Source organism: Staurois parvus, unplaced genomic scaffold, assembly GCF_062004578.1.
Source record: "Staurois parvus isolate SC_StPar_1 unplaced genomic scaffold, SC_StPar_1.0 ptg000001l, whole genome shotgun sequence".
Lineage (NCBI taxonomy): Eukaryota > Metazoa > Chordata > Amphibia > Anura > Ranidae > Staurois > Staurois parvus.
In genome coordinates, this window is record NW_028317797.1 from 822,817 (window position 1) to 1,111,174 (window position 288,358).

The 288,358-nt window shown below is 41.9% G+C and overlaps 4 protein-coding genes and 1 non-coding gene across 7 annotated transcripts in view; 2 read left to right on the forward strand and 3 right to left on the reverse strand.

Moving 5' to 3' along the window:
• LOC149474736 (N-alpha-acetyltransferase 20-like) overlaps window positions 1–9,348 on the reverse strand; it is an 11,532-nt gene extending 2,184 nt beyond the window's left edge. Inside the window, exons 1-5 of the mRNA XM_089668410.1 lie at window positions 9,158–9,348; window positions 4,899–4,923; window positions 4,661–4,751; window positions 2,682–2,817; window positions 2,445–2,590 (exon numbers count right to left, since the gene is read on the reverse strand). Coding sequence (XP_089524536.1) covers window positions 2,445–2,590; window positions 2,682–2,817; window positions 4,661–4,751; window positions 4,899–4,923; window positions 9,158–9,210 — 451 coding nt within the window. The 5' untranslated portion in view covers window positions 9,211–9,348. The remainder of the gene's footprint in view (window positions 1–2,444; window positions 2,591–2,681; window positions 2,818–4,660; window positions 4,752–4,898; window positions 4,924–9,157) is intronic.
• Window positions 9,349–52,496: 43,148 nt separating this feature from the next.
• SLC1A4 (solute carrier family 1 member 4) lies at window positions 52,497–122,346 on the forward strand. The gene is made up of 8 exons (XM_089669433.1): window positions 52,497–53,209; window positions 88,122–88,164; window positions 91,379–91,441; window positions 98,708–98,874; window positions 102,368–102,601; window positions 108,741–108,935; window positions 112,203–112,337; window positions 116,064–122,346. The coding sequence occupies exons 1-8, from the start codon at window positions 52,671–52,673 to the stop codon at window positions 116,296–116,298; spliced, it is 1,611 nt and encodes a 536-aa protein (XP_089525559.1). The 5' UTR covers window positions 52,497–52,670; the 3' UTR covers window positions 116,299–122,346.
• An 8,838-nt stretch (window positions 122,347–131,184) lies between these two features.
• Window positions 131,185–131,289, reverse strand: LOC149474738 (U6 spliceosomal RNA). Its single transcript, XR_016306681.1, has one exon. It is a non-coding gene; the product is annotated as a U6 spliceosomal RNA (small nuclear RNA).
• A 3,195-nt stretch (window positions 131,290–134,484) lies between these two features.
• Window positions 134,485–165,928, forward strand: CEP68 (centrosomal protein 68). 3 transcript variants are annotated; one of them, XM_089671612.1, is made up of 6 exons: window positions 134,485–134,601; window positions 151,157–152,457; window positions 153,684–153,806; window positions 157,622–157,718; window positions 160,126–160,295; window positions 164,644–165,928. In XM_089671612.1, exons 2-5 carry the CDS (start codon window positions 151,213–151,215, stop codon window positions 160,293–160,295), a joined length of 1,635 nt encoding a protein of 544 aa, XP_089527738.1. In that variant the 5' UTR covers window positions 134,485–134,601; window positions 151,157–151,212; the 3' UTR covers window positions 164,644–165,928. The 3 variants fall into 3 exon arrangements, with proteins under 3 accessions (XP_089527738.1, XP_089527058.1, XP_089526344.1); XM_089670932.1 differs by having other exon boundaries at window positions 134,494–134,648; XM_089670218.1 differs by having other exon boundaries at window positions 134,517–134,597.
• Window positions 164,025–239,112, reverse strand: RAB1A (RAB1A, member RAS oncogene family). Its single transcript, XM_089672431.1, has 6 exons — window positions 238,788–239,112; window positions 191,951–192,023; window positions 182,010–182,105; window positions 176,819–176,914; window positions 174,781–174,912; window positions 164,025–168,678 (listed from the first exon to the last, which is right to left on the reverse strand). Exons 1-6 carry the CDS (start codon window positions 238,808–238,810, stop codon window positions 168,481–168,483), a joined length of 618 nt encoding a protein of 205 aa, XP_089528557.1. The 5' UTR covers window positions 238,811–239,112; the 3' UTR covers window positions 164,025–168,480.
• Between the last annotated feature and the right edge of the window lie 49,246 nt (window positions 239,113–288,358).

Genomic DNA, 288,358 nt, shown 5'->3' on the forward strand with positions numbered 1-288,358 from the left:
TCACCAGATTGCTTATCGTTATTCAGGTGAGCCATTCAAAGACTTCTTCTTTGAACCCTTTGAAGAAGTCATCAGACGAAACGCGTCAGTGTCGGACTGCACGAAACCTGGACAACCAAGATCCACCTCATATCCTCTACCAGAAGTGATGTTCCACTCACGGTTAGCAAGGTTGGATGGGTGAGATGTTGTTCATGCAGCATACCACACCATTGCAAGATGATCTTTGTTGGGCATACATTCAACTCATAATTGTGAGTAGTTTCATTGGCGATTGAATAAACAGTGTTTTTAGTGGTATCACACTATTGGGTTTTCTTTGTTTCCTTCCTTTTTGGCAGAGTGGTTAAGGTCAGTTGAGATCTACCATTGAGTGTGCTTGTGCTTGCCTGCTGTTACAACTGATATGGAGGAAGCGCTGTAATAAGGAGGAATATGTCATTACAAGCTTGTTTGCTTATCATAATTGAGCTAAGCCATTCAGTCTGGTGAGTGTCAGTGGATTGGGGAAGTTTGGAGCATGAGATGTTGTGGAGCAGAGCCTGCATGCTTTTTAAACTCAATTAAAATTTTTTTACATTTATGTGATGATCTGACAGGGAAGATGGACTTTTAACATGATTGCTTGTGAACTTTTGCATCGTTTTTCTCACTTTTTTCAGACTTTCAATGAAATGGACTTTATTCATTTATTTGTATAATTTCATCACTTAAATGTTATGTTATTGTATGTACTTGCACTGCTAACGGTCCAAATAATTTATGGTGCATATATGTATTTCAAAATTGATCAATCCTGATGTGCTGACGGACCCATCTAATTTCTTGAGGCCCTAAATAACCAGAACAGTACAATTACCACCAAAATTACCTTTTTTTGAAAAGTAGACAGTCTGAAGCATTTAGTAAGAGGCATGGCAAGTTTTTTGAAGTTGTAACTTTGTCACAATTTTTTGAAAAAGGAAATTAAATAAAATTAGGGTTTTTTTCACAGTTTTGTTTTTTTTAACATACTGTCACCAGTGCAGTACAGCGTCATCATATGCTTGGTATGGCGGTGATCAGGGACTCTGACTGATGACAGTATGTAAAAAAAATTTAAAACATTTTTTTACTTTTTGCTTTTTCCAACATCCTGTCATCAGTGACACTGCACTGCTCCGGGGTGGGTGATCAGGGATTTTTGTATACTGTTATTGCTTATATAGTGATAATCATATATAAGAAATAGCTTTAGATATTGTAAATGGGTTTCCCATTCATGAACAGCTTGCTTTTAATTGTGATCTGTGATTGGCTAAGCTAATCACATGGTACAGGTAGCCAGATACCATGTGATTTCTTTAAGTCAATTACCAATCACAACAGTAAGCAAGCTATTCATGAATCGTAAGCTGTTCATGACAGGTTGTTTACATTGTTATCATGTGATTGGTATGACCAATCATAGCGATAACATGATACCCAGTTACCGGTTATCGTTAACAGTGATCCGCTGTGTCCAGTGCACCTAATTTATATTATGTACATGCGGTTATTTCGGTGGATCACTTGAGCACCATATCCCTTAACAAATCATATGTCAAAAAGGAAAAAAGAATGGAAATTTTTTGATGGCGCTACCTCTCAAAGAATGACCAAAGGGCATATAAGTACTATTAAAGTCATTCATTTTATTTACAGTCAAAACGTTTGCATTTGATTTAATATCTCCTGTTGGCAGACTGAACTATCTTGGTTGCATCTAAGTTATCACCTCACTTCTCCTGATGAAGCATAATGCAAAATGCGTAGAACTATGACCACATTCATAATCAGTGCATCAAACTACTGCTTGATCAGTCCTAAATGTTGGTGGTGGTGATACAATGACATGTAAAGGCAAATATAACTACATTGACATTTATAGGCAGTAGGCATGGACTGGTCATTATGCGGTGTACTATAAATCCCATTGTTGTGTTAATGTGAAAATGCAACAATTTTGTGGAAATGCAACAATCCCATCTTTATGATTAGAGATTTTTATGCAAATACAAAAGTTTTGTTTATATCAACAAAATAAATATGTTTATAACAGTACTTATATACTCCTTGGTTATTCTTTGCGAAGTAGAACCTTCACAAAAGTCCCATTCTTTCCACTTTTTAGACATATGTCTAAGAGAGCAGTCATCAGACACATTTGAGTTCTGAAAACAGTGAGCTTCTTTCAACAAGGCTAAAAACGAATCATGCTAATGATATGAAATGGGAAATAGAGCTCCACCTACTGGCTATATGGAAGGCTAAATAATATTGATTTATAGTATTTGTTACCCAACTAAAAAAAGAATAAAACAATGTAATAAACAAGGAAAAATATATGTTAACAAAAAGAACATTACATACATTATCTTTAAACAGACTTTTTCCCAATCATTCTCCATGTCTTTACTACTTACCATAGGCATCTTCATCTGGCTCACCACTGCTGGTTGAATAGTACTTTAACACTGTCCGGTAAACACTATATCCCAGTTGTTTATACGTATTAAATGCAACCTGATTGGAGACTCTTACAAAGAGATCCACAAAAAATCCTCCTTTCCTGAATATAGAGAAAAGAAAGCCAGCAAGTTAGTGGAAGCTCAGTATGCAGTAGAGCTCACACTGCATTATAGTGATAAAGTCATAGTCACCTCTCAGAAATCTCTTCCAGAAGTTCCATTAGTTTGGCTGCTAAGCCTAGGCGTCGAAACTCAGGTGCCACAGATACTGCGGTGACGTGTCCATGCCACTGTTCTCGAGCCATAGAGCCTTCAGCTTTCCCCATTACTACAAAGCAAACATTTATATAATGTACATATGTGTAGGGACCCTTTAACATGACTGTACAGTAAGTACAAAATGCAGTCTGCTATGCTTTGTCAATGAACTCTCGAGATGTGTTTGCTAACTATTATTGGCTTTTGTAGATGGCATTACACTGACATCAGTTTGAAACTCTTCTGAGATCATTTAGAAACCATGGACAGGTGTATGTAACCTACAGTTGATGTTCTTCTGACTTGAATTTGATCTTCAAATACGTTTTTCATTCCTATATGGAAATTCAAAAGCCATCTGACGTGAACAAAAGTATGTTGGCACAGGGCCTAAGGCTCTAACTATTCTCATACAAAAAAGTTTATTACTGTAGGTGTCTTGTTGGATCTTCTGCTTCAGTAACTACCATCATTGTTGAAGGAAGTGAGGGTAAATGCTCCCTATTGGGGACAACCAGCTATAAAAACCCAACATAGTTTTTAACCCTTCCCCACTCTATCTAAAGCTAAAATTAAGGCTCAGTCATATAATACACTCAGATTTATATGGAACTGAGCACAACGGTATTGTATGTTATTGTTACATTCACTTATCCACGCTCTGATTTTACCCTGTATGCATGTAAACGTTTGTGCAAATGTTTACACACATACAGTGTAAATGAACCCTGTGAATTACTAAAGGCTGAAGTCATTCTGTGCATGCTCCATTATCACTAACTACAATTTGTTGATGTGTACATCTCATCCTGAGAGAGTCATTCACACAATGGTGCTGCAGGTGCAGAATGACCTTGGGCTTCTGTCATTCAGAATGGTGTTAACAATGTGTAGGAGCTGGCAGCGCATGCACAGAATGTAATATGCATCTGAAATCCTACAGATACAATTGTATATATGTCCATACAACTTGAAATGCTGTACGGACCAAATTTTACACAGGATCAGGCTGTGAGCAAGATCCTGCATAAGAAATATACGGCCCTGTCCATTGGGACCAAAACTTTAGCTGGCACACTAATTCAAGGCTGCTTGCCAAAAGTTACAGGTGTTTGGCAGAAGCACTGAGATTTTATGCAGTCATCTAAAAGGCCAGTCCACCAAAAATGTGCACTTTAGTTCATGAAGAGAACAAAAAATGAAGAGCTGTACAAAGAATGCAATAGGAATAGAGGGTAAGGTAGAGGAAACAAGTTGTTGAAGCAGCAGGAGTGGCACTTACAAGTAGTTGAGAAAGACCAAGAACTCTCCTGGAAGGATTTTAGAGCTGGGGCATCAAGGAGAATTAAAGCAAACATCTGCAAATTCAATATCCATCTGGAGGACTCACATTAGACATGTGCATCCTCCAGCAACACATACTTACCTTCTATTTCCTTCTCCATCACTCCATGTAGCCACCAGGAGTGGGGAGAATAGGAAACCATGTGAAAGCTCAGATGTTCTTTATTTATAACTTTTAAATGGCTGTGGGATTTTTCCTGCTACTGGGTTTATGACTAAGCATCAGCACCCTCACATGATGCTAATAGGGAGTAGGATAATGCCTCTTCATACCTGGAAGTAAGGTTTTTTTTTCTTCACTCTCAGCAGCTGACAGTAGCATTGGGGATTGAAACAAAGGCAAATATGGGCTGCTGGTGGGGTGCAGGTGTGGTGTTGTGGGAAGCTGCCATACTGGGCAAAATACAGGGTTTGCTTTAGGAAGTGAACATGTCCAACCCACCAGACAATACCTGAAATGTTTTGATTTCAGCATGCTGGGGGACTGCTAGTATCATATCGTGACTCATGAATTCCTATTCTCTACAAAGAGTCACTTTGTCTTCACAATTTTGAATTAAAGTACTTACTGTAGCCCATAAGTTCTCCGCCAGGAGCCTCCGCAATGATGCAATACTCTGGCCAGTGTGACAGATACTCTAAATAGAAAGGAATTCTATACTGGTATTTTTATTAAGGAAAAGCAGTATTTTCTTACAAAACAAAATAGGTTGTAATTAAAATCCCTAAACATTAAGGTTCCTTACACTACATTCTCTGTACTTTGTAATGAATAGAATCATTGTGCAAGAGATTCAGGAAGGATACAGTTTCTGTGAGGGGATCCAAATTTCTGTGGGAAAAAAAAAATATTATACAGATGGCATGTTGAACATGGGCCAAGCAAACACCTAAAAATATATACAAGTACTTTTTATGAAAAGAGAACTCCTGATCATAAATTATAAAGCCATTAGGGTTCACTGAGGAATTCTGGGACCAATTTTATGTAAAAGACAACAGCACATTTCTATGGGTCAAGAAAGAACACATTTCACTTGTAATATTGCAGGGGGTAGTACCCAAGTAGATCATCTCTTACAGTAGACAAGCTGGCCATGCATATTTTCAGGTGTCTCCACACATGAATCATGTATGGCCAGTTTTACTTCCCCCAACAACCCACCTACACCCCACTAACAGCTTCAGATTGCTGGAAGAAGATTACTTCAGAGGTTAAGGGGTTAGGAGGCAGGTATGTGTCAAAGGCTCCTTTTAGGGGTTAGATTAACCACTTGCCTACCGGGCACTTATACGCCCTTCTTGCCCAGGCCAATTTTTAGCTTTCAGCGCTGTCGCACTTTGAATGACAATTGTACGGTCATGTGACACTGTACCCATATGAAAATTGTATCATTTTTTTCACACAAATAGAGCTTTCTTTTGGTGATATTTAATTGCTGCTGGGTGTTTTTATTTTTTGTGCTATAAACATAAATTGAGGGAAAAAAAAAACGTTTTTCTTTGTTTCTATGATAAAATTTTGCAGACAGGTAATTTTTCTCCTTCACTGATGTGTGTTGATGAGGCTGCACTTATAGGCAGCACTGATTGGCACTGATAGACGGCACTGATGAGCTGGCACTGTTGGGCGGCACTGATGGGCGGCTCTGAAGGGCACAGGTGGGCGGCATTGATAGGTAAAAGTGGGTGGCACTACTGGGCACAGGTGGGCGGCACTGCTGGGCACTGATCAACAGGGCATTGATCATCAGTGCCCTGATGATCAGAGCCGATCACTTCTCTGACAATTGCCGGTTATCGTCAATACTTTCCTCACGCTGTGACAGCGTGAGGAAAGTGCAGCTGATAACCGGCAACTGTATTTACCTGGTGATCTTCTGTGTCATTGGACACAGCTGATCACGTGGTAAAAGGTACCCGTGATTGGCAGTTTACTGTATCCCATGATCAGCTGTGTCCGTAGGACACAGCGATCAATCGCAGCACCAGATGCGTGCCGCTGGGGGCACGCAGGGGACATGTTCTGGAATGACGTCCATTGACGTCGTCCCAGAACCAGACAACCGCGCTGTAGCCATCCTTTAATAAAAATGATAAGTCTAATTTCACTGCACACTGGAAGCTTCCCACAGTATGACTATAAATTGCAGTAACATAGAGCCCTCCTCGTTTCCTGACTGGAGGACATCCAGCATAATCCATTATAGGGTGGCAGGATGCATCCATTGCAGTAGCCTTTCCAAGTATGTTCTTTGAGCTGTGCCCTTGGATTGAGTTAGGTAAAAACCTTGCCCTGCCGCCTGATAATTGAGGTACCACAATCGGATATGTGAAGAGAGGAACTCGTCAATCTGCTCTGACCTACAGAGATTAAAACTGGCCATACATAGTTCAAATTTTGTCCAGATCCTGTGAATTTTGAGCTGTGGGCGGCTATGCTGACACCACTCAGCTGGACCAACTTCAATTAAGAAGGAGGAGCCTGGCAGAAAAAAAATCAGCAGACTGCAACTGACAATAACTGACAGTGGGAGATCCATACATCCATCCATTCCTCTCATTTAGCCTGCAGTCACTGATGGTTGTGGGTTCCGGCTGTCAGAATACAATAGCTAGCAGCAGTAGATTTGTTCATCCATACTGTCCACACAGAGATGCAGCAGAAAGTAAGAAGCGATCTTTTCAAAAGTACGGGAAAATTCCCTTTTACCCAAGGTTCACACCGAATCATTTTCCGCGGCATTTTGCAGAAATGCACTACAGTCCATTTAACATGATTTCTTATGGGACACGTTCACATCTCCACGTTTTCACCTGGTGTGTTTTTTGGAAAAGGTCAAGGACTTTTTGAATGCAAAAAGTTGCGTTTTTGGTTCTATAGACTTGAATGGGAATGATGCAGAAAAGCATGTACTACGTTTTTGCTGCATTTTGTGTTTTAAATCTGCCTAGCAACAAGACAAAAAAAAAATTTTTTAAAACACAAAAAGCATCAAAAACACGGCAAAAACGCAAAACACAATGCAAAAATGGATCAAACGCAAACTGCATAGGTATGAACCTAGCCTTAGACAATTTTCACCAGAACAGATGTCTCCATTGGAAGATTTACCTTCATCCCCTGTTTGTATGACACATCTAAAAATATAGAGTAACCATCATTTTCTGTACTAGAGACACAGGTCACCAGGATTACTAGTGAGGGTGAACCTCCCCAGGAGGGACACAGATAGCAATAAAAACCCGACAAGAGTTTTGGCTTTACATACATATAATAAGCCACAGAGACTGAAGAAAATATAAAACAGTGGCTAATTTGTGCTAATTTACACAATATATGGCTGTAGATGGGTGTGATATATGTATACAGGTAATTGATTTGTCCTCCTTTTTAAATGTTATATATTTCTCCTTTTTATTGCACATATAGGGGTTTATTCTTTTGAAAAATTGCTACGTGAAGGCCTCAAGCATTCACAAAGTTATCTTAAATAATCAATATATGCATGTAGAATGTTTGCTTTCTATGATCAGCAATTCCATCTAGTGGCAGCATTTTTATGACATACTGTACCCCATTTGGGAAAATACCACAATATGGCCACTAGATAGAGCTGATGATTATAGGAAGTAAACCTATCACACAAGCTATGCAGAATATTTGTGATAACTGTGTAAATGCTCAAGATTTTTTTTGTATAAATTTAGTTATGATCCTATTATTTATGCAAGTTTAACTTGGCAATATCATGTGTTTTTTGGTGTTACTTTACCACTCAGGTGTATTTTACTATTATCTTTAAAGCCCAATTCCACAATTTTTTTTCACATCTTTTTGTAAATGACCAGAAATATGCGTCATGGAACCATTCCCCACTCTATTCAAGGTGAGCAAAAGAGCTGTAACAAAACTTATAGATAAATAAAAATAAATCATCAGAACTGAGTGGTATTGTGAAGAATATTTATCCTCATACATCATGTCCTGGCCTTAAAATTCCATACAATGCTACCAAATTGTCACTATAAAGCCTACAGAGGCAAATGTTCCTGATAACATAGAACAATATGATGCACATCAATGATAAATATACTATGTCAAATATAACAGCTTTTGTTATATAACAACTATGTCAGGGCCTTGGATAAGGGGGTAGAACCAGTCCTCCTGTATGGGACCCAGGCCAGCAGGGGGGCCCAGGCAGCTGGGTAAAACACATGTTGGCAGGGAAGGAACAGCGGGGGGCAATTACTGGAACCGATCCCCTGTATGGCTCTCTGCAGCAGCTGAAATCCGGCTTCTTCTCCTCTCCTTCCCACTGGCTTTCAGCTAATGCAGAGAGTCATACGGGGGATCGGTTCAAGTAATTGCCCCCCGCCACACCCATCTCCCTCCCTGTGCACCATACATTTCCCCCTTCTGCCCAGGCCTCCCCACCGCTGCAGTGTTTCCAGCTTCCCTCCTCTCCTTCCCACCAACAGCTGCAAGCACACAATACGATCCTTCAGGATGGTGAGTGCCATATGTAGCAGTGTCACATTTACCAGCCCCTTTTCCTGAATGAACACAATGAGTGATCAGTAGCGCTCACTCACTGTATTAATTCCTTGCTGAAGCATAGTAAACTGGGGTTTTTTGGGGGGGAAGGGGGGCCCTGTCAGGTTGGCTGTATGGGGTCTTATTGTTTCTAACAGCAGCCCTGTGTACAGTTATAAATACTTTGACATGCATAGTTGTGAATGGAGAGGAACAAAACACAGAGCACTGGACTAATCTAATACTCTTGTGGCAAAACCGCTACTTGTGATTTGTGTCATTTTCTACGGATCATGCCAATCAGATCACATATATTTGTAGAAAGCTGCAAAAAAAGTTAACCTTGAAAGTGTTGAACAATTCAACAGAATCTGTTCTATTTATATAAAACCACTGATAAGACTTCTCATCTATTTGTAGAAATGTGCATCTGCTGTATATGAGGTTACCTGTATTGTAGGGTTAGTCTATATAGTATAATGGGAATGATATGACATGGTTATTCCAAATATCATCCAATTCTTACATGTTGTTGAAGCGGAAGAGATCATTGCAGGTGAAGGGTCTCAGGGAAGTCATCCTCTGTACAGAAGGCACACACTGGTATATTAATTGAAGTGGCACATGCACAAAGTGAGAATGGAAGTGGCGTCAGGTCCCTGGCAAACTACAAATTCACCATGAGTGTTGTTGGCACTGCAAGTGCGACTCAGCAGCTGATAGGTGGAGCCAAGCTAGAGTTTGTCATTCCCTTTCTATTCTGGTCGCTCCCCCTGCTGCCATTTATCAATGACAGCTGTCAGGTGGACTGTTAGGTAAAGATTAGTGCTAGTGCTTAGCTAAGTGCATACAGACATTTATGTCTGCCTGGGAACTTTTTACTGCGTCACAATTAACGTAGTATTTTTTTCTGGAGATTTTTGGATGGCTATATAAAGTATACACTACAGATAGATAGATAGATATTACATTCATAAAGTATTCAGATCCCCCCCTTCACTTTTTTCAATTTTGTTATGTTGCAGCCTGATACTACATTTATTTAAATTCATTTTTTCTCATTAATCTGTACTCAGTACCCCATAATGACAAAGTGAAAACAGAATTATAGAAATCTTTGCAAATGTATGGAAAAGGAAAAACTGAAATATCATATTGGCATAAATATTCACCCTCTTTGCAACAACACTTGAATTTTAGTCAGGTGCCTCCCATATCTCTTAATCATTGCTGAGATGTTTCTACACCTTGATTGGCGTCCATCTGTGGTAGATTAAGTTGACTGGACAAGATTTGGGAAGGCACACACTTCTCTGCTGGAGGCCTCACAGCTGATAATGCATACTGTATCAGAGTGTAGAGCAGGCCATAGACGGGGAGAAAAACTGCCAATTTTTCTTTTAAAAAAAAAAAATTCGGTCGTTCAAGCGACCGACGTTACCATCAATGGTAAAAAAAAAAATAAAAAAAATCGGCCGATTTTCATCCCGTGTACAGTCGGCAAAAAGTGTTCCTGCAGAGAGCTCTGCCATTTCTTTGACAGTTCTTTGACATTTACAGCAGTTGCAACAATGTATCTATTTGTATCCATTTAGGATACAGATGTTTTTATTCGGAAACAAATAGATACAATGTTGCAACCGCTGTAAATGTCAAGGAACTGTCAAATAAATAGCGGAGCTCTCTGCAGGGACACTTTTTGCCGTACTGGAATTCCTCTTATTTTTCATCCTTCTTCTTCTTCATCATCATCATCCTCTTCATCATCATCATCCTCTTCTTCTTCTTCATCATCATCATCCTCTTCTTCTTCTTCATCATCATCATCATCATCCTCTTCTTCATCATCATCATCCTCTTCTTCATCATCCTCTTCTTCTTCTTCATCATCATCATCATCATCCTCTTCATCATCATTATCATCTTCTTCTTCTTCTTTTTCTTCTTTTTGTCTTCCTCTTGCAGGTCACTGCTCATGCGCAGATTTTTTATCGGTAAAAAATCGGCCGATTTGCCCATCATTGCCGCGAAAATCGGCCAATCGGCAAAATCGGCCGATTTTTTTTCCAACTTTACCGAAAAAAAAAATCTGCCAAAATACCGAAAAACGGCCAAACAAATAGCCCACTAACAATCCGAAAATTGGCCGATTTTTTTTTTTTTTTTTTTTTTGGCCGAAAAATCGGCCGATTTTCGACCCATCTATGGCCTGCATAGCTCTATCCTCTTGAGGGAGATTGAGGATGCAGAACATAGATAACGCCGTGACAATGTGAGGGTGGTGGGCTGAGGGGGCACAGTCAGCTCTCTTTGCGAAGCAACTTTTTAAAGATATTTTACATTTGACAGATACTGTTTGTATGAACAAGGGGTTATGCGAACATTTTAATATTTGAGGAAACAATATGGCATTTTCCACAATTTTTTTTATAAATACAACTGAGGCATGCTTTAAATGCACAATTTGGTAAAGAATATAGGATAGCAAAAATTCCCCCTATAGAAATTTTGAGATCCCAGTGGCTGAAAGGACTAATATCAATATTATATTCATTTTTTATTACAAGCCAAAATTGGTGGAGAACCATTGAGTGTGAGGGACAGGTGGCAAGAAATCATTCCAAATATCACAGATAAGGGAGGAGATATGTTCCTCGCACTTGGCGGTTTCACCATCAATCAATAATAGAATGACGCAATTGTATATTATACATCAGACATATCTCATTTGAATGTATAGAATGGGAAGAAGCATTACATCTGAGTGTTTACGCTGTCATCAAAGTGAAGCAGATTTTGATCATTTGATTTGGACATGTAGAGAGGTAAGGGGATATTGGAGTCAAGTAACAAATTACTGGAAATTCTTTAAAAAATTGGTGCCCTGTAGTACAGAAGTATGTTTGTTGGTGATATTGAATTATAAAAAATGGTTGAGATATGTAAAGATCTTTCAGCAAGAAACATTATTTATGGCGCGAAAACAAATTGCTATGAGATGGATGCAAAATAAAGTCCCCTCTATCAATCAATGGATTGAAGCAGTTAATCACATTATAGCATACGAAAGTTATGCACTGTATGAACATAGGAAAGCTCCACAGAAATGTTATAATATTTGGAGTGAGTGATGTAAAATTGCAGCGACTGAAAATGAAAAGGGATAGGAGGGATGAAAATAGAGAAAAGAAGAAGAAATAATGGGAAGATATGGAGAGTTAAAAAATAAGATAAGAAATGTAAGATAGTGGATGGCAGTAACCAGGATGATTGTCTAGTGAGGTTGATTAAATGTCTGAAATTAATCTGTAATTAATGTTGTATATAGTACTACATGCTCATGGATTGCTGATGGATTAGGTCTCCCTCCTGCACAGCCAGTCATTCAGCATTTTCCATTCAAGCTTGCATTCAGAGACAGAAACCAGTCCTTGAGCATTGGTTTTGTTATATATTGAGGGGATATAACTGGGATACAGTAAGGGGGGATGGTATAGGAACTGATATCTGAGGATAAATTCCTGAACTATTCACAAGCTTCACTTCTCTGGTGCAGTCTCTGTTGGAGTGCTAGCCAGCAGCTCCTAGTTGTACCACCCTAAACTCCTCTTCACCCAGCAATCTCGGTGCCCAACACAATGTTTGCAATTATATCAAACGGACATGCAGCGCTAATAAATTCAATAATACATGCATATAATCATACGGTGCATATAATAAATGGTATTGTGAATACCACTTAATAATGAAATAGATCTTAAAAATGTCAAAGTCCAGGAATAGTAATAATGGTGAATAAATATCTCCAACAAGAGTGTTCTTGCGGTGCATAATACAAAATTTCAAGGCAAGATGGTGACAAAATAAGTGACTTCTGTGACCATATTCCTCCCACAGAAATGAGTGTAGATTGCACTAACCAGAAAGCGCAATGGTAATGCGCATTTGAGTGTTAGCCAACTCCTGGTCATCCGGCTATTGAAACCCTGTGGACGGCCGGCGACCATTTTGGAATTCCCTGTTACCAGCTGCTTACTACTACATGTGAGTAGTACATTCAAGTATTTGTCTATTGTACCCCTGTGGATAATAAAGTACTACACTATCAGATTTTTCTGTTGTTTTGGCTCGTTACTTCTGAGCCCCCCCCTCCTTCAAGGCTTATTGGGATGATCTGGTGGCCACATCATGATTGGTTAAACTCCCCCTGGTGGTGAGACGATTACATGTCCCCTGGTACCTGGAGACCCTGAGGGTGCGATATTTGCCCAGATGACGCAGGCCAGATGACCATTCTCTGTGATCCAGTTTCAATAGCCGGATGACCAGGAGTTGGTTAACACTCAAATGCGCATTACCATTGTGCTTTCTGGTTAGTGCAATCTACACTCATTTCTGTGGGAGGAATATGGTCACAGAAGTCACTTATTTTGTCACCATCTTCCCTTGAAATTTTGTATTATGCACCGCAAGAACACTCTTGTTGGAGATATTTACTCACCATTATTACTATTCCTGGACTTTTAGACATTTTTAAGATCTATTTCATTATTAAGTGGTGTTCACAATACCATTTATTATATGCACCGTATGATTATATGCATGTATTATTGAATTTATTAGCGCTGCATGTCCGTTTGATATATTTATTTTGGAGGCTCCTGGTGTTCGCCTTTCATGCTAGTCGCTTTTTTGGTTTTTTATCCAGCGCTCGTATCTTTTCTGTTTTTACAATGTTTGCAATGTTGTGCTCTACCTATAGGATGATTTCAGTAAAAATTCCCCAATATGTAGTAGTGTATGTGCCAGATCTTCAGCAGCACTTACTTCAATTTCCAAAGCCCAAATTTTCTGTAAGTGTTGGAGGATAGACTATAAGCATGGTGTGCAATAGCCACACAATTATGGCTAACTTTGGGCTCAATGTGAAAAGTCCTTCACTCTCCACAAACAGAGATTACACCCAAGTATAATAGGGTAAATCAGGATGGCAAAATAGTGAAAAAGCCTATAGACACCACATACAGCAATGACAAAGGACTTTAACCCTCAATCTACCATGCCAAAGTTAGATGCCTTATCCATTAGGCCACACAGTCTGCACTGCAACATGTGTGAAAGTTCTGGTCTGTGAATGGAGGGGGTGGGTTCAAATACCACTTCTGATAACCCATTTTGACATCAAGGTTGTGCTGGAATAGCCAATGCATGTGTGATGTCATATTACTGTGTCTTTGAAAAGAAATTAACAGAGTTAGGAGATTAACCGAGAGTGGTGAAAGCTTTGTAAAAAGGGACGTGAACCAGCAAAGTCAGGCACCTCAACCACTAGGTCTTATGTTCTACTGAGCATGCCTTTATAGCATGGATTAACCCCCGGTTCACATATATGCGGCTGTGTGGGCCGTGTTGGCCGTGTTTAGGCATGGGCACGAGAGCCCATTCATTTGAATAGACTCCCGTGCCTGTGACATGCAGGGAAGAAGTCCCTTCACTTCTTTGGAAAACACAGCCCGCATGGGAACCCTGGTTCCCAGTACGGTTGCGCTTTCCAGTGTGGGCAGCGTGCCATTAGAACTAATGAGTAATTAGAACCTGCGGGTCCGCATTTCTCTGTGCGGGTGGTGCGGCTGCATGGATTTTCGTGCGGATCCGCAGCGGCACCACCCGCACAGATGTGAACCTACGGTTACTACTGCTATATGAGATGACATGTCTAATTTAAATCAACTTTTGTACAAGAAGTCGTACAAAAAATTGTTCTGTAAAGGTGAATACTCATGGATCAAAATTCAGATAGTTCAGCACAGACTGGCTGAATTTTGGTCAGTGTACAGCCTTCTAGGTTTGACAGAAGCTGGTTGTTAGATCAGCTATTGTCAAACAGGACTGGAAATGTTATTCAATCAGCAGCTTGCAGCCAATCAAATGCAGCACTGATCAGGATATTCTGACAGTAGAGAGTCCCTGTTGTCAGATTACATTGTCCCAGCAGGTGGGGGGGGGGGGGTAAGATTCCCCCATCCAAATTGCTTGCGTGGATGCAGGAATCTGTTTTTATGTTCATCCCACTGTCTGAATGGCAAAAAAAACTGACAGTGTGTACCCAGAAGTAGGATACTTCTACAATGTCAGGGTTTTAGAAATGTATTTAGTAGGGCCTAGCTTATTTGCATGAATACAGCTCTCTCTGAAACAAGTAATTGTTAAAAGGAGTCACGTTATTAGTATTCATGTCAAAACTTCCAAAAATGTCGGGATGGCTGAGTGGTCTAATGTGCAAGACTGAAGGGTTGTCACCTTTCATGGGTGTTCTAGTCTCTGAATGGTGGCATGGGTTCAAATCACTTTTCACATCCAGATAACACTGGAATGAACAAAGCGCTTGTGATGTCATACACAGTGTCATCTGAAAAAAAAAAAAGAACTAGAGGATTCCACATAGCAATCAAAGCTTTCTGCATAATCATGCTCCTCAAAGTTTCATACGTAGTTGTGCCAAGGATAAACAGAGAAAAAAATTGCCAAAAACTCAGTTGTGTCATCTGAAGTACTGCTTCTTGTTCATTGCGGCAAGCAGTCTACTGAATATTGTACTGCATGTGGGCCTTCATTTTTCAGGTAAGGCCTCCATGATAATGAATTTATCCTGCTCAAAAACTCACCGATTAATTCCTTCTCAAGGCATCAGATTGATCCAAGACCCTGTTTCAAAAATGAGCTGCATGGTCGAAGTGCCAGAAAGAAGCCTTTACTGCATCAATGACACAAAAAGGCCTGGTTAGGCATGTCAAGGTGTTGTCAGGCATATTGTAACTGGGCTTTTTTGTGGCATTGGTGCAGTAAGATTTTTTCTGGCACTTCAACCAAACAGCTAATTTTTGTTCAAGTATCACCGTATTGTACTCCTTAAAAACAACCACACCATCTTTTTCCAGAGCCTGTATTTCTTTTGAAGTTGCCTGTGTGTTTTTTTCTTTGAATCCCAGACAATTCTTCTGTCAGTTATGGCTGCAATCTTTCTTGGTCTATCTGACCTTGGCTTGGTATCAAGAGATCCTTGAACTTTCCACTTCTTAACAGGTGATTTAACAGTACTGATTGGCATATTCAAGGCTTTGGACATCTTCTTATGTCCTTTTCCATCTTTATAAAGTTCCATTACCTTGTTACGTAGGACTTTTGACAGTTCTTTTCTGATCCCCATGGCTCAGTATCTAGCCTAGTCAGTGCTTCCACGTAAGAGCTAACAAACTCATTGGCTATTTATACACGGACACTAATTGCAATTTAAAAAGCCACAGATGTGGGACATTAACCTCTAATTGGCATTTTAACCCGTGTGTGTCACCTTGAGTGTCTGTACCAAGGCCAAACAGTCCAGGGTATGTAAACTTTTGATCATGGCCATTTCGGTGATTTGTGTTATGTTTTAAAAAGGAGCCAAACAACTATGTGATAATAAATGGCTTCATATGGTCACCCTCCTTCAATAAAAGACAGGTTTTTTTGGCACGATCGGTCATATTTTCAATATCAATGCCAAAATTTCACAATTTTTGCCAGGGTATGCAAACTTTTGAGCACAGCTGTATGTAAAATGTTAATTGGAGGTTAGAGTTAGCAATGACTTAGGCATTCTGCACTCTGGATTTTCCCCAGCATGGAAGGAGAGCTGTGCATTCGCAATTCAGCTTACAATGGCTGAATGATCCCTCTTTGCTGGGTTGACTGGTTCCTGTGCATGCTCAGGAGTGATATCATCCCACACCGGCCAATGTAGATGGCCATACAGAAGAAGATGCTGGAAAAAGGATGGGGACCATTGGAGGAAAGGCGAGTATGTATTATAGATGCCTGTAGTTCCGCTTTAATAAACTGTGATGCGAGCTGTGTAGAGGAACTTATCCTATACCTCTGGGTGTGTGGATGAATGGAAGTCCTCTAATGCACGTGCGTTTCTCTGTGACAAATTATTTGGTGAGATCGAGCAGATTGTACATTCACCTGTGGACCCAGAATGCTCACAGAACGGTTTCCCTTTAGAATTCTTAGCATTGAAGTTACATTCGGCAGCATGGGTTGCAGGAAAGGATAGTATGTCTTGTCTTTTTTATAGGTAAGGCTTGCTTATACAGTTGTGTTATAGTGACTAGTATTGATTCAAATCCCAGATGTGCCCTGTTAAGTGTGAGACTGTCGCATACGAATATTTCAAGTGACACCGTGATTTTCACCACAAAAACTTTAGATGGAAAAATAGTGAGCAAAATAGTCAGTGTTAAAGTTGAATTAAACCCAAAAAGTAAAAAAAATGCTGCCTTGTAGGATTTTTATGACAGATGTCAAAGGCAGACATCACAAGACATAGGACAATCAAGAGGTTTTTCTGTTTTTGTTTAAAGGAATATCATTGCTACTGTGCCACTGTTCACCTTTAGGGCGCCACAGGATTTGGGCAACTGATTGCCATTAATACATTACTTCATACATTTGCAACTTTAAAGTGGAACTTTGGATGAAAACAAGTTTTAGTTTGTAGAAGAGACTGTATCGGGTTTATTTAATAAAGCTGGTTCATTCATACGGGCTTAATGGTTAGCACATCTGCCTTGCAGTAAATGGGTCATGGGTTCAATTCCTGACCATGGCACCTCCAGGTACTCCAGTTTCCTCCCACACTCCAAAGACATGCTGGTAGGTGAGTTGATTCCTGTCCAAATTGTCCCTAGTATGTGTATGTATGAATGTGAGTTAGGGACCTTAGATTGTACGCCCCTTGAGGGTTAGGGACTGATGTGAATGTACAATATATATGTAAAGCGCTGTGTAAATTGACAGTGCTATATAAGCACCTGAAATAAATAAATTCAGAATCTGGTGCAGCTGAGCATGGTAGCCAATCAGCTTCTAACCTCAGCTTGTTCAATTAAGCTATAGCAAGGGCCAGTTCACACTACATGTGTTTCAGTTGCTTTTTTTCTGTATCCAAAACACACAGAAAGTAGGTTATATGGTTGTCAATGTCATAGTTCACATCACTGCTTGCAGTTCCTGTGTGTTCCGGATGCAGAAAAAAAGTAGAACAGGCTGCATTTTTCCTGCACAGAACTGTACTGGAATGCAGTAAAATGCATAAAAAATGCACCAAAACACACCAGAGATGCATTGGAAAGCACATGTCCTTATTTAAATTGAAGAAAAGGAGAGGGGGAAAATGGAATAGGAATGCATCAAAAACGCATCGGATAGCGCCAAAATATGTAAAAAACGCGCATGCTGAAACACATCCGGAAAGCATCTGGACTGCGTTTCTATAGTGTGAACCGGCCCTATAACTTTCTATGCCGAAGTGCACGCGATTCTGAGTGAACCAGCTTTAGTAAATAAACCCCTATGTCTCCCCTGCCATGAAAGCTTCTTACATTTCTACTTGCAGGTCTGTAAAGCTTGGACAGTGAGCCGTACAAGCAATTATCATTATACAGGACTTATACAGCAGCAACAGCTTGCACAGCGCTTTACAATATGAAGCAAGACAGTACAGTTACAATACAATTCAATACAAGAGGATTCACAGGGCTTGCTAATGAAAACTTACAATCTAAAATCTACAACCTCTATATACCTATATAGGGAATACAGGATCCACAATTTCCCAGCAAATTCTTTATAACTATACCCCTTTATCATGACATTCAATTTTAAGGTACTTGCTGTTTTGTCATTTTGTTATCGTGAAACAGATTTGAAATGTATCCACTAGAGGGAGCTCTGTGTTCCACTTGATAGAATGAGGAAAGGCTACAAATGTCCTAAGGTTTTAAATTGGTAGTAAACCGCGGGAAAAAAAATCCCCTGTAAAGTAATGTCGTAATGTGCTAGAATGCATCGCATACTAGCACATTATGTAAAATGTAAAACTTACCTTAAAACGAAGTAGCAGCGAGCTTCCGGGTTCACAAGCTCTGGCTGCCTAACAGGCCAGGTCACGATGACTTCACTCCCATGCATGTGCGTGGGAGTCCCAGGCCACGGCACACAGCTCTGAAGGAATATTTCTCTGAAGGAATAGTTTTATTTCTTTGAGGTTCACGAAGAGTGATACGAGGATTGGAATTTCATCATGGGATTTAGAGAGAATTCCTTTTGAATTTTTGATTGGACTTATATTTTGGACATTGTTTGGGACATTTTATATATTTTATATGTTTTATTTTCAATGTTTTATTTTTATTTTCATCTTATTCATTATTTAGAATTTATCTGGATGAGTTGATGATTTATTCATTTATGTTGGGGTTGGAATAGGAATGATATATGTGTTAGATAGGAAAGGTTGTTTTATTTATTTACTTTCAAGGGTGAAAGTATCACTTTTCTAAAAGGGTTTATGAGAGTGAGTATTTACCACAAAGTAAGGTGTGTGGAGGTACGATTTATTGAGCTCTGAAGGAATGGCACAAGTGTGCAGTTCGTTCAGAGCGCATGCGCCAGCCTCAAAAAAGACAGAATATCTCTTAAACAGTGCAAGCTTACCTGTAGGTAAAATTCAAATAAAGGAGTTTACTACCACTTTAAAGGCTAAGTTCACCTTTTACAAAAGAAAAAAATATATATAATGAATGCAAATATATTTGCAGGAAAAATGTCCATTTTTATTTTTTTGCAAATCAGCAGTGTCCATGCACATGTATGAGTTTTCAGTTACTAAGCTGAAAGATTCAATGGACTATGATTGTGGTAATCACCACACTCAAGTTGGCAGATAGGACTTGTAGTTCATTCATTCACTGATCACTGTGGCGGCCCACACAGTTATGCATATTTCAAAGGCTTTGAGAAAGCTGATTGGACGATTTGTGTCAACTGGTCGAAGACGTCATTACGTTGGGTGGTTTGGAGTCTGCACTATCTTACCTTCTCTTTTCTATGACCTCTATACTGGAGAGACAGATCACCATTATAAAGAGTGGCCCTGGATGCAAGATGTCATACATCTTTATTCTAAAAAGCGAGTTTGACCTCCTGTTAGTAGGATCCATCAAACCGTGTGAGAAGATACCCAGGAGCTTTGGTGGTGGGCACATCAGTGCTGTTTTTGTGTGGGGGATAAAGTGTGAATTCCTAATGCACAAGGAGAAACAATTGAGTACTGTCCGTGATACTTTTTTTATTTGCACTAACATACAATTTTGAGGACAAGCTTTCGGGGTATGTCCCCTTCTTCAAGGTCTAAGCAGTACTATTAAAAATCACAAAGTTTAAGCAGAATGTTGAGTGTTGTATCCCCCCTCCCCCCCCCCTCACTTTTGATGTATCTTATCTGTAGCCCTTTTTTTTTTTTTTTTTTTTTTTCTCTCAATCCATTCTAACATTCTGCTTAAACTTTGTGATTTTTAATAGTACTGCTTAGACCTTGAAGAAGGGGACATACCCCGAAAGCTTGTCCTCAAAATTGTATGTTAGTGCAAATAAAAAAAGTATCACGGACAGTACTCAATTGTTTCTGTCGCAAATGCACTAATACGGCTACAATCACCTCAAGCAATAATGCACAAGGAGGAAATTTGTTGCACTTCCTGAAGATTGTTGTCACATGATGATTGAATGGTGTATGGGACTGTGATTATCATTTTGGACAATTTTCTTTGGCATATATATTTCAAGGGCAATATTTGCTATATTATACTGATTCACATTGTTTATTTGCTTTCTGATGTTTTTTCATATTGCACATTGATTGATTTTTTAAGATACATATTGTTTTGTTTAGATTGTATAATTTAGGGAGAGGATTTAATTGGAGAGCACTACTTGCTAGGTATATGCATTTTATTAGTGTGGTGATTGCACTTTTTGTGGTAGCTGCTTTGAAAAATAGTTTTTTGCACTATTAACGCAGGGTTCTTTAATCTTACATTTTTTAGCTTTTAATTGCTGTCTGCATTTCATCTCTTCCTGCTCTGTATGACACCCATCAACTGGAAAGGAATTCAGGGGACATCTCCTTCATGGGGTCCCAGATGGGAATACAATTCTCTAAGACAGAAGCATAACTAGAACCTTCAGGGCCCTGGTGCAAGAAACCAAGAAGGGTCCCCCTGACACTCGACCTGGGCCCTTCCCTCCAGGCCCAGAGCCCTTCCCACTGATCATGGGGCCCTTTAATCTGGTAGAGGGGCCCTTTATTATGATCCTGCAGTGGGCCCCCTTCCTGCCATCTTGGGGCGCCCTCATGGTGGTGGTGGAACGCCAGGGCCCAGTTGCAAGTGTGACCCTGGTAGTTCTGTTACTGGTGTCATAAACTAGATATATCAGGCGCTAAATTGTGACAATATGCAATATGTCCTTATATAGTCAACCAGGCAGTTCATCCAGAAAAGGCCAAAGAAATGACAAATAGTTGCTTTGTGCTGTGTAGCAATCCAGCAGCTCCAAATGAATAACACCAGGAGTGGTGCGATGCAAAACGTAGTCCCAAAATTCACATTGAGTGCTTAGGAAAGCTCACGTAAGTGTGAAATAACTGCACTCTGTTTTATGAGTCATAAAATCATTTTATTGTCACACTATGAATCCAATTAAATAAAAGTTCATATGGTGAACAATCCACATGTTGTGAACATACCATCTGTTTTTGGCCAGTCATTTGGCAATTCATTTTCCTGTGACTCCCTGTGACCGTGCTGAGCAATCGAAAGTCCTCAAGCCTGAACTGTCATAAAAGGACAGGGAGGATTTCAAATCCCCACCGCTTTCTCTCCTCTCCTACCACTGAGACTCAGCATGGGATGCCTGCAGGGAGGTTTCACCACTCCTGTGTGAACTCGAACTATGACAAGTCTGGGTTCACACAGGAACAGTGGAGAAACCACATACAATTTGGACAGGAATCGCATTCCCGTTCAGATTGCATGCTAATCTAAATTTGCCTCCATTAATGCCAATCGAACTGCAAAGTATCGGTTAAGGTATTGGGAGTATTTTCATGAGTATGCATACTCATGAAAATACTCTGTATTGGTGCATCCCTAATTGTAACACGTGGACAATGTATTTTATATGTGGACATTCCTTTATTTACACATATTAAGGCCTATGGCCAGGAATGTTGTGAGAGGACTATGCCCAGGAGTGTAACACAATATGGTGAAGTGTTCCATCAGCAGCAGGTGGGAAATAGTCCTATCCAAGAAGGAGTGGGGTGGGGACTTGCGTAGTTTGGTGCCAACACTCAACCAATCAAGAGCCCCCTTACGTGTTGAACATGGCAGTTTCATAATTTTGTATGAAAGAGGAAGAGCTAATGGTGAAGATCACTTCATCTGCCAAAGGAGGGTACAGGCAGCAATAAAATGTTAACAGATGTTTAAACCTTACCACGTTCTGTTCAAAAATATAAAAATACAAAAAATAAAGGTTGGGCTAGAGATGAATTGTTGAGATATTAGCCACATAGCCAAGTGCATTATTGTGTAGCACCCTCCTGGTTAGGCTGATAGGTCGTATGTCTCTTCTGCAATAAAAATCCTGCCTGTTCTGAAATTTTATGTTTTTTCCTAAAGTTCCACTTTAAGTAATATTTTGAAATGATTTGCCATCTTTTTGAATGACAACAGATCTACAATATTCTACCACTTTTTTTTTGTGTTTATAGCTAAAGCTGTCATTTATAAAACAGACGAGCAATGCAGATGGTAACAAATTATGATTTTGCTAGGGGTGTAAATCAGTGGATGAAGAGATAAAATTAAAGGACATATCATTTCCCTTGGTATAAAGGTGGCTGCAGAACTTTGTTTTGTTTGAAGAGAAAAAATCAAAACATTTTAATAAGAAACAGTAGACACTCTGGTACTTTCCATGAGCTGTCTAGATAATTGTCATCCAGGAGAACTTCTGTAATTAAAGCTGAACTCCGAGCCAGACAGAAATTCCCCTCCCCCCACCACAATATAAGGTTTAATGCTCATTTGTCTAAGGCAGTGTTTCTCAACTCCAGTCCTCATGGACCCCCAACAGGTCATGTTTTCAGGATTTCCCTCAGATGAAACAGCTGTGGTAATTACTAAGGCAGTGAAACTGATCAAATCACCTGTGCAAAATAATGGAAATCCTGAAAACATGACCTGTTGGGGGTCCATGAGGACTGGAATTGAGAAACACTGGTCTAAGGGGATAAGAAAAAGGTGAAATTCTTCCCTATTCTTTACTACTGCAGACAAAGTTGTCCCCCACAGCTGCTCCTCTTTGCTGGCCAAATGGTCTCAGCTTTCTGGCATCATCACATTTAATGAAGAGCCCCTATTGTACATGAGAACACGGAGGGCCCACTCACAATTGGACAGCATCAGACAGTAGAAAGGAGCGCCAGATGTTGAGGGAGTGTGCTATAAGGTAAGTAATTCACCTTGTTTATTATCCCCTAGACAAAATTAGCATTTAACCCTTCAGTACAGATGGGACCCCTCTGCAAGGATTATTTTCACAACCTGGAGTTCAATTTTAAAGTATATAAGTCAAAATCTTTTGTTTTTGGATATACTATATTGTCAAAAGTATTGGGACATCCCTCCAAATCATTGGATTCAGGTGTTCCAATAACTTCCATGGCCACAGGTGTATAAAATCAAGTTGCTAGGTATGCAGACTTCTACAAACATTTGTGAAAGACTGAGTCGCTCTCAGGAGCTCATTGAATTCAAGCGTGGTAGTGTGATAGGTTGCCACCTGTGCAATAAGTCATTTGTGAAATTTCCTTGCCACTAAATATTCCACGGTCAACTGTTGGTGGCATAAAAAACAAAGGGGAAGGAACTGGGAACAATGGCAAATCAGCCACGAAGTAGGCCACGTACAATGACAGAGCAGGGTTAGCGCATTCTGAAGCACACAGTGTGCAACTGTCTGCAGAGTCAATAGATAAAGACCTCCAAACTTTGTGTGGCCTTCAGATTAGCAGAACAACAGTGTGTAGAGAGCTTCATGGAATGGGTTTCCATGGGTGAGCAGCTGCATCCAAGCCTTACCAAGTGCAATGCAAAGCATTGGATGCAGTGGTGTAAAGCACGTCACCACTGGACTCTAGAGCAGTGGAGACGTGTTCTGTGGAGTGATGAATCATGCTTCTCTGTCTGGCGATCTGATGGACATATCTTTTGGTTTGGCAGTTGCCAGGAGAACTGTACTTGCCTGACTGCATTGTGCCAAGTGTAAAGTTTGGTAGAGTGGGGATTATGGTGTGGGGTTGTTTTTAAAGGGTTGGGCTTGGCCCCTTAGTTCCAGTGAAGGGAATGGTGTCAGCACACCAAGACATTTTGGACAATTTCATGCTCCCAACTTTGTGGGAACAGTTTGGGGATGGTCCCTTCCTGTTCCAACATGACTGTGCATCAGTGCATAAAGCAAGGTCCATGGATGAGCGAGTTTGGGAGTGAGGAACTTTACTGGCCTGCACAGAGTCCTGACCTCAACCTGATAGAACACCATTGGGATGAATTAAAGCGGAAACTGCGAGCCAGGCCTTCTCGTCTGACATCAGTGCCTGACCTCACAAATGCGCTTCTGGAAGAATGGTCAAACATTCCCATAGACACACTCCTAAACCTTGTGGACAGCCTTCCCAGAAGAATTGAATATGTTATAGCTACAAAGGGTGGGCCAACTCAATATTGAACCCTACGGACAAAGACTGGGATGCCATTAATGTTCATGTGCATGTAAAGGCAGGCGTCCCAATGCTTTTCACAATATAGTGTATTAAGGAATGGTTATAACCCCTGTCAGTTTTCTTTTATTGTTGTTTTGCTGTATGTCTTTCCATTGTGTGATCTTACTTCCAGACCTGTAGACACAACAGGAAGGCTAGGGACCTCTCTCCAAAGTGAAGAATATTCTTTCTTAGTTGTTACTGGAACAAATGCCCATGTTGGGATCATTATCTTCTATTCCTGTTCTGGAAACAACTCATACTTTTAGATTTTATTTCATGTAAGCCACACTTACTGGTGTTGTCACTCTGCAAGCCTGTGATTGGACCGTTAAATTAGAAGCTGCAGACTGATGAATGCCTCTTCCTGTCACTCTGCTCAATCAGCCAACTGATTGGCTTTTTGTCTTCTGCCTCTCTCAGTCTGAGCTCTGCAGTAGAGGTGATTGTGGAAGGCTAATACTAGGTCAAATTCTGGTATGTACACACTTGAATTAACAAACAAAAAAACATAATTAAATGAAGTATTAAGAAAATCAGAAAAGCAACACCCCCCCAATGTTAGTTAAAAGCTGAACTCTGTATTCATTAAGTCTTTCTTGGCTAGAAAGACAGAGCGATTTAGAACACTCTGCTACAGTGCTCTCTGCGCTCCCAATGGACTTTAACTAAATGGGTTAATACTACCACGCCTCCATCCACCAGGTGGAGCTGACAAGCAAAAGAAGCTCAAGAGACTTGATGGTTGGAAGCACTGAAATGTGGGAGATGATATTTCAGAAAATCACTGGGGTACAATTTCCCATGTGAGTTAGGTCTAAGGGGAGACATAGTTGTATTTTCTCAGGCTGAATACAAAGGATCTTCCTCTTTGCTTTGAGGAGACTGAGGTGTGCAGATTGCTGATCCTGTGTGCAGATCAACCTGCCACAAATCAGCTACCATGTGCTGAAGACAAGAGTCTCTCCAGGCAGATCCAGAAGTGAGCCAATATCTGAACGTTGAGACCCCAGTTGCTTTATCACTAGGACTGGTGAGAGGACACTGCTGCTATTAATCTGTTGCTGCTAGCAGAGACAGCACATAGGGATTAGCCATCTAACTAGCAGCAATATGTATTGCTGCAGACTTTACTGGGACTGTACTCATTTGCACCACCATAAAAACTGGGCCCCAACGCTAGCTAGCTGAAGAACTAAGGATACAACTTTTCATTCAGATAGCTACTATTTGCTATTTTCCATAGTAAAAGGTACGTCTTTAGAGTTTTAAATTTCATCATTGCCATTCATATAGAGTGCACTCTAAAGTGAATATAGCCTACTGTTTACAGAGGAGTATTGCAGTATTGATTATATTTGCTGTTACTGTTTTCTAATGCCATTACTTATTGCTGAGTTTGTGGCTTACCAGGTCAACTCTAATTTAACTGCATAGAACTCCATTCTATGCTCTTATAGCCTAGTCAACTTTGATCTAATCCTTTACTTACTCATTTATGTGCATACTGCTATTTACTGCAACCCATGACAATATATTGGGTTTGCATTTTTGCATTTTGATACTGAACCTTAGTCGTGTGCACGGTATCTAAATTTTGCTACCAGTGGCAGTGCAGTATCTATTTGCTTAGCCTGGTTTGTCAGAGGGACTAAGGTTGTTCTCAGAGTCGAGGCAAAAGAACAGAGAACCCAATCTACCAAGCGTCTCCTGCGGAGTTAGCACTACACTTTTCTTAAACTTCTAAATGTTCCCACAGACACTATAGGGCAGTCTGATGTGCAAGTGTGATCCCACTGGTCATCACCACCTGAACCCTCAAGCAGGGTCCTTCTCAGGACTTGCATTTAGCCCTAGTAGGAGAATTGCAGCAAAGGTTTCACTGTCATTGGCGCTGTATATAAAGTCTTATTGAATTTTGCAAGCTGAAAAAAGAAACGAAGAACAAAAAAAAGGAAGCAGCTAGTAATGTGCTTCATATCTTTTGAAACTGTTAGATAATACACATCACAATATCTGATAAAACCGATAAGTATTTTCCGTTGTATTTCCTAATTATGCTTTTACTTTGAATGAAATATACTGTATATGTTTATTTTTGGTTCTTTCAAGTGAAGAAAACGTTGCTGCATCCACATGCGATATGTGCTTTGTTCATTTATTAATTCATGTTTGTACCATGTGGCAAGGGTATAACTATACTCTTCTGGCAATATGTGATCCATGATCCAGGCATCCAAAATATTTGCCTATCACTAACAATACTAATAGCTAGGGATTCATCGATACTGATACCAGTGTCGGTATTGGTGCCAATACCGAGGTTTTTCATGAGTTAGTGGAAGCAAATTTCACTGCAAAGATTAGAATGCGATTTGAACAGAACTACGATTCCTCTCAGAAGCAGTGGGGAAACTGCATGCGATTTTGTGTGAAATCAGGCTTGTCATAGCCCAAGTTCACACAGGAGCGGTGTGGGAAACCTCCCTGCAGGCATCCCATGTTCAGTCTCAGTGGTAGGAGAGGAGAGAAAGTGGTGGGGATTTGAAATTCCCGCCGATTTCTTTCCTCTCCTTGCACCAATCACATTTTGGGCTAGTGGACTTTTGAATGGTCAGCACCGTCACATGGATGGTGCTGACCAATCAGATGCCACTTGAATCTGTCTTAATAATAAACCTTTATTTGAGAATAGTATTACCTTTTGCAATTGTATTATTTTCTGTCTAAAACTATGCAGCCTGCAATAAAATGGCAGTAACTTTTAGTTTTTGCAAGACAGTATTGTAGTTGAGTGCCCCTTTAGGTGCTTACCCCAGCAATCAGGCACATGGTCCTTTAACTCTATTACTCACAGTCCCCTGAGATTGCATTAGGCCTGGACTCCTGGACATGCCCAGGCTATATAAATTGCAGCTTCTCCCTGTTTCCTATGCTCAATGTGGCCATGCCTGACTAGGCTAGCCAGCTGTAACCAGGTACAGGGCCCCCCTACATTAGAGTCAGTGTGAAACCTAATCCCCAGTCACATTGGCATACATTGTCCAGAGACTCTATAGTACAGTCATTCCAGTTGAGTGGAGTTGTTCTTAGCTGTCTGGTCTGCTAAAGAGACTCCATCAGCCATACCTGTGTGCTTCATTACTGGTTTCCTGCTCTCAGCTTCCTGGGCCACAATCTATGCTGGTTCCATGACAAGAGAGGGAGACATCTGACCACCTTGTCCAAGGAACTGCAAGTATTTAACTATTTTACAGACCTTTGTTTACGAATAAAAAATGTGCTGGTTTTCTCACAAAAGTAAAATTATACCTGTAATGTTTGTGTAGCACCCTTCTTGCATATGGGAGAGGAGTGGACTCATCTCCAGCAGGGAGAAGACCAGAATTTACCTCAGGGAGGATCCATGGCCACAATGGAGAGCATCACAAGGGTGCCAGTCAGGATTAGGGTTAGGTCTCCAGTGGCAATGAGGGCTTCCAGATTCAATTAGTCCAATGGAGTGCCAGGAATCCTCTGAAGGTGGACATTGATCCCCCTCCAGCAGTCATTCTCCAAGGTATTCCACCTTGGAAACATACCCTCCTCAACCAGGCAGGACAGCTGGAACGATCCTGTACTAGGACTCAGGCCTACACAGCACAACTCTGCACATGTCCTCCCCGGCCTGCAGCCTGGGGGAGAGAGAGCTCACCCCTGACCACTGCCCAAGCTTTTATATCCTTTTATATCCCCTATGCTTGCAATATGTGCAGAAGATCTGTTTTTATTTGTTGCCTTTGCAAATGTAACATTCCCTAACAATTCATCCTAAGAGAATATAGCCTTCAAGAGGAACTTCACTGTATCTGAGCACCACTAACCAAAAGGGCTATTTAATTAATTTTTAATATTCAGAGTAAACTACCATCAATCCATGTCTCCATGCTTTATTTTGCTGAGAAAACACTTACAAAAACACTCCTCTAGTATTTCTGGAAGTGGCTGTCTTGAGTAAGGGCAGAGGATTCATGTAGCATTTACTTCCTGGAATCTATCTGCCCTTAGCTCAGGCATGCAGGCAGGAGGGTGTGCTTAGCTGAGAAAACCCCTCCTGAAGACTCCTTGGCTATATGACATCATTTGCCCAGGCATGGAAACCAGAAAGTAACTAAAGAAATGTGAAAAAGGATTCAAAATAGTCAATATTGATTGAGAGAGTGAAGTTCCACTTTAACCTTCCTGGCGGTATTCCTGAGTGTAGCTCGGGGTAAAGTTTCAGTACCAAAAGCGGTAACCCCGAGCTACACTCGGGCTTACCATGCGGCGTTGCTCAGGGATTCTCTGCAGCGCTTACCTTGTCCTTCGCTCCCGCGATGTGTCCCCTGCAGCATCCCCGGCCATCTCCTCCGGCCGAATGCCAGCATCTGGCTTCCGTGTTTCGGTCCCTGTGACGTCGGGACGTACGGGGGGCCGGAACGGGGGCAAATTTAAAAATTTTTAGAAACTGTCATTTTCTTAGAAATTAATTTGACATTGTAAAACATTACTGTATCAAACCATTTCACATACATTTTGTCCCTACTGCTTTGTCCTGTGCCCTGCCTGCATTTTGACTGTTCTTTCTGCCTGGAAACTTAGAAAAGTCCATGGCGTCCAATAAGCGTCCCTTTTGGTGAAAAGCAGTTTTAGACCGACTAGAGAACAGCGATAGTAAATCAGAACTACTTGCAGAATTGAGTGATAATGATTTGTGGGGACATTCGTCATCAGACACTGAAAACGATTTTATGACTTTGCTCTGCGAACTTGGTGCTATATTTCAAATTTCAGTGTTTTTGGTTTGATTATATTGAATTACATTTATTATTATTTTTATGATTATTTATTAAATTATAATTTATTATTTTGTGTTTCAAGTTTTATCCTACCTGGAATGTTTACTAGACTCTTGTTCGGATAGATTTCAGTGAGTTATTCCTAAAAATTACAGGCCTACAATAAAAAAAATACATATTTCCATGCAAAAAATGTACCGCTTTCAGCACAGAAATATGGACATAATCATACCGCTAGGGAGGTTAAGGTTAAACAGAAGAGTTAAATAACATTCAGCCAGGTCAGGACATGATCTAAATAACTCACTAACAACCCTCTCCAGATCCGGATAAAGCTGTTACCAGATGGATGTGCATGATCTCTTTTTATTTTCCAAGCTTTGGGTATTACTATTAATACCTTAATATAGCACATATGAGCATACATTAAAATCGCTGCTGTGTATTTGTAACGCAGACATATACTCACCCATTTTCCGGCGCTATGATCCCCTGGAACTCCCTGCTGACTGCTGACATCCTCAGCTTGGCGGCTTCCAGGTATCAATCCTCGGCCATTTCTTTTGGCCAGCTTGAGATTATGTCACTCCCATGCATGTGTGAGAGTTCAGTAATTCGGTATTGCTGAATTTCTACATTGAGCTGCACATGCACAGCTTAGTGTACAGTGTGGACAGGCAGGTAAGGGAAATTTAATGTAGAAGCGACATGGTATGTCTCTTTTGCATTAAAAATCCTGTCTGTCCATAATTTTTTACTTTTTAATTAAAGTTCCACTTAACTCATAATGCTAACCACTTTGGAAGCTAAATGTAGCATACTAGTCCATGATCATTCACCAGTAAAGCCTTTCTCAACCAGGGTTAGTCTAGAGATTGTTAGGGGTTCCTTGGCCAATAAGCAATTTCCGACTCTCAGATAAGTAACCATTAACACCAATGATATTTTAAGCTTCTTTAAGATAGGCATTCTTCCTACTGACTAACAATGCAAGGAACACTCTGTCAACTGAACACTAGATAAGATACATTCTTCTGACTGACCACCAGAGTGAGGGTCCCCTTCTCCTTCTAACCACCATATAAGGAGATCCTTCCAATGCTGACCACCAACATGGCCACCATTCCAAGGAGGCTGTCCTCCACTGATCACAAATGTCAAGCTTAAGTTTTCACTGTCTGTATTTATTTTCTGGCCATTGTTATTTGTTTTATTTCATTATTACTAAAAAATTTTATTTTTTCATTGACCAGCCCTGTGTGTCAAACATGTAAGTACGTTACATTTCTCATTCTTTTATTTACTCCTATATCACAACTCACTGTTCATGCTAATGTACTGTTAGCTGTTGATATAGTAATTATAGGTATGGGTTTCCTAAAACCTGTAAATTATTTCAAGGGTTCAAGGGTAGAATGGCTTACTATCATTCTGCTAGGGAAAGGGAATGATCTCAGACTTTTATGCTCTGTTCTGATTGGAATTCTAGAAATAGCACAGCGCTGAGTACAAAACACAGAGGGAAACACAAGAGAAAAATGCCTATTTGCTAACATTTATAGGTACCGTCAATCCAGGGAATTTCTGATTGCCTCTTGGGGATCAGGAACGATTTTTTCCCCTGCTGGAGCAAATTGGATCATGCTTTATTGGGGTTTTTTTGCCTTCCTCTGGATCAACCGTGGGTATAGATTGTGTATATAAAATTGTATAGTTTTTTATTTGTTTTTTCCTTTTAATTTGTTGAACTTGCCATTTTCAACCAGACTAAGTATGTAACGGGGTATGCCCCCCCCCCCCCCCCCCCGCTTTGATATGGCTGAGGGACCATTTGCCCATATGTTTTGGTCTTGTTCAAAGTTGCATCCCTTTTTGGCAGAAGTACTGAATACTATTAATGCTGTTGGTAACTTGACTATACCTATGGACCCTTTAGTGCTGCTGTTAGGACTTACCAATCTTATGGAGGCTTCTAAATATACCAAGCTCTTTGTCTTTTTTTTTTAACCTATTATGTTCGCAGGGATATATTGCTGAGATAGAAACTACCAACCTCATCTATGGCCTCTGGCTGGAAGGTGGAGATTATTAGGGCTCTACCTCTATATATGCTTACATACTGTACATAAGCTAAAATTGTATAGCTAAATTTGACAAAATTTGGGCTGGGTGGAGGCACAGGGTCTTACGGTTTAAGATATTGATACCCCACGTTGTACTTTTGGGGGCTTTGTAGTGTTGGATACTGTTGTTCTATAAGTACCACCTTGTTCTATTTCATGGCTCTCCTTTCCCCTTTCCTTTTTCCCTTCCCATTCCCTCCCCCCCAACGTTTTTTTGTTATGCTTCCTCAGGTTGTCCTTTCATCAGTGCATAGACCCTCTCAAACATAACGGATGTATGACCCTTACAGTTAACTACAAATTATGTATGTCTTTCCGTTCACTGGTCATTTCATCAGGTTTATGTGTACCTCTGTTTGCACTGATGAAAAAATTCAATAAACGCAACTGTTAAAAAAAAAAAAGAGGTGCGGCTGCCCTGGGTGCAATGGTTTACTAAAGGGATGGGGGCACCTTCCTTCTGTGACAAGGCTGACAGAAGTAGTGGCAGTGGCATTACTATTCCTGTCAGCCCAGCGAGGAGAGGAGGATAGCCAAGAATTGGTGCATTTTTCGGTCAATGCAAAACCTGATTGACAGATCAGGAGCTGCACAGTGATATGATTTTGACAAGCGAGTGACTGCTGGGCATTGGATCCCCTAAGCTTGCACATCATGAACGGAGTGGGGGTGATGGTTTGGCATCTTTCCCCTAGGTACTAGATGATCCTGTCCTGGCACTGGTGGGTAGTATTTGTATCCAGGAAGCAGTGTAAAAGCAACAGTGATTTATAAATTGCAGTGACCAATAACAGTGAATCACATTTCACAATTCTGTAGTCAATTGCATGATGTTTATAATTATCTGTTCTAGGCTAGTGATAGCACTCACTGCACTTTGACTTCAAAAAGAAAGGAATTGCAAAACAAAAATAAAAAACTTGCTGTGTACTTGATGGGCCCCAGAAATACAAGTTGGGGTTCTTTTCATTGAAACAAGAAAAGATTAACTATGGCATTTCAATAGCATTCTTGGAAAAATGAGCAGAAGGAAAAGACCCAGGCATTATTCAACTGTTGCATAACTATGTAAATGACACATTCCCCTGGCAACCACTGCAAACAGCTTCTTGGACAGAGCCCCTATTCCTACTCTTATGGATGGTTCAGGGTTCTTAGGTCTGGTACTGTTACCAGTGTATACCAGCACAACATCTTTTTGAACATTTGAAGATAAACCTCATGTAGAATAAAAAATTATAGAAATATACAAAACCTAATAGTAAGATAGGGAGCGTGTGTGTTTTCAGCATTTAGTAAATAAAAGAAAATTAAACCTTGAAAAAACATAAATATGTTTAAATAACTGATTCTTAACTATGGGTTCTGCCCTGTCCAGCATGGATCGACACTGCTTCCCGCCTATCCTCCCAATATTTACAATTCTTTGCTACTGCCCACCCTTCAGTTTTAACAAATCTCTGCCTATTGCTGTCATGGGGCAAGAGGCAGGGTGATAGTGTTGAGACTGCGTAGCTGTACAGGGAGCTGCACATGTCTGGTGTTAGAGCTAGCTACAGGACGGAGGTTAGCAATGTAAGGGTGTAGAGCAGAGGTCTCCAAACGTTTCCAAACGTTTTTAACAAAGGGCCAGTTTACTGTCCTTCAGACTTTAGGGGGGCCAGACTGTAGCCAGTAAATGTGAAAAATGCTCCAGCATCAATGGGAATAGGCCATAGCTAGGTGGTCAATGGGAGTGAAAATTAGTACCCGTGGTCAGTAGGAGGAGGAATAGTGCCCCAATATTGGTGTCCCAGGAAGGAATAGTGTCCCAATGTTGTTGGGAGTGGGGGGGATGGTGCCTCATCATTAGTGATAGGGGAAGGCTTCATGCCTCATATCAATGGAAAGAACAGTGCCCCAGGGCTGGATAAATTAAGCAAAGGGCCACATATGGGGGTTGCAACGGGGTGCAAAGGTGATTAGTGTTGGAGGAGGAGCGCAGGGAGGGCAGAGGTGATCAATGGAAGGAGGTGAGAAGTTGAAGGGTGCATGATACCAGAGGTAGTTAGTGACTAGGAGGGAGGCGGTCGCAGGGGATGCAAATTGAACAGTTTTGGAGGAGGAATGAAGAGGGTGCAGAAGTGATCACTGATGGAGGAGGAGTACAGGAGGTTCAGAGATGCTCTGTGTTCAAGGAGTGCAGAAGGTGTATAGGTGATCAGTATTATAAGAAGAATGCAAAGGTGATCAGTGTTGGAGGGGGAATGCAGGGGTGCAGAAGTAATCAGTGTTGGTGCAGAAGTGATGAGTGGTGAAGGAGGGGTACAGAGGTGAGCAGTGGTGGAGGATGAATGCAGGGGTGAGCAGTGTAGGTGGAGGGGTGCAGAGTTTAGCAGAGGGATAAGAAGGGTGAAGACCAGTGGAGAGGGTGAACTGTGGTGATGGAGGGTTGCAAATGTGATCAGTGATGGAAGAGGAGTACAGGGGGTGAAAAGGTGATCAGTGGTGAAGGAGGGGTACAGGGATACAGAGGTGAGCGGTGGTGGAGGATGGGTGCAGGGGTGATCAGTATAGGAGGAGGAGTGCAGTGTTTAGCAGTGGTGGTGGAAGGGTGCAGAGCAGTGGAGAGGGTGAACACTGGTTACGGAGTGATGCAGAGATGATCAGTATTGGAGGAGGAGTTCAGGAGGTGAAGAGGTGATCATAGGTGAAGGTGGGTACAGGGATACAGAGGTGAACAGTAGTGGAGGATGGTTGCAGGGTTGAGCAGTGGAGGAGGAAGAGTATAGCAGCAGTGAAGGATGCTTGAAGAGCAGTGGAGAGGTGAGCAGTGGCAGAGGAGGGTTGCAGAGGTGAGCAGTGGCAGAGGAGGGTTGCAGAGGTGAGCAGTAGAGGAAAATAGACAGACATGATAGTCAGGGACTCTACCACTCTTCCTTTTATCTCTTTTCCACAAATTTTAATGAAGCTCTTCTTTAAAGGAGGCTTAGAGTGTCAGCTCTGTGTCCATATTCCGTTTGCAGCATATTTGAAGCACGTGTAATGGAAGAGTTTCAGTTTTTAAAAATTATTGTGCTGAAGTTTAAATGTGGCTGTTTTTTAAATATATTAGTTAGACTTTTTTTGTAGCACATTATTAAAGCATTTTGTGGGTACACGAACTGTTGCACCTCTGCTGTATAGGCTTTGGTTTTAGATAACTATGCCCCTTTAAGCCCCTCTCTCTGTCAGTACGGCGTTGCTACATTTGCTACCATGTATCTGCATTATTGTTCTCCTTGGAGTGTCCAGGGGTAGCTTTTTAGTTGAGCATTTACATTGGAATGACAGTCAGGAATCTATTCTTTATTTTACATTATGGCCATGGTTTTATGAATTACCATTTTAACTATAAAATATTTTCAGAGTTTTACAAATGAGAGCAAACGAACTGTAATTGAATGGAAACAAATATGTTTACTGTTTATGTGTATGGTGAAAATTTTCCTATTTTGGTCCTTGGATTAAAACCTTTAAAAAGCAGGTCTAAATAAAAATGGCCATGAATGACTAGATATTTGCAATAATTTCAGTATCCTGGAGATGGGACATACAGGGACTGTCTGCACCCACAGAGGCAGACACTGGGATTATAATAGCTGTTCTATAGCAACACATCATTCCAATTGTGCAACCAGTACTCTACCCTTAAAATGGCACTACAACCTCTCTGCAGCCATTGGTTATTGCTGTATCATTATATAATATTATTTGGAAAAAGATTAACAAATAGCAAGGTAAGTAGTAATCTATTTGCACCTAATCGGGTGCAGGACAATCTGAGCACCATTTGAAATATCATCATCCTCACACATAAGCTTTAAAATGTTAACATAATTTCAAAAGTACTTTTCAATCATTTAAAATCTGCAGATTTCATTAAAATTATGCCTGGTGATCCTGCCATGAAGGTCATGTTCAGGCACTTCTTTTTAGAAAGTGACAAAGTTCTCTCCTTGCCTTCCATTTCTGCTCCATGCCATTTGAAAACACACATTATGCAGGCATGGTCCACTGTTATTACTGTAAGCAAACTTGCCCTGAGAAACAGACAAAAAGTAGTTTCCAAGAGGCCATGGAAGATCAAGAAAATATAAACAAAAGGCTAAACAAAAAGCAATACAATTGTTTAGGAAATATTGCAGTGCCTTAATGAACTAAATGCCATTCAGTTAGGGTTTACAACTACTTTAAAGTGAACCTGAACTCAAAAAGTGAAGATATGTTATGTTATGAAACATCAGAAAAGGTTCATTTTGCTTATGCAGTGCCCTAAAAAAAATCTACATTGTGTCTTGAATTCCTCCTGAAAAATTGCAGTGCCCTTCCTTGTGCTTAGGCTGTTTTGTTCTGTAACCCCACGGTGGAATATCTACAATTTGAGGTAATCTAAGCCACTGCTGGCTCTGATTGCTTCTCTCACCAAATGGTGTGAGAGTTGGCAATGTCAATACTTTGCTGTCTACTGTTCTCCTTGCTAGAGAGAAAGCTGTACCTGAGGACCAGAAATGCAACATTCTCCCTGCTTCTTCTTTATTCATTCTGTGACCTGTCATTTCCTAATTTTTTCTGCTTCTTCTTGAATATGACCCCATCAAATCCAGGGTCATCAGGGAGGGCAGCTCTGATATGAAGCAAAGCCTAATGTTCTATAAAGATGACTGCCTCCACTCTTAGACATCATGTAGAACAAGGCATGGAGTCAATTATGGGGTAAAGATCAGTTGTCAGGAGCCTACAGGTAATATACGTGTAGCCAGGTGCTGGACTACAGAAACATGGAGAAGGAGACATTTTCCTTTTTACTATCAGTTTATTTTCACTTTCTGCTGTTATGCTGATTATTGTGTTGCACTATCCTCTCCAGTCAGCACAGAACTATTGCAAGGAAAGCCTATGAACGTCTGTGCAAAATGCTGAGGAGTATAGGAATTGTAGGTTCAAATATCAATCACAGAATGGAACTTATGGGCCTTTCGAATACCGTTCCCATAGGACAATAAGGAGGAAGGGGAGTTGTGGAACAGCTTTTACCAGACTGTACTGGAAAGCTCTACTTTGCAGCACAGGAGCAGAGCTGTACACATCAGTCCTTGTGCACACGAATCATCCATGGGGAAAGTGACCAGAGATTTTGACCTGTGGATAGAGACACCCAGGGCAGCACAGCACAGACCACAGCAATTACATCTGCACTTGGGGAGACCAGAGCATCCTCTCACCTTCTAATCGCCAGAGGTATTCTATGGAGAGACTGAGGGGAGTCTTTTCTACAGCAAGAGTTTACAGCTGCACCACCTGGCCTGGTGAGGTTTTCATTTTGGATAGCCTATGGAAAGAGAAAATTTAAAACTTCCTCAAGGAATCCCCCTCCTTCCCAGCACCATCAGTAAATGCAAGAGGAGGCTCCAAAAAAGACCTGTCAGTGGTCCAGGTACCCAAAGCTGTATGTCTAAGAATAGGTAGAAGTCATCTTTTTTATTGAAACATCAAAATCCTCTCTTGTGGCCTCCATGAGATCCATGCCCACCAGACATCACCTTTGCATGCTTAAAATCAATGTTATCACCTTGAACGGAGGAAGTGGCAACGTAAAGCCACATAACACAATTTAATTTGGTGAAATAAAGGAACTCGCTGTTTCAATAAAAGAGACAACTCCTACCTATTTTTAGATATACAACTTTGGATGCCTATGCTGATTGGACCACTGATGGGCCTTTTTTCACAGACTCCTCTTGTACTCACTGATTCCTTTTTACTGCTTGAGAAACCCTCAAAAAATCCAGGATGGGAACCCCTGAGGCATAGAGAGCAATCATCTTCATTCTGCATGAAGACAGGTTTTCCCTACCCGTACACTTGAAAGGTTGCGTGTTTCCCAGCCATTCGGATGACTGCAGCCTCAGCAGATGTAAAATATTTTTTTTCCTCTCTATATATGGAACCACTCACCATGTTTTTTACCCTTTTGAAGCAATTTACTACAGAATAAGGGCTCTCCTGTCTCCCTCTATTATTTTCCAATGGACAGCCTTAGCTATACCAGAGACCCCTGGCCAGCTCTTCAGGACTGAACCCTTTTGGCCATGATTGATCACAACATCCTAGACCCTTTCCCAGGGCCATGCACCCATGGCTACTGATGCCACCCCTGCACAGTATTTGCATATTGGCTAATGGAATAGTGTACTGTGTACTTTTCAGTTCATCTACTCTGTGTTCATCAAGCCAAGAAATGAAATACCAGTAGAGCAGGGGGATAGATATCCCAATTTCACTCAGCCTGTGCCGCCATCCCAATGTGAAGGTGTGTATGTGACAGAAGGAGGGGGGTTGACACCAGACAGATGCTGATAAATATATTCCCCTTTTTATTTATATAACAAAAGTGAGTACCAAATTGTGTAATAGAGTTATCCAGCTGGTGGTATGCAGAGCTAGAATTACTTTAGTCTTGGACTAAGTAGCAATAATAATGTTCTTTGTTCCTGTTTGGTCTGCAGAACATGTGCCTGGTATTTTAAATATTTAATATAAGGAGATACAGAACTTGTCATTCAGCTGTAATAACATTTACCTCTTCCCATATACCCCTCAATATGAATTTTCCTGAATCAGCAAATTTTCAGTCTGGCAGAAAGCTTGGGAAAAAGTATTTGTGTACTGTAAGGCTCATGCTAAAGAAACAAACAGAGCTGATGGTATGGTGATGGGTTAAACAGTATCAGACACTACACGGGAAGTCTGAAAGACGAATCTTTTACTTATGTATGTTTTGTGAGGCCATCTGAAGTTAGTAAAATCTCTCTACATATTTGAAGAGTACAGTTAATGCACTTTATGGGTAAAGTTAAATGCCACCAATGCAAACCCTATACTCTATATAAAGTGCAGCACCCTCCTAGTTTAGCTAGGGGGAGCTAGATCCTAATGGTTAGACAGGAGCTGAGTAGCAGCTCAGGTGTGATAGTGTCAGGGAATGCGCATATCTATGCGCAGGCGCGCAGAACCCGTTAGCCCTGCTCATGGCCGATTAGAGAATACGCATGCGCGACGACGCATTGGCACCAGGCGGGCTATTTAAGCTGCACTAGTGCCATGCATTAGTGCCATTTGGTCTAATAATTTTGAGTATTCGTGCATCCTGTTACCTGTGATTCTGTTGCTGATCTTATCTGTTATTGACCCTGCTTGATCACTGCCTGTACCAACCCCTGGACTGCCCTTTGACTATTCTTCTGCCTGCCATTTATGCTTATTCTGCTAGTTGCCGACCCGGACCACCTAACCTTGCCTTACTCTACTCCTGCACTTGAACCGGCTTATCCTTGCCAGTATCCTGCTCCTGCACGTCTGCCTGCGTACCACCTGCCAATCTGCTCCTGCACCTCTACCAGAGTGTCATGTACCAGGCCGTTCCTGCACTTCTGCCTGTGTGCCATCCACCAGCTGCTCCTGCATTCCTGACGCACGTCAACATCAATCCGCAGAAGTCCTACCAGGCACTTGTGCACCTCTGTGGTCCGGCGCTCTCTGTTACTCTACCAGGGCCCCTGAGCCAGAGCTGCAAAGGAGGCCTCCCGTTACACTTCAGGTTCTACCACCAGGTACGTTACCGATAGCCAGAGGGGTCAAATTGTGGTCAGGGCTGGGAAGCTCTATAGGCCAGCCCCTCTGGAATTTCCCCCTGCTCTGAGGCTTTTGGAGGAAGGCCTTGCAGGCAGTGGCTGGATCTGAGGAGTGGATGCACTCTTGCGGGGTCCTGGCCTATCCCCAACAAGAGGTTGGCAAGGGGCTGGACACCCTTAAAAGGGTTGGAGCCTGCTCAGTAACAGGAATCGGGTGGAAGAAGGAGAGGAGTGTGAAAAGAAAGATGTGAGACAGAGGAAGGAGGCTACCTGGAGGCCTAGTGGGATGGGGCCTGCCTGCGAGCCTGAAGCTGGAAAGGAGGAATACTTGGAATTCACTGTCCCTCTGAGCGAGGACCACCTGTATGGCAGGAAAGGAGCAGTCCAGCTGATAGGTCTGGTAGCAGAAGCCAACCCACAAGCGTTACAGGAGAGGATCTGAGCGAGTATACCTGCACCTCCTGGGCAGATAGGGGAAGGAGTGCTCTGGTGGGAAACCAGATTAGCCCCTTACTAGTGGTTGTTCACCCATTTAAAGGGACAGGATCCCCTGATCAGGAAAACCACCAGAATGCTAAGTGAAGAGGAGAATTTCATCTAGGGTCTGGGGCGGTACATCAAGGAGATGCTGGCTAGCTCTCCAACAGAGACTGTGTTGCAGAAGAGAAGCTTGTGAATAGTTTCAGGAAGTCTGTCCTCAGTTATCGGTTCCCTTGGGCTTCCTATACTCCCCTTACCCTATCTCAGTTCTACATCCCCTCAATAAAGAACAAAAAAAAGCTCAAGGACTGATTTCTGACTTTGAATGCAAGTTTGTGTGGAGAATGCAGATTGCCTGGATGTGCAGGACTATAGGGGGACGCCGGTCCCATTGGCTACTGATCTGCAGTCCAGACTGAGAGCTGTCTGTGACAGATCAGTCTTTGTGTTGAAAGCACACAGTGAGAGTTCTCTCGGCACATAAATAACAGCTGCACAATGACACATATGAGCGGCATGTGGGCATTATTGCCCATCCTTTTGCTGACGCACATATGTGTCAGGTGGTCATAAAGGGGTTAAAATGGATCAAGCTAATATGTTTGTGTTGGAAAGCCATTGCAGACATGACTCTTGCCATTCAAGATGGTGATGGGCAGGTATCTGAGATCTTGTTTAATTGGAAACAACAGGAACACAGAAACAGAACATTTCATTATAACCATGTGGTTCCACAAGGGAGAACAATGTGTTATGCAAACTTTAGGCCTAGCAGTACTGCCTAATGGCAGATGTACTAATCACAGTATAATATATGACAATGGTTGTTGCACCTGTGTCTGTATAAACAACATGCGAACACTCTGACTGCTCACTAAAGTCTATGGATACTCTATAGACACTGTCAATTCCCCCAATGTGTAACATTCTGGTATTAACTTCAGTAAGTCAAATTACTACCAACTAAAGTCTGCAATAAAAAAGATAACAGAAAGCAGTTGGAGACTATACTGCAGTAATGCTAGATTCTTATGCAGCATTGTTGTCATTTAAAGTTCTATTTGCAACTAAACTTAGAAACATAACAGCTCAAATTTAAACCCCAACTCCACTTGGCACCTCACCCACCAACCTCCTTCACTAAAGCCCTCCCATTATATATACCTTTTTATTCTGCAGTCTTCAGGCTAATCTGGTGACATCACAGTTCCTTCCCCCTCTTCCTTGGGATGGGCAAGTAATGGTGCTTATTCTGAACAGTCCGGTACTGATGCATTTGCACCACACCGCCCAAGAGTACTGTGAGCCCAGACCAGCATAGTGTGTCCATGATGGCCTAGACCAGCAATGGGCAAACTACGGCCCGGCGGACCTTTTTAATCCGGCCCGCGGAGCTAGGCTCCCGCTAGGCTCCCGCTAGGCTCCTCTCACAGTCCGCCCTGAAGACCGGTGTAGCATGAAAATCTGTCTCCAATGAGGATCTGTCCCCCTCGACGTATCTGCGCATGTGCCGGAGATCGCCGATCGGCTGCTAATGCCTGAAACTGGCACATGCGCAGATACGTCGAGGGGGACAGATCCTCATAGGAGACAGATTTTCATGCTACACCGGAACGGCGCGGGAATACGGCGAGAGGAACGCGCGGAGTAAAGGTAAGTGAATTGACACAGGGGGGACTTGGGGACTTAATATGGGGGATGAATTAATATGGGGAATGAATTACTATATGGGGGATGAATTACTATGGGGGATTAATTACTATATGGGGAATGAATTACTATGGGGGATGAATTACTATATGGGGGATGGATTACTGTGGGGGATGAATTACTATGGGGGATGAATTACTATGGGGGATGAATTACTATGTGGGGGATGGATTACTATATGGGGGATGAATTACTATGTGGGGATGAATTACTATGTGGGGGATGAATTACTATGTGGGGGATGAATTACTATGTGGGGGATGAATTACTATGGGGGATGATTTAATATGGGGAATGAATTACTATAGGGAGGATGAATTACTATGGGGGATGAATTACTATATGGGGGATGAATTACTATGGGGGATGAATTACTATGGGGGATGAATTACTATATGGGGGATGAATTACTATGGGGGATGAATTACTATATGGGGGATGAATTACTATAGGGGGGATGAATTACTATGGGGGATGAATTACTGTGGGGGATGAATTACTATGGGGGATGAATTACTATGGGGGATGAATTACTATATGGGGGATGAATTACTATGGGGGATGAATTACTATATGGGGGATGAATTACTATATGGGGGATGAATTACTATGGGGGATGAATTACTATGGGGGATGAATTACTATATGGGGGATGAATTACTATATGGGGGATGGATTACTATATGGGGGATGAATTACTATATGGGGGATGAATTACTATATGGGGGATGGATTACTATATGGGGGATGAATTACTATAGGGGATGAATTACTATATGGGGGATTAATTACTATGCTTACTATGGGGGAATATTACTATACTTACTATGGATGACACATACACATCATTCATCTACTCTTGGTCCGGCCCCCGGGTCCAATATATGAACCCATTGCGGCCCTCAAGTCAAAAAGTTTGCCCACCCCTGGCCTAGGCACTATTCGATTTGGAAACTGATGGCACCTTGTGGCGAAAAAGAGATTCTGCTACGGACAGCTCCATACTGAAGGTAATTATTCCAGGCAAAGTTGTTTTATTTATTTTTATACCTGCTTGGCCTCATGTTTAGTTAACAGATTGAAAAGGTAGAGTAGAGCTTTAAAGAAGAAAAAAAAACTTACTTTGAAAGTACACTTAGCTAATGTGGCCTGCATACCTCTTAGATACATCCATGATAGCACTGGCTCAATAGAAGTGAAAAATAATTCTGATGGACATACAGTAAAGTGTGTTTTTCTTCAAAGATGCAGATCCATAATGAAAATATTGCATGGGTGGACTTTTGTCTGGTTCAAGGCTATTTTCTCTCTGATCACAATAAAGGGATTCCCTCCTAGTGCCTAGAGATTCTAGTCTTCATTAAGCTCTATCACAGGTCCCCTAGTGCATTCCACCATGAATCTTTTAACATTGGTGGCTCAAGCCCTGAAGAAGGGGGAGGTTTTTTCCCTGAAATGCTGTGGCTCTATTTGCTTTTAACCATTAAACATTTTAAAAAACCATTAAGTGAAATGAACGTTTATATCAGGCTGTCCTCAGTACACATACAACATTTTAATTACATCCAGAAGGATTCAAACAATTAGAACCCACATGGGACCACATTTCTTCTTCTTCTTCTTCAGCACACCATGACTGCATCAGGTCAACTCACGAAAGACATTAGCTCCCATTGTGTATCTTATACCCTGTGATATCACACACCACAAAGGGATGGTTACATACATTTTAATCAGTTCTATTTTTCAACAGATGCTTATTTGAAAACAAACTCTTGCTTTATTTTTTAGTCCAGAGTTCTTTTAAAATGTAGAATGCCACCAAAATATTACAATACATATAATATCAGGGCATTGACACTGAATAATATTAAAGGGCTTACATCAGTTTTCATCATGGACTAAAAGCATTACCAGCATATTGTAACAGGGTCCAAGTATTTCATGTACCAATCTGTGGAAATATTGGACTACAGAGAACATGGAGATAGCAAAGGCTCTGGGAATGCAGTTCAGTCTACATCAGCTGGGAAATGTAGAGACAGATGCAATAGTTCACATGGTATCCTCTTAAGGAACAGGGAAGTACTTGGCTGGTTTATTCCAGAGCCAAAGTCAAGTATAGGCAGTCTGTATTTGGAATCACTGCTACAGGCTATTTTGAAAGGCTTGTAAGGGGAAACACAAAACCGGATGGGCAACTAAGCCTTTCTATATAATATAGACAATGATTGTTAATGACTTAAGAGATGATTTAAGTCCAAAAAAACATATTCAGTTTTTTTAGGGTTTTTTTTAATGGAATATCAGCATACAGTTGATATTAAAGCTGTTAAACGTTTAGGTATAATTTGTTTTGCATAGTTACATTCTAGTATAGTTCACACAAATGTAAGTATTCACGTGCCATATCTGGCCAATCACGGTGGTAGCTGGAAACCACTTTAGTAGGCACCGATCTTCACTGTCTTTCTGCTCTCATGCCTAGTGGCTGTCCTGCTGTATGGTGATCACAGGGGCATTCTCTGATTGGACAAGGCAGAGAGGCAATATTGAGATCTCCACCTTGTCCAATCAGAGAATGCCTTGCACTCACTGAGAAAAATACAAGGCATCCAGTAAATGGTGCCTACTACTCTGATCTCCAGCTTCCACAGGGATAAACCAGGTATGGCACACACAGTGCATACTTACATTGGCCCAAGCTGGACCAATGTAACTATGCAAAAAAAAAAAAAAGCCATACCTAACCTTCAGTTAAAAACTAATTGACCCACTACACTATTTCTGTCCTGGGCTGCATAAAGGGTTATGCAGGTATCCCTAACACCAACCAAATGAGAAATTTCTGTGTGTTTTTATCACTAACCAGTCCTTATCATCAGTATCTCATGCATGGAAACTAAATACATAATTTTTATTTTCAACATTGCTTTTTAGTTTTGTGAAGCAATATAGTGGTAATAAAGAATAAGTAAAAACACAGAAAAGTGTATTACATTTTCTTCATAGTCTACATCAAGGAAAAACAAATGGGTTTAGAAAGGTACATGTTTTTTGAATGGCAAGTCTGCTTTAAACTGATGTCTAAATTTGGTAGATCTGGAAGAGATAAAGGTGAGGTACTGCACAAAAAATGGCAACCATCCCAACCTATAACCAGCCTTAGCAATAAGGTGCACATGAAAGGGCAATGCACATCACAAACAAAAGATTTCCCAGCAACACTTACCAGCCAGCCTGCAAAACAACCAATTTGGCTTTGTCTAACAGTTTGCGTTAAAAACAGGGAGTTTTGTTTGCACACATTTGCAGATACATGCGTAAGCCACAGTCCCACATCAAGGGTACTCTGTATACTCTGGGCCTAACCCAAATTTCAAGAGCCTCCATTGTAGGAGCACATATATCAATGATAGGTTAACCTGTCCATTGATATATGTGCTCCTACTATGGATCCACTCTGCTAACAGGAGGTGATGCAGCTGTCCCAGTACTGGGTACCAGGGGAAAAAGAATTAATCATAGTCTCATCTGTAAGTGTCCCTGAATTGCTGGCATAGCTCGCACCTCGCTACATTTTGTATTGAAATTACATGTCAACTTTATTGCTTTTATTTACAATATGTGAAACATTGATTTAATAGATCCAGTCTAACAGGCAAAAAGTGAAGAACTAATATAGTGAAAAACTTGTGTATATATATCCCCTTATATATACTATATATGTACACATCCCCAGCATATTTGATCCAAAACAATATATATAATTCAAAAAAGTTTGCTACATACAATACCCTAGCTGTAAAAATGTGTTATATTACTTGATCTAGAATTGTGGTATTTTCCCCTCCATTTTTCTCTCTTTCCCTTTTATGTAATGGTGTGTATTTATTATATGTTGTTACAGTGCATACCATGCACTGCAACCTAAAATGTACCTATAAAAATAACAATTTTGATATTTTTCTTAGTTTTATGTATTTGTGTATTGGTGTATTTCCCCTGTGAAAGAGCCAGGTGTGTTCTAATGGTTTACTGACCCTGGGCTGTCATTATTACTCATAATGCACATTACTCACCTGCTAAAACCCAATGATAGAGGTGAAACTATGAGGATGGAATCTATTAGTACAATGTCTATCTGAAAGGATACCTATTTCTGAGACTTTAGTTGAGCTTAGGGTACTTGCACACGTTAGTGATGTATCAGATTCCTGGAAGAAAATTCCTACACAAGGCTGGGCTGCACACTGCATTCATATAGGAGTAAAAATTTTACTGATCCTGTTATGAATGTTTGTTTTTTTTCTAGAAAAAAAGTTCCTGCATAATGATCAATAAACACTTGCAGAAAATTTTCCTTTTTTTTTTTTTCCAATACCTGCATCTGCCATACATGTGTATCGCATCACCGAAGGAGCCTCTGAGAGAATATGCCTTCTGCGGCTAATCTGGTATTTGGACTATTGATGCTACCACTTTAACCACTCTGACACTCCACTACTCAATGATTTAGGCAACACCAAATCGAATAGCAGCTGTAGTTCTAATAATGTCAAACAGCTCAAACAGGAATGAGGTAACACAATCAATGAACAAGAGAATGAAATGACCTCTACCACTATACAGAGGCCTTCTATGCTACTGATGTTTATGGACAATAAGATAAAGAATACCCAGGCTCAGGTTTCACTAGACTAGACTCTAGACCAGCTTAAAGTGTAATAAGGCCACAAGAGGTGTAGTGATGTCAGCAAAGAAAGAGAGTACCAAGCCCTCTATAGGTTACACCACCATCAGACCTCTTGGGGTGACCCTGCTATGTTCAGGTCTGCCTGAAGGACTTTACTGCATACACATTAAACAATCCCCCAATGAAAGAATAATTCTTGGATGGTAAAGTCCATGGGGGGAATAAAAGGGAAAAAAAATAATTTGGACTTGCCGGATTGGTTGGGGCCCTTATGATGTTGCACAACTATGCAGCTCAACAGTTCTCACCCCACTAAAGTCAGTATGACCACTGTAGCGGCAAAAGGTGAATGAAGGAGGGTCTATTTCAAGGAAGAACTGCAACCAGTCACAGAGCTTCAATAAGTTCAGGGAGGGAAGAGGAAGTATCAGAAAAATGATAGTGAATTAGAATGTGAAGTGTTGGGGGGGGGGGGAGACAATAGCCTTGAGAATCCACTGAACAGGTTGGATGACTCCCAAAGGGTGGTAGGAGAAAACAGTGATATGCCAGGGTATCAGTGTCTGTGGTACAGCGCAAGGAATGGGTTAACAACTCTCTCACCAAACTCCTGCACTTCAGCTGTAGATTCTGGTGGCGGAGGGGCCCCTTATGAACTGATGCAATAGCTTTGGAGAACTTGCTTGGCACTTCTGGTACAACTGGGAGCAGATTGGCGATCCTGCTTGGTGTCTCTAGCACATGGAGGATAGACTGGCGATTCTGCTCTGTGTCTCTGTAGATAGGCTGCTCTAGCAGACAGGTGCTAGAAAACTCAGCATTCCATCACAAACACCTGTTTCCTTCCTGGTCTGGCACCAAGTGCCCCCAAACCTTCCCGGGCACCAAGTGCCCCCAAACCTTCCCGGGCACTTTGTAAAAGTTCTCACTCTTCCTCCTCCCCAGTTGCTGGAACCCCTTTAGTTCTGGCATTTTTAGACATCCATGTACAAGAGGCCCTAAGGTCTTGCTCACACCAGATGGTTTCAATTGCATTTTTAAATGCATCCTAAACGCATGCACAGTAGAATCAATATTTTCAAAAATCACAACCAGTTCCAGTGTTCAAAACACTGCAAATGTATGTAAATACACTGGAACGCACATAAACACATTTTTAAAGTAAAGGAAAAAAATGCACTGGAACATATTATAAATGCTTTACAAATACACTAAAAAAAGTATTAAAACATGTTAGAATGCATTAAAACTGTGTGTAAACATGCAGGTCAAAATGCATACTGCACACAGCATTTGTGGTATGAACTAGCCCTTAATAGGCAAATGCTGCAACATGTGTGCTGTTATTTTTCCTTGCTCAGACCTGGTGCTGTTTGCCTATACCTTTAGATGTCCTCTCCAAAACCCCAGGTGCCCCGAATACCAGGCTGCTGTCATATAAAAATCCCAAAGCATAATTACTGTGAAAAAAACTGACCAGTCCTCTTCATTATCCAACCTCTTCCTAATGACCAGTATGGCTGCCCATTATAATATTGGATGAATAGAAAGGTGTGGAAGGCAGGAGGGGATTTTGTATTTCTCTGTAGGCACAAATTTGCAGAAGTGGAAACTCTCAGTTTCGCTTATTGAGCTGCATAGGTAAAATGTACATAAATATCCACTAATTTAGGATGTGTGTGTGTTAGAAGGTATATTTAGGGCAGTTTAGTTTATGTAGTGTTTTTTAGGTAACATTTTACTGCGTGCCATTCATTTTGATTACAGGAAGTGTTTTGTGTGTGTGTTTATTTTTGGTAGTATAATTTATATCATTTAGTGTTTTTTTGTGCAATTGATCATCATTTGTGTACTGTTGCCCTAATATAGTTATTATATTTTTGACTATCTAGTTTAGTATTGTGAAAATAGCAAAATAACGAGGGGTAGATCCAGGGTATACAGTACACAAAAGCAAAAAGCAGTGTTTAAATCAAATAAATATCAAATGTACATAAATAACATCCTAAATGTGAATGTAACAACAGATACACCAAGGAGTTCTATTAATCCATATAATAAATACATTAAAAAAGTAAAAAATAAAAGTCCCAAAGTGAACAAAATTCAAAGAAAAGTCCTTTCACAATTCAATATTATGAAGCATGTCCCCACACTTCAACTTCCTGTTGAACAAAGTGCTCATTCACCACCAAGTTAAACTATTAGATGATGTGGACCATTAGGTTATAAATGGTCAAAAGCACTTAGATCAGGGGTCTCCAAACTTTCTAGACAAAGGGCCAGTTTACTGTTTTTCAGACTGTAGGGGGGCCGGACTGTGGCCATTGGGAGTAGTACGGTTGACCATCCCCTCCTCCTCAAAAAAACTCCACTCTCTTGGTCTCAGAGACTCTGCTCTTTCCTGGTTCTCCTCCTGCCTATCGCAGCGCTCCTTCAGTGTTACCTATAACGCTGCCTCCTCGTCTTCACTCCCTCTTTCTGTAGGGGTCCCTCAAGGTTCTGTCCTTGGACCCCTTCTCTTCTCCATCTACACCTCCTCCCTTGGTCACTTGATAAACTCCCACGGCTTTAAGTACCATCTCTATGCTGATGACACAAATCTATCTTTCTACCCCTCACCTCACCCCTTCAGTCTCCTCTTGCATTACTAACCTACTAAGTGACATATCGGCATGGATGTCACTCCACTTCCTCAAACTCAATCTTTCCAAAACTGAGCTCTTAGTATTCCCTCCAGCCCGTGCCCCCTCCCCTGACTTCTCCATCAGGATCAATAACACAATCATCATTCCTTCCCCTCATGCCAGGGTACTAGGTGTAATCCTAGACTCCCATCTATCCTTTCACCCCCAAATCAAATCACTGTCCAAATCTTGTAGACTACACCTCCGCAACATCTCCAAGATACGCCCGTTCCTAACCACGGAAACCACTAAGCAACTTATTCACTCCCTTGTTATATGTCGTCTTGACTCTCGTCTTAATTCCCTCCTCATTGACCTACCTCATCGCAGGCTATCCCCTCTTCAGTCTATCATGAATGCTGCTGCCAGACGTATCCACCTTACTAACCGTTCTGTATCAACCACCCCTCTCTGTCAATCCCTCCACTGGCTTCCCATTGCCCAACGGATAAAATTCAAAACATTAACGTAATGTTATTAACGTATAAAGCCACTTATAACTCTGCCCCAGATTACATCAACGATCTTGTCTCTAAATATCACCCAAACCGTACTCTCCGCTCCTTGCAAGACCTATTGCTCTCTAGCTCCCTTGTCTCCTCCTCCCATGCTTGTCTCCAGGACTTTTCCAGAGCTTCCCCATCCTCTGGAACTCTCTACCCAAATCTATCAAGCTATTACTTACTCTGCTCACTTTTAGGTGCTCTCTGAAAACCTATCTCTTCAGGGAAGTCCTTCCTGCCCTCTGCTAATAAGGGAATCTTCTACTCTTCCAACCAGTCCATCCCCCACAGTTACTACCTTTTGTACCACTAGCCCCTCCCTCCTAGATTGTAAGCTCCAAGGAGCTGGGCCCTCCTTTCCCTCTTCTATTGAACTGTATTGTTGCTGTATTGTCTCCTGTTATATTGTAAAGCACTGAGCAAACTGTTGGCGCTATGTAAATCCTGTATAATAATAATAATAATAATAATAATAATAAAGGTCCCGATGTCAGTTGAGAAAAAACAATGCCTCATCTTAGATGTCAGTGGGAGGAATTGTGCCCCATCATTGGTGTCAGTGGGAGGAATTGTGCCCCATCAGTAGGGTCATTGTTTTATCATTGGGAGGAATTGTGCCCCATCGTTGGTGTCAGTGAGGGGAATTATGCCCCATTGTTGGTATCATTGGACAAAATAGTGCCCCAAGGTCCAGATAAAAGCAAGCACAGGGCTGCAGTTTGGAGACCACTGACTTAGATGTATCCTATAGCTAAAGATTCTCCAGGCATATGGACCATCCACCATCAGGATCTCTCCTACAATATCAGGGTTTAGCCAGAAAAAAATTCTTTTTTTTTACATACCATGCTATGGGTATGCACTGTTTCCCTCTTTTTCTGGCTAAACTTTGATATTTTGGAGGAGAGATCTTGATGGTGGACCTGAACTTGCAAAAAGTAGTACATGCACTACTTTCAAAATCGGTCCAACTCCGACGAATTAGGAATCACACTGATATGACCGTTTCAATTACAGACAATAGGGTGCAACTTGTCATGTGGTTTGGAACGATCAAATCGCATGTCAAGTCACACCAGTATTACCGGGGTCTTAGAGCATAACATGAAACATTGTCACATTCTCCAACCCACTACACTCAAGCTGCACTTACCTGAATCATGGGATGCTTCTCTCTAGAGAATCCTATTGTTGCTTGAATTTAGGCAGCTGTACGCAGCTCTATCAAAACAGCTGCGCCTTCCATGCACAGATCCATTTACAGGGGTTTGTGTATGGGAAGACAAGTCCCCCTACCATTGCAGCAGAAGTGCTCACAGATCATTCCAGCACAAGTGCAGTAATGTCACCACACGTACAATCCATAGTTTACCTCCTTTAGCCCCATAACATAAAGTCCAAAACTCCATACACACCTGAGGCTGGGGGTGAACAATGCAGGAAAGAGTTCTTTGCCCTTGTGACACACTGATCAATGTTGCAATGCTTTAAGGATTCAATACAAAGAATATAAAAAAAATGTTTTTAAATTTTATTATTGTAAGTGCATTTATTACATATTTGCAAAAAGTAGACTGTGCCTTTTAAAAAAACAACCAAAAACACCCTTGTTTCACCTTCCCCACCAATGAATTTAGCCAAATCTTCATTTTTTGGGGAATTGGAAACTTTCAATTTCATTCATCCCTAATCAGCAAGAAGAACAGGGATAATAAAGTGGGACCAAACGCCGCAATGCTTACTTCTGCAACAACAAGACAAAGTCTGCAAGGTCCCTCATCAGCTCTAACATCTTCCCTCCAGCTCCTTCTGGATGGTAGGCTTTCAGCTGTTTGATTGGCTGGCCTGAGAACGACACATATTCATACAGGAGATCAGTCATTTCAGTACTAGGGTGTTGCTCAAAAAAGACAAAGCTGCACTTAAAGTGGTTCTAAAGTCTAAACATTTTATACCTTAATACATGATGATGTCAGGCGAGGGTTGGCCGACATGGCTACCCACTGAAGGAATTTCATCCAGTTCCTCAGGACAACTTTCATACAGTCTATGGCCAGACCTCTGAAATCCCCAACTCCAGTTTACAGGTGCTAGGGGCCATTTCTTCCACAAACAATTGAGCAGAGTTCTGGCACCACACACCACTTCCAAAAGGGTAAAATCAACTTTATTGTTCAGCACAAGCACAGACCCTCCAACCAAGATCCTTCCACTAACATGTTTTAACATCTAGGGCTTAATTATAGAGACTAAGGTTGGCCATACACGAAACAGTTCAACCAGAATCAACCAGCAGGCCAATCGAAAAAAAGACAGAACAGGTTTCCCCTTCAATACAAGCAATGGGGATGGAGGAATACTCACAGCTGTGTTATTGTATTCTCCCAGTGGATACTCCTCCACTGTCAGAATACACTGATCAGTGCTGCAGTGCTGATCGAAGAAAAAATTTCCAACAAGCCGGTTTGAGAGAAAGCCATCATTAGATCAAACTCTCTGGAATGGGAACTGCCATAGACAGATAGATCCATTCCCTAATGAACCAGCTGAATTTCGATCCATCTATGACCAGCTTAAGAAAGTGGTACATGGTTGCAGAACTTTGCTGACTCGTGCCAAGGTTAGCCATGAATATACATTAACCCATGCATGCACGACTTAGTGTACATTCTACAAAAGATTACAAACAGGAAAGTAGATTTGTTTTATTGTAGAAAAGATATAGCATGTTTCTTCTGCACTGAAAAGCCTGTCTGCTTGCAGTTTTTAATATGTTAACTTTAAGTTGGCAGTACACTGGTTAAAATTTGTCCAGTCTAGCAAGCACCAGCAAATTTCGATCTATGTGTGGGCTTCCTTACTTGACAGTCATCGATTGTTTATTCAACTTCTTTCGAAGGGACATGTTGGAAAATTTTCCATCGTTCATTGGCTACAGCCAATCAGCTACAGCTACTAATTAGTGTATTCTGACAGTGGCAGGTGCTGTCGGAGTACAGTGTCCTGGTAGGGGGAATTCCTTCATCGATGAAAGAATCTGTTTAGCGTGCTGAATGAAAACAAAACTAATAGTGTATGGCCAGCTTTAGTTCTGCCTTATGTTCTATTCCAGTCTCCTGTGAAAGATGTATATATGCAAATCAATACTCTCATTTCAGACATTCTGCACATTTGTAAAAGGCTGATGCAACAAAGCAATACGGGATGTATAAAGAGCAGTACTGAGATCCTCTGTATGGTTTTGATTCTACTTTCCAGTAAAGGTGTGAGCAGCCCATCACCTGCTCTCTGCCTGCCTTACTCAGCCATTCTGTCCCTTATCTTGTAGCTGGGCACTGTGTATGTGAGAGGGCAACAAGCCAGACAGTGAAGATAGAAAGTGAGGGGTGATGAGGGAGACTTGGCACAAACAGGGGCCAGGAGGGAGGGCTATACAGACACATTTGCGGGTGGGAGGGAGAGGAGGAAGCTCTGTTGCATCAGCTGCAGTTTTTTAGAGGCTGGGAGAGCCCCAGAGTAGAGCAGTGAGAGTCTGGAACCAGAAAGAGCACAAAGCACTGTTAGCAGCTCCCTCGCTGCCATTGTGTGCTGAAGCCTCTCATACCCATTACACAGCACAGCAAGCTCCCAGCTCTGATCATCATCACTGCCACACCAAAATGTCAACAATGACGGAGAAGCCTTGCGAAACCAACGGCCACATTGACAAGTACCCTGATTATACCATCTACCCAATGGATGAAACTAGTAAAGCTGCAAAGAAAAGTGAAGGAGCAAAATGTGCCCAGTTCCTAAAGAAGAATGCCATTGTTATCCTCACAGTGTCTGGGGTGTTGGTAGGAGTTGGCCTGGGCACAGCAGTGAGGACCATGAACTTGACCAAGGCTCAGATGACCTACTTTGCCTTTCCTGGAGAGATGCTGCTGAGGATGCTGAAGATGATCATCCTACCACTGGTGGTGTGCAGCTTGATCTCTGGCGCTGCCAGTCTGGATACCAGGTCACTGGGCAAGTTGGGTGGCATTGCTGTGGCTTACTTTCTGGTGACCACTCTCATGGCTTCTGGGTTAGCTATAGCCTTGGGCTTCATAATTAAACCAGGAGCTGAAGCAAGTGCTCTGAACTCTAATGCCCTGGGTATTGAAACCACCATCAGCACCAATAAGGAGACCGTGGACTCCTTCCTGGACCTTGCCAGGTAAAATCTTTACTCTACACCAGCCTTTCTCAATTAGGGTCTTGTGAAAACCTAATGTTCCTTCTGACGTGACTAAGGGTTCTTAGAGCAGAGAGCAATGGTGAATTGATCTCCTACCTACACTGACCACCATTGTACGGGGGTATTTCTACACTGACCACCAATTTTAGGGGATACCACAATTTGTACTGTCTGCAGTTCCTTTCTGTTATTCATGTCATTTTAAGACTATTACTTAAAATGTTCTTGTATAGAGCAAGAGGGTGTAAAAAAATTACCCGCCCTGGGTGTCAAATATGCAACGTACTCCATAGTTATTCTTATATTTAAAGCAGTTTATAATTTAGTAATCACGCTGATGTACCATGAACAGGAGGTAAAATTATTTTTTCCAACAGTTCCTCAAGACCAAAAAAATATTTCAAGGGTTCCTCCAGGGTGAAAATTGTGCAGAAAGGCTGCTATCACTGAATACAGAGGAGAGTTGTGTTGTTGAAGGAAATCAAACCTGTTTATGGTTTCCGTTATATATTTTTTATTATCAAATGTCAGGAGTACTTTAACCATAATGCTCCTAAATGAGGAAACACCTTCCAGGGTACATTTTAGTTGGTAATATTGCCAGGAGTTGAAGATTTATAACAGCTGGATGCCGGTTGTTTAATTTGGCCATAGCCAGTGAGATCTTCCTTTGATGAGTATACTTGGGTGTTCGCCAACCCCCTAGGGATGATTTCTTTATTTAATGGTATTCTCTGTTAAGGGTTTCACAGGTTAACAGAGGCATAAATCATGTAAGGGGTCATAGAATTCATACATGGTATGTGCTTCTAGTGCAGGTTGGTGAACATAATAAAGATTTCCCTTGCCCCTATTTTTCCCACTTTTTTAGTATGAATACATCCGCCCAGTGAAAGGATCCCTTTCCTTTTGTTGCTATTGACTGCTTTCAATAATTGTTATAGTATATTAATTGTTTTAAAAATATTAAAGAATATCTGAAGCCAAAACGTTTTTTTTTTTGTTTTGTATAGAGTAGGAAAAGGTTAAAACCACTGTCAGTTTTTTGCCATGTGCCCCATTGGGGAGAATTTCCTTTACTTCTTATCACAAAGACAAAACAGTATGATGAAATCTCACCAAAGGAAAATCTCCTCTTAGGTTCACCATACATGATACAGCCTGACCACACAATCTATGTACACCTGTAGATTTACCAAAACCTTTCAGTAGCTGTTAGTAGATCTAAAAGAGATTGTACAATCAGATTGTAATGTGCGTGGTGAACTTTAGACAGTTGTCACTGGAACAAGTATGATGGGTTTTCCTTCACACTAGGACAAAAAGGAGAGCAAGATCTCCCCAGTGGCACATAGAAAGCAATAAAAGCCTTACGGAGAGTCTAACCCTTCTCTAATGTATTGAAACCTGAAAAAAAAATAATTTTGACTTTACTTACAACAAACTTTGCATTTAATAGGCTTCCCACATTGGGAACATTACATATTATGAGATGTACATGAATGTGTATACACTACTGGCAGGGTAGGTATTTGTTTCTCACCATGCTTTCTTTTATAATGCATTGTACAATTGAACTCACACCCTGTAGAGTAAATATACTGTATGTTTGCCATATACAGCAATGCATTAATGCATGGTTAGCATTCTCATGCATTTAGTGCTTCTATATACACAACTTACATTAGCAGGGTTATAGCTGTTCCGATATGATGCAATCCCACTACAGGCTTACATGCATATAGCGGGAGCACAAGTGCCTATGCATTATTCATAGAGCAGTATGAGGCTTTTGAACAACCATTCACCGCGCTGATCAAACAATTATTTAAATTTGTCAAAGCTGATGTATTTTACTGTGAATACAGCTAAAACCAATCCAGAGACAGAGAACAATGATCAGACAGATGTTACATGATCTCACTGCTGAATTCCAGATGTCCAACAAACAGTTTAGCAGAAAATACATACATTTTATGTATGTATGTATTCTAACAATATTTCTCTAATTAGCTCCGCTTTTGTCTGTTTTAAAATAAAAAGGGGTTGATTTACTAAAGCTGGAGAGTGCATAATCTGGTGCAGCTCTGCTTAGAAACCAATCAGCTTCCAGGTTTTTTTTTTTGTCTAAGATTAATTGAATAAGCTGAAGTTAGAAGCTGATTGGCTACCAAGAAGAGCTGCACCAGATTTAGCACTCACCAGTTTTAGTAAATCAACCGCAATATGTATACATATATAGATTTATCATTTTAAAAAAATATATAAAAATGTCAAATATACCATTGAAAGTGTTTCAATATATTTGTTCATCAAAAAATTACATGTTCATCAAACCAGAAAGTCTGTGAACTGATAACTCCCTGCACTCTCTGCCGCTGGGCTGTTATCAGTAGCGATGTTCCCTGCTATCCCTGTACACTGCAAAACACTTCCCCCTGTAAGGAGACAAGAGGGAGGTGTCATGTAGTCCTAACACACTACCTGTCTTAGGGTGGCAACACTGCTCAGTATGGTTGTCACCCCAGGACAGGAAGTGTGGTAATGACAAGATTACCAAGTTAAAATAAATGAAAAAAGTGTGAAAGAGAAAACTAATGCAGCCACCACATCTAAGGGCAGGTAAGATGCAAGGCTATCAATATTTTGTTCTTGTGTTTAGGTACATTTTAAGCTGTGTTTTCCAATAGGGCTTACACTTCTGCCTAGGGGGTGATAAAACACTTTCAACAAATTTGTTTTCACAGCTGTATTCAGATAAATGGAGCCATGCCACAACCCCTCTGCATAGAGAAGTTAGAGCCTATATTAGCCCCCGCAATATATCGCTGATAAATTGGATATCACTGGGTTTATTTGCATTGGAAATGGAAAGGTTTACTGTAATGCAAAGCCAGTCCATGCAGACACTAGGAGAATGAGGAAAGTCCTGTGTAAGATACAAGTTGCTGGATTTGCCATGGACTAATTGACAAAAAAAACACAACAGGGCGCACTCTCCTTGAGCATTACCATGGTATCAAATGCTTTATTATAAAAAAGTGACAAGTGCATACTCACAAAAGGACCATGAATACAGTCATGTAGCCAAGTGAATCAGTCCTAGGTAGGGGGGTCCTGTAGAAAAGGATACCAGTTGTAATGGCTAACGTGTTTCAGGAGACGCACTCCCTTCCTCAGAGCCAAGGCAACCAGACAAGTTTGTGAGTATACACTTGTCACTTTTTTTTATAATAAAGCATTTGATACCATGGTAATGCAAGAGGAGAGTGTTCCCTGTTGTGTTTTTTCTTGTCAGTGCTAAGATTTCCCCGTCTTCAGAGGGCTGTACCTCAACTAGTGACAGTTACCGTGAGATTCTGCGGAGCACAAAGATTTGAGCGCTGGTGGTCTTTTGCCTTTGACTATAGACTAATTGGCCGAGCGCTGTCACATGGAGTGAATCACATGCTTCTCCATACCCAGAAGTACTGGGTATTTTCTTTGGCTCATAGTGCTTAAAAGGCATAAACTTGGGTTTGGTCCAAACCAGGTTTATTTTGTAACCAGATGTTAGCTGTCATTGCTGGGCCAATGAGCTGTGGGTGGGAAATTCTTCACCTTGAAAAGGGGCAAGGCAATATGTCTATATGGGTCATAGATGTCATGAGCATCCCCGGGGCCATCGTGTACATCAGTTGTGGGGCAGGGAATCTCCTACCCGCAGCTCATTGTTCCAGCAATGACAGCTAACTTTCAGAATTGGATTGAACCCAAGCTCATCACTAGTGATGGACAGAGTGGCAGAGAAGCAAAGAAAAAGTAAATCTTAGTTTTGCATCAGTTTTCATGTGTAGAAACATTTGAGGAAGTACACAAAGCATTATCTACATGGGAACAGTGAACCGTGTATACCTAGCATTGGTCAGAATATCCTTTATTAAAAGATTTGACATGGCTCATCAAATTGTGAAAGGCATAAACCTGTACTGAGAGTTCTAATCATAAGAACTCAACAGTGATTGGATTGATTGCACATAACTTGCAGAGCCTCCATATCCCTTTCTTCATCCCTTCTACAAAGACCCCTGTGTAGCAGTACAAAGCCCCCTATTCTGTTCAGTATGCTGACCTACTGCCTTCGCAAATTCCTGAATCGTTTACCCAGGGCAGGTATACATACCAGGAAAATGCGATCAAAGTCAAAAGTCATTATCAACATGCTAGCACAGTGACATACAGTATTGAAACAAATGGATTAACAAGACACCCAAGGTAATAGCATTAGCAGAGAGAAGACAGCAAAGGCAACTTCTCGAAGGGTTTTTCCAGTTCATAATTTTCTCATGCTGTGAATTTTCATTTAGCATACCTATTTCCTCTTAATTGTTATAGTTAAAGTGGACTTACACTGCATCTGATACCACAAACCAAGAATGCCATATAATTCATTTTTAATATTCAAAGCAAACTCCCCCATCCATCCATGTCTTCATCCTTTATTTTGCTGAGAAAACATTTTGAAAAGCATCTCCTGGCATTTCTGGCTGTGGCCATTTTCAATAATGGCAGATGACTCATGTAGCAGTTACTTCCTCGAATCCATCTGTCCTTCGCTCAGGCATTGGCATCCCCTTCTGCAGACTCCTGGGCTGTATGACATCATTTTCCTAGGCATGGAAACCGGGAAGTAAATGAAGGAATGCAAAAAAAAGGTTAAAACAAGTAAATATGATATATTTTCCTATCTATCTACTAATGCTAGCAGCATAGGGATTAGAAATAGTCTATGTTGATTGAGAGAGTGAAGTTCCACTTTAAAGAGAGCCATGCTTTTCTCACATCAAGAACAAATTCTAAAGCTGGTCATACACTGTGTGAAGTTTGGCCAGTTTCTGAGGAACCAGTCGAAGTTCACTTAATAGGTGGCCCTGGAGCCCCACTCTGACAAATGGCAAACATTCGACTGGCTTTTGTCGAAAAAAAGCCTGCTGCTAAATTTTTAGTTGAACAGTAGCTGCATCCATTTAGATGCAGCCGTTGTATGGGTATTTTGACAGCCAGCCCCACCAGTTTTTAAAATGGAATAGCTGAAGCAGGAGATTTATTCATCCATGTTGTATAGTGTGGATGGAGGAAATTGTTATTTTTTCCCTCAGCTTGCAAAACATAATAAAAAACGATCAGTGTATGGCCAGCCTAAGGGTCCTCTCATATAGGCATTCCAATCAGATTCCACTGAGAGTTTTTTAGCGTATCTGAATCAGTGGCTTCACTGCGGGGGTACACACAGCACCTAGGTGACACCTCCGCAAGAGGGGTGACACCAAGGCCGCCAATAGGGGGTTACCACGGGCCTCCTGTAGGGGGCCTGGACAGAAGGGGGATCGGTGTGATGGGACGAGAGGACAATTACAGAATGATGCACTGTGTCTGTGTCTCTCCCTCCAGAAACTGAAAGCCAGTTTCTCCCCCTCTCCCTCCCGCTGGCTTTCAGCTGCTGGATGAGAGACACAGACACAGTGCTGCAATTGTCCTTCTATCTCATCGCACCGATCCCCTTCCCTGTTCTGTCCACATCTGATTTCCCCCTGTGTGCCTGTGCCCCCCCCCCCTCATCCCCCCACAGCACTGCCGGCTTTCCTCTGCGAGTACACAGGCGGATGGAGATATATAATTTACTGGCCCCTTCCTTCTCTGAATTGGACACAGTGAGTGATTGGTACCAGTCACTTCTGTGTCCACTGATAACCAAGCATAGTAAATTCTTGTTTACTATGCTTCAGTTTACGAATGAATAGGAGTCTCTGTCTCCTGTTCATTCCTCTTAACTGCAGCTGAGGCTACAGAGAAAGGAACTGAAAAATCCATGTCCTCAATTCCTTTCTCTGCCTCAAAAGGTGAGATGTCAGAGGTCTGGTTAGACTCCAGATATTTAATCCAAGCCCCCCGTCCCGTATTTTAATTTTTATAAATTGGAAAAATGATTTTTAAAAAAATGTACAGTGGGTATAGAAAATAATCAACCCCCTTTTTTAATATAATCACATTTTGTTGCTTTGAAGCTTGAAATGAAGACAGACACAGTTTTTGTTTTATCCAGCTGTATTACCATACAAGTGAGATATATAATTATTTTAAATGGGGGTGATTCTTTCCTATACATACTGTAATTTCTGTAAGTCTGGTGGGGCTATGTCAGGTAGGCTGTACGGGGCCCCGTGATTTCTAACAGTAGCCCTGGGTGACACCATTAAGTAGGAAGTGATATCCAACTGTGATAGTGTCACCCCCATCCGTGCACGCATCAGCGCGCAGGCACCGACCGCATCATTTACAGGGGCCGGCTGAGGGGGGGGTGACACCATGGTTTACCGCGCCAGGTGACACCAACCCTAGTGACAGCACTGATCTGAATACAAGTTCAATGTCAGTCTATGGGTTGGCAGACAGATGTGCATCCATTTACATTGACTATCTCGAGTTAATGTTAGTCAGGGTCTCAAAGAAAAAGGATGGTTTGCATCCTTTCCATTTTTTTTGTACCTAAACGTATGATAAAAGAATGTAAACGGATACATTTACAGGAATCACAGTCTATTTACATCTGCCTGCCCACAGACCTAACGTGAGTCCATTAGGCTCCTTTAGGAAAAAAGGGGCAGGGATGCCACAAAAGTGATATCTGTTCTTTTCAGCTCCAATTTCAGCAAGGGATCCTTGTTGATTGGTACAGATACCACCTGTGTGAAAGGGCCCTAACAGACATCACAAAGTAAAAGTTATCTGTGAATTAGGTCTAAAATCGCCCAATCAGTTTACAAATGAATTCCAGGTATGATATTTTACACAGAGTGTAGCTACTTTAGGCCAATGCCCCTGGAAGCTGGAAATCACTGAAGTAGACACTGCTATTCCAGTGATCTCCACTTACTTTCCATGCTGAGCGGCTGGCCTGCTGCATTCTAAACACAGGAGGTCAGTCGTTTGGCAAGGGCACCATTCAGAGCATGCTGTGCATTTTCTGAATGAATGCAAAACATTCTCTGATTTGACAAGATGGAGAGGAGGGGCAGTGACCTCCTGCTTTCTACTTTCTGATTTCAAGCTTCCAGGGTCATCAGTCAGGTACATGCATTGTTGTGCGGTACAAGCAGGACCAATGTAACCAAGTTTAAAATATCCATACCAGGAATTTATCCTTATTCAATATACTGAAGATAGCCAGTAGGTCTGGATGGATGCTCCTGTTGTACCATGGCCAGATCTGCTTGTGTATCTGATAATCTTTTGGCTTCTGAGATTCAGATGTTTAGTTAAAGTGTTACTAAACCCAGGACCCTGCATTCACTATATCGGTTCTCCAACAGTACACAGAACATGGAAATGAAATTATTTTAGTAAATATAAACTACTAAATACCTTTTCTCATCAGCAGTTAGAGCAGTCTTGTGACTTCTATCAGTGTCCAGTAGAGCACTGGTTACAGCTGGTTAATGCTTTGGTGTAGAACTATCACAACCTTTGCAGCGTCCATATACCACCTTTAATACTGGCATGATTCTGAATATCTTTGACACTGCTCATGTATCCACCAGATAGCCAAGGTCCATTCTGGAGCCTGCATAATGAACGCTGGTCCTGGTGGTAAATGGTTCTGATCTGTGATGTGAAACACTCACCACCTAAGCCAAGAGCATGACACCCCCTTCCCCAAGGTACAAAATCTGGGAAACTGTAAAATAAAAGCAAATAGGCTTCCAGCATCAGCGACTTACGTGTTTTTCTGGAAAGTTCTCATTTTAAAAGGTAAAGAATTTTTACAATGAAATAAGCAATGCCTGCAACCTGTGTGATAGTAGGCCTCAAGGCTTTGGAAGAAGAACTGTTTTTCAGTGCAAACCACTCCTAATATCTAGCTGAATGGAGAGAAGAATGTGGAGGAATGTTATGAATAGCTCCTCCTTCAAATGTATTATTAGCCTAAATGTGAGACTACCTGTAACCGCTTAGTCCAGGTAATTTTAACTTCTTAAAGTGTTACTAAACCTAGGACCCTGCATTCACTATATCTGGTCTCCCTGAACCCTGCATTCACTATATCTGGTCTCCCTGGACCCTGCATTCACTATATCTGGTCTCCCACAGTACACAACATGGAAATGCAATTATTTTCGCAAATATAAACTGCTAAATGCCTTTTCTCACCATCAGTTAGATCAGTCTTGTGACTTAAGCAGAGCACTGGTTAAAGTTTGTAGGAGGAGTTTTCATTCTGCTGTAGGAGGATGCAAAACACCTGACCTCTGTCTGGACAGTGCTGATTGGCCCTGTGCTGAACATGTCATATCAGGAGATAAGAGGGAGACACTGGAAGAAGAGGAGGATCAGAGAAGTCAGGATCAAACAGCATTTTTAAACAATGCAGAAGATTAACCCCTTAGGTTTTACAGTGAGTATAACAAGCATGCTATACAAACTGATTTTACTGTTGTGGGTGTACGAACACTTTTAAGGCAGGAAAAAGTGGATATGCAACATTTGACCATTCCTAAGTTTATGACCGAGTATAAAAATATCAAGCAGCTGGGATCCAACGGTGTGGGTGGTCTGGTCTCAGGATGTGAGGTTACATTAATAGGGCAATCATTTTAGAAGATTCTTGTTTATTGGTTTATAATTTCTTTTTATCACAAGCTCTGTTTCTGATTACTACTATTCAATTTGGTCTGTCCCCTGCCTGTTATGGCTTCATGCACCTCACTATAACAATAATAATGGGATTTTGTTCAGTGACAAAACTCAGCGTACAGTAATGTGTTGTAATTGATTTGTGCTCTCATCCTAAACAACGTTCCTGGAATAGATGAGGAATCCTGGGTAGACTGTCACACTCAGGGATATTAAATCATTTATTGGCTTCCAGCAATGAGTGGCCAGTGATCCAATCAAGCAGTTCTTGTTCCTACTGCTTCATACTCTACATCTAAATGTTTAATATTTCTTAAAAAGACATCTATTTACACAGGATAACAAAACACAACTGAACATACTATTACAAAGGTAAAGTTGATTTCTAGTTTGGCTACATATTTGACATTTGGTTATGATTCTTCCATACATTAACATGTGTATTGCTACCTCCCGAGGAGCCACTTGTATTTTTGCCCAGGTCTCCCATTGCTTTGCCCCGCAGCCAGGGGCAAAGTATTTTCCACAGCCGGGTACACACACTCATTCGCTCATTGTCTTCCATGACCAGGCTAGGGGATGATTGTTTTTGGAGTTTTATTGTAGAACTAGGGATAGGGATTGGGAATTTAGAAGGATACTCCAAAATTAGAACTATTCACAACTTAGGAAATCTAGCTGATCTCTTAGTTGAGCATTTTTGAAGTCCTGGTTGAAAGCAGATAGCAGACTTCTCTTTTATTTTCAAGGATACAAATAGTGAGCAAAGTCCCTTTAGCAATAGTAGTAGTTGCAGGACTGAGCTTCTCAGGTACAGACCTATTACGGCAGACTGTGGAAGTCCAGAAATAATAGAACATATTAAGGTCCTGTGTAGTAGCAACAGTTGGACAAGCTCTTCAGAACACTAGCCAGTGTTCCCTTTTCTCAGACCCACGCTGACTATCATGCACTAGAGAGGTAGCAAAGCACACAGAGCCAGAGGCCTGCATGGCACCAAGTGCCAGGCGAGGCAAGCCTGCCTCCAGCCTGGCTTGCTGCAATCCTCTCCAGGGAGAGACTCTGAAACCATGTGCTCACCAAACATAAATACCACTCCCAGCATGCAGTGGTGCCACCCTTCCTGCAATTGGCCAGGGCTGTATCCATATTCATGCTGTTCATTTGCCTAGTTCTATCTCAGGTTTTGGAAGGCTCTAATAGCTTCCTGAAGGTGGGCAGAACTCAAGGCAAAGTCAGCAGCACCAGAGCATCATGAGCAGACCTGACTAATCAATCACAGCACTCTGTTAAGCAGAGAGCCCAATTAGATTTTCCTAACAGTCTCTGTTAATCACTTCAAGTCCGGACACTTTCACCCCCTTCCAGTCCAGGCCAATTTTCAGCTTTCAGCATTATCACACTTTGAATGAGAATTGCATGGTCATGCAACACTGTACCCATATGAAATGTTTAGCATGTTTTTGACACAGATAAAGCTTTATTTTGGTGGTATTTATTCACCACTGGGATTTTTATTTTTTTGCTATATAAATGAAAAAGATCAAAAATTTTGAAAATAAAGAGTTTTGCAGGTAAAAAAATGTGCATTTACTATTTATTGTTTATGGAGTCTCTAAAGCATTGCACCAGCGATCAGCAGATTGCTGGTGCCGTGCAGGTCTCCTGCAGACCTGTCACTGTGTCAGTGTTCCCACACATCATATGGGCAAGTGGACACATTCTGACAGGGAGACTCAATGAACTACCACAGAGTTCCACAGAGCCGTGGTAGTTCATTGAGAACTAAAAGCTGACAGCCGAAAAGGCTGCCGAGACTTGTAGTTTTCTCATTCACAGAATACTGTGAATATATGACGTGGTCGTGTGGGGGCGGAGCCCCACTTGCCCGCTTTTTTTAAAATTGTGACAGCTAGCAGGGGGAAGAGAATCCCCTGCTAGCTGTCACAACAGGGGATTAACCCCTTCGTGCCAGATCGTCCCGGCGTGAAGAGGAGTTCCTGCGCCGGGAGGTGGGCGGGACGGGGCATGGCTTAGTGTCATGTGGCCGCCGTGACATTGCGTCACAGCCGGTCACATGTTCGGGAAAGGTCCCGATCGAAAGAGCGGACCAGGACCTTTCCGTGAGTACCTCACATGTGTGCTGGGTGCGCGCAGGGCGCGCGCTCTCAGCACATATGTTTTTTGCTACATGAACGCAAAGTGCGGCCGCTCGGCGTCTAGGCCCAAATGCCGGGAGGCCGCACATTTGCGTGCGGCCAGCGTGAAGGGGTTAAGGAAGGTGCAAGAGCCGGTCTGTTCATAACATGTTACATCTTGAATATAGGTGTAACATGTTACAAAAGGTGAACTTATTTCATTCTTTAATTCTCTGTGAGAGTTGCTTCCAAACTTGAATGACATGTTGGTAGATTGATTGGTTTAACTGACTGTCCAAGCTGGCTATGTCACCTCCTAAGGCAGGCCATAGAGGAGTTGAAAACGGAACGCTTTGTCGATGGAATAAATTGAAATGGAGCATTTGACTGTGCCATCATTTGTTTTATTTTTCAAAACAGAATCCAGCATGTTGGCTCAGGCACTTTTGATTGCTACATAAAAATTGCGTGTCATAGCTGGCACACTAATGATACAAAAGATAAATGACCAAGAATTTTCATTCGGTTTTTGACTTGTCTATGGCCTGCTTAACCACTTCCCGACCGGCCGTGGCATATAAATGGCCGGACGGTGGCAGTGCAGGGTCGGGTGGCTGTTTATAAACGGCCTCCCCGCACCCTGCTTGTGCGCGCTCCCTCAGAACGCGCAGCACTGCGATCCGGTGCCCGCTGTGTCCTCCGGACACAGTGAAACACCGATCGTCGGACGGGACCTCTGTACGAGGTCCCGATCATGTGATCATTGATTGGCCAATCAGTGATCACATGCAAAGTAGTAAGCAAGATGTCACTTGTGACATCATTGCTTACTACGTGTGAAATCTGTGAATGATCACAGAGGTCACATGGTACAAGGCTATTCACAACAGCCTTGTACCATGTGACAAGCTGTGACCAATCACAGCTCACTCAGTACTTCTCAATGAGTGCAAGAATGCACACAGAGAGAAAGAGAATTGATTGCTTTTACATCCTATATGGGTGTAAAAGCAATCAGTGTAAAAAAAAAAAAAAATTTACATCACCCCCCACAAGTAGTACAGTGTCACCATGGTGACACTGCACTGCTAGGGTGACAGTATGTAAAAAAAAAATAATAAAAAATAATAATATAAAAAAATAAAATAAAAATAAAAAAAAATGTTTAAAAATTATAATTATTGGTTATAAACTTTGGATTTTTTTTTTTTACTAAAAAGATAATGGAATACATTTTGGCAAAGATTTATGATGAAATATTATTTATTTGCAAAATGTTATAAAAAAAAACACTTTTTTTCAAAATTTTTGGACTTTTTCATATACATAGCAAAAAAAATAAAAATCCCAGCGGTGAATAAATACCACCAAAATAAAGCTTTAACTGTCTCAAAAAATGGTAAAAAATTCATTTGGGTACAGTGTTGCATGACCGTGCAATTGTCATTCAAAGTGTGATAGCGCTGAAAGCTGAAAATTGCCCTGGTCAGGAAGGGGCTAAAAGTGTCCGGTCTGGAAGTGGTTAAGTGCTTTGTGTCCCCAGGGAGAAAAGCATTATAGAAAACCACCATCTTCCTTTCTAATGTAATTGGGGAGCGAACTGTCTCTTCCTGGTTTAGGCAGCTGGCCCCTGATGATAGTATGCATTAAATAGTAGCACATTTTGAAAAACTTACCTTAAAACCAAGCCCACTAGTGGTGCGCTATCACCACTGACAGGGCTTTCATTTTCACTTGGTCTTTCTCCTGGGTTCTGACTATTAGAATGGCTGATCTGCGCATGTGCACGGGAGCTATGATCCTTGTATAGCTCTCTAAAGGAAAGTCATACTCAGGTCTCTTCCTCTTTAGTCCTCTACACAAGAATATACTATGGATATATGATACTGTTGTTAGCTGAATAAATCTTCTGATACTGATAAATATGCTTTTTCAGTTGTTATTGGGTGAAAATACACCATATTGCCAAAAGTATTGGGACACTCCTCTAAATCATTGAATTCAGGTGTTCCAATCACCTCCATGGCCTCAGGTGTATAAAATCAAGCACGTAGGCATGCAGACAGCTTCTACAAACATTTGTGAAAGAGAGGGTCGCTCTCAGGAGCTCAGTGAATTCAAGTGTGGTACCATGATAGGTTGCCATCTGTGCAATACGTCCATCCGTGAAATTTTCTCCCTATTAAATATTCCACGGACAACTATTAGTAGTATTATAACAAAGTGGAAGCAACTGGGAACAACAGCAACTCAGGGCTACTAGGTCACAGTGAGCAGGAGTCGCCAACTGTCTGCAGGGTCAATAGCTAAAGACCTCCAAACTTCATCTGGCCTTCATATTAGCACAACAACAGTGCATAGAGAGCTTCATGGAATGGGTTTCCATGGCCAAGCAGCTGCATCCAAGCCTTACATCACCAAGTGCAATGCAAAGCGTCGGAAGCAGTGGTGTAAAGCACGCCGCCACTGGACTCTATAGCATTGGAGACGTTCTCTGGAGTGACAAATCACTCTTCTCTGTCTGGCAATCTGATGGATGTCTTGGTATAACCCACAATCTGTGCTCAGAGAAGAACAACCAGTATATAGCAGCTGTATACTATACCTTGATACCAGGCATCTCATATAAAGTGTTCAAATAAAGTGCAGCGCTTAAGATTCCTTTCATACAAAAATCATAATAATGATAAAATGTGAAAAATTATAAATAATCACAAAAGTGTTCATAAATTAAATAATCATATGGTGAAATCAGATTAGATCAGTCCCCATTTGCCATGATGAGATCAGAAGACGTCCAAAGATAACAAATGTGACACCATCCACTCCCATGCAAGGCTTACCAGAAGGTTTGTGACCCCTTGCTAAGATTGGTCAGCCTGTGCTCTATAAACTATTGTTGATGAAATAAAGGAAAATGGACAATTATACTCCTCCTCTGGCCACCCAAGGTCATAATAGATAATCCTCCCAGATCGCTCTCACTAGATATAACGTCTCCAATCACTCCAAGACAAGTTAATTAAAACGGGAGCTTGTAGTATTATGCATGCAATGAAAAATTGCACCACATAGTGTAAAACCATCAAAGATCCAAAATGTATTCAAGTAATATTGAGGCACAAGTCAGCATGTACAAACACTAGAGCAAGTCTTTCCAGCATCCAAAATGGCCATCGGCCAATCGCGCATGTGTGGCATGTGTGGTAGCATGTGTGCGTGGCTCTGCCCTACGTGTTTATTCACAGATGTCATCTGTAATAATAATGTGCACAAATGAATTTTTTTGTACAAACCACTGTACAAAAATTTACCAGTGTATGGCCAGCAGTATGTCAGTATAGGAGTTCTATGGTCACCGCATACACTTCCATTTATATTCAGCATTGTAAAGACGACACAAACAGTAGTTATTTTTGACAATCCAATATAAGGCTACTTGAAAAATCTCCTTTCTTGTTGTTAGTGTTGCCTGTCTACTGGTTGTCTCTTTTATAAAATTCCTGGATTTTCCTCTGTTGTTTACTTTCCATTTCTAAGGACTACATATCCCATAGTGCCATGCTGTCTGTGTGCAGTGATTCCTGTACTAACTCTGCCTCCTAAAACTTCTCCTCTTGGCACCTCTGTGGTTTAGGAGGCAGTGCTCACAGGGCATAGTAAATACCTATCACAGAGTTCTGGGAAGTAAATGTGTGAGGATCTTCACAATGTAAGTTTACAAACTTCAGCATCATTGAGACTAATAAGAGTAGGCTAGAAAAAATGTAAATACAATGTGGAAATTATTAATATAGTGCCATTACATCTTGGCCATAGATATGCTTTGAAGTATAACTTTTTTTTTGTTTTGGATAGAGTGGAGATGGATTAGAAAGCCTAATAGGTTTTTATTGCTGACTGTGTCCCTGTTACGGAGATTCACCCTCTCTATTTTTCCTGTTTACCATTATCATTGAAATTAAAAGAATATTCCACATTTTGGGTTGCCCCCTGAGCAGGAACCAATGGGGACACTAGTACCGGTTATCTGAGGGGCTCAAGTGGATTCCTTTAATTTGCAGGGATTTTCTGTCACTTCCCATTTTGGTTATGGGACAGGAAGTGAGGATAAATCTCCTCAATGGGATGCAGATGGCAAAAAAAAAAAAATGATGGGTTATTACCCTCCCTTGGCCCTAGTTTACACCCAATGCGATTTCAAAGTGGTGCAATTTGGTCCAATTTAAAGCACGACTTCAAAGTAGTGCTTATATAGACACAGGTGCGATTTCAGTGCCATTTACCTTATAATCCATGAGAGTAAAATTGCAATTACGTAGAGAAAAAGTAATGCAGGAACTATTTTTCAAATTGTGCTGCTTGAAATCGTTCTTATTGAGACAGTGCCATAGAAATACATTAGATGCAACTTCAGGTACGATTTGTAAAAATTGCATGTTGCACCTGAAGTCACAGCATTGTGAACCAGGGCTTACTATATCCAAAAGGAAAAAAAGTTGAATTGTTTCACATGGACAGTATGTCTAAAAAACAGAACCCTAGTTCCACTTTAAAGTAGAACTATAGGCAAAACTTTTTTTCCCATTTTGGATAGAGTAAGGGAGGATTATAATAACCACTGTCAGATTTTTTCTTTTTCATCATCTGTGTCCCATTGCGGAGATTCCCCTTCGTTTCCTGTCCCATAGCTAAACAAGGGAAATTAAGGGAATCTCAGGTCACCCGAACTAGTGTCCCCATTGGAAGTTTCCCCCTCTATTACTTTTCTGGGAACAACCCAAAATTTGGGATTTCCTTTTATTTTCAATGATAATGGTAAACAGGACTAATAGAGAGGGTGAATCTCCCTAATAGGGACGCAGACAGGATAAAAACTGGCAGTGTTCTAATCCATTTCCCCTCTATTAAAACTGAAAAAAAAAAAAGTTTTGCTCTTAGTTATATTTAAAGTGAATTAGTTACGTGTGACCAGCAGACTGAAAGGATGCATAAATGTCCCTGCCAGTGCAGAGTAATCAGCAGTGGAATTTAATCAGTTTTGATGAATTTTATTTTATTCTCTAGGAATCTGCATAAACCAGCAGAGAATCAGTGCTCATTGGTTGTGCTGTACTATTGTTGGACCGGGTACTAAAAATAGTATTTCAGCATGTTTGTACCACAAGTTAATTTTTTATTACATTGCACTCTTGACTCTGGACATTGTCAGCTTCAGCAGAAACTTGTTACTTTATCTAACCTTTGATTCACTGCATGTCCAAGTGCTCTTGTCTTGGTGACAGATTCCTCTAAACTCTCTAGTACCAAAGTTAGCGTAGGATGCAGCATGACATGTGCTGGGGTATTTACAACATACTTACGTTATTTTTGTCACAGATATATAAGAATGGCTGACACATAATTCAACCATTAACAACATAAACATCTTCACAGGCAAAAAAGCATAGTAAGTCAAGCTCAGATTTAGCCATAGCTCCAAACTGCCAGCCTTTATTTTGGAGGGACTTTCCTTCTTTTGGGACCAAGGAAAGATGGTTCCAAAAGAAGGAAAGTCCCTCCAAATAAAGGGCAGTTTTGAGTTTCCTTTTAAGTTTTTGCTGTTTTTGGTACAAAATGGAAGGAAAAAGCATAGTTACAATATAGTTCAATACAAGAAGGATCAGAGGTCCCTGCACATTGGAGTCTATAATCCAAAAGCAAGGGTAAAGTGACACAAAAACGTAAGGAAAATGGTACAAAAGGGGATGAGCTGGGTGGAGAAAGTATAAGCACATAACCAACAATATATACAAAGAAAAAAGTGAGTGACAGCCAATAAAGGAACTGGCAGCGTGGGGTAGCAGACACTAATGCAGGCCATAGACGGGTCGAAAATCGGCCGATTTTTCGGGCGAAAATAAACTCGGCCGATTTTCGGATCGTTAGTGGGCGATTTGGTCGGCCGTTTTTCGGTATTTTGGCCGTTTTTGTTTTTCGGTAAAGTTGGAAAAAAATCGGCCGATTTTGCCAATCGGCCGATTTTTTACCGATAAAAAATCTGCGCATGAGCAGTGACCTGCAAGAGGAAGACAAAAAGAAGAAGAGGAAGACGATGAAGAAGAGGATGAAGAAGAAGAAGAGGAAGAAGAGGATGAAGAAGAAGAGGATGAGGATGAAGAAGAGGATGAGGATGAAGAAGAAGAAGAAGAAGAGGAGGATGAGGAAGAAGAAGAGGATGAGGAAGAAGAAGAGGATGATGATGAAGAAGAGGATGAGGATGATGAAGAAGAGGATGAGGATGATGAAGAAGAAGAGGATGAGGATGAAGAAGAAGAAGAAGAAGAAGAAGAGGATGAGGATGAAGAAGAAGAAGAAGAAGAAGAGGATGAGGATGAAGAAGAAGAAGAGGATGAGGATGAAGAAGAAGAAGAAGAAGAGGAGGATGAGGATGATGATGAAGAAGAAGAGGATGAGGAGGATGAGGATGATGAAGAAGAAGAGGATGAGGATGATGATGATGAAGAAGAAGAAGAGGATGAGGATGAAGAAGAAGAAGAGGAGGATGAGGATGATGATGAAGAAGAAGAGGATGAGGATGATGATGAAGAAGAAGAATAGGATGAGGATGCAGAAGAAGAAGAAGATGAAGAAGAAGAGGATGAGGATGAAGAAGAAGAAGAGGATGAGGATGATGAAGAAGAAGAGGATGAGGATGAAGAAGAAGAAGAAGAGGATGAGGATGATGAAGAAGAAGAAGAAGAGGATGAGGATGAAGAAGAAGAAGAAGAAGAGGATGAGGATGAAGAAGAAGAAGAAGAAGAAGAAGAAGTAGGATGAAAATAAGAAGAATTCCAGTCCAGCATAAAGTGTCTCTGCAGAGAGCTCCGCTATTTCTGACAGTTCTCTGACAGTTCCTTCACATTTACAGCAGTTGAAACATTGTATCTATTTGTTTCCGAATAAAAACATCTGTATCCTAAATGGAAACAAATAGATACATTGTTGCAACTTCTATAAATGTCAAGGAACTGTCAGAGAACTGTCAAAGAAATAGCAGAGCTCTCTGCAGGGACACTTTTTGCCGGCTCTAGACGGGTAGAAAATCGGCCGATTTTTTTTACCATTGATGGTAACGTCGGCCACTTGAACAACCGATTTTTCGTTTTTTAAAAGAAAAATCTGCAGTTTTTCTCCCCATCTATGGCCTGCATAAAAGGCTGGTAAGATGGATGAGTCTGGTAGGAGCGTCATGACAGACTGAAGTGGGGATAACCTAATTAATGGTAAGTCAATGAGTAGGGAGTTGCAGTAGTCGAGGTGAGAGATGGGCAGGGAGTGGACTAGGAGCTTTGTGATGTCTTTGGTTAGGAAGGGGTGTATTTTAGAGATGTTGCAGAGGTTGAGGCGGCAAGCTTTGGACAGTGATTGGATGTGGCGTCAAAAGGAAAGTTCAGAGTCCAGGATTACAACTTGCACCCTGGCATGCGGGGATGGGTTGATAGTGGTTCTGTCGATCTTGACAGGGAAGTCAGGGGAACACCATTGTTTACTATGTGCCCTTGCAGCAACCTACGTTAATCTGATGCGGGAAAAACACAATTAGTGCACATGGTGTGAACTGCCCTTAAGGCTAACTTGCTCCAATGTTGTTCCAATTTGTTGTGTAGTGTTATCCCCTTGAGAGACGCTGGCTTTGGGTCCACCTTATTTCTGGCACAGCCAGGCAACATTCATTTTCCAGACATAAGAAACAGTCTATCGGCTTGGTTTTGGGATTTATTAGGGAATCCAGCTTGGATAGGAAAAAGGCATTAAGGAAATCACAATTTTATTGAATGATAACAAAATGAGGACAGCTTCCTTCTCTAGCACACTGCAAAATGACACATTTAACTGTGTTCCAGCTGGAAACCTAACAGACTCTAGGAAAGTAATCCCCTCCTAGGAATTTGGTGTCCCCTGAATGGATTTTCAGCAAAGTGACAACTTGTAAGAGCTCTTGGTTGGTCACCTTAGTGAACGAAATACCAGCCCACCTGGTTAGAGTATCTGATCCCAGGACAAGGGATTGGGTAAGTATTAGACTGTTCCCTAAAGGCTTGCCAAGAACTTGCAACTTGCAGACTTCTCCCTTATAGGCCCTGGGGGGTATGTACCTACTCAAACTGTCCTTGTCTTACAGCTGTGGATAGAACTGCTTTCAGGCCTTCCGCTGGGCTGGTTCTTTTCCAGGCTATGCAGGCTGTTCTTCCTGGGTGAACTGCAGGGCAGTGGATCTTCTTCTTTCCTCCTTCCTCCAACCTCCAGACTAGAAGCAGAACCCTTCTCTGGGGCCCCCTCCCAGGCTACACAGCAACACCTCAGCCACTCATCTTCCAGCCTAGTCCCCTGCTGGCCAGGCTCTGTCATATATATGGGCCAGTTGGCCACATTGCCAGACACCCATAAATATGCAGATCAGCTCCTCCTCTCCCCCGCTTACTGACTCCTAGAAGTTTCTCCAAGCTTCTAGAGCAGATACCAGAGGACTGAACTGTATAGCCCTCCAGCCTGACCTGAAATAACCTTCAGACTCACACCCAGGATTCTAGCAAGCCTCTAGCTACACTAAATATCTACACTAGAGGGTGCTTCAGTTGTGTTGCATTCCAACATGCACACTAAAACGTAGAGGTGTGAATGAAGGAGTATCAGAATTATCATACTGTGCAAAAGTCCAGCAATAACAGGAGACTGATAGAATACAGAATAACACTAGTATATACTGTACATTCTCCATTCACACCAAAACCTTTCAATATATATTACACATTGCATATTGCATACTATTAGATTGTAAGCTCTCACAACCAGGGCCATTCTAACCCTCTTATATTGATTTGAAGGACACTGCCCACTTGAATAATAAACAATAGAAAAAAGAGAATTATGCAGACAAAAAAGTCCAGTTTCATTTAGCCTCCCCATCCTACTTTAAGTTTTTCCTCCACTTCCTTCTGGGAATAACAGTAGAGGGGGTTTATGGATTTTTTTTTTTTTACGTTCTATTTGAAAGTGGACAATGTGAACTCTAAGGCAGACACCCCACCACAACATTGTGATAACGGTTATTCAGAATGGCCTCCCTATACGCAGTATGTATATGTATGTGAGATAGGGATCTTAGATTGTAAGATCCTTGAGGGCAGAGACTGATGTGAATGTACAATATACATTTAAAGTTCTGCATTAAGTACCTGTAATACATAAATAAATATACAGTAGACCTAAGTGCACCTTCACATGAGTTATCCAAAATGTAGAAAAATATTTGGGTTAGAGTTTCACATTAATTTAGAGTCAGCCTCATACAAAAGAAGGGTAAAAGGAAATAGGAACAATCTACCTAACTTACCAAAATCAAACTCCAGCCTCCTTCCCTTGAAAATCCATTTCTGGCAAAACCTCTCGCAGGGCTGTCCACAATTTACATGCAGGCCAAGCTGTCCAGCAAGTGAACAGATTGGAAAAAAACTGTAAGAAGTGGAAGCAACTATTTTTTAAATTAATATTTATAAGGTGACATTTGTAAGCACCCCTGCAGTCGTACAATGTGTCCCAAATCCTGTCACTTTTGATGGGCAGTTCAGTATGAATGTTAATATGGAGTCAAATATAAGAGAGAAAGCAGGCAACTCTGTACTTCTCTGTCTTTTTAGTTGGTGTTAGCATGCTTTTGTGTGTTGGGGAATGAAAAGATAGAATAAGTGCACACCCTGCTAATTATATCTCTCATGGGTAACTCCGAACTGCTTTAATACCAAATGATACTCAGATTGTTTGAATGGGTTTAATGGGGTTGGATTTAGAGTTGTTGATGTTGAAATTATTATAAAGGCCAAAAAAAGATTTGGCAAACAGATAAACCTATCCAGGCTGATGTTATTTAATAGTAGAGTCGCACGGTATTATGTCTACAACCTGCATCCTTATACTATCACGGTAGGAATATTTAAGGAAATACCGGTATGTGTGTCTTTGAATGGAGGAAATGTAATGGGAGTCGGATTTAAATTGCTGCACGGTGCTACAGAGTGAGAACTGAGAAAGAGCCAGGCTAGTGAAGGAGAGCCTTTCAAAGAATAGGAACTTTGCCAGGTGCCCTGAATTTCAGCTCTTTGTTCTCTAGAAAGCACACTGCTACTGTATGAATAGTCTTTCAAAATACGGCTGCTGAATGCTGAGCGCTTTACTGCACCAAAGAAAGCAGTACACTTCTGACACAGAACAAATGAAGAATCTATTATTCTCTAACATAAAAAAATATTCTAAGCAGAAAAAAAACATACCACCTGAATGTTCTGTTTTCTTGGATTATTTTATGAATGACATGCTTCTTGTTAGCAACTCTTTATTGTATGTTAGTAATTTTGCTTATTTATTTCAGGTAATTTTATAGTACCATCATTTTATGTAGCACTTTACATTTGTATTATACATTCACATCAGTCCCTGCCCTCAAGGAGCTTACAATCTATGGTTTCTAACTCGCGCACAAACTAGGGCCAATTTAGACAGGAGTCAATTAACCTACCAGCATGTCTTTGGAGTGAGGAAGGAAACCAGAGTACCCGGAGGAAACCCACCCAGGCACAGGGAGAACATGTAAACTCTGTGCAGGTAGTCCCGTGGTTGGGATAAAAACTAACGACTCTAGTGCTGCCAGGCAGAAGTGCTAAACACTTAGCCACTGTGCTGCCCTATACATAGCAATAGGCATTTCTAAAACTCTCCTTGCATCCAGTAAATTCAACCTACTGGTACAATTTCTAATTGTATTGATTTACATGGAGCTAGACTAAGACATGGATAAAATAAGTTAGCACTACCATTAAAGCTTAAAAAAGGAGGAACACTGTTAATACATAATGTCAATACATAATACATAATGTCAAATAGAGCTTCCCCTAGCTATTACATTTATTAAATGAATAGATTATCAGCATTTAGCCTCATTAAATACATTTAAAATAATTACATTTAAGACTTTCTCAGGGAGCACCCGGACTGTTTTCAACCATGTTTCCAATAGACATTTTAGTAACTTAGGACCACTTTTGTATTTGGCCAAAATCTGTAACACTCTAGTCTCCTACTCGGAGATTGGTTGTTTTGGGCAAATATATTAGTTTTAATTGGTTAGAATGAAATATATTTGTAGGCTTAAGGAGTGACAGAAGCACCCTCGTATTGGGGTCCACGGACTTGTAGAATATTGGGTAACACACGGAGGATCATTGTGATACATTCTAAGATCTGAGTGGATGTTCAACCGCTCCTAGAAAGCATTAGGTAGAAGCAGTGTGGGGTATTCTCTGCCTGTAACTGGTACTTCATTGTTATGTAATATTGGTAGACCATTTGTTTTCAAGTTGAGGTTTGCTTTACAAAAAATGTAAAAGCAATAGTAGGAAGCAGTAACAAACAGGCAACCTATACTGCTTCTAAGGACCATGTGAGTTGCGGTTTGTTGTTCAGCATTCAATTAAATGAATGCAGTTTCCATGTAGTTTACAGAGGGGAAGTCTGCAAGGAACGCTCTAGTGTTTAGGGCCTGACAGCAAATAATGCTCTCATCTCATTCTGAAATAATAAAAGGCTCAGGTGGACTTTCCTGCTGTATAATTATTTTCTGAAAATAAAATAAATGCAAAAATGGATACTTAATTGACAATTAAAAAAAAAAAAACATTCTGAGCAATCACATGGAACTTATATAACCATACGGAAAAGTAATGGTGGAAAAGTCTTGACTTATACAGCAAAAAAAAGCCTTTCCCCTTTTTGTTTATATGGTTTTAAATGATTCTAGATAAATAAGCCCAGCCTATAAAGAAAATATTAAGAGCGACTGTGGGTGAACTACCTCTGACATCCGACACACTTTTGAGTATGTTTCAATATCTAGCCCCCTCTACATGCCATGGTTCCGTCTGCTGCCTTTTATGTCACTATTGTAACCTGTTGTCACATACAGAAGTGTCAAAAGACTCTTCAGCAAGTTAGATTGGGCAACAGTGCAAAGATCAACAACTCATGGAAAACAGGTACGTATGTTTTAAACCTTTTCTTCACAGGCCAGACCTTTTTAATCCTTTTATTAGCAACATAATCACTTTAAAAGCCTAATTCCTCACTCTCAGATTAATAAAACACCTAAAAATCACATTAAAATATGTGCATTTGAATATATCTGTGTAGTCAAAGCTGCAATAATGCATAAAAAGTTACATTAACAAAAAAAATTGTGTCTGAAAATTTTAAAGGAGTCAGGTGGAAAATCACCAGTCAACCAGTGACTGCAGCCAATCAGTTGCAAGCATTGTTTGGCAGCGAAATATTCATCCATCTATGCTGTTTAGCATTGATGGGGAATCAAATGATTTCTCTTTTTCACCCTGCTGGGCTGGATGAGAGAAACTTAAAGCAGAGTTCCAGTTGAATTAAGAAAAAATAAGTCAGCAACTACAAAAACTGTAGCTGCTGACTTTTAAAATACAGCCACTTACCTGTCCCTTGGTCCAGCGGTGTCCTCACCACTGCTGGTTTCACCAACCGTCTTCTCTCCCCGGCATCAGCATCTTCAGCCGGGTGACAGCTTGCAGCTTCACAGCTGGGTGCCCACTGTGCATGCACGAGTAGTGATGTGCCTTGTGAATGGTCCCATAGTGTTCTGGGACCTGTCACGTGTCCCAGAAGTCTACGGGGAGGGAGGGGGAGGACAACTTATGCTTCTGATTGCCTTTGGCGATCGCACCAGAAGTGGGATCCAAAGGTGTACCGGGGAGCAGAGAAAAAAGTCTTAAAGCAGAACGTCCCCTTTTGGGTGGAGCTTCACTTTAAGTGTGTATGGACAGCTTTAGTTTGAATTGTATAGGTTGCTTTAAAGTGACTAACAGTGTTAATTTCGTCGATAAAAATATTTTCGTCATAGCTTACGTCGGTGGGGCATGTTTTCAGAATTTACATCAATTGATGAAAACTATGACGAAAAACAACCAATGAAAACAGAACGAAAATGTGAAGAAGGAACATTTTACATAATAATAATAATAATATTATAAAGATGTTACATAATGGCAAATCTGTGTCTGCATAGTTTGTTCATACCTTAATACCATAAATAATAACATATTATTAAACATATTATTAGATTTTGTTTACTCCAGGAGTACATAACGAGTTTTTAAATTCTAGAGAAATTCTTAAATAATGCATTACAATTTAACTAAACTCATTAGATTTTAGTTGACTAAAATACTACTAAAACTAAAATAATTCAGATGACTACAATACGACTAAAACTAAAATGGCATTTTAGTCAAAAGATTGGCTAAAACTAAATCAACATTTTTTGTATGAGCAAAGTTTGTTAATTTTCAAAAGGAAAGAGACAAGACAATAGAAATGAAGTGTCCACACTGTACAGCATTACAAAAGGAGTGCATGGGTTGACAAAATACATTCATATAGAAAAATTACATAAAAAGTCATTCGCAGACAAAGGCAAAAAAAACCCATACAGCGTATGTATCGATACTGGAAAAAAACCCTTACAAAACAGCACCCAGCCACGCAGCAATAAAGAGGAAGAAAAAGGAGCATTTCTTAAGAAAACCATAACAAGTAAAAAACCAAGGGGTAGGGGAGGGTTAGGTGCAATGATGACATGTATGGGAGCAATTAAACGAGGTAAGAGGTGTCAAAAGGGTAGCCCTCAGTTCCAGGAGAAAACTTTACAGTTATGCATCTGGAGTTTGATCATAATAGAACATCCACGCCCTGCAGACATCCTGAAACTTCTCTTGTTGGTGTTTTACCATATGCACCCAACATTCTGCCTCCATGATCCTATTCACCTCCCTCTTCCAATCAGCCAAGGAAGGCCGATGACTTGCTTCCAAAATCTAGGGATTAGGGATTTTGTCGCGTTCAGCAAATGCTGGATGACACTGTTTTTATAGGACTTAATGGAAGAGGGAGAGCCATGAAAAAGATAATGTAGAGCAAATGATGGGCCTGAGAGTGAGAAAATCAAGTCCCAAAATGCCTTGACCTTAGGGCAGAACCAGCATATACAGAGGAAGGTGCCCCTTTGTCCGCAACCCCTCCAGCAGCACACGTCAGTGGCTGCATAGATCTGAGCCAAGCGTGAGGGAGTTCGATACCACCGAGTCAAAAATTTATAGGAGTCGTCTTAAGTTCACGTGCTGATGGATGTTGCATGGGTCAATGCAATGAGTTAAGAGTTTGGGAAGGGGAGAATTACAAAAAACTAAATCAAAATGTTATGTCAAAATTAACATTGGTGACTACACCATATCCTTTTTCATAAGAAAAAAAAAATCCAAATACAACCACTACTTAATCATCATGTAGTCTACTTTATAAAACACAGTAAGAAATGATTTTATACAGTTAGGGTGTGTACTATCCTAAGCACACTACAAATCCTATAGTCCATAAGAGATCCTGATAGTGAATCTAATAGGGATCTTACTTGTTTCCAAGTATGCCTCCATCCCTCTATATTGTATAGACACAAGCATATATACCCTCGAAATATGGGACTTTAAGGGAAACGATTCAAACGAGGCAAGGCATTTCTCTTTCTGTTGACCTTAAAATCCCATTTTGTGAGGGTATATACTCTTGTATCTGTAAAATAGTCCATCCTGAGATCAACAGAGGGTGGCTATATTTCTACATGCAGCGGGACCATGGAGAACAAACATTGCCACAAATATTGCCACCCTCTAACAGGAAGTTAAATCATGGTGGCAAAAAAAAGGAATTTGGAGGATGCTGAGAGCAATAAAAGGTTTTATTTGAGTTAGGAAAGCTCTTTTTTTCTAACCAGAGTTTTTTGTCACTTTAATCTGCCACACAGATGAAGTAAACTCTTTCAGTTCCTGCAGTGTAGCGTCCTGCTCTCCATTCTTGTCTGCAGCACAGTCTACCTTCCCAATAAAAAGAGGTGCTGCCAAGCACATGGAAGTATCTTCCTAGTCTGATAACATAACATGTCAGCTTCCTAGTCTGATAACATTTTGAGGGCTGCTAATTAGCCACACAATCACCATGCTAATATTGTAAATGTCAAGATCTATAACAGATTTAGAGACCAGCTAATGCTGTATCGCTAAAGGGATTTCAGGTGATAATTTGGATTAGTACAGTCAACAACTTTGTTGTTCAGAGGCTCTTGCCGAAGCTCAGAACCATTGCCTAAATTTTTTGAATTCATTATGTCCTCATGTGCTGTTTATCCTCCCAGTTTTAGGATGGCGCTGTTCTCTTGTGCAGATGGGAATGGTGGTGGAGAGGAGCTTTGTTCCTCTGAAGATCTGCATCACCAGAGCAGCGGTCTAATTGTACGCTGCTGCCCTGGCTGACCTCCGCTGCCATTTAAGAAGTGGATAAATTTCGGACAGGAATCTGGATCCCCACTGGCTAGGGACAGAGTTTTTAGCACTAGGGAGAGGTTCAAGTTGAGTAGGGATAGTACAGGGATACCATGCCTGGCTGCACTATCTTGGAACTCTAGAGAGTTGGGACAAGCACCTTCTTATCAGTTTACTAAAGGTTCCTGCACAGCTGTTCTGCCTATCAGCTACCCCCTTTACCAGATGCTGCTCCAGTAATGTTAGGCTATCAGCGTGTCCTCTCAAGTGCAGAGACTGTGATAACATACCACCAACATTTTTAAGAGCTATTGTACCTGAGTTGCCTGTGATATCTAGGCTCCATTGCCTTATTGTTGGAATTGTTAAGTGAGCATCTTGCTGCTGTCTGACACGTTACTTGTTACTTCTACTTAGCAAAATAATTACTGTGCCACCTTCTTTGCTCTCTGTGTACCTTTATTCTATCTTGGGTACCAATTGACTGGCCCTGCCCACAAGTAGATGCTCAATTCACAAACCATTCAATATAACTGCTATTGAATTTATATTTTATTCCGGGAATTGTGCATTTACTGTACACTACTAGAAAAAAAAGTCTCCTTTTCATACTCTTCTCAATACTCTTCTCAATAGACACCTTGTTTAAACTCACAATTATTGAATTATTGCCAGCCAGAAGCTAGTGATATGTTAAGGAGAAATACGTTTATGATCATCTTCCTAAACCAACACTTACGGAGAAAATACATAAAAAGTGATAATATAATGTACATATTATAAATGTAGCTGATCTATGTAATAATGCCCTTAATAAAAGATAATTTTTTGTATGTAAAAATCAAAATCAAATAATACGAAGGTAATGAAAATGCTGCATGTGTTCTGCTTTGGTGAATTTAGCCTTGCGGACACTGGCCACAATGTGCTTCTTGATACCACATTGGCTGCTATATCAGTCCTGAATTCTTCCTCCATAACCTTTTACCTCCATTGGTAAAGATGTCTCATTTTATTTGTTAGTTGAACCTAATGAAAGGTATTTGTCAGAGATTATCATTTTGGGTCACCTTGCCCTGAGCTGCAGCTTGATTAAACATAATCCTGAAATACAGGTACTGATACGTAATTATAGGTGCACTCCATTTTTACACAGACATTTATCAGATAAGACACATTTATTCAGGCATATTGATAAAGAAACTTACATTTTTACTTACTGAACTGGGCACAGTTTGCTTAGGTTGCCAGGCCATGAAAAGGGAGAGTTCATGTATTAGGGCACTACTGTGTGTCTGTGTCTTGCTACACTCAGTTGTGTTTTCCATTAAGGTTAACAAGGTTTAGCCGCCACTTTTTACCAATCCTGCATCTGCATTTCCCATAGGGATGAACTAATTTAGACTGCAAAAAGCATAGGGACTCAGAAAGTATGCATATACGAGCTTTAAAGTGGTTCTAAAGGTTCAAGGTTTTTTACCTTCATGCATTCTATGCATGAAAGTAAAAAAAATTCAGTATGCAGCAGACCCCCCCCCAATCTCCCCTATTACTTACCAGATCCCAATCCAACAATGTGCACAAGAGCCTCGGCTTTCTCGGGTCTTTCCCTCATTAGCCGAGACAGCAGTGGGAGCCATTGTCAATCACAGCCAGTTATCCAATGAGGAGAGAGCAGGTGGTGGGGCCGAGCTGTGCTCTGTGTGTGAATGGACAGATAGGGCATTGGCTCAGGATCGAGTCTGCTCGGGTGCCCCCATAGTGGCAGCTGGGACCCGAGAAAAGGCAGATCAGAGCAGTGGTCCTGCAGGTAAGTGACATGTCTGTTATTTTTTTTATCTGCCTTTAAAATTACTTTAAAGTGTATTTCCACTTTTCAAGTCACATTTGAGAAAACCCAACTATATCTTTTTGCGTTCCCATTCATAAATATTGGCTAGTATCGGCCTGTTCTACAAATTGTTCCCGTGTGTTCAGCAGCCTGTCTGACAGAAGCCGGCCTAATGTCTTATTTATGTCGAACAGGCATGCTGAAAAGCCAGGTCTGGATAAAAGCGCACAGATGTGTCCCAAAGGAAATAAGTGAATGGTATATGTCAACTATGATTGGTGGGGAAAAAACTCACTGCTGCCATGGTAAAAACACATCGGTTTGTGGGAGGTATGAACAGGAGCCAGGCGCTGTGTAGTTTTGTGATAGAAATAATACACCTTGTATGGAGGTGTGTCTTTAATAAGTCATATGGTAAAACAATAATAAATAACCAGCCTGTGGCTTTAGGAAGCCAGGTTCCAAGATGGACGGCCCGTCCGCTCAGAGGGAAACAGTGGAGTAGAATGCCTGTCAGTGCAGGGACCACGTTTACCCGACGTCCCAGCGTCCTGGATGACGTCACCACGATGTGGAGAGACAGAGGGGGGGAACTCTTGCTGGAGCCGCAGCTTTAGAAGGAAGAGGCCGGTTGCTGGGACAACATGTTTCACGCGCATGCGCTTTGTCAAGTCTGTGAAAAGTCCAGCAATCGGCCATTTTATAGGAGACCTGCACGGCAGAAGGGGCCGGCTTAACAACCAAGGGGATAATCAAAGGGATAATCAAGAGCAGACGGCTCGTCTCACAACAGGATCAGATTGCAATTGAAATATGAAAACACATTATAAGGACAGGAACAAAGTGTGATTAAAACCTAAATATGACCATATTAAAAACCTTTTGGGCTTAATTGTGTCAAAATGGCATGTGCAAGATTATCAAGGGGAAAAAAAAAAAAAAAAAAATGGGGGGGGGGGGGGGAGGCTGCTTAATGAAGCTTCATTAGCCAGCTGGATGAGTTCACATCTCAAAAACATTGCTGACAGCAATAAAACACAGGAATGGTGGGAAAGATTGTCAATAATCCTATTCATATCTATAATAGTGAATAGGAAAATTATCATTATATTGGTGCTAATAATATTCATAAATATAATAAAACTACATACATATTTTATAAAACAAACTTGCATAGGTATATATAATAAAACAATATAATGAAAAAATAAAATATACACACATATATATATATACATATACATTAAAAAAAAAAAAAAAAAAAAAAAAAAAAAATATATATATATATATATATATATATATATACACATATATACATGTGGTAATAAACAGGAAAAAAAAAAAATTATAAATACATTTCAGTAATTACTCTTATGGACCGAATAAACAGAGTGGTATTATATATATAAAATATGAAAAATAATGTATAAAATATCAAAGATAATAATCATGTAATAATAGTGATGTGTGTTTTATTATAAAATATATGGAGAACCCTAAGTTACCACTTAGATGATACTATGTACTTCAAGGTCCTCATTAAGGCCATTCGGTACCATAGATCCAAATTTATAGATCCAAAAGGTTGATAATCTTGCACATGCTATTTTGACACAATTAAGCCCAAAAGGTTTTTAATATGGTCATATTTAGGTTTTAATCACACTTTGTTCCTGTCCTTATAATGTGTTTTCATATTTCAATTGCAATCTGATCCTGTTGTGAGACGAGCCGTCTGCTCTTGATTATCCCTTTGATTATCCCCTTGGTTGTTAAGCCGGCCCCTTCTGCCGTGCAGGTCTCCTATAAAATGGCCGATTGCTGGACTTTTCACAGACTTGACAAAGCGCATGCGCGCGAAACATGTTGTCCCAGCAACCGGCCTCTTCCTTCTAAAGCTGCGGCTCCAGCAAGAGTTCCCCCCCTCTGTCTCTCCACATCGTGGTGACGTCATCCAGGACGCTGGGACGTCGGGTAAACGTGGTCCCTGCACTGACAGGCATTCTACTCCACTGCTTCCCTCTGAGCGGACGGGCCGTCCATCTTGGAACCTGGCTTCCTAAAGCCACAGGCTGGTTATTTATTATTGTTTTACCATATGACTTATTAAAGACACACCTCCATACAAGGTGTATTATTTCTATCACAAAACTACACAGCGCCTGGCTCCTGTTCATGCTGAAAAGCCAGCAGCTGATTGGAATCCGATGACCTGCATGTTCTGGCGGGGTGAGGGGCAGTCCAGCTGTCAGAACACAATTTTTATGAACAATGTTAGAATGAGTCTGTCCCAGGTCTGTGCTCATTAACATACAATGCAAGAAGTCCAGCTTTCACATCTTTGACCCTTTGTTAGAAGAGTGTTAAAAACGAGTTACAATTGATAATGGAGATCTTCCTGCATAGTACAGATAAGGTTAATTATGGCAAACACAGCTCCATAGCCCTCTCATAAACAAAGAACACTACTTAGCATTTTCCCTGCTGGAGGGTCCAGAATAGAGCATCAAAAAAAATAGTAAACTGTCATTTTTAAATATTTTTTTTAAGTTATGCCATGGGAATTGACATGAAACAAATATAAAGTACTTTCTTTGTAAAAAGCTAAGCACCTGTTGTCACGATCGCGACGTCAGACCCCAGACCTTCTCACCAAACTCGTGAGTGAATGACTAGCCGATCCAAAACCGCAATGTTACGTGCGTAACAATGCCACACCCAGCTGCACCCTGCACGATTTTCCAGCTAATTGGACCACCATCGAGGTACTGGCAGCCTGAGCGATTGTTACTGGGTCAGGGTAATTACGCAATTAACCCTTCACACTGCCTCCTTTTTGTACAGAGAAAAAGGAAACTCGGCAATATCAGCTAAAACACTATAATGGTTGAGATAATCGTCTGCATAATACGGTCAGCGCAGGCCGATTATGCAGAGAGTTAAACAAACACAGTAGCGTTTTCCTTAGAGGCAGGAATTCGTAAATTGCAATAAAGCGCTATAGAAACAGTTCAACACTTTCAGAAGGAAAGATTTATTACTAAAAGGTCAAAATGGGTGCAATACACTTCTCTTTCATATGTAGTTCAGTGGGAACGCGACCTGGGAGTGGCTGTGGATCCGGAGGACTGGAATAAAGCCTGGTCACTCATAGCTAAATGTTCGTTTAATACGACCACGCTGGAAGCAGCCTATAAGGTATTGTTTCGTTGGTATTGGGTGCCGGCTCGTTTGGCCCAGGCTAACCCTGCCTGTAGTGATCGATGTTTTCGGGGTTGTGGCAATCGTGGCGATGTACTGCATATCTGGTGGTCATGCCCGAGGTTGGTTCGTTTTTGGTCTCGTGTGTTTGGCCTCCTTTTCACTTTGTTTCATCTCTCCATATGCCGGGATGCTCGGTATGCTTTGCTTCATTGCCCCATACCGGGCCTCTTGGCTCGTCAGCAGCGATTGGCTTCCTATTTGTTTTTATCGGCCACTAGGACAATTGGCCAGGCCTGGAAGAGTCCGTTTGTACTTTTTCAGGGGGTGCGGGATCGTATGACTACTATGATGCTCAATGAACAGATGTCGAGTATATGCAATGACTCTCAACATAAATTTTTGAAAATATGGGAACCGTGGTTGCAATATGCCTTTCCCACGCTCCCCCCGGCCAGTGTAGGGAGGTGATGGAGTTTTGTATTGGCGCTCATGGACCCTTGCTCTCTGGTGTGTGTTTTTGTTTTTGTTTTTTCTCTTTCTTTCTTCTCTGCTTTTCTTCTTTCCTTTTCTGTTTGTTTTGATGTGACAGTGGACAGCTGTCTTTAGTTGCGATAATCTGAGTTTCACTGATGTTATTGTAACCTATGTGCCATTGATAGCCCCTACGTGGGCATACGTTTTGCCTTATTGGAATTAGAGCGTTGTCTGCTCTATTATACATTTTCTATCGGTGCAATTGATAGCCCCTGCGTGGGGTGTTTTGTTGCCTCTGTTTTATACTGTTTAAAATTAATAAAAATCATTGAAATACAAAATAAATCAGTTGGTAAGGAAAAAAAAAAAAAAAAATGGGTGCAATAAAAATATTTACAGAAAAAGATGTAACTAAGATACTGTATATATATAAATACACAGAGACTAACAGCACAGCAAAAAGATATCAGAGGGAGGTGAAAGGGTTAAGGTACTTGCCAAAGTCCTGGGTTAGCAGATTCAAGTTTCAGAGCAAAAGGGCACGGGTCTCCCCAGGTGATATTGATGTTAAAATGGGAGACGTCTTCAACTTACACTCTTAGGTCTGACAGCCTATTTTGTAGTCCCCAGCAGGTGGTGTCTCTGAAGTCAAGGACCAATATCCCGTTTAGGGCGTGTAGGTATGGGCGGATACCTCAACTAGAGCCAAAATCTCCCGTAACTCATATTTTGGCCCATAACTTTCCTATGCACAAGTGACATTACACCTGCAGGTAGATTATTAGGCAGACATGTCTGAGGATTGATTAGATATGAATTATGAAATTATACACTGCACGGTTCACAAGAACTATTTTTCGGCTTTCCTATGTATGCGAGACCATGCGAATCACCTACCAAACTGTTCACCTTCTCGTGGCCAATCTGACGATATGTCAGGTTTTTATGTAAGTCTCTCATATTCATATATATATATAAGACATAGGGGTAAAACTGATTTTGAAAAGTGGTTATCTGATTCTGTCACATACGCTGAGTTAGGTTTATTAGGTTGGAATATCTTTCAGCTCCTGGGAAAGCTTGCCTTATCTCTTCTGAGGTGTTACAATTTGCAGGTTCTTTGGACAGGGAGGCCCTGGCTCCCTTGGGGGTTTTATAGCTCCTATGACCCACCTGCGACATTCCTAACTCACACACATAAATGTGTGAGTTAGCGAGCGCACCATATAAAGCTGCTAATGAACAAAAAGGAACCACAAAACCTTTCTAGGAATATAACATAAAAATGGTGTGTGCAGCGCTATACAGATAAAACACACTGTCATAAATATGACAAAATATGACAAAAAGTAGAAAAGGTCCTATAAACTGAATGGTAAACAGTCCGAGGGGAGGCCCTGGCTCCCTTGGGGGGCTTTATAGCTCCTATGACCCACCTGCGACATTCCTAACTCACACACATAAATGTGTGAGTTAGCGAGCGCACCATATAAAGCTGCTAATGAACAAAAAGGAACCACAAAACCTTTCTAGGAATATAACATAAAAATGGTGTGTGCAGCGCTATACAGATAAAACACACTGTCATAAATATGACAAAATATGACAAAAAGTAGAAAAGGTCCTATAAACTGAATGGTAAACAGTCCGAGGTAATAAGATATCAGTCCAAATAGGTATATTCCAGTGATGGAGTATATATGACTTCAATCCAAATGGGTATATTCCAGCATCCTAACATGAAGGTGTAGAAAAATTGCCCACTCACCGGAAGTGCAATTTAATGTGCACATAGAAATTCCATGTAGCCGGAGGTCCCGTGAAGGTACAGCCTGATGATAAAGGTATCCTCTGGTGGTTAATGGGGTGACGGCTGCCAGGGATGATGGTCTGGACCTATATCCCAAATCCTCCAGCCTGGGTGGACTCCTGGAAAGCTGGGCTGAGATGTGGAGGCTCAGTGCCAGGTAATAGGGATGAAAACGCTCACGGTGTAGTAATGTAAAATGTATTTATTTAGGTATAAATCATTATGGTAAACAGTAAGCGTACAGGGTGATAGTAACCTATACAAATATAATGTGAATGAGCTCTTGAATGCACTGACCAGTGGGTAAATATCATGGCCACCGGACCTCCTGATCCGGTGGCGTGACGTCAAGGCATGCAGAGGCTCCTCCTATATACACAAAAAGTTTAAGGGCTGGTGGGGTAGTCTTTATAGACCTAACTAGCGACAGCTATGTCGAGGAATGCTTCTAGACTTATATCTGTGCAAAAACCTTACTAGGCACATGTCTTCCTTATTAAAGGAGGTTCCAACCCTGCTCTGCACTACCAAAATGTTGTTTTTTGGAATGGTCTTCTCACTTCAGGTCCAAAACCTAACAAGTTAAGAGAAGACAAAGAAAAGAATATAATCCTTAGAAAGGATCAAACCTTTGTCTATTCTATTTAAAACATCAAAAATGTTAGCTTTTAGAAGATAATTTAAAGCTTACACATTACTTCAGCTTGCATATACTGTACAGTATATATGGCTCTATTGATGGTTTTGACATGTGGTTTTCACAGTTGACCTCAACTTTTGTATTCTCCTATTATATGCTCTGTTTGCTTTGTCCTGGTTCGTGACAGGTTCACTATAAAGGCCAACTACACACAAAAACCCAATTTTAGCATTTTGTGGAGTTCAGGATTACAACCCAAACTTGTACTTCACTATGCTGCATTAATGAGATTTGTTGACTGAAGAACCTTTCCTACCCTCAGGACCATTATTGTAGCAGTTAGTGTTAGGCCTAGCACAATTTTCCATCTTTCCTTCTTACATTTATCTTCTGTTCCTGTGAAGAATTCAAGAGCAGGTTTGATTATCTGGTTAAGTCCAAATGTGGTATCTGAGGTAGGGGGATCGAGTCTTGACCTTCCTTTGACAGATCTCAGAACTGGAACCTTAAAAGTTAGCTTGCTATATGTACAAAGTTACAAAAGCTTTATGCTAAAAGTAAAAAAGATTAATATTTTTCATTATCCTCAAGTCGTAAACAGTTCAATGAGACTATGTTCTGACTTACATAATGTTTGACTTGGCTTAATAACATCATGTTAGTAAAAAAACAAACAAATGTTCCTTCTTTTATTTACAGAAACCTGATGCCAGCAAACCTTGTTGCTGCAGCCTTTAGATCGGTAAGTTGTGATATAAAATGTATTGCAATTTAGACAATCAAAACATAACAGATGGGGTATATACCTGTCCCCTAAATAAATATGTTATGTTCTGGCACCTGTCATGTTATTTACCAAGAAAGACATATAGAACTAGAGTACCAGCAAAGTAGTATGTCCACAAAATATTTTATTTGTGCAAAAATGTTCATTACAGAGTCCATGCATTTCGGTGCCCCTTTTATCAGAGACCTAAACAAAACTGGTTTGAGAAAATTCTGGACAGTGTAAATGGTTCTCTTAAAGGCTGTATCTCAGTAGACTGGCATTGGCAAACCAGTTACTGGAGAAGGTTCATGGAGCCATTTACACTGTCCAAGAATTTGCTTAAATCAGTTTAGAGTTCTTTGTAGTCCACCAAAACTTGTCTGATTTGCACAGAATGTTTCTGGACAAATAAAATCTATTCTGGACTCAAACTATCTTGTTAGGCTTTCATCATATATTCCTTTCTGGTCATTATCTTACTTATTATCATCCTCTAGGAAGGTGACAGATAGTCTCTGTATCCCAAGGGATACTCAAATCAGGAGCATTGATAGTAATAACTAGGTCATCTATTGCCATCCTGAAAGTGCCTACAGACACTAGATGGGCAAGCAGCAATCCCTGATCTGCCTGCTGAAGATCATTCTCATTAAATGTTACTGTACAACCATTCACATATGCAACAGGTTTTGTGCTTTGGTGGAGATAGCAACTGATTTCTGGCTTCTCTTATGGAAAGTTCACAGCAATTGGCAAGGAAAATTCATTCTGTCCAATGAGTTTGTTCCATAAAAAACATACCAGGAAATGTCAACATAAAAATCAAGAGATTTAAAATCTCCACCTCATCCTATTGTGATGGGCTGGATCAGGGGAACATTTACTCATGTCTGCAGGCTCTTTAAACATAAAAATGTTTTTGGATTTAACAGGTTTGCTTTTAATGTACTGGTTACTTATAATACAGCACTTGGCTATCATTAACATTTAGCTTTAGTATCTATTCTTTTGCCAAGCACAAAAAAGGACGGAACTCAAAATAAGGGATAAATATCTTAGAAAAATATCATGGCCATTGATGTAAATCTGAAAATCATATGGTTACTTCCCTCTGCTCCTACAGTTAATTGCTGTGGATGTATAAACATGTTGTGCCCTTTTGAGAAGCAATAGAAAAAAAAGCTTAGCCATGCTGCTTGCCAGACAAGAGATATTGAACTGAAAGGATTGCTTTCATCTCGGGGTAGAGGGGGCTGTGCCATAGTGGAATAGGTTCTGTTGTTATATCTAAATCTTTAGTGCAGCGATCCGCAAAATGCTGGATAGAACAGAGACAAAAGTTAAGACTTGGAGATTATGAGATTATCATGGGGCCTCGCATGATTAGATAGTTTAGTAAACTATATTCCGGTGTACATATACATTAGACCATTTAACCATTGGGACTCAACTTGCAGCCCTCCAGTGGCCTTCCTCAGTAAAGTAAAAGATACTTGGTTAAAGTATATCTGGCAAAACTGGAAAAAAAACATATTTAGCAAATATTTGCAAAACTTTTAAAAAGCTACAAATATAGAAAAGTACCCACTGATCCTGTCAAAAATTTAGTGAGCTAATGACTTCTTGTTTGAGGTCACAATTCTGCCTCTGCTGCACTGAAATCCCAGTTAGTGCTGTCAGCCCTGCTTGAGCTTTACCCTTCTATACTACAGAACAACTCTATCATGTTGTGGAGAGGGTAATGTGTTCTGTAGTCCAGCAGGGCAGAACTCAGGCAGGGGTGACAACACTGCATAGGATTTCAGAGCAGCTAAGGCACTATGTTGTCATCTTAAAGCAGAGTTCCAGCCTTTTTTTTTTTTCTCCCCTGAAAGTCAATGGTCTCCCTTTTCACAGTCCGTTTTGGTAATATATATATGTATATGTATATTTTTTTTCCTAAATACCTTTTATTGATCATTTCTGTCTCCACTTCCTGTCCTGGCCGCCTAGGAGATAACAACATCAGGTATTACCTAGGGCTTCTGGGATATCGGCGACATCTATCCCAGCAGTCCTAATACCAAAATATTGCCTTGTTATGAGACCAGAAGTGACGTGCTTGCAGGGATTTCTTCACAGTGCGCAGGTGCGAGATCACGCCTTCTTCACACTGTGCAGGCGCAAGAAAGTGCCACACCTTGTTCATGCTGTGCAGGCGCAAGAACGGGAAGTGCATGCTGGGTAGCCAGCTGTACAATTTCCCGGAAGAATGTCTTAGCGGGCTTCAGGTGCCCACACTTAAGATGACATCTTTCACAATATGAGGGTGCAGTAAGTAATTTTATTTTTTATAATTACAAGTACAGGTGATCTCAACTTGCATTGCATAAGCTGCCACTCTCATGTGGGTGCCTTTAGAAAAAAAATAATTAAATGGCCGGAACTCTGCTTTAAGAGTCCATGCACACTGAGTAGATGGGGCTTAGCGTTTAGCCACTGGCAGAGGCTATAGGGCCCAAGTCCCTGGAGGGCACAGGTCCCCACTGCTAGTAGCCTGGTAAACTAAAGGCTTACAACTTCTGCTGCTGGGCAGGGCTGGGAGTGCACTTACCTGTCCTTATACTTTCCTGCAGTATAGATGAATGCCAAGAACACAAGTTTGCATTCTGATCATTCATCTCTGGACACACTGACCCAAGTGGAAGTACCGCTGAGTGCACTGCCTAGCCCTGTCCAGCCACAGCAGCTGCCAGCCTCCCATAGAGTTTGATAAGCTGCTAGGGGCTGGATGGCTCACCTGTGGCCTTCACCGGTGGCTAAATGCCGGAGTCCCATACTCTGGGGCTAAATGCTCAGTGTGTATGGGGCCTTAACAGGAAGTTGGGGGCTCACTGGATTTCTGGCAGATCAACAGGTAATTTTCTCTACACGTAGTAGAAAGAGGGGTAAAACATGAGGAAATGTGAATACAATGCAGATATGTATTCAGTATTTCTATTACCACATTTTAGTGGCCAATGACTGTCCTATAACTTATCATCCCACGCCATGAATAATGATCCAACCAAGATAAAAAAAAGACCATACAAGTATCAAATGTTCTTCTCATCACAATAAATTTGCTGCATAAAATGTAATACACTTTAACTTACAGTCAATAAGCTCTTCTGTATGAATGTAATGGGAATTATTTATTATTTTTCAGTACGCCACAGACTATATAACCTACACAAGAAATACAACAAATGGAAACTTTACGATTGAACGGGTAAGTTGATCTACTAGCAGGGATCATTTCGACCAAAATATTATGAAAACCATAATTAAGTTGGCATAAGCTGTATAAATAATATTATTCAACAAGAATATATATGTCTTGAAGACATTTGGTGTTTTTATAGATTCCAACAGAAAAGGCTCTCATATCAGTAGATAATATCTGTGATTAGGAAACCTTAATACTTCTTGTTAGAGTGTTATCCCAAAGATGGCAGCTGGATTCATTGGAGCTGATTTACAAAACCGTACAAAAGAAAAATGTGGGACTGTTGTACCTAGCAGGAAATCAAGTAATCTTTTATTCTTTGGGAAATTAAACTAAATTTTTACTGGTTTCTATAGCCTACACTTACAGTATTTATTACTTTCCCCCACTTATTATAAAATCGGTCCTACTCACTCCTGTAGCTGTAATTGTTTTTGTAATTCTTTTTTTTTTTTTTTACAAATTTTATTCAAATGAGAGAAGGCAGGTTCCATCACAATCAATTACCATACATCAGAATACAAAACATGACTTCCATGACTGTGGAAAATAACATATATTCATTACAAACTTATAATGAAGTCACATCTGGTAGAGTAAGGAAACAGATAGATAGTAAAGTGAGGAAGACCTCGTATCAGAGCTTCAAGAATGGCCACGGCGTACAAACCATTGGGTCTGCAACCACCCGTGGCTGGGAATAAACCTGCCACAGTTTTCACTTTTATTTACTGTTTTTGTAATTCTGTGCGGCCAGGTAAGAGACAGATAACAGGACTCTGCTGACGCAGTCGCATAGCTTGGTCACTATAACACCCTGTCTTGTTTCAACTGCCACTTTATGCATTGAAATTCCAAGGCTGTCCAGACAGTATGGTTATCTGCTGACTTGGCACCATCCACAGGCAGCTTAACCCTTCAGTCTGAGTTACAGAAGGGTAATATAAAGACAGACCTAGATACTTTCACTTGTTACATTTAAACATACACGTAACAATTTTGATATTATAATAACTGCATGCATTTTTATTTTTCCTGGTTTACAGATTTATATTATACTTTTTCAAGTGTAAATAGAAGAAGTGAACAAATACAGTAATTATTTCATATATGTTTGAAACAGGCTATATCCATATACTGCTGATCTTTTCCAGGCTCTATTAGCTACTTTCTGTCTACATGAATACACATCAGCATCAGCTGTACATCATTGGTCTGGAGCAGTTTACTGATAGCTATTAGGGATGAGCTCAGGCATGTTCTGATCCTAGTCCAAACCCATCTAAGCGAGCCCACCAGGAAGCTCTCAGTATACTGGGCCAATCATAGGCAGCCAAGGGATTCTCTGCCCCACAATTGCACATCAATACACTCCTTGTACAGTGACAGCTTCCTGGCAGGCTCAATCAGGGGAGTTCGGGCTAGAATCTGACCATGCCTCAGTTCATCCCTAATAGCTACCACAGTGGACTGTGCCTGCAAAATGTGCATTGGTATACATCCTGTCATCTCCATCAGGGATGCAAGTGACAAGTTGACAATTCAGGACCACAACTGGGAGACAGCAGTCACTCCATATTAGCAAATGCTTGAACAAGGACCTTCCTGGCAGAATCACTAGGTGTTATTTAACTAAAACTGCTGAGTTAAAAATATAGAGAACAGCTTTTGGAACACATTTATGTATTAAAGCTTATTCAGGATTTAGAAAATGGAATGGATTCTATGGTGAATGGATTCTGGTTGATGTTGGCTAATGTACATTATGTAGATCTTTGCCTTTCTAAAGTAAGGGCTTTGTTGTGCGATGCAGTCCAAGTGCAAAGACAAGGCAAATAGCCCTAAGCCACAGGTGTCAAACTGGCAGCCCTCCAGCTGTTGCGAATCTACAAATCTTATGAGGCATTGCAAGATTGACAGTTACAAGCATGACTCTCAAATGCAGAGACATGATGGGACTTGTAGTATCGCAACAGCTGGAGGCCCGCCAGTTTGACACCCCTGTCCTAAGGTTAGCTGTGTAAATTCACGTTAAAAATTAGTTTTTCAGCTTTTTTTTTTACTGCTTTTCTATTAGCGTTTAGCGACGTTTTGCCATATTTAGTGGCATTTTCCCATGTTTGCATTTTTTAGTGGGTTTTTTAATCAAACAAAGTCCAAAAATGCTGGTTTGCGGCGTTTTACCACATTTTTCAGTGTTAGAGCATTTTTACAGCTAAAAAACTCCTCTAGAAACCCACTAGTTCTAGGGGGGTTTTTCCAGCCAAAAAACTCCCCTGCCAAAAACCACTGATATACAGTCTGCGTGCACGGACACATAGGATAACATGCTGGGGGGTTTACTAACTGTAGAAAAAAATGTCAAAAGCCAAAAACAGCAGCTGTAAAAACTTCAAGTGTGCATGAGGGCTACGTCCTATGGCTTCAGTTCATACCAATGCACTGTGTTGGTGTGCTGAAAAAAATAGGATATGTAGCACTTTTGTGCAATGTAGCTGCAAGGCAACAGTAATAGAATCAAGTTAAAAAAGAAGAAAAAAGTAATCAGAAAAAAACACATTGCTGCGCATGTGCTAGTGCATGTGTTTTGGTGTAATACCCTTCTGGTTTCAATACTTTCTGAGTCATTGACCAGCAACAATTATGCAGATCAGGAAAGTCAAAATAAAGCCTGGCAGTACTAGGGTCATTGGTTTGAATCCCAGCCACGGCACCACCTGCCTGGAGTTTGCATGTTCTCCCTGTGACTGCGTGGGTTTCCTCTGGGTACTCCGGTTTCCTCCCACACTCCAAAGACATGCTGGTAGGTTAATTGGATCCTGTCTAAATTGGCCCTAATATGTGTATGTATGAATGTAAGTTAGGGACCTTAGATTGTACACCCCTTGAGGGTTACGGACTGATGTGAATGTACAATATATATGTGTAAAGTGCTGCGTAAACTGACTGCGCTATATAAGTACCTGAAATAAATAAAGTAAAATGTTATCTGTACCCTTCCAGGTAAGTGACTGAAGAGTATAAGAGGTTCAGGATGAAAGCCAAGCACCTAGCATTTTTAGATAAGGATATTATCATATGTCTCTTTCAATGCAAGTTTCCTTTCAATAAATTGGACACTAATATTATATGATTTGTACTTACAGATAAGTACATCATTACATAAATGACTGCACCTGGAGATACAGCCTGCCTGAGTGCACTACATCATTTTGCATTGAACTAGTTAGATTTAGCTAATTTCCAACATTTCATTCATGTAATCTCTCAATTAGGTGTTATAGAACTTGCACGCTAATTTATAGAGCATAATGTATTTCCTATAAAAGTCTATTTGACATGATATGTCCCTTGACTCACCTCCTAGTCTCAGTAAGTTTCCTTCTATCTGCATACTAATGATGACTTTTGCTTGCAGACAAACATCACAATTATCTCATTAGATCCTTGTCTGCTGTAGCTAATGATTCAGTGTCTGTTGTATTACAGGAAAAAGGGAATTAATAAGCACTTATTACCATTTCACAATGTTCTTGTTGGATTTCCTTAGAGATTATTAGGATTTTTTTTTCATAATTCTGATAATAGGACAGTAGAAGGCAAGACCAGATAATTGGCATGACTGGTAAAGGTCGAAACTCTTACTTAATGACCTGCCATTTCCTTATAAACAACATACAACCATAAGTGCTGAAATAAAACTTTCTCTGAAGACTTTAAAGTCTATGGTTTCTCAGAGGCAATAAGCCCATTATGATGTTTGAAAATAATACAACCAATGAGAAGAGTGTATTTTAGTGTAATCTTTGCAATGGTATAATGCTGAATGAACTATTCACTGTATACTTGCCTTGCTTAGTCCTTGTGAATGACTCCTGTAGTCCAAAATATGATCTAAACCTAATTTGTTTAGGGTGAAAAACCATCAATGCACATTCTCTGTAGAGCAGTGGTGCTCAACTCTCTTGATATAGGAGGCCTCAACTGTGGGCCCCTGACATCACCAAAGGGCCACACATAACATTCAGAGACAGTAATGCTACAAAAAGCTGTGACTGCAGACATGCAACAAGAGATGGTCAGAGACTATAAACATGCTACAATAGATGGAAAACGACTGGGGGAGATATACTAAAACTGGTGCACTCAGAATCTGGTACAGCTGTGCATGGTAACCAATTAGCTTCTAACTTCACCTTATTCAATTAACCACTTGCCCTTCAGAGGATTTACCCCCATTCCTGATCAGGCCATTTTTTGCGATACGGCACAGAAAATGGCCGCTGCCCCAGTCTATAACTGACCTTCACAGCAAGGAGCACATGGAAGGGCGATGCATGTCAAGCAACAAAAAAGAAAAATTCCCAGCTCAGCTTGCCAACCAGCCTGCAGATTAACCTGTCTAACAGTATGCATTAAAAAAAAAGGGGTTTAGTTAGCACACATTTGCAAATACATGCATAAGCTACAGAGCCTCGTCATGGCACCCCGATATTTTTACGACACAGAGCTGTGTTACTTTAACTGACAAATGCGCAGTCATGCAACGCTGCACCCAAATTAAATTTATGCTCTTTTTTTCCCCACAAATGGAGCTTTCTTTTGGTGGTATTTGATCGCCTCTGTGTTTTGTATTTTGTGAGCTATAAACAAAAAAGTCCAACAATTTTGAAAAAAAACAATATTTTTGACTTTTTGCTATAAAACATATCCAGTAAAAAAATTTTATAAATCAAATTTCGGCGTAAATTTAGGCCAAAATGTATTCTACTACATGACTTTGCTAAAAAAAAAATCCCAATACATGTAAATAATTGGTTTACGTGACAGTTATAGCGTCTACAAATGGCAGTATATATACTGGATTTTTTATTTATTTATTAATTAATTAATTAATTTATACTAGTAATGGTGGCGATCAGCGACTTATAACAGGACTGCAGGATGGCAGCGGGCATTCTGACACTGGGGGGGAATTGACTAACTGCCACTGACATCCCCAGTGACACTAATACAGTGATCAGTGCTAATAAAAAGCACTGACACTGTACTAATGACACTGGGCAGGTAGGGGTTAACATATGTGGTGATCAAAGGGTTAACTGTGTGCTGTTTTACTGTGTTGTCTGAGTGTGCTTTATTATGTAAGCACGCTGCTTTGTATTTCAATGCTATGCAGAGCAATGGAAAGCAGCATGCTGGTGCTGAGAGGGGAGAGTCTGTATTGTTTACATACAGACCTCTCCTCTGTCAGTGTTCCTTGGCGATCGCTGGGTGCCAGCGGGGAATCTCTGGCCAGGACCTGGTGATTGACAGATGTAGCCACCAATGGCACGCGCGCCCCCTACCTGGAACTACAAAATCACATATATATACGTGATTTTGCGCAGCCCTGCCACCCTGTAGCAGTAGTTCTGCTATAGGGCGGTCAGGAAGCTGTTAAGCTTTGACAATAAAACCTAGAAGCTGCTTGGTTATTATGCACAGATACACCAGATTCTGTGTGCACCAGTTTTAGTAAACCTTCCCCATTGTGCACATTGTGTTGGAGGTAGTTGGAGACTGAAAGCATGCCTCAGTAGACAGTCATAGGCTAGGAACACATTACATGAGACTGCTAGAGACCATTGCTGTAGAAACTTATACTTCCACATTTGTGCCCATCTTAAAATTATTTGTGCCACAGCTGATATTTCTCTCAGCAAGATTCATTATAAAAGAGGAAGAAAAAAACTAAAAACAGAAAAGGCATGAACATCATGGAAAAAGAAAAGATATTGTAAAAGGGTTAAACAAAAATATTTATCTACTGTACTAAAACCCATTTTAACCCCTTGACTCCAACATCACACAAATATACGGCCTCACAGAACTGGGCTTTTTACTGTGGGGCTGCATATTTGTGTACCTGTCTTTGTGCTGGGAGTGCGGCACACAACAAGCTCCCAGCACAAAGACCGCAATGTCACTGAGAGCCCTGGGTCACTTTCTAACGATTGGGACCCGGGACTCCTGATTTCGGGTCACATGATCACTGTGATAGCCTTTGATTGGCTATCACAGTGATCAGTCACTGTACAGCCTGGTCCCTTGTTTTTTTTTTTCTCTCTATGAACAGAGGAGAGAGATACATTGTATCTCTCTAACTCCTTGGCATAGAGGGTAAAAAAAAAGTTTGTTAAAAAAAAAAAAAAAGATAAATAAATATTAAATAAAATAAAAAATAAAGAAAAAATACCTAGATCAAGGTTTGATCTAGTTCAGTGCCAGGGTAAGTGTTTGGGTCAAGGTCAGGGCCAAAGGTCAAGGTCAAAAAGTCAGGATTTAAAAAAAAAAATAAATTAGTGTTAGTGTCAGTGTGTTTTAGGTAAACAAAAAACAAAATTCGCACAAACAACAAATAACACACACATATATGGTATCGCTGTGATCGTCAAGAGCTGGAAAATTTATTTTGGGTTGTTCTTTGGTGGTAGGTTATGGTAGTAACAAGAAAAACACAGCTAAATTAAAAAAATATATATTTGTTTTTACTATTTTGGGCCAGTTTTCCTTTAATAATAAAAAAAAATCAGGAGCTATCCATTACCATTTACCACCAAATGAAAGCCCAATTTGTTCTTAAAAAAACAAGGTATAATTCACCTGGATGTACAATGTAGTTGTGATGATATGTACGGTTTTACTAACACATGTCAACATTGCAAAATTGTGCTTAGGCGTTAAGATTTGTTTTACCCTTAGGCGTGAGATTGTTAAAGAATATTTTTCCTTCACTGGCCTAGGTAAGGAAAACACCTACTCTCTGCAGGAAATCCAAGGTCACATAATAAGTGTCAAAGAGCCACATGTGGTCCCTGGGTTGCAGGTTGGGCACCAGGCCTGTAGAGCTGTTATGGCAAGTAAAAAATGTAATCTGTTCCATGCTGGATTTCCAACATACTCTTATAGAGAAAGCAATAGCTGGCAGGTGACATGGGAAACAGCGGTATGTAGTATAAAGTCAAGCAGGGTGTGTAATGGCAGGGTAGGAGGCACCAGGATATTTGATGGGTGAGGGAAGAATGATTAAAAATTAAATTACATTTCAAACTGATTTACGTCCAAGAAAACCTGATTTGGGTGAATTTAACCTTTAGTAATGAATAAGTGGTGATAACTGTAGTTCTGTGTACAAGCTGCATAATCAACCATCAGCCAGAAATTGTTACTAGTCTTTTGGTAAAGTTTTAATTTCTCCTAATAATCTGTAGAAAAATATATTCACAGGTGCCTGTTGGTACAGAGGTTGAAGGGATGAATATTTTGGGACTGGTTCTCTTTGCTCTTATCCTGGGAGTGGCCTTGAAAAAATTGGGACCAGAAGGGGAGGAGCTCATCCGATTTTTCAGTGCTTTCAATGAGGCTACAATGGTTATTGTGTCTTGGATTATGTGGTAAGTGATTTCAGATGCTTCATTTCCCTACATAAATACAGCAAAAAAATTTTTTACATCAAATATTTTAAAAAGGAATTTTACTTGGCCAACAGACACATTTAAAAAATGCCCCTCTCCAAATGGCCGGTTGATATTATTATACAGGATTTATATAGCACCAACAGTTTATAGATTTTAAATTACTTAATATACCAAATGACTTAAGAGAGCAGGACATACAGTATTCTCACAATGAAATCAATGAAATATCTTCCTTGTAATATCTCCATAAGCACACATGCACTGATCATGTAAAGATGACCATACACTTATAGATTTTCTTTTCATTCAGAAATCTAACATATTCCCCCATCCATGCTTAACAGCACAGATGGACAAATTTCCCCTGCCAGTTATTCTATTTTGACAGTTGGCTCCAGCTGCTGGCTGAATACCAGAACAGTGTCTGTATTTGATTGAATGCAGTCCCTGTTTGGCCATCAATTTTTTATGCAGATTCTTCAACAAAAGTCAACTGTTCAGAAATACAAGCTGTATATGGCAGCCTTAAGTGTGCATTTTTATAGAAAAAGCACGTCTCAGTATAGGTTTTCCTTGGTGGAAAACATTGATGTTTGACCGTTAAAATCCAAACATTTTATAAAGGCTGAATCAGCTGGAAATCATGTTTATAGGTAACATAAAGCAGATCTGAACTGTAAAGTTAGGTTTACTATAATAGACTACCAAAGCCATAGGCAATCAAGCTATACCCAGTGAGGTGACTGGCCTCAAGTAATACACAGAGATGAAACAATCATCCTACATATGTTGTACCTGTCTATCTATAGCTGTCTTTCCCCTACATCTATTCAAACTGCAGAATTTACACCGGATCTCTCTGCTCTGAAAAGCAGGGGGCGGGGAGCTGAAGTTACATCAATGAGGAGAACTCTGAAAGCTAATTGGAGGGAAGGGACACCCCCCCTTCACACAGCACACAGGTACAGAGCTGAGGCCTTCAATGTACTGGAGGTCCCTCTTTGTCACCATTTTTCTTTTGGTGTCAGGAAAACTCATCAGATGTAAAACATGCTTATAGCAGAGGAACAAAGCATCGGACAGAAATGACACATAGAGCTCTGGATTGAGACAAGTACATGCCATAGAGGAATAAGCTGTGTTTATATTTCATGTCTGAGTTTTATAATCACTTTACCAGTTTAGGTTTGCTTTAATATATGCCAGTTTCTAATACGCTAACCAAAACAGCAAGTTCAAATATGTTTTAAAAGTTGGCTGGATCATTGTAGAGCTTGGGAATGGTTTAGCCCAGCAATGGGCAAACTACGGCCCGCGGGCCGTATACGGCCCGGCGGACCTTTTGATCCGGCCCACGGAGCTAGGCTCCTCTCACAGTCCGCCCTGAAGACCGGTGTAGCATGAAAATCTGTCTCCTATGAGGATCTGTCCCCCTCGACGTATCTGCGCATGTGCCGGAGATCGCTGATCGGCTGCTAATGCCTGAAACTGGCACATGCGCAGATACGTCGAGGGGGACAGATCCTCATAGGAGACAGATTTTCATGCTACACCGGTCTTCAGGGCGGACTGTGAGAGGAGCCTAGATCCGTGGGCCGGATCAAAAGGTCCGCCGGGCCGTTTGAATTGACACAGGGGGGACTTGGGGACTTAATATGGGGAATGAATTACTATGGGGGATGAATTACTATGGGGGATGAATTACTATATGGGGGATGAATTACTATATGGGGATGAATTACTATATGGGGGATGAATTACTATGGGGGATGAATTACTATGGGGGATGAATTACTATATGGGGGATGAATTACTATATGGGGGATGAATTACTATGGGGGGTGAATTACTATATGGGGGATTAATTACTATGCTTACTATGTGGGAATATTACTATACTTACTATGGATGACACATACACATCATTCATCTACTCTTGGTCCGGCCCCCGGGTCCAATATGTGAACCCATTGCGGCCCTCAAGTCAAAAAGTTTGCCCACCCCTGGTTTAGCCCAAGGTCTTACTAACATAATGCAAGGAAATAAGCATTGACAGAAATATATGGTGACAGTAGTCCCCTTATACTCTTCTCTGCACTCAACACAGATACATCAAAGAGTCACCAATCTGCTACTTGGCCTTCCTGATAGGATTTGACAGCTAGAAAGTCAGAACTCCTCAGAGGAGTTTTGGGTTCTTCATTCACACATATTGGGGAATGGAAATCTCACGATCTCACACCGATCTCCATTTTAGTGTTATATTCATTTTTGATTCTGGGCTCCTAGGAATAGCACGCACGTTGGGGAAACTTTCCAGGGAATGGTTTGGGATGGGGGACACACACTTCTGTGCCTTGCAAAAATCTATAAGAAAAAGAAGAGCTGGCTTTTACATTTAAAAAATCTTCTTACTACCTTGCTGTAGTACTTATGGTTGTGGCTGTAAAAGGGTAAAAAAAATGAAACATGTTGATTACAAAAAAATTTGAATAATCGTAATAAAACCATATAGGAAGAACTATACTCTGATTTAAGAACTAAGAATGTAGTTATCATCTATCTACTCAAAGATTACTTATCCCATCCAGGGGACTTTGGAGATCTAATGCCGTTACATTGTTCAGTTGATGCTTCTAAATGCAGTCCTGGCTCTTGTAGCCCACATGGTTATCCATTTACATGTCTAATTCCAAAAGCCAACTCTTTTCTTCACTTCTTCCTTCCAAATGAATATGAACTCCCACTTTCTGTGTAATCATATTGGAATATTTGAACTGATTTGTTCAGGTCAGCTAGGAAATAACTCATGGCAGTTAGCATTTAAAAAAAACCCTGCCCCCATAATTTTTCCCTTTATAATTGCTGATGGATATTATGATATTGAACAGGTCGAAGACTGCTGCAGCTGCCACCATCTTGGATGTAACATCCATCCCAAGCAGATTCAAGTAACACTCTGTAGTATTCCTCTGTAAGGCCTACGCACATGGTACCTGGGGCTCTAAATGTAAACTTTGGGCATATTTGCCCATCTGAGAGTCACATGCTGCATATAGCTGTCCATAAAAATCAGTGGCTGTACATGAACATACACCAGTACTTGTGAGAATATATGCATGCATATGCTTGTACGACACTGCTCTTTGCTCCAGTTGGTACTTCTGTTTATATAGTTTATGAGTGCACACAACTAACAAATCAATGATCATACCTAAAATCCTAATGTTTACTAACCAGTACCCATTAATATAGCAGCAGGAGGAGGGAGTATGAGCAGTAGTCAGCACAGACGAGAACTGACACTTCCAGGAAGTGGTCAGATTCCTACTAAAGGAATGTACTAATCATTCTATCGTTCAAGGCATATGCCTTTACCTTACTGAAATGAATAGTAAATGTCTTTTCTGAGTGTGCTCTTGTGTGAAGTTCCAAATATATTAATTAATCTTTCATTATTGCCATTTAGGTATGTCCCTATTGGAATTATGTTCCTGGTGGGCAGCAAGATTGTTGAGATGGGAAATATCGTGCTTCTGGTGACCAGCCTTGGGAAGTACATTATAGCTTCGATTCTGGGTCACATTATTCATGGAGGAATAGTACTTCCACTTATTTATTTTGCCTTTACACGCAAAAACCCCTTCACATTCTTACTTGGGCTGATAACACCTTTTGCAACTGCCTTTGCAACATCCTCAAGGTAAGGCTTTGAGTGGTAATTGCTCACTGTTCAGCAAGCTTGAACTCATAGTCTGAAATAATGTCATGTGTAAGAGTATTAGTGGGCATCACTGAGTGCTTAGTTCTGATGGCTTTAGCTCTTTATTTAATAAACTCAAAATGCAGCCACAACACTCAGCATTTAGCCCAACTCACTTGAATGGATTAGTATGCAGCTCATAGATAATTACAGCTATATATGCCCTGATTGATGAACCATTCAGTGGGAGCGTCCGTTGGTCTTTATTTAATAAATTTCTATATATAAATTGTAATGAGGTAGTAAAAAATGAATTAAATGCCAAGACATGAAATATTTACAGGAGAAATAGCTCACCTGTGCAGGGCTTTGCTTTTATCCAGGCCTTGCAGTAGTGCTCCAAACGACCCTCCTGCTTGCTTGTACCCTTGTGTTCTGTGTGTGCTAAAGTGTGGTGCTATACCCTGACATACCCATATAGTATTTTATGCCACTTGGGTGTTTTAGCCTGTCCTATCAACATTCTCACATCTACCAGCACCCCCCACACATTCTTCCCAACCCACCTATCCCTTAAATTGTCTTAGCTTGCAGACCATTTGTTGTCATGAGTGGGTGAATTCCAGCCCAGAGGCCCAGTGACAATCCTGTAAATTAGCAAGAGTGGCTATTCCCACATGGAAAAAAAATATATTTGAGATATATTTTAAAATATTCTTCATAAATATATTGACATGTATTTGAAATACTACAATTTTGGACATATTCAATATATTTCAAAATATATTTAAGTAAATATATATATACTGTATGTTGAAATGTGTTTTAATTACAAAATATATGAAAAATATTTTTAAAAATACATTTTCAAATATACTGTATGTCTTTAAAAATACAAATCTACATTTTTGGAATGCATTTACAAATATTTGTAAAAATATATGTTAAAATTACTTTTTTATATGTTAAAAAAATATGAAGAATATATTTGAAAAATATATATTTTTAAAAATATTTTTCATATATTTTGTAATATAGAAAAAACGCATTTCAACATGCAGTGTATATATATATATATATATATATATATATATATATAAATTAAATATATTGAATATGGCCAAAATTGTAGTATTTCAAATATATTTCAATATATTTGAGGAGAATATTTTTACAATATATTTCAAATATATTTTTCTTCCATATGGGTTGCGATGTTAGTTCAGTTGCATGTTTCCTGAAGAAAGTTAGCAGTTCATTAATGGACTTGACTTGTTGCCTTAGGCTGGCCATACACTAGTAGAATTTCTTTGAACACCCAGACAGAAATTCAGAAAATCATATGACAATTCTACATTTGATTTCAGAATGCACATGTGCATTACAATAAGTATGATATTTCCTGAATGAAAACCACATTCACAGTTGCAATTTCGTTAGTTTGAGAAAATTTTCTACCTATCTCATTTGAGTTTCCTCATTCACTAAGGTCAAAAACAATAATCGATTTGACCACATTATCAATTAGAAAATCAAACGAATGTTCCAAAAACTATATTTAACAAAGTTCTGCTGGTGAAAAGAGCAGATCAGGTAATTAGATATTGGTTTTTAGTAGCTTATAGTGGGCAAAAGATACATTATCAGTCTCTTAGCCTGGGGCTAAGAGTGTTAATATACAAATTGTGGGATACAAGTAGCAAGAGTCATACTATAGGATGTAAATTCATTCAGCAAACTGTTAATGCTGTCCAGGAAGCATTTAAAGACCAAAAATATACTCAGATGACCTTAATTTTTAGTTTTATATGCAACGTGTAATATGCTTTGCCTGGATTGAGCAAGGCTTATAGTATGACTCTTGGAGATCCTACAGTTTTTTGCCATTCATTTAGTCCTGTGTCACCTCACTTAACCAATGCATCTAGGAGACTGTAGTGGAGACAGATGGTTGGAGTTAGGAATCCTTATCATGCAGAATCAATGGCTTCAAATTAGGTGTTTCTACCAGAGATTTTTACCCATTGGGATGTCCTGTTGAAATACAGAGGCCCTGTGGCTATTAAATGTACATAGAAATGTCAAGGTTTGACTAAAAATAGCACCAAATAATGGCAAGAAGCTGGCACTTTGATAAATGGAAGGGGAATTGAAAAAAATCTGTCTTTATTATTCCCTTGAGAGACCAATTATGCTAAAAAAAACTAAGATTAACAGCATTGAGAAAAAGGAAATGTACTGTAAAACAGAATTAAAATGTTTCAATTTTAAATTTCTTTTAAGAATTATTGGAAACCATTTATTCTGCTGTCACAAGGTAATGTTTTTGGGTTAAATAAATAAATATGTTTTAGTGTGTTTTTCTATATATTTCAAACCTGGGGGTTATTTGTTAGAGAGGTAACTATTTACTGGATTGAATGGTTTACTTTGGCATTTCAGGATATTTCACCTTCCTCTGCACTATTGTAATGGGGCAAAGGTTGGACTCATTTTCTCTTTTTAGTACCTTCTAAATGTTTATCATTAGGATTTGTGTAACAATTGTTTTTTAAATTTTTAATTTTATCATAATATTCATATGTCTATATACAGTTGTGACCAAAATTATTCAACCCCCAATGCTGTAAAGGGGTTTAGGGACTATAGTGTACATTTGGAATTGTATTCAGAATCAAATCCTACAAGGACGTTGTAACTACCCAAATGCAACTAAAATGACATCAATTGTTTATGTAATACAGTAGTAAATGGTTCTTATGTGGTTTCTTCATTGCCACAATTATTCAACCCCTTAAAGACTACCACTCTGAAGAACAGAGGTTCATACAGGTGCTTTCCATCAGGTATTGAAAACACCTGTGGATGTCACCGAGCAGCAATCAAGCATAATAAGCACCAATTAGGCAGCTTTAAAATGACTGTGATACTCAGCTCCTTCTAGACATTTACTGGTGTGGTTACAAACATGGTGAAGGCAAGAGAATGGTCCAGGAAGACAAGAGAAGAGGTGATTTCTCTTCACAGGAAGGGCAATGGCTATAAGAAGATTGCAAAGATGTTAAACATACCAAGAGACACCTTAGGAAGCATCATTCGCAAATTCAAGGCAAAGGGCACTGTTGAAACGCTACCTGGTCGTGGCAGAAAGAAGATGCTGACTTCGACTGCTGTGCGCTACCTGAAGCGTAGAGTGGAGAGAAGTCCCCGTGTGACTGCTGAGGAACTGAGAAAAGATTTGTCAGATGTGGGTACAGAAGTTTCAGCCCAGACAATAAGACGCACACTGCGTAATGAAGGCCTCCGTGCCAGAACTCCCAGGCGTACCCCCTTGCTGTCTCCAAAGAATAAGAAGAGTATGCCAAAAGCCATGTGGACAAACCACAAAAGTTGTGGGATAGTGTTCTGTGGACTGATGAAACAAAATTAGAACTGTTTGGGCCCATGGATCAACGCTATGTTTGGAGGAGGAAGAACAAGGCCTTTGATGAAAAGAACACCTTGCCTACTGTGAAGCATGGTGGAGGGTCAATCATGCTTTGGGGCTGTTTTGCTTCTGCAGGTACAGGGAAGCTTCAGCGTGTGCAAGGTACCATGAATTCTCTTCAGTACCAGGAGATATTGGATGGAAACGTGATGCAGTCCGTCACACACCTGAGGCTTGGGAGACGTTGGACCTTTCAACAGGACAATGATCCCAAGCATACCTCCAAGTCCACTAGAGCATGGTTGCAGAGGAAAGGCTGGAACATTTTGGAGTGGCCATCGCAGTCACCAGACTTAAATCCGATTGAGAACCTCTGGTGGGACTTAAAGAAAGCAGTTGCAGTGCGCAAGCCTAAGAATGTGACTGAACTGGAGGCCTTTGCCCATGAAGAATGGGCGAAGATACCCGTAGATCGCTGCAAGACACTTGTGTCAAGCTATGCTTCACGTTTAAAAGCTGTTATAACTGTAAAAGGATGCTGTACTAAGTACTAAGATTGAATGTCACTTGGGGGTTGAATAAAACTGATAATGCTGTGAGCACAGAAAAGACATTTGTGGTTATTTCATTATAACTGTTATGTTATATTTGTCTGACCTACAAGTGCCTCTTTAATGTAAATGTAAGCAAGATGACTGAATGATCAAAAGCAATGTCAAACTGGCCAAAACACTCAATTTCAGTGGGGGTTGAATAATTTTGGTCACAACTGTACAGGTTTGTTACATCATAGACCTACATCAAGAGGAGATCCACCCTACCTAGCTATATCCTGACAAAAATAAAAAAAAAACATATGTACTAGGCTATGAAGTTCAGCATTGCCTTCCTGGCAGCCAAAATTCTCCCTCATTGCTCTACTCCAGCTCTGTGTTGGAACAATATCCCGCATATGCACAGACATGCCGCTGGCATGACAGAGACCTGTAAAGAGTCTGTGCACACACAAGATCCCTTGCGCATGCAGGTCCCATAGACTGCCAGAGACCCAAGGCTTTTCTGCACATGCACGAGGGGATCATGTGCGCACACAGACATGTCACAAATCTCTTACAGATCCCATAAAACTGGCAGAAACCCGTGAAATGTCTGCACATTTGTGAGATTTTGGGCTGAACACAGGGGCTAGGCAAGGATTCAGGAAATGCAATAATACAGAAGTTTAACAGTATTTATTATTTAAAAAATGTTGTTGTAATGATTTAAGAGAGAGAGGAAGGGGGAAAGAAAAGATGAGCCCTGCATGTACTTTTGCTTTATACATAGTGTGCACATCGCATAAAGAATTCTGGGAAAGTTTTGGATGAATCTCAGGTAAATTGCATATAATTTATAGATGTAGCACCCTCTTAGTGTAGGATGCTAGGTAAATTTAGTTCTTGACTCTGTAATCAAGGGAGCAGTAATCATATGTTCTGGCCTGTTCAGGGTTTCACAGGCTGGAAGTTTAATTGCTTACCACCTGCCTCTGAAAGAAGCTTCCAGAGCTTAGGGCTGGAAAGTCAAAACAAACAGTCTGAACATTTTCAGGTTACAGCCAATCCCTGGAAAGGAGTGTCCAGTAGAGGGCTGGAATTGAGATAAATAGTCTGAGACACAGGAAAGCAGGGTTCCTTCTCTTTAGGAGGGTTTCAGAGCCAGAAGGGCTACTGCCCTCTGGCTGCCAGTGGACTGAACAGATGCTCTTGAGGCCCCAGCAGTAGCAGAGCTGAGGGCCTAGATTGACATTGCATGGAGCTGATTTCTGAACCACACCACAAGGGATCTGGTCCAGAGTGGTGCCATCCCACTCACTGGACCATGCCTGGAGGAAGATGGAAGGTGGCAGCTGTACTGGGGACTTGTGAGTAGTGACCCTAAGCTGATCCCTGTGATTGGGTAGTGCACTGGGTACCAGCAGTTGTGCCACAGAATAAGGTAACCAGATGCCAAAAAAACTTGCCCCATAGTCTTCAGCTGTGGGATCTTAGACTGTTTGATACTTGCTACTACTTCTAGAGAATACTGCCCTCCAACTGCTAAGTACTGAGTGTTTTGGTGTATCCCATGCCCAAATTTCCCTCTCCTGTTGGCATGCAGTAGAATTGGATTATTGAAGTTGATGTGAATGGATTGGTGCTTGTGGGGATGGGCAGCCTCTGGACTTGTTGGAGATGAACCACTTAATAGTAAATACATTTACTGTAATAATATGATTAAATAAATTCAGCTGATTACATTAACAGACTGTATACATCTAGAAATTTAAAGCGGTTAAAAAAGCTCAAGATTTTTTTACATTCACACATTCTATGCAAGCTCCTTCCTATGGGGACATCAGACAGAACAGAGGAGCCAGGAGAGCCTGCAGGGGATCCAAGAAAAAGGAGGATCTATGCTGCTCTGTGCAAAACCACTACACAGAGCAGGTAAGTATAGACATGTTTGTTATTTTAGAAAAAAATGAACCTTTAGTATCGCTTTAAAAAGGCTTTAGTTTCCTTCTAACTTATCTTGTCCCCTCTGTGTCTCTGGTGAGAAAGCCTCTCTGTTTAGTCGGTATTTGCACATAAGCACAGCCAGTCACTCTGAGCTTTTTTGATAGTTTATTCAGATGATTTGTTACAAGCCTATCTTGTGATAACTAATAAGTATTTAATTTCCTGTCCTTAGCTCTGCAACTCTCCCGACTATGATCAAGTGCATTGAAGAGAACAATGGAGTGGACAAAAGAATTAGCAGGTTCATCCTCCCTATTGGGGCAACAGTGAACATGGATGGTGCAGCCATATTTCAATGTATGGCAGCTGTATTCATTGCCCAGATGAACAACAGTGAACTTAATGCTGGACAGATCTTCACTATCCTGTAAGATAACAATCTGTTATTATCTCTCCTCCCCAGTACAGGAAAATTGTCAAAGTGTTTACATGTAATGCATCTATAACTATGGAGACAACCATTATATATACTGTGAGTGTATCCTGCAGCAAGCAATCACAGGTAGAGATGCATTGATATGGGTCATACAGTTGGCAGATGCTACAAGCTTCATCTTTCCATGAACCTATTCTTATACTATCATTATACGTAATTACTGTAAACCAGTATACATTATACTTATCAACATTTAATGGAAGCAGACATTTACCTGGTTAACGACTGTGCAGAATGGACAGTATAATTAATATGTAGTCAGCACAATTGTCTCAAAGTGCAGACATCCTTTATGGAATTCCAAACCGCTTTCAATCTACACACAGTTTGTAAGTTCTCACACTGGTAACATAGGTTGCCTCTGAATACTAAGTTTATCACAATCTAAGAACATTCTAGAAGGCTATTTAGCATCTGAATAGACTGAGACTGACTGTAGCAGGTATATATGTGAATCCATAGTATTATATCAGTGTCATAAGGGAATTAGACTGTAGAATTCTTTGGGGGTCAGCACTGACTAGAACAATTTCACTAAAAAGCAAGATCTGCTTAGTATATCTGGGCCCCTTCCTCATGTTAAATAGCCGTAAGAAAAGGTTTTTAATATTCCCAGCTACCACCTGTGATGCCAAAGAACAGCTGATATCATGATCCTTATGGTGAGATCCCAGGGAATGCTGAGCATTCTCACTAGAAGATGCTCTGTCTGGCATGTTTTTAGAATATCATTTCATGATATTTAGAGTACTCAGTGTTCCACGTGATCCCATAGAAGGGTGGTAAATCATAGTGAGATAACAGAATCCAGGGGTATGTGGATGCTGCATTGCCAGATGCTGCTATTTATTATCAGGAAGGGGGTTGATATCTTAAGCAGACCTTGCCTTACAACAATGTCCACCTAAACATATATAAACATTGAATGTTACTAATAAATATTATAATGTAGCCCTTTTTGGGGGGTTATGAAAAATGTCCCTTCCCAAATAGGATATTGTGCTAAACCTGTAGATAAATACCAGAACCAGAACCTTCCCTCAGTGGAAGAGTGGTTTTGATAACAAAGTTGGCAGTGCCTCTGTGAACAGAGGAGATTCCCTTCCTGGGAAATTACAAGTAATCTAATCAAAGTGATTGGGAGTAGAGGAACTACTGCAACCAACAGTAACAATAAGTATGTAGAGTGCACACTAGCATGGAAATAATACAGGCTTTATATAAGAAAAGATTATTGGATCATACATCCCCTGTAGAAACAGGTATTATCAGCAAAGGGCCCAACAAGAGTTCTGGCAGAATTGGGCACATACTGTATACCCAGGTATATATAGTTATTATTAGAGATGCCTCCAGATGAATGTTGCATGGGCCCCTGAGGATGATCGCAATGCTGTGTCTGTCTTTGTGTTACAGACCTGAGAATAAGATCATTGGTGATGGGCAAATCCTCCAACTGTTGTCTAACCAGCTTGGAATGCAAATTCTCACAGCAGAGATGGTGGTGTGGCACTGGAACTACTCTGTGTCTTTGTCCCAAGTAGTTTCTAAGCTGTCATGCAAACATTTAACTACCAGAATAGACCGTCAGATGCCTAACCTGGCTCTAGTCTGGTTATTGAGCCTTGAGCTAAAACTAGCTTTAGAATCCCAGATTGGAAGGGACATGGTTAGCCATAGTAACAGGAGTTGCATATAAATTCTATTTCAATAAACAGGTTCAATATACTGGAAGGTGACCACTGCATATATAAATTATCAAAGACATACCTATCTAACATTGTGTATGTGAGATAATAACAACAAATTCTTCTGTCATCGGTCTTTAGATATACAGTGTGTGCCCTCTGTTTTCTCTTGTACCAGATTGTATTGTAACTGTAATGTCTACCTTCATTTTGCAAAGCGCTGCGCAAACTGCTGGTGCTATATAAATCCTGTATAACAATAATATATTCAGAAGCTATAAGCAACAATAGCAAAATATTTTTTTTAAAGCAGAGGCCCTAGAGAATAAATGAGTGGGTTTTGCCATTTTTGTTTATGTAACGCTGTGTTTGCACAGCGTTTTTTTCAAACATAATGTTTTGAAAAAAATACACTCTTGAATTTTAATGCAAAAAAACACAATACTAAACAAAATGTTATTATCCATAGGTGACTCTTTCATAGCCTTTACAGATTACCGCCTTAGATTTACAGAGGAGGTCTGGTGCTAGAATTACTGCCCATGGTTGGATGTTCTCAGTGATACATCACATGTGTGGGCAGATTGCTGTATGTGTATGTGCAGGGCTGACGCGTGTGTTCACCTCTCTGAGCGTGGACGGGGGTGGTTTAAAAAAAAATTTAAAACCTTTTATTATTTTAACACTGTCGCTTTAATTTTTTTCTTTTTTGATCACTTTTATTCCTGTCCCAAAGAATGTAAACATCCCTTGTAACAGCAACAGGAAGTGACAAGGGCTCTTTATCGAGCGATCTGGTGTCAATAAGACCCCAGATCCCTCCTCTGCCCTTAAATCATTGTGATCAAAAGCTTTCCCTTTTTTAAAATGGCGCCATTTGCAAAGGAGAAACCGTAAGTTATGTATGCTCATCGCGTCCTGTTTTCTATATCATAGAGGCGAACAGAGTGGTTCCAGTCTTTGTCTGCCTTTATGATCAGTCGGCGGTAGCGTCTGATGGTTGACCGGGTGTCCTGGTGCGATGAGACAGCCCATGGAAGGGGAGATGTCCCATCCCGCTGCTTGCAAAAGCGATCCAATGGCTAGTTAGCCACTTGGATTTCTTTTACAAGAGAGCCAACTGTCGGCTCTAAACCCTGCCGCTTGCCCACAGCAGGGCCAAATGTAAAGAAAAACCTCTTGCCCAGCGCTCAGAACTGCATGTGCTATAGGAATTGCACATCCCTGATCCCTGTATTCTGGTCTGGGTTCATCAACAACTCTCCCATGGACAGGACATGCATCTCAGACTTTCTCAGCCTCTCTCCACTTCCTTCTTCTGGGGTTCTCTGTTTTTCTACTGTCCTGCAGAAAAAATGTTTTATTATGTAGAATGCTTGCTCACAGATCAACATCCTACTATTAATATATTATTCAATAGTTACACAAAAGTACCTCCCATAACTAGCACTGTCTAAAAATCTAACTTGGAGGTCAAGGTGGATGTCTAATTGTTCTTTATTATTCTTAGTGTGACAGCAACAGCCTCAAGTGTGGGAGCAGCTGGAATTCCTGCTGGAGGTGTCCTCACTATCGCTATTATTTTAGAGGCAATTGGCCTTCCCACAAATGACTTGTCACTGATCCTGGCGGTAGATTGGATTGTGTGAGTATTCCTCTGATAGAAATACCTCATCTGACATCCTGTCATTAATTAAACACACTGCTGTCTAGTCAACAAGAGAATCTAGCATATTCATTTAGGTGGGATCATGAAAACAAACTGTATCTATTTAATAAAATTTCGAGGCTCATTTAAAATGGAGAGGGAATATAGTTATCCCATATACTCTGCAGGGTTATGCCATACAGTTGGATGCATTTAAATTATTATTTGCAGTCTTCAGTGTAGCTGGAGTCCTCTCTGCTTAACTCAACAGTCTGGGGGAGAATCGGTCACATGGTTTTGACAGGTCACATGATTAGGCTCTCCTCCTGCCTTTTCCTCTATGAATTTGTATTGCACCCTGTAGAGCAGGGCTTGAAATTTCCACTCGCCTGCTCAATAGCTCAGCTCAGTGAAAGCAAAAGAAGGAGTGTGTGCTGTGCACTCTGCCTCCCCCTAGAGCAGTGTTTCTCAACTCCAGTCCTCATGGACCCCCAACAGGTCATGTTTCCAGGATTTCCCTCAGATGAAACAGCTGTGGTAATTACTAAGGCAGTGAAACTGATCAAATCACCTGTGCAAAATAATGGAAATCCTGAAAACATGACCTTTTGGGGGTCCATGAGGACTGGAATTGAGAAACACTGCCCTAGAGAGTGCAGTACCCGGCTCTGTGAGTGAACAACGAAGTACTGCAACTTTTTATGGGGGGGGGTGTACATGTGTGTGTTTGTGTGTGTCTGTGTATGCATGTACATGTGTCTGTGTGTATGTACATGTGTGTATCTGTACATGTGTCTGCGTGTATGTACATGTATGTGTGTGTGTACATCTGTCTGTGTGTGTTTGTTTGTACATGTGTCTGTGTGTACATGTCTGTGTATGTATGTACATGTGTCTGTGTATGTATGTACATGTGTCTGTGTGTGTATACATGTGTCTGTATGTGTGTGTGTACATGTTTATGTGTGTGTATGTACGTGTGTGTGTGTGTACAGGTGTCTCTGTTTGTGTGTGTTTGTTGGTGGCGAGTAACTCTTAAGGCCTGGCTAGTAGCTCAGGACTTGAAATTTTAAGCCCTGCTGTAGAGTGCAATACATATTTGTAATACAAACTGCAAAGCTTTTTAAATGTGTGTTAGCAATGACATCCTGCTGCCTTGTGACATGCCTGTCATATTTCCTAGTTTCCCTTATTCCACACCATAAAATTAGATTAATCCTAAAGATCTTACTGTATTTTCCCATTTAATATTCAACAGCCCCATTGTTCTTCTGCCTTGAAATTATGGACAGAAGAGGTGGTGCACCTGCTTTACCTTTCAAAGTAAAAATTCCTTTGCAAAATGAACATGCTCTTTTCCATTAGTAAATCAATCCCAAAAGCTTTACAGGTGTAGAAAGTAAAAATGCTCCTAGAAGCTTGCCCATGCTTTCCTTCATCTAAACATCTAAAGCCAGATTTCAAAATTAAAAAGAGTAGTGCGTAGAATCGGACCAGTCGGGGAGATTATCAACAAAGATGAAAAGGAACGCAAATAACGAAACTACGTTTTTACTAAACACATATCCAAATGTGGACTTACCCTTTAAATTGTATTTGCTTTCCATACACAGTGAATGTAAAGTCCCGATGTCTGCTAGCTGTAAGAATGGCAGGGGTCCTTGAGCAGCACTAGTACTTGCCTCAGCGACCAGAAGGAGAGTTACAATGTATTATTTAACATCAGACTTATTGCTTTGAACGGAGAGCCAGGAACAGTATGGCTTATGAGAGCATTGCATGACCAGTCAGGAAGCACAGTGTACATACTGTGTGTAATGTGTTCATATAGCTATGCCAATATACATATATAATTACAAACTGTAATACATCAAGTTTCATTGTTCATTTTTTAAAACTTTTTTTTAAAGTTATGTGTGCAGTTTATATAATGTTAAGAAATGGCTTAGAGGCACTCACAGGTCTTACAGAGGAAGAAGATCAGGTTGTCAATGTTTTGATGAAGCTCAGTCCATTGTCTTGAGAAAGATGGACTGAACTTCATCGAAATGTTGACAATAAAACCACTGCTGTTTTTGATCTTCCTCCTCTGCAAGACCCGTGATTGCCTCTAAACCAGTTTTGGATTTATATGGATTCCCTGTGAGTGAGCACCTGGGCACTTACTTCAAACAGAGTGCTGCGGCTACCCTTGGAAATATATATATATATATATATATATATATATATATATATATATACACACTATATTGCGAAAACTATTGGGACACCCCTCCAAATCATTGGATTCAGGTGTTCCAATCACCTCCATCACCACAGGTGTATAAAATCAAGCACCTAGGCATGCGAACCGCTTCTACGAACATTTGTGAAAGAATGGGTCGCTCCCAGGAGCTCACTGAATTCAAGCATGGTACCATGATAGGTTGCCACCTGTACAATAAGTCCATCCATGAAATTTCCTTGCTGCTAAATATTCCACAGTCAACTATTAGTGGTATTATAACAATGTGGAAGCAACTGGGAACAACAGCAACTCAGCCATGAAGTGGTAGGCCACTTAAATTGACAGAGCGGGGTCAATGCATGCTGAAGGACACAGTGTGCAGAAGTCACCAACTGTCTGCAGAGTCAATAGCTGAAGACCTCCAAACTTTGTGCACTTTCAGATTAGCACAACTACAGTGAGTAGTGAGCTTCATGGAATGGGTTTCCATGGCTGAGCAGCTGAATCAAAGCATTACATCACCAAGTGCAATGCAAAGCGTCGGATGCAGTGGTGTAAAACATGCTGCCACTGGACTCTAGAGCAGTGGAGACGTGTTCTTTGGAGTGACGAATCAGGCTTCTCTGTCTGGCAATCCGATGGACGTGTCTGGGTTTGGTGGTTGCCAGGAAAACAGTACTTGCCTGACTGCATTGTGCCAAGTGTACAGTTTGGTGGAGGGGGGATTATGGTGTAGGGATGTTTTTCAGGGGTTGGGCTTGGCCCCTTAGTTTCGGGGAAGGGAACTCTTAAGGCGTCAGCATACCAATACATTTTGGACAATTTCATGCTCCCAACTTTGTGGGAACAGTTTGAGGATGGCCCCTTCCTGTTCCAACATGACTGCGCACCAGTGCACAAAGCAAGGTCCATAAAGACATGGATGAGTGAGTTTGGGGTGGAGGAACTTGACTGGCCTGCAGTGAGTCCTGACCTGTGGGATGAATTAGAGTGGAGACTGCGAGCCAGGCCTTCTCTTCTGACATCAGTGCCTGACCTCACAAATGCGCTTCTGGAAGAATGGTCAAACATTCCCATAGAAACACTCCTAAACCTTGTGGACAGCCTTCTCAGAAGAGTTGAAACTAGCTGCAAAGGGTGGGCCAACTCAATATTAAACCCTACAGACCAGGATGCCATTATATATATATATATATATATATATATATATATATATATATATATGGGTTCTTCAAAAAGTTTCCGCACTTTTTTTAACACTATTAGGAATTCAAAAAAAACAACGACAACCGTTATACTAAACTGCAAGGACAGCTGGCTTGCTAGACAGACTAGTCACATGACACTCTCAGAAATTAGCAATTACTACTTCTCCCGCCCTCGCCGTTTCTAGGAAAATATAAAAGTGCAGAAACATTTTGAAGACCTCTATATGTATGTACAGTATATGTAAAAAGAAAATCTAAACTTAAATTCTCTTTTGTTTTTGTTAACAGAGACCGGACAACTACAGTAGTAAATGTTGAAGGAGATGCTCTTGGGGCAGGAATTCTTCATCATCTCAACCAGAAGGAAGTAGCAAAGAATCAACAGGAGCTGAATGATGTTTATGTTGAGGCTGTGCCAAACTGCAAGTCAGAAGAAGAAACCTCTCCTCTTGTAATGCACAGAGACCAAACCTCCAAGCCTACAAGCATGGCTGTGCCAGAATCAAAGGAATCTGTGCTGTGATGTACCATGTGATGCTGTTGTTTTGATTAGACTGCGGGTCGGTTCTTTAGACCAGATGTTGCTCACTGCCACTATGGGCTGCTAGAGTCTAGAATGGTGACACATTCCTGAATCTGCCAGTATTTACAGGAGATATTTTTTCAACTCCAGGCCACTAATAAGCAAAGCGCACTAATCAATACACAGTCCCCTCATATAGAAATAATCATCCTGCCAGAGATGATATATTTCCTTTATTGTGGGATATTTCTTGATGTAGCATTACTTGAGAATCCGCTTCTATAACCATAGGTTTAGTATCACTTGTAGTCATGACAGGAGTGATAGTGGTCTGGTGTCATTATATTGCAAGAGATTTTATGTCTCTCTTATGCACATATGCCACAACAAGGCTATCCTATGGTATTGAGACCAGGACTGATCTTTGTGGAATCCCTAATTAAAAGGACAATTAAAAGTGAGCTCAATGGGGACTCGCTAGGGATAAATTAAAGAATAAATGGTCTATGGGACCTGGAATGTTTGTCTGTTTGCTTATGTTTACCAGTTTAGATTGCTTTACAAAAATGTGTTACAGGACCCTTATTAATACATTCTAGCAAACCCTAATTTTTTGAGAGGCAATTAAAGAACTATGGCCACCCATTTAAAATATGTGTAGCACTTACAGTTTTCTTTTAGTCCCCCTGCAAAGTTTAACACCTTTTGCTCCTTCCAGAAAAGTGCACCTCAAGCACCTTCCTGTAATGGGGTGACAACACTGCTACACTGCTCCTAATTTCAGAGCAGCATTGTCACCCTCATATAGGCTGTGCCTACTTAAACTAGAATGCGATGAAACGATGTTTCAGAGAGCTTGGCTATCAACATTGTTACAAATTAATTATGATTTGCCACAGCCAGGAAAAGCAAAGGAAGGTGTTTTACTTTACGAAGCTTTTGCATCACATATCAACTGGATTTGAAACCTGTTTTGACTGTCACACAAAAGCCTTTAAATGTACTTGAGATAAGACTATATTCACATACTGATCATGGGAAGACATATAAGGAGGGAAAAGGGCAAATGGTCCAGAAGGCAATCTTGTTGAAGTTAGCATTGTGGTGGAGTGATTGAATTGGTCTCCTTCAGGAAAGAAAGAAACATTAGCGTAAAAACCTAGATAACTATATAACTGTGCCATGAGGTAAGGGGGGAAGGGTTAAATTGGGGCGCACAAAAAAATATAGTTTTTAAAACTATAAAAGCATTACTTATGTTCAGTGTCTCCCTTGTGCTGCTGGCTCCTGCATTAGTTGAAATCCCCCTCCTCCAATCCCCCCCCTCTACCCCTGCTGCCACAATCTTCCAGTGCAGCAGGGGTTAATAGCAGCGCAGGACCTGTGGCAAGCATTCATCAAGTGTGCCAATTATGCACAATCTTTCTACCTATCTCCTACATTCATAGACTCTATACTAAAGCTTTAGTGAATAAGATCTATGAATGGAGGAGGTGGACCTAACATTCATCTGCTCATCCTCCGCCCATAGATTGTTTTTCATTCATACATGCTATAGTACAGCTTCAATGATTGGAGGAGATGGATGAAAAGGGTGGGCATAGTCAGCACTCTTGATGAGTGCCGGCCACAGGTCCATTGGATCTATTCACCCTCACTACACCAAAAGATTATGGAGACAGAAATGGAGGGATCGAAGGAGGAAGATTTTAACTTATGTAGGAGCCAGCAGTACAATGGCCACATTGGAATGATAGTAAGTAATGTCCCTTGTGCCTTTTTTTTTTACTAAACTTAGGCATTAAGGCAAACACTGTTACAGGTTTAAATATAAACCCTGTCCATTTTATTGTTGTGTCTTTCAGTGTAGTGGGCAAGGTTTGATTCTCCATTTGATCTATTTATGTTGCTGTACTTATTCCAGACAAGCAGTAAATTGATATTTTTGGCTCATCTGTTTACATTTTCCATAAATTCCTATGGAGGAATAATGGAAGATTAATGGGAATATGAGGAGCGCACTCTCCAAACATATTACAGCAAAACCCAGAGTGAATTCAACCCCTATTATTTTAATTAAGGAAAAAATCTGCCTTAATTGGTTGGTTAGTTTATTATGAAATTGCACTGCTCCAAAATTCCATTATAATTTGACATTGTAATTTGACTCTTTTGAGTTTTTTTACGAAATAAAGATGTTTCCAACTTAATATGCTTAGTGGATAATGAAATTCTGACTAACAAGTTAATATTTACTCATTTACTATATCTGTACTTTTATTGCAATAGATGAAGTTGTCTAGAGTATTGATCACACCACTTTCTCGATTAAACTTGGATGAATAATCTCTTTCTCTCTCAATGGCACAGGAGCTATTTGAGAATCCTGGCCTCCTCTAATATATGCTTGCTTATAGACACTGCTGCTCAGCATGGAGGACCAGTCATTTGGGATATGTTTGTCTAGGTGAATTGGTTTCCATTCCACCTGCCATAGTCTTATGTCAGGATTTCCATCAACTTATGAGCAGCTTAATTCACAAGGCAGTAGAAGTAGCACTTTTTTATTGGTGCCACTGACTTGCCAGGACACAATGCCATTTACAGGCTTCTGCAGTTTAATGAGTATAATTATGCCATAAATATGCTACTCATTTTCACTCAAACAATAAATAGAAGTATTTGATTCAATGAAAAAGGTAAAATTTAGGGTGAGTCTTTGTAAACAGGAATGTTAAGTTGTTTTAAGGCCTCATGCACACAGGATGTAAAAAACGTCACTTCTTATAGGCATTTACTTTTTTTCAGCCTCTAAATGCATTTCTGTGTTAGCCTATGTAATCATGTACACATAGGCATTTACAGGTGTATTGGAAGAGGAGTGTTTAGAGGCTGAAAAAGAAAACATCACTTGTTTGTCCAGGAGAGGGGTTTTTGAGCAAACAAAACGCTTGATCCACCTAAATGCCTGTAAACGTGCCTAAACATGAGGTGCATTTAGTGCCTGAGCATGTATTCATTCCACTGGCCAGAATAAACATTTTGGCCAATGGAATGAATGAACACCCAAAAACTTGATGTGCCTAAAGCGCATGCAAATTGCAGCTTTAGGCACGTTTTTTCAGCTGTTTCAATGCTACTCATTTTCACTCAGATGATAAATAGAAGTATTTGATTTAACGAAAAAGGTAAAATTGGGGTGATTCTTTGTAAACAGGAATGTTAAGTTGTTTTAAGGCCTCATGCACGCAGGATGTAAAAAACGCCAATTTTATAGGCATTTAATTTGTTTCAGCCCCTAAATGCACTTCTGTGTTAGCCTATGTAGCCATGTACACATACGCATTTACAGGTGTATTGGAAGAGGAGTATTTAGAGGCTGAAAAAGAGAACATCACTTGCGTGTCCAGGAGAGGGGTTTTTGAGCAAACAAAATGCTTGATCCACCTAAACGCCCATAAACATGCCTAAACATTAGGTGCATTTAGCGCTTGAGCATTCATTCATTCCACTGGCCAGAATAAATATTCTGGCCAATGGAATGAATGAACACCCATAAGCTTGATGTGCCTAAAAGTGCATGCAAATTGCGGCTTTAGGCAAGTTTTTTTCAGCTGTTTTTTTTCCTTCCAGGAGCAAAGGTGTTTAGAGGAGCTGAGCAAATGCAGAGTATGCATGAGGCCAAAGGGTTCCTTTACTCAACCTCTGCCAGGCACACACCATGGGTTCCAGTTCCTACTGCTTCATTATTTGTAATGTAATACAGTAAAAATGTAACATTCAACAGGAAGAGTGAGAACCCTTGTTAACTGCTGTTTCAGATGATGAAATCTCTAATAGCTAAATATTACTTTATCTCATTTCCTTCTAATGGAGGAGCGGCCAAGCTGTAGAATGACACCGTAATATATTTATAGTCAAACCCTCTCCTTCATCTACACCATGTTGACTTACTATTTTGCTTTTTTGTTCAGCTTTCACATGTCCAGGAGCAAAAATGGCTGCACGCGGTCCCTAATGTATTTAATCATTCTTCTAATTGTACTTGATAGAGCATTTGTACCCTTGATTAGTAAGGGACAATTTTTAAAGTAGCTATGTGACCTAACTTATGCCATACCAGTACTGGGACAAGGTCATCCAGCTCCCAGGGCAAAGATGCCAAACTGTGCGCCCCCCTTCCCTTATTCATGATGTGCAAGCTTAGGATATCCTATGCCCAGCAGTCATTTGCCTGTCACTACTCCTCTTAGCCTTGTGGCAGAAGGAAAGTTCCCCCATCCCTACAGTAAACCATTGCACCTAGGGTAGCCACCCATCCCTTGTCGCCATACCGTTGTTTTCTTAAATGAAGAACAGTTCCATCACAATTAGTAAGTACAGCTGCGTGCTTTACAAACATTTTGGTGGCTTTGGGATTTTGAAGCAAGTAAAGCCAGCCATTCTAAGGAACTGGTAAAAAAGTGCCAATAGGAGAAAACCTGTCATGTGACTTTGACGTGTCAGTTGACTAGTATTTCCTCCTATCTGGGAATGTTTTTCACAGACTATGAAAAAACACAGCACAGGATATTGAAGGCTCCACACTATGGAAAAGAAAAATCGCAGTCACAGCATGGAGCAATGGTCCTGTGGTGTGCGGGAAGCATGTACAACACTGTTTAAAACAAACTCTTAAGTGTTTTCTACACTGAAAGGGTTTGAGACTTTCTGAAATTCTTTTGAAGTTATGATATGTAAGCCGTTTAATGTAAATAGCTCCTAGTGTTCTTTTTATAAGGCACTCTGGGTAGAAATTGTGTTTTTACCTGATTTTATAAGGTATTTTTGAGTGGTGGACAGTGTCTGGTTACCGAGACAATCTCATCATGCATTAGGCCTGGGGATTTCAGTACAAGGCTTTTTTTTCTGATTATTGTTTAATAATGGTAAGCATGATGTGTGAACAGCCATGTCTGGTACAGGCTACAAATACAGCATGCTTATTTATATAGGCTGTTAGGAATCACATAGTGCCTATAACTTCTAAACTATTTCTTATGTACAGCGCTTGAAAAGGGGCATTGTAAAACATTTAACCATGATGTCAGTGAGGGAACTGTGAATAAAAAAAAAAAATCACATACCACAGGATTTTCTTATACTAATGACTGCATTCTATGTCCATACTTTTTTACAGCTCGAAATACCATTTAAGCTAGTTGTGTAGTGATGAAATTGTAGATGTATTGTATACATGTAATTCTGTGGGACTATGTGATAATGTTGGTAATGCTGCATTTTCGGAAGCAGATTGATCAAATGAGCAAAGAGTTTGCCCCGGCAGTGAGAAAAGTGAATGGATTTCTAGGGTGTATCACTAGAGGGGTCACCAGTAGGAGGAAGAAGGTCCTGATTCCCCTATATAGACTTTAGTTAGACCTCAATTACAATATCAAGCTCAGTTCTGTAGACCTAACTTACAAAAAGATATTGATAAGATAGAACGAGTCCAGAGACAGGAACAAAAATAATGAAAGGTCTGAGGGATAAAACATATCAGGTGAGAGTACAGGAACTTAAAATTTGCAGTCTGGAGGAAAGAAGGGAAGGAGGGGACATGACTGCAACCTTTAAGTACATAAAGGGGGAGAAGAGGGTAAAGGAGGGCAGTATTTTCAATATGACGCTGGGATGAAGAACACGGGGACATGACCTCAAACTGGCAGTAGAAAAGTTCAACAATAAAGTTAGAAAGTATTATTTTACAGAAAGAACAGTTGATGTTTGGAATAAGTTTCCAACAAAGGTAGTGAGTATGTTAACAGTAAGTGAATTTAAACATGCTTGGGACAAATGTAGATCTATACTCAAACTAAAGGTAGAAAGAAATACATTTTAAAAATGGCAGACTCGATTGATCACTTGGTCTTTTGCTGACGTCACTCTTCTATGTTTCTATTGTACTGTCTATAAAACTAGTCCTGCATTTGTGATAGTATATGTGTAGAATGTATTGGTTCACAATGAAATGTGCATTGTACTGAAATGAATAAAAACTTTTTTTTTTATGGCTCTAGCATGTTATTTACATTTTACATTAGTAAAGCTAGGTTTGATTCCATTTGTCTTTTTTATATACACGTGTGCATGTACAGCATGTACTATAGAGTATATAGTGCTGTACATTTTCAGCTGCAGTAAGTACACTGTATCATTTTATATTAATGGCCAAGAAATAATTTCCCATAAAGCAGGATGGATCCTTACTGCATATGCAAAATTCTGATGGTACTACCTTGCATGTTGTTGCAGAGTTTGACTCCTGATGGACTGGGCAATATTTTTTCCTGTTTTCAGTCATAAGTCAGCTTTGGTCATCTTTGTCCTCTGCCCCTTTGAAACAGGGCGGACTCCGTCAAGTGGATCCGCCTGCTCAGCGGGTGATCTGTCAGCTGATCCCCGCAGAGCAGATGGATGACAGGTTCGTGTCTGCTCCATTCGTGCAGAGACACAGCCCACTGTTCTCTCCAGGGTGGTCGGATGTAAACATCTGTTTACATCCGACTGATCCGGTCCGCTAGAATGTATCTCCATCCATCTGTTTTTGGAAGATCTGATCAGTTCAGATGCAGATGGGTATAAATGGACACATGTCAGTTTGCATCCGCCTCCCCATAGAGAACAATGGGTGATCCAACCAGGGGCGGACTGACCATTCTAGCACTCGGGCACTGCCCGAGGGCCCGGGGTCATTAGGGGGCCCCATGAAATGCCCTTGGTACCTTTTATAGGCTTTTTTGGGTGTGCTTTGAGTGTGGGCAAGGACACAGGGGCCCCATGATCCCTTATTGCCCGGGGGTTCCATGAGTTGTCAGTCCGCCCCTGGATCCAACCAGGTCCGCCTGAAAAATAGACAGGTGGACCCAATCGGTCTGCTCGTGTGAAAACGGCCTAAGCCTCAGTTTACTGTTTATAGCTGACAAAGGTGGAACCCAGAATAGACTTCTGTTGCTGTAGATCCTCCTCTCCAATGTCCTGCAATCCATGCCCATTCTTACCACTCAACCATCATGACTAGCCCCAATAATTATACCACAAAAGTTGCTAAGATCACAAATTTTTCCCATTCTTGTACTTAGATAAAAACTGTAAAATATTGTCCTTGTCTGAATGTTTTATTTATTGTGTTATAGCAGCCTGTTTTACTATTTGGCTATGCACATTATAAATCATTTGTAATCAAAACCAAATTTGGGATTCATGATCTCCACTAGCCTTTGGAGCAAAATTACTTTTTTCTAGGTGTCTTGAACCAGGTCCGATGACATTGTGGGTTCATTTCAAACTCTTCTTCTGGAAGTGGATGAATAGTAATGCTGTAGAATGTGCCACAATTCTCTGCAGCTTTCTCTTGTGTATTTAGGGCGAGGCAGAGCTTTGACACCATAGGAAGTGAGTTGAATGACACTGAAAACAAAATGCCTGAAAATGTTAGAAACTACAGCCTTCATTCCATTGCAGGTCAAATTCACATGTCCTAGAAGGGTCAGAATGTACATGCTCACTTCACTTGCACTTGTCCCCGTCCCCATGTCACTGCTTTAGGTTTGCTTCCAGCACAGCTTTGCGCTCTTTGCTTTGTCAGAGGCTGTCTGTGGAAGAATGCATCACTGCATGTTTGGAAAACTCTCCATGCAGATCCTAATGAATGCTGCAAGCCTCCGGTAAATAAACAATGTGCACTCAACTGGGATCTTACTATACACATGCAGGATCCTGCCACTGCATTATTGGACTGGCAGGTCTATGACTGCTGGGGCTGTCTTAGAAGACAAGATGGCGGGGTCAATTGTGTAGGCATTAGGAAACTTTTCTTCAACATAATTAAGGTAGTTCTGCTGTCCCACATTGCTGGGTTAACCACTTCTCTGAAACTGTGGACCTCTGAACCTGCGATGGTCTGTTACATGACGTCATTAGCCAGAACATGGAAAGTATCATCAGGATGATATAAACATTCCCAGTGATACAGCTCACATTCAAGGAAATTACTGTAAAGGCACTTTTTGGGGGCCAAGTGTAAATTTCAGTAGGACCCCTGGAGACTCTTTGCAGATCTCCCATTGAGAAACCCTGACCCAGAGCATGACAAAATAGTTTGGAGCCAGGAGAAACATTTTTATGGCAAAAAAAACTTTGCATGTCTCATCTGTTAATTTTTTTATTTTTCTTACTTTAGGCAATCCTTGCTCTACAGCATGTAAGGCGATGTGAACATTTCAGATGATGAAAGTGCTTTATCTCCAGAGAGCAATATGTTTCAGTCAAGGTTGATGTGTGTAACCCAAACATGCTGAAAGTAACATTTCCCACGCTATTGTTCTCAAAATAAAATTCTTTACAGTGTAAACTCGAATCTGAAATTGAAATAAATGTTTCCAATTAGGGGAGGATTAAAACTGCCATAATTATTTGGCTATCTCTTGTGTCTCATTAAGTAGTCTTGCATGGCAAGACCACTTACTGTTATCTCACATATATATTCTTATTATTATAGCCAAATTTACCACCCTAACTCCTCCCACAGTTGTTACACTACATAGACAGTAATATACCGAACGTGCGGATTGTTCCGATTGGTGTGCTATTACTTTGTGGAACGTTTCGCCAAATGGTTCACGAAATATCGGCGTTTTTGTGGTGAAGTCGGTCCCATAGGAATGAATGGCGGAATGTTCAAAACTTGAGTGGGAGCTGACAAAAGCTAGAGTGTGAGCTGAAAAATCAGAACATGATTTCTAAACTGCCACCACTCTCTCATTTTCAAGCCCACCTACACAAATCTTATATCAAAATGTTCAGCTATCCCCGCTGCCACTAAAAATGTACTATGGCTAAGCCATAGTTCTGATAGTTTTCACAATATGACCATTTGTTTGCAACTCATGACGCCCATTGACATTCATTGAAACTCCACTCTAGCCACCTCAAATTTGAAGGGCAATTTCTAAACTGCAACTGTGCCTTCATTTTTAATATTTCAGAGACATACTATGCATCACAATGTAGGTATGGGTCTTGTGATTCTCACAATATAAAGCTCTTCTGTGTAGGATTTATACTTTTTAAACTACAACTGTTGAAGATGTCAACTGCCAGTGAAGTGAGCAAGTTGGAGCAGTTTGTTTTTAACCGCTCTTCTCTGCCTTTGCTGTAGAGTGAGTTGCTATAGGAACCCAGGTGTGTGAGCAGCCAGCAGAGTGACAAGTCACTCCACCCAGTTACTCCGTCTACTCCAGTTGTAGACTACTGATGGAGGCAAGAACACTTCACACAATTTCCCCAGAAAATGTAGCTTTTCTAGTTAGTAACATTTCCCTCCACTCCTGTCCTGTACATTCAACAGAAAGTGAAGGGAAATCTTTCCCATGTGAGGAAAATCACCTCTTAGACAGCTGTCACAAGAACAAGTGTCCCAGCGGGAAGATTTCCCCTTCATTCCCGCTCCAGACATACCTTCACTTTCAGTCCTGGTGACCTAACAGGGATACAAACAGCAATACAAAACCTGATGGCATTTATCCTTCACCACTCTATCCAATGATAAAAACAAATGTTTTACTTTTAATTATACTTTGAAAAACAATTTACAGGTATGGATTTTGTATACATAGTTACATGGTCCAGCTTGGACAAATGAAACCATGTATATACCATAGCTGGCTGGTGCCCCTGGAAACTGGAAATATCTGAAGTAGACATCACTACTTCAGTGATCCCCACTTACTTCTGGGTCCTGTGCTTGTTATGTCCATAGAGTGAACAGGTTCTCCTCCCCCCTACCTCCCTGCCTGAAACCTTCTGAGGTCCCAGAAGGCTGCAGGACCATCCACAAAGTGCAGCGTGGCTCGCTCATGAGCACTGGGCAGCCAGAAATGAAGCCGCATGAAATCACAGCTGGCTGCCCACAGTAAGCAAGATGGCTCTGGAGACCCGAAGACTGGCGAACAACCGATCCGGGTGAGGACAGTGCTGGACCCCTGGACAGGTTAGTGTCCTTTTATTAAAAGTCAGCAGCTACGGTATTTATGTTGCTGACTTTTAATGTTTTTCAAACAGGGTGAGAAACCGCTTTACTGTAAAAGTAATCTGGGCGACTGGAGCCACCCGATCACTTTTATGTGACTGATGCGTGCTGTCACCACCTCCTGCTACCCAGATTTTTGTCTAGGTGAGAATGTCATATTCAGTTGCCTACAGCCTTGTGGAATACTCATGTCACGCAGCTCAGGAGGCCTTGGGGTACTTTGCAGAGCACGCTACAGCACGTCCTCAGTGGGCCGGCTGTCTCTTCCTAGTTGCAGCTGAGCCCCATATAAGATAACACGGTGCAGTTGCATTATCAGAATGCAGCGGTGTATCTACAGGGGTCAGAGGTGTGACCAGGCCCCATGCTCTAGGGGGCCCGTGTGGCCCCCTTGTACACCTGGAAAAGAGGAGCGGCGAGAGTGGCTACATACAGAGGAACTGATCTCTTCATTTTCCACCTGTAGTCACTGAATGCCTGCAGGAGGGAGAGAAGGAGAAGTGGGGTGCAGGATGAAAATGGAGAAATCAGTTCCTCTGTATGCAGCCACCTTCGCCGCTCCTCTTATCCAGGTGTACAAGGGGGCAGCATGGGCCCCCTGGAGCATAGTGGATGCCTGCAGGAGAGAGTGAAGGAGAAGTGGGCATTGAGTGGCTGCAGGAGGAAAATGGAGATATTGATTCCTCTGTATGCAGCTGCCCCCACCGCTCCTATCCAATTTGTCTGCTGCACACCTGTGTGCTCTCCTGCTGCCCTGTGTTCTTTTCCAACCCGTCTGTGCTGTCTCTTGGCACCCCTCTTGTCCCCTGCAGCTCTGCCTGATCAACTGCTGCAGGGGATGCTGTCAGAATGGAGAATGGGGAAGGGGCTGGTAAATGTGTCATTTATCGGCCCCTTCCTTGCCTTAATGAATTCAGTCAGTGATCTGTACCGATCACTGACTCTGTTCATTCATACCTGAGGCACAGTAAACTGTGTTTACTATGCTTCAGTTTATGAATGGACAGGAAGCTCTGTACAGGGCTGTTCCTGTCTTCAGTCTGTGCAGCTGAGGCTGCAGATATGGAGATTGAGAACTATGCCCTCAATCTCCTTTCTCTGCCTCAAAGTTGGAACAATAGAGGTCTGCTTAGACCCCTGATATTTCACCAAATGGGGATCCTATAAAAAAAAAAAGGATTGTACAAACAATTTAAAAATTGTAAAAAAATAAAAAAAAAATAAAAAAACTACTGACACCAGTGGCGGAACTACCCTCCAGGCCAGGGGTCATGGTTTCTTGCACCGGGGCCCTGAAGGTTCTTGTTACGCCACTGTCAAAATGCCAGCTAAAAGAACCCAGTAGAAACAGCTGAATCCTGATTATATCACAGAAGAGACAGAAGAGGGTGGCACAGATCTGGGTGTGCAGCAGTGGAGCAGTTTGTAACTCAGCAAAACAGGTAAAAGGAGAAAAAAATGGAAAGGGAGTGAAGTTTCTCTTTAATTCCAGAATAAAGGATGTAGTTCTGAACATTATGGAAAAATTGCAATTTTGTATGCATGGCTACCATAAAGAAAAAGAAAAATGCATAATCCAACCACTAGATGGCAGAAAGGGTGCAAATACTAAAAGCTACTGTACTGAGAAAAGTTTTGCATCATATTTTGGAAGTAAGATGTGCTGAGATTTGTACCGGCCAGGGATGGACTGACAACTCATGGGGCCCCCGGGCAATAGGGGATCATGGGGCCCCTGTGTCCTTGCCCAAACTCAAAAAAGCCTATGAAAAAGGTACCAGGGGCATCTCATGGGGCCCCCTACTGACCCCAGGCCCTCGGGCAGTGCCCGAGTTTCCAAATGGTCAGTCCACCCCTGGTACCGGCTGTAAAAAGTTAAAATGCTATTTTTACAAATCTTTCTCACATTAAAAAAAACTGATATGCAATCTACAAACAAGGCACAGATTTACATAAAAGCAGTATTAAATCCAACACAAAAAAATTATTTTGCAGCTTACCAATTATTAAATGTGTTGGCTGCATTAGTTTTCTTTAATTTTGCATTCTATCCCTTTCACCTGGTGATCTGGCCAGTATCACACTTCCTGTATTAGCAAAACAACTCTGGATGAAGGAGCACTTGAGGCACAGAAGACCGCAGCATTGTCAGTCTGGGGGGAGGGCAGTGTTAACTGTATTAGCAGATTTAAATGCACTAACAAACTGAGCCCAAACTTCAGGTCACACTATATAATCAGTTGCAGCAAAGAGGTTTTTGGGGGATAAAGGTTTTACATGAATAAATAACATCTAATCAATTTAATTACCGCTGCCGGTGGTAAATGGTTTGTTTCATCCATGTAAACTGATACATTCTGCTGAAGGGCTTGTGCTTTTTTTTAAAAAAAACAACAGACTTGCTGGCTGGCTCACCAGATGAAAATAGAAAAAAGAAAGCCTAAAAAAGAAAACTAATGGAGCCACCACATCTACTTATTGGAAAGATGAAATATAATAATATAATAAATGTTTGCAGGAAGCAGAGCCTGTGTGAACTGAATATGACCGCCCCTTGCACCTAATTATTAATACAAATATTTTTCTGTTGCTGATTTTTTTTTAATGTGTATCTTAAAAACAGTGAAAATTCTCTACATTCCCTTTGAAGTGGAACTAAACTGGGATAATAGGTGTTCTACTCTGCCAAGCAACTCAGAGTTGAAAGAGTCTAGGGTAAGTAACCATACGACCCCTATTGCATCTGTGACAATCTCTAATGCCCACTGAAAAGCAATCTGTGGCAGATCGTTTTTCAAACAGTGGTAGAGCAGAGGCTTCACAGTGTTCAGGAGGCAAAACTGACGCCTTCTAAATGTTTTGGGACTGATTTTTTCAAGCTAAGAGGGATTTGGCATTGAAGCACACCCTGCAATGTCAGCCAAGCATTTGGCTTGGGGTTGTGATGTGGTCCCATTGGCACCTATGGGCAAGTTTGACAGAGGGTGCTGCCTGTCAAACTCAGCCTGCCGAGTTAAATTTTCCTCTGCGTGTGTATGATCCTTTGTGGCTGCTTGCTATGTTTTAGGTTGTTGTTCAGGAATGTTAACCAGAGGCTCAACCACCTGTTTTTACTATTCCTGGTGCCTGTGTAAATAAGGTCCAATAGTATTTCAAGAAACCAAATGATCACTTATAATTTGGTTGGAGCTGATTTACAACACGATTATCATATTAGGTGGCATTGAGAAATAGCCGCCATGTGTTCTCCTCCATTATCACAGATGGAAGTACACTTAGAACAAGTTCAAATTCTTATACTGCTATTGTATACCTACAGATTTATGTGCTGCTGTGCAGTCAATGATAGGGATTATCAAGCAAGTCACCAGCACACTGGGTGTGTAGCCAGCTGGTGGGCTACAGCAATATGGAGATGGAGACACTGCCATTATTTTCTCCTCTCCCTCTACTGAGAAACTGGTGTTATGCTGCATCATTCTTTTCCGGCCAGCAGGGGGAGATCTAAAGCCAAGCAGATGTAGTGATGGGAGATGTAGTTTAACCACTTCCCATCCGGCCCATGTATATGCCCATGCCGGAAGGGAGCAGTGAAGGGGCGGGCTGCCATTCATAAACAGCACTGGCCAATTTAGCCTGTGCGCACTCCCTGGGAGCGTGCAGCACCGCGATCCGGTGCCCGCTGTGTCCGAAGCAACACCGATCGCTGTACGGGACCTCTGTGTGAGGTCCTGATCATGTGATCACTGATTGGCCAATCAGTGATCACATGAATAGTAGTAAGCAAGATGTCACTTCTGACATCATTACTTACTACTTGTGAAATCTGTGAATGATCACAGAGGTCACATGGTACAAGGCTATTCACAACAGCCTTGTACCATGTGACAAGCTGTGACCAATCACAGCTCTCACAGTGTTTTTCAATGGCTGCAAGAATGCAGCCAGAGAGAAAGAGAAATGATTGCTTTTACAGCCTTTATGGGTATAAAAGCAATCAGTGTAAAAACAAAAAAAAAATCTTCATCACCCCCACAGGTAGTACACAGTAACCAAAAACAAAATATAAAAAAATAATAAAAATGTAAAAAAAATTTTGAAAAATTATAATTTTTGGTTATAAACTAATTTGGGTTATTTTTTTTACTATAAAGATAACTGAATACATTCTGGCCAATATTTATGAAGAAAGATTATTTGCAAAATTTTATAAGGAAAACAATTTTTTTCAAAATGTTTTAACTTTTTCATTTATATAGCAAAAGAAAAAAAATCTCAGTGGTAAATAAAAACCATCAAAATAAAGTTTTATTTGTCTCAAAAAAATGCTAAATAAGTCATATGGGTACAGTGTTGCATGACCGCACAATTGTCATTCAAAGTGTGACAGCGCTGAAAGCTGAAAATCGGCCTGGATGTAAGGGGGTAAAAGTTTCCGAACTTGAAATGGTTAAGAAGGCAGCCATATAATAGGATGACTAGACTCTTTAAATTCCACATCCCTAAATGCACTGTGCAGTAGGAGGAGTGGAGTGATTTCTTTTTTAAACTGCACAGAAAAGTTCTTCCTCTTGGAGGGAATTAGAGCGAGAGCACCCCGTCTCTCTCACTGTATATCTATTTATCTATCTCTCTCTCAACCCAGGGACTGGTGAGAGGGCTATTTGCCCATTGCTGATACTACTAGCAGAGACTGAGCCACTGATAGCAGGCCGCCAAGTGTACCCGACCCATACTGCACTTATATCAAACCTAGCCTGTACCTGTACCAACCCTGTACTGCACTGTACTGAGCCTTTACTGTATCTGAATCACATGTTTTTTTTGAACACTTCACGAATTTGTGTCATCCTTGCGCAGGGGCCATGCTAACCTTCTTTGTATCATTCCAATTTTAGTATATGTCCTGCCGAAGCGAGGACTATACCAATCTTATATTGCATGCAGGTTATCTTGAACTAACATTAAGTGCACCAACGCTCTTAAAGGGCCCCAATGATAGCTGGCAGAGGACCATATCAAAGGCTTTCCCCTCTCGTAATAATTATTCTGCAAGCCCCCTTTTTTCCCTTGCCCCTCCGCTACCATCCTCCTTTTCTTTTGCACAACGCATATCCAGTCAGTCTAGGGCTAGCATTGCCACTATAATTGTGCTTTGGCACTTAAATAATACCCTATAAGCGGAGGGTATTTACGTACCTTCTGAATCCTGGCATCATCCTGTCCTGCATCATTGCTAGGATGTTGCTAAGACACTCCCAGCTGATTCAAACCCTCTCGCATGCACTCTCTCTCTCCTGTCTGGTAGCTCTGAGTTCAATAATGCTGCGAAGGAGGAGATAGTGGACTGAACATGTAAGGGGGGGGGGCTGTGAGAGCTCGCTCCTTGTGATGGTGGGGGTGAGCAGTAACAGTTGGGAGCATCTTACCAACATCTTTACATAAAGGCAGGATGGGATGATGTCATATCTGGTAGCTTAGCAGCCAGGCTTCAGGAGGTACATAAATCATATACAACAATAGCAAAGCTATTATCCAAGTTTGGTCACAGCCAAAGCTTTTTTTCTTTATCTACAGGTGCGCCTTATCTGCATAGGCAGATTTTTTGTAAAGTGGACTAATCCTTTAAGAAATGTTATCTGGAGTTTAGCTTTAATTTGTTAGCCAAGTCCATCTAAAACTGCTAGTGCATCTAACACTACCCTCTGCACAGATTGACAATGCTCCTCTCCAAAGGTGTCCCCATGGCTCCTCCATTAATCTACTGCTTTTTTTTTTTCTTTTCAACGATTTCTTGCAATTTGCAGTGAGGTTTCCATTACATTCTATGCATGTGAAATCGCAAAAAAACTGCAGAAAAAGTAATGCAAGAACTACTTTAGAAATTGCACTGCACCAAATCCGTGTTAAGACACTGACCCCCGGTCACACCAATCCTTACAGTGAAGTCACACGATTTCAAAGTCGAATGTCATTCCAATGCAACTTGAAACACATCTGCCTAGATGTCTATGCAAGTCACACCTGAAGTAGTACATGCACTACTTTAGAAATAGGTGCGGCTCTGACCAAGTTGGAACCGCACCGATATTATTATTATACAGGATTTATATAGCGCCAACAGTTTGCTCAGTGCTTTACAATATGGTGGGAGACAGTACAGTAACAATACAGTTCAATACAAGATGGATTTGAGGGCCCTGCTCCTTGGAGCTTACAATCTAGGAGGGAGGGGTTAGTGGTACAAAAGGTAATAACTGTGGGGGATGGACTGGTTGGAAGAGTAGAAGATTCCAGTATTAGCTGAGGGTAGGATAGGCTTCCCTGAAGAGATAGGTTTTCAGAGTGCGCCTAAAAGTGAGCAGAGCAGGCGATAGTCTGATAGATAGAGGTAGGGAGTTCCAGAGGATGGGGGAAGCCCTGGAGAAGTCCTGGAGATGAGGGAGGGCATGGGAAGAGGAGACAAGGGAGCTAGAGAGTGGGAGGTCTTGTGAGGAGCAGAGAGTATGGTTTGGGTGATATTTGGAGACAAGGTCGGTGATGTAATTTGGGGCAGTGTTATGAACGGCTTTATACGTTATTATTAATGGTTTGAATTTTATCCATTGGGCGATTGGAAGCCAGTGGAGGGATTGGCAGAGAGGGGTGGCAGATGCAGAACGGTTAGTAAGGTGGATGAGTCTGGCAGCAGCATTCATGATGGACTGGAGTGGGGATAGCCTGCGATGAGGTAGGCCAGTGAGGAGGGAGTTACAATAGTCGAGGCGAGAGATAACAAGGGAGTGAATAAGTTGCTTAGTGGTTTCCGAGGTCAGGAACGGGTGAATCTTGGATATGTTGCGGAGGTGAAGTCTACATGAGTTTGTCTGTGATTGGACCTGATAGGACAGATTGGTGTCTAGGATGACACCTAGTACACTGGCTTGAGGGGACTGATGATTGTGTTGTTGATCTTGATGGAAAAAGTCAGGGGGGGGCATGGGCTGGGGGGAATACTAGGAGCTATGACCGCTCTAATTTTGGACGATAGGGTGTGACTTGGCATGCGACGTGCAAGTTGTATGGCATACAAATTACATGCCAAGTCACATCCACTGCGATCAGGGTCTGACATTCACTAGTTGTGATTTCAAGTGCAATTTCAATTCCAAAATTGCACTTGAAATTGCACTGGTGCGACCAGACACTTTAAGGCTAGGATCACATCTGTGTGGGTGGTGCCGCTGTGGATCCGCACGAAAATCCGTGCAGCTGCATCACACACAGAGAAATGCGGACGCCACCTGCACTGGAAACTGCAACCATACTAGGAACCGAGGTTCCTGTGCGGTCTGCGTTTTCCAAAGTGCAGGGACTTCTTCCCTGCGTGTCACAGGCATGGGAGTCCATTCAAATGAATGGGCTCTCGTGCCTGCACAAAACGCGGTCCGCACGTAAAAATGCAGGGATAAAAAAAAAACGCACATGCGTTTTAGCCACGAATCAAAGTATTTAGGGCATTTCAAATTACAGGTGGAATCGCCGCAATTATGCCCACAATTTGAGCGCGGTGTGCCAAAGTGAAAACACGTGATTGCGATTGGAGATGACATTCATTTCAATGGCACCTGAAACCGCGGGGCATTTTTGCTGCTATTGCAGCACATTTTTCTGCATGACAAAGACGCCATGGTCGTGCAAACAAAATCGCGGGATGTCAAATGCCGAAAAATGGTTCCAGAACCATCGATCGTCGGTCAGGAAAAAAAACGCGTTTTGAAATCGCGGACAGAATCGCGGCAATTCCGCACGCCCTAACGTGAATGAAGCCTCCGCATCAATAATGACATGAATCTTGAGAGAGGAGTCCACTTCCTGCTCTCCTGGACCGCGATGTCTCCTGGGAAATGTAGTCCTCTGGCTCAGGAAACACTTGATAACAGGACGGAGGGCTCATAGCGCATTGTAGCATGTCACCAGCAGGAGGCGCAATACTTGCGCTAAAACAGAAATGAGCCAACATTCAGCCGGGGAAGTCTGTGATAGGTTGCGTATCAGTCACGCCCCTGCCATCGGCATACCATGTTGTGATTGGTGAGTAGGAGCTAAGAAGGCCACATCCTTTGCATGGCCGAGGAGGAATGTTTGTGGAGGCTGAGCCGCCATCTTGTGATTGGGCAGACTGGTGAATAGAGGGCGTGTCCGGGCGGAATGTCACAGAGGGGACGCAGGAAGAGGTGTTGGTTGTCATGTAGGTGAGCTCGGCGCTTAGCTCACTATCACCGGGCTGAGCCGGGAGAAGGTAATGTGTGAGGTGACCGCAGCCAGCACAGGCCCGGGACTCTGTATACATTATACTGGGCGGCCTCTGCTGATGTGTGAGAGAAATGTGTGCTCATCACCGGGTTCTCCTGTCCGTGTTGTGTGTTTTCTGTGGTGAGCGGTTGGCTGACCGTCCTTACATCGTCTATGGAGATCTGTGTTGCCGCCTCATCGCTGTAAAACCAAACATATTAACCCCTTGCCTTCCAGAGGGTTTCCCCCCTTCCTGACCAGGCCATTGTTCTTGTGTTACGGAGCTGCGTTACTTTAGCTAACAATTGCGCGGTCATGCAACGCTGCACCCAAATGAAATTTTACGTCCTTTTTTCCCATGAATTGGGCTTTCCTTCAGTATTAATTGATCACCTGTGCATTTTTAATTTTGCGCTATGAAAAAAAAACCTGTCAATTTTGAGAAAAAAAACAATATTTTTGACTTTTTGTTATTAAACGTACAATAAAAAAACATTTAAAAATCAAATTTCATAAATTTAGGGCAAAATGTATTCTGCGACATGACTTTGCTAAAAAAAATCCCAATACGTGTAAATTAATTGGTTTACATGAAAGTTATAGCGTCTACAAATGGCGGTGTAGATAATGGGATTTTTTTTATACTAGTAATGGCGGCGATCAGTGACTTATAGCGGGTCTGCAGCGGACATTCTTACACTGGGGGGGAACTGACTTGATGTCACTGACATCCCCAGTGACACCAATACAGTGATCAGTGCTAATGGCACTGGGCAGGAAGAGGTTAACATGGGGCGATCAAAGGGTTAACTGTGTGCTGTTTTACTGTAAGCAATGTGCTAGAGCTGACGGGAGAGATCTGTGTTGTTTACATACAGGTCTCTCCCCCGTCAGAAATCCTCAGGGATCGCTGGGTACCAGCGGGGAATCGCTGGCCGGGAACCGGTGATTAACAGCCGAGGCCGCGAATGGCAGCGCTGGTAGGGCACGTGGGAGCCCCCTACCTGGAACTGTAAAATCGTGTGTGTGTGTGTGTGTGTGTATATATACGTGATTTTGCGCACCCTTGCTCACCTGTAGCAGTATTTCTGCCATAGGGCTGCGTAGAAGCGGTTAATTTCTACCTTTAATCAACCACAGAACTTGTGTAGTTTTTATGTGTTCGGTTCAGGGGCGGACTGACCATTTGGCAACTCGGGCAGTGCCCGAGGGCCCAGGGTCAGTAGGGGGCCCCATGAGATGTCCCTGCTACCTTTTTCATAGGCTTTTTTGAGCTTGGGCAAGGACACAGGGGCCCCATGATCCCCTATTGCCCGGGGGCCCCATGAGTTGTCAGTCCGCCCCTGGTTCGGTTTTAAAGGAATGAGGTGGCAACCCTAATCTATGTACACACAATATATATGCATACACTATACAACGTGATTGTACAATCTCTTTAAGGGCCCGTTCACACCACTTGTGGTGCAGGAAACGTACATTCCTCGCACTGCACTTGAACGCACTGCCCTTTTTCGATGCGCACAAATGCCATTCATTGTTAATAGCATTTCCAATACATCTAGAAAACTGTCAGGTTTTATGGCCACCAAATCGCACGGTTACCGCAGTGCCATGTGGTTTGGTGTGGCGCATTTTTAAAAGTTGCGCCCGCTGTACTTTCTACTAGCGTGGCAGCCCATGATCTGTCAAAAATCTACCACGTGGAAACATGCAAAAAGATGTGCCCACAATTGTGGCGTCCTGCTGTGAGCCACTCCTTAGCCTTGGAACACGTATGTGGGTCGGGGAACACGTGATTAGTCACAGGCAAGACACTCTGCTCTTTTGCAGACACACATCAGAAAACACACAAAAAAATGTTCGGGGACTTTTTTCTCTGCATTTCCCGCAGCTAGAGCAATCCATTCAAATGAACGCAGGACCCGCAATAGTGTGAACCTAGAAGGCTTGATCACATGAGTGGCTGGTAGAATCAACAGGTGAGCCACAGTTTTACCACCACCCGTTGTGAACAAGGGCATGCAGCCGCTCAGGGCTCCGTACATGCAAAAATCAAACAGCATGTTACCTTTCTGTGGTGGTTTCATTGCCGAACGTGACCCATTAAATTTTTATGGGGTCATATGACAGTCGCCCTACAGTGCGCAGTGCATGTAGTTATGGGTCATCAGCATTTTGAGCGTTAAAGCAGGCAGAGTGCAATGGGACATTAAGCCTCCTGAAAAATGCCCTCTGAAGAGTACCTCACCACAGATCACTTTTTCAGAGGTGCAGCTGTGTTATCCACACATGTGAACAGATCCTTAAAGTGTTACTAAACCCAGGACCCTGCATTCACTATATCTGGTCACCCCGAACCCTGCATTCACTCTGCTCTCCCCCAGTACGCACAACATGGAAATGCAATTATTTCAGTAAATATAAACTGCTAAATACCTTTTCTCATCAGCAGTTAGAGCAGTCTTGTGGCTTTTATCAGTGTCCAGCAGAGCACTGGTTAAAGCTTGTAGGATGAGTTTTCATTCTGCTCTAGCAGGATGCAGAGCCCCTGACCTCTGTGTGGACAGTGCTGCTTGGCCCTGTGCTGATCACATGCACTCTCCCAAGAAAACATAAACTCTAGCAATATACACCAAACTGAGCATGTGCAGAGTGACTCCACACGATGTGTCTTATCAGGAGATAAGAGGGGGCACTGGAAGAAGGGGAGGATTAGAGAAGTGAGGATCAAAAAGCATTTTTACACAATGTGAAGGATTAACCCCTTAGGTTCCACAGTGAGTATAACAAGCATGCTTTAGTGCATATACAGACTGATTTTACTGTTGTGGGTTTAGTAACACTTTAAGGTCACCATACACATTACAATCTGCAATACAATCTCTGTACAGTGCAACAAAAACTATGTAATATGAGGTCCTTCCTAAACTATCTAATCAGAGTCCAGTCAGGCAGGCCCTGGTACCACATAGTTGTTGGTAGAACTAAAGGAGGTTGTACAATCAGATTGTAATGTGTGTTTTAAACTTTATTAGACTTACTAAAACTTTGATGCAATTTGAATGTAAACCTAAACCGTTCATTCACACCTGTACAGGTGTCAAGAAAAGGAAAAAAAAAAACCTGTTCCTTTTTTTTTCCGTTACAACCACTCTAATGGTACCCCCATACATCGGTGCCATGATCACTGCCCCAGGTTTTCTGTCTCCAATAAATTGGATCTGGTTTATATTTTGAAGGATAGTGAGAATGATCTTTGTTTTTCACAATGGCTGGGTGTTAAGTGCCTTAAAGACATACAAGCTGAAGTCTAGTGAGCGCCGGGGACGCTACTTACCAGCAATGAAGTGTTTGCTGGTGGATGCCATTTACAGTAGAAATCCTCAGCTCCCTGCTCCTGGATACCCCTGCAGTGGTGATCATCCAGTGCTGTGCGGGTTAATATCAGCAGCTGCGTCTATGACGGGCAACTCGTGAAGAGTGACAACTATGCCCACCCTTTCCGCTCCTCTGTGCTCCTTTCATAGAAGCAGTAATATGTGTTCTTAGAATGCAAACGTGTTCTGGGATTGGAGGACAGGAAGATGAATGAAAGAGCCGCCTTCTACAATATTTGTAGTGATAAAATACGTTTGTAGAATGGAATCCTCATTAGAAATGTGAATGTTGAAGGCAAGTGACACGTATTCTATATAGTTGAACAAAGTAATTTTTTTTTTTTTTAATTTTGGCTACTGTGCAATCCAAAGCCTCCTGAACTGTTCCTCTGCTTTTTTTCACTACTTTGGTTTCTAGGATACTTCTACTTCTTTTATTTCCCTTTTTTTAGAGTGAGAAGTGTTTTTTGGATTTTTGTTTCCAGGAACACACATGGTGCAATGTGTAGATGGTATGTTAAATGTTTTTTTGCAGCACTCTCTGACTTGTTTTCTTCAATGACAGTTATTTCCCAGCATGCAGGAGGTTTATTTATAAACGTGTCTGTGTTTTGATACTAAACTTCAGAATCTCGCATTGAAGGAATATTTGATGGGATCATAATTCTTACATAAGATAAACGTTTTTGTAAACCGTTGATCTTTCAGAGTGGTGGAAGATTACTGTTTATGTACAGTATCTCAGAAGTGAGTACACATTTTTTGTAAATATTTTATTATATCTTTTCATGTGACAACACTGAAGAAATGACACTTTGCTACAATGTGACGTAGTGAGTGTACAGCTTGTATAACAGTGTAAGTTTGCTGTCCCCTCACCACTTCAATGCTGCAATGCTGGTGGCACTCATACGTCTATTTCCCAAAGACTACCTCTGGATATGACACTGAGCACGTGCACTCAACTTCTTTGGTTGACCATGGTGAGGCCTGTTCTGAGTGGAACCTGTCCTGTTAAACCACTGTATGGTCTTGGCCACCGTGCTGAAGCTCAGTTTCAGGGTCTTGGCAATCTTCTTATAGCCTAAGCCATCTTTATGTAGAGCAACAATTCTTTTTTTCAGATCCTCAGAGTTCTTTGCCATGAGGTGCCATGCTGAACTTCCAGTGACCAGTATGAGAGAGTGACAGCAATAACACCAAATTTAACACACCTGCTCCCCATTCACACCTGAAACCTTGTAACACTAACGAGTCACATGACATCGGGGAGGGAAAATGGCTAATTGGGCCCAAATTGGACATTTTCACTTAGGGGTTTACCCACTTTGGTTACCAGCGGTTTAGACATTAATGGCTGTGTGTTGAGTTATTTTGAGGGGACAGCAAATTTACACTGTTATACAAGCTGTACACTCACTGCGTCACATTGTAGCAAAGTGTCATTTCTTCAGTGTTGTCACATGAAAAGATAATAAAATATTTACAAAAATCTGAGGGGTGTACTCACTTCTGTTGGGCTAGATTTCTGCACCAAACACCTTGAACCTACATGAAATGTTTGTGTGCGTTACAAAAAGAGATGCTACCTACCAAAAAGGCATTCGTATCCAAGCTTGGTGATTGTTTCTATTATCTATATTTATACATTATTGTAAAGTAGAAATAGAGGAAAAATTTTGTTTTTCTTTCTCTCAATTTTGGATAAAATAACCACTTGAAGATTGCAATATGTATATAAATGTTCAGTTTTTCAAGTGATTTACTGGAGTTATGGCTGAAGATAGCAGCCATAACTTTTTTTTTTTTTTTTTTTTGTTTAGCCAACAGCCAGCTCTTCAGTCACAGGATTGCTTTCCGTCGTGGTGGGAGGGGATGTCACCACCCTTCCCCCCATCACCATCAAAACCGGCACGCCCGAGAAGCATTCCAACGGTGCAGCTGGCTGAAGATGGAGGAGATGAGACTCTGCAGTCTCTGATCACCTCTTTCATGATGGAGGACCAAAGCGATGTCACTTTTGGTCCGGGGCGGATGTAAACAATTTGTTTTCTTTTTTAAAGCAAAAGTTTTTTTTTTTTTTTAATCTTTTGCTTTTAAAGGTAAAGGAGAGATTTCTCCTTAAAGAAGACCTGTCATTCGTATTTCCATTACAAGGGATGTTTACATTCCTTGTAATAGGAATAAAAGTGATTTAAAAAAAAATAAAGGGACAGTGTAAAAATAAATAATAACCCTCGCCTTTTGTATATGGAGAAATGGGAAAGGGAACTTGGAATAACATTCGACGAGCAACACAAAAAGGAAATATATCTATTAGTACATGGAGCGGTAGATATGAGGATGGTGGAAATGAATTACAAGTGTTTGGCTAGGTGGTATATTACACCAATTGTGACACATTATCAACAAATAGATAAATCACCTTTTATGTTGGAGAGGATGTGGGACAAAAGGCACAATGGCACATATATGGTGGGAGTGCCCTAAAATTCAGGAGTATTGGGAAGAAATCATCATTTATTAGGAAGATAACGGCCAAGGCACATGCTTATTCCATAAAACTGAGATTACAGTAGAAAAATATAAGAACTTGTTGGTATTTCATCTGATAAATGCAGCAAAGGGATTGATACCTACATTTTGGCAAGAGCAGGAAATACCAAAAAAAGAAAAGACTGGTAAGTATGGTTGACATGTACATAAGATGGAGGAACTCTACCATCAGGAAGAAGATAGAATGGAGAGATTCAGAGAAAAGTGGGAGAAATGGGATAAGTTCAAAGAACAATTTAAAGAAAAATAGAGAGGAGATAAGAAAGGAAGAATGAGAAGGATGCCTTGAGATGGAAGAGAAAAGAGGAGGAGTGAGGAGATAAGAGGAAAAAAATTAGGGAGCAGAATGGGGAAAAGGGGGCGGGTGGGGTTTTTCTTTAGAATGAAGAGGTATAAGGGCATTGTGTAATGTTGAATATTTTGGAATTTTAATGGTGTAATGTGATATATTGAAAATCAATAAAAATATTTATATAAATTAAATAATAAAAAAAGTTAAAGCACCCCCATCCCTTCATGCTCATGCGCAGAAGCAAATGCATACATAAATCATGCATGGATATGTAAATGGTGTTCACAGCACACGTGAGGTATCGCCATGAACGGTAGAGGGAGAGTAATAACTCTAGACCTCCTCTGTAACTGTAAACAGGTAACCTGTAAAAAAAATTTTTAAGCGTCACATATGAAGATTTATAAGAACTGTAGTTTGTCACCATTCCACAAGTGTGCGCAATTTTAAAGCATGATCTGTTGGATATATATTTACTCGCTGTAACATCCTTTCATATTTTCCAAAACATTGGGGTATATATTGTTGTTTTTTTTTTTTAATTAAAAAAACTCTATGGTCTTTGCTTAAAGAAAAATAAATAAATACAATTATTTAAATATATATACATGTTTGGGGGCTATAAGTAATTTTCTAGCAAAAAATATGGTTTTAAACTTGTAAACAACATCCCAGAAAGTGTTTGGTCTTCAAGTGGATAAGAGGGTTATTACCCTTGGCATTTTCTTTTGCCATCTGTGTCCCATTGGGAAGATTTCCCTTCACCTCCTGTCCCATTGTCCTAACAGGAAATCGATAAATAGTGAGGTAATTCCTGGTTGTCACTAGAACTAGTGACCCCATTGAAAGATTTCCCCTTTATTCCTGTTCCAGAGACAACCCAATATTTGGAATTTTATTTCGCTTTTGGTGATAACAGTAAACAGGAAAAATAGGTTTTTATTGCCTTTACCCTCTCTGACAGGTGTTCTAAACACTCTTTCCAGAAAAAAAGGTTTTGCTTTTAGTTATAGTTTCTTTTTTTTATATTTGTGTAATGTACAAGACACATGTTATAAGTATTATACTTGTATGGGGTTGGATGCTAAGTCCGGTGATGCTGAGAATATGGGCAAGTCAATGAGGGCTGAGTGCTAGACTGGGCAGCAATGAAGAAAACCTCAGCCTGAGAAGTATATAAACAAGGAGTTGGCTGTCCTATTGAGGTATGAAGCATTCAGCTCAGAGGGCTAGGCAGGGAGGGTTAGTGAAGGTTTTTGTAGAAATTTAGGGCATTGGCAGTGTAACCCGAAGTCTTCAACATTTGTGTACATCGGTATGACTGGTCTTCATTTGAGATACTTTTGAGATGCTTCTGTGCTGTCATTGACTTGTATGTGGAGGAAAAGCAAACAAATGTACACATACATCAACCCTTTTTTTTGGCTGTAGGTCTTCAAATGTAAATGAAATGCACTGTTGAGAACAAAGTCTTACAAGATAGGTTTCATATTAATATTTGCCAGATATATCCGCATCTCTGTTTACACGTCTTCTCATGTGTAAGATGTGAAGTATATGAATACCCTGCCACTGTCATTTAATCCATTGCTATGTGGCCAAGTATGTGTACAGGCAGTGGTGTGTACATGTGAGCACAATAGTCTGAAATATTTATGTTACTGTGTGTGTGTCTCTGTATACATGTACTGTAGATCCACACATACTTTATTGTCCATGTACAGTATTGTCTGGTTTCTACAATTTTTGCTAAAATGTATTTTGTTTACAGGACTTCTGGGCTGTATATTTATCATTTTTGGTTCACTCATATATATTGATAGATTAAAGGGAAGACAGAAACACTTTAGACATTTATGGACCATCATCTTGGCCTTCAACATGTTTAAAGCCACTCCATAGCCAAAGTGCCAATAAAAACTCTTCCTGTAACAAAGAAAGTGAATACTTACCTTTCCTGCTGCCTGCATGCCAAGCGCCCCTCCATTATAGAGAAATCAAACGGTAAAGTTTAATTTCCTGAATGAAATGCGCTCTCTGATTGGACGAGGTGGAGAGTGTGCCATCACCGCTCTGCATCATTCAGTCAGAGAACACTGCATTCATTCAGAAAATGCAAAGCATTCTCTGAATGGCACCCGTGTCGAGCAGCTGACCTTCTTCTGTGTTCAGTAAGCAGGAATGCAGCTCCTTGGCATGGACCCGGAAGCAAGTGGAGGTCACTGAACTAGCAATGTCTGCTTCTGATTTCCAGCTTTCAGGGACATCAGCCAGAAATGATAATTTACATATTATACACAACTATCACCCACGCTAACCCTCACTTTCACCTCCGCTGCTGTAGTAAGTCACTAATGTTGTGACTATAAGTAGTGAAGTCATATACTGTATATACAGCACCTAAAAATACAATAATGGCATTCCATATATGTACATAAATACCAAATTAAATATATATATTTAACACAGTTGTGTTTAAAATAATAGCAGTCAGACATCACTAACCTGCTCAATCACTGTTTTTGGTAGAAATTATATTTCTACATGGCAAATAATTTATTAGCAGGTGTAGTAGAGTAATAGAAATCCAACAGACCCAACAGTCATGACATGCATGCTGCTGATTCTGTGTAATTGAATCACTAATTGAAAGGGGCATGTTCAAAATAATAGCAGTGTGGAGTTCTATTAGTGAGGTCGTTCATTCTTTGAAAAACAGGTGGCAATTATTGCCCTTATTTAAGGAAGGAAGGCAGCAAATGTTGTACATGCTGGTTACAGTGCATTTCTCTCTGAAATTCTGAGGAAAATGGGTCATTCCAGACAATGTTCAGAAGAACAGCGTACCTTGATTAAAAAGTTGATTGGAGAGGGGAAAACATATAAAGAAGTGCAGAAAATGATAGGCTGCTCAGCTAAAATGATCGCAAATGCTTTAAAATGGCAACCAAAACCTGAAAGACGTGGAAGAAGGCGAAAAACTACCATTCGAATGGATAGAAGAATAGCCAAAATGGCAAGGACTCAGCCAACAATCAACTCCAGGAAGATCAAAGAAGGTGTAAAGTTCCCGGTGAGTACTGTTACAATTAGAAGACGCCTATGTGAAGCCAAGCTATCTGCAAGAAGCCCCCGCAAAGTCCCACTGTTGAAAAAAAGACGTGCTGAAGAGGTTACAATTTGCCAAAGAGCACATTGACTGGCCTAAAGAGAAATGGCACAACATTTTGTGGACTGATGAAAGTAAGATTGTTCTTTTTGGGTCTAGTGGCCGGAGACAGTTTGTCAGACGACCCCCAAACACTGAATTCAAGCGACAGTACACTGTGAAGACAGTGAAGCATGGCTGCGCAAGCATCATGATATGGGGATGTTTCTCATACTACGGTGTTGGGCCTATTTATCGCATACCAGGGATCATGGATCAGTTTGAATACATCAGAATACTTGAAGAGGTCATGCTGCCTTATGCTGAAGAGGAAATGCCCTTGAAATGGGTGTTCCAACAAGACAACGACCCCAAACACACCAGTAAACGTACAACATCTTGGTTCCAGACCAACAAGATTGACGTTATGGAGTGGCCAGCCCAATCCCCGCATCTTAATCCAATAGAAAACTTGTGGGGTGACATCAAAAATGCAGTTTCTGAGGCAAAACCAAGAAATAGAGAAGAACTGTGGAATGTAGTCCAATCATCCTGGGCTAGAATACCTGTTCACAGGTGCCAGAAGTTGGGTGACTCCATGCAACACAGATGTACAGCAGTTCTCAGAAACAGTGCTTATACAACTAAATATTCATTAAGTGATTCAAAGGAAAGCAAAATCTTCAAACATTTTTCAGTTTATATAGTGAATGTTTGAGTTTGTAAAGAAGAATACAAACACTGCTATTTTTTTGAACAGTCTAATATTCACTTTTCTTCAATTTTTGTAGAGGAACAACACAAATGTGATATATTTTTCTTTGTTTTGATTTGGAATAGAATGTGTAGTGTTCCCAATGCATTTGTGTGTATGGAAATAAAAGCTATTAGAAGGATTTTGAGCTTTATTAACTTTTTTCAACACACTGCTATTATTTTGAACACAACTGTATGTGTGTGTATATACATATATAATATATATATGTCTAATATGCCATATAATGTGCTTGGCAAAAAAAGTAGCAAAAGCTATAAAGTGCACAGCAGAAGATGTGCGTATTGCTCAATGTCTCAATAAAGTGCTCAGTGTATCATAAAATATATTGTTCACATTTAGGGGTTGATTTACTAGAACTGGAGAGTGCTAAATCTGGTGCAGCTCTCCATAGAACCAAATCCGCCTTCAGTTTCTTTTCCCAAAGCTTAATTGTACAAGCTGTAATTAGAAGCTGATTGGCTACCATGCACAGCTGCACCAAATTTTGAGCGCAACATTTTTAGTAAAGCTACCCCTTAGTGTCCAAGCACAGGGGTCAATTCACTAAAACTGCAGAGTGCAAATTCTGGTACAGCTCTTCAGAGAAACCTATCATCTTACAGTTTTCTTTGTTTTTTTTTTTTAATCAAAGCATAACTGAACAAGCTGAATTTAGAAACTGATTGGCTGCCATGCACAGCTGCACCAGATTTTGGACTCTCCGATTTTAGTAAATCAACCCCATAGTGTCCTATTCCACTTTACCATCAATTATTTCCTCTTGTCTTCAGTGTGAATTCCCTGCACCTTCACAGCACACTCACCAAATCTATTGACCCACCAGTCCTGAGCTTGAGGTCTATAGCCAGAGGTTTCCAACACTCCTCTCGATCTCCACCAGGGGTCTCCACCACTCCTTTACTCAAATACCTCAGTCTTGGCACAGGTCACCCCTCTTAAATCTGCTGTCTTTCTCCTATAAACCTCACACGTGCAGGTATGCAGAGCTAAAAACAATAAAAAGTTCCACAACGTAAAACCCTTTATTATTCAAATCACATAAAGCCTTAGCGCTTACATAATCCACGCTGTCCCCCATCACACAGGTATATCGCTTCTCTCTGGTCCCGACAATACAGCACAGCCTGGTGTGAGCTCGGTCTGTGTGCGGGATGATGTTACGTAACTCTGTACTGACACATTTCATCTCTGCACTCTCTTCAGGTGTTCCTTCAGTATACCTAAACATGTGAGGTTTAAAGGAGGAGAGACAGCGGAGAACATCTTATATTCATTGAAAAAAGGGTTTGTGTGTGCGGTTTTTTTTGTTTTTTTCTTGGAGGAGGTGCTGAATGAGCAACTTGCTGTAAGAGACAGGAGGTCACTGCTGCACTGTCTGGAAGATCACAGCTCAGACTGTATCTTGCACAGACTGCCACTGTCAATTTGAGCAGCCCTCTAGATGCTAAAATCATAGCGTTCAAGTGTTTGTTATTTTAAAAGAAAAAAACCCTTTACATACATGTACTTAACTGAGTGGCCCCAAACCTCCTCTTCTGGGGTCCCCCACTGGCATTCCTGTCTTTTTTTTTTTTTTTTTTTTTTTTCTCAGTGTGCCACCATAGGAAGCCGCTTCCTTATTCCGAACCACCTGTGAGCTCGACCCCCAAGCCGTGCTGCATGTGTCCATAGACAGACAGCGAGGCGAGGCCCATCCCTTCATCACAGGATCTGACTGACAGCAGCAGGGGCCAATGGCTTCCATTGCTCTCTACAAAACCTGTGAGAGTGGGGAAAAGAGGAGAGAACCTCTGCTCTCTGGCACAGCGCTGGATTGAATGTGGACTTGGGTGAGTAAAAAGGGGTGAGGGGGCGATACACATACTGAAACATTTCTTGTTACCTTAATGTAGAGAATCTAAGCTGTGTATCATCCTCCTCTCCCTGCTTTCTGTTTCACCAATCACAAACTTCCAAAGCACGTTAAAATCTGATGGTGCTTGTTAAAAATATCATCTCCCTTTTTTTTTTTTTTTTCTTTGGGCTCATTTACACTTGACTTCAACAAAGAGATTACCGCTTCAACATGCTTTTTTGATGTGTTTTTGATGCTTTTTTGAAGCTTTAACGAAGCTTGGCAGATGTCCTGTGTGTGTTAATTTTCTACTTGTTTAAATGGGGCCTAGTAGAACCCCAGCTCAGTAGTACCCTCACTCAGAAGATCCCCAGCTCCTAAGTACCCCTGTTCAGTATTGGTACCCTCTTTTAGCAGATCCCCTGCTCAGTAGTATCCCCAGCTCTGTTGATGCCCCGCTCACTAGTAATCCCCATCTCTGCTGATCCCCCACTCAGTAGTAGACCCCAGCTCTGCTGATCCTCTTTCCTCTCTTGTCCCCACTCGCCTCCCACTATATTGCACCACATGTTGCATTGTTAGTTTCTTCAGGTCTGCCAGCTCTGCTGATCCTTCACTGCTTAGTTCTCTTGCTCCAGTCCCTGCTCACCTTCCGCTATAGCATTCTGATGTTGCAAACTGTGTTCCATCTGCTAGTTGCTGAGCTCCAGTCTGGACCCCACTCACCTTCCTGCTGCTCCGTGCTGCACACTTGATGTGACATCTGCATCAGGCACTTCCAGAATATATACACATGAACCAGAGGTGACTGCTGATTTACGTCTTTGGTTGGCTTGCTGGTCTCACAGATATCCTGGGATATCTCATACCTGTAATACCTCTAAAACAAAGCAAAGCTGAAGCTGACTAAAAGCCTCTCAAAAGCTGCAGGTGCTGTAAGTGAGCTTTGTCATAGACTTCTATGGAGGCTTTGGAGACCCTTTGAAGCACCATGAAAGCTACATGAAGTATAATTTTTGAAGCAAAGCAAACACAACTTGTGAACATGACTGGCATTCAAAGCACTTTTAAAAAAGCATGTGCAATGCCACATTTTGAAGCAAGTGTAAACAAGCCCTTTTCACCTTCGGCTATGTGGTTGGTGTTCTGGTCTTCATATTATTCTGACTGGGGAAATGATGCTTGCTTGGTTGCCCTTTACTTGCCCCTCTCTGGCAGCACTAGGGTCACATTAGCTGAATGAGGGAGAGAAACTGAGGGAGAAGAGAAACGCTGGGATAGTAGTCAGTACCAGTGTGAAAGAATAAATTACCTCCGACGTTGGGTGCCCCACACGTACAGATGTTGCTGTGTTCTGTAAAACTATTAGTTTTGTTTTTTACATTTTGTAATAGGTGCCTTAAGATTGTGTGGAATTTTAAAGGGTGCCTTGACTGGAAAAAGGTTGAGAAACACTGCTCTATCAAACCAATGTTCGTTTTGAACCATAGTGACAGGAAAATTCAAAGGAGCAGAAAATCAAATATTTGTTAAATTTCTAACAGTGAGTGCTTTCTATTCGGATTGAATGTTAAAAGCGAGTAACATTTTTGAAGTACTTTTAAATGGCATTTATCAAATCTCTGATGGCATTCTGTATTGACTTTTACGTAAAAATGTTTGTTCGAAAATCTACTAGCGTATGGCCAACTTGAAGCTTTTTTTTTTTTTTTTTTTTTTTTTTTTTTTTTTTTTTTTCTTTCAAAAAAACTGACCCGATTTCCCCATCCACACATTCAGTATGGATGGGGGAATCCTCCCCACTGTGTTATTGTATTGTGACAGCAGGGAGACTTCCCCGCCATCAGAATATATTCCCCTCTATAGCCCGCAGTGCTGATTTGAGCTGAAATTTTCCAACAGGGTGGTTGTGCAGAGGTCATTCAACTTTTGTTCAACCACAGTGCGGATACATGGATCAAAATTTGGCTGGTCCCTGCTGAACCTGCTGAAATTTGAACCATGTATGGCCTGCTTTAGACACTTGAGAGATTATAATAACATTCTGTATTTGTACACACAGGCAGAAAGCTCCATGTAAAGAATGGGTGAAAACAGTAGAAGATAATTGCTTGCCCTGAAAACAATGGGCAGGAGGTATTTGCTTGCCTTGAATACAATGGGAGGGAGATGTTTGCTTGCCCTTTCACAAGTGTCAGGGCCCACCATGATCCTCACCCTGCAACAAAAATAGTTTATAATACATTTTGCCTTCGCTTCTTCCCAATATGGTGATTTTCCAGCATGTTATATTCCTGAGTGAAATCAAGTATCTCCTGCTGTCTGAGGGGCTCATTACCACATCTGTACACAATTGCCATGGTAATCATAAGCAGTTCTGATCTATGATCAGCCTAAATTTCTAATGCAAGGGTAGGTCTCAGATGTCTCACTAAATAATTAAAAATCTGTCCTGATGCCATGACACCAAATCTCCTGCAGCTTTTTTTTTTTTTTTAGCTCGGGTCCCAACATGTTTCTTTAGACAAAAGATTTTGGGGAGGAATCTATATTGGACTGTGTGTTTTCCCTTCTACCTGTACAGAAACCTACTCCAACCAATACTGCACACATTAGTCACACCAAAACATTTGTTATTTACTGCAAGGGAAAGTAGGAATAAATGAAAAGGACAAAATCTGGGTTCCACAGGTTCTCTATGCCCTACCACAATTATTCTTATACAGGATTTATATAGTGCTTACAGTTTGCCAAGTGTTTCACAAGATGAAGGGAGACAGTACTGGTACAATATAGTTCAAGACAAAGGGGTTGGTGGTGGCCTGCTTCTGAGAGCTTCCAATCTAAAAGAGAGGGCAAGTGATACAAAGGTAATAACCGTTGTACTCCTTCTATGTATACTGTTCAACACTTCTTTCCCACTAACATGGTAAAAGTACTCGCCCATCTGATGGTGAATTAAAAAAAAAAAGTGTTCTGAAGTTCTGCCCTAAAAGGTAAAGGAGCTTCTTTTGACATAGTCCATTCAAGTCGCACAAAAACATGTAAAAAAGCATGAATGGGGCCTAACAGAAATCAGTAATAAGACCACTATAAGAATTTGGAGTATATAAAGAACACCCCTGAGCAATGTCACTTTACAACAGAACTACACTACATCTGACCACTACAAATTAATTAATTAATTGTTAATCTTCAATGCAAAATCCCCCATCCATCCATATCCCCATGCTTTATTTTGTTGAGAAATTACACCCCCTAGCATTTCTGGTTGTGGCCATCTTGAATAAGGGCAGATAATTTATGTAGCATTTGCTTCCTGGAATTCCCCTGTCCTTTTCCCAGGCATCCAGGCAGGAGGGAGTGCTTAGCTGAGAAAGCCCCGCCTCTCCTCATGAAGACTCCTGGGATTTATGGCATCATTTGCCTAGGCCTGGGAACCAGGAAGTAACTGATCAAAATGTAGAAAACCAGTTTCAAAAAAGTTAACATGAAATACTTTCCTATCTGTTTATTAATGCTAGCAGCATAAGGATTAAAAATAGCCCATGTTGATTGAGAGAGTGAAGTTCCACTTTAAAATCTATTAGTAGCTGACCTGTGATTTGTTGCACAATTTTATTACCTAATGTTCCATGTGTTGGTATGTTTGATGGTTTAGTAATCAGAGCAAGTGCAGAGTATTGCTAAGTGACTGCTTGCTGATGTGGTCTTGTGTCCTTACATGTTAGAACTTGTCTGACAAGGACACAGCCCAACGACAGGAATTAAGCTGCTCAGTAACATGGCATTTTACCTCAATAGCCCATCGTGGTCTCATTCTTTGATTCACCTTACACCGCGTGGAATTATTACCGTGAAAATCCCGGTCCACACATTGTAAATAATACATTTTGCTGTTGACTGATACAATAATATAACATTGGGTTTTGTGACTCTGCATTTCTTATACTCCAACTGAACTTTTGGTTTAAGGGAGAAGTGTGGGAATAGAAAAGCTGACTCAAAGCCTGACAACTGAGGGGCCACTGCTGATCAGTTAGTACTCGGTCAACTCTGAACAGTGACAGTACAGGCACAGCCCCACTGCATGGGAAAGAATTTTTTTTCTTTGCCCATAGATGTGCAATTAAGCTTTAAAGCCTAACTCTTTGTCATTAATTTTATTCTAAAATAGTCCCAAAATACAGTAAGTCTGACAAAAAAAACATTGATTTCATATATTAATGCTTTTACAGTGAACGGCTCTTCTCTCTCCATGAAAATGCATAGAGGTGGGAGGGGACCAGTCATAGTCCATTGCTTTTCCTGCTTTTTTTTTTTTTTTTTTTTTTTTTTTTTAATTTTCAGGTGTTGTGTGTGTGTGTAGTGACAGTTGGGTCATCGTGTAAGTGTTTTCATCTAACAGGATTGTACATAAGATAGAAATGCATTATAAAGGTTGAGAAGACATAACAAATGGTTCATTTTAAAATTTGCTATAGTGTTTATTTTAACTGGTGTATTTTCCTTTTTTTTTTTTCCTCCTAGGGAAGGAGACAGAAAACCTCATACTATGGTTAGTGGCTCTGGCCACAAAGATTTCAATGGATTCCTCTGCTGATAAAGACTTTCTGTCACACGGGTTCAGTTGTCAGCCATTATACACTACAGGACATTATTCTTTAAGAGCTGAACCTACAACTAAAACCTCCAATGAAAATGACGACCTTGAGCAGGATCAGTTGAGGACTTTTAATGACTCTTCATGGTCTTATTGTGACATTTCATCAGCCCAGTCAAAGGGCACTTACAATTCAAGTTCTAATTTTATCCAGAGTGCTGCTTCTGAAAAACATTCACAAAAGCCCCAAACCTTGCAAGAACAGTATTGGGCTTGTGCAATTCCTAACACTCCTCCACCTCGTCCTGACAGGGATTCTCCAAACTGGGACCCAAATAAAGAGTACCAGGACTTGCTAGATTATACATATCCATTGAATCCAAAGTACTTTTTGAATAAGGGTAATGAAGAAGCAGTAGCAGATGGGTTTTTGCAAGATTCTGGAATAGATATTGGTAGCTATAATCTCTCATGTGAAAGTAAGTTTGACTCTTTTGGCTCTTCATATCCAGAAGATTATAAACTAAAGACTGGTAGTTCTTCACATACAAACGGCCTGAAATCACCACATGCCTTTTCAACACCTCTGTGTAGAAGAACCGCTCATCGCAGTTTATGGAACCCCTCGGAGTCTTCTCATTTAACATCCTATGGGGACCTCTCGCCTTATACCAGCAAAGTAGATCTTGCTAAGGAGTCCACAGACTCTTTTTGTCTTCCTAAATATAATGTGTTTGATAAACTGTTGACAACAGACAGGTCTGCTAGAGAAAGTTTACAAAAGCCAGCTCAGTTTCTGGCAAGCACAAGTGTATTACCAAAACAGAAGGATCTGGATAGTGATGAGGAATATCTTTCCTTACCACCTTCCCTGAAAGAGTTGGACACTTTAGCTGCCCATCTGAAGGACCTTTCATTAGAAGTAGGTCAGGCCGGAAGCACAAATTGTGATCAAGCCAATTCTAGTAAACGGACATTGGATTTGTCCGGTATTGATGTAGATCAAGGATTATTGGATTCATTGAAGAGCAGAACCACAAGTGATGACTTCAAAGATCTAAGCTTTGTATGTCAATTGTCAACTTGCCAAAAACACAACTCTGAAATAAAAAGGTTTTCCTCTCTAAGGGACATGCTTGATGGTGGTAATTCATCACTTGTAGAACTGATTAGATGTCCATCAATGCCAAATATACAAGACAATAAATCCCTCGTCCAAAGGATTCAGGTATGCAACTATAATCATGCTTATTAATTTTTTTTTTTCTTTTCTTTATGTAGAATTCAGTCAAAATTGAAAAACCATTGATAATTTAAATAAACCCCATCATTCCTGCTGTAACTATTATCACAGCTTTTGAGTCTTATATTTTTCTAAAGCCTGGTACACACAGTTTTTTTTTTTTTTTTTTTTTTTTTTTTTTCGTTCAATCCAGCGGGCTGAAATTTAAAAAAAAAAAAAAAAAAAAGACTTTCGCTATACTAACTATGTGATGTTAGTACAGCGATCTCCCCGCTGAGATATTTTGCTCTGACAGGGGGTCCATCCCCTCCGACAGAACATACCGGTCAGCGTTTACAGCTATTGGCTGAAAGAGCTGCTCAGATGCCAATTGGCTGCTGGTTTTAAAGCATGCCTGTTCGTCAGAAGCCAGACGTTAGGTAATCTTCTGTCAAACAGGCTGCTCTACGCACTGGCCGAATGTCTGCCAGTTTCTGCTGAACCAGCCGATGTGTACCAGCCTTTAGCTGTACTTGCTGCCACTTCTGTCTTTGAGCAGTCACCTACATACCTGTGTCTAGAGGTTAATAGTACACATCGTCTTCACTTCCATCTCAAGCTGCTCTCCATTCAGCCTTGTAAGACCACAAGCTCCCACTAAGGTTACTGGCTTTAAGTGCAAGCACACATGTCCAACTCATGGGGCAAATCTCTGTATTCTTTGGAATGCCTCCTGGATAAAGGAAGCCGTCATAAGAGTGTGGATATTTTACCACAAAGCGGTATGTATGGTGAAGCATCATTATGCAAACCAGAAGCATGCAGGGCTTGTGAACTCGCAGTACATCTGACATAGTGAGGATGAGTACTACCATTGGTACACGTTTAACTTACAAGAGACAAGATGTAATAAAGTGTATGCAAACATAAGAACATAAATGTAATCTACTGCCAGATACCAGTCACTAGATGTGGTGACTGCAGTTTTTTTTCCCCTTCATTTTCACCTGTTTATCCTGCCAGTTGTAATACCTGTACATATATTACATGTAGTTAATTGCATGTTTTTTTCGGTGAACTGCATACATGGATTGCTTCAGTAGTTGCCTGACAATAGATTGTAATTGATATTAACATGTCAGAAGACCTGGTACTTTCCCACATGAGGGTGTATATTATCACCAGAGTGTATATACTCCCAAACTCATTCTGATCTGTTGCACTTGGTCTAGAAATTCTGTCTTCAGTTGGACAAGTTGATACAATGGCTGTACAGTGTTGCGGAAGTAACAGACAACTGGACCGCCCCAAAGCCTAGCATGGAGAGCATACAGCTGTCACTCAACCTTTACTTGGTAAGGTTTTACTCTTTATCTTTTATATCTACATAAGACAAGTTGAGATCAAATGTTACGGAGAGATGAACTTCTTACGTTCACTGTTTCAGGGGCTAGATTGCTTTAACTGAATAGTGCATAACTGCAGCAGTTGTCGTAGACATAATTTACATTCTCAATAAAATATACAGGTGAAACTCAAAAAAATTAGAATATCGTGCAAAAGTTCAATTATTTCAGTAATGCAACTTAAAAGGTGAAACTAATATATGAGATACTCATTACATGCAAAGCAAGATAGTTCAAGCCGTGATTTGTCATAATTGTGATGATTATGGCTTACAGCTCATGAAAACTCCAAATCCACAATCTCAGAAATTTAGAATATTATGAAAAGGTGCAATATTCTAGGCTCAAAGTGTCCCACTCTAATCAGCTAATTAAGACATAACACCTGCAAAGGGTTCCTGAGCCTTTAAATGGTCTCTCAGTCTGGTTCAGTAGAAATCACAATCATGGGAAAGACTGCTGACCTGACAGTTGTGCAGAAAATCATCATTGACACCCTCCATAAGGAGGGAAAGCCTCAAAAGGTAATTGCAAAAGACGTTGGATGTTCCCAAAGTGCTGTATCAAATCACATTAATAGAAAGTTAGGTGGAAGGGAAAAGTGTGGAACAATAAGGTGCACAAACAGCAGGGATGACCGCAGCCTGGAGAGGATTGTCAGGAAAAGGCCATTCAAAAGTGTTGGGGACTTTCACAAGGAGTGGACTGAGGCTGGAGTCAGTGGATCAAGAGCCACCACACACAGACGGATCCTGGACATGGGCTTCAAATGTTGCATTCCTCTTGTCAAGCCGCTCCTGATCAACAAACAACGTCAGAAGCGTCTTACCTGGGCTAAAGAAAAACAGACCTGGTCTTTCTCAGTGGTCCAAAGTCCTCTTTTTTGATGAGAGCAACTTTTGCATCTCATTTGAAACCAAGGACCCAGAGTATGGAGGAAGAATGGAGAGGCACACACTGCAAGATGCTGGAAGTCCAGTGTGAAGTTTCCACAGTCTGTTGATTTGAGGAGCCATGTCATCTGCTGGTGTTGGTCCACTGTGCTTCATTAAGTCCAGGGTCAACACAGCCGTCTACAAGGAGATTTTGGAGCACTTCATGCTTCCTTCCGCAGACAAGCTTTATGGGGATGCTGACTCTCAGAAAGATGTGAGACATGAGACCGAACAATGCAGAAGAGCTGAAGGCCGCTATTGAAGCATCTTGGTCTTCCATAACACCTCAGCAGTGCCACAGGCTGATAGCTTCCATGCCATGCCACACTGAGGCAATAATTGCTGCAAAAGGGGCCCAAACCAAGTACTGAGTACATATTCCTTCCTTTACTTTTCAGAGGTCCGATATTGTTCTATGTACAATCCTTGTTTTATTGATTGCATGTAATATTCTAATTTCTGAGATTGTGGATTTGGGGTTTTCATGAGCTGTAAGCCATAATCATCACAATTAGTTCAAGCCATGATTTGTCAAATCTTGCTTTGCATGTAATGAGTCTATCTCATATATTAGTTTCACCTTTAAGTTGCATTACTGAAAAGTGAACTTTTGCACAATTTTCTAATTTTTCGAGTTTCACCTGTATAGTGAAAGATTCTAAACCTGCAGTATTTCCAGGTTCAAGGAAACCCTTTCTGGTCAGCTGTGAAATGTCAAAGGAAAGTGAAGCCTTTGCAAACAGAGAACAGTTTGGGGCCTCATTTTACCACTTGTCCTCTGGAAGATTTACCCTCAAACCCCCCCCCCCCCCCCCGGTTCCTTCTTGCCCAGGCCATTTTTTTTGTGAAACAGCACTGCATTACTTTAACTGAAAATTGGTCATGCAACTCTGTACATAAATTAAATGTTTCCTTCCACCCACAAATAGACCTTTCTTTTGGTGGTATTTGATCACATCTGACGTTTTTTACTTTTTGCATTATAAACAAAAAAGACCGACAATTTGGGAGGAAAAAAACAATATTTTTTTTACTATAAAACACGTCCAATAAAAAAATTTAAAAATCAAATTTCTTCATACATTTAGGCCAAAATGTATTCTGCTACAAATTGTTGGTAAAAAAATTCCAATAAGTGAATGTTGATTAGTTTGCACAAAAGTTATAGCATCTACAAACTATGGGACATATACTGGAATTTTTTTTTATTTAATTTTTTTATAGTAGTAATGGTGGTGATCAGCGTCTTATAGCGGGACTGCGACTATTGCGGTGGACATTTTTACATTAACTAGCACTTTGCGGGAACCCGTGACACTAATACAGTGATCAGTGCTAGAAATATACACTGATCACTGTACTAATGACACTGGGTTTTTTAAGGGAACATTTGGGCTAAATACAGGAATCTAACCTGTTAAGGATGCTGCCATTCTTGCAAAATTGTTGCTTAGTTTAAAAGAACGCAAATGAACCTATATCTTGCTGGTGTAAACATCTAGTCCCATCAGTCCACCATGTAATAGAGATGAACAAAGGCAGACGTGTTTGAAGTCCTGTCTTTGTATGAACTGTTTGCCTTTATAGATACAGTGGAGAAATGATTGTAGACATGAAGGGATAGAAAGTGGTGTTATCTGCAGAATCAGCAGGCGAAAATAAGTGGGGAAAAGCCTGAAAAAAACAGAAAAAATGCAGACACCTTGTGCATGGACTGGTAATCTGCAAGGTATTTTAATTTTTGGTTTAGATATGCTTTGGATCTTGGGGCTAGTTCACACCAGAACTTGTTGCAGGAAGCCTGTGTTCAAAATGCCAAACATCTTGCAAACTCAGTGTGTTTTCCTGCACCAAAAGTACCATGAAATCCGGTTTCTCTGCATTTTGTAAAGTACTGCATGCTCTACTTTTGCTGAGATCTGGTGTGATTTCAGCCCATTCACATAGCACATGGATTGTATGTGAATTTCTGTTTGATTCCTGGTGTGAACCATCTCTCAAGCATGTAGATTAAAGTACGCTCCTTACATGTTCTTGAACAGTGTTTCTCAACCTTTTTTCAGTCAAGGCACCCTTTAAAATTATGGGCAGTCTTGAGGCACCCCATTCTAAAATGTGAAAAACTATTCTAATAGTTTTATATAATGCAGCAACACCTACACATTTAGGACCCCCAACATTAGAGGGGATTTATTCTTCCAAAGCAAATACTTTTTCTCACTGGTACTGAGTAGTATTCTAATGTTTCTCTTCTCCCTCAGTTTTTCTCCATCACTGAGTTAATGTGACCCCAGCACTGATGGAGAGGGACAGGGGAGGGTCAAACTGGGGGGCTGTGCAGAGAACTGACATCCACCTTATCAACTGATGATGTCATTGGTTGTCAGGATTCCGGCAGATAGAAGCTCGTAATGGTGCACAATGAAAACCTGTGGCTTTGTGTAACTAAAAGGCAGGCTTGTTCCACCTGCTGGCTTGTATACACGTTTTTGGCTATTTTTAGACATTTTGCCAAGGCACCCCTGAATAAAACCTCAAGGTACCCCAGGGTGCCTGGGCACCCTGGTTGAGAAAGACTGCTCTTGAAGATGTACAGAAGCCTTTACTAAAATGGCTGTGTTTATGTTGTCAATAATATAAACCTTTTTAGAGCAAAACGGCACAACAGATTGGGTATCACTGTGTATGAATGCAGTGAGCAGAACATCTGCAACATGTCTTCAGGTCATTCAAAGAGCGAGTTTTTTTGTCTGTTGGAAGATGTGCAGATTTGTAAGATTTCCCTACTGTATGCGTAATGTTTTTACAAAGCTCACATGTCCATTGTAGAAATTGAAGAAGGATGTTGTGGAGCAGAGAACACTGGCTAATGCAATTCGGAAGGAAGGAGAGTCCCTGGTGAAATGTTTGGCAGTTAATTCCTCTGGTAAGGTTTGTTTGGATTTTGGTAAAACCTTGTAGGCTTCATGCACACTAGCATTTTTGTTAAGCTCCTAGAAGCTATTATTCACATATTTTTGTCTGTTCCTGGAATCTAAATAGTTCTTCTATGTATCCATGCACACTACTTTAGGCTATTAGCATTTTTGTGAGCTTCAGCATGTAGAAGAAAAATTTTTTTTAAAAGTTTTTTTTTTTTTGGAGCTCTTTTTCAGCAGAAAAAAAGCAAAATGCTCCTAACAGTGCCCCCCCCCACATGTACTGTAAAACTGCTAATAATTCTGGATGCTACTAAAAAGCTACTAAAACCGCTATTACCAGCATTTTTATCCAGCATTTTCATGTGTTCCTTAGCTTAAAAAACAGCTTGTGTGCATGGAGCCTAAAGGCTTGTTCACACGGTTGCAGCAAATGTTTCAAGTATAACTAAAGGCAAAACTTTTAGTGCTAAGGTAGGGTTGAGATGTATTAGAACACCTTTTAGGTTTTTTTATTGCTGCCGGTGCCCGTTAGGGAGATTCACATTCTCTATTTGTCCTTACCATTATCCTTGAAAGTGAAAATAAAAGAAGATCCCAAAACAGTAATAGTTGGGAAATCTTCCAATGGGGACACTAGTTCTGGTGACCTAGGGGCCCCAAGAGATTCCCATTATTTGCTGCCATTTCTTTCTGTTTTTGCTATGGGACAAGAAGTGAAGGTAAATCTCCCCAATGTGAGACAGATGGCAAAAAAACAAATTTCTAGAGGTTGTAACCTTCCCATACTCTATCCAAAATGGGGGGGTTTGCCTATAGTTCTGCTTTAAGGGCCCGTTCACACCAGGCCTTATAAGTAACGCACTGTACATGTGGTGTTTTGCTGCAGTGCTATTAACTTTAAATGCACCTCAGCAATGCATGTTCACTGCAAAAATACCCAACAAGCCCTAAGATTTGGTGAGTTGCAGCTCTTTCATATTGAAAAGGCTGCCTAATGCAGTGGGACTCTACCCAGGAAAACGTGCCAGCCAGCCATTAGGATTTTTTTTCTTGTAGTTTTTTACCAGATTTACATGCAAGCCAAGCTGAGCAGCAAAAAATGACAGGTTAAGGGGTGCTTGAGAGCAGCTTATCAGACTACAATATTGGTGGTCCTTTAGAGAACCTTGCTGTAGTAAAAGGATATTGTTTTAATGTAAGATGGTTCTAGCTGAGAAATCCAGGACTTGACACCAGAATCTAGTGTTCTACCCTCTTAGCTACGTAACTGAGAGCACTGTGCTTACCTGGAGAAGAACAAAGGAAGATCCTACTGCAGCTTGGAATGTCAGGTTTTTCCTGGCTCACCTATCTTTATCTGTGACTAGCTGTTAAGTATCCACATACAGGTCCTAAATATTTTAACTCTTCCATATGTGACTGACAATTAGGCCGCTTTCACACAGGGTGGACTCCGCCTGTGATCTGCTTGCTCAGCAGGGGACCTGTTTGCTGATCCCCTCTGAGCAGGAGAATGACAGATCCGTGTTCCCTCCAGCTTATTATTATTATTACATCGCGTTTATATAGCGCCAAAGGGTTTGCTCAGCGCTGTACAATAGAGGGGGGGGAAAATACATGAAACATTACAGCAACTACAAACAGCACACGAGGGGTTAGAGGGCCCTACTCTTTCGAGCTTACAATCTAGAAATGCAGAGTAGACACTGCCCGCTCTCCTCTATGGACAGGTACATGTAAACGGACCATGTGTCTGTTTATACCAGACTGCCATCTGATCCAGTCCACTGGATGAAAGAGGAACAGATCCCCATCTGTCTGTTTTTATTGGGTTAGATGTAGGTGAGTGTAAATGGAAACATGTCCATTTACACCCGCCCCTCCATAGAGGAGAATGGATGTTCCCATCAGATCTGCCTGTCCATCGATGTCCTTTTAGTCTCCATTTGTGTATCTGGCCAGACTCCATGCAAGTAGTACTGTGCTCTTCCATTTAAATGCAGCTTCGACAGTAAGTGTTCATATATATTTAAGATGTAGTCAGCTACATTTAGCAATACAGTGCCAGTACAGTAGCCATGTCATGAACAAAGGTAGTAATGATGCTGACCACACCGGAGCTATGACATGCCAATCAGCTACCTCCATTATATATACACAGTAGATGCTTCTAATCACAGGCTCCAGGGTGACTACAAAAGAATTCAAGTCATTTTGTTTTCTGCAGAACTTGACGTATAAGCAGTGAATTGTTAGTCATTGGAGAGTTAATGCTTAGCAGATCTGACTTGTAGGACATGAGGTCAGGGACTCTGTCAGTAAACATTCACAAACCGACACATGAATTATGAGTGGAGTCGTGTTCTTGTTCCTGGAGATGCTACACTGACCTTTTCTGTAACCTCTCATCAGTTCTGAAGGACACCCTGGCATTAATTTCCAAACAATCTGGAGAACTTGAAAAACACACTGAGCGCCTGTATGCATCTGTTCTTGAAGCTATGGATACCGTCACTGATAAAGGCTTGGGGAGGAACAGTAACCCAAAACAACCAGTTTCCCTGGAGATGGAGTCAAGTTAGGTAAGAAAGACAGCAGAAGCAGTGAAGGAATGTCATCTGACGTGACACGATAGTGTGGAAACCTGAGTAGCACTACTTGTACTCATTGACCGTGCAGGGCTAGCTATGAACACGTGGGTGGCTTTTAGTCCACTATGGAGCAAATATTAACATATTTTGATTAACAAACATACTATGCTATTCTTTTGCATTTGATAATTTGTTGCTAAACAAAAATGCATCTAAATGATAAAAGCCAACTCCACACGCATACAGAAAAAAAAGGTTTGAAGAAAATGGGAGTAAGAATTTGTTATGTTTTTTTATTCCTGTTTGGTGAGTTTTCCCTCCCTTCCAGTCTCTGAGGTACCCATACAAGAAGTGGCATTACTAGGACAAGGAAAACATGGACTGCAATAAAAACTTTGTCAAGTTCTTACCCTTCACTGTACTAAAAATTTGTTTTGGTCCATGTCCAAAAGGAAGTGAGGAGAAATCACCCCAGTAATGACATAGATAGCAGTAAAGCAAGAGATTGTAACCCTTCCCCAATGTTTCAAACATAAATACTATGGGTTGGAATTGTGCTTTAAAAAAAATCAGACATAAATACACTTTAGTATTTTTACATCTAAAACCAAAATGTATACATTTTCAATTTTTTTTTGTGATTTCCAAACAATGAACTTACTATTACCTACAGTGGGATTCTGTCCAGCCAGTTTTCAGTCTCTAGACACTTAGAAATGCTCAATTGGCTGAGGGATTGATTTCCTAAACAGTGTATCGGTATGTTGTTAAAGGATAAGTTCACCTTTGATAACATGCTACTTGTTACACACGTATTATAAAATGTTTTCCAAAGAGAACCTGCTTGCACCCCTGTGGTATCCTCCTGTACCAGTGGGTGGGGTATCCTCTCCCCACTCCTGCTGTAACAATTTGAAAAAGAGTGGCTGGGCAGGGCTCTGCCTTTCATGCAGAGTTCTGTGATTGAATGAACTACAGCTACAGTCTGTATTGCGTGAGCTGGCTTTTAGTTCTCAAGGAACTAACAGGGCACTGGTGAGGGCTCTTGCAGTTCATTGATCTTCTCGCTCTCCAGTAACTGCTGGTGTGGACAGACAGCTATACTGAGATTCTGCAGCAGCCTGGCATTGCACCTGCAATCTATTTGCAAAAATATGTTCATTTAGTTATTTTTTAAAGGTGAACGATTTATCTTTATCCTGGTATTCCACAGTCTGTTATCTATGTCTTTCAAACCCCTAAGACTGCCCATTAGCTCCTGGCAGCATTAGGACTTGTAATGGGGAAAGAGAAGCAATGCAATGTTCCATCCCACTTTCACTGCTTATAAATGGTCCATCTCTTGAATCTATAATTTTATTTTTCTGTTTCAAAGCCTAGAATGTACCTTTTTGTTGGGATTACAGATCCTAGTAAGCATCAGGCAGGAGGTGGGGGAGTATTAGTGGCAGAACACTTTTTTTTTTTTTTGCATCGGGGGAGAAAATGGAAGTGTGGTGCGGCAGGTAAAAGCAAACATTCATACTGCCGATGGGTATACAGCCAGGCTCTGAGAAAGTAAGGGGGGGGGGTGATAAGAGACCAGTCTGATTACACCAATCCAACTTTGAAATCGTGGGACTTCACTAGAATTCACATTATGCCAGAGTCGGCTGTCAGTCCGACTTCAGATGTGACTTGCAAGACATCTGTGACTTGGAGGATGCAAATGGCACCTGAACTTACAAAAAGTAATGCATTCACTTTTTTTTTCCAAAATTGGTGCAACTGACAAAAGCAGAATCAAACTAATATGACTGCTTCAATTGTGAACAATAAGGTCTGATTTGAAGCTATCAAATCACATGACAAGTCACAGCAGTATGACTGGATACTTAGAACTGCCTCCACAGCCAAAGGACACACTCTGCTTCACTAAGGCAGTCAAGGATTCTTGGTCAGATGATGTTTCATGAAGGTCTAGACTGGTATCTTACTGAAAGGGTACCTAAAAACAAAAATGTCATCTGCTTCACCTTACCATGCTTTGGACGTGGTGTCTTCATTTTTCAGCAAGTACAGAAACCAACTTGCTCTTGCAGAAATGCAGCCTTTAATGTGACCTGAAAACAACCTCACCTTCCTCCTTCTGTGAACTACTAATATCCTCACTCCATGTAATGCAGAGGAACAGAAGAAGACATATTTGAAGTCCATCTGTGGTGGCATCCAAGGTTTCCACAATAGATTCAATGGGAGAGTGAATGTGTGTTGTCACCTTAGTACAAAAAATGTTATTTTGTGGGATTACCAGTTGGTCAGCTACAGGATGTCCCATTTTTGCTTTGGGGGTGTGGAAGCACTTGACCTTTTCAGCATCAGGATGTGTGCTGTGAGAGCCAACCCAGGTGTTGCTGAAGGTCAGCAAAGGCTGTGTGATGTATGGGGGCCTAAACAATCTTAAGGTAGTCCTGGTAAGAATGACTACAGCCTGTCTCATTCCTAAATCATGCAAAGTGTTACTAAATCCACAACAGTGAAATCAGTCTGTATATGCAGTAAAGCATGCTTGATATACTCACTGTAGAACCTAAGGGGCTATTCTTCTGCACTGTGCAAAAAGGCAGTTTGATCCTTTCTTCTTTGCCCCTCATCTTGTTGAAATGACCACCTGATACAGACTGAACCTGTGTTCACGTGCTCAGTTTGGTGTGTATTGATAGAGGCGGGTTTTTTTTTTTCTCCTTAGGAGGGTGCATATGTTCAGCACAGGGCCAATCAGCACTGTCTAGACAGAGGGTCTGGGGTTCACATCCTCTTAGAGCAGAAAAAAAAACCTCCTACAAGCTTTAACCAGTGCTCTGCTGGAGTCACAAAACTGCTCTAAATGCTACTGCGAAAAGGTATTTAGCAGTTTATATTTACTAAAATAATTGCATGTCCATGTTGTGTGTACTGTGGGAGACCAGATATAGTGAATGCAGAGTCCGGGGAGACCAGATATAGTGAATGCAGGGTCCAGAGTTTAGTTACACTTTAAGAAGTTAAAATTACTTCGACTAAGCGGTTACAGGTAGTCTCACATTTAGGCTAATAATACATTTGAAGGAGGGGATATTCATAACATTCCTCCACATGCTTCTCTTCATTCAGCTAGATATTAGGAATGGTTTGCATTTGAAAAACAATTCTCCTGCTAAAGCCTTGAGGCCTACTCTCACACAGGTTGCAGGCATTGCTTATTTCATAGTAAAAATTCTTTACCTTTTTAAAATGAGAACTTTCCAGAAAAACACGTAAGTTGCTGATGCTGGAAGCCTATTTGCTTTTATTTTACGGTTTCCCAGATTTGTACCTTGGGGAAGGGGGTGTCATGCTCTTGGCTTAGGTGGTGAGTGTTTCACATCACAGATCAGAACCATTTACCACCAGGACCAGCGTTCATTATGCAGGCTCCAGAATGGACCTTGGCTATCTGGTGGATACATGAGCAGTGCCAAAGATATTCAGAATCATGCCAGTATTAAAGGTGGTATATGGACGCTGCAAAGGTTGTGATAGCTCTACACCAACAATTAAAATGATTTTGTGTAAAGAAAGCCCTTATTCTACATCTGCACATTATACACAGCTACTCTCAAGTTTATCACTTTTAGGTTTTTCCATGGAAGCCAAAATGACAGAGGCTCTTCATGTGTTTGATATCTTTTAACATTAAATTATATGGAACTACCAAATATACCAGTTTTGATACTTTTATTATATGACAGCTTGTATACATAGATGGAACAATACAAGTAACAGTAGGATAAGATTTTACAAGCACATTCAATTTCAGAGGAGTCCTTAATTCAAATGCTTACAGTCTAAAGAATGTGGAGGACGCACAGTTATGGCAGAACACAGTGGTAGTGCATGAGACTATGCACACATGGGGACTAGACAAAACTCAAAAAGCCAACATGAGGCTCTCCAAATGGAATTCAGTACTCATGCAGATTGCTTTGCTGGTAAGAAACAGTCCTGCCACACTGCCAGAAAATGATGGTTTTCCAATACAATTTATATTAAATTACAGACAGCAAAATTGGAAAACATAGCCTAAAACTAGCTGATAAAAAGACAGACAAGTGTTATTCTAACTACATGGTTTGTTTTGTTTTTTTACACTGTTCCCCATTAGCTGTAATACCCAAATACTAGTTAAAGAAAAACATGGAATTCTGGGGGTAACATTACTTGTGTTCTGTTCCCACCTTCCACGCTTTATACTAGAATGAAAAAAAAAAAATTAAATATCCATTAATATACTAATATAACTTTTTTAATAATCAAAATCTTAACCACCTTTGTGTTTCAGATAATGCACACTGGAGGATGGATTTGACACAATGTGGAAGCTTGGTTTCTGATATTGGAATGGTTTAATTCCGTCTTAAAGTGCACTCACTCTGACAAGCATTAACACTGTGCCACAGCTAGGTACAGCAAAGAAACAATCCGTCCAATGCTGAAGGATAACTGTTCATATCGGAATCTATATGAATGCAGTCTTACAATACTCCCTCCAATGTTGTCTTGATGGTGATCACTTCAGAGCAGCACAGGTGGAATTGTTTTAAAACTGAACTACACAGTCATTAACATGGTTCTAAATAGAAAACATCACCCCTGCACTGAATGTCTGGATTAAGAAAGGGATAAGAGTTACACGCCATATAGTCAGGCTTTAATTGCTACTTCAAACAAGGCAATCCCTGACCGTTAACCCCCCCCAAAATCCCCATTGTGACAGCTAGCAGGGGATCTTCTCCCCTCCTGCTGGCTGTCACAATTTATAAATGAAACAATAGTCAGCATTCCGTGAAGAAAAACACTACAAGCTCTAACAGCCTTTGCGGCTGTTGGCGTGTAGTTCTCAGTGTACTACCACGGCGCTGTCTGTCAGTATCTGCTTTCCCATAGGAGGAGTACAGGCACACAGATAAATAGACACGTCTCCAGGAGACCTGCATGGCAACAGTGAAAATGTTCTGGATTATGAGAGGTTAAGTTCAATAAGGTGCATGCTACCTCCTGGACTTAGCTCTTATTTACAACTGGCATTTTTATGGAGCACAGCTTTTGCTATACTTCTGGCACAGGACATTCTAGCCACATTTCCAGCAGCCCAATAATAGAGCACTTTGTGAATGGGTTCACATAGCACAAACTACAAAGGCTCCTGTGAATGGGGCAGGCAGAAATGCTGTGTGTGAGAAGACAGCAGCTCTCCTGTGCGCCATAAAATGGTCAGATCTAAATTAAAGATATATGTCCATAAGGTGGCATGCGTCTCATTGAACTTATTAACTCATAGGATGCCTGGACATTTTGCAGAATTCCTGGTGTTCAGCCAAAAATGAAATAAATACCAATTTGCAAGCAAGTATAAAAATGGCTGATGTAGTGCATTTCCTCCCTCCACATTCCACCTGTACTGCTGTGAGGAGATGAGTATCCATTGTAAGACCTAAACATGTCTCTAAATTCCAGTTATATAAATATTTCAGTGACTTTATGAATGTTTTAAACTACCTTGCCGATTTTTTATCCATTTGTATCTAAAGTGTCTTTTTATGGAAACTATAAAGAAATATTCTTGACTATCTTGTGTTATTGGTGCTTACACATCAAGTGAGAAGGAATGTACAGAGCTGGTAAGAAGATAAAAATTGTGACTGCACTGCGATCTTGGCACACCATTACCACCTTCTGTAGGTTCTTAATACCGAAAGGCTACATTCAGCAAGACCAGTAAAGGTTTAACATGGAGACTGCAATCCTGGTAAAGTGCTGGACAGCACGCTCAGCTTTTAAATTGATGCAGAAATACACAAAAGAGGAAATGCTTCAGTCTGGTCTTATGCTTTATAAGAATAACTTGGCATGAACAAATGTGAAGATAAAATGAAATGTGAACACATGCCCTATGTATTAAGGGCTGTAGTGATGTTGTACACATTTGTGTTACCATGAACTAGAAGTAAGCCACATGAGCAGACCCTTAACAGGTAAAGTATTCCAGTCAAGGATAAATGCACCAAGTACTCCTATTAGTACCCCAAGGGAACAGCTCTGGAATGTCAGTACAGACAAGCGATACCTATACATATCTTTAGATGCCCTCACTCAGAGCCACGCGTGATGGCTGCTGTCATCTACAAATTCCACACTTAGCAGTAGTGTTATGGATCCAGCCCCTCAAAGTACCTGCAAGTTCCTATTGTCCTCGTGTAACAGGCAGCCTTACTGGCCAAAAGAGTATGGGGGTCAGGAACAGCAACTGACACTACCAGAAGTATTTAGCAGATCACAGCATCCCAAGACACAGGGCTAGCAGACTGTAGAGTTTAGTTCCTAATGGATGATCAGGAACTGACCAGTACCCATCGAGTACCCTTAGGGCACTGACAAGAGGAGGAATTCAGGCATTGGAGTAACTAAGAGCAATCCATCAGAAATGTTCTCCTTGGTGTGACTAGAATAAACTGATGAAAATCGCTCAGTGTTACTGCACACCACTACGGTATTTAATACAACTCACAGAGCCCCCCCCCCCCCCCCCATAAGCCTACAGCTTATGACCAAGTCTGACTACTACACATTCAGTGTTAAGGAGTTTTATTATTATTAATAAGACACACACAGGCTTCCAAATTTCAACCTGTATAGGTAGCATAAGTTAGCAGACTTATAAGCCATCCACAGACGTTTAATTGCTATATACAATCAACAGGACTTCATCTTTCAAACCACTGTTAAATATAAGTCATGTATTTTCTTTTCTGCAGTTTTTCATGTGCGAGCTTTCCGTTTTTTATAGCTTGTATTGTTTACACTTCTTACATTTGCCGTTCGAGCCTAGGACTTAAGTGACATGTCATTGGGGAGGAGCTTACAGTGAAACAATGAATAAAGTGGACCTGTCCCATGCACACAAAGCTGCCATCTTGTGGGTAAATATTGGATGTCCTCCATGTACACAAAAACAGGTGCACTTTGTGGGAAATGGAACAGAGTATATAAAGTTAATGGCAAAATCACATCACCGTCACACTTGCACTGCTGTACACCTCTGCAGAATCTAAAAACCGGAAGGAGAGAACTAAGGAAAATGTATTCCTGATTACAATAGGGCAAACACTGCACATTCAAACCAAGACATTTCTCTCACTTGGACAATTCTCTATGTCACCTACTCATTCAGCATTACTAAACAGACAAGTGAAGCAATATAGTGGTTGCAGTTGATTGGGTTAGTTAAGCACTTGTTAGTTTGGTAGAAGAGTACCCATACATAAACTCTCATTACATGCAGGGCAGTGTTGGTCAAGAAAAAAAAAATAAAATGCCTTCATTTTTCCCCATTTCTAGACAAATTAAGACAATACTTATCACCATACGGTTTGATATTACTTCCAATACGTACAATATTTATTAAACATTTCTTCAGTTATTTGTTACATGTTGTGCAACAAATCACAATGTTCTGCAGCCACAAATTATATGCAGAGTATGAAGAAACTAGTCTCGCTTCTGTTGCTGAAGGGGCCTGCGGCACGTTGAGGCACATGCCGCAGGCTCTTCCAGCAACCAATGAGGCCAATCAGATAAGTGTAATCTTTCCATTTATAACTCTACAAGAAAAGAACTAGCAAAATCAGATCTTACATATAACATCTCACTAAACTTTATTGATGCATGGAAACCGACAGACACTGTTGTGCTGTTTGATACAAAATGGCTGAACTTCATCTTCAGAAGACTAAACCTGACTCCTAAACATGCCAATTGAAACATAAAAAAAAAAGTGGGAGGGGGAAGGGGGTCATTTAACCAACCACAAGGTAGGGGGGCTTCTGGTATTAGTAAAGCAACAAGGGTTACACACAGTATTGAGAAACCAGCACACATGAGGGAGGGGGAAAAAGGTTTAAAACAGTTCTGAAAATGAAGTTAGCTGTCTTGAGTCAAGGGCATAAAAAAAGTCAGTATTGAGCGTTTACAATCGCTGACCTTTGGGGAGACGGTAAGATTCTGTTGTAGTGCGGCTACATACAGTACAATTCAGGCAATTTTTGTTTTGTCACTTAGGTTCAGATTGAGATTTCACTGCTGTGAGGAGGGAATGGGGCGATTTAGGGGGCAGGCTGTTTTAGCAGCAACCTCCGCTGGACTGCTTGACTGGAGTGCTCTGGATTTTGACGTTGGACTTCTCTGCGCCGCCAGCTGTAGCTCCAGGACCCATTCGCTTTTTGATCTCGGCAGCCATTGTCATAAAGGCCTGCTCTACGTTCGTCGCGTTCTTTGCACTTGTTTCCAAGAATGGAATTCCCAGAGAGTCTGCAAATTCCTGCAAAAAAGCAGATGGAAAGTGTCAACTCTTGTACATGCAAACATTTACAAACAATGCAAAAGCTATGAACACCGGAGTTGAGCAGGTTAAAATTCTGGCCAATGCTAGATCATTATTACACAGGATTGATATTCTGAAGCACTTTACAATATAAAAGGGGGAAGTACACTTACAATACAGTTCAAGCAAAGAAGATGCTCATGAGAGCTTACAATTTAAAACAGAGAGCAAACTAAAAGGTATTACATGTGGAAGGGAGGGGTTGGGGGGGGGGATTAGTTGATGGAGAAAGTAACATTCAGAGTTACTACATAGAGGAAGGAAATGCTTCCCTGAAAAGATACCGTGTGTATAGAAAGGAATCACCCCTTTAAAATAATCACTTTTTGTTTTATCCAGCTGTATTTACTCAGTGCAACTTATAACATCCAAGTGACTGGAGTTTGCATGTTCTCCCCGTGCCCGCATGGGTTTCCTTAGTACTCTGGTTTCCTCCCACACTCCAAAGACATGCTGGTAGGTTATTATTATTATTATTATTACTACGAGTTTATATAGCGCCAAAGGGTTTGCTCAGCGCTGTACAATAGGGGGGACAATACATGGCACAGTACAACAACAACAAACAACATACGAGGGGTTTAATTGGCTCCTGTCTAAATTGGCCCGTGTATGTGTATGTATGAATGTAAGTTAGGGACTTTAGACTGTACCCCCCTTGAGGGTTAGGGACTGATGTGAATGTACAATATATATGTAAAGCGCTGCGTAAAATTGACGGCGCTATATAAGTACCTGAAATAATAATGTCAGAAAAAAACAATTACAGAGTTGGAAAAAGGATCACCCCTTTCTAAAAATGACTTGTAAACTCAGTCAGGTGTAGCTAATAACCTTCTCAGTGGCACACAAAGCCATTTGACTTTCATCTGTTATCTGTGGTCATTTTGATTAGCTCAGCATGAAAAGAGCTTTCCTGGAGCATTTCATCCCTGGTAGTGCACCTGAAGCAAACCAACTATGGGTGGCAAGGCACTGTCAAAAGATCTCTGGGATAAAGTTGCAGACGTAGAAGTCAGGAGATGGATACAAAAACATTTCAAAGGCTTTATCAATGCCTGGAAGCACAGTCAAGTCTTAAGTGGAACGTATTTGGTACAACACAGACCCCTCCCTGGATCCGGATGTGGCTCCAAACTGGATGAAGAAGCCAGGAGGAAACTAGCCAGAGAGGCTACCAAAAGGCCTACAGCCACTCTAAAGCAGTTGCAGGAATTTATGGCAAAGAGGGGTCATTGTGTGCACGTGACAACAGTATAACAAATAATCTACAAATGTGGCTTTTATAGGAGGCTTGCAAGGGGAAAAAACAAACACTTTTTAAGAAAGGCCCCATGCAGTCACGACTGAGCTTTGCCAAAACACACCTTGAAGATTCTCAGGCCACATTGCCACAGGTGGTTCAAAAGTGATTGTTTGTTTGGATTTTTTTCTGACATGTTGGTGTTCTAGCTTTCTCTTGGATGTTATTTATAAGTTGCACTGAGTAAATACAGCTGGATAGAACAAAAACTGTCTTCATTTCTGGCTGCAAAGCAACGAAATGTGATTTTAAAGGGGGGGGGGGGTGATTCTTTTCCATACCCACTTAACATTTTCCAGGGTCACCTCAAGGCGTTCAGAATAGGAGACAGTGATATAGGTACAGTTCCAGAGGATGAAGTAGTCTTGGAGGTAAGCAAAGGGAGGTGGTGATGAGAGAGCTAGAGAATCTGAGGTCTTTGGAGAAGCAAAAAGAACAGCTGGGTAATATTCTGAGACAAGGTTGGTGATGTAGATAGTGGCAGAGTAGTGCATGGCTTTGCAAGTTGCTGGTATTTTTACTTTTATTCACTAGGTGAACAGAAGCCAGTAGAAGGATTGATAGAGAAGGGTGGCAGAAACTGAAAGGCTGGTAAGGTGGGAGAGTCTGGTAGCAGCATTCTCGATACATATAAAGAGCATGTGAAGAGGTAGGTCAATGAGGAGGGACCTGCAATAGTCGAGCTGAAGATAATTAGTAGTTTGGAGAGGATGCTGGTTAAGATGGGGCATATTGTGAAAAAGTTATGGCGGTGAAGGTTGTAAGATCTGGACAGCCATTGGATGTGAGGCTGAAAGGAGAGGTCAGAGCCCAGGAATACACAGAGCATTCTGTCATGAGGGGAAGGCCCGAGTTGTGCTATTGATTTCAATGGAAGTCTGGCCATGGTGGGAGGAAGTATAGGTTTCAGAAAACTTTTGTTTTATGAAATGGCCTGAATCGTACAGTGAACTGCTCATCTCGCCAACACTCTGGGGAGGAAAATCTTCATCCAAACCCAAGCTCCAGAAAGAGTGAGACAGCATAGAAGGAAGCTGGGAAACAAACAAGGGAGCCCTCACCATTGAAATCAGAGAAAAAAAAAAAACAGTGGGCAATTAAACCCACCAGCATCCTCATATTTAACCCCTAACAGATAAACATACAAGTAGCTGTAGGAAATAGAAATCATTGTCTTGCCAAGAAACCGTTAACCTCTTCACTTACAGAGGTTCAATGTTATACAGCTCTCAGCATATTATTTCCCACAAGGAGCTTCAGAATATCAGGCTTGCTTAAAAGGACCCTCTGCTGGGGGATGGAGCACATGTCCATGGCGAAATCCTCCCCAACAACCAGTTCATCTCAGCAGGCCTGATCTTCAGTTCATATTCTCAGGAATGTCAGATCACTCAACCACCACCTTCTGTATGGACAAAGTAAGTCTTCTGAAGAAAATCTCTATAATCATCAGCCATGTCAGGCTGAGAAGCTCACTGTAGGGTCAAATTTAAGGACTGAAGGCAAAGTTTTCTTTGCTATGGAAACTTCTCCCACATAATGTACATACCGTATTTTTCGCACCATAAGACGCACTTTTTTCCCCCCCAAAAAGGGGGGAAAATGTCAGTGCGTCTTATGGAGCGAATGTAAAGCGGCCGGTCCGGTATTTCTGCCGCCACCATGTCAGAATACCGGGCCGGCCGCTCAGCTGTTCTCTCCTGCAGGGCCTTACCTGTTCCTCGCTCCAGCGCTGCACAGTCTTCCCGCGCTGGCTTCTGTGACAGCCGGGTGCCCACTGCGCATGTGCTGCGCTTTGTGAATGATCCGGTGTCTTCTGGGACACATGAAAGGTCACAGAAGGCGCCGGGCCATTCACAAAGCGAAGCGCTTCTTGCACCTGCGCAGTGGGCACCCGGCTGTCACAGAAGCCGGCCCGGGAAGAAGAGGGAAGGCAACTCCGCGGAAGTGGGAGCGGGTACCTGTCAAATTCAGGTACCCGCTCCCCCTCCCTCCCCAAAGGTCAGCAGTCTCTGGTCATCCCCTTCACTGTCCGCAGTCTCTGGTCATTCCCTGCACTGTCCGCAGTCTCTGGTCATTCCCTGCACTGTCCGCAGTCTCTGGTCATTCCCTGCACTGTCCGCAGTCTCTGGTCATTCCCTGCACTGTCTGCAGTCTCTGGTCATTCCCTGCACTGTCCGCAGTCTCTGGTCATCCCCTGTACTATGTCCGCAGTCTCTGGTCATCCCCTGTACTGTCCGCAGTCTCTGGTCATCTCCTGTACTGTCTGCAGTCTCTGGTCATTCCCTGTACTGTCCGCAGTCTCTGGTCATTCCCTGTACTGTCCGCAGTCTCTGGTCATTCCCTGTACTGTGTCCGCAGTCTCTGGTCATCCCCTGTACTGTCTGCAGTCCCTGGTCATCTCCTGTACTGTGTCCACAGTCTCTGGTCATCTCCTGTACTGTGTCCGCAGTCTCTGGTCATCTCCTGTACTATGTCCGCAGTCTCTGGTCATCTCCTGTACTATGTCTGCAGTCTCTGGTCATCTCCTGTACTGTGTCCGCAGTCTCTGGTCATCCCCTGTACTATGTCTGCAGTCCATTGGTTCAGAATATTTTTTTTTCTTGTTTTTCACCTCTAAAACCTAGGTGCGTCTTATGGTCAGGTGCGTCTTATGGAGCGAAAAATACGGTATATAAAATGTCATTCACAGTTCTCCCATTACACAACTTGCATTTTTAATTTGCTATTCCTAGAACAGTTATACACTTGACTACAAGGTACCCATAAATATTTGGCATTAGCAGTAGAGGGTGCAGTGATAAAACAAAAACATTAAAGAACTTACTATTTGCAAGTGTAACCCTTTCACTGTAGCTGACAGATATTGGATGCAGCAGACAGGAGTTTATCTTTTTATGCCCAGTTGTGGACTATATAATAGAAGAGCTGCAGGAAAATGCCACCACCCAGCCATGTATCCCTGCATGCCTAGGACTTCCATGGCATGCAGTTCTGTGCGGAACAATTTCAGTCGGTTTATTTTGAAAGGGCTGAATTTGCACCGAACAGTAGTGCATGTACTAATTTTGGAAAGGCACTGCAATTTCTGTACCATGGGATCTGATGCAGGTAAGCGCACTGTGATTGCGAACTGCATCTGGGGTGTTAATTTATTATTGGCACCTGCTGCAGATCACAACTGCAGTGTGCTTTGAATGTGGCATGGGAAACACGCAAGGAATGAAGATTTTCCACACTGCGTTCTAATGTAAATGACTGACATACTCCGTATGCAAAATGAAAGGAACACTTTTTAATCAGAGTATAGCATCAAGTCAGTTAAACTCCTGGGATATTGATCTGATCAGTTAACTAGCAGAGGGGTGGTTAAATCAGTTTCAGCTGTTTTGGAGTTAATGAAGTTAACAACACGCGCACTAGATGGACAACAATGAGACGATCCCCAAAACAGGAACGGTTTTACAGGGGGAGGCCACAGACATGTTTTTTCCCTACTCATCTTTTCTGACTGTTTTTCACTAGATTTGCATTTGGCTAGGGTCATTGTCACTACTGTTAGCATAAGGCAATACCTGGACCCTACAGAGGTAGCACAGGCAGTCCAACTCCTCCAGGATAGCACATCAATACGTGCCGTTGCCAGAAGGTTTGCAGTCTCGAAAGCATGGAGGAGATTCCAGGAGACATGCAGTTACTCTAGGAGAGCTGGACAGGGCCATAGAAGCTCCTTAACCCATCAGCAGTATCTGCTCCTGCTCTGTGAAAGGGTCTGGAGAAGCCATGGAGAATGTTATGCTGCCTGTAACACCATTCAGCATGACCGTTTTGGTGGTGGGTCAGTGATGGTCTGGGGAGGCATATCCATGGAGGGACGCACAGACCTCTACAGGCTAGACAACGGCACCCTGACTGCCATGAGGTATTGGGATGAAATCCTTGGAACCATTGTCAGAACCTACGCTGGTGCAGTGGGTCCTGTGTTCCTCCTGGTGCAGGACAATGCCCGGCCTCATGTGGCAAGAGTATGCAGGCAGTTCCTGGAGGATGAAGGAATTGATACCACTGAATGGCCCCCACACTCGCCTGACCTAAATCCAATAGAATGCCTCTGGGATATTATGTTTTGGTCCATCCAATGCGCCAGGTTGCACCTCAGACTGTCCAGGAGCTCAGTGATACCCTGATCCAGATCTGGGAGGAAATACCCCAGGACACCATCCGTCGTCTCATTAGTACCATGCCCCAATGTTGTCAGGCATGCATACAAGCATGTGGGGGCCATACATACTACTGAGTACCATTTTGAGTTGCTGCAATGAAATGTCAGCAAAATGGACTCGCCTGCTGCATCATTTTTTTCACTTTGATTTTCGGGTGTCTTTGAATTCATTCCTCTGTAGGTTGGGGCATCCTTACGTTCCTAACACATTACCCAGTCCATATCAGTACAGATATCCAGCATACTTTTCCCTATTGAGGTATGATGTGGTTTCAAAGTGTTATAATTTGTTTTGAGTGGTGTATATAAAAATGTTTTGGTTTTTTGGGGTGGGGGATGTTTAAATAATCATTAGACCTAAAATGCGTATGCTATATCAAGTGTTCAAAGAGTGGCTCAGACAGTGACAGCATTAACTACAAGAAAAGCCATCACTAAGTGGTTACTTGGAGTTGTGGTACATTTTTAATCATGCAAGTCTTCTAAATGTTGCTGTACAGATAGTGCCTCTTACCTTTGCTGTTGTGTAGTCCACTACCTTCTTTGTAGTTAGATCACATTTGTTCCCTACCAACAACTTGTTAACATTTTCACTGGCATAACGGTCTATCTCCTGAAGCCACTGCTTTACATTGTTGAATGATTCCTTGGGGGTGAAAAAAAAAAGAAAATCAACGCACATTTACCAATAGACTATTCACACAAATCAAAAGAAGGACTAATCTATGACATAAAAGACAAACTAGAACACCAAGAACTATTCTCTACATATGCCCTCTAGTGGTGGCTTACAGCAATTACAACTGAATAATGAGAGGGTATCACAGTATGTGAAATGGCTCATACACAGACCTGCACCATATCACCATCCTAGGGGTGTCTGGCATGTGTCTAAAGGAGAAGCGGAAACATGCCCCATCCTCAAACTCTGTATAACATTTGCAGATCCAAGAGAAGTAGTACGAGTCAGTTTTGCAATTGCCAGTATCATTCAATGTAATGCCATGTCAGCTATCCAATTTTGCAAAGCAGTTACATAAACAAAAAGAACCCTCAAATCACGATACCTTCCCACCTAATGAAAAAATACCTTTCTATACATAATGTGAAGGCAGGTCTATATATCTAGGTCTCTGCATATAAACCATAAATTATCTGTTTCTGGAGGTGAAAAATGTGCTAGTGTGCAAAAACTGGAAATTCCTGTACATTCCTGCAATTAGTTCCAGCCTGCCTTTTAAGGCCTGCACCCATTTTGACTGGTACCCGCACCCACTTCTGCTCCGACTGCCTAAGTGATCGGAAGCCATCCCCCGCAGTATTCTGGGACACATGAAAGTTCCCAGAAGACTGCCGGACTATTTACAATGCGCAATTGTTCACGCGTGAAGCCACAAGCTGTCATAGCCGGGTACCCACTGGTAAGATGCCAGTGCCGGGGACAGGAAACCACTAGAAAGAACGGCTGGTGTGAGCACATTATTGGATCATAGGATAGGGGGGTGGCTGTTTTTATTTTTTTATTTTTTTACAGCAGGCTGGAGAACAGCTTTAAGGTCAGTGAGAATTACCAAGTCTGCCTGCACTTGTCACGGCTTCATTATGGCTGACACTTTATCACAAATGATTTATAAAGCACCTACAACTGATGTTTTGCTGTGTAAAAGTAATAAACAGGAACAAGGTTAGTTCAGAATGTACAAATACACAGAAACATTCCAAATGGCAAGTACATAAAAGTGCAAAGCAGACCATTCGCCAATAAAGATAGGGCATTGCTTGTATGAGATAATCACAGAAGAAAAGCTCACTATTGCTCCTGGTCTGTTCTTGGTCTCGATTCAAAACTGACCTATACATGAGATACAGAGGATAATGCCAAGGAAAGATCAAATTTTACCCAATCCAAAAGAGCTAGGACCTTTGTAGGTGGGTTTTAAATTATACATTTATAATATGAATATTTTCCATTTTTGAAGACTGGGTCATGGGCAGTCAAGGCTCACTGATGCACATTGGGAACAAAGGCTGACCCATGCAGTTTGATCCAATAGACGAACTACTGTATTTCAAACTGCTGATTCCAATAGAAAGGTGTCAAAACACACAGTGCAGCACAGTTTTTTGTGTATGGGGCTGTGTAGCTACACACCGGTTAGCGTACCCCTCGTGACCTCTGCACACAGCAAAAAGCACACACAATGGGCACATGAGCATCAGGCCTGGACCAAGGAGCAATGGAAGAAGCTGGCCTGGTCTGATGAATTCAAGAATGGTTTGAGGAACACAAGATCAAGTTGTTGACTTGGCCTCCCAATCCTTCAGATCTAAATACAAATCGAGCATCTGTGGGATTTGCTGGAAAAAAGTCCGATCCATGGAGTCCCCACCTCACGACTTAAAGGATTTGCTACTGACCGCTTGGTGGCAGATACCACAGCATGCCTTCAGAGGTCTAGTGGAGTTCATGCCCCAAATGGTTATGTTGGGTGGTCATATGTTATGGCTGATCAGTGTACATCAAACCAACTTTATGTGAAGACAGAAATTACCTGATCTGTAACGTCATACACAACAATGATTCCGTGAGCGCCTCTGTAGTAACTGGATGTGATGGTTCGAAATCTTTCTTGACCAGCTGTATCCCACTGTATTGGGAGAAATAAATGTTTAAATGTGCAACCTGTCAAAGTGTCACACACATAACCAAACATGCACTTAAAGTGAAATTTCAGCTATAGACTTAACTAGCCTTAAAACTGCCCCCTCCTAACACCTATGCCAACAAACCTATGTAAGAAAGATGTACAGTACATGCTTAGCTGTTTTCAAGCCACTCCAGTGACGTGATCTGCTCGCCTTTGTCAACCAAGTGCTGTTGGTGCTCTGGGCTGTGCTAGTAGTCAGAGCGCTCTCCCTTGAAATGCCATTGGCAGATACAGGAGAGCCAGATCATGTGACCGAAGCGGACTGTAAATAGGTAAGTATATAACATCTTTCTTAAACAGGTTTGTTAGCATAGGGATAGGAGGGGGAGGGGACAGTTTTAAGGCTAGGCTAGTATAGCTGGAATTCCACTTTAATGGTTTTTCACTATAAATAGCTTTTAGCCCTCAATCACATGGTACTCCTGCAATGGTTTCATTTAAACATGGGAGATTCATATCTGAAAAGTATCAACATTCCACCTATCAGATCAAGTTCTCCGGCAGTTAAAATGTATTGCATTCACTTGCATTTAGACACTTTCAGAGCATCCACTCTACACCCAGACCCACAGAACTCGATTTTCTCTATAAACAGCTAGACTGAAGGATTCTAAATGCAAGCGACTGTACAATGTAAAAGGTAGCATTTAAAATCAATACATGCATTTATATGCTCTTAGAAACGTCTAATAAACACAAATGCATATAATCACGTATGAGGCCTGAACTGTTGTCAAACGTTCTCTACAGAAGAAAAGGACTGACAGTAAAGGAAACACAATAGAGGTGAAAGCGGCAGTTGTGTAACGAAGGAATGCCAGCACTAACAGTAAGATCACGGGAAATCTTTATGTAAACATCAGAATCAGTATGGGGGCCACAGAGGGCAATGTGAGGCCTAACTCACACCGGCACGCCTGCGTTTACTTTCCTAAAAGCAGGGGAAGGTATCTGGTTAGTACAAACCATTTTTATGTCTCCCAGATGACAATTTCTACATTCAGATGCTCCTTAGCAGCGCTTCGCGTATCTATTCATATCCTGGACACACAGTTTGGTTTTTCTCTTAGGGCTGGTTCACACCATAGAAACGCCTTCTGGATGCATTTCTGCATTGCGTGTTTGTGATACATTCTAGTGCTTTTTTTCCCCATCTTTTTCTTCATCCTAAGTAGGGATATGCACATTCTGATGGGGTGTTCCAGTGAATTTTTGATTAGTTTTGCCACATTCCAGTATTATTCAGTGTAGAAAAGAAATGCAGGATGTTGTACTTTTATTTTTTTGCACTGGAACTGACTACATTGGAACCCACATAACCTACTGTTCATGTGTTTTTGATGTAAAAAAAAACAAAACAAACAAAAACACTGGACTATATCTGGTGTGAACCAGCCCATAACTGATTGCACCTAAACACAGGGCTGAAGTGTAATGAAGAAATATTCCTAACGTGGACAATCCTTTCTTACTGTTCCGAGTGGTGGGAGTGTCAGGCTCTGTCTGCTTTATTTCCTGGCACTTTGCGATCCTTCAGCCATCTTTGAAAATAGAAGGCCAGGAAGGAGAGGGTGCCATCCCTATACCAGAGGAACTGTACAAACCGCAGAACTTAAAGTATAACCAAAAGGCAAAACTTTTTTTTTTTACACATTTTAGACCAGGCCTTGAAATTTACACTCGCTTGCTCGCCAATGGCGAGTGGGTATTATAGTGGGGGCGAGTATTGCCCCCCAGGGCCGTCTTGCTGAGCAGGCTCAGAGCTCAGGCCGGATCTGTCATTGGCACTGGGAGCCGTCAGACTGCTCAATAGCTGAGCGCAGTGAAAGCAAAGGAAGGAGTGTGTGCTGTGCTCTCTGCCTCCCCCTAGAGTGCAGTACCCGGATCTGTGAGTGAACACGAAGTACTGCAACTTATTATAGAGGTGTGTGTGTACGCATGTAAATGTGTCTGTGTGCATCTGTACATGTGTGCATCTGTACATGCGTCTGTCTGTTTGTATGTATGTACGTACATGTGTCTGCATGTACACGTGTCTGTGTATGTATGTACATGTGTGTGTGTATTTCTGTGTTTGTACATGTATCTGTGTGTATGCATGTCTGTACGTGCCTGTGTGTGTATACGTGTGTGTGTGTATACGTGTGTGTGTGTACATGTTTCTGTGTGTGTATGTACATGTCTATTTGTGTCTACAGGTGTCTCTGTTTGTGTGTGTTTGTGGCGAGTAACTCTTAAGGCCTGGCTAGTAGCTCAGAACTTGAAATTTTAAGCCCTAAAGAATGGAGAAGGATTAGAACACCTGTCAGTTGTTGCTTCTATCTGTGCCCCCGAAAAAGAGATTCACCCTATTTGTCCTGTTATCTTCCGATAGGGATATAGGTTCTGGTGACCTTGGGGTTACCAAAGAATTCCCTCAATTTGCAGGTGTTAGATTTCCTCTCACTTCCTGGTTGGCGGTGGGACAGGAAGTGAAGGGAAATCTCTGCAATGGGACACAGATGGTGGAAAAAGAAAAAAAAAAAAAAAAAAAAAAAAAAAGACAGATGTCGTTACCCTCCCTTACTCTACCCAAAATGAAAAAAAATTAAAAAAGTTTTGCCTATAGTTCTACTTTAAGACAGAGCTGTCACCATGAGCTCAACCATGAACCTTCCCCTACATTTTTCCATTCACCTTCTCCATTCCTGTTGGCTGGGTAGGCAAACAGTATGAGGAGCAATAGCTGCTAAGAGGGTTACAGACTGCAGTGCTCTTACTATCTTGCCTCCTATAAATCTTTCAACTAAAGTTCAAAACAACAAAATATAATCTTCAACACCAATGACAAGTAAACAACTATACCAACATACTGATTGACATTCTATGCATTGTGGCTCCCTAGGTTACAGTTGACATTACAAATAGAAAAACCTATTAGGATAGGACTACAGAAGCTGCCACTGATGCCCTGTAGAAGGGGCAGAATCTGGTAATGACAAGTTCATCTTTGCTTCACTACTTTGATCAATGATGAAGAGCAATGAGCTGCACATGCATTTTACAGGTCAGCAGCTCATTAAGAAGTAGAGAGTAGTATTTTAACAGTCCTGAAACCACCACTTACTAAAAGCACCTAGCATATTTCTTGCCAATTACAGCCCCCCCCCCCCCCCCCCAAGAGCCCAAAAGATGAACTTCACCACCCCCCCATGTTCCTTCCCCCTGTAGCACTATGCAATGCCACTTCTGAGTTTCCTGGGAAATTTGATGCAGATACCTTCTCAGGAGGCTGCAGGAGCAAGGTACACATTTTCCCCTAGGCAAGAACGTAGCCAGGTAGGGTTTTGTTTCCCCTTCATTGAAAGATTTTTTTTTTTTTTTTAAATTATACCTACCTAGGAGGATGCAGCATCAATCCAATGCTGCATCTGTCCCCTGCTGGTACCAAGGGTGAGAACTGAGCGATCAGACACCACTGATTGCTCAGTTCTCCCTGCTGCTCTGAGCAGAGCGGTGACTGTCAGTCACCGCTCTCTACTCGGCCCCTCCCCCACCCTCTGTGCTCACTGGAACACTGGACTGTGGAGGGAGCAGGAAGGGCCCACTGAGAGGTGCCGGCCCAGGCTCCTGGGTGGATCCCGACCATAAGGTCGCAATCTTTCCCGAGCTTGGAGCAGCGGAGTGATGTCAGCTGACAGCGTATTTTAGCCTGTTGTCGACTGAAAAACGAACCACACTCATGTGATCCACAGGAGTAAAGCCCAACGAGCTTTGGCTGTACCTCTTCTTTAAACCTTTTTTGTGTGCATATAATGTTGAAAACCCTTGTGAAATAAACAAGCTTAACTGTGACTATGTAGGACTAATAATGGCTCTTTGTGTGTATCAGCTGCACAGACAAAACCTTCACTGCCCTCTCGCAGCAAATCAGCTTTCAAAAGAGACCACTTGACCACGTTTACACAGTAACTTAATCATAGTAACGCTTTTAACATAAGACCACTTATGATATAAATACATGCTGTACTGCAAAGCGGACAACAACCTTTATACTTCTCCATTTTCCTGGGAAGTCAGCAGCTACAAAGCTGCCTTCACTTCTTGTATTCCTCAATTGATATATATACAAGCTTAAAGAGGACCTGTCACTTCTAATTCATCTCTCTTTTTCTTACAAGTTATAATTTAAAGCTGAACTCCAGGAAAAGTGACAGTAATCCACTGCAGTGGGGCTGCTCTTATACGTCAAGGGTCAACTGCTTGTGTCAGGGAGGACTGGGTAAAGCAGTTTTACTTACCTGATTCTCTGATACTGCAGACACCTCGGCACTGTTAGACTGGTCCCTGCAGCCTTCCCCCTCCCCCCCCCGCATTCTGCCAGTCTGGTGCCTCTGGCATAATCAAGGCCGATGCAGGGACCATAACCCTGCACTGAACATGACACTGAGGGACAGGCCACTGCCTGAGCATGGGGGAGCAAGAATTAAGTAGGTAGGTGAAATTGGAGAATTGGGCTTTAAGTAAGCTTTAATGAGAGGAACAAAACAGTTTTGGAGCCAGGTAATTTTCTGGGAATGAATGGGGAAGTCTAGAGAGGTCTAGTTCTGCCAACAAAGGTTGCACCAAAAAGAAAGTGAGGGTAAACCTACAACTGGGACACAGACAAATAAAAAGCTAACAGGGTTTCTAGCCCTTCCGAGCTTAAATTTTATTTCTGTTTGCATTGCGACTGGGGGGGGGGGGGGGGGAGCCGGACAGTAAATGAAGGGAATCCATCAAAAATTACCATCAGCAAAAATATCCATACAAAAGGGTTCCGGTTCTTTTCTCTATCCAAAAACTAAGAAAAAAAAAAAAAGAAGAAGGTGGTCTGCGTGGACATACACTTTACCCTTTCCATGGGATAACATTTTCTGACCAGCAAGTCAAGAATAATCATATTGTTTTATGACAACAGAAGTATCTGGCACAATTATTATAATACATCCCTCCGGGGGTGCAACAATGCAGCAATCAACACTTCATATCTGCAGAACAATACTTCATTACTTACTATCTGAAGTTTAATTGTTTTCCCGTCTAATTCTATAGTCCTGATTTTAAAATCCACACCAATTGTACTGATATAACTTTCTGTATAAGTATCATCCTGCAGAAGAAAAAAAAAAAAAAAAAGATGCAAATTAGCAGATAATTAATGCGAATACAAAGTGCAGTAATAAGTTAAAAAAAAAACTTAGCTGTGTAGAGGAAGTACCTTATCCTGTGCCCGGAGGGGGGGCTCAGTATTCACTGCAGCCATTCATACACTATATTGCCAAACGTATTGGGATACCCCTCCAAATCATTGGATTCAGGTGTTCCAGTCACCTCCATGGCCACAGGTGTATAAAATCAAGCACATAGGCATGCAGACTGTTTCTATAAACATTTGTGAAAGAATGGGTCGCTCTCAGGAGCTCAGTGAATTCATGTGAGGCACCGTGATAGGTTGCCACCTGTGCAATAAGTCCACCCGTGAAATTTCCTTGCTACTATATATTCCACGGTTAGCTGTTAGTGGTATTATAACAAAGTGGAAGCAACTGGGAACAACAGCAACTCAGCCACGAAGTGGTAGGCCACGTAAAATGACAGCGGGGTCAGCGAATGCTGAAGCGCACAACTCACCAACTGTCTGCAGAGTCAATAAAGACCTCCCAAACTTTGTGTGGCCTTCAGATTAGCACAACAGTGCATAGAGAGCTCCATGGAATGGGTTTCCATGGCCGAGCAGCTGCATCCAAGCCTTACATCACCAAGTGCAATGCAAAGCATCACATAGCAGTGGAGACGTGTTCTCTGGAGTGACGGATTGTGCTTCTCTGTCTAGCAATCCGATGGACGTGTCTGGGCTTGGCGGTTGCCAGGAGAATGGTACTTGCATTGTGCCAAGTGTACAGTTTGGTGGAGGGGGGATTATGATGTGGGGTTGTTTTTCAGGAGTTGGCTTGGCCCCTTAGTTCCAGTGAAGGAAACTCTTAAGGCGTCAGCATACCAAGACATTTTGGACAATTTCATGCTCCCAACTTTGTGGGAACAGTTTAGGGATGACCCCTTCCTGTTCCAACATGACTGCGCACCATGCAGAAAGTAAGGTCCATGGATGAGCGAGTTTGGGGTGGAGGAACTTGACTGGCCTGCACAGAGTCCTGAACTCAACCTGATAGAACACCTTTGGGATGAATTAGAGCTGAGACTGCGAGCCAGGCCTTCTCATCTGACATCAGAGCCTGACCTCACAAATGTGCTTCTGGAAGAATGGTAAAACATTCCCATAAAAAATAAAAATGTTTTCCCTCCTATTGTGACCATCTAGCCTATTTGTCTTTCCCGCTAAATACAGGCCTATACTTCGCACTCCAGGAGCAGGATATTACTTAACATGTGAAGCTAGGTCTTAAAAGTTTAAAGTTATATTATCGCAAAAACATACAGTCCACGTTTTGAATTATTGGGTTTCCAATTTCCTCTACAAAAGTTTTGATAAAAAAGTTTAACGGTGGACACAGGAACCATTACCATTGTTTGAGCCCTTTATGACCACCTAACACAAGTGCAGTGAAAAAAGGATGGGCTTTAATGCCTGCATGGTATGTGTTGCTGGGTGTCCAATGTTTTTTTTGCAGAGAGGGCACTTACTGCACACCCCCAGCACCGAGACCACACTGAAATACAGCTATTGGTCCTCCCTAATGACCAGTAGCTGCTGGGAACAACTCCTCAAGTGACCATTTTGATAGCCAATCACAGTGGTCATGTGATTGGCCAATCTTTCCTCCCCCTGCAGCATTCAGAACTATTTAAATGTATGTTGGGGTGGGAGGGAAAAGGTTAAGTGTGAATGAACCATAACACGGACAACATTTAAATGACATCTAAGCTATCCTGAAAGAAAGCAATTTGAATCCTCCCATCACAGCCACTTTAGTCAACAGGAAGTGATTAAGGTGTAAACAGGAACAGAGACCTGAGTGCAGGAAGGCGGCCACAGCTGACTCAGGAGAAGAGAGAAAACCGGATTTCCCATACTGGCAAAGCTGTGAGGCATCAAATGTCAGCCTTCTTTTAGACCTAATTGCTGGCTATGACCTTAGTTACATTAAAAGCAGAACTCTGTCCAATATGAGAGAGAGAGGGAGAGAGAGAATATATATGTGTGTGTGTGTGTGTGGGGGGGGGGGGGTGATAGAGAAGTTCTAAGCTTTCCAGACTCTTCTAGTATTACATTAACTTGTTTTTGCTGCTGTCAGTATCTATTTAACATATTTTCACACATCTTGTTATATAGAAACAGGAGCTAAAAAGAAATCTGTACTATAGAGATAAAGACTGCAATATCATCTGACAGGCTCAAACCCTTTCCAATTCTATCCAATACGTTTTGGCTGTAGTTCTAATCTATATGATCTTCCATTGAGGGAGAGGATGCAATTGTATGACATTGGCTTAGACTGTAGCATAGTAGGTCTGTCGGATTACAAGCGAGACAACAAAGGCAATGTTAGAATAGTTGCAAAGCCTTTTTTTTATTATGTTATACTTACCTACTCTGTGCAATGGTTCTGCACAGTGCTGGCCCAAACCTTCTCTTCTAGGGTCCCCTGCCAGAGCTCAACCTTGTCCTCTTCTCTGTGTGCTCCCACAGCAAGTAGCTTACTATGGGGGCACACGTGGGCTCAACCCTAAGCTCGGATGTGTGCATCCAGTGTGGCTTGGCCCTGACCCCCTCCTCTCACCAGTTCTTCCTCACTTAACATGACTGACAGCAGCAGGAGCCAGTGGCTTCTGTTGCTCTCAGCCAAGCTTGTGAGAGCATGGAGAGGGGAGAGAAAAAATGAAGCTGGACACAGCACTGGATTGACAAAGGACTCAGGTAAGTGCTTGGGGGGGGGGGGGGTTATTGGCTATTGTCACACATTTGATTTCTTTTCACAAGCAGCACCTTTAAACAATAATGAAGGTATCCCACTTAACAGACTTCAGTAGGTTTGTCTGCATTCTTTGTGAATTAAAACAGGCAGCTCTGATGTAAATAGGGATGGACTGCTACCAGGTTTTTATTGTTAAGCATGAGTACCAATACTTTCGATCAAGTACTTGCCGATACCGAGTACCAATACTTTACAGTGTGATTTGCGTTCCTTGACACAAATTGCATTGCAAAAAATAGCATGTAATTTTAATAGGAATATGATTCCTGTCCAAATCGCATGCAGTTTCCCCACTGCTTCTGTGTGAACGCAGGCTTGTCATAGCCCACGTTCACACAGGAGAGGTGCAGGAAACTTCCCTGCAAGCATCCCATGTTGATTGACAGAGTGAAGTTCCACTTTAACCAATTACATGTGAACAGCCATGGACCATGTCAGCCTGTCATTGATTTGCACAGGCTTCCTGTCACCAGCTGAACAAACAACTGGCGGTTCTTGATGCAGAAATAGGCTGTTCTGGACAGTATACTGCAAGGACCGGCAGTGTGAATAAGCCCCATCTATGACTCCTTTGCATACCTACATTTTTATTTTCAAGAGCCTATAAGACATTTAAATGAAACGCTTTATTAAAATACCCTGCGCTGATTTTTTTTTTATTACAGGCTTACACATTTTTTTTTTTTAATACTGTAATTGTAATGGGCAATTGAAATATTTTTAAATCAGTCACTAAAGAAACAAGGATGTTTCCCTCTGCACTCCAAATACTCAAGCTGTCCCTGAATATTATTTGAATAATCCAAATTAATGGGAAGCTCGTGATGTTAAAGAAAAGTCAGAATGTCAGATCTGCACACTTACTCTGGAATAGAGCCTTTGAGACCAGTGAAGCTGTACAACAGCCAGAAAACTAGTAATTTCAGAAGAACAGCACAGGCAGTTCCCATATAACCATCACAGGGTTTCTTCCAAAATTATTTGTTACACTTAAGAAATGTTAACATTCAGGCAATCATAAGACAAATCAGCAACTGAAAATTGTGCTTGGTGAAATTTTCATTTTGCCTGCTAAATTATGTATGCCCACAGAGGTACCTGATCTGCTAAAGTATAATAGGATCCAGGTTACCTTCACCACCACTGAAACCTGAATCCTTTCATTGTTCATTTCATGAAAAATATACCTCATCTTCCCAGCCATGTGTCCCAGTTAAAACTAAAACATTGGAAAGCCAATGTGTCTTTGAGCACATTGTTCTAATAATGAATCAAGGACAAGTTAATGGCCTTTGCAAAAAAAAAAAAAAAAAAAAAATCAAGTCAATTATAACCTGCAGAGCACTGCCCAGTAATGGTACACATAGGAGGGCTATTTATATAACAATGAAATGAATACAAATCTTAAGGGCCCATGCACACCCCAACACTGTGCTCTTTGATCAGCACTTTTTGCGCATTGAGGCTTGTTGCAAACATATGCTTTGAATGTACCCGATGCATGAAAAAAAAGAGAAATAGATCCTACTCTAATTTCAAAATGCAGCCCACTGCAAAGAACAAAGCAGCTGCATCTATGCTTTTGGGTGCGTTGCACACACGTATGTGCACTGGGCTGCAATTAGCAATGAACAGCAAAACACATACAGTGCACTTGCATCGTGATATTTAACTAAAGGAAAATTTGGTCTTTTAACTAAACATTATACAGCACGGCAGGTAAAAACAATTCGTAAAATCTGAAAACAGTATTTACCATATATCAAGCTCTTTTATGTGTGCTCTGGCTGTTCTAACCAACTACTGTGTTCCATAGTAATCTACTTAAAGCTGAACTCCAGGCAGGTAAAGGAATCAGTGTAAGTACCTGAATTTGACTTCATGTAGAGAATAGCTTAGATGGGGAGATGGAAGGCATCACAAGGAGCTATTTAGTTCTGTAGTACACATGTACTAACAAAGAATATTCTGATAGAAGGAGACAGTAAAAAAGACAGAGCAGCTCATCGGTCTGCTGCTTCCCCTTTCACTGTTCAGTGACAGACTGCAGGAGGAACAAGACATGCAAGGCTATGTTTACACTCAAATACACCCAAAAAGAAAGACATTTCCCCTCAACACGTGGTAGTGCATTGTGGTGCCCTAAAATGCATGTGTTGGCAAGGTGTGTTTAGGTGCCTTTAACCCCTTGACGCTGACCACACGCAAATTAGCGGCCTCACAGAATTGAGCTCTTTTCCGTTGGGCCACTAATTCGCGCACCTTCCTTTCTACTGGAAGCGCGCCGCATGGCACGCCCCCGGCACAAAGACTGGGGTATCACAGAGCCCTGAGTCCCGTTCTAACGATTTGGACCCGGAACTCCAGATTCCAGGTGACCTGATCGCTGAGATAGTCTCTGATTAGTTATCACAGTGATCAGTCGCTGTGAAGCCCGCCCCCTCTCTGAATGGAGGCGAAAGATACAGTATCTCACAGAAGTGAGTACACCCCTTACATTTTTGTAAATATATTATTTCTTTTCATGTGACAACAGTGAAGAAATGACACTTTGCTACAATGTAAAGTAGTGAGTGTACAGCTTGTATAACAGTGTAAATTTGCTGTCCCCTCAAAATAACTCAACACACAGCCATTAATGTCTAAACCGCTGGCAACAAAATGAGTACACCCCGAAGTGAAAATGTCCAAATTGGGCCCAAAGTGTCAATATTTTATGTGGCCACCATTATTTTCCAGCACTGCCTGAACCTTCTTGTGCATGGAGTTCACCAGAGCTTCACAGGTTGCCACTGGAGTCCTCTTCCACTCCTCCATGACGATGTCACGGAGCTGATGGATATTAGAGACCTTGCGCTCCTCCACCTTCCATTTGAAGATGCCCCACAGATGCTCGATATGGTTTAGGTCTGGAGACATGCTTGGCCAGTCCATCACCTTTACCCTCAGCTTCTTTAGCAAGGCAGTGGTCATCTTGGAGGTGTGTTTGGGGTCGTTATGTTGGAATACTGCCCTGCAGCCCAGTCTCCGAAGGGAGGGGATCATGCTCTGCTTCAGTATGTCACAGTACACGTTGGCATTCATGGTTCCCTCAATGAACTGTAGCTCCCCAGTGCCGGCATCACTCATGCAGCCCCAGACCATGACACTCCCACCACCATGCTTGACTGTAGATAAGACACTTGTCTTTGTACTCCTAACCTGGTTGCCGCCACACACACTTGACACCATCTGAACCAAATAAGTTTATCTTGGTCTCATCAGACCACAGGACATGGTTCCAGTAATCCATGTCCTTAGTCTGCTTGTCTTCAGCAAACTGTTTGTGGGCTTTCTTGTTCATCATCTTTAGAAGAGGCTTCCTTCTGGGACAACAGCCATGCAGACCAATTTGATGCAGTGTGCGGCGTATGGTCTGAGCACGGACAGGCTGACCCCCCCCCACCTCTTCAACCTCTGCAGCAATGCTGGCAGCACTCATACGTCTATTTCCCAAAGACAACCTTTGGATATGACACTGAGCAGGTGCACTCAACTTCTTTGGTCGACCATGGTGAGGCCTGTTCTGAGTGGTACCTGTCCTGTTAAACCGCTGTATGGTCTTGGCCACCATGATGCAGCTCAGTTTCAGGGTCTTGGCAATCTTCTTATAGCCTAAGCCATCTTTATGTAGAGCAACAATTCTTTTTTTCAGATCCTCAGACAGTTCTTTGCCATGAGGTGCCATGTTGAACTTCCAGTGACCAGTAAGAGAGTGAGAGCGATAACACCAAATTTAAACACAATCTTGGATATTTTCACTTAGGGGTGTACTCACTTTTGTTGCCAGCGGTTTAGACAATGACTGTGTGTTGAGTTATTTTGAGGGGACAGCAAATTTACACTGTTATACAATCTGTACACTCACTACTTTACATTGTAACAAAGTGTCATTTCTTCAGTGTTGTCACATTAAAAGGTATAATAAAATATTTACAAAAATGTGAGTGGTGTTCTCTGTCTTTTCAGAGAGAAGAAATAAAACAGTGTGCGTAAAAAAAATAAACAAAACTACCTAGATCAAGGTTTGATCTAGGTCTGTGCCTGGGTAAGTGTTTGGGTCAAGCTCAGGGTTTTGTGTTTTAATTTTTAGATTAGTATCAGTTAGCAGCAGGATAAAAAATAAAGAAATAAATAATTGTGCACTATTGCTTCTGAGCTGTACTACGGGTACAAACAACAACATACACATATGTGGTATCGCTGCGATTGTCAAGAGCAGGAGAAAATATTATAGGATGTTCTTTGGTGGTAGATTATGGTAGTAGCCAGAAATATACAGCTAAACTTATGGAAAAAAAAATAAGTTTTGCTTTTTTTTTTACTACTTTGGTAAGAAAAAAAAAAAAAAACAAATCAGGAGATATCCAATACCATTTACCACCAAATGAAAGCCCAATTTGTCCTGAAAAAAAATAAACTAGGTATAATCCATCTGGATGCACAAAGTAGTTGTGATGATATGTACGGTTTTGCCAACACATGTCAAAGTTGCAAAATTGTACTTAGGTGTTGAGATTTGTTTTACCCTTAGGCACAAAGGGGTTAAGAGTGGCACTTCATCACCACAACACATGCATTTCCATACACTCTCACTGCACAGAGGTGTGAATACTTCTTAGTGTAACTTAAAAGAGAAGATCAAGAATAGCAAAAAAAGAAAAAAATAATACTCGCTAGATGGCTGTAACACTGATCTCAGCTGCCTCTGCCAGCTCTACCCCAAGAACTGAGCAATCAAACACCAATGATCAGTCAGAGAGGGGTGACTGTCAGCTACCAGCTCCACGCTCTGCTCCCCCATGCTAACTAGATCTCCAGGCTGTAAATGGAGCCTTTCAGCAGCAAAGCAAGGATCTTTCCTGAGCCTGGACCAGGTCACGTGAACACAGGTCATAGGAGTGCAGAATGAACTGCGCTCCTTTCATCCATAGGAGAAAGAAAAGATAAAAGTGAACTTTACTTTCACTTTTTCTAGTTCCTTTGGACCAAGCGAGATTTTTCCTGCACTAACAGCTTTGTCCAAATGAACTAGTTAAAAAAGGACATTAAAACTGGAAATCAGTTTTAAGTGCAGTATAGAAAGATCAGATCTCCTGATCCCAGGTAGGGTTGTGCTGTATGGCAGAGCTGTGGAAAACTCCTTGCTGCATTTAGAAATACAAATCTTTAGCTGGTAAAACTGCTACCGTATATGTAGTTTATCTGTGTATTTAGTTGCTTGTCTGGAGTCCTACAAAAATGCACCTTTAGATTTTGTTGACAATGGGCAAGATATCCGCACAAAGCATTCAATGTATCAGTGTTTGCATGGCACTAGACACACCAAATACCTCAAAAGCAAGTATCAGCATAACATGAGATTGCAAATGCTGCATTGACCACGCTGAAATGAAACATGGTGGCAAAATGCAGCAAGGCAGAGTTATGAAGCCTTTAGACAAATTATGCTTCACCAAACTGTTCTGAAACTGGAATTTGGGCACACTGACCTAATATTGTAGGCCAATCGCTTACTGCTCCCCTATAAGGCCGAGTTCACACAGAAATGCAGAGCTGCCTGAGCGATTCACTGCTCCTGGCTGCTGTCGGGGGCATTGTGGTGTGCCATTTGGCATATCATATGGCTCCTTTTTTTGTACAAACTATATGTAAAGTGTACGAAAACATACACTTCACTCATGGCAATGCACACTACACTGGAAATATCTGATGTGCACGCAGACTTCAAATTTGTAGGACAAAAACCTGTGAATTTATGATCTTTGTTGAGAAAAAAAATGGGTGATATAAAAAGGTACATTTGCAAATACCCAATCAGCTACACTGATGCTTTTTCATGCCTTGACTGTATAAGTGTCAGAAGCTGATCAGTTGCTAAAGGCAAAAAAATTGTTTTATCCTACACAAACTCTACAAGGCTTGCTGGGGGGGGGGGGGTTACTCAGCGAAGAGGAGAAGCAGAGTCCAATACCGTTGCACAGAGCCCGGAAGTAGAACATGTTTATTTTAATAAAAAAAAATATAAACAGCCTTTGGAATCACTTTAATTTTTGCTATGGGAATTACATCTTTAGGTGGCCAATTTCCTAAGATTCCACCACAATCAAATGTGAATACAAATTTTAGCTGCACTAATTTTAACAAAAACCTAGTTCTCTGCCTAAAAAGTACAAAAGCATTTTCTAAGTTCAAATGCAGAAAGAAGATCCAAAGTACAAAGGCATGCTATAGCAGAATACATTGTACACTATCACACACACGTTTAGAGGATCTCATTCCTCCCAGCTACCAAGCAGTGTCAGTATGAGCCTGTGGGAGGTGCTCTGGGTTTTCAAACAGAAGCAGATGGTTGGAGATGTATAGCCTGCTTTTATACATAATTTATTATTGTATGGATTATGCATAATTTAATACCTGAATATACAATCTACATGGCATATTCAGATATTCACTAAAGCCAAATGAAACAAATGCTCCTGAAATTTTTAAATTCACCGTAAACAGAAATGTCAGTTCTAGGAGGATGTCAGCAGGTTAAAAACACTGGCCGGCTTATGATCTTTTGAAGCATCCAGTGGGCACAGAGTTCTGCCTAACTGCTGCTGTCTTCACCGGAGCATCACTATGTCATATGTAAAGAATGGACACATCTCCCTGGCCAGTTTTATCGAACATCTTGTCCTTTCAGTCAGAAACTCCTATCAACACATTGTACACTTCCTAATCCACGTGGTTTTAGAAGGAATGGTGAATTACAGCACTAGAGTACCTATGCTGTGAACTACAATGCATGAATTCACAAACACTTCAATAACCCAAAAAAGTTTCCAACTTAAATGTTATGTCTTTGTTTCTTAGTTCAGAGATGGAAAAAAACATCAATATAAAAGGGAACATTTAACCATAAGAAAACAAACTGTGAAAAAGAATTCCACTGAATGTCAATAAAATACATACATTAAATAAATGGTGTACTTACAGCAAACCTAAGCAAAAGGCAAGATTTCCCCACACCGGAGTCTCCAATCAGAAGCAATTTGAATAAATAGTCACTGTAAAGAGAAGGAGGATACAGTTTACACATAGGAAAGGCTTAACAAGTCAGTCATCTTCCTGTGTCACCATCACATGATAGAATTTCCAGAGCTCCATCCAGAAGATACCTCCCCTCCTCTCCCAGCCAAGCCTGCAAAAACCTGGCAGCTCCTACACAGAAATGTTACAAAATGTCAGGCAAATATATATATCTATATATCTATATCATGCAAAGGTTATACATAACTCCATACACCAAGAACACTATATTCAACTTAAAAAAAAAAAAAATCTAATGCGTGTTGTATTTTCTCTTCCCATATTGTCTGTTAACGTTTACTTTGTAAGTAATATAATATTTTTCCTGTTGAAGATTTTATCACACAGAACTACTAAAAATCACACATGCCCTTATTTATTGATTTTTGCTGGATTTCATAAAATAGATTTATTGCGTGTGGTTCTCCTTCTAGAAATATATATCTTTTGGCATGAAAGCGGAGATCCAGCCGTTTGTGTTTATTAAAGTCAGCAGCTATAAAAACTGTAGCTGCTGACTTTAAATCAACACACACTTACCTGTCCCAGGGTCCAGCGATGTGCTCACCTGCGCCGTCCCTTCTCTCCTTGGTGCCGGCATCTTAACTGTGGGCACCAGGCTGTGACAGCTTGCAGCTTCACAGGCGGGTGCCCACTGCATGTGCGCGAGTCACGCTGGCCATCCCCATTTGTCTGGCAGTCTTCTGGGACCTGCGAAAATACCCAGGAGACTGCAGGGGCCAAACTTTCAGCTCACTTCACAGCACCCCTGTCAAAACCAGGTACCTGCGCACCCCCCTTCACCCCAAAAGGTGCCAAATATGGCAGTGGAGGTGTGGGGGGGGGGAGCGGCAAACAAGCTGAGCTTCAACTTTTGGGTGGAACTCCGCAATAAAGTATAACTAAATGCAGAACCTTTTTGTTTTGGATAGAGTGGAGAGGTGTTAGAACACCTGACAGATTTTTACTGCTTTTTGTGCCCCCCCTTAGGATGATTCAGCCTATCTGGTGCAGTGGTCACCAGGACAGGAAGAGAGGAGAAATCTTCAAATGGGGACACTAGTTCTAGTGACAACTAGTGACTTCCCTCAGATTGGAGGAATTTCTCAATTCCTGTTTGACTATGGGACAGGAAGTGAAGGAGAAATCACCCCAGTGGGACACGACAAAACGACTGGGGTTATAACCCCCCTTGCTCAATGGGAAAAAATGGTTTGCCTTTAATTTCTCTTTAAAACTAAACTCCAGAATTAAAACATACACCCTGGCAAAGCAACCCCCCCCCCCTCCAACCACCTGCAAGAGTGTTCATTAAGTCTAGGACCCTGGTGGCAGAAGTCTGCTGGCCTGGGCCCTGCGTGTGGTCTGTGGGCACCATATAGGAAGCAGAGAGGCAGCAGTGTGCTGGGCACTGAACAATTCCCTGTGATCCAGTGCTGACAATGGAAAGGACTGTACTGTGGATGGAGAGAGTGAAAGCAGCATGGGAGCATGTGATCAAGTAATAGGTATGAGGGAGGTTAAAATTTCACTGCCATAGCAGCAGGGGGGCAGTCTGCATCCAAGGTCAATCACTTGCATGTGATCTCTGCATGAGTGATTACATGCGACTAGGTGCAATTAGCTGCTAAAACCAGCATCCTCCCATTGCTGCAATGGGGCTGCAACTAATCGTGGGAACCCCTGCCAGAGTTCTCACATATATTCGCAGGCAGGGTGCATTCGTAAGCGTGAATGCACCCTTAAACCATAAGATCACCTGAACAGGTTACATGTTCCACCCATTTTTAGCACACCCATTCCCATAGCTGCAACCCCCCCCCCCCCCCCCCAGATAATACGGGGAGAAGTTTCCCCGTACTGGCAGATTTGTAAACACGGCTGCGCGGGGCTCCGACCACACAGCCGCATCATTCATTCAGACTTCCGTGAATGAACTGTAAGTCCCGGCAGCCTTAGCGGCTGTGGGCTTGTAGCTTTCAATGAACTACAAAAATTCATACCAATGCAATATTTTTCTGATCGATTTGACGCAAAAACGATCATGAGCTTAAGGGCTATTTTTAGTGGATTGCTTTTCAGAGATGTTTGACAAGCAGCAAAGAGATGTGCTGCCTCCTCTCCACCTATTTTTTTTTGTAACTCCTTTATTTTTCAGAGAAAATTCAATTTACAAAAAAGGTAAATAAAAGGAGATAACAAGTACATTAATTCTTAATGCATAGATCAATGACCACCAAGAGGATTCCACATAACACAATGTTTGATATGCAGCAATACAGATTACCCTAGACTGGTACCTGAACAACCATCAATAGAGGAATATAAAACCGTAATAGACAACCTCGGAGTTATGCAAATCTCACCACCTGCTTGAACCCTCAAGATGATGACCCACTGCACCAGAACTGTGTGCTTTGCATTTGGTGGTGGCACGGCCCCTTTCACTTGAATTGATTGCTTTAGGCAGAAATAACACCTGCTGAATGTGAGGGGTCACTTAAAAGGCATAGGTACAGCCCTGTATAGCTGCAGTGCATGCTTAGATCGGTAACAAAACCATGGCTCAACTACTTGCTTTTACCGTCCCCCCCCCCCGGTTGCCTGTGTAATTGAGTCCTAAGGGTCACACTTGTGTTACAGTAATGCTTGCTTTACCACGCTGTACAAAAATGCACCATACACGTCAGTGAGTGTTCATTTCATAAATTCACCATACACGTCAGTGAGTGTTGCCAAGATCCGCTCCTTCCTCACCCCAGACACCACCAAACTTCTAGTACACTCCCTCATCATCTCACGCCTTGACTACTGCAACTCCCTCCTCACTGGCCTACCCAAGTGCAGGCTCTCCCCGCTCCAGACCATCCTGAACTCAGCTGCCAGACTCATCCACCTTACCACCCGCTCCACTTCTGCCACCCCCCTCTGCCTCTCCCTCCACTGGCTCCCGATTGCCCAACGCATCAAATTTAAACTCCTTACCCTGACCTACAAAGCCGTTCACAACACTGCCCCTGACTACCTCACCAATCTGATCACCAGGTACCACCCTACCCGTACCCTTCGCTCCTCACAGGACCTCCTTCTATCCTGCTCCCTGGTCTCCTCCTCCCATGCACGACTGCAGGACTTCTCCAGGTCCTCCCCCATCCTCTGGAACTCACTGCCCCAATCCATCAGACTGTCGCCTTCTCTATTCACATTCAGGCGCTCCCTCAAAACCCATCTCTTCAGGGAAGCCTACCCCACCCTCACCTAACGGCCATCCTCCCTCATTCCTCCTACCACTTCATCCCCCCCAGCCACTTCCTACTGTACCTTTACCCCCTCCCTCCTAGATTGTAAGCTCGTAAGAGTAGGGCCCTCTTACCCCTCGTACGCTGTCTGTCTTTGTTGTACTGTGCCATGTATTGTCCCCCCCTATTGTACAGCGCTGAGCAAACCCTTTGGCGCTATATAAACTCGTAGTAATAATAATAATAATAATAATTTTCAACGGTGCTCCAAAAAGGGATGATAATCCAAATTAACTCAAACAGACTACCTTAAAGTAGAACTGCACTGCATCTGAGCACCACAAACCAACAATGCTATTCAATTAATTGTTAATATTCAAAGCAAACTCCCCCATCCATCTATGTCTCCATGCTTTACTTTGCTGAGAAATTATTTTGAAAAACACCCCCCCTGGCATTTCTGGTAGTGGCCATCTAGCGTACCGGCATAGGATTCATGTAGCATTTACTTCCTGGAATCTATCCGTCATTAGCTCAGGCATTGGCTGAGCAGAGAACCCTCCCTCCCCTCCTGAAGACACCTGGGATGTGTGACATCATATGCCTAGACATGGAAATCAGGAAGTAACTGAAGAAATGTGGGAAACAAGTAAATATATACTTAAAAATATTCAACGGTGATTGAAAGAGTTAAGTTCCACTGTAATGCACCACACATTAACACGTTTTACAAGCATCACATCAGACTTTCTAGGTGTATATGGGGCCCTAAATAAATACTGGTTGAAATTATTCCAAAATGTAAATTAGATGGAAAGACTAGTCAAGTTACCACACCTAACAGTGAGATCTAGGTACCAAAATTCCCAGATCTACACCTGCTATGGTCTTAATGAGAGGGTCTCGCTGCCCTTTCTGTACGTTACATTATGGAGAAAGCAATAAGCTGTATGAAATGCCTTCTTCTAAAGGAGTAGAAATCAAACTCCAAAGCAAAAAAGAGAAAAGCCGGCAAAGTCCTATCGTATTGCCACCTACCTAAAGTGGAAATATCAGCTGTACATAGGCTGAGCCTTTACATCTCTGTATACTTGCAGAACTATCACTGCAAACATGAATGAGATATAATGAACCCATATGTAGAAATGACTTTAGTAGAGACTGCAGTAAGGTGCCAAGCTTATAGTGCAAAAAGAAAACACTCCTGGTTACTATGGCGATGAGTGTCACGCACCCCCCCCCCCCCCCAGTCTTTAGAAAACCAAGCAGAAAAAGCCAAATCTTAAAATGACAGCAGCATAAAGGAGCGCACAATTTCCAAATTTTGCAAAATTATTGCCATGAAAACCAGGAAGGAGGACCAGAAATGGAATATTCACAACATACATACAAACTCCCCCATATGGGAATAGCAGACCAAATACCAAAATCTGAGTGTGCAAGGTGCCAAAGAGTCCGAGAATTCCACAAAGTGCTACATCCCATAGCAACCAGTCAGCATGCATGTTTGTCTCGTCTTCTGTAGAGATGGAATCAAAATTGTGGCCTTTACATGAAAAGGAAGGAAATGTGTCCATTTTACTGCACCATTAAAGTGGTTGTAAAGGCTCTATGCACAAAGATAAAAAAAACCTTCTGTCTGCAGCAGCCTACCCTCCCCCCCTCCTCCAAATACTCAACTGAGCCCCATCTAAATCCAGCGATGTGCACAAGAGCAGTGGCTCCTTGATGATTCTTCTTCCTAATTGGCTAAGACAGCAGCAGGAGCAATTGACTCCCACTACTGTCAATCACAGTCAGTGTGCCAATGAGGAGAGAGCGGGAGCGGGGCCAAGCCAGGTTCCATGTGTGAATGGACATACAGAGCAGCAGCTTGGGAGAGAGCCTGCTCAGATGCCCCCATGGGGGGAGGGAAGGGGCAGGAGAACCAGCAAGGGACCCGAGAAGAGGAGGATCGAGGCTGCTCTGTGCAAAACCATTGCATATAACAGGTATGACATGTTTGTTACTTAAAATAAATAAAAATCTGCCTTTAACCACTTGCTTCCCAAGCCTATTATGACATTCCTCTCTTACATGTAAAAATAATTTTTTTTGCTAGACAATTACTCAGAACCCCCAAAAAATTTATTTAAGGAAATGCCCTAGAGAATAAAATGGTGGGTGTTGCAGTTTTTTATGTCACTTATCGCTACAAAGTAGTTGTAAAGTCAATTCTATTTTACAAAAACAAAAAAAGTTATACTTACCTGCTCTGTGGAAGGGTATTGCACAGAGCAGCTCCAAACCTCCTCTTCTGGAGTCCTTCACTGGAGATGTGCGCTCCACCTCTTTGTGTGCGTCTGTTTTCTATGGGTGTACTGGGCTAGCCGGGCTGTGAGCATCCATAGACGCACGCAATGTGGCTCAGCCCACCCTCCACTCTCTCCTCACAGTATTTGGCTGACAGCAGAAGGGCTCCTTCTGCTGTCAGCCAAATACTGTGAGGAGAGAGTGGAGGGTGGGCTCAGTGGTTGCTCTCAGCCAAGCGTATGAAGAGAGGGGAGACAGGAGAGAAGACCTGCAGACAGACACAGTGCTGGATGAATGTAAGACTTAAGTATTTAGGGAGGAGGGATCCAGGAACAACTTTGAAAAGGTTTTTTTTTTTCTGCAAAGTGAAACAAAAAGAAAGCGCACAAACCTTGCACATTACCTCAGTAAGCCATAATTTTATTACATTCAGAATAATACTCACAAACAACGAAGTAAATCAAGCATGTAAGTCCTCACAGGAACTTTAGAAGTGAGAAGCCTGTATGGGTCACATCATAGGGGTAGATTCTCAGAGTACCGCTGACGCGTTTCGAAGGGGGTCCCTTCTTCATTGAGCTCTGATGAAGAAGGGACTCCCTTCGAAACCTGACAGCTGTACTCTGAGAATCTACCCCTATGATGTGACCCGCACAGGCTTCTCACTTCTAAAGTTCCTTTGAGGACTTATATGCTTGATTTACTTAGTTGTTTGTATTATTCTGAATGTAATAAAGTTATGGTTTCCTGAGGTAATGCGTAAGGTTGATGCGCTTTTTGTTTCACTTTGCAGTACTGGTCGGGCTGCCCCAGCCTTGTTTAGAGCTGTACAACCTTATATGCATTGGTGGTCGAATTTTTGAAGTTCTGGTTCCATCCACCCTTGCTCTGGGTCATAGAGCGCAGGAGAGATCGTTTCTGGTTTTAAGGTTTTTTTTTTCACCTTAACCTCCCTGGCGGCATTCCCGAGTGTAGCTCGGGGTAAAGTTTCAGTACCAAAAGCGGTAACCCCGAGCTACACTCGGGCTTACCATGCAGCGTTGCATAGGGAATCCCTGCAGCGCTTACCTTGTCCTTCGCTCCCGCGATGCGTCCTCTGCAGCATCCCCGGCCATCTCCTTCGGCCGATGCCGGCATCCGACTTCCGTGTTCCGGTCCCTGTGACAGCAGGATGTACGGGCGCCGGAAAATTTCATTTTTTTAAAACTGATTATTACATAGTAAAACATTGTGGTTTCAAAACATTTCACATACATTTTGTCCCTACTGCTCTGTCCTGTCCCCTGCCTGCATTTTGACTGTACTTTCTGCCTGGGAACTTAAAAAAGTCCATGGCGTCCAAAAAACGTCCCTTTATGTCAAAAGCGGTTTTAGACCGGCTAGTGAACAGCGATAGTAAATCAGAACCACTTGCAGAATTGAGTGATGATTCATTGGGAAATTCGTCACACAATGAAACCGATTCTGCGACTTTGATCAGCGATGTGTGCACCTGGCGCTATATTTCAAATTTCAGTGTTTTTGGTTTGATTATATTATTTAATTAAAATTATTATATTTTTATGATTATTAAATTATAATTTATGATTTTGTGTTTCAAGTTTTATCATATCCGGAATGTTTACTAGACTCTTGTTCGGACAGATTTCAGTGAGTTATTCCTAAATTACAGGCCTACAATAATAATAAAAAAGAAAATACATATTTCCATGCAAAAAAATTGTACCGCTTTCAGCACCAAAAATCTGAAATAATCATACCGCTAGGGAGGTTAATGCATAGAATACATTAAAGTTAAAAAAAAAAAATCTCCTTTTGACTTTATAACTATTTAATTTGAAAAATAGTAATCCCAACAATTCAAGAAACCTACATTAAAAAAAAGGTATAAATTATAACTTAATATATTTACACCAAGCAAACATACTGTAAACCCTTTCATTTAAGAAAATAAAGGAAGCTTTACAGCCTAAACATAACAAATATGAAAAAGAGACTGCAATCATCTGCAAGAAATAGATGCTGAAAATCCTGGTGCTGCGAAATAGCCTTTTCTAGCTCACAAATAAATAGCCATGTTGAAGTACATGAAGCATCCTGAGTGTGACCTGCCCACAGCACTGTGCTGGAATAATGAGGTATGACAGTTACCATGGCCACAAAGAGGCGCCGTTACCTGTAATGTACATAGTACGGGCAGGCGACAACCAGGACAAAGCCCCAGGACTCTTCAAAATGGGCTCTTCAATGTGGCAGTCTGAGTATTCCTGTGTATGAGTGTACATCTACTACAGCTGTGTCCTTCATTAGAGAAACAAAGGAAAGGAAAGCAGATCCTGAATTGCTGCATTCAGCATTGCTAAAAGTAAAATCTAGTATACCTTATTGGAAGCGCTTACCCCAACTTACAAGAAATCAACTGCTGCAAAGTGACTGCAGAGCTCAATATCATTCCTGTGAAGACTAAGATTGAGCTTTGCAGTCACTGCAGTTCTCTTATTCCGGGTCTCATTCCCACACAATGTTCTTTTGTCTCTTTTGGTCAGCTGACTATGTCTACCGCGCTTATGCTCATCAGACGACGTTTGCCCATAAACTGTATATGCCACCATAACCTTCGATACGGCAGGAGATGATTAAACATTTTCCCGGAGATGAGCATTTAAAAAAAAACAATATGCTGTGGTTCCTTCCTTGTTACAAGACTGCAGAGAAGGGGGGTCACAAGATGGAACCACAGAGCATGGTGGGAGACAAAGACATCTGAAACTCTTGGAAGTGTTCAGTGTCAGTCTAGCACAGCAATGGGCAAACTACGGCCCGCGGGCCGTATACGGCCCGGCGGACCTTTTAATCCGGCCCGCGGAGCTAGGCTCCCGCTAGGCTCCTCTCACAGTCCGCCCTGAAGACCGGTGTAGCATGAAAATCTGTCTCCAATGAGGATCTATCCCCCTCGACGTATCTGCGCATGTGCCGGAGATCGCTGATCGGCTGCTAATGCCTGAAACTGGCACATGCGCAGATACGTCGAGGGGGACAGATCCTCATAGGAGACAGATTTTCATGCTACACCGGAACGGCGCGGGAATACGGCGAGAGGAACGCGCGGAGTAAAGGTAAGTGAATTGACACAGGGGGGACTTAATATGGGGGGTGAATTAATATGGGGGATGAATTACTACGTGGGGGATGAATTACTATGTGGGGGATGGATTACTATGTGGGGGATGGATTACTATGTGGGGGATGGATTACTATGTGGGGGATGGATTACTATGTGGGGGATGGATTACTATGTGGGGGATGGATTACTATGTGGGGGATGAATTACTATGTGGGGGATGGATTACTATGTGGGGGATGAATTACTATGTGGGGGATGAATTACTATGCTTACTATGGGGGAATATTACTATACTTACTATGGATGACACATACACATCATTCATCTACTCTTGGTCCGGCCCCCGGGTCCAATATATGAACCCATTGCGGCCCTCAAGTCAAAAAGTTTGCCCACCCCTGGTCTAGCAGAAGCTGCAGCGCTGATGGTAGGAGACCCAGGCCGTCAGTAAGTGGAGTAAAACTTTCTCATGCTGGGTACCTTCTTCTGGATTCTGGTTTAGGGTCACCTTAAAGAAACCCAACACCAACTAAAAAGCACAGAAAAATAGCTGCTTACTTAATGCTCACTTTTAATTAAATAAATTTTATTCACTTGCAATGTGCCTTTGAAATACTGTATGTTGGAAAATTTGACTACTCCCTTCTTACTCTTCAGAGCCCTCTGCTCATCTGAGAGTGTCTGATTATTGCCTATGCAGGCCCAGCTTCTTTATATAACCCTATATGTAGCTGTGGGGAAGAAGTGAATGGGAATTCTACTCAGTGTCACTTGATTTCCATTGGCCAAAAGATTGTAGATCCCTTCCCCATTTCTCTGCAAGAACCATGCAAAAGATCTTCTGAAGAGTTTCTAAATGAGTGCTAAAATGACAAGTTTTATTCATGTAAACATCTACCCAATCTGAAAGTTGTATGAAATGCTACAACTCTACCATCACCATCCTTTTATAAATGATAGCTCTCTGATCATCATAGTGAAACTTTTCAACTTTTAGCCTGGCATAGATGACACAATAAAAAGCTAGTGATGCTCCTAATTTGTGCAACTAATGATTATTAAAAAGACCCTGTCAACTTGCAATTTAGCAGGAATCAGATAAAATTTAAGTTGAATCTAAATAATTAGCATATAAATACATACGATTGAACCGTTACAGATAAATCAACCCATATTTTCAGTTAAGTGGACCTTTCAGTCAAATGCACCATTAAAAGTTGGGAGGCACCAAAATTTAAGTGGCTGAAACGTTATGGCCAAAAACACCCCTTTCGGCCATCAGCCAATATGGGGGAAAAAAAGCCACATATGTAAACGGTGATCAAATGACAAACGTGAAGCATCATCACGAACGTCAGAGCAAGAGCAATAATTCTCACACTAGACTTCCTCTGTAACTTTACCCTGCTAACCTGTAGAAATGTTTAAAGCATCACCTATGGCGATTTTTAAGTACAACAGTTTCACGCCATTCCACAAGTGTGTACAATATTAAAGCGTGACATGTTTGGCATCTATTTACTCGCCGTAACATCCTCTTTCATATTTTACAAAAAAATTGGGGAATATATTGTTATTTTTATATATAAGTGTATTTTTTTTCCAAAAAATATATATTCATTTTTAAAAATTGCACATTTTGGTTTTCGGCCAAGTGCATTTTGAATTTTCGTTTTCGGCACCAGAATATTCATTTCGGTGCACCACTAATTAAAAGGATAACATGTTACAGCCATATTCAAGGTGTAACATGTAACTGTAAAGCAGCAGCCTCTGGCTGGTGAAAGCTCTCATTCATTGATTCTATCCTGCGCTTCAGTAACTTTCTGTTGGTAAGGAAGGTACGGGCAGACAGCTACACTGAGATTCTACAGGAGCCTGAAATTGCACCCGGTATCCGCTGATCACGGGTGCAGTGCTTTATATGCTGCAATGTAAAAAAAAAAAATATATATATATATATATATATATATATTAATTAATAGCAAATCATTTTGCAGGTGAATTTTATTTTTTTAAAAAACACAACAGGTGAATTTATACTTTAAGGCAAGGCTTGACAAGTCTGCTTTGAATCTAGGAGCCAGTCTCATTTTCAACAACTAAACTCCTCTCCGGCTTGACTGAAAAAGATCTGTCGATCGGCCTCCGATCAGCGCTCTCAGCCAATGACTAACAGCGCTGACCAGTGTGGGGTGGGGGTCCCCGTCAGAACACAATAGCTCAGCGGGGAGATCGCTGTACTAACATTGGATAGTTTGTACAGAGAGCTCCCTGCAAGCTCCTCAGTTTTTTTTTTTCCCATTCAGCCTGCTGGGTTGATTGAATATAGACTGCTAGTGTGTACTAGGCTTAAGCCCCTGTGTGACTGGTGCCCCAGGTTCCATGGGCTGTGCATATAACTGGTGCCACCTAGGATACACTGTGTTTGTACCCCTTGCAGTGAGGAGCAGGCTGGGCTCTCATCCAGGGAATGCTCCTCAGTCATATTTTACTCATATTCGCTCCTCGGGGTCAGTGTCATCCAGCATAATCCCACTGCAGTGAACAGTATTAGTGAATCACAGAAGTAGCAATGGCGGCTCTAATGCTCTGGACTTCATGTGCCCTGCTTGTGCCTTGTCATTAGCCCCAGATCAGACATGCATCTAGTGCCTGTTCTCTTTCCGTTCCCTCGCCACCTTCTGCTTTCAACGGGGGTGATAGATCCAGCCAAGACACCCGCTTTCCAAAAAGCCGGCTGATGGGGGGGACCAGTGGGCTCTGCCAGGTAGACGAATCCTCCCTCCTCCTCCACTCCAGGCAGCCACCGGGGAAACCCAGCTGGACTGTAGTCGGCTCGCCCCTCTTTGCCATGTCAGCAGCTGCCACGCTGCTCTCTTCCTGCTCCATCCCTGGGTCATCTTAACCCAAGCTGCTAATCACGTTCCCCATAATGATGGCAGTGCGGAGCAGTGCTGTGTTGTGTTGTGTCTAGAGGGCCAACGAGGCCCAGGCCACCTCCACCTACCAGGCCAAGACCAGCCCTGCAATGACAGGTGAGGCACCTGTCACTGACAAAAGCCCAGGCGCCAGGATGCAATTCCTAGTCACAATGGTGGCCTGGGTTTTCGAGCCCTGCTTTGAGAGAAACACCTCACACCAATCACTGGTATTCCTCAATCAGAACATAATTTAAATAGGTAAATAAAAAAGAAACATCAGTTGTTTCACAGCAGCACCCGGATTAGATCACACGGTCTTCATTTACCAGCCATTACTGTAGAAATTTTATTGGTTTCAGTTACTAGTGAACAAAGAGGATGAAAGGCATACCTTGTACATAGATAATTACAAACTAAATACAAAAACAATGTTTTAATCTATTAATATACACTGATAAGATTTACATTAAGCTGATCTCTTTTGCATAAAAATTGAAAGACTTTAAAGGCAACTAAAGGCTTTTTAAACAGAGGTGTGGCAGTCCATATAAACGCTGCCCTGATGTACACCTATGACTAGTCACAAAGACTAGAAAAGCTTGTTTTGCCAGTCCTCACAGCCTTCTCTTTTGATACAGATAAAATACGCATTTCCATCCACACTTAAATGTGAATGTTGTGAACGTAGCACATTATTTCCACATATTTTTCAGTTTCATGTCCTTTTAAGTCAGGATACACAAGGATGCAGATTTGTTACAGCTAAGAAACTGCATGTGACAAGTGGTACAATCTTCTGGTCCGCTGGCAATTTCTCCCGCTGAAATACATCACGTTAGGGGTCATTTACACATCTGCACTAAACAATATGTACGTTTTTCAGGTTGAACTACAGGTACATAAACCCAAAGCACAATACTCAATAGCCAAAAATTATATACATCCCCAGTGCCAAAACACCTGTGAAAAATTTACATAAAAACAGAACACAATGACCTGTAAATCTCAAACCCTTATTGTAGTCACACTTGAAAAAAAATATCAAATGTACCGGCAGCCTACTACCCTGTGCTGACTGAGGACATCTCTGTTATCTTGATACCGCTTTCTGGTTTTGTATATTTGTGTGTGTGCGTGTATATATATATATATATATATTTTATTTTTTTTTCAATGAAAACTGGAAAAGGAAATTTAGACATATATCATAAAAAAAAAAAAAAAAAAAAAAAAAAAGGTACATTTTGAAATCAATGGCAGCAACATGTCTCAAAAAAAGCTGGAATCGGCTAGTAGTAGGAAATATTCAGATAATGAAAATCCTCAGATTTATTACTCAAGAGGCCAGCAATCACTGTGAGAGGGATCTTTGAAAAAGTCAGAACGAAAAACCGACAAATTGGTAGTGAGCATCCGACAGCAAATCTAAGAAACTGATAAAAAGCCAGATGAATTGGCACATGGAGATACGCTTCTAACTGGTTTATGGACAATATCCAGTCTGACGGCTGAACACAGAAATGATAGTTAGAAGCGATTCAATCTGAAAACTTGCTGGCTTGATGAAGTAATTCAAATATTTTAGATGCAGTACTGGCCTGAATTTGCCTGAGGCCGTTTTCACCAAGGAGATTGGGGAACAATAAATGTTCTCTGTATCCTTCCTATTGTTCGGGCACCAGAAACATCGCCCCCTACTGCCATCAGGTCTTGAATATATGAAACCAAATACTTCATCTTCTAAGCAGAAAGATGCATTCTTGCAAAATGAATTTCCCAGAGGATGGTGCTCCAACTCCAGAAGACACCCTCTTCTTACCACCGAGGTAATCTAAAGGTCCCTGATCTGTTCTGGCCAGACTTGTGCAAAGAGAGAGATAGTTTGGCTCCCAATCGTGGGGTCTGGGCAGGCAGACCTATCTGCAGGTTTGGAGCCTTGAGAAGACTTAGGCTTTTGAGTCTTAGTTGCAGGGTGCAAGGACCCAGCCAGGGCTGTCACAGATGCTCTCTGCCAGATCGGTAGGATCTTGACACCTGGAACTGCTCTCTGGATCTGGCCATTATACAAAAGGGATGTGGCCGCCTCTCTCTCCTGCAGAATCATGCCTGATTTACCGCCAGTTACTCAGTGAACAGCCTTTTCCACGGTCTTACACAAAAGGCTCTTGCCCACATACGGTACAGAGCGCAGCCCTTGCTTGGATGCACTGTCAGCTAGCCAGTGTTTGAGCCGCAAAATAAACCATCACTCTAGCTGATAACTGGATGAAGTCCACGCTGCAGCCACTACAAAAAGCGGCCTTCAACTTGAGCTCCTCTTTTAAGAACACCTAGGCCCACAAAAACTCTGGCTATTGATGCTGAAGTGTTACTAAACCCACAATAGTAAAATCAGTATTTACATGCAGTAAAGCATGCTTGTTCACTGTGGAACGTAAGAGATTAATCCTCTGCATTGTGTAAAAAGGATGTTTGGTCCCGTCTTCTCCGATTCTCCCCTTCTTCCATGGTCCCAATTTAATCTCGAAATAGAACACAGCCTTGGGGGCACTCTGCACATGTTCAGTTTGGTGTGTACTGCTAGAGAGTTTTTTCTTTCTTGGGAGGCTGCATGTGATCAGCACAGGGCCAATCACCACTGTACAGAGGGTCAGGGGTCATAGGGTAGGAACAGGAGAATGAAAACTCCTCCTACAAGCTTTAACCAGTGCTCAGCTGAACACTGATAGAAGTCACAAGACTGCTCTAACTGCTGATGAGAAAAGGTATTTAGCTATTTATATTTACTAATCTAAATTGCATTTACATGTTCTGTGTGAGACCAGATATTTTGTGAATGCGGGGTCCTGGGTATATTAAGACTTTAGGGCTACCACAGGCTTACAACCTGTGCCTGCTGCAAGGTAGATATTTAATTCTGTGTCCAATCTTTTGTCCATTGCGTCTTGGAAGGACACCAAATTATCCAAGGCTAGTGTGACGTGCCAACCTCTGAAGAGACGCATCCCTACCCTTGGCGCACTTTCCCATGTGTCTAAATACTCTGACTTGAAAGGATAGAGTTTTGACACTCTGTTCTGGAGGTTCCCTTTCTTGGCAGGTCTTGACCATTCTTCCTCAATCATTTCCTTAATTTCAAACATAACAGGGAATGTAGGCAGAACCTTTTTTAAATTCGGGAAGTACTTCCTCCCCTTCTGCAGACGTTCCAATGGATCTTCCACCTGGGAAATAGCCTGTTTTACAGCTGTTATGAAAGAGGGCACTAAGGAAAAGTCAAAAGGAATAGGCATCCATCAGCAGTACCCTACCTTCTGGAACCTTCCTAACTTTGCAGAGACCTTCCTCCAGACTCTCTGCAACTACCTGTCAAATATACTCTTTAACCCAATGTGATTCCACCAGCTTATCCCTGGCTGCTTCTTTAAAGCAGCTCTCACAAACCAATTTTGCTCGCATGGTGTGAGCTCCTCACGCCCAGCATGCGCCTGCAGCCGGCTTTGGGGAAAAATGCCTGAAAGATGCTGTGAAGGAGTATGGGAACCAGAACATTCACTCCTGGAGACATCCGACGGCCACTTCCATCTTGCTGAATGGTAGAAAGATGGCTGGAAGAAGCTGGAGAGGAATGCCTTGTCTTGAGGCTGGTGCACACTAGCCGAATATCGGCAAGATCAACAGAATCCAGCCTACATTCAGCCAGTGCGAACAGCAGCCTGTCCGGCTTCTGTCGAATGGGCACGCTGGAAAACCAGTAGGCAACTGGCATCCGATCAGCACTTGAAACCAATGTCAGCGAGCGCTGACCGGTGTGTTCTGGAAGGAGGCAGTCCCCCTATCAGTACAAAATAAGCTCAGCGGGGAGATCACCGTACTAACAAATATCACATAGTACAGTGAGCTCCTCAGTTTTTTTCATTCAGCCCACTGGGAAAAAAAAAAAAAAAAAAAAACTACTCATGTGTACCAGGCTTTAGCCTTGTACTTTCCTCTTTACTGTTATTTTCCCCAGCAGACAAGCATACAGCCATTAACCTCCCTGGCGGTATGATTATTTCTTATTTTTGGTGCTGAAAGCGGTACAATTATTTTGCATGGAAATAAGTAGTTTATTTATTGTAGGCTGTAATTTTTAGGAATAACTCCCTGAAATCTGTCTGAACAAGATTCTAAATCATACATTTAATTCAATATAATCAAACCAAAAACACTGAAATTTGAAATATAGCGCCAAGTTCGCACATCACTGAGCAAAGTCGCAGAATCGTTTTCAGTGTTTGATGACGAATTTCTCCGCGAATCATCACTCAATTCTGCAAGTGGTTCTGATTTACTATCGCTGTTCTCTAGCTGATCTAAACCCGCTTTTGACCTAAAGGGACGCTTTTTGGACGCCATGGACTTTTCTAAGTTTCCAGGCAGAAAGAACAATCAAAATGCAGACAAGGGACAGGACAAAGCACTAGGGACAAAATGTATGTGAAATGGGTTGAAACAGCAATGTTTTACCATGTAAAATCATTTTGAAAAAAATGAAATTTTTTTTAAATTTTCAAATTTCCCGCCGGCGCCCGTACGTCCCGACGTCCCGTTGTCCCAGGGACCGGAACACAGGAGCCGGATGCCGGCATCAGCCGGAGGAGATGGCCGGGGACGCTGCAGGGGACACATCGCGGGAGCGAAGGACAAGGTAAGTTCTGCAGGGACTCCCTATGCAGCGCCGCATGGTAAGCCCGAGTGTAGCTCGGGGTTACCGCTTTTGGTACTGACATTTTACCTCGAGCTACACTCGGGAATACCGTTAGGGAGGTTAAATGCTCTTTTTATTTATTCTTGTTGCAACCACATCCTGAAGCCACTGAACCTTCCCAGCACTGCATTTCTCTGTTCACCAGTGGTCAGCTACAACACTTCTCCAGTCTCCTAACAGCCTTCAGCTCATTCAGTATCCAGACTCCTTTAAGAAGGAGAGGGCACTCCCCGAAGGGCAGAACTCTTGGTGGAAGGGATGTCATGCCACTAGAAGTGGAATCGGCACCATTTTGAGGAAGAGCAGAATGGGAAGCAGAAAGCTCTCAGGAGCTGGAGAACCCAGCAGACAAAGGCACAGAACAAACATTAGGCAGAGATCAAGACTGAACCCAACTGCCCTCAGACTCCATAACATGCACGATTTAGGCAGCAACATCAGCCCAGACACAAAGGCATTCCTAGCATGGAGACTTTACCTCTTGTCAGCAAGTCTTCCACCTAGAGAAGCTGAACTGGGCAGGAAGGTAGGTAATCTTCAATGCACACAATATCCAAAGCAGAAAAGGTTGTCATCGAGTGAAGACAAAAAAGGAGCATTAGGTTTGAGGGCAGTCCCTCAAATTTTGGTAAGGAGTTGTACTGTGGCAACAGAGGGGTGGAGCTGACCTGTGAGTAGGCTGGCACGATTAGCCCCAGGAAAAATATTTAAGGAAGACCACCCTGAGATGCCATGACTTCAACTTGCTACAATCTTCTAAAACAAATATTTGGTTGGACTTGATGAAAGAACTTCATGAGGCAGTGCTTAGATCTTAATTGGAACCTAAAAACTGACACCAATTTTTTTTTTTGTTTAAATAAATTGGGGAAGAAACAATGTCTCAGATTTTTATTTCTCATTGAGGAATGTCACCTCACATCCTGTCCTGGTGACAGAAGTGTAAGAAAATCTCCACAGGTACATAGGTGGAAGAAACAGTACTGGGAACGCTTTCCAAACAAAGAATAATTTTCTTAATGTATTTTCTTACTTCCAATTCTGGTGACAGGAAGTGAAGAAAAATCTCCATGATTGGCTGGAATCCAATTCTGGCTGGAATTCCACTGTGATAAGAGGATCTCTCACACAAATTCTTAAAAAAATTATTTTCCTCAAAACTGCAAAAAAATGCAAACCACAACCAAACAGGATGTTCACAGCTACAAAGAAAACTTCCTTCAGACTGTCTACCCCCCACTAGCTGCTGTCACAACAGGGATCGGAAGGGGAACTATGCCGAAAAAGGCCAAGTTGACCTTTTGAATAAAATGGTGTCCAATCATAACATGTTACACCCTGAATATGGGTTTAACATGTACCAAAAAGTGAACTTTGGGAGCCTTGACGTCACCCGGCACCCAAGGAAGGCAGGCACATACGCTGAACAGCAGACACGCTGGCAGTAAGAGATCGTGGATGATTTTGAAACAAAACGCTTATTTTTAAATACATGTGAGTGCATATGGGCACACAATAAAGGTTTTTTATGTAAGGATAAGGCACTATGTTTATGTCTTCTTTACACTGAGGAATATTCTTGGGAGGAGATTAAGCGAGGGATTCCTGCGGTGGTGTGAATAAGAGAAGAGAGTCACGTTCCTGCAGCAATTGGGAGACGCTCACCATTATTGTTATGACGCAATATATGACCCATAGTTCCAATAGGTGAACAAAAGCGAGTTTTGCCTTTTAGGAGGCATCAAAGGAGGTGAGCGCATATTGAGATCACAATAAGAAATCACTTGGAATTAAGATTTGTTCACTTTTGAATTTTTCACGTTTGGACTGATCACTTTTGTAGCAGATTTCAAAGATCACTTATTATTTGGATATAAATTTGTTTCACATTAACACAAAGGACTATATCACGAATGTACATTTTTTGAAAGATTGTTTTATTATAGGAGATTATATTTTTAGGAGCGCGGCACTATTGTTTAAAACCTAGAGTCGTTGTCTTTACAGCATAACTACATACATGGCCGGTCATGACATCCTTTTATTATTTTTTGTTTTAGGTTGTTTCTTTTGGTATGGTCTCATCTTGTGGTGATGAGAAAAAGGAGAGAAGCGCCTCTAAGTGCAATAAGTCTTTTAATTCAAGTCTAAATGTAGAAACACTCACATGTGTGAAGTAATCATAAGCATAAAAACCGTGGTTAACAAAAGCTGCTTGAAAAAGGAGTGCACTTCCGCCTTCCACGGCCAGTGCATGCTCCGAAACGCGTCGCAGTGCACCCTGGGATCTGACGTCATCACGGCCACGCCGCCGCTACGTTCCAGCGTGCGTTCCATCCGGCTTTGAGGGAGGACGTGCATGAAGGCTGGCCTCACCACTGTTCCCCCTCCAGCCACCACGCTGTTCCAGCCGAGAGCTGACCTCCCCACATCGCAGAGAGATGACGGCTCTTCACCCGGGTTACCACCCCACCGTTAACTATTGTTAACCACGGTTTTTATGCTTATGATTACTTCACACATGTGAGTGTTTCTACATTTAGACTTGAATTAAAAGACTTATTGCACTTAGAGGCGCTTCTCTCCTTTTTCTCATCTACAGAAGTTGCTACAGCTTATTTGGAAGCCTTGCCCTCAGTGCCACACGGAATCCTACGCTCTTCATACAGTAGCCACTAATACCACCATCACCCATACTACCATTTCCCAGGACTTTGCAGTGTTTGCGCTGTTACAACCCTTCCTCATCTTGTGGTGATGGCTAACTGTGGTCTTTACCCAAGTGTCTAATTATGTGCAATTTTTCAATAAAGCATAATTTTTGATGACTTCTTGGGTATCGTTTTTTGTCCATAATGTAACCGCTTTCTCCTTGTGAATTCCTTTTCACTGTTTTTTTGCTGTTTGGTTTTGGTTATTGGACAGATTAAGTACATCCAGCGATACCAGCTACTATAAAAGGCCTCTATCTTTTTTGTGGTTACTCTATATAGTGACTGGCTGTCACTATGGGGTTTATTTACTAAAGCTGGAGAGTCCAAAATCAGACTCACTTCTGCATAGAAACCAATCAGCTTCTAACCTCAGCTTGTTCAATGAAGCTTTGGCAATGAAACCTGGAAGCCGATTGGTTTCTATGCAGAAGGGAGTCTGATTTTGGACTCTCCAGCTTTAGTAAATAAACCCCCATATGTCAGTGCCAGTTTTTAAATGCAATAGCAGGGTTTTTTTTTCTTCTTCACTATAGCTTAGAGAATCAGCTGTCACTTTCCCCAAGCTAAAAGAAACAGTTTATTTTTAGTTTCTTTCCTGAGCTAAAAAACAGTTTCCTTTAGCTCCCGAGAAAGACAGCTACGGCGAAGAAAAAAAAAAAAACAGCAATTGCATTTAAAACAGGCACTGGCATATAGAGACAGCCAGCGAGGGAGTTTCTCTGCACACACTGCTACCATACTGGTCCCCTATGTGATAGCAATAAAATCAGAAGTTAAAAAAATTAAATACAAATATACACGAAAGTAGAAAAAAAAAAAAAAACTGAAGCCTCCCCACCCCCACATACGCAGACATTTCGGTTCGGTTTTTGGCCACATGCATTCTGAATTTTCGGTATCAGTTTCGGCACCAGAATTTTCATTTCAGTGCACCACTAACTAAAAGTGTAATGTTAAAAATGGGAGAAAAAAAATGTCGGAGAAAATGATCCAGATTTACTCACTCTTGGCATACTGCTTGTAGTATTGTTGAGAATAGGCAGAATGGATGCAACACTGCCAAGCAAGGTTAATATGAACATAAAAGCATGCCCACTTGGCATACAGTCACTGCAGAAGGCGATGCAAACAGATAGGATAAGTTGCTATCCGCTTGATTGCACTGTGTTTAGTAATGGCTGTGCACACAGCTGGCACTCTACATAATAACTATTCAGTAGCGGTATGCAGCTCCAGTCTGTCTGCACAGAAAAGAGCCATCAATTATGCAGTACAGGTGCACAGACAGTCTGTTTCTACAAGATTCAAGAGAAGGAAAAATGAAATCAGAGGGTTTGTAAACCAGTGACCCAGAAACAGTGCCTTGAGAGGTGCTTTCTTGACGCAACTACCAGCAACCTCTCAGTAAGGGTTTAGTACTGGTTGATCCGAACACATAATACACGGTATACTCTCCATGAGCATACAGAAGAGGTATAATCTAGAATTTCATCATAAGAAAAAGTTGCTGTAGTGGACAATAAACAAGTCTATAAATAAACATGGCTTTCAAATAATAATATTAATTATACTACTACTACTACTACATGATTTATATAGCACCAACGGTTTACAACATGACAGTACAGTTATAATACAATTCAGGAGGTATAATGGATTTGGATTAAAAGGTCTCAGTCCTATCATGAGAGCAATTCAGTCAATCAAAATCAGGTTCAGATACAGTATCTCACAGAAGTGAGTACACCCCTCACATTTTTGTAAATATTTTATTCTATCTTTTCATGTGACAACACTGAAGAAATGACACTTTGCTACAATGCAAAGTAGTGAGTGTACAGCTTGTATAACAGTGTAAACTTGCTGTCCCCTCAAAATAACTCAACACACAGCCATTAATGTCTAAACCGCTGGCAACAAAAGTGAGTACACCCCTAAGTGAAAATGTCCACATTGGGCCCAAAGCGTCAATATTTTGTGTGGCCACCATTATTTTCCAGCAATGCCTTAACCCTCTTGGGCATGGAGTTCACCAGAGCTTCACAGGTTGCCACTGGAGTCCTCTTCCACTCCTCCATGACAACTTCACGGAACTGGTGGATATTAGAGACCTTGTGCTCCTCCACCTTCCATTTGAAGATGCCCCACAGATACTCAATAGGGTTTAGGTCTGGAGACATGCTTGGCCAGTCCATCACCTTTACCCTCAACTTCTTTAGCAAGGCAGTGGTCATCTTGGAGGTGTGTTTGGGATCGTTATGTTGGAATACTGCCCTGAGGCCCAGTCTCCAAAGGGAGGGGATCATGCTCTGCTTCAGTATGTCACAGTACACGTTGGCATTCATGGTTCCTCAATGAACTGTACCTCCCCATTGCCGGCAGTACTCATGCAGCCCCAGACCATGACATTCCCACCACCATGCTTGACTGTAGGCAAGACACACTTTGTACTCACCTGGTTGCCACCACACACGCTTGACACCATCTGAACCAACTAAGTTATCTTGGTCTCATCAGACCACAGGACATTGTTCCAGTAATCCATGTCCTTAGTCTGCTTGTCTTCAGCAAACTGTTTGCGGGCTTTCTTGTGCATCATCTTTAGAAGAGTTTCCTTCTGAGATGACGACCATGCAGACCAATTTGATGCAGTGTGCGGCGTATGGTCTGAGCACCGACAGGCTGACTCCCCACCCCTTCAACCTCTGCAGCAATGCTGGCAGCACTCATACGTCTATTTCCCAAAGACAACCTCTGGATTTGACACTGAGCATGTGCACTCAGCTTCTTTGGTCGACCATGGTGAGGCCTGTTCTGAGTGGAACTTGTCCTGTTAAACCGCTGTATGATCTTGGTTACCGTGCTGCAGCTCAGTTGAAGGGTCTTGGCAATCTTCTTATAGCCTAGGCCATCTTTATGTAGAGCAACAAGTTTTCTTTTTTTCAGATCCCCAAAGAGTTCTTTGCCATGAGGTGCCATGTTTGACTACCAGTGACCAATATGAGAGACAGAGCGATAACACCAAATTTAACACACCTGCTCCCCATTCACACCTGAGACCTTCTAACACTAACAAGTCACATGACACCGGGTAGGAAAAATGGCTAATTGGGTCCAATTTGGACATTATCACTTAGGAGTGTACTCACTTTTGTTGCCAGCGGTTTATACATTAATGGCTGTGTGTTGAGTTAGTTTGAGGGGACAGCAAATTTACACTGTCCCGTTTATTTACAAAAATATGAGTGTACTCACTTCTGTGAGATTCTGTACTGGCTGGAGGTGCACAATAATGCTTTATACATAATCTTTCAGAAAGCAACAAAGAGCAAAACAGGAAATAATAACACTAAAAGACCACAATTCAGGTATCTGCAGGTCTACAACATACCCACAACACAAAAAATAATCTTACAAACACACAATCATGAAAAAAAGAAATGAGCTAAACATGGAAACAAAAAAAGGAGTAACCAACTAACACAGTAAACATTCCAAATACAGCGGACACCTTATAAACTCCAACAGATGGACAGCAGCCAAAACCCTTTGCAAGGTGACAAGATAGTAAATACAAGACCAGCCTACAGCAACCAGTGATAAGCATCTGTCTGTTCTTTCTCTGCCTTTTCATCAGTAAATAATTCATGTACCTAGGAGGAGATGAAGGCTTTAAAAGAGTATGTAAACCCAACATTTCATATTCCTTATATGTGGCTGCTGTACCATGTACTTGTATGAAAAAGTATCCTGTTCTCTTATTGTTGCCTCCTGTGTGTGAAATCTCTTATGCTCCTGCCAGTTCCTCTGCTTTTCTATTAAAAACTGACCACACTGGGCATGAGTGCATAGTACAGTCAATTCTCTAGCTGTACTGGGAACTCACACTGCTCTCCTCTAATGATCAGACTTGTGCTGACCCCCCCCCCCTCCCTTTGCACACCCATTTATTGGGAAGATCAGTGTATGTGGTTTCTCCTCCTCTGGCTGTTATGCAACTGGGAACAGAAGTATGTGATCACTTTTAAAAGAAGGGGCGGAAAATAAAAAGTTTTTCATATGTACAGTATACACAAATGCTTTCTCTCATTTCTATTTTAAACGGAATGGGTTGGTTGTTTTACAAAGGTGAGGGTTTACATATACTGTAAGGCCTTTCACATATATATATATATACACACACACACACACATACACATACATATATATATATACACACACACACACACATACATATATATATATACACACACACACACACACACACACACATACACATACATATATATACACACATACACACATATACACACACACACACAAACACTGTACAAGATTTACTTGAGAAAATTTTCCGTCCTGCTCCATCTTTCATCACTGGTCGGGAATGTCGATATGACCCCACACACACTCTTAAAACACAAAAATGAAGAATGAAATTCTAGGGTTTGGCCAGCTTTTCAACCAATGAGAAGCGTTTCAGTTTAAATCATATTTCATCTGATCCCATCCACCTTATTCCTGCAGCTGTTCTGCAGATAACAGAGCCAAACAACCTGTCATACACCCATCAGGAGTGCCACCTATGCCCACCCTTACCACCCCCTTCTCCATTATATAGAAGATGTACTATAGCTTCTATGAATGAAAAACGATTTATGAATGGACAGGTAGATGAATGAAAAGTCCACATCCTCCATTCACAGATCAAGCAGTACTCACAGAGCCGTATGCCCCAAACACAGACTTTCTGGTTTTGGAGCATACAGCCCTGAATAGGAGAACCACTTAGAATGTCTTCCAGCCGCCGCATATTGCTGCCTGTTACAGTTGGCAGCAGGCTGAGCGCTTCACCTGTGCCCCTCTCGAGTACCCAAAAATGCACAGTTTTTATGCTGTAGGACAGCGGTTCTCAACCTGGGGGTCGCGACCCCTTTGGGGGTCGAACGACCATTTCCCAGGGGTCGCCTAAGACCATCGGAAAATACATATTTCCGATGGTCTTAGGAACCGAGACACCGCTGCTCTGTCTCGCGATCTGTGGGCGGGATGATATGCTGCCCCTGTAACCTGGCCACACCTCCGGGATCACTCAACAGCTCCGCCTCCTCGCCGCTGATTGGCCACCGGAACTGTCGCTCAGGAGAGGCACACAGGCGGCCAATCACCGGCGAGGAGGTGGAGCTTGGAGAGGAGGAGCTGAGCGGCAGAGCGCGCAGATCGAAGAAGATCGAGGGAGCTGCAGGACCGAGTGAAGAGGAGAGAGGCCAGAGAAGGAAGACAGCTGACAGGTAAGTGCAAATTTTGCTTCTGCAGGCTGTAGATGGGAGAGGGAGAGAGCGAGCCCAGGCTGGAGCAGGGGTCAGCAAGGTAAGTATCATTGGTGTCAGTGGGAGGAATAGTGCCCCATCATTTGTGTCACTAATACCAACGATGGGGCACTATTCCTCCCCCCACTGACACCAATGATAGGCACTATTCCTCCCCCCACTGACACCAACGATGGGGCACTATTCCTCCCCCCACTGACACCAACGATGGGGCACTATTCCTCCCCCCACTGACACCAACGATGGGGCACTATTCCTCCCCCCACTGACACCAACGATGGGGCACTATTCCTCCCCCCACTGACACCAACGATGGGGCACTATTCCTCCCCCCACTGACACCAACGATGGGGCACTATTCCTCCCCCCACTGACACCAACGATGGGGCACTATTCCTCCCCCCACTGACACCAACGATGGGGCACTATTCCTCCCCCCACTGACACCAATGATAGGCACTATTCCTCCCCCCACTGACACCAACGATGGGGCACTATTCCTCCCCCCACTGACACCAACGATGGGGCACTATTCCTCCCCCCACTGACACCAATGATAGGCACTATTCCTCCCCCCACTGACACCAACGATGCGGCACTATTCCTCCCACTGACACCAACGATGGGGCACTATTCCTCCCACTGGCACCAATGATAGGCACTATTCCTCCCCCCACTGACACCAACGATGGGGCACTATTCCTCCCCCCACTGACACCAACGATGGGGCACTATTCCTCCCCCCACTGACACCAACGATGGGGCACTATTCCTCCCCCCACTGACACCAACGATGGGGCACTATTCCTCCCCCCACTGACACCAACGATGGGGCACTATTCCTCCCCCCACTGACACCAACGATGGGGCACTATTCCTCCCCCCACTGACACCAACGATGGGGCACTATTCCTCCCCCCACTGACACCAACGATGGGGCACTATTCCTCCCCCCACTGACACCAACCATGGGGCACTATTCCTCCCCCCACTGACACCAACGATGGGGCACTATTCCTCCCCCCACTGACACCAACGATGGGGCACTATTCCTCCCCCCACTGACACCAATGATAGGCACTATTCCTCCCACTGACACCAATGATGGGGCACTATTCCTCCCACTGATACCAATGATGGGGCACTATTCCTCCCACTGATACCAATGATGGGGCACTATTCCTCCCACTGATACCAATGATGGGGTACTATTCCTCCCACTGACACCAACGATGGGGCACTATTCCTCCCACTGATACCAATGATGGGGCACTATTCCTCCCACTGATACCAATGATGGGGCACTATTCCTCCCACTGACACCAATGGCGGGACACTATTCCTCCCACTGATACCAACGATGGGACACTATTCCTCCCACTGACATCAGTGAGGGGGCACTATTCCTCCCACTGATACCAACGATGGGACACTATTCCTCCCACTGATACCAATGATGGGGCGCTAGTCCTCCCACTGATACCAATGATGGGGCACTATTCCTCCCACTGATACCAATGATGGGGCACTATTCCTCCCACTGCAAAATTACAGTTCTGAAGTAGCAACGAAAATAATTTTATGGTTGGGGGTCACCACAACATGAGGAACTGTATTAAGGGGTCGCGGCGTTAGAAAGGTTGAGAACCACTGCTGTAGGAGCACAAATTGTCCAAATGTATGAGGCCTAGTGAGGACACCTGTTGCATGGACAATGGCCTAATCTTTGGGAGATTTCTTCTAAACCTCTGAAGTGTCTCTAGGACAGGAGCTGAAGAAGAATTTCCTCAACGGTACAAAGACAGAAAAAAAATTATATATTCTGGCAATGGTTTTAACACTTCTGCTCTCTATTCAAAATTAAATTTAAAAAAAGGATTTTGCTATAGATACATGGCAAACAGTTCAAAAGATCAAGGACCCCCCTCCCCCCCCCGGTTGCCAATCCAGAAAAGTAAATGTAGACTATACAGATATGTTTACTGGTACCAAATGAAAAGCATATTCTACTTTTAAAGGATATGTTTACCTTTTAACAAAAATAATAAAATTAACTTTTTTTTGCAGGTAAAAAAAGATGTGCATTTATTACTTTTTGTTTTTGGAGCCTCTTAAACATTGCAGCATCGATCAGCAGCTTGCTCGTGCCATGCAGGTCTCCCTCTGACTTGTCAGTCTATCTGCTTGCTCATACATCCTGTACGGACAAGCAGATACTTACTGACAGGAAGGCTCAATGAACTACCACGGCGTTAGGGAGCACTGTGGCAGTTCACTGAGAACTACAAGCAGACAGCCGCAAAGTTACAAACATGTTACAAAAGGTGAACTTATCCTTTAACATTCTGTAGATTCCAATCATGAAAAACAGGTATGAATGTCATAGCCTTAGATTGAATCAAAGCAAAATTCTGGGCAAAAGCTTCATTACATGTCCTTGTTGCTGATTTCCCATCTTCTGCTTCATTCAGTAGTTGCTCTGAAATAGCCTATTTATTTTCAAATCAAACCATTCATCTTCTTTGGTTTCCGGTTTGTAAGAACATTGGCTTCTATGCCTCCCATTCCCCCAGTCACTGGCCTTGGCACATCCCTTCTGTAGTTCTTTCTCCAGGAAGAGATGTAATTCAGCCCCACTTGCAGTGGGTGGGCAGATCAAGATTCTCAGACACATTCAGCATGCACAGGCCTAGTGCATCCGCCCGCATTCACTACAATTCCCTGTGGATGATGGGAAATATAGTTTCCCTTTACTGCAGCGAGAGGAGAGGATATGATGTAATATGATGTAATCTCTGCTGTTACAGCTACTCCTTGGCAGATGCGGTTATCTTTTCAATTACAAAGATTATGTCATGAAAATTCAATTAAGACTTTTCTCCTAAATGGTACAGATTTTCTAAATTTTATTAACCGTCTAGTATTGTGTGTGTGTGTGTTGGGGGGGGGGGGGGGGAGTTCTTAAGTTCTAGATTATCTTTTCAAGCATGCAATATTAGTTCAGAAAAAACACGGTATTTAATTATTTGGGGGCAGATAAATACTCACCAGCCCCTAAGCAAGCTCCTTGAAAGAAACCTCAAAACACAGGTTAAGGCTGTGGGCTGCCTGAAGGAAATCAAGAAATGCCTCAATCCACACTAAACTTCATGGATAGTGGAATCTCCCCTGCCAGTTATTGTATTCCAATAGTCACTGATACTCGCTTATTGATACCCAAACAGTGAATGCAACAAAACAGTCACTGTTTAGTTGACAAGTTTCCACCAACTCTCCCAATTTTTTTTAATCATAGTTTGTCGAGGTGGGTAGTGCCGACAGGACCACCCATGTTTCAATTGTCAAGCCATGTATGGCTAGTATTATACACGGCTATCTGCCAACAGAGATCACAGATCTCTGTGAATGAATGCAACACAGGCATTAGAGTAGGGAAGTGTCAAGGAATCACAGAAGAAAAAAAAATATTCAAAAAATGATTTAACTTGGTTTCTTTTGGAAAAAAACAAAAACAAAAAACAAACAACAACAAGAGCAGCCAGAAAGACCTGTAGCAGAAAAGAAATTATGTTAAACAACCAGATCCTCTGGAACAACTGGCTTGGGCGGTGTTTGATTAGTCTGATATTTGCACAGTAATTATTGTGAAATCCATTGTGCCTGCATTAAATATTTCAGACCTGGAAGCTTTAATGAAAGACAAAAAAAAACCCCTCAAAACTGTAATATGAATTCTTAGAGCATCAGTAATAGGTTAACCCAAGTAATACAACAGTTGTTGCTTCATTACCTCACCTATCATGAATAAAAAGTCAAAGGACAGTGAAACATAATGATACATTCACACCTGTGTTTTTGGCCTACAGTATGTGGAAGCAAAAAAACTCAGTGGGGGTTCCAGCAATTAATTGTGGGAGGCATCCTGCAGCTAATTACATGCATGTGATCGGTCCTGGGCGCAGACAGTTAGTATCCAGGACTGATCACTTGCAGGTAATCAACACATAGCGAATACATGAAAATGGCTGTAATAAGCTGTGGGACGAAGAATAGGAAGAAGGGTTAGCCGCACACCGGAGGATTGATGAGTATAGTAATATTTATTGATCCATAGGACACAAAAAAACAGGATATATACAGGACTTGTAGACTTAATGATTGAAAAACCTCTCTGGTGATCAGGGCCTGCATGCGGGGTCAGATGCCTCACTGAGGAGCAGACATTCCAAGGCTTATCTCCCCACTGAGAGCCCGTATTCCTTCACATACCAGTCAGTAACCTCTGGGTGACAACCAACTGGCTCTTGACCCAAGCTCACCTCTATTGGCAAAAGCCAGAGGTAAGATTTGGAAAGCAAGGGCTCAGCACCCTGAGGATGCTGGTTATCTGCTCCAGCCTGCTTACTGACAGCAAAGGAAAGCTTTGCCCATCAGGTTGGATCTATACACTGGCAGAGGTGTCTGACAGGCATACCATGACTTGCTCCGGGCTTTGTTTCTTTTTACACCACACACGCAACAGCAAACCACACCTGCTGCCTGGTGACATCACATGCTTCGCTCAGGTGACTGGCAGAGCTGGGAAGCAGTACAAGGCTGAGGCTGTAGTTCTGAGCGCAGCCACAGGGTGACCCCAGCCTGTATCTCTATTGAGGACTACTGGAGTTTCCTGAAGGTGAGTCACAAGTCCAAGCTGGTGGAAAAAGGACATGGGGATGTTGGCAAGAGCCCTGCCGCCAGCCCCTACATGAAAAAACCTGAGAACCACAGCTCCCCTGGCCACAGTGAGATATCTGTATATCCTTCACATCATTGCCCTGCAGGACCTGTGCAGATTTACCCCTAGAAATGTCCTTGCTGTCCATATGTATCTCGAGACAAAAACTTTCATAAGGTTTGTGATGGCAGAGTTAGGTCCATATATATTTGGACACAGGCACAGTTTAGATTTTTTCCAGGTATTTACCAAAACACATTCAATCTATAGTTATATAATGGATATGGGCTGAAAGTGCACACATTCTCAGGTTTCATATGAGGGTATGTACATCCAAATCAGAGGAAGGGTTTAGGAATTAAAGCTCTTAAGAGTATCCGCCCCCCCCCCCCTTTTTCAAGAAACCAAAAGTAATTGGACAATTGAATCAAAAGCTGTTTCATGGCCGGGTGTGGGCTACTCCTTCGTTATTTCTTCATCAATTAAGCAGGTAAAAGGTCTGGAGTTGATTCTAAGTGTAGTATTTGTATTTGGAGTCTATTGCTGTGAACCTACATCATGCGTTCAAAGGAGCTGTCCATGCAAGTGAAACAGGCCATTCTAAGGTTTCAAAAACAAAACAAATCCATCAGAGAGATAGCAGCAACATTAGGAACAGCCAAATCAACAGTCTGACACATTCTGAGGAAGGAAGAATGCACTGGTGAGCTCAGCAACATAAAAAAAAGGCATAGACGTCCACAGAAGACAACAGTGGTGGATGATCGCAGGATCCTCTCTATGGTAAAGAAAAACCCATTCACAACATCCAGACAAGTGAAGGACACTCTCCAGGAGGTGGGTGTATCATTGTCAAAGTCTACAATCAAGAGAAGACTTCACGAGAGCAAATACAGAGGGTTCACCACAAGGTGCAAACCATTCATAAGCCTGAAGAATAGAAAAGAAAGATTAGACTTTGCCAAAAAAAATCTAAAAAGCCAGACCAGTTCTGGAAAAGCATTCTTTAGACGGATGAAACTAAGATTAATCTGTACCAGAATGACGGGAAGGAAAAAGTGTGGAGAAGGCTTGGAACAGCTCATGATCTAAAGTACACAACGTCATCTGTAAAACATGGTGGAGGCAGTTTGATGGTATGGGCATGCATGGCTTCCAGTGGCACTGGGTCATTAGTGTTTATTGATGTGACAGAAGATAGAAGCAGCCAGATGAATTCTGCATTGTTTAGAGATATACTGTCAGCCCAGATTTAGCCAAATGCAGCAAAGCTGATTGGACGGCGCTTCACAGTACAGATGGACAATGATCCAAAACACACTGCAACAGCAACCCAGGAGCTTTTGAAGGAAAATTACCTGATCTCAACCCAATTGAGCATGCATTTCACTTGCTGAAGGCAATACTAAAAGGCAGAAAGACCCACAAAGAACAACTGAAGACAGCTGCAGCTGGAGCCTGGCAAAGCATCAGAAAGGAGGAAACCCAGTATTTGGTAATGTCCATGGGTTCCAGGCTTCAGGCAGTCATTGCCAGTAAAGGATTCTCAACAAAATATTAAATATGAGCATTTTATTTATGATTATATTCATGTGTCCAATTACATTTGAGCCCCTGAAAATGAAAATGTATAAAAAATGGTTGCAGTTCCTAAAATTTGTACTTGATATTTATGTTCAACCCCTCGAAGTAAAGCTGAAAGTCTGCACTTCAAATTCATTTGGATTGGTTTGTTTTAATTTATTCTGGTGGCATACAGGGCCAAAAGTATGAAAATTGTGTGCGTGCAAATATACATATGAACCTAACTGTATTTGCCATCTGTTAACAGTTTTCAAAAACTGAGGAGCTACTAAATACCCAAATGAACTTATTGGCTAAAACACATGAACTAACTAGTTGTCGGCACCCACACTGCTTTATCACTGGCAGTTAGTGGGAGGCAGCCTGTTTTAGTACACACCACTAATGTTCACTTACATGCTGACGAGCAGCCACAACACACAACTCTTAAGGCCCTTTCACACAGGCAGACCCAAATCAGACCATCCATTGCACTCAATGGAGCAGCAGATATAAACAGACATGTCTGTTTACACCTGCCTGCATCCGATTTGATAAAAACAGACAGATGGGGATAAACTACTCATGTGTCTGGCGGATCAGATGACAGTCAGATGCAAATGGACAGGCATCTGTTTACCTCCGACCACCCATAGAGGACAGTGGGTTGTGTATGTCCACTCTGCATAAGTGGAACAGACACGGACCTGTCATCCGCCTACTCAGTGAAGATCAGTGGACAAAATTTGCCTGTGTAAAAGGGTCCTTAGTGTAGTGTACATTTAAAAGCGGTAGTAAACAGCATCCGAAAAAAGCAAAAAAAAAAAAAAAATCCCCTGCAAGGTAAAGGCATAATATGATAGTATGCATTGCATACTAGCACATTATTAAGGACTTACCTTAAAACGAAGCACTCCAGCAGACGGCTGTCATGGCTACCTGGGGCTTCCATCTTCACCCAGTTTTCCTTCTGGGTGCATAAGCTCTGGCCATCTGACTGGCCGAGCCGTGATGACGTCACTCCAGTGCATGCGCATAGGAGTCCTGGGCCACAACATAGTGCTCTGAAAGAACAGCACAGGTATGCCATTCCTTCACAGTGCATGCAATGGCTATCAAAAAGGGCTATTATCTCCTAAATGGTGCACATTTAGGAGATACTAATTTTACCTACAAGTAGGTTTTATTATAAGCTTACCCATAGGTATAATTATTAAAGAAGAGTTTACTACCACTTTAAGCTTAACTGAATGAGCTTAAGTTAGAAGTTGATTGCTTACTATGCACAGCTGCACCAAATTTAGCAAACCCCCCCCCCCCATAGAGTACAGAATAGTTAGACCTCCTGGCAGGTTTTTTGTCTCTTATTGATCTCCTATCTGTCCCCAAGGCATAATAGGAAGGGAGAGGAAAATCAGGCTGTTGTCAAAAGGACAGATGTCCCCACTGGAAGATTGGTCAACGGCCTCCAGGACAAAATAGGTGGCTGTCATTAACAGGGACAAAGACAGCAATAACATCAAATAGAAGTTCCAGCTATTCAAAACACTGAAAGCAAACAGGTTTTTCCTTTAAATAAATTGTATTGCATAACTGGCCTGCTTCAGACAACCTGCTCTGCCTGTCTCTGCTTTCAGTACACTGATCAAGAAAGTCAAAGTGGAGTGAGAAGTCCTTATCTGCATAATTGTTCTGATTTAGGGACTAAGCATTGTAGCTAGACATAACAGCCAGGTAATGAGCATTTTCAGGAGAGGTTATAGGTTTGCTCCAGGACTACTTGGAAGAGTACTCTGCAATGCAAGAAACAGATGCAGCTACCACAATGCACAGTTCAAAGTTGTAAATTACTACTACTGCTACTGGTAAATTAAAGCAATATTCATTTTTTAAATCTAAATCAAAATAAAAATAGATGTTATACTCACCTGCTCTATGCAATAGTATTGCACAAAGCGGTAGCTTACCACTTGTGGAGTCCCCTGCCGCCACTCTCTGCTCCTTCTGTCCCCTCAACAAGCAGTATGCTTTGAACTCCCGATCTGCATTGCATTATAATTAGTGAAGCACAGAAGAGGCATCCAGTGTCTTTTAGATCCTGGATGTCTCATTAAGGAGAAGCGGTCTCAAAAAAAAAGAAAGAGAAAAAAAAAAAACCACATAGGGGACTTGAAGTTGCACCCAAGCACAAAAAATCCCTCCCTCAAAAAAAATAAATAAATAAAAATGTTGAGGCCCCCCCCCACATGTAAGTACATACAAAACACATCCCAGGGGCACCTACGCACAAAATTGATTGTGATACACGTTACATATCACCGAGCGTGCCAGAGCGAAAGCAATAATTGTAGCACCAGACTACATCCGTACCACTAAACTGATGACTTATAGGGGGGCTTTTAAAGCATCACCCATAAAAAAAAAAATTATAGGGTACTAAAGTTTGTTGCCCTTTTCACAAGCGCACACAAATTTAAGGTTTTACATGTTGGTTATCCATTTACTCTGTGTAACCTTGTCTTTTTTTATTTTACTAAATAATTGGATAATTTATTGTGTTTGTGTTCCCTAAAATTAACTTTGGTGTGTTTTTTAGTGACATTTTGTATTTCCTACACCTTTGCGGCAATATCGGGTTTCATAAAAAATTGGAACTACCACCATTTTATGCTCTAGGGTACCTGCATTCAGAAAATATATATGTTTTGGGGGGTTTATGTAATCTTCAGGCCTAAAATTGATTTTTTTTTAAACGTGTGCAAAAAAAAAAAAAAAATGCAAAAACTGCTCTGGCCGCAAAAGGGTTTGAAGCTGGCTCCTTGTTCTAGGTGAGACTGGGCTAGGCCTGGTCTAATCACCCCATAGTGATTACTCTCAAATTGGTGAAGGATTAAAATAAATCAATCATCTAGAGCAGTCAATGTTCACCTAATACGTGTGGTCCGCAATGCAAAAGTAGACATGGGCATTTCCTAATCACAGCTTGTAAACACTTCTCAGAAAAAAAATCAGGTTTAGCAAGTATTTGTGATCAAATAGCTTTTCAGCTCCAGCCTGTAAATACTGAATCCAATACTGTACACAAGGGTGGGATACCCTTCATAGCATTTTGATGCATGTTTCCATGAGTTTTCCCAAGCCAAGCTTAAAACACATGTGAATGGTCCCTCAGTGAAATATCAATATTTTAGTAGAAGGGCATGGAACAGAAAAAGGGAAAATAATACTTCCATTAAACATTCACCTCCAACTAGGTTGTTCCTTGGCTCCACTATTAATACAGCAGCGGTCAAGGTGTTGTGGCTGCAAATGCAAGCTTTGAGTGTTGTGCTCAAAGAGGTCTATCTCCCTCTCTCTCCTTAGCAAAAAAAGAAGTAGCAAGCCGTGCAACCAATAGTAACAAATGTTATAACTTTAAAGTGATTGTCAAGGGATTTCTTTAATAACAAAGTCATACTTACCTGCAACGTGCAAGCTCCGATCCTCCTCTATTCCGGTTCCGTCAGTGTTCTTGACTCCTCTCCAGTTCTGAGTGCCACCATAGCAAGCCACTTCCCATGTGTGCACTCATGCAGGCTCAATCCCAAGCCACGCTATGTGACACTTGCAGAGCAGCTTGGCCCTGTCCCAGACTCACAGGCTGTGACTGACAGCAGCAGGAGCCAATGGCTTCCTCCGCTATTTGGCCAGTTAGGAGAGATAGAGTTACTGCTCTCGGAACAGTGCTGGATCGAGTTGGCGCTCAGGTAAGTATAAGCGGTGGCTGGAGTGGAGCTGCACACAGGTTTTTTTTACCTTCTGCCATTAAAATTTTAACCACTTGACCATTTTTTGCTATTCAGCACTGTGCCATTTTAACTGGCAATTGCACGGTTATGCAACACTGTATCAAAATAAAATTTATATAATTTTTTTTCACACAACTAAAGCTTTCTTTTGGTGGTATTTGATCACTTACTGGGTTTTTTATTTATATATATATATATATATATATATATATATATATATATATATATATATATATTAAAAAAAAAATCTAATGTCTTCATGAATTTAGGTCAAAATGTGTTCTGCTACATGTCTTTGGTTAAAAAAAAAAAAATACACAATAGGCGTATATTAATTGATTTGTGTGAAATTTATACAAATTATAGTAAATATACATGCCGGAATTTACACGACTATGACGCTATACTGGTAATGGTGGTGATCAGTGACTTATACTGGCACCGTGAGTGTGAAGGCAATCTAGCGCTAACATGCCCCTTGCTGGGAGGAACACTAACCGACATCACTAGTGACACTAACACACTGATAATACTGTTCACTGTTACTGTACTAATGACGCTGGCTGGGAAGTGATAAACATCAAGTGGCAATTGAGGAGATAATGGTGATTTTACAAAGAAATCTGGTTGTTTTTTTCTCCCTGCTTTTCAAGAAGCAGTAACAGCTAGATCGCTGTTCTGTGTACAGAGTTCTTTGGGTTTGTAAACGCAGGACTCTGTGCTGTGGTTGGACACAGCTGATCTGCTGGTTTCAGTCAAAGTCTACTATCCAGCTCCTTCTAGGTAAACACTGCATAGACATTTAAAGTCTATATTCTTCCATCTAGATACATTCCAGCATAATGGAGCACTCAATATGCATTCCTTACATCTGCATAGTTCAATATGAATAAAGTGCTGAGCAAAACATGCTTCACACTGCATGCAAATGAAAAGAAGCAACAATGCAACCCTCATTGATCAGTACTGGTGCTCCAGGCAGGAAGAATGCCACATGTAATCAATGAAACACCTGACAGCATATCAAAATCTGCTTGACTGGGCAATTGTTTTTCTTGTAGAGCTAGTCTATCGGTATCTTGATCATTAAATCATTTAAAGACCAAAACACTGGCAAACCCTTAAAAAAAATGGCAATGCCAGCTCTAGGTCTACAAGTGCTAAAGTAGTCCTGCAAACACCATAACAGGATACGGTGAATAATAATAGACAATAATCTGTATCTATATATGTCAGTTTTAGAGATTTCAGAAAACATACTAATGATGCACACAGTGTACAGAGTTTGAGAAGGTGTAACATGTCATTCATTTCATCAATAATGCATTAAAGGCACAACATGTATCTGGGGAACAGAGGAACTCTGAACCTTTGCCTCACACAAAGCACTTAACATTTTTAAAACACAGGCTGCAAAACAACAGCAAAGTATTAGAAGCTCAGCAGAGCTCTGCTAGGCAACAGGCCAGTCATTGCTGCTGCAATTCTATTTAAAATTATTCAAAAGCAATATCATTTACCACCATCCACCTTCTGCCATGGACTGAACAATGGGCTTGTTAGTGTGCTAACTTGATGCAGTTTTACTGCTTCTATGCTACAAGGGGAACTTGGGAAGCAGATGCACACCGTGGGGCAGAGGGGAATAGTCTAAGAAAGCAAACAGAAATGAAATGTTAAAAATAGCTCTCGAAAAAAGTAAGCAAAACCTGAACATGGACTATTTAAAGCCACGCAAAAAAAAAAAAAACCCACAAACTTGTCCAAGAAACCCAACCAGGTTTGTCTTTCTAGAAAAAGTAAGCCGATTAGTGACATCTATTTAGAAGATCCAGGCTCCTGCAAAATTGTGATAAAATATCTGCTGTACAAGGTTACATTCTTTGCAGATGTATAAAGGATCCTTCCAATCTCTGACCAGAGTTACTGAACCTCCAGACTTAACAGAGCTGTCCTACACCACAATATCCTAGGAGCATGCAGCAATTGAAAAGAACTGGCAAAGAAAAGAGCAGGTTAAAGCTCTATGCGCACGTGCGGGTGGTTTTTTTTTTTTTTTTTTTTTAAGCTCAGAAAATGCTGGATTAAGGAAAAAAACACTTCATTAAAAAAACACTGTAAGGGCTCGTTCACACTTGGCTGTTTTACCAACGCTTGCCAAACGCCCCTATAGCGTTTGGCAAGTGTTGGTCTGGCGTTTGCGGAGCGTTTTTTAACGCTCTGCAAACGCCGCATGCGCGGTTTAGCGGAAGTTGCTAGGCGTTTGCCAAGCGTTAATAACGCCCCACAAACGCCTATAATGCAGTTTGAGTGGTGTTACCGCTCTGCAACCGCCCCGCAACCGCACCGCAAAAGCCGGCCGGGCATTTGCGGAGCGGCACCATAGACGAGAATAGGAGGCTTCAAAGCCTCCTGACTCGACCAGAGGCGTCCGGTTTGCCGCGATGCGACGCAAACGCTCCCGTTAGAACAGCACCATGTGCTGTAATGTGCAGAATTGGCAGAGGCGTTTGGGAAGCGGTAAAAACGCTTCCCAAACACCTCTCTGCCGCCTGCACACAACGCTAGTTTGAACGTAGCCTTACAGAGTTTGAGAGGGGGGGAAAAAAAACTGTTACAAGCGATGAGCATTATTTCTGCTGGAAAAATGCTCCAAAAACATTTTGTTTCTCTCCTAGACAATGAAGCTCAAAAATGCTAATATCCTAAAAGTAGTGTGCATGGACACATAGGATAACACTATTTAGAAGAAAGAAAAATGCCAATAGCAGCTTCTAGGAGCTTGAAAACAAAAAACACGCTAGTGTGCATGGAGCCTAAAGGAGAATACCAAAGAAGATGGTAGCCTTAAAGCAAAGCTGAAAAGTCCAATGTAAACATCTATAACTAAGGTTCATACAAAAAGCAGCAAGACATGCAACAAATCTCCTCCTACAGGTTTCTCCCAGCAGTGGTCCTAGTCAGCATCTACCATTAATTCCATGTACTGGGATTAAAAACGCATTAGTGGAGCTGATGGGATTTATTATCAATAAACTTAGTGACTATGCTGATATTGGTTGTGCAGCTTGCCTCTTTTTGTATGCACCTGACTGGGAAGAAAATGCAGCTCTACCAGTATTGCACCCATTCACTGATATTTGCAGCTAGAACGCCTTAGGCAATATCTGATTGGAAGAGGAACAGATTCATAACGGCATTAACTCCTAAACACCACATACAGGTACATGGGTACTATGAAAGCTAAAATGGTAATATCACGTCACACTAGACATAATTAAAAAGAAATTGAAAGGAAAATAAATAAATAAATCAATCTCATTTAGGATCTATGCACACTGGCTTAAAAAAAAAACAAAAACCACTCAAGTGCTCTTTGCAAAAAGTTTTTTTGTACTAGCGTTTTTCTGGCCAGAAAACCGTTCCCAAAACCACCTGCCTCTATAAACGCTGAGCTTAAAATATGCCACTAAACTACTTAAGGCGGAGCTCCACCCAATGGGGGGGAAGTTCCGCTTTAGGCCTTTGTCCTCTGCTCCCCATTAAGGATTGGCACCATTGGGGAGCAGGTACCCAAATTTAACAGGTACCCGCTCCCACTGCGATCATCTAGGCGACTGGAAGTTGTCCTCCTCGTAGTCTTCTAGGACATGTGAAAGGTCCCAGAAGACTACAGGACCATTCACAAAGCGCAGCGTTTCTCGTGCATGTGCAGTGGGCACCCGGCTGTGAAGCCGCAAGCTGTCACAGCCGGGTGCCCACACTAAAGATGCAGGCGCTCGGGAGAGAAAACGGCTGGTGAAACAAGCGGTAGTGAGGACACCGCTGGACTGAGGGACAGGTAAGTGGCCGTATTTTAAAAGTCAGCAGCTACAGTTTTCGTTGCTGCTGATTTTTTTTTTTTTTTCAGGTTGAACTCCGCTGTAATGTGTATGGACACATAGGATAACACGAGTTGCTTCTACAGGCAAAATGTTAAACTCCTTTAGGAGCAGCATTTTTTTAAGCCAACGTGCATGGACCCTTAACCGCTTGAGTGAAAACAACTGTTGGCAGCAAGAACTACACAAGTGACACACAAGCAGACTCTGGACTCAGATATATTAAGTATATAAGGAGACTAAATATGCTTCTAAAGGATTGGAAAAATTCAACAAAAATGTCACCATCAAAGTGCAGCAAGGCATGACTTCTAGGTTTTCTGTTGAAGGATTCCTCCCTCCTTCTACACAGCAGCATCCTGGAATAAAAATGGAGCATGCTGCAAACATGTGTAAAAAGGGCTGCATGCAGTTTCTTCACTGTACAAATATAACCATCAAATTTTAAAAATGTATCACTTTTATTTTTGAATCAACACTAAACACAGCTTGACCCAAAGCTGGGCCTCATGTACGAACATTTTAGCTGTCTGCCCACAAGTACCAGATTCTTCTCTTTATAGAATTCTAACTTGTACTATAAACATAATTTGGGTTTCTTGCACACCTTTGAATAAAAACCAAATGATTCCTGTATCATTACGTTACATTTGCAATATGTATTTACCAAAATATTAGCGGATTAGGATGATCAATTTCCAGAAACCAATTAAATATAAGGCACATCACTCCAAAACTATGAATTTTAAATCAGTTTATGTTTTGTATCCAAGGCCCCTTTCACACGGGGCAAATTTTGATCTGAGCAACAATTCACATATCCCCTACTGCTTGGAGCAGACTTCACATCTGTGTTCACTCTTCAGTCTCTGCAGAGCAGACATGGACAGGGCCTGCCCTGCTCTATGGGCTGCCGGAAGAGGACTCTGGTGCCCATTTATGCCCAACTACCCTGAAAGCCACCAAAAATGGAAGCATACTTTCAGATCAGTTTCCATTTATTTTTTTTAGTGGACCAGATCAGAGCCATAGATAGGCAAGTATAAACAGACACAAATATGTTTATGCCCGCCTGTCCATAGGAATGCATGGACCTCCCAATAAGCTCCGGTTGAAAAACTGAAAGGCAGACGTGATGGGATCGCCCATGTGAAAAGGGCCTCAGAGAACATTGTTCATATATTATTGCACTCTAAAGTGTTATTATAAGAATTATTACACAATTGAATGTAAAAGGAGTGAGCCTAGGAGCAATCAGACTTTTACAGATGGATAGAAGGCTTCTGGTGAAAACTTTCTAAATGTACACTGCAGAGGGGGAGAAGGCCAGGAGGCATATAAATCACAAATAACTCACTCCTCCTGTGCGAAAATCACAAAATATAGGATATTTTGTGGTTGGCTAGAAATACTACAGAAATCTTCTACAGCTCAATAACACAGAAAACTGTCAGTCATTTGACAGAGAAAATTAGCAACAATTCATGTGACATGAACTAAAACATGCAATCAACTTAACCCGCAGCGAACTACAATAATGCTGTCTAGTTTCAATACAGAAAGCAGAAAACTTAAGTAAACAAAAAAAAATAGTTTAGAAAAAAAATGCTCAGCAAAGAAACAAAACAAAGCTGTTGGCCTAAGCAACCAGGTGTCTGGATTCATTTTCAAGGAATAAAAGATGGCAACATGTGCTATGCAATAGTCAGTCCCCAGTTGCATACAATGCCCCAAAGTTTTGTTTTTGCCAAACCTTAAATTACTTGACCAGGACTATCAATGTAAATTCAGATCCCCATCACTTAAAAAGGATAAGTTCACATGTCGTAACATGCTGTGCCCATATTCAGGGTATAATATGTAACATGTTACTTTACGACTGGCCCCCGCTGTAACAGCTAGCATGGGATCTTTTTCCCCCACTAGCTGTCACAATTGTTTTTTAAAAACTGCAACCATGCAGGGCTCCACCTGCCCAGCCACATCATTCATTCACAGAGTTCTGTGAATGGGAAACTACAAGTCCTGACAACCTTCGCAGCTGTTGGCTTGTAGTTCTCAATGAACTACCACGGCGCTGTTGAGTGCTGTGGTAGTTTATCGATTCTTCCTGTCAGTGTAAAACTGCCTGCCAGTACAATGTATGTGCAGATAGATTACACTGATAGTCTGCAGGAGACCTGCATGGTATCGATCTGCTGATCGCTATGCAATGCTTTCCAGCTTCCTAGAACAAAAACAGTAAATGAACATTTTTTTACCTGCAAAAAATGTGCATGTATTTTTTTGTTAAAAGCTGAACTTATGCATAAGGCAAATGGGCAATAATCAGCTCAGACAAAAGTCCAAATTCACTACCAAAAAGGTGCTTGAAGCTTTTGTTGCACTATTTTATTACTTGATACAATGGAACATGAACAGTAATATTGGTCTTTTTATGATTATTTTTTTTTGTCATTTGTTTCAATACTAAAAACGGAGAAAAACAATGAAAAAAATAACCCTAACTGTATCTGGTTGGCTAAAAATTGGTGGATGAAAAATAGTGTTCTTTTCCCAGTCTGGAAAAACAAGCTAAAGAGGAATGGTGAACTAAACTAACCATTGCTCTACAGTTATTGGAGCTGCTGCATACTGGAACATGAAGGAAAGGTTCAAGTCACAGAACGCAAGCTAAAACAAAATACTGGAATAAACAAATGAAAATAACTTACGCTATGGAATAGTCCCCAGTGTCTAAATGTCCCTAGATTTCAAAAAGGAAGTGAGAACAGCAGCTCCTGGCAGCAGATTGCGAAACCCACAGTAATGTGTGTTTTGTAAGAACCATGTGACACACATATGACTTGCTGCTAAACGGAAGGCTGGCTATGGATTCATTCACAGCCCATGGAAGGGACAGTCTATCTTCATCGAATGAACAATGTGAAAACAGAGAAAACCTCCCGCACTGCCGAACATTTATAGACATGGTATAATTCTCTCTGTAATAGGACTGTCACTTCCTGTAGATACAAAGCCTACATCATCATGCTGACGTCTGAAACTGAAAAAAATGTTTGCTTTCTGTTTCCATTTTGTCTTTCTGCTAGATAGGTCCTTTTGTTTCTGTGGCTCAATACTTCAGTGTTTGAGGCTGAGTCCACGGTGATAGAACAATCTATAGTGATCAATCTAGAACCCAGACAACGAACATTAGGTACTATAAATTGCAGTTACACTGCATGCAAGGTATAATTAACTGAAATACACCATCGCCTTGCATCCCAGAAATCCCTGGCCAGAATCAAGGTGGGTGAGGCTGGGGAGGATCTTTCAGATGATACTTGTGAATGGTAGGCATTTTCCTGTTTATGATTCTCTACAAAAGATCTTTTACTTTGGTACAACCACCCAAAATCTGACAGCTGTCCTCTACCACCATGTTGCAGCTCCTGACCGAGTAAAGACCCACCTTACACAAAATGATGGATCATGCAAGTCCTTCAGTTAAAAACATAAAAAATATCAAATAAGGACATCTGTCAAATGAAAGTGGTTGTAAAGGTTCAAGGTCTTTTGCCTTCATGCTTTCTATACATGAAGGTAAAAAATAATCTGTGTGCTATGTACAGCCATCCAAAGCAGTGTGCACGAGCTGACAGGGAGAACTGTTTTGCTCGGCAATCACCAGGCGCTGGCGAGTAATCACCGGCCAAGACCCAGTGATTGACAGCCGCGGCCGCAAATGGCAGCTCAGGTAGGGCTCATGTGTGCGACCCCCTACCCAGAAATGCAAAAGTGCGTGTGTGTGTGTGTGTGATTTTGCGCACCCGTGCTGCACTGTAGCCGTATATCTGCTATAGGGTGGTCGGGAAGCGGTTAAAAAGATGCCTTTTATTTACCTATTTTTGTATTCGTGATCCCTCTGATTCCATTCTCCTTTAGATGAGAATGACTTTAGCCTGCCCTACATCAGATATCCCAGAAGGAATCAGATGAAATATACAGCACTTAGGGCAACACAGTGGCTAAGTGGTTAGCACTTCCACCTGGCAGTACTGGGGTTATTGGTTCGAATCCCAATCACAGCACCACCTGCCTGGAGTTTGCATGTTCTCCCTGTGCCTGCGTGGGTTTCCTCCAGGTACTCCAGTTTCCTCTCACACTCCAAAGACATGCTGGTAGGTTAATTGGCTCCTGTCTAAATTGGCCCGTGTATGTATGAATGTAAGTTAGGGACCTTAAATTGTATGCCCTTCGAGGGTTAGGGACTGATGTGAATGTACAATATATATGTAAAGTGCTTCGTAAATTGACAGCGCTATATAAGTACCTGAAATAAATACAGCACTTCAGGAGGAAGGACCCAATGACATGTCACCAGAGGGGGTGGCTGCAAAAACCAGGAAGAGACAGCCAGCTCCCAAAGAAATCAGGAAGAGCAATGGTGGTCCTGTGTGCAGCAGCAAACTGGATGCTCACAACAGGCCAAAGCTGGATTTGCTGTGTGTGTTAGTATGTTTATTATGGACTTCCCAAAATAAAAAGTTAGAGGGCATAAAAAAAATTAAAGTAGGGTAATAAAGTTCAAATAATTAAAAATATTTACAGTACAACAAATAAAGCGCCTTACTGAATTACAAATAACACTGAAATTTGCTCACATGAAAAGGTCTCAATGCTGAAGTGTTACCTTCAGTTTAACAATTCTGAAACTGATTGGAATCAATATTGATATTACACCTGCTCCTGAAGTATCCAATGAACCCAGCGATTCATGGTTACCTTTAATAAGGGAACTAGGTTTCAGAAAATATCACTGGGCTGAGCCGCGCTAGGTGTGTCAATGGATACACAGAGCTAGGTTTGGGATCAAGCCTGCACAAGTGCCCCGTAGCAAGCAGTTTGCTATGGGGGCACTCTGAAGGGTAGGGGGGGCGGATCACCAGCAAGGGACCCCAGACGAGGAAGTTCAGGGCGCTCTATACAAAACCGCTGCACAGAGCAGGTACATGACAGGTTTGTGATTTTTTTTTTTTTTAACTACCTTTACAATCACTTTAATGCTACAAATAGATATAAACAATTGCTTCACTGGATTAACGGTTTTCATCAGCCGCACAAATGAGTGACAATTTCATAAAAGGTCTGTTAGAGGCAAAAGGATGTAAAGTATCCTTATACCTCAAAAGTCCAATGCACTGCAGGCCTGATGGTCATGTCCTATGGATGCAGACAACATACTGGAAAGGTGTAGTTGGTCTTCTCAACGCAGCTTACACTAAGCACTTCTCAGGCCAAGCTACAGGCACTGCTACTGTTGAAGAACCAAAAGTGCCAGGACTGAACGGTCAGATGTGCAACCACTTCTACTCAGCAGCAGGGCCTAAGGCCTCAAAAATGAAAATCATTCTATACATCCATAATTACTACAGAGAACACCTTGACTGATAAGCATGAAAGGCTTCCATCAGGCAACACAAAGCATTGACAAAGACAACACAGGTAAAGGAAAAGATGACAAAGTATGACGGATAGGTAGCCAACTACAACAGTATGATGGGAAAGAGACAGGCCGAACAAGATGGAAAAGTACATTTAAGCTCTCATCCAGACAAAACTCAGGCTACCGAGAAACTACAAGTGCCAGAAGGAGCAGCTATACATCAGCTGGCAGGACTTGTTGGCTCTTGTAATGTCACAAAAACTGGAAGCAACTTAAAGGGGAACTTCTCCCCCTGACCAAAAAAAAAAAAAAAAAACACGTTGATATGCCCTGTACCTTCTCTTCTTGCTATAAAACAAATATACTTACAAGCCCAGCAGATCCAGCGCTGCCATCCTGAAATACACTGGAAGCCGGCTGTCTTCCAGGTTCTTGTTGCCAGTATAGAGCCTCTGTAATGTGTAAACCTTTTTTCCTCCCTTTTCACTTAGAATAGTAAATGATTAAAGCTCCGGTCAGTTTTATTTTGTCCTATGTGATCCATTACACAGATTTCTCTTCACTTCCTGTCTTATACACATGTGGAGGTGATGAAATCTTCAACATTCCTGTGAGAGTTACCACTTTTGTCCCAGTCGAAAGTTTTCTCCTCTATTGCTGTTCTGGGGGCAGCTCAAAATTTGGGATTTTCCCTCAACTTCAGTGACAATGGTCACAGAACAAATACACACTGAATCTTCAACAGGAAAAAAACAAAAACAAAAAAAAAAAAAAAAAAAAAACATGAAAAAAGTTCTAAATCTTCCAATTTCCATCCAAAAATACAAATATGGAAAAGTTTTTTTTTTTTTTTTACTTCAGATATGCAATAACAGGGGTAGACAACCTCAGCACCCCAGCTGTTGTGAAACTACAAGTGCGATGAGACGTCATAAGGTTATAACAGCCACAGGCATGATGCAGGGGCATGATGGGATTTGTAGTTTCAGCACAGCTGGAGTGTCAAGGCTTCCTACCCCTGTGTTATAAAGTAGTCACAGACATAAGGTGTCATAGGATGGGAACAGATGTACGCTACAAGATGGCCATTGTCCTAAGAGAATACAAGATGGCCATAGACATAACATGTTATAAGATGGTGTAACCTGCGAGATGGCCACAGACGGAAGACGCCGCAAGATGGCCACAGACGGAAGACGCCGCAAGATGGCCACAGACGGAAGACGCCGCAAGATGGCCACAGACGGAAGACGCCGCAAGATGGCCACAGACGGAAGACGCCGCAAGATGGCCACAGACGGAAGACGCCGCAAGATGGCCACAGACGGAAGACGCCGCAAGATGGCCACAGACGGAAGACGCCGCAAGATGGCCACAGACGGAAGACGCCGCAAGATGGCCACAGACGGAAGACGCCGCAAGATGGCCACAGACGGAAGACGCCGCAAGATGGCCACAGACGGAAGACGCCGCAAGATGGCCACAGACGGAAGACGCCGCAAGATGGCCACAAACCTAAGATGCAATGAGATGACCATACACCCACGATGCTACAAGATGGTCACAGATAAAGACATAAGCTCCACGAGCAGGTCCTCCTATTCCTTCTGTACTGAAATGTACTGTACTTGTATTGTCTCCTGTTATATTGTAAAGTGCTGCGCAAACTGTTGGCGCCATATAAATCCTGTATAATAATTATAAGTTGGCTACAGTTATATGATGGTCTAGGACACAAGATGATTGCTCAGATGAGGTGCTGATTGCCATGTCTATGGGTGACAATCGCAGACACCTGCTGCCACATGGGGGACATTGGAGTACAAATCCCACAAGGACAGAGTATAGGGGGTGAGATACAAGGACAGGAAAGAAAGGAAGGAAGGAATAACCCATCTACATGGAGGAGGTATGTTGTATGAAGGAATAACCCATCTACATGGAGGAGGTATGTTGTATGAAGGAATAACCCATCAACATGGAGGTGGTATGTTGTATGAAGGAATAACCCATCTACATGGAGGTGGTATGTTGTATGAAGGAATAACCCATCTACATGGAGGTGGTATGTTGTATGAAGGAATAACCCATCCACATGGAGGTGGTATGTCGTATGAAGGAATAGCCCATCCACATGGAGGAGGTATGTCGTATGAAGGTATAACCCATCTACATGGAGGAGGTATGTTGTATGAAGGTATAACCCATCTACATGGAGGTGGTATGTTGTATGAAGGAATAGCCCATCCACATGGAGGAGGTATGTTGTATGAAGGAATAACCCATCTACATGGAGGAGGCCTGATATACAAAGGAATAACCCATCTACACGGAGGAGGTCTGATATACAAATGAATAACCCATCTACATGGAGGAGGTATGTTGTATAAAGGAATAACCCATCTACATGGAGGTGGTATGTTGTATGAAGGAATAACCCATCCACATGGAGGAGGTATGTTGTATGAAGGAATAACCCATCTACATGGAGGAGGCCTGATATACAAAGGAATAACCCATCTACATGGAGGAGGCCTGATATACAAAGTAATAACCCATCTACATGGAGAAGGTATGTTGTATGAAGGAATAACCCATCTACATGGAGGAGGTATGTTGTATGAAGGAATAGCCCATCTACATGGAGGCCTGATATACAGGAAATGAAGGGAGGTGGTCATCAGGAAATCGTGGCAATCTCTCTGGCAGAGCCGGGATTTAAGGTGTAGGAGAACTACAAGTACCATTAGACACTGGGTGTCAGGGCATGCTGGTACTTGTAGTGCCTCCACAGCTGCCCAGCCTGCTGACAGTGGTCCAGGCCGTAGGCCCTGATGACCGCACAGCTGAGTGTCCCGGCTGACGATGGGCCTGTGTGGAGTAGCTGTGTGTGTAGGATTGTCTCCCCTCCCTCCAGTGACAATGACAGAGCAGGCAGCAGACAGAGGCCTCCCCCGGCCTGACCCCGGATGTCCCCCCTCATCATACTCACTACTCGGGATTCATGCTGGACATGTCACTGTTATCTCCACAGCTTCTGCAGAATCACAACACACCGAACACCGGAGACCCGCCAAGCAAACCCGGGTCCAGGGGACGAATGAAAACTAAACCGGCGGACCGAACCTCCACAGAAGGTTCCAGCGACAAACCTACGATGTAATAATAAGAACTAATTCTTCCCCCCAGCGGCCCGGGAACTACCCCCCAAATACTAGCACAGCAGCCGCAAGCCCGAGCTCTCTGTAACCCCAAAATGGCTGCCGGCCCAAACCAGGAAATAGTGAATCCTCCAACTCAGGAAGGCTTCGCACTGGCGACAGAAGGCCGGCCCCACGCTGCACCCTGGGAGATGTAGTCCTACAGCGCCCGAGCGAGTCGTCCCCGTGTTATGGTAGATGGGCGGGGAGACTGCATTTCCCAGGGTGCGGCGGGCATCCCGCGCCTGCGCAGCGGTAACCCTCACCCCTCCCCTGTGAGCGGCCCCTCCCTCCCCTTGTCCTGGTTCCTGGAGGGGTAGCTCCGGCTCCCTCTAGCGGGATCTGCTGGCTTTGGCTGACGTCACCACTGAAACGTGGCAGCTGCCGGGCAGGTCCAGGGATAAGCCGGGTCCAGTCACGGGGAGAGGAGGAGGGGAGAGCTGATAAGGAGCACGGTGCAGGGGACCTTTGTGACGCTGGGATCTGGAGAGGTGTCTTAGGGTGACATCATCTGTGACTGCCTGACTCCGACAGGAAATCACCATCCCATTCACCCAGGCAGCTGATCAATGACAAGTGCACAGATCAGCAGACCTCCTTCCAATGCCAACCTGCACTGCTCCTCACTCATCAGCCGTCAGTATGGACAGCATAGGGGGTTCAGGTGGTCAGTGAGCTCCAGTCACTATCTGTATTTGTCAGAGCAAAGCACCAAAGGGCACCTGTGCAGGACAATTCCTCCTCTGTTCATAGGAGGACACAGTGGAGATCTTGATTGCTGACTATTGGGTTATAGTGCCACCTGCAGGAGTGGGACACAAGATACGATCCCTGATGGTGGTGGAATCCTCCAACCGCTAGAGACAGCTCAGTTCCATTTGGCCTTTTGGAACAAAGAAAGCACCATCTGGTCTAAAAGTGGTTGTAACCTTCTGACATGATGTTCAATATATTGCCAGAAATCATTGGATTAAGGTGTTCCAATCACCTCCATGGCCACAGGTGTATATAATCTATCACCTAGGCATGAAGACTGCTTCTACAAACATTTGTGAATAGTGCGCAGAAGTCGCACACTGTCTGCAGAGTCCATAGCTAAAGACCTCCAGACTTTGTGTGGCCTTCAGATTAGCACAACAACACTGCGTAGAGAGCTTCATGGAATGGGTTTCCATGGCCGAGCAGCTGCATACAAGCCTTACATCACCAAGTGCAATGCAAAGCATCGGATGCCGTGGTGTAAAGCACGACGCCACTGGGCTCTAGATAAGTGGAGACGTGTTCTCCACTTGATGACTTAAGACTTGTTCTCCATACTGACGAATCACAATTCTCTATCTGGCAATCTGATGGACATGTCCGGGCTTGGCGGTTGTCAGGAGAACAGTACTTGCCTGACTGCATTGTGCCAAGTGTAAAGTTTGGTGGAGGGGGGATTATGATGTGGGGTTATTTTTCAGGGATTGGGCTTGGCCCCTTAGTTCCAGTGAAGGGAACTCTTAAGGCGTCAGCATACCAAGACATTTTGGACAATTTCATGCTTCCAACTTTGGGAGAACAGTTTGGGGATGGCCCCTTCCTGTTCCAACATGACTGCGCACCAGTGCACAAAGCAAGGTCCAAGTCCTGACCTCAACCTGATAGAACACCTTTGGGATGAATTAAAGCAGAGACTGCGAGCCAGGCCTTCTCATCCGACATCAGTGCCTGACCTCACAAATGCTCTTCTGGAACAATGGTCAAGCATTCCCATAGACACACTCCTAAACCTTGTGAACAGTCTCCCCAGAAGAGTTGAAGCTGGTATAGCTACAAAGGGTGGGCCAACTCAATATCGAACCATCTGGACTAAGACTGGGATGCCATTAAAGTTCATATGCGTGTAAAGGCAGGTGTCCCAATACTTTTGACAATATAGTGTATGAAAAAGAATATCCCTTTAGAGTGTGTCCTTCTCTCTATCCAGAGCACTAATCATTTTATTTAGTGACGGGCTTTGATTAGCATTCATAGTGCTTAAAAAAAAAAAAGCGTGTTTTCAAAGCCTCATTTTGAAGCAAGTGTAAACGAGCCCTAAATGGTAAGCCTTCAGTCCTGTTTACACGTTGCTTTGCTTCGCTTCAAAAAAATATCCCATGCCATTTTTATGGTGCTTCAAAGCATCTCTGAAGTTTATGACAAAGCACGCTATCAGCACCTGCAGCTTTTGAGAGGCTTTTATTCAGCTTTAGCTTCTCTTTGTTTTGGAGGTATTGCAGGTATGAGTTATCTCAGGAAGCACTGGGAAACCAAAAAGCAAGCCTTTCCGTCCAGATTTAAAGCTAAAAGAGCCACCAATGGACTTTTAATTTCAAAATATTTGTACTATTGAGCAAAATAATACATTGGAAATAAATGCAATACACAGTTCCATATATATTTGGACACGGCACAATTTTCATACTTTTGGCTCTGTATTCCACCAGAATAAATTAAAACAAAACAATCCAAATGAATTTGAAGTGCAGACTTTCAGCTATAATTCAGGGGTTGAACATAAATATCAAGTACAAATTTTAGGAACTGCAACCATTTTTATACACAGTCCCTCCATTTTCAGAGGCTCAAATGTAATTGGACAAATGAATATAATCATAAAATGTTAATTTTTAATATTTTATTGATAATCCTTTACTGCCAATGACTGCTTGGATCTGTGCTTTGGATCATGAGCTGTTCCAAGCCTTCTCCACACTTTTTTCTTCCCATCATTCTGGTACAGATTAATCTTAGTTTCATCCGTCCAATGAATGTTTTTCCAGAACTGGTCTGGCTTTTGTAGATGTTTTTTGGCAAAGTCTAATCTGGCTTTTCTATTCTTCAGGCTTATGAATGGTTTGCACCTTGTGGTGAACCCTCTGTATTTGCTCTTGTGAAGTCTTCTCTTGATTGTAGACTTTGACAATGATACACCCACCTCCTGAAGAGTGTCCTTCACTTGTCTGGATGTTGTAAATGGATTTTTTTTACCATGGAGAAGATCTTGCGATCATCCACCACTGTTGTCGTCCGTGGATGTCCATGCCCTTTTATGTTGCTGACCTCAGCAGTGTGTTCTTTCCTCAGAATGTACCAAACTGTTGATTTTGCCACTTCTAATGTTGCTGCTATCTTTCTGATGGATTTGTTTAGTTTTTGAAGCCTTACAATGGCATCTTTCACTTGCTTGGACAGCTCCTTTGAACGCATGATGTAGGTTCGCAGTAATAGATTCCAAATGCAAATACCACACTTAGAGTCAACTCCAGACCTTTTACCTGCTTAATTGATGAAGAAATAACGAAGGAGAAGCCCACACCTGGCCATGAAACAGCTATTGATTAAATTGTCAAATTACTTTTGGTTCCTTGAAAAAGGGGGGATGGCTACTCTTAAGAGCTGTAATTCCTAAACCCTCCCTCCAATTTGGATATACATACCCTTAAATTAAACCTGAGAGTGTACACTTTCAGCCCATAGCCATTATATAACTATAGCTTGAATATGTTTTGGTAAATACCTGAAAAAGATCTTCAAATGTGCCAGTGTCCAAATATATATAAACCTAACTGTACATTATATAAAAGGCTATTCTTTCTGTGTATTCTGTCTCCCTTTTTACTGGACAGTAGGTTATGTTTTCAGAGGTAACGTAACATATATTTCTAGCTCATACACTATAAAATTAAAGGTTTGTGCACACCTGCCCATAATACCTAGATCAGCTATTTAGATACCTCGTTCCAGATCATAGGCATGTTGCCTATGATCTATCAGGATCTATCAGACGGATCAGGTAGCAGGCAAGCGGATAGTCAAAGTTCAGGCCAGGAGTCAGTAATCATTAGGCAGATAGCAGGGGAACAGGCAAAGGCGTAGTCCAAGGGTAAGCTAGGTCGGTGCAGGTGGAGTTCAAGCGAGGTCAAGACAGGTCAGGTCGGCAACAGGATCGGGATACAACAGATAAGGTAACGTGGTAGACCAGAAGGCAAGGACTTCTGGTGCAGTTGTGGTTTAAATAGCCCACCTGGTAGAAGGTGTGCACGCTGGTGCACACACATGTGCGCACATGCACTAATACGAGCACGGCTGTTGGGCAATTGGCATTGGTGCATAAATGTGCGCCTGGGCATTCTTTGTCTTCCCTGACAGTGCCTCCTCCTTATGGGCAGCCTCTGGATGCCTAACTGGGCCAGTTTTTCAGGATACTTGCGTCTGAAAGCCAAGAATAATCTTTAGCATGAATATTGGACTCTAGTTCCCACGAGTTATCTTCAGGCCCGTATCCTTTCCATTTAATTAAATATTGAAGCTGATTCCTCCTCTTTCTGCAACCTATAATTGTCTCTACCTCGTATTCTTCTTTGCCATTAACAATTACTGGTTCAGGTGGAACCGACTTCCGATCAGGAAAAGGATTAGAGACTGAAGGTTTAAGCAGCAACACATGGAATACAGGGTGAATCTTTAGCAAATCTGGCAATGTAAGTTCATAAGACACGTCATTGATTTTCCTTTTTACTGGAGAGGGTCCCATGAACTTGGGACCAAGTTTCTTTGTAGGACATGTTAATTTTAGATTAGTTGTGGACAACCATATTCACCAGGTTCCAGAATCAAGTCCCCCTTCTTTTTCCTATCAAAGAACCTCTTGTTGTCCTGCTGAGCTTTCGAGAATGCCTCTTGTAGCACCTTGTTGTTTTGCTGAAGGAATTCAAGGGTGTTTTGCACAGCCGGGATTAGTGATTCAGGCACCGTGTTGGATAGAAGCAAAAGATGAAATCCACAATTTGAAAAGAAGGGAGACTGATTTGTGGCCGAGTGCTTTGGGTCATTGTATGCAAACTCAGCCAAAGGTAATAGTGACACCCAGTCGTCTTGAGAGAACGACATGAAGCAGCAGACATACTGTTCCAAGGTCTGATTGGTTCTCTCCATCTGCCCATTAGTCTGGGGATGATATGTGGAGGAAAATAAAAGTTCCACTTTTAGTGTTTCACAAAGCGCCTTCCAGAATTTTGATGTAAATTGCTCTCCTCGATTGGAGACAATATTCCAAGGAACTCCATGGAGCCTCACAACTTCCTTTATGAAGACTTGGGCAGTTTCCATTGAAGAAGGTACCTCCTTCATGGGAATAAAATGGGCCATCTTAGAAAATCGGTCCACCATAACAAAGATGGCCGAACATCTTTTCGATGATGGTAATTCTACAATGAAGTCCATTGAAATAATTTTCCAAGACCGATCAGGGACTGCTAGGGGCCTAAGTAAACCTCAGGTCTTGTTTCTATTGCTCTTGTGTATACAAGTAGGGCAGGAATTCACATATCCCTTGCAATCCTTCTCCCATTCATGCCATCAGAACAGGCACTACACCAGGTCTGTAGTCTTGTGGACCCCGAAATGTCCTGCCAGATCATGACACAGTCCTAAGACTGCTAATCGAACACTCTCTGGCACAAAGATTCTGTCCTCAGACCACAGTAAGCCCTCTCTAGCAGATAAGGTCACTCCTAGCGGAGAGAGAACCCCCCGTGATGCTTGCTGAATTTGTGATAGTAAGTCTGTTTGTTAATTTACGGGAAAAGAATGCAACTGGATGTAATAGAAGCTTCAGGCCCTGGCATTGTGATTGAACTGCCCCAACTGCATTTTCCGAGGCATCCACTTCTATCACAAAGGGTAATGCCGGATCTGGGTAACTTAGAATGGGTGCAGAGGTGAACAGTCCTTTTAATGAATCAAAAACTGTTTGAGCTTCAGGTGTCCAATAGAATCAAATGCCTTGTTTGGTCAGCTGGTTGATGGGGGCGATAATGGCTGAGAACCCCTTGATAAATTTCCTGTAGAAATTTGCAAATCCCACAAAGCACTGGATTCCTTTCCAGTCTGATGGTGCGGGCCACTCCAGATGGCAGAGACCTTCTGTGGGTCCATCCTTAAGTTTTCAATGAAGATAATTAATCCCTGGAATTGGATGCTCTGGCATTCAAACTCGCACGTTTCAGGTTTTGCATATAGTCCATGTAATCTAAGACTACCGAGTACCTTTTGAACATGCCCTCGGTGAAGTTCAATTGATGCAGAAAAGATCAAGATGTCATCAAGATAAACTATAACAAAAATATCCAAGAAGTCCTTGAAAATATTGTTAACAAAATGCTGGAAGGTTGCAGGTGCATTGCATAGCCCAAAGGGCATTAATAGGTACTCAAAGTGCCCAAACCTGGTACGGAAGGCAGTCTTCCACTCTCCTTCCTGGATTCGTACAAGGTTGTACGCCCCTCGCAAGTCTAGTTTGGTAAATACTGTTGCAGACCTGAGTCTCTAAAATAGTTCCGGAACTAACAGCAGGGGAAATCTGTTTTTAACTGTAATTCTGTTCAGCTCATGGTAATCCACACAAGGACGGAGAGAGTGATCTTTTTTTTCCACGAAGAAGATACCTGTTCCCGCTAGGGAAATAGAGGGGCGGGTGAACCCCTTGTTAAGGCTGTCATCAATATATTCCTTCAGTGCCTCTAATTCACACTCTGAGAGTGGGAAGATCTGTCCAAAGGAAATTTCGGCCCCGGGTAACAAGTCAGTTGGGCACTCATATGGTCTGTGTGGCGGATACTTGCGTCAGAATACGAGGTAGAGACAATTATACGTTGCAGAAAAAGGAGGAATCAGCTTCAATATTTAATTAAATGGAAAGGATACGGGCCTGTTTGCTAAAAACATCCAGGAAACTATGACAGGCTGCAGTAACTACTTGACATAACTCCGTATCAATGTCCATACACAATAGGGGCACAGATGGAGCGGGAAGTTTGGGCAGACAATGTTCATGGCAGTAGGCCGATTGAAAGTTCACTTTACCAGATACCCATAGAATGCTGGGATTGTGTGCTTGTAACCAGGGAATACCCAAAATGACTGGAAATAGAGGTGAAGCTATGGTATCCAGACATAGCAGCTCCTTGCGGCCAGAGGGAGATGTTAAAACTGGTAGAGGAGTAGTCTCCTGGGTAACCGCCCAAGATTTGATGCTGGATCCGTCAGCCAAATATATTTAAAGTTTCTGCGTTTTGGCTTGTAGGGGTATTTGGTGTTGAAGGGCAAAAGTTGAGTCGATAAAGCAGCTGCAGGCTCCGGAGTCAATGATAGCGGAGACTGGAAGGGTTCTTCCTGAAAGCTAAAATGAGACGGAGATAGCAACGTAAGCAGGGTTGACGGGTGCAGATGGTAGGTTAGCAGACAAGATCGTCAGGCACTTACATAGCTTTGCAGGACAATTCCGTACGTAGTGGCTAGATTCCCTGCAGTAGAGGCATAGGTTATTCTGTCGGCAACATTGGCACTTTTCAGGTGTTAGGCTCGCAGTAATCCCAATTGCATTGGTTCGGGTTCTTTGACTGAAGATGTGGCAGAATTGGTTGGTGCCAGGCATGCCAGTGGTGGTGCCCTGGGTAGCATCCAAACTGGGCGGACTTGACAAGAAGACGTTTCTAGTCTTCGTTCTCTGAGATGACGGTCAATCAGAATAGATAGATTAATGAGTCCTTCCAGTGTGCTTGGAACCCCTACACGGGTTAGCTCATCTTTAAGGGGTTTGGCAAGGCTGATAACGTAGGGCAGTGTCATTACATTTGGTATCGGCTCTCCAGCGCCTAAGCTCAGTTACGTAGTCCTCCACTGCCCTGAGACCCTGCTGAAGAGAATGAAGAGCTGCCTCCGCTGATGCAGATCGCTGGAAATCATCGTAGAGCTGGGCCATGGAATCGAAGAAAAGTTTCAAGGAGGATAACTTGGCGTCTTCTCTCCAGCAGATGATAGGCCCATGCCTGTGGTTCACCTTCAAGTAGAGATATCACACACCCCACCTTGGTTGTCTCCAGTGAAAAGGTTCAAAGTTGTAATGCAAAATATAGTTCACATGCATTACGAAACTCCCGGAACTTACTGCGATCACCAGAAAATCTCTCGGGTGTGGGGACTCTTGGTTCAGGGAGCAGCATAATCACAGCAGGAGTCACCGTGGTTCCTGGAGCAGCAGCTAAAGCAGGTGCCGTCACAGCAGTTCAGGCGTAGGTAGGGTCTGAACGCGATTCTCGAGTCGGGTATACCCTTGCAGATCCTTGACAGCTTGTGTCAGTGCTGCAATATGACGGCAGATCTCGTCTAGAGGAGAGGCCCCTCCGGCATGGCCTTCTGGCACTGTCACGTACCTGGTGGGGGAGCCTGACGTGGAGATGAAGGCGTCCTCTTACACCTGCTTAGTGCCCCTGATAGAGCAAACAGAAGGCACAAGAGCCAGGAGTGGCACAAATGCCTTGCAGGTCTGCGATGTCAGCTGACAGGTGGGTAGGCCAGACGACCAGGATGCAGGTCAGCGGAGGTTGCAGGTGGGTTGTGGATGCTTTTTAGCTGAAGATGCAGGTAGGTTGCATATGCAAAGGATGCAGGTCAGCAGGAGCAGCAGCTGATAGATTCTAGCAGCAGAGTGACAGGAACTCAGCAACTGCAGACGGTTAGTAGCAAGTGATAGTCACAGGCCGCAGAAGTAGCAGAGTCAGACAAGCCAGGTCAGGATCTATCAAGCGGATCAGGTACAGGTAGCAGGCAAGCGGATAGTCAAAGTTCAGGTCAGTTGCGGTTTAAATCGCCTGCCTGGTGCCAGTCTGGTGGAAGGTGTGCATGCCGGCACGCACATGTGTGCATACACACACACTGACACGAGCACGGCTGTTGGGCAGTCTGCATTGGCGCATAAATTAGTGATTTGGGCATTCTTTGTCTTTCCTGACAGCCTTAATCATAGCCAATAATCATGGCTTGAGACATCATCCAACTGGTTACGTGCTCAGTCGTTCTTTTTTACGTTCTGAGTACCTTTCTTTTTTAATAAAGCATATTATTCTTAGCAGTATTACGTGATTTGGTCTGACTTTGTTCCCCCTTCTGTACTCAGAATTTACCAGTGATTCATTTTGTGAGGTGAGAACGGGCTGTGGAAGCTGCTGTATTGACATTCATTAACTCAAGCGAGTTCTCTTATACCTTAGAGATCATTGACACCTAGTGCTGACACTGAAGCACTTGATGGTGTGAAGCATGAAGGAAAGCACTGGATAGCACATTTTATAGCTGCATTATTTTTAGTGGCCGTGATGAACTTTTAATTGATTCACAGGTGATAACATACTTCATGGGATAAGCAGTAATTTTTCACATTATTTATGCAATTCTGTTCACTGAATGTGTATGTTATTTATTTATGGAGTCATTACTGATTTCGCACTTTCAAAGGATTGTGCACCTGGGGCGTGCATGTGCAGCATAGCTTAACTTTACGGTACCTGCTCTTTACCACGATGATGTGACTCACATGCGCTTGCACAGGAGTAATGTCATTGTGGCCTTGCCATTCAAGCAGCTGAACATATGGAACCCATAAGGAAGATTTGGCAAAGATGGAAGAGGCTGGGACCAGTGGGAGCACTGACAACTCAACTCTGGAAGGCGCTGTTTGACAGGTAAGTCTATCATGTGCTAATTGTCAGGGCAGGAGCTGTGGAACGGACAGGCAGGCCTAATGGCAGGGTCACGCACCGACTGACGACAACCACCACCCACAGACCGGAGTCCCTCAGGGCGCGGAGTCTAAGCCCCAGGCTGCCCTTCACCAGGGCCCCTGATGGTGGGGATGGACTTGATGCAGCCAGGGACCAGGTCGCGGCCCCCGAGTCAAACCAGCTGTGGTAATGGCCGCCGCCAATGGCGTATAGCTGGTAGGAACCAGATAAGACAATAGCGTAGTCGGGCAGGCCGGGTCGGACAGACAGTACAGAATGGTAGACAAGAATATACAGGTCACAAGCCGGGTTCAGCAACGGGAGGTCAGATAAAGGGATAAGGCTGAGAATAGTCTAGTCAAAGCCGAGTCAGTTTCCAGGAGAGCCACGAGAGTAGAAACAGAACTTGCTGCAATACGAACATACAAGACACGAATGCAAAGAGCAAGTGCAGACAACAGGATTAAATGTGATCAACCAAACCCCTCTGGGGGATGGACCGCAGAGGCCTGAAAGCATAAAAGGCTCCCACCATGCTCTGCAGAAACCCAAGATGGATGCCAGCACATGAAGCAGCATAACCTCTGGGAAAAGGTAGGACCTTGACACTAATATGCGGTACACACTAATACATTATGGCATAAAACGCCTGTGGGCCTATTTAAAAAACAGAAAAGGGGAGTTTAATTGTGCTTTAAGTTCTAATGGAGACCTACTTCTGCCCAAATGGTGTATCTGCTGTGGTTTTGGACAGGGTGGGGAAGGGAAAGGATCCTTTCTCAGGGTTTTATTGCTGTCTGTGTCCCTATTAGAGGTCACCTGAAGTGATGAGATATCTTTCCAGTAGGCACCTGGGCAAAAGCACATTTTTAAGTAGATTAAAAGGTTAGGCCTCTTCACAAGGGTGCCCCCATTCTGTCCCAGCAGGGACTATTGTCCTGCTTAGTCAGCTCCGATGTCACATATATTACATCACTGTCTGTTCCCTTTTTTTCTCCACAAAAATAGACCCATATACTCCCTGTTGGTTACGGGATGGAGCCGTTTGTATGTCCACGGAATCAGCCCACATCTGGTGAGCTCCACAAAAGCGAACCTGTGTGTAAACTTTGTGAACAACCACAAATAGCTGTGTCCGCTAACACCTTGCCATTACAGTGTATGGGCTCAGTGGCTGCAGCTAGCCACTCACAGCTGTCAAACCCAGCAACAGGAATCAGTAGATTCCTGCTGTGGGGATTCGCACCATGGCAAAACACTTGTGCAAATGTACCTTACTGAGATGGCAGAAAGTGATGGGTAATCTCCTCAACTAGGTTACAGACTGAGGAGTGAACTTATATTGGTTAGGTGGTTAATTTAAACATAATCTGGGCAAAGTATTATGTTCACAGTATTGGAGACACTACAAACCTGTCCTTTATATGCTTGTTGTCCCATGCTGATCCATTATTATGCCAGTGAGCTCTCTGCAAGATATCCTAACCTAAAGAATTTGGGGTGCATTATAGCCTAAAGAAATTTGATATATCAGATTTGATGTATTTTTTCCTTTCTACAGTAAAAAAAAAACACCACTAGAAGCAAGCTATATCTATATCAAATGATATAAAATGAATTTGGGTACAGTTCTGTATGACCAAGTAACTGTCAGTCAAACTATCACAGCACTGTAAAATGGCATGGCAAGGGCTCATTTACACTGTATGTATGTAGTGCTACCCCCATAGGAGCCGCTAGGTTCCACTGCTTCTTTAACAAATAGTGCAGATGCAGCCAGATACACAGCAACAGTTCAATCACTCCGGTTCAAATGAACAGTCTAGGAATTTGACTTTTTGTGATTTCATTGTTGGGAAACCTGTAACAGGGAAGAGTAAAGGGGTATGGGATACTCCAAAACATTAAGCTCAGTCAGCAGCAGACATTTTTGACTCAATAACAGTGGCTCAAGTGAAGGTAGACTGGAACAGTCTACAGGCTCACGGCTGAGGACCATGAAGCAGCTTTAGCACAAGCAGATGTAGGCTGGAACACTCTATAGGTCCACAGCTTGGGACCATAAAGCAGTTTCAGCACAAGTAGAGGTAGATTGGAACAGTCCATAGATTCACAGCTGGGGACCATAAGGCAGTTTCAGCACAAGTAGAGGTAGACTGGAACAGTCTATAGGTTCACGGCTGGGGACCATGAAGCAGGTTCAGCACAAGTAGAGGTAGACTGGAACAGTATATAGGTTCACGGCTGGGGACCATGCAGAAGTTTTAGCACAAGTAGAGGCTCTGCTCACAGTATCCTAGAATGTGATCAGTCCATAGGTGCCACCTCCTGTAAAGTAATCCAGCATCCAATCCAAAAGGGCTCCAGGGAGCAAGCAGCTCACCTTCTCCCAGCTCCCGGATCCATCCCCATTGGGAGAAAAAGACAATCTTCTCAGGGCTCCAGACTATTTAACTGAAGCCCAGTAACCATCTGGCCACACCTTCCCAGGGATTGGTTTGGCCCTACTCAATATTCAGGCTGGACATTTGAATTCTCCCTCCTTAAAGCGGAGCTCCACCCAAAAGGAGAAGTTCTGCTTTAAGGACTGCTCCCCCGCTCCCCATTAAGGATTGGCACCTTTGGGGGGCGGCTACCCGAATTTGACAGGTACCCGCTCCCACTTCCGATCCGATTGCCTAGGCGATTGGAAGCGGAAGGTGTCCTCTCTCCCTCCCTCCCTGTAGTCTGTTGGGACATGTGACAGGTCCCAGAAGACTACAGGACCATTCATGAAGCACAGCGCTACTCATGCATGCGTAGTGGGTACTGAAGATGCCAGCCTCCTGGAATACAGGACGGCCGGTGAAACTGGCTGCGGGGGACACACCGAGGGACAGGTAAGTGGCTGTTTTTTAAAAGTCAGCAGCTACAGTTTTTGTAGCTGCTGACTTTTATTTTTTGACAGGGTGAGTGGAACTCCGCTTTAAGCTCTAGAAACTTCTTTTAGAGGCAGGGGGAAGTAATCAAACTCTCAGTGTATAAAGCTCTAAACAGACCAGACCAAACAATCATTGCTCCTGTGATTACAGCTAAAGCCAGAAACTAAATTTACCTAGTAGCCTAGCTAGGAAGGTACTGCATGCAGTATAAACATATATGTATGAAAAATGAATGAGCAGAGTTTACACTATTGCAATATTTTCACGTGTTTTAAAAAATACAGCATTCTGTATTTTTTTTTGCACTGAAGCACATGCAAACGCACCACAAACACATTGTGACATGGGGGTTGTTTAGCTTAGTGTTAGATGCGTTTTGGTGAGTCCATGCCAGTGAACTGTGGTTCTAAAGGCTTGCCAGTCCACTTTTATTCACCAAGCGAAAGTAAAAAAGTTAAAAAAAAAAAAAAAAGTCTTACCCTTTAGGGTCCATGCACAGTAGGGGCATAAAAAATGCCAGAACCTCTGGCAGAAAAAAGCAAAAATGCTCATAGTATCGCTTTTACTGAGTTTATGAGAGTTTATGGGCATTTGCTTTTAACCACTTCCAGACCGGACACTTTTACCCCCTTCCTGACCAGGGCAAATTTCAGCTTTCAGCGCTATCACACTTTGAATGACAATTGCGCGGTCATGCAACACTGTACCCAAATTAATTTTTTACCATTTTTTTGAGACAGATAAAGCTTTATTTTAGTGGTATTTATTCACCGCTGGGATTTTTATTTTTTTTGCTATGTAAATTAAAAGTCCAAAAAGTTTGAAAAAAGTGTTTTTTTGATAAAATTTTGCAAATAAATAATATTTCATCATAAATCTTGGCCAAAAGTTATTCTGTTTTCTTTTTAGTAAAAAAAAAAATCCAAATTAGTTTATAACCAAAAATTTCTAATTTTTAAACATTTTTTTTACATTTTTATTTTATTTTTTTATGTTATTTAAAATTTTTTTTACATACTGTCACCCTAGCAGTACAGTGTCGCCATGGTGACACTGTACTACTTGTTGGGGGGTGAAGAAGATTGTTTTTTTTTTTTTTTTTTACACTGACTGCTTTTATACCCATATAGGATGTAAAAGCAATGATTTCTCTTTCTCTCTGTCTGCATTCTTGCAGTCATTGAGAAGTACTGAGTGAGCTGTGATTGGTCACAGCTTGTCACATGGTACAAGGCTGTTGTGAATAGCCTTGTACCATGTGACCTCTGTGATGATTCACAGATTTCACAAGTAGTAAGCAATGATGTCACAAGTGACATCTTGCTTACTACTTTGCATGTGATCACTGATTGGCCAATCAGTGATCACATGATCAGGACCTAGTATAGAGGTCCCGTCCGACGATCAGTGTTTCACTGTGTCCGGAGGACACAGCGGGTACTGGATCACGGTGCTGCGCGCTCCCAGGGAGCGCGCACAAGCAGGGTGCGGGGAGGCCGTTTATAAACGGCCAACCGACCCTGCACTGCCACTGTCCAGCCGTTTATATACAACGGCCGGTCGGGAAGTGGTTAAAAGTGTTTTTTTCTAAAACATTCCCCTCTGCTTATTTTTCAATGTACACTTGAAAATACTGAATGCTCCTAAATGCCATGTTTAGGTGCATTTAGGCGCATTTATGAGCATTAAGTGTTTTTTTCTGCCTGGAAACTCCTCTCAAAAACATGATTCTGAAGGAGTTTTCTTCTGCCTCTAAATGCTCCTGTGAAAATATGCCTGTAAACTCCCTAATGTGCATGGACACATAGGCTAACATTGAGCTGCTTCTACAGGCTGAACAATTTGTACATCAGGAATCCGTATGTACTGTGATATCAGAAAAAAGGGAAGCAAGGCTTTATGAGGCCACAGCACAGCAGTTTTTGAACATTGCTAAGACATTGCCAAACTTTTCAGATGTAATCATAAGTATGACTCCACTACAGAAACTCTTGGCTGTCACAGTGAAGCAATTTAGAAGAAAACGTGAATAAACTATCATGTGAGTAGTCTTCCAAATTTGTGTGTCAGCAAAAGCCTTATTTCTTTGTTGCAATACTTTTATACGTGGAGATAATTGAATTGAATAAATGCTGTAGCAGGCACAGCAGCAATTCAATAAATAATCGCAATAAAGTGTCCATAGGTTTAATTAAATATTCAGAAAAAACAACAAATTGACCGCATCCTTCAATAAAACTCCATTTCTCAAAAATGAATCAATCCATTAAGTGAAAGTGAGAGAATACCATCTACCACTTGGTGCAATTTAGTGTGTTAGTATTGAAGAGAGATCCGCCACCTTTTGCCACGATAAAAAAGTGGACCATTAGATTATAAATGGTCATAATACGCTCAGCACACCATAATCAGAAATGGCTCCTTGGGGGGGGACTGACCATTCGAGCACTTGGGCACTGCCCGAGGGCCCAGGGTCAGAAGAGGGCTCATGAAGATGCCCCTGGTACCTTTCACTGGCTTTTCATAGGCTTTTTTGGGTGTGGGTGAGGACACAGGGGCCCCATGATCCCCTATTGACCGGGGGCCCCTTGAGTTGTGAGTCCGCCCCTGGGCTCCTCCACAGCAGACCAATTAACTCAGTAGCTGATGTCAAGGGTGGGTAAGAAATATTCCTTCATAGTGAAGTATGTTTTAAAACTCTCTTTTTAATAAAGTGGAGTTCCAGCTGTTTTTGTGTTTATTAAAAGTCAGCAGCTATAAAAACTGTAGCTGCTGACTTTTAATAAACACATGCTTACCTGTCCTAGGGTCCAGCGATGTACTCACCCACGCAGTCCCTTCTCTCCTTCTGTCTTTCACGGTGCCGGCATCTCAACTGTGGGCAGCAGGCTGAGACAGCTTGCGGCTTCACAGCCTGGTGCCCACTGCGCATGCGTGAGTTGCACTGCGCCTCCTGATTGGTCCGCAGTCTTCTGAGACCTGTGAAAGTTCTCAGGAGACTGCGGGAGCAAGGTGAGGGCCAAACGTCCGGTTCACTTTCCGGCAAAATGAGCCAGAAGTGGGAGCGGGTACCTGTCAAAACCAAGTACCCGCTCCACCCCAAAAGGTGCCAAATATGGCAGTGGAGGGGGGAGGAGGCAAATAAGCGGAGCTTCCACTTTTGAGTGGAACTCCTCTTTAAAAGAATTTTTCACATCCACAAATAGGCAAAAGTGAAGTAATGGTTAAAGGATTTTCTTACATAAAAATGTATCAGTCTGGCAGAATGATGGCTTCGGCATATAGAACCCTCTGTCTGGTGTGGGGGCGCATCAACCAGACGATAGGCGGGTAGAGAACCAACACGTGCCCCCACACCCGACAGAGGGTTCCACCCTTCCATGTTGGCCTGGGGGGTTCTGTTTCTGGTTGCGCTAGGGAGTCCTTTGCCGCACAATGCACACAGGTTAACTACAGTTTGTAAGTGTTTATAAGTGCTACCTATGCTGTAACTTTTGTTTGAATTTATATACTGTACATGAATATTGCTCAAGTCTATTTATCATCTTCAGATGCGTTGCTAGCCGCTGAAGAAGCGACTCCAGTCGCAAAACATGTTGGGCATCTGTCACACAGCTTGAATACTCCCCACCTTCTAAAAGAAGTCTGTTTGTACTATCGTCACTCAACTTCTTTTTGGAATCAGTCGTTTATGTTTGATTGGTTGTGGGGGATCAGCTGTGTTTCAAGTGTGCAGTGTGATTTTTTTTTTTTAAATTACATACAAGATATGTTTTAAAGTGATATGTTAATAAAGCAACATTGGTTTTATCTTTTGTGTACAGAGTTTTTGTGCCCAGAAAGTCCATTAAAAATGTTGTTTTCAAATTTCTAACAGTGTATATGGATTTTGTTTCTGAAATTACATTCATACAGAATCGAATGTTAAAAGCAGACAATAAAAGCAGACCCAAACTTCCGGCTGCTCAAAGTCAGATTTCAACGCAAGCACCAACAATCCGGCTTCCAAAGGGTGCCAGCCCAGCTCGCCACTGAATCAGCCAGAACCAACACAAATCCGGTTGGCTGCATTCCTCAGATCCAATAAAACGCCATCGTTGATTCTTGTTTGCTTCCATAAAATTAGTCCAGTCATAGCGGGGTACAGAGAGAGACAGTTCAGGCGTTTCAAGCTGGCTCACCACTTACTCATAACCCCCTTCACCACCCGAGCAGATCACCTGATATACAGTTGCAAGAGAATATTGCTACACTGAAACAGTTTTGTGAAGAGGAGTGGTCCAAAATGACTCCAGATCGTTGTGCAGGTCTGATCTGCAACTACAGGAAACGTTTGGTTGAGGTTATTGCTGCCAAAGGAGGGTCAATCAGTTATTAAGTCCAAAGGTTCACATATTTTTCCTCCCTGCACTGTGAATGTTTACATGTTATGTGCAATTAAACCATGGCAACATCTAATGTTTGTGTAGTATTATGTTCAGCAGACTGTGTTCTTCTATTGTTGTGACTTAGATGACGTTCAGAGCACATTTTATGCCCACTTCATGCAAAACTCCACGTAATCCCAAGGGGTTCACATACTTTTTCTTGCGACTGTACATATACCCAGGTGACTTCTCAGGGGGTGCTGATCACCAGCAGGTAAGGCCTCTTCTTTTCTTAACCACTTGCCTACCAGGCACTTATACCCCCTTATTTACCAGGCCAATTTTCAGCTTTCAGCGCTGCCGCACTTTGATTGACAATTGCGCGGTCATGCAACATTGTACCCATATGAAATTTTGATAATTTTTTTTCTCACAAATAGAGCTTTCTTTTGGTGGTATTTAATCGCCACTGGGCACTTTACTTTTTTGCGCTATAAATAAAAAAAGTGCAAAAAATTTGAAAAAAAAAAAAAAGTTTCTTTGTTTCTTTTATAAAATTTTTCAAACAGGTATTTTTTTCTCCTTCACTGATGTGCGTTGATGAGGCAGCACTGATGGGCACTGATAGGCGGCACTGATGGGCACTGATAGGCAGCACTAAAGGGCACTGATAGGCAGTACTAATGAGGTGGCACAGATAGGCGGCACTGATAGACAGCACTAATTAGGGGTCACGGATAGGCGGAACTAATATGCAGCACTGATAGGCGGCACTGATAGGTGACACTGATTATGGGTACTGATAGACGGCACTGACTGGCATCACTGCTGGGCACTGACTGGCGGCACTGACTGGCACAACCCCTGGGCACTGACTGGTGGCACTGACTGGCAGCACTGCTGGGCTGCACTGGTGGGTGGGCACAGGTGGGTGGCACTGCTGGGCACAGGTAGGTGCACTGCTGGGCACGGGTGGGCGGAGCTAGTGGGCGCACTGCTGGGCGGAACTTGCGGGTGGCACTACTGGGCACCGATCATCAGGGCACTGATCATCAGAGCCCTGATGATCGGTGCCGATCCCCGCTCTGACAACTGCCGGTTCTCGGCAGTGCTTTCCTCACGATCTGACAGCGTGAGGAAAGTGCAGCCGAGAACCGGCACTTGCATTTCCCTCTGATTAGCGTGTCATTGGACACCGCTGATCAGGTGGTAAAAGGCCGCTGTGATTGGCCTTTTACCACATCACGTGATCAGCTGTGTCCGTAGGACACAGCGATCACGGAGATCGCCGAGTGCGCGCCCCCTGGGGAGCGCAGGAGAGCGCGTTCTGGGAGGACGTCATATGACGTCCACCGAGAACTGGCCGGCCGCAGTGCAGCTGTCATTCGGCTATCTGCAGTCGGCAGCTAGTTAAAGAAGACAAAATCACAAAATGAAAAAGTGAAAAAATTCCTAGACAAAAACACAAATAGTAAAGTACACACAACAAGCTAGGTTCACACTACTGCGGGCTTGCAGGCCACAATTATTTGAATGGGTTTCTGCGCCTGCGTTTCACACAGGAAAAAGGTTCCTGCAGCATTTTAAAAAAAGTAAAGGCTGGGAAATGCAAAAGCACCATGTGATTCCCCGGCGGTTCATGCACCCGTAAACTTGCTGCGTTTTTAGGTGCGTGGGGGTGCCCTAATGAAAGAACGTCAGCCCTGCATGTTTTTAAACAGCAGCATGTTTTCGCTGAGGATGGTTGTGGATGCGGGAACAGCTGCAATTTCCGCACCTGCAACCACCCACAATAGTGTGAACGTAGAGTAACAAGAGGATCCTCCAGAGTGTCACAAGAAAAAATATAAACTCAGAAAAAATAATAAAAATGTATCAAAGTATATACAATGTTGCTACAATATACAAAACTCTATTAGGGCCTTTTCACACAGGTGGACACCATCAAGCAGATCCGCCTGTTCAGCGGGGTATCTGTCCGATGATCCCTGCTGAGCAGGCGGATGAAAGGTCTGTGTCTGCTCTGCTTGTGCAGAGCAGCCAGGGACACAACCTGCTGTTTTCTATGGGGCAGTTGGATGTAAACGGACCGCCTGTCTGTTTACATCCAAGTGTCATCCGATTCGCTAGACTGATGGGAAATGGATCCCCCATCTGTCTATTTTTAGCGGATCAAACCGGATGTAGGCGGGTGTAAACGAACACATCTGCCTCCCTATAGAGAAAAATGGATAGTCCGATCAGTTCCACCTGAAAAACGACAGATGGACCCGATCGGTCCGCCCCTGTGAAAGCGCCCTTAATCTTTCATGGAGCACACTAATACATAAAAGAGATGAAACCAAACTCATTATTCATAGTAATTTGTTAAATCCCAACTGGGCTATTCTGAGACTTCCTTGAGAAAAGAGATGCATATAGCTAATTGCACAGATAGGAAACAATTGCTAAAAGACAGGTCTTGAGACGCTGCCTGTCAGCATGTAACCATATTTTCCACAGCATATAGTTTTTAATTTGGGAAGATTAGGATTATTATACAACAGTATTTACCTGTACTAAATGAAGATGATACATACGGTACACTCAGATTTTATCGAGAGGGATTAGGATAGTTGAGTCTACAGATGTGTCAGCTCTTTCTCTCTGTACCCCACTGTGATTATACTGCTTTTATGGATGCAAACATAAAATATTATTATTATTATTATTATAATACAGTATTTATAAAGCGCCAATGGTTCGCTCAGCGCTGTACATTACAAAGGGGGACAGAACATGTGACAGAACAATACCAATACAATGCAAAACATGAGGGGATTGAGGGCCCTGCTCTTTCGAGTTTACAATCTAGGAGTAAATAAACATGACTTTTTACTGGATCTGATGAATGCTTTTGTCAGACAATGGGGATGGCCACACTCATTGAAATTTGGTTGGTCCTTGCTGAACTGGCAGACTTTCTGCCCCCACCTAACGCCTGTACTCATCCCCAAGTTATTACCTTTTGTATCACTTGACCCTCCCTTTTAGATTGTAAACTCTAATGAGCAGGCCCTCTGATTCCTCCTGTATTGAATTGTATTGTAGCTGTACTGTCTGCCCTCATGTTGTAAACTGTTGGCGCTATATAAATCCTGTATTATAATAATAATAAGTTCAATAAGTCTATGGCCAGCTTAAAGTATAACTATAGGCAAAACTTTTTTCTTAGCTTTGGATAGAGTGGAGAAGGATTAGAACATCTATCATTTTTCTTTTTATTTCTGTCTGTGCCCAGGAGATTCACCTTCCTTATTTGTTCTGCTTACCATTATGAACAAAAAAGAAAGACAAACCCTTGGTGCTGATATCACACAAATATGTGGCCTCACAGAACTGAGCTTTTTTTTGTGGGGCAACATGTTTGCGTATCTGTCTTTTTATCTGGGAGCACGCCGCTCCCAGCGCAAAGACCGGGGTGTCGCTGAGAGCCCCCGGTCCCTAACGATCAGGACCCAGAACACCCAATTCCAGGTCACCTTATCGCTGTGATAGCCTCAGATTGGCTGTCACAGTGATCAGTCACTGTGAAGCACACACCTGTGTTTTCTTTCTCTCTGAATGAAAGAGAGAGAGATACATTGTATACATTGTATTGCAGAGAAAAAAAAAACTGTGTGTAAAAAAATATAAATAAATATTAAAATAAAATAAAAAATAAAAAAAAAATACCAAGATCAAGTTGTTATCTGTATGTTGGTGCCAGGGTTAGTGTTTGGATCAAGGTCAGGGTCAAAGGTCATGGTAAAAGATCTGGGTTAAAGGTTAGCATTTTGTAATTTATTTAGATTAGTATCAGTGTCAGTTAGTGTCAGTGTTTTAGGTAGGACAGAAAAAAAAAGCAAAATTCTTTGTGGGCTGTACTACAGGTACAAATAACATACACATATGTGTTATCGCTGTAATTGCCAGGAGCTGGAGGATTTACTTTGGGTTGATCTGTGGTGGTAGGTTATGATAGTAATAGGAAACACACAGCTAAATAAAAAAAAATGATTTTTTTCTTTTTACTATTTTGGACCAGTTTTAATTTGACAATAAAAACAAAATCAGGAGATATCCATTACCATTTACCACCAAATAAAAGCCCAATTTGTCCTGAAAAAAACATGGTATAATCCACCTGAATACACAATGTAGTTGTGATAATACATAACGTTTTACGTTACAAGTTGCAAAATATTACTTAGGCATTAAGATTTTTTTACCCTTAGAGGTGAAGGGGTTAAAGATAATCCCACATTTTGGGTTGTCCCCATATTAGGGATAGTGGGAATATCTTCCAATGGGGACACTAATTCTGGTGGCCCTGGTGACAACCAGGGATTTCTCTCACTTCCTGTTTTGACTATGAGATAGGAAGTGAAGGGAAATCTCCCCTATGGGACACAAATGCCAAAAATTAACCTTGCATTGGTTTTAACCCTCCATTACTCTATCCAAAATTAAAAAAAAATGATTAGACCCTCCATTCTGCTATATGAAGCCAGGGATGTAAAGGAACTCATGTCCTCCAATCCAATCCATTTGCCTCCTTCTGGGCAGATAAGATCAAAAGGCAGTTGGGTGTAAACAGACAACCGGTCCATTTACATCCGACTGCTCATAGAGCAGAGTCTATGTCTTTGTCACAGACTTGTCATTAGCTCGCTCTGCTCAGCATAGAATCAGTGGAGAGATCCACTGCTGAGCAAAACAGATCCACCCCGCGTGAAAGGGGCCTTAGTCCTACTTTAAAATTAGAATTCCTTTCACATTGCCGAAATTTCCTATCACTTCTTGTTGTCTTGGATAGTGAAAAGAAATTTCACCAGCAGGAAGCAGAAAGTATAAAATGAACTGACATTAAAAAATCCTTCACTATTTAATATAAAACAAAACAAAAAAAGGTTTGGCTATGCATACACTTTAATTGTTGCTATTTTCAGATGGTTGCTATATGCAAGCCCCCAAGGTCTTTGTGGCAATGCTAAGGCTTGGTAGTAAGCCATTTAGGTACTGGCCACTGAATTATGGGATAAACTAGGGGACAGGCATTAGCTCTGCATACTCAGAGCTTTCATTTTTCCAAGGAATCCTGCAATAGTAAGTGGAAAAGCTATGCTATCACACCAGATTGTGCCTATTCTACAACCCCCCTTCCTCTTTAGGAACAGGTAACTTTTGCCCCCTGCCAGTTCTATTGTGTATCCTCATAAGCTGACATTTTTTTACCCCCTCCTTTATTTTCGGATCCTCAAACAGAATTCCCTGCTGCCTCTCACTCTATTGCTTTTGCTTGATGTTGTCACATTAGTCCTGTATAGAAGAACCCATAACTATACATTTTCCACCTATGTTACTAACGAAGGTTTCTATCCATCTTATTCACATTCTAACAAGTACCTGGGTAGATGATTCATGGGTATACTGTAACTCTCCAGTACTGTCACAGTGATAAAGTACACATTCATTTTGAGTAAGGTACTTGAGTAATCTGATTATGAGTAACCACATGCTTAATTGTTAGTTAAGAGAAGAATTACACAAGTAAGATAGGATGTATGCAATGATTGTGTACAGTACCTGTCAAGGGAAAACACAACCATATCTTGTTCTGACATAGTGACCACAATGGCTAATTAGCCCTATCTGATTGCCAGCTTTTTACTAATGCTTGGACTAATTAGTGCCAGAGCTTAATTGATGTAAATTCCAATTTTCGTATACTGGTTATGAATTGCAATTTGGCAATTTTGTAGCTTTACAATTGCTTTAAACCAGCAATGGGCAAACTACGGCCCGGCGGACCTTTTAATCCGGCCCGCGGAGCGTGATACATTGGCTGTCAGGATGTGTGTAGGCGGGGCAGCGTGACGAATGTGAGGGGAGCTAGGCTCCTCTCACAGTCCGCCCTGAAGACCGGAACGGCGCGGGAACACGGCGAGAGGAACGCGCGGAGCAAAGGTAAGTGAATTGACACGGGGGACTTGGCTTACTACTTGGTGGGGAATAGTACTGTGGGGGATGAACTACTATATGAGGGATGAATTAATATGGGGGATGAATTAATATGGGGAATGAATTACTATAGGGGGGATGAATTACTATATGGGGGATGAATTACTATATGGGGGATGAATTACTATGGGGGATGAATTACTATATGGGGGATGAATTACTATGAGGGATGAATTACTATATGGGGAATGAATTACTATGGGGGATGAATTACTATGGGGGATGAATTAATATGGGGGATGAATTACTATATGGGGGATTAATTACTAGGCTTACTATGGGGGAATATTACTATACTTACTATGGATGACACATACACATCATTCATCTACTCTTGGTCCGGCCCCCGGGTCCAATATATGAACCCATTGCGGCCCTCAAGTCAAAAAGTTTGCCCACCCCTGCTTTAAACCATAGCACTCTCACTCACATTTTTATTGGTTTTCAACTTTTGATGGATCAAATTATTAAAACTGCTATAGAAATGAATCACTAAAAAAAAAAAAAAATCAAATTTCCACTGCAGTGCAAGTGAAAGGTTTTTTTCAATTCCACTCCAGTTTCATTAACTTTTCCACTTAAAGTTGGAAAAGTAATGAATCAATGGGTGACAGATTTCTCTGGTTGAAATTGGATAGAGATATCTAAAACAGCCAGTAAAAGTGCATGCATTAGGGCTAAACATTGGGGTTGTTCACATAGCCATTCACCTGGTGAAGGTGCATGTACATTTGTTCTGTGCAAATGGGGCAAAAAACAAATGCTAATAGGCTATAATCCTGTGCAGTTTAAATGTAAAACATTGATTTAACACAGATAATACCACATCTGTCCACGAGATAACACTGTTATAGGAATTTCGAATATGCAGTATTTGCTATTTAAAACCAAGTATTTACATTCAGAAAGTGCAGGATATATCCTTTTTAGTGTAGGAGATGGTTAAAACCTCTGCAAGTTTTTATTTGCTATCTGATATTCCTATACCCAGGGTCGCTACCAGGGGCGGACTGACAACTCATGGGGCCCCTGGGCACTAGGGGATCATGGGGCCCCTGTGTCCTCACCCACACTCAAACCACACCCAAAAAAGCATATGAAAGATACTAGGGGCATCTCATAGGGCCCCCTGGTCGGTGCAAGGATTTTTGCCTACACAGGTGAAGGTGAATTTCGGAGCCCCTCCCCTCCAATGTCCTCCCACCACCCCATCCCCTCCACAAAGGCAGTAATGAGTGGGTGGGGTTTGCTTTTCCTGCTTCCTTTCACTGGCTATGGGCAGCTGGAAGGTGAGGCAAACAAAAACTTCCACCTTGTGCCCAGTAGGAGAGAGGGTGCAGTGTTACTGACAGGTATTTAACCACTTGAGTCCCGGAGTCATTTTAAATTTTTTTTGTTCAAATGTTTATAAAGGCAGTTTAGACCTGAAGATTACTTAAAATCCCCAAAACATTAAACATTTTCTGAAGGCGGACACTGCAAAGAATAAAATGTTGGTAGTTCCAATTTTTGATGCTACATGATATTAGTGCAAAAGTAAAATGCAAAATGTCAGTGAAAAATACACTAAAGTACATTTTTGAACACATAAATGCAAATGTAAATTAACCAATTTTTTGGCAAAATATAAAAGTTGAGGTTGTGCCGGGTAAATAGGTACCCAACATGTCAAATCTTAAAAAAAAAGCCCCAAACATTTTAGAACCCCTCCCCCAACACATGCGCTGGGGCACCTACGTACAAAAATGGCAATTTTCCTCTGCGCATGCCAGAGTGAGCACAATAATTCTAGCACCAGATCTCCTGCTGATACTAAACTGATGACCTGTATTGGCTTTGAGTGTGTGTACCCATGAAACGGCAATAAACTTCAGTACCCTATTGTCAGGAATGGGCTCAGCACAGGTGGTGCTGGGGCTCAACTGCCTTGTGGGCTGCAGTACCAGTGCCGGCCAGCGGGTGCTCTCAGCAACCAGAATCTCACTCCTGCAATCAAGCCATCACCTGAGGCTGATTGCAGGAGGTGTATTTAAGCAATGGCCAGACCTGCAGTCAGTGCCTTGGTGTTTGTTTCCCATGAGCCCCTGTACCTGGTATCCTGTGTCCCTGCATAGCTGCCTATCTGATTTGTTGCTGACCCTGCTTTGATCCTGGCCTCTGCTGACTTCTCCTGCTGTGATCCCTGGCCTGTCTGACTTCTCTTGGATACCCTCATTGGATCTGATCTCCTGTTACTGACCCGGCGAGTGACCTGACTATTCTGTACCTGCTTCCTAGTACCGCGCTGCCCCAACTGTTACCGACCCGGCCTGTCTGACTACGCTTCTGCTCAGCCATCCATCCGTCCTGCACGGACCCATCCACCTCTTCACGTCAGTCTGTCAGGGCCTGGACTTGAACCTGGGACTTCTACTGTGTCAGGCAGTAACTCTTCTCACTGAGCTACCTAGGATGCTGGACAACACTCTGCCTCTTCTATTGGATAATCCTGCCTTGTGCCTTGTTTGCTCTTGAACCTTGAACTCCTTGCTCCTCCCATGAACTTCCTATATAAGCCATGTCCTTGGACTTCCTCCTTGCCAGATTATTGTGCCTTTCCAGCCAATATCCTGCTACTGTTCCTGCTGCTGTCTACACCTCTGCTACTGATCTTTGGCTGTTCCTGACCACGATTTTGTCTCATCCTAACGTACTACGATTGATCTGCTACCATTTGTGACCGACCTGCTTTCGTCTGATCCCTAACCTGTTGATCCGCTATTGGTTCCCAGTCTGCTCATTCCCTGGTGGGGTGATCCTGAGATCTGTGACCTGGTATTAACACGCAGTCCAATCCATCTCCACCATTAGGAGCTCTGGTGAATACCGGTTAATACTTAGACCCCGCACCTCAGGTGAGCCTGTGTCATTCCCAGGGGGATCCGCTGGTGTACCTATCCTGCTGGTTCCAGGTAAGCCTTTTACTGCTATAGCAACTGGTCTCTGAACCTGACCTTACACCGTGACAGGAGCTCTCCTCCAGAATATACCTCTGGCGGATCCCTCTACCACGGGTGGGTGTACTCAGGGGCCGCGACCTGGTCTCTGTCTGCTCCAAGTCCATCCCCACCATCAGGGGCCCTGGTGAACAAGCAGACTGGGATTTAGGCTCCGCACTCTGGGGAATTCTATTCCGTGGGTTGCTAGAGGTACTGCCAGACGGTGCATTACAGACCCATACAGCCTGCCTGACCATTCCACCTCTCCAGCCCTGACCACGCCTGTGTTCCCACACATTTCTGGTCATACCCGGATCCCTGACACCTATATTTTTTCATGCAATGATTTAAAAGCCCCATCAGTTTAGTGTTATGCAGGAGTTCTGGTGCTAGAATTATTGCTCTTGTGATATCTCAGTGATACATAACATGTGTGGGGCAATTCTAGGCACCTCAGCGCATGCGTTTTTGTATGTGTGTGTGGGGGAGTCTCTAAAAAAATTTTTTATGTGTCTCTTTAAATGTTTAAAACTTTTTTTTTATTTTATATTTTTATTTTTTTTAATTATTTTTTTAAATATAACTTTTATTGCTATCACGTACGTCCTCCTATGTGATAGCATATAGGTGACAGGCACTTATTATGAGACATCCAAGGTCTATTAACCCCTGGATGTCTCCTCTGTACTCTGCTGCAGCTCATGGAACACAGATTGTGTGTTTCATCAGCTGGTTCCCTGAGCACTGCTCCTAGAGAATGACATTGCCGGTCCAGGAAGTGATGTCATATGTCGCTTCCTGGTCTGTGTTCAGAAAGGAGGCTCAGAGGACGGATTTCTATTGAGCTTTCCTTCCCAGCGACACCCGCCATGACCACATTTGTTCAGGTGGGATAGCGGAGCCCGGTAAAAATTGGAGGGGGATGCACATTGTGGCAGTTGTGGAAGTAATCTGTGGCTTCACAGCTGCTTATATAATTTCCACATTGAAAGTCAACAGTCGGCTTTACTAAAGTACACACACTATACCAGAGGAGAGTGCGTTCAAAACACATGGCTGCAGCAAGGTTAAAAATTAGGCGATAAGGAAAGGTCTAGCGCTGAATTGTATCCCCAGCCCTTGTCCCCCCAGCCCCAACGGTGTACTCACGATTCACACCTCAGTCATAGTGCGGTGCCTGCCAGGAATGAAGGCAGCTTCTCCTTCTTACCATTTCAAGTCATGTCAAATGATAAGAGGAGACAGAAAGAATAGCAGTCTACCCTCACTCCCCAGTGGTGCCCACTGAGATAGTGCTGGGAAGAGAGAGCAGAATCCTCCTTCCAACAGCTATTGGGCCTCTGCTCCTTCTGACAGGAGTGCAGTTACTCCTTTCAGCAGGGGCATTGCTAGCTGTGTGAAAGACATGGGTGCCTGTGGGCATGTTGCGTGGCATAATGATGTAGTAGATGTGGCCACATTTTTGTAACGGTGGGAGGGGCTTAAAGGAGTATAGCTAAATAAAACCTGAGCCTGCTCTGTTCTTGGTCACGAGTACATAACACAAAGAGTGCAGTTGTCAGGAGCTCATAATGTAAAGAGTGCAGAGGCCAGGAGTGTTTAAAGTAAAGAGTGCAGGGGTCAAGAATGTGCAACATAAAGAGTACAGAAAAAAAACATGCAGTGCTTCAAACGTAAAATAACTTAAAACTTCAAAAATAAACCAGTAATCTGTATATGTAGAAAAGTTAAAATTCAATCTTTACTGACCAACTGTAGTGCAACCATGATACAAGAGAAAACTGTTCATTATTTCCTAACCCTGACTGATTAATAGATGGCCCAGGCAAACCTTACAGGTGACAGTTCATCACCATGGAGTCCATAGATGGTGGCATAGTCCATAGATAGTGGCATCCCGGGGCTCTCAGTATAGAAGGAAGATGACCTACTCTCTCCTGGAGAACGGGACAGCAGCAGCACAGCACCACACTGGAGTATGAGGACTCTTGGATGGTTTCTGGACCTCAGCCTTCCCCCAATTTATACCACAGGCAGGCCAGCTGAAGCCACAAAAAGCCTGTACACTGAGAGCACTGAACTTACCGTAATTCTTTTCTAATGCAGCCTGGGCCAGTACGTAACTTGTTAAGCAATTACAGCCTGCTTAAATCTACCCAAAACTAAAGAAAAAAGGTTTGCCTTCAGTTACACTGTAAACTCTGATTCAAATCCATTTCCCAACAGGTTCTGAAAAAAACAAATTATATCTATGTGTGATTGAAATTGTTTTATACGGTACACAGATTACTCTAATATTTTACGGGATTTAGAAAAGCCCCTGCTAAAAAGCAATCAAATTGTGTATTTGTGATGTAAAGAACTCTATTGGCTCAATATGAGATACTGTCTACAATGGATGTACACTCACATTCCCCTTCAAGGATAAAATAGCTGCATGTCATATGTGCTTGAATAAAAATCTTATAGTCACACATTTAATAATAAAGCATATCCAACTCCTCTCCCCCCCAAAAAAAATAAAAGATATATATATATATATATATATATATATATATATATATATATATATATATATATATTGCAGCTTACTAGTCATTAGACTGCATACGTTTTTTCAGGCTTTTTTTATTTGCACTTGGTTATCCTGCAAATATCACTTTTTGTCCCTGGGTAGTTATGCTCATTCACTGCACTGTATCTATGGAGGGAGCCATGGTTGTTGACCAGGCTGCTTTCCTTATTTGGACTATGAACACATTTTTCCCTCTTCATTTCCATTGTATGGAGGGCAGGGGGGCACGTAGTTTACAGAAGATATATTGGAAAAAGATAAGGTTGTTTGTACTTTCAGTTACATTCAATAGGCATTTTCTGTCTCTGCTGCAAATGAAAGCTGTAAATTGAAAATTAACACAGTCAGCACATCTAAGGACGGGTAAACTGCAATTAATTAAGTATATTTCTATTAAACATTTTTGTTCTTGGGTTTAGTTCTACTTTAACACATTGACAGACAAAATGTATTTAATATTTTGTATTTAGCAGGACTTCTACCTGGAGAAATTAGGAACAGCAATGAGAGTCAAAACTTGAAGGTAGTATCACTCACTTGCACTACTTTTCCAAAGTGCCTTCCTTATAGATATTTAATTCTAGTCATTAGGATTGCAAGTGAGGAGCACTTCCTTAAATTCTAAAAGGGCTACAATTATTTTCACCCTACGGTAAACCCAAAACTCAGGAAAAGAAATACATTTTCTAGATATATTTTTTGTCTAAAAAAACTGGAATTGGATCCGAGGTGATAATAAAAAAGAGAGAAGGAAAATATAAATGTATGAAGAAATGTGCATAGTGGCCTATGCAGGGAGAAGCATTTCATATGCCATTATACATTTAACTAGGCTGTCATGTCTGTGTAGTTAACAGTTCTGCTAACTGACAGATATCAGATAAAGGAACAAAATGTCATTATCTGAAGGTTATTATTTCACACATCTACCTATTGTCTGGAATTTAAAATAACAGATCCGTATCCATGTCTCCTCATCTAGATTTCCTTGTATGATGCTGGTTTGTTTTTGACATTCGCTGTACTTGTGCATATATATAAACATGTTAAAGGAGAAGCACAGCCAAAGCTCTTTTGGCTGTACTTCTCCTGTGGATCACAGTTCGTTCTGCGCTCCTGTGACCCCTTTTCATCACTCAGTTGGTCCAGGCTGGGGAAAGATCCTGACATCAAAGTCGGGATCCACCCCAGAGTCTGGAGCAGGACCTGACTGATAGTCACCGCTTTCTGCTCAGAGCGGCTGTGAGAATTCAGTGATCAGTGGTCATGTGATCATTGAGTGTTCATACTTAGAGTCGGCAGGAGACATATGCAGCATTGGAGCGATGCTGTCTCCACCCAAGTGTAAATAGGGGAAAAAAAGTCCACACTTATCTTTTAAGTCACTTATTTGTATGATACCCCGCCTGATAAAGAGAACTAAATATTCTTAGAAAATTGCACTACAAACTATTTTCAGCAAGCCAATGAAAGTTATCATGTCTTATGTTTACTTTCCTTTTACTTATAGAGGCACACAGAGAGGTTTTGAGTTACCTAGAGGAAAAACACATATCCCAGGACCTCATTTGTGACCAGGGAATGGAAAATGGACTGACAGCAACCAATCAGATGCTGGATGGAGTATTTTTGTAGTGCAAATTTCAAGATGAAGGTAAACACATGCACAGTGTCTATAGGCATCTCATCCACATTTCATTTCCTCTAGGTTTAATAATTTAGCATCACAGATGTAATAAACACACATGGGCTTAACCAATAAAGGTGGTCACACTATGAGAGCCTATGATGCAACAATCTGACCATGTATGAAGCATATATGAGTAAATCAATGCAGTTTGGGAGACTGCAAACAGCTTCTAAGTTATCTGGCAAGATTAATTTTTGGTTTTACAATCTAGGGATCTCAACTTTATCAAATTAGATATCAAAGCGTTCCCCACTAGTGCCCGAGAATCGCCAACATGCGCTGAATAGTAACGTACAGTAAATGTAGCACTGCATCTTGATCTGATTTTTCATTTCCAAATGATGGGAGCCTAAATTGTATGACCATTTGTAAAGCCAGGATTACATACAAAATGTTCACTATCTAACAGTTTACCTTAGTTAGATCTATATAGAGAAGAATGTTGAGTGTTTCTCGAAGACAATATTTGAATGCACATTCACATATACTGTACATGAATAACAAAAAAACTGCCAAGCCTATAATTATTTTCACAGTGGCCATTTTATTATGTCAGTGGCTGTCATAATACCAAAACAGAGGCTGCAAGTACTTGGTTGACCGTTTTATCACCAGGCTCATTTGATTTTTCAAGATCTAAGGTGAGAGGGAACCAACAGAACCATCCATTAAGCAAATTTTATAACGAACTGGCCAAAATGCAGTGTATGGCCAGCTTAACAAGCGCAGAGCAGTTTAAACAGTTACATATGTAGCAGGCTCCTTGTACGAGAGGATTCAGAAGGAATCGCACGTTCTGCAGTCGGTCCTTCCTCTCCCTCCCCTATTGTAAAACCTGGGCATTCTGCCAAGCTCATGACTCATCCACTTCACAGCAAAGAGCTCTCAGCAAAGTACGCTGGGAAAGGGAGGGAAGCAGGAAGTGAAGGGGAGAACAGAGAGACACGAGGCTGGAGAAAAGACAGGGACATGTGGAGCTCGTCCAAGCAGAGGAGGAGGCACTACAGCACTCAGCGCGGATAGAGGGACCCTGCTGTGTGTTCAGAGTCTGGTGAGCTGTCCCACTGGGAGAGAGTAAGACACACCATTTACACTTTGCATATAGACTGGGACATCCGCACCCCACTACTGGGATCTCACCCATCCGGGGCCCTGTGCAAGCCGCAGATCCCCTTGCCTGCTTTGTCCCTCACCACCAGTGTAATTGAGACTGTCTGCCCCGGGGACTGACACATACTGGGAGATTTCATCCGGCGACTGCTCCTGGTCTTGGGGTGCTTTGTGTTGCGTTTAGACACTGAGGTTGGATCCTCTCAGCCCAGAAACCTAGTGAAATCTGATGTAACCCACACCAGCTGAAACTCCAAAGAAGCCTTCAGCTGCTATTTACTTCATTGTAAGGACTAAACGTGCACCAACTAGAGCTCCACCGTTACAAGGACTGAAGTGGGGGAATCTGGCTTAGTAGCTTTATTAGAGGTACCTCTTTATTGCATTCTGTTCTGACTCTGAAGTGATTTTTGGCTAACGCCCCTCAGAAGCAGCATCATACACGGGTGTGGGTAATACATTTCATTGATAGAGTATAAGTAAGTTTATTTGTTTGATATCAGTTGTATTCTGCTTAAAGTGCGACTCTGCCATCAGGAGACTCTTGGCTGTGAAGCCCTCTAGTGGCAGACCAAATTTACTGCATTGCATAAAAGAAGAAAAGTAAGTTTTGAAGTTTGAAAGGGGAACCCCACCTACACTGCATTTCATTCTCCATAAAATTGTTCTTGTTTCATTTAACCCTGTGTCTGCAGATTTCTTGGTGGTGTATTTGCTATTCATTACCAGTTGTGCCAGAGGGATTGGGTTTGCTTAGGGTTGGATCTATTGAGCGCAGGACCCATAATATATTCCAGCTTGTCCCAAGGGGCAGTGCTACACATATATTTTTAATTACATAGTATTTTTGTTGGTAAAATTAAAGCACTGTAATAAATGCAACAGAAATGTAAAAATCTAAAAAATATTTTTGATTGCTTGCAGGGACTCCACTGTGCAGGTCTAATCCCTTGAAGTGTAGTCAACTGGGTTCCTAAGTTGACTCTTTGGGCCTGAACAGAAGTTTTGACTGCTTGATTAGCATTTTCAGGTCATGGTTCACAGCATGTCTTTGGGTCTCCAGCCCACATGTGATTCCAAACTTGACAAATGCAGCTTGTTCACTTCGTAGAAATGCCACACTCCTGATATCTTCAGTAAAGCTATTGCTCCTTTCCTTCAGTAAAGTTATTCTCTCCTCTACATTCCCATGAATTTGTGACTGGTGCGACAAGGACATCTAAAGCTAGCTGTACACTAAGGCTTTGTTTCTGCTAGTGTGACTTGTCATGCAACTTTGGCCACATAAAGTTACATGACAAATCATAGCCCATTGATTTCAATGGCACTCGTTTAAATCGGTGCGACTTAAAGTCGCAGTGGCTTTGAAAAGATGCCGAAAATACTTTGATGCAACTTTGATCCAGAGAGTGTAAAGTTGAATCAAAGATTGAAAGACACTGTAGGATGGGAGAAACAGACTTTTTAGGGGGGGAGGCTTAAGAAACACCGTGGGAGGGGAGAAACAGGAGATTCTGTGGGGTGCACTAAGAAGACCCTGTGGGAGGGGGGACACAGGAGCAGGGGTGGACTGACAACTCATGGGGCCCCCGGGCAATAGGGGATCATGGGGCCCCTGTGTCCTTGTACAAAAACACAAAAAAGCCTATAAAAGAGTTACCAGGGGCATCTCATGGGGCCCCCTACTGACCCCGGGCCCTCGGGCAGTGCCTGAGTTTCTAAATGGTCAGTCCGCCCCTGCACAGGAGACTCTGTGGGAGGGGGGCTTAGGAGACACTGTGGGAGGGCTTAGGAGGCTCTGTGGGGGGGGGGCTTAGGAGACACTGTGGGAGGGGGGACACAGGAGACACTGTGGGAGGGGGGACACAGGAGACTTTGTGGGAGGGGGGCTTAGGAGACACTGTGGGAGGGAGGACACAGGAGACTGTGGGTGGTGGCACACAGGAGACTCTGTGCAACAGGAGCTTAGGAGACACTGTATAAGGGGGAGCTTAGGAGACAATGAGGGAGGGGAACACAGGAGACTCTGTGGGAGTGGGGGGCTTAGGGGACACTGTGTGAGGGGGGGGGCTTAGGAGACTCTGTGGAAGGTGGGCTTAGGAGACTCTGTGGGAGGGGGCTTAGGAGACACTGTGGGAGGGGGGACACATGCTTAAAAACTGCTCAAAAATTGTATACAAGCCAGCAGGTGGATCAAGCCTGCCTTTTAGTTACACAAAGCCATAGTTTTTTATCGTGCACTTTTACAACCTGCCAGCTGCTGGTATCCTAAAAACCAATTACATCATTAGTTGATAAGGAGGACGTTGGGTGCCTGCACAGCAGCCTTACTTTCTCCTCCCCTGCCTCTTTCCATTAGCAGTGGGGTCAGATTAGCTGAGTGAGGGTGGGCTCACATAAATGCAGTGCGGTATATCGCATGTGATTTGCACAGGAACCGTACCACATTTCTGTGAAAATCAAATGCGATTTGTGTGCGGTGCGATTGGAGCCATACATTTTGTATGGCTCAAATCGCACCAGACCCTTTTTTGGGTCTGCACTAGAATTGGATCACATGGGTATTCACACCTATGCAATCCGATTCTGCACATTGCACCATATTTTGCGGACCAATTTTGGTGTGTTGTTAAGTTAACATACACATACACGGTGGTTCACATGAACAGGGTGCGATTCTGATGCAGTTCGGAATTCGCACAGAAAACGCTGTAAATTCCACACCGCATCAGTGTGAACCCAGCCTGAGGGAGAGAAAGTAAAGGAGAAACACTGGTATACTAGTCAGTACCAGTTTGCAAAGGAATATTTGCTTTGGAAGAATAAATCACCTCTAACGTTGGGTATCCTACGCGTGTGGATGTTGCTGTATGTAAAACTATTAGAATAGTTTTTTACATTTTAGAATGGGGTGCCTTGAGATCGCAGAATGTTAAAGGGTGCCTTGAGATTGTCCATAAAAGGGTGCCTTGACTGAAAAAATGTTGAGAAACAATGGGCTAGACAATGTTACACTGACTGCCATTAGGTATCAGGATGAAATCATTGGATCCATTGTCAGTCCCTATGCTGGTGCAGTGGGCCTGGGTTCCTCCTGGTGCATGACAATGTGGCGCCTCATGTGGAGAGAGTATGCAGGCAGTTCCTGGAGGATGAAGAAATTTATACCATTGAATGGCCCCCCTGACCTAAATCTAATAGAACACCTCTGGGATATCATGTTTCAGTCCATCCAACGCTGGCAGGTTGCACCTCAGACTGTCCAGGAGCTCAGTGATGCCCTGGTCCAGATCTGGGAGGAAATACCCCAGGACACCATCCATTGTCTCATTAGGACCATGCCCCAATGTTGTCAGGCATGCATACAAGCACATGAAGGCCATACAACTACTGAGTACCATTCTGAGTTGCTGCTAAATGGACTAGCCTGCTGCATCATTTTTTCACTTTGATTTTCAGGGTGTCTTTGAATTCAGTCCTCTGTAGGTTGATAATTTTAATTTCCATAAAACGACGGAGCATCCTTACATTCCTAACACATTACCCAGTCTGTATCAGTATAGATATCCAGCATGATCAGCATGATATTTTTCCCCATTGAGATCTGATGTGTTTTCAAAGTGTTTCTTTAATTTTTTGAGCAGTGTATTTTACTGAATGGAAACATTGTGCAAACTTGGCGGGTCTATGTGACTTCCTTGCATGACTTTGTGTATGTGATTAGATCAGCCAAATGGTTGCTAAAGGTATCCATAAATCTACAGTGCCCCTCTTTTTCCTGTCCAGTGTCCCCTCCAGTGTGCCTTTCTCTGCTTTGTTCTTCCCTTTTCACACAAACAAGTGATGTTACTTTGTATTTCTTCTGAATGGTATGTGTTCACAAACACCGATCAGATGTGATAACAAAAAAAATATAAAGTAGCATTTATTAGTATTTGTATTATACAGTCAACTCTTTACAAGATTGAGGGAGACAGTACAGTTACAATACAGGAGGGTTCAGGATACCCTGCCCCTGAGAGCTATCTAGGGAGAGGCATGTGATACAAATGATCAAGACTTGAGTAAAATTTCTGTTCTTGGGTATAGGTAGGATAGGCTTCCCTAGAGATTAATTTTCAAGGACATAAAAGCCAGAGAAAAGACAGCCAATATAGGCGATAGCTGGATAGATTGGGGAGTAAGGAGTTCCACGGGATGAAGGAGGCCCTGGAGAAATCTTAGCGATGCACATGGAATGAGATGATGAAAGAGCTAAACAACAGTGAAGAGCAAAGAATACAGTTAGGGTGTTATTTTGAGATGAGGTTGCTGATGTAGCTGGGGGTAGAGTTGTGAATGGCTTTGTATGTTGTGGTTAGTATTTTGAATCTGAATGCATTGGGCAAGCAAAAGCCAGGCAGGCATTACGTTGTATTTACTTATGAAAATCAAAAGGCTCTGCCTTTGATCTGCATATGTCAGTTAAAGCAACATTACAAGTCAAAAAAAATTATTGAGAAGTCTGGGTTAACAACAACAAAAAAAATATACTCACCAATCTGATGCTGCATCTGTCCCCCGCTGGCTATAAGACTGAGAATCAAAGAATGCTGATCACTCAGGTGTCATTGTTCCTTGAGCAGAGGGTGGGTGACTGTCAGTCACTGGCTCTCTGCTCCACCACTCCAGCGCTCACTGGAGCGCTGGGCTGTGGGGGGAGATGGAGCCGCCGGTTCAGGTTCTCAGCAGCTCGCTGAGAGGCTGAGCCAGGTGGTGGTCCATTCTTCTGCGTAAATCCTAATCAAATGGTTTTGATCTCTGGACCAGCTTTGTGATGTCAGCCGACAGTGGGCTTTAGCTGTTGCCTAAGAATGGTTCACAGGAGTACAGAATGAACTGGCAGTTATGGGTGCAATCTTGCTTGGTCTACCTGACCTTGGCTTGGTATCAAGAGATCACCAAACTTTCCACTTCTTAATAGGTGATTGAACAGTACTGATTGGCATATTCAAGGCTTTGGACATCTTTTTATGTTCTTTTCCATCTTTATAAAGTTCCATTACCTTGTTACGCAGGGCTTTTGACAGTGCTTTTCTGATCCCCATGGCTCAGTATTTACCCTAGTCAGTGCTTCTACGTAACAGCTAACAAACTCATTGACTATTTATACACTGACACTAATTGCAATTTAAAAAGCCACAGATGTGGGACATTAACCTCTAATTGGCATTTTAACCCGTGTGTGTCACCTTGTGTGTCTGTACCAAGACCAAACATTCCAGGGAATGTAAACTTTTGATCATGGCCATTTGGATGATTTCTGTTATCATTATGATTTAAAAAGGAGCCAAAAAACTATTTGATAATAAATGGCTTCATATGATCATCATCCTTCAATAAAAGAGCATTTTTTGGCATGATCAGTCATATTTTCACTATCAATGCCAAGTGTCACAATTTCTGCCAGGGTATGTAAGCTTTTGAGCACAACTGTGTTTTAACCACCTAACTAGATGCACATTTCACCTCCTTCAATACCAGAAAATGTTCAGTTTTCAGCACTATGATGCTTTGACTGAAAATCACTGTCATGCGACACTGTACTGTACCAAAATGACTATTTTATAATTTTTTGAGACACAAGAGCTTTCTTTTGGTGGTATTTCATAACCATTTTAGTTTTGTATTTTTTTTACTGTATAAAAGAAAAAAACAAAAACTAATAAATAAAACCTATTTCTCTTACTTTCTGCTTTAAAACATTGCAAATACAAGTGGCGGAACAGTACAAAACCCCCAAATGACCGCTTTATGAAAAGTAGACACCACAAGTTGATCTCATTTTGTGTCACATTTATTTGGAAGTTAGGAAACATGGCAATATTGAAGGGGTTAAAACATGGAGCCTAGTAAAGGAGCACTAGGTACAATAAATGTACAGGTCATATGGTGGGATGTGCAGAATAGGGGAAGTGAGGGTTTACTATACAGGTCACAGTAGAGACGGGATGTAGCTGACAAATACTGTAGAGGGGTGAATGGCATTGGAGGGGTAGAGAGTGGATTTGACCACTCTTGGCACCATTACTGCACACCAGCAGCTTGTTGCAGCACAGCTCTTTCTTTTAGCTCTTTCTTTCAGCTCTCTACATCCACAGCTTGGGATTCACAGTTATTTTCCATCACTTCCCTACACACAGTTCCCCTAGGACTTGTAGTCCCATCTAGATTTCATAAGTGCTGTGTCTCCAGGTGGGAACTACATTCACCATGAGTTCCTCCAACTCTTGGAGTTAAAGACTTCACTTGGCTGTGCTGCAGCCAATCATTGTGTCCTTCCCCTGCTGGTGATGGAGAGGGCTTATTGTAAAGCAGCCACAGCTTGTCACAGTGTCCTTCTCCCTCACCTCTATCCCAACATGTCTGTTCCATACACTTGCAGCAGAGGAGAGCTCCATGGGTGGCCTGTCAGTGCCCGAAGCTGTGTGGCTGCATGACAGCCACACTGCAGGCATACTCCTCCCACCAAAATCACAACATATTACCTTAACACAGGGTCAACAATAAGACATTCTGCATTTGCATCTTGGACATTTGACACTGAAGGTCAGGCTTATTTTATGACATTGCCTGGTTTAAAGAGTAAGAATGGGAAACTCCTACAAAGGTGTGTCAGGAGGCAGACCAGGGTCTTTTTCCACCACAGCCATAATAGGACACAGTCTCTTCGGAACTCTGGCCTAGGGATTTGCATGTCAATATTTTTGGAGAAAGTAGTGATCTTTAGGCTCTCTGCTCCTTTGACTCCTTTGGGGCCTCTACTTCCTCCTTCACCACTAAAACAGAAGGCTCCTCCTGTCTTCGTTCTAGAGACTGAATTCAGGAGCATGAGGCCTGAAGTCTGTGAATAGATCTTGGTGGCAGAGGTAGTTGGAGTGGCATCCATTGGCTTAGATGGCCACAACCAATCTGTACAAATATTTGCTTCCTCACTGTCATCCTCCTCTTCCTCAAGTTGTAGAGAAGACTGGGATCAGGTTACCAGTCATTTCCTCGAAGACAATGGTCTAGTAGAGGAAGGTTCAGTCTGCTGGGACATATGAACAGCTTCCATTAGTGACAAAAGATTTTGGTGACAGATTTAAATGGCTTTTCTCTTTTTTAGGTGGACTTGATACAACATACAACCAAAGGACCAGACAGCTGCTTATATTGATGATATAGGGTTGGAATATCCACAGGTCAGCTATGGAGAGCATTCAGGGACACTCAAATTGCTCAGAAGCACCCAATCAAGCAGCTGTAAATCCTGTACCATAGCTCTCAGGTCAGAGTTTCTCTTGTTCCATCGATGTCAGACACCTTATGCAGCCTGGACAGTTTTGGGAGCTGTCTTTAGGTTTCTTTAAGATGATCCACACTCTCTGTGGGACATAACAGACATCTGGTCTAATGAGATGAGGAAAGCTAAGTTCACCTTTTTCTAATTCTAAAGTACAGCTTCCCTATCTACCAATATACCAATAAAGTAAATGCTGTCCCTATGTTCTAGAGCAGGCATCAACTCAGCCTCCAGTTTCTTCAAAAGAAAACTACTCTATGACTTCCTGGTATACATCCTGCAGGGCAGGAGAATTGCTAGTAGAGTGAGGAAGTACTTAAGCAGTTCACCTCATTAAAATACACCCAGTACCTGCCCTCCCTTTCCAGGAGATTGCTCCCACCCAAATCTGAAGTTACATGCATTCAATTCACTTATTGTCAGTGAGCACCACACAGCCATTGTCTTCGTCTGCTGAAGGATCATATTGTACCTTATCTTCTTCTTGCATAAGTCATTCATTTGGCAGAGTGTGCAGGAGCTGAGCAATTACATAAAAGTCTATGTGGAACAGAGCTGTAGTATTGAAAACAGGTGAAGTGTGTCCCTGGAAGTTTGTGAGGCTCACCATACACTATACAATCTGATTGTACATTCTGCTTTAGATCTACCATTAACTATGTAGTGTAAGGGTCTTCCTGATTGGATACAGAGTGTCTGGATAGATAGGTGTGTCCACTTATTATATAACTTTGGCAAATCTAAAGGAGGTTATACAGTGATTGTACAATCAGATATAGTGTTTGGCTACCTTTATACACTTAACATGAACTAGTTTCACTTCAGGTTCTAATGAACTGTTAATGGCACCGCAAATGCGAGTGTGCATTTTGCCACATGCAAAGACGTGTGAAAAATGTGGCAAAATGTGTAGTAAAAAACGTGCAAACCGCAAATAGCTGATTTGCCACGTTTGTCGTGCATAGGGCAGCCCATTGAAAAATAATCCCACTATGCTAGGTGTGAATGGGGCCTGAAAGTGAAATTGCTGTGTTTACACAAGAACAATGAAAGGTAAGTCATAGTTGATACCACTCAATATGGATCAATCATGCCTCCTGCAGAGAATTCAGTTACAAGAGCAATGAACAACCACTCTCTAGGGCTTTCAAAAGCTGAAGAGAGGGTTTTCCACAAATCTCTCGTGGAGAGAGTAGGCAGGTCTCTTCCCTTGACTTAGGTGAGATTGCAGTAAAGCTTGAGATCTCCTGCGGTAGTGACCCAAATGGCTTAATCCCTTGTTGCTTTCTTGACTCAATGCTCTAACTCAGGGGCGTATTTGCCACGAGGCAAAGAAGGAGTTTGCCTAGGGCGGCACTTTTTAGGGGGGCGGCTCGGTGCCGCCCCCTCCTTTCAACGGAGGGGACACTAAGTACAGGGGCGGGCAGGGGGCTGCTGTGTCTTACCTGGCTCTGGTCCCAGTCCCACGACGATCCAGTCCAGGAAGCGCTGCCCTTTCATTCACTCTGGCCGCTCCCTCACTCGATGTTCGCTCTGCCGCTCGGCTCCGCCTCCTCACCGGTGATTGGGCGCCAGAACTGTAGCTCAGGAAAGGCACACAGGGGGCCAATCACCGGCGAGGAGGCGTAGCCAAGTGGCCCCGCGAACATCAAGTGAGGGAGCGGCTGGAGTGAATGAAGGAGTACAGCTGACCGCCCAGTAAGTGTGCTGTGCTGATGGTGCTGCTGTAACCAGGTATGTTGGCTGCAGCAGCACCTAGGCTGGAGCAGGGGTCAGCAAGTTAAGTGTCATTGGTGTCAGTGGGAGGAATAGTGCCCCATCATTGGTGTCACTGACACCAACGATGGGGCACTATTCCTCCCCCCACTGACACCAACGATGGGGCACTATTCCTCCCCCCATTGACACCAACAATGGGGCACTATTCCTCCCCCCACTGACACCAATGATGGGGTACTATTCCTCCCACTGACACCAAAGACGGGGCACTATTCCTCCCACTGACACCAAAGACGGGGCACAATTCCTCCCACTGACACCAAAGACGGGGCACAATTCCTCCCAATGACACCAATGATGGGGCACTATTCCTCCCAATGACACCAATGATGGGGCACTATTCCTCCCACTGACACCAAAGATGGGGCACTATTCCTCCCACTGACACCAAAGATGGGGCACTATTCCTCCCACTGACACCAAAGATGGGGCACTATTCCTCCCACTGACACCAAAGATGGGGCACTATTCCTCCCACTGACACCAAAGATGGGGCACTATTCCTCCCACTGACACCAAAGATGGGGCACTATTCCTCCCACTGACACCAAAGATGGGGCTCTTCCTCCCACTGACACCAATAATGGGGCACTTCCTCCCACTGACACCAATGATGGGGCACTTCCTCCCACTGACACCAATGATGGGGCATGATTCTTCCCACTGACACCTGTGATGGGGCACGATTCCTCCCACTGACACCAATAATGGGGCACAATTCCTCCCACTGACACCAATGATGGGGCACTATTCTTCCCACTGACACCAATGATGGGGAACTATTCCTCCCACTGACACTAATGATGGGCACTATTCCTCCCACTGACACCAATGATGGGGCACTATTCCTCCCACTGACACCAATGATGGGACACTAATGATGGGGCACCATCATTGGTGTCAGTGGGAGGAATAGTGTCCCATCATTGGTGTCAGTGTGAGGAATCATGCCCCATCATTGGTGTCAGTGGGAGGAATAGCGGCCCATCATTGTCAGTGGCTGGGGCTCTAATAGGAAGAGGTGGAGCCTAAAGAGGAAGGGGTGGAGTTTGCAGGTGAAAGGACGGGACAAATTTAGATGCGGGGGGTGCCTGGTTTTAGTCTTGCCTAGGGCAGCACAAAATCAAAATACACCACTGCTCTAACCCTTGACACAAGGCTTGGACTCCCTCTGACATCAGTCAAGTCCACTTTTCTTGGGGAGTTTCAGAATCATAAGGTCTTAATGGTCCCTACTTCTAGCTCCCAGATGATTTTTCATAATGAAATTGAAACAAGAGAGGGCTACCACTCCTGACAATGTCTTGGATGATGAAACACATTGGAAAGGGATTTGACTGTTATGTTACTTCCACTCTTTGGAACGCATGCCCACATCCCGAGTGTGTCAATGGGTAGGGCATTGTTCCCATCTGCTCATTGTCAGTGCATAACCCAGGGTACATTACATTCTAATATGAGTGCATATGCTTTCTTTATGTGATCTAGTTTTTAGTCAATGGTTTTACATTGTGCAAGCTCTTCCTGTCTTTATACCTGCAGGTGTGGAGTAGAAGGAATGATGCATGGTGACTTATTTGATGTGATATATTAAAACAATTGAATATAGACCTGCCTGTTAAGTTAAGGGGTCTACATATCTGGTGTGTGTATTTTAAATTGGGGAGGAAGGAGTAAGCATGAAGGAGAAGGTGTATTGTAGCGCTGGCACTTTGAAATTGTTAATCTCTGGAATTGTTCTGGAACATTCATTCACTTAAGTTGGCACTGTGATTTATCCTACATTCAGACTTTATTGGATATTAGGAAATAAGAAAGTGGAATTATTGTTTGAAGCAGGGTTTATGGACTATAGGAGACACTAAATCACTTTATACTTCAATGTTTTATGTACATTGTGCATTACTGGGCACTGGACATAGGTTTATATTTTATTACATGGAATTTATTGGTATGCAAATATTTTTATCACTTTTTGATATACTGTTTAGCCCTGCACTTTTAGCATCTGTGTTTGTGTATATGCGCAGCCAATTAAGGTTGATTTAGTTCTCAACAATTCATTGAGGGATCAAACTAATTTGGCAAGTCCCTCCACAAATCCTTAATAATAGGAGCAGAACCCTATCTTTAATCTTACCACATCTGAGTATGCAGTAAGATACCTCACAGCTACTAAACACATTCTTTATTGACTCAGCTGTCAGTGGGGTTTCCCACTAACAGCTGAATTTTAAAAGAATTGCAGGCATTGCCTGGGTCTGGTATGGATTTTGAGGGGAACCCCACACCAAAATAAAAAAAAATGGTGTGGGGGTCCCCCCAAAATCCATACCAGACCTTTATTCGAGCATGCAGCCCAGCATGTCGGGAAAGGTGGGGGGTGGGATGAGCAAGCACCCCCCCTCCTGAACCATACCAGGCCACATGCCCTGTCAGCGAGGGGGGGGTGCTTTGGGGCAGGGAGGCTCCTCCTAAAGCACTTTGTCCCCATGTTGATGGGGACAAGGGCCCCTTCCCCACAACTGTGGATGGTGGTTGTGGGGATCTGCGGGGGGGGTTCTTATCTTAATCTGGAAGCCCCCTTTAACAAGAGGGCCCCAGATCCTGACCCCTCCATGTGAATGAGTATGGGGTACATGGTACCGCTACCCATTCACAAAAAAAAATTGTAGTGTAAAAATTACAGGAGACAGTCTTTGACAAGTCCTTTATTAAAAACAAAAATTTAAAAAAATGTCCCCGAAGTAGATTCAACATCAATCACGATGCCCGCTACCACCACCGATCCAAAAAAAGAAAACACCCTCTCCACTCTCAATGCTGGCTCTTGCCATCTGACAGCTGCGCCAGGATGACAGTTCCTAACTAGTGTGATGACATCACAAGGGGGCGGGGTCACCCCTGCCCCCTTGTGATGTCATCATGCACTGTGATTGGCCAAAGCACTGCATCTGACCTATGGTTAGGTGCATTGCTGTGACGAATCACAATGCACTGCCAGGGTTCGCCGAACACATGAACGGCTGATGTTCAAGTCGAACTAATGTTTGACTCAAACATACAACCCATCTTTTTTAGGGATGCAGGCAGCAATCCAAAACTAAAGTTTTGGCTTTATGTACACTTTAATACTTTAACCATTCTTGCTATAGTCATATAAACGTATACTGTAGCTTATGCCAATCCGCATGGTATGTTGGCGATGCCCCTACAGTATCTTTCCTATTGACTAGTTTAGTGGCAATACATTTGAAAAAGAAGATCTTTCTCATTTTGAGATAAAATAGTATTTTTTATAAGAGCCAAATGTAACTTGACCAGTCTCAATCCTTTATCTCTGAAAGTAAACCTGTTAGTAACTTCAAAAGCCTGCATGGACAGATTACTGACATCAACATATTCTGAAACAATACCAGACAGATAAAAACTGAAAATATTTGTAAAAACTTAGACATACAGGTAGCCTCTTAGATACAGGAATAAACAACATAATAAGATTAACATTTTACCTCTGTTGGTGGAACTTACATCTAAATGTCAGACCTGGTATAGATTGCCTCTGTCTGTAGTGGGGAGGGTCAATTTGGTCAAGGTGATCTGGATCCCCAATTGCTATATATTCTGAATAATGTACCAATATGGATACTACAGAGAGTAGTAGACCCTACCCTAATGAAAAAGAACCTGAGTGGGAGGGATTATTCAAATACTCATTTCTTCCCCAGACTCCAATCGGGGTTTTCATCGGGCCTATCAAGGTACCAAAAGACAGGAAGAATGAGGAGAGGTATCAGGGGGTAGAAAATGGCATTCTTATGTGAGAATGTGAAGGGGCCCAGTATCTTTAATTTGAGCTGTAAACAACTGACTCATCAAGAAATTTTCCATTTTTGATAAAAGTCTTAATTATGTTCCCCCGAGGGGTATAAATAAATTTCAGGATTTTAAAGATGTACAGTACGTAAACTGAATATCAAAAGATATTTTATCAATAATCCAATTGCACCTAAAGTGAATGTCCCTACACTTATACAGCATTATGGGACGACTAACGCATCTATATTTAATCCTGCAAAGGGAACAGCATCCTCTATTAAAGTTTTCAGGGACATTGTCCTCAGGGATTTAAAGAACTTGAAGGTTAAGACACCTAGATTACAACCAGACCTAGAGCAAGGGATCCAACAATTATGTATCAAAAAAGAGCTTGTAGTTCAACCTGCCGACAAGGGTAGGGGAATTGTTGTTCTTGATAAGACTATGTATGTTAATGAATAACATTTTGAGTGATCAAAATACTTATGTATTTTGAAAAAGAACCTTGTGGATGGATATAAAAGAGAATTAGAAAAATTGGTTAATAGAGGATATGGGCAAGGTGTTTTAGATAAAAAAGAGAAGGCGTACCTGATTCCAGTGGCACTCCATACCCCGGTCATTTACTATTTGCCTAAAATCCATAAGGACATAGTTAGCCCTCCGAGGAGACCAATCGTGAGTGGTATTGATTCTATCACTTTGAGAATTGGAAAATACATAGATAATTTTCTTCAACCCTTAGTTAAAAATATTCCCTCGTACCTCAAAGACATGAGGCATGTCATTAACTTACTTAGGGAGCAGATCACTCTATACTATTATACCACATGACATGGGTTTAGAAGCAGTTGACCACTATTTAAACAATGGATCTGATCTTTCTACTGTACAAAAAGAGTATATTATGGACCTATTAAAATATGCAACGTCCCATACCCACTTTTGGGTTGGGGGACAGTACTTCCTTCAGACAAGGGGAGTGGCTATGGGGCTAAATATGCCCCTAGCCTGGCTAATTTGTTTATGGCTAGGTGGGAGGAGGATGTCGTCAGATCAGGTTGCCCTGAAAATTAGTTCTGTGGGCGAGGTACATTGATGACATCCTCCTATGGGATGGTACATTGGAATCTTTACAAGAGTTAATGGGCTCAATAATTAGGAATGAAAGAGAACTTAAATTGGAGTATGAAGCTAGTTAAACTGAAATTCATTTTCTGGACTTAAAAATCACCAGAGAAGATACTGGTTTTATGACATTCACCTTCTTTAAATCAACTGATCGTAATGCCTATATTCCAACAGATAGTTGCCATTATAACCTTAGCTTAAGTTCATTCCCCGAAGCCAATTTTTTTCGTATTAGAAGAAATTGTACTAGAACTAGGGACTATTCCTTACAGACAGAGACTATGAGAAATTGTTTTTTGGAGACAGGTTACCCTGCTTAAATATTTGATGTGGATGTAAAATGGGTTCAGGAGTTGAATAGGAATGATTTACTTAAAGAAAAGCCCATACTGAATATTATTGATGATGATAAATTTGCTTACCTCATATTCTACCAGGCATCACCAAATAAAAAGGATTTTAGCTAAACATTGGCACGTTTTGTGCAATGATAAGGTATTAGGGACAGTTTTTCCACCTAAACCACAAGTTATTTTCTGAGGTGTACCATCTTTACCTAATGTATATGATCCCCCTGGATGAGCTAAATCTTTTCAGGACCTTACTGGTTTCTATAAATGTAACAGATGTGCAGTGTGTCAAATTAATATTTGTTCACATAGAGGTGTGAAATCCTTTGTGTCAACTGCTATTTCTAGGAATCATTTAATTAAGCCATTTATCACATGTGCCACAAGAAATGTGGTTTATCTTTTACAATGTTTCTGTGGCCTCCAATATATTGTAAGGACCACATGTTCCCCCCAGGTAAGGGAACATATGAGGAATATTAAAAGAGATTTTAGGGGGCATAGTGTCTCAAGAAATTATGCCACTACTCATAACAAAGACCCTAGTGGCACCCTTTTCCTTGGGATTGATAAATTTACCCCACACTGGCGAGGGAGTGCCACAAGGAGAGCAATTTCTAAACTTGAGACTAAGTGGATTCATAATGTTATATGCTACGTACCACATTGGTTAAATGTGGACTGGGATATAAATGCCTTTATTAGCAATGCATAGGATTTAAATTAGAAACGTTTTTCTACTTTTTTTTCCCCTCTCTCCTTATATTTCTCCCTTTTCTCCCCCCTAAGAGAAAAAATAATTAAACACATTTTTCCTCCTCTATTTTTATTATTTATAGGTATATGAGGGAAGATACTAATCCAACTTCGTTTAATCACAGTAGATCTATGTGGAGATCATTAATTTATTTAAGTGATTAGGATATGGACTAATTGCATTAGTCAGAAATATTTTTTAGTTTATCTATTTATAGGGAATTTTTACCCTTGTCTAGTCATTGGGCGGTCTTCCAGTTCTGTATGTCTTATAATTTAACGAATACCTGATTTTTTATTGTTTATGTATATTGTGTAGTATTGTACTACAAATTATCGTAATTCTTTTTGGTTTTTTTTAAATGTATTATCTGGTTTTCACTAGGTTTCTCACAGCGAGGCTTATGGCTCCGGGTAGTTCTGGGTAAGAATCGCAACTGAAGCCTCACTATGACAGTATTTGTCATAGTGAGGCTTGATTTTGTATCATGGTGTGGATCTTGGGCATGGATATGAGATCAAGACTTGGCTTCATGGTATGGCTTTGTCCTTACTATGTGTCTTAGTTTCACTTCTGGTCAGGGGCGGACTGACAACTCATGGGGCCCCCGGGCAATAGGGGATCATGGGGCCCGTGTCCTTGCCCACACTCAAAGCACACCCAAAAAAGCCTATAAAAGGTACCAGGGGCATTTCATGGGGCCCCCTACTGACCCCGGGCCCTCGGGCAGTGCTCGAATGGTCAGTCCACCCCTGCTTCTGGTCATGTGATACCTCTGGCCATGTATTTCAGACTGAGACCTGGACGTTCCACAATGAGGCTTGGTTTATATATTTTTATTCGCAATGACGCAGGGTGGCATCCTAGCCCCGGAAGACGTCTGATTATGACGAAATGCATCAGTCGGAGCCTCCCTTGTGACATGTAAGATTAGCTGCTGAGACTGAATTTGCTGTTTGATGTTTTTACTGAATGCTAATCAGTTTTCATTCAATTGTAAGTGTATAGCTTGGTTTTAATAAATGGTTTGAGAATAATCTGCGCTATGAGCGGCACTCTTTTTATCTTCCCATTAGTTTACATACCATTTGATCGGGATGGTCTGTGGAGTGGCTGAGGTTCCAAGTAGTTTGGTTTTGAAGTCTATTAATAAAGCGCATTCTGATCTCCTATAATTAAGGGGTCAATTGATCTGGTAAGCTTCCAATTTGCAGTCACAGTGGTGTTTAGTCACGTGTGTCTTCACAAAAGCTGAAATGAAGAATTGTGGTCACGTATTATGAAGCGGGACTGCTTTTATCCCCATTAAGGTACTTTTGCACAATACTTTTATTATTGGGGTTCACTTTGGAGTACTTTATTTATAGTTTATTTATTGTGCATGTTTGTATATATATGAATTATTGAATATTTTTATTGTTAATTTATGTTAATTTGATGAAATTATTTGATTATTTACACCTGTCATTTATTTATGGTATTTATTTCACTGTGATTGATTTATTCCTAGATTATAAGCAGGGCCATCTGTTTCCTCTTGTACCAAATTGGATTGTAACTGTAATGTCTACCTTAATTTCGTAAAGTGCTGCACAAACTGTTGACGCTATATAAATCCTATATAATAATTTATTAGCGCAACACTAGTTATTTATATGAATGTTGATGAGAGAGGCTATACTCCTTTTGTGTTTGCAGCTTTGTGTATTTAATGCAATTTGTGCAGTTTAATTTTGTTATTTTCCAGATAGTTTTTGGCTGGATTGATTCCCACTTAAAAGACTTTATTTATACAAAAAAAAACCTCTTCAGTTGCCCAAATCAGAAGGGGGATTGGTGACTGTAGCAATTGTCCGTACAAATATGGACGCGAACATCCATTTGGCTAAAGATCCTCCATCTTGTGTCATTCTCACTCCAAAATCAGCCCCCCTCCCTTTCTGTTGAGTGGCCGGTGGTCTGTGTGTGCTGAGTTCAGGAGTGCACAGGGCACAGCTGGATACACTTCATGGTTATAAACCCAATTAGCTGGTTCCATGAAGTCTGCCAGTACCAGTGGATTATCGTACCAGTGGATAGGATGCTACATGTACCTATGGAAGGTTATTGACCATAATATAAACTGGGAGGGATTTGATCATAGCCTGAGTTCCCTGCCTAAACACCCCTCCCCAAATGAGGTGATTGGTTCTCTGCTTTAAGGAGACACCCTGCTGGGTTCCTAGAAAAAGGCTGTTATGCTGGGGAAGGGAGATGAAGAGATTTAACATCAGGAACCAACTTTGGGAGAAACGATACCCTTTTGCTCAGGACCTTTGAATCTGCTTAAACCCAGTACTCTGTCAAGTATTCTACCTCTCTAAACTTTTTTTCTGTTATCTCTCTGTTGTGTTATTGCTTTCTGTATTTATATATATATATATATATATATATATAGGCAACATCTTTTTCTGTAAATATTTTTATTGCACCATTTTGACCTTTTTAGTAATAAATCGAACTGTATCTAAAGCTCTTTAATGCAAACTAAGAATCCCTGTCTCTGAAGAGCACTACTGTGTGTTTTAAACTTCTGCATACATCTGCCTGCGGTGACAGTGTGTATACAGACGTCAAACATCATAGTGTTACTGCTAAGATTGGCGAGTTTCCTCCTTCTCTGTACAAAAAGGCGGTAGTGGCAGTATGAAGGGTTAATTGCGTAATTAACCTGACCCAGTAACAATCGCTCTCAGGCTGCGGCACATAGATTGTGATCCAGTGAGCTGGAAAATCTTTGTGCAGGTTGCAGCTGAGCGTGGCATTGTTACGCACGTGATAGCGCGGTTTTAGATTGGCTAGTCCTTCGGTCACAAGTTGGTGAGAAGGGCTGGGGTCTGACGCCACGCCTGTCACAGTGACTCCTAATGCATAATTCTATTTCTTGGTCTACTAACTGC

What these genes read in the sequence shown, in the direction of transcription:
- SLC1A4 (XM_089669433.1), top strand. Translation starts at nt 52,671, where the DNA reads ATGTCAACAATGACGGAGAAGCCTTGCGAAACCAACGGCCACATTGAC. An exon ending in GCCTTTGCAACATCCTCAAG is followed by an intron (nt 102,602 to 108,740) that starts GTAAGGCTTTGA and finishes TCCTGTCCTTAG; the next exon opens with CTCTGCAACTCTCCCGACTA. An exon ending in CTGGCGGTAGATTGGATTGT is followed by an intron (nt 112,338 to 116,063) that starts GTGAGTATTCCT and finishes TTTTGTTAACAG; the next exon opens with AGACCGGACAACTACAGTAG.
- CEP68 (XM_089670218.1), top strand. Translation starts at nt 134,558, where the DNA reads ATGTCACAGAGGGGACGCAGGAAGAGGTGTTGGTTGTCAT. An exon ending in GAAGAGGTGTTGGTTGTCAT is followed by an intron (nt 134,598 to 151,156) that starts GTAGGTGAGCTC and finishes TTTTCCTCCTAG; the next exon opens with GGAAGGAGACAGAAAACCTC. An exon ending in TGTCACTCAACCTTTACTTG is followed by an intron (nt 153,807 to 157,621) that starts GTAAGGTTTTAC and finishes TGTCCATTGTAG; the next exon opens with AAATTGAAGAAGGATGTTGT.
- RAB1A (XM_089672431.1), bottom strand. Translation starts at nt 238,810, where the DNA reads ATGTCCAGCATGAATCCCGAGTA. An exon ending in AAACAATTAAACTTCAGATA is followed by an intron (nt 176,915 to 182,009) that starts GTAAGTAATGAA and finishes CTCCCAATACAG; the next exon opens with TGGGATACAGCTGGTCAAGA. An exon ending in TGTATGACGTTACAGATCAG is followed by an intron (nt 174,913 to 176,818) that starts GTAATTTCTGTC and finishes TTCACCCCCAAG; the next exon opens with GAATCATTCAACAATGTAAA.